The following is a 221,178-nucleotide window of genomic DNA, read 5'->3' as shown; positions in this document are numbered from 1 at the left end:
CAGGAGGTAAATGAACCTTAGCTTATACCCAATGGGATGCTTTGTGTTTGAAGACAAAAGCATATGCAGAGAAAACTAACTGTGAGAGCTCTCTTCATGTGCATGGACATCACGTGGGCTAAGCACTACCTGCTTCTCTCAGGTAGTTTCCCCAGGGCAGTCTTTAGTAGCCTGACTTTGAGGATAACCAGGAAAATTGGGTGAACTCCAGGTCTATTTGCAGCAGGTTTCTGTGGAACAAAAGTAAACTTGGCCAGGCAAAGAAGTGGCTCCAGTTGATATGGCCAGCCAGGCTCGTCATCCACCTTGGAATACAATCTCTGGTGCTCAGCACTGAACTCCTGTGGGCCCCAAAGAGGGCTCTTCATCATCTGAAGATGATGGTGGTGGTTCTTTTTTTCCTCTCAGTTATTCCCCGCAGTGCAACACAGATCTAGCATGACCGGCCTTCTTCCATCCAGCAGAAATCATTCCACAGGCAATGCAGACATCTCACTGAATGTACATTTAGGGAGATGACTAGCCTCTCTGATAGCCCAAGTTATGGATTTATGGGACATTAACATGTACGTTAATGGGGTGAGTTCAAAGGCTGGTGTTTGGGGGCAGGAGGGAGGTGGTAGTGATACCTGAGAATAAGGGGTTGCTTAAGCACTCATTGTGCTAGTGAGGCAGAACCCTAGGAGTTAAAGTTGCTAGAATTGTGAAGCAGAATTGTAGGAGTTACAGCTGCGAGGCAGAATTATAGTAGATAAGATTCATAGCTTGTGTGATAAACATTTAAGACATTCTTGTTTAAATAGTATCCATAGAAAGAAAAGGAACAAAAGATAACCAGAGTAACAAAATTTGCAAGCCTGACAAGTTTCTGCTTTCAAATACGTGAAACCGGCTTGTATCGAACCTGAGCCGAAACCCTATTGAGTCTGCGTGAAAGCAAGAGGTTACTCGCAGTGATGGAGAGGAACTACAGGCCTTCATCCTCACGACCCCCTAACGACCAGCACCAGGAGGCACTGCGCAAGCGCATCAATGGGACGAACGCCAGAAAACTGATTAGAATATTAGACGGGAATAGGTTTTGCATATGTACGAGGCGTGAAGCAATCTGACGTTTATGTAGTCATTCCATGTAATATAAACCGAGTGGCAAAGGAAAGGTGCTCAGGCCTTTGGAGGAGCGATCCCCCATGCGCCTCAGCGCTGAATACAGCATACCTACTTTACAACTGTAACGAGGTGTGGAGTCTATCTGTGTATCAGTAGCTGGGACTGAAGTGGAGAGCGAGGCTGTGCTGCTGGGCTTGGGCACATCCAGCCCCCAGTGATGAACTGCATCGGCGCCTTGGATTGGTGTGGAAATGCTGCTCTACCAAGCTGTGGCTGCTGAAAAATGCAACTGAAGGTGTACCAGGTCCTCCCAAGGCGTTTTTCCCTGAAAATAACTGGAGTGAAGGCAGGAGATGAATAACGTTGATGCAGCTGTGGAAGGCCAGAGAAGGGAGAGGTGCAGAGCAAAGGCTGGGATGTGGGAAGCCCCTCAGCTTCTTGTCTGGTCCATGGAGGTAGAGGATGGGGCCAGGGGGATCCCCCAGAGGACGATGACAAGGCCTGATGAAGCAACCCACGGCATGCCTGGAAATGTCAACGTACCCATGCCGGCTTCTGAGACGTATGAAAAGGCACAGACTAACTTACAGGAGCCTCTTGCCAACTGTAACAGAGAATTTATTTGGAGGGGAGTCAAGCGCTGGAACGGGCTCTTCAGAGGGGACGTGGAGGCTCCATCCTGGGCCATCACCAAATCCCGGCTGGATGCAGCCCGCTCCAGCAGCGGCTGTTGGTGTCACACGGTCCCGCGCCGGGCACGGCTGCGCTGCCCCTGCCGGGACCGCCTCCGGTTTCTGGAGGGGCCTCTCCGCTGCCGGCGCTCTCCTGCCCTGGGTGGGACCGGGACGTCCAGCGAGGGGTGCAGAGCCTGCTGCTCGTACCAGCCCCTCGTCCTCTGCCTGCGGGCTTGGCCGCTGTGCCTGCGGAGCCTGCGCCTCCTCCCACGCTGCCGCCGGCTTCTCCTCCTCCTCCAGTGGCCCAGGACGGCGCACTCGGGCGGCAGACCTTGGCCCCCGTTGTGGCCCATGCCCCAGACCGTGCTCCGGCACCGCCTCCCGCACCGCAGGGTGGATCTCCAGCCCCGCCGCGACCATCGGTGGTTGTTGCGGTGCCACCTCCGGGACCTGCTCCTGCTCCTGGCTGAGCCCCGGCCCTGACCACGGCCACGGGCTCTTCTGCAAGAGCAGCCATTGCGGCGGCCGAAGGGACACGGCCTCCTGCCGTCCGACTGGCGGGGCAAGGGTCTCTCCCTGCCCTCTTCATGGCCCTCATGGATGCGGCGGTCCCGCATGGGGAAGATGTGGTTAAGGGACCCCTGGCACCTTGGGCACACGGAGCTCCTGCGGGCCCACTCCTGGATGCAGGGGAAGCAGAAGCAGTGCCTGCAGCGGCTCAGGCAGACTCCGTTGGGGGGGGGGTCCTGGCCCCTCGCCTCCTCAGACGCATCCATGGGCGCCGCCTGGGACCCCCGCCTGCTGCTGGCAGGGGAAGAGCTGCCCCTGTGCAGGTGCCCCCCGTCGGCCATCTCCCCTGCAAACCAAAGCGTGCGGAGCTGAGCCCTGCCCTGGGGGCACCCCCGGCCCGAGGCAGGGAAGCCCCAGGAGGTGCCCGCGCTGCCTGGAGCGAGCCAGGGCCCATCCCAGGGCAGGCGAGCGGCAGCGGGGGCATCTCCGAGCGCTCCCGGGACCGACCTCTCCGGCAGGAGCAAAGGGGCAGGAAAGCGGCTCCCGGCCTGGCCGCGAGGGCAGCGCAGGGGCCGGGGGGGCCAGGTCGGGAGCGATGCCTCTGGCCCTGACCCCATGTGCAGCTCCCCTCGGCAGGAGCCCAGGGGCCGGGCTCCTTTGTCACCCCGCAGCTGCTGTCCCCATGCAGAAGGAGAGCTCTGGGGCCCCCGGGGCTGCCGCGCACGCCTCCAAAGGGACGTCAGAATGACCCCAGTGACATCACCGGGCTCTGGGCTCCAAAAGCAGACCCAGGCTCCAGGGGAGAAGGCTCCTTTTGCCAAGAGTCCGTGCTGGGCTCCTCGGGGAGAGATGCGGACTCGGGAGAGGCAGGGATGTGGACGCGTGGCACGGGGCCAGGATGCCGACGGGGCTGAGCAGAGCTGCTCCCTGTGAGTAAAGGCTGGGAGGCTGCCCAGGGGCGCGTGACCACAGAACTGTAGAGCAGTTCCATTGGAAGGGGCTTGCAGCAATCCCCTCGTCCAACACCCGATCGCGTCAGGGCTTGTCCAAACGCGAAAGCAGATTCCGCTGCAGCTCTTTCTCCTGTAAGTGAAGCTCCTGGTCAAACCTTTGCTCTTCCCAGGGCAGGAGAGTGCCTGATCCCTCTGAAACAGGCAGGCAGGAACTGGGAGCAGGGAAGCACTGTCCCCGTAATGCACACAGCCCGCAGTGCCCTGCAGTGTGTCCGTGCCGGGCCCTGCGCAATGACTGACCCCAGCTGCCTCCTCAGCCTCAGCATCCTGATCCTGGCTGTGGGGACCATCCTGTTTGTCACCACCCGACGAAAAAAGGTACGGGGCTGCTCAGACCCAGGGGTCACTGGGGGTGGGTACTGATGAGGTCCTCCCCAGCCGGTCCCTGAGCTCTGCTCTGTTCCCACAGGGTGACCGATGGAGCTGGCGATGCTGGGGATGGTGGCAGCACGTGGCAGCACCGGAGAGACCAAAGACCCCTGCGGGTCCTCCCTGTGACTCAGGGGGTACCTGGGCATGTCCCAAGGGCAGGACAGGGCAGAGCAGGACCCCTTGGGGCAGCCTGGCCCCAGTGCAGGCAGGCAGCCCCGGGGGGCCCCGGTGTCCCCAGCCCCATGGCTCAGGCCCCCCTCCCTCTTTTGCCCGTGGCAAGCGTGGGACGTGCCCCAACTGCGTGCACTGCACCAGGGCTGCCTGGGAGCTGCAGCAAGTGACGCTGTCCCCGCCGCTGGGGATGGGCTCCTCTCCTGCACAGGACCATGGCATCTGGCAGGCAGTGTGGGGGGACCTGCGGGCGCTGCGGAAGCGGGGCTGCCTCTCCTGCCACAGCCGCAGCTCCTCCGGCTTCTCCACAATCCTCGGCACCCCTGAGAACCTGACGGATGCCTGCCTGACCCCAGACACAGGGACCCCCGTGCAGCTGGGCTCTGCCTCCTCCCTTGAGCCCTTGTGTGCTGGTGGAGCTCGGTCGCCACTGAAGATGCACGTGGCCAGGAAGAGGCTGGAAGTGCAGCTGGGGGCCCTGCCCGTGCCAGTGCAACTATCCCAGGAGCAGGCAGTGCAGCGGCAGGGCCGCCGTGTCCTGCCAAAGCTCATCCAACCCGGGCAGAGGCAGCCTTTGCCACGGTGCAGGATGTGCCCCTGGATGCAGGCAAAGGCAGATGCCATCGCAGACACCATCAAAGAGAAGGAAGTCCGGAGGCTGTGGGGGGACCCCAACCCCACCGAGGAGTCCCTGGATCTGCTGGTGCCGTGCCCTCCAGCACTGCTCGCTCCTCCGGCCCTGCAGCTCCCTCAGGAGCACAGCACATGGGGACCCCGGGCCCCGGGTCAGGCCAGCGCCATGGGGCAGCCCACGGAGGGACGGCAGCAGCTGCCCAGCCAGCACAGCTCTAAGGCACGTATGCACGCTGCTGGTGGTGCCCTCTGCTTCTCCAGCCCCAGGGACCATCACGAGTGAGAGCCTCCTTCACCCACATGGACAGCAACTGCAGCGGGAGTCATTCCCGAGGCCTCTTGGCTCATCCTCAGCCCAGCCAGCCCTTCCCAAGCCAGACCACAAGGCCGGAGAACTGGCAAAAGGACCAGCATCAGCTTCAGCCCGGCAGAAGAGAGATGTTGGCCTTCAGACCAACCTCACCAAGACCCAAAGCAGGCGTGAGGCCAGCCCTGTGGACGCGAGCCAGCCTAAGCCTTCGGTGGCTGCTGTCATCTGAAGGCTGGAGCTGAGCCAGGAGGTGCAGAGCAAACTCCAGGAACCCACTGCAAGGAAACGCCTGGAGAGGGAGCAGCGCAGGACCCCGGCAGCTGTACAGGACTCCATGGCCATGCACCGGTCACCGCCCAAACACCTTTGGAACGGGACTTGTCCACCGTGGCCGTGTGGTGGCCATGGCCCCTGCCTCAAACCGCCCTGCCAGACAGCCCAGGGTGCACCCCAGCAGCACAGGGCACCCCTCGCCTCCCACCGGGTGCCCAGGTCCAGCAAACGGCATCGAGCCAGTTCCATTGCTCCAGCAGCACAGGGCACCTCTTCCCCTGCTGCCAGCACCAGCTGGGGGCCCGTGGCAGCGCTGGTGGATGCTTCTGAGGAGCCGATCTGCACCGTCTGCCTGGACACCCTCTGCCATGAAGCCCACATAAGGTCCTGCAGGCACTGCTGCTGCTTCCCCTGCGTACAGGAGTGGGCCCACACGAAAGGCATGTGCCCGCCGGGCTGGCTGCCCTTCCACTGCATCCTCCGCAAGCTGGGACCCCAGAGCCACGAGGTGCACGACGTCAGGGACATCCAGAGCAGGGGGTGATCCGCGCAGCGCTGGGCAGAGAGGAGGCAGCGGTGTCCCTCAAGCCACCGGCACAGCAGAGCTTCCAGAAGAGTCCCTGCCCACGGTCACACTGAGGGCGCAGCGAGGGGCCGGAGCAGGTCCTGGAGGTGGTACCGTGATGGCCAGCGATGGCCTGAGGATGGCTGGGGATATGACTCCTCGAGAAGCAGGAGACAGCACCGGAGCAGGGCTTGGGATGCTGATTACAAGGAGGACGGAGCTGTGAGGCCGGAATGGCAGGTCCCAGGCTCTTTGAGGAGCAGAAACCAGCAGCAGCAGCAGCCAGGCTGGGGCTCTGGGCAGCGGCACACAACAGGGAGCTGATCCCAGCACAGGTTCCACAGGAGCAGGGGCCTAGCATGGCAGGAGCACTCATGGAGCCACGACAGCAGACACTGGAGAGGGAGCAGGGACAGGGAGCGTCCCATGCCATTGGAGAGACCGTGGAGAACATCGTCCAGCAGAGACCATGGGGGGCTGCGTGGGGCACCCTGGCGCCTCGGGGAGGTGGTGGGGGAGCCAGGGTCCTGATGAGGAGTATTCCTTCCCCTATAGATTGGATTAAATGGATATCAGAGAATCATAGATTCATGGAATGGTCTGTGTTGGAAGGGTCTCTAAGATCATGTAGTTCTACCCCCTGCCACGGGCAAGGACACCTTCCACTAGAGCAGCTTGTTCCAAGCCCCTGTGTCCAACCTGGCCTTGAACACTGCCAGGGATGGGGCAGCCACAGCTTCTCTGGGCACCCTGTGCCAGCGCCTCAGCACCCTCACAGGGAAGAGCTTCTGCCTTATCTCCAACCTGAACTTCCGCTGTTTCAGTTTAAACCCATCATCCCTTGTCCTTTCGCTCCAGTCCCTGATGAAGAGTCCCTCTCTGGCATCCATATACTTCCTTCTACAGCACTCTCCCTAAATTTACAGCTGTGGAAAGGACACAAAGATGTTCTGCTGACAGGCAGGTACTCCACAGAACAATCACACCCCAGCCATACAACATGCACAGTTGATTATACAAGCATACTCACAAGTCAGGTCTGTATCTGTATATATACAGTAAATAAGCACAATCAAGCGAATCAGATATATACATATGGCATAGAAGAAAATTAGCAATGCATCAAATCATGAGCGCATAGAGAGAAGAGAGATTAAGAAGAAATACATCACCAGTCACCGCGCAATCATCATCCAGGCCCACACTTCCATTGGGAAGCCCTGTTGCAGCTGATGCCAGGAGTCTCAGATAACTGGGAAGATTCCTACACAGTGCATCCACCCATAGGTGAGGTTTTGGATTTGGCTGCAAGAGGCTCCTGCTTTTATACCCTTAGAAACACAAGGGGCTTTGTGCCAGCTCTGTCAGTGTTCACTCGTGTGGCCATGCAGTTTCTCATGGTCTCACTGCTGTCCATGCTGAGAGCGCTGGCCAGGTGTGAATGGTCAGTGGGAAGGTCACAGAACAGCAGCACCCTCATGTTTTCCTGCCTCTTTCCAACAAGCAGTCACAATGCGCAGAAATAGAGATCTAGAAATGTTAGCGAGTACACTCTGTCAAAGCCATACCGTTCTGTTTCTGAGTGTCACGAGCGGGGATGAGCTCTCGGTTAGGTTCCCCTCCATCACCAGGTGTCTGCAAGCCATCAGTCAGCAAGGATGAGCACTTTTGCCGGAGGATCCCCGTGCAGGATGGCTCGGAAGGGACCGCAGTGGGGCTCACAGCACCAGCGACCTGCCCTCAGGACACGCTGGCCTCAGGCTACCCGCCTCTCCCCGGGGCCAGCGCAGCGTTAGGGTCCGCTTGGGAGCAACCGTTGCCCTCAGCCCGCGGCAGGCTCGAGAGCCCCGAGCTCCGCCTGGCGTCCGCCCCGCGGCGCAAAGCACGACGGGAGTTGTAGTCCCTCGCCCGCCCCGCCTGGCTGGCAGCCGCCGCCAGGAAACTACAACCCCAGCAAGCACCGCGGCCGCGGCTGTTGCCGGGGCGCGGTGCATCCCGGTATATGTAGTCGCGGTGCCGCCGCTGACGCGGGTGCTGCGGTGTTTGGGGATTGTGTTTCAGTGCCGGCCGGCGGAGAGCGTCGAGATGGCGGTCGGTGGGGACCTGCTGCAGCTGGACCTGTATGGGCTGCTCGGGGTCGGCGAGAAGGCGTCGGAGAAGGAGGTGAGGGCGGCGGCCGCGAGGGGCCACGGGGAGGCTCGGGCCCGGGCCTCCTTTCGGTGCCCCCCAGACCGGAGCTGGGGCTGTGCTCAGCGAGGAAGCCGGTTTTAGTGGTGGTGGCTTTGCTGCGCTCGATTTACCCTCCCGTTTATCCCATCTCAATCCCGTGGAGCGAGGCCTGGCTTCGGAAGAGGCAGGGATCGGTTGGGGAGAGCTGCAGGGCTGGTCTCGGGCTGTGTTTGAGCGTTTGTGTGCGCTCAGGAGGGAAGCTCCCGTGTTTACGCTGGTGCCGGTTGTTAGAGGCTGCTCTGGGTCCTGCCGCTTCCCGTAATCCATGTTGTTGGTTTTGTAGGGTTGGAATTACCCGTTTCCACTTGATTTACCAATTCAATTCAAGGGAAGCACAGGAAACGCCAGATTTGGGCAACTGAGCTGGGGAAGGGGCCCTTCAAGGGAAGTAAAACTGCTGGTAACCAAACAGCTTGAAAGGAGAGCTTCGAGGTTTCTTCCTTAGGCTTCATTTGTATGTATTTTTTCCTTCCTGTAGCAGTAAAGAGCAGTAGCAGCACAGCCGGGTTGGGAGCTACATCCTGGGCCTAAGCTGAGCCTGCCTGGAAACGGCAGGGGGATGAAGCACAAAACAAGGGACCAAGGCGCATGGGATGCCCAGGGTTGAAGGAGATGGAAGACCTGGGGTGACCTCAGCTTTGCTGCTGAGCTGGTCACGGAGGGGGGAAAGGAACTTGAGGGAGTGAGGGGTGTAATTTCGAGTGTTTGTCTTTGATTGAAAGTGCTTGGGTCAGCCTCAGACCCCTTTGCATGCAGAGCTGCATGGCCAAAAGAGAGAAGCAAGGGGGAGCAAGGCTGCCCAAGTAACTTAACCTCACTGTTCAGAGAAGCCGTATGTGCGCTGGCCCCTGGGATGTTTCTGTTATTGGAACAGTTGTGACTGATGCACAGGAGAGTTGCCTGGCTCTTAACTGCAGTCCTGCTTATGCAGGAGCTGGGATTAGCCTGCAAGGCTTTAGGGCACATTCCCCTTACAAGAGCTTTGTCCACGAGGTGGTGCTGGGCACCGAGAATTGCACTTGTTTGAGCAGAGGAATGTGCTTTGGCTATGGCACGGAGCAGCTTTTCTTCCCAGCCTTTCTCGTCCACTGACAAAGGGAACTTCGGTTGATAACAGTGACTAAGCTCAAAGCTGGCAGTGTTTCTTTGAAGTGTAGAAGGCATTAAACAGTCTTTGGTCAAAAAGCCCTCACCTTGCCAAAGTCAATTGTACAGGAAATGGTGCTTGCTGTGTCCCGAAGCTACAGCTGCAAAGAGCATGGTATCCCTCTGCCTCGGTGACCCGGACTTGGCTGGGATGATCCTGAGGTTTGACTGCTGCAGCACAATGCACCTACAAGTGCAACTTCTGGCCTTGAAAAGCTGAGACCCATTCAAGATGCAGCTGCCTACGGAGTAGCCTGGGCTCCAGCGCTTGTCCTCATGGTACAGTGTGATTGAAAAGGACAAGTCACTGCACTGAGGTTGAAAACTGAGCATCTCAGAGCTCTCTTGCTGTCACAGTGGCCTGCTTTACCCTTCAAGGTGGGGGGGTTTTGAGCTCTCGGTCCTCTACAAAGGTCTTTATTTCTGGTCAGGCCTGGAGGGCATCAAGTCATGCACATGAATGCTGGTTCGGCCACAGATTTCTGCTTACTTAGAGAGGTGTGCTTTCAGTTTGGCAAAACCAACAACACAAGAAAGCCTCTGAGCAGTCTTTTTTTCTCTCTGTAGTGTTGTGCTGTTGGGTTTTATCCCCAGGTTGCTTTTCTCAACACAGAGCAATGAGTAACTCTCCTCCCTGGCTCTTGCAGGTGAAGAAGGCGTACCGGCAGAAGGCCCTGACGTGCCACCCCGATAAGAACCCAGACAACCCCAGGGCAGGTGAGATGGGGCTGTGCAGACACAAGCACCAGCTCGTGTTTGTTTTCACATGTGCAGACGCCTGGAAGCAGCTCTGCTTTGCTTCAGGTCTGCCTGTGTGTGTAATTAAGGCAATACCTGGGTACGTGTCATGTGAAGTACACGCGGGCAGGACTAAGAGTTATTTTGTCACTACCAGAGAGCTCTGGTTTTGAGGTTGGATGCAGTCATGTTTGCTTGGGGCACGTCAGTGTTAAGGCAGTGCTGCAACCTTCCCAGATGGTTCTTGAAGCCCAGACCTTTGGCCATGCTGTCCCAGTGTTCACTGGCTGGTCACTGCTTTACTTCATACCTCTTAGTGAAAACCTCAGCAGCAAATTTATAAATCATATGAGTCTATGATAGTTGATAAGTCGTATCTATGGGCAGTGTGTGTTTTTATCTGCTAGAGACAAGGCCCTGACTCTGCGGAGATGAGCATACCTAAACTGTTGACAGGGTCTGGCTTGTGCAGCTTCTCCGTTTCAGTTTATAGCTGCAGGTGGCAGTGAGCAGCAGTGGCAAGGATGAAGGATGCTGTTCCTCAGGACAGCTCAAAATGAGCATGGTTCTGTACTTCGCGTTTCCCAGTGTAATGGGCTACAGTCCAATAGATTGAAAGCTTACAGCCGGAATACAGGTTAAAATTTCCCAGCAGAGAAATGAGCTTCTAGAAGCAGTGGGTGGAAAGCTGCGGGCTCTGAGGTGTGCAGAAGGTTGAGAAGTGATTTGAAGTGTGTGTGGAAGCCTCTGGCTTGTAAGTGCAGCTCTTCCAGGAAGAGGGTTATCAACATTCCTGTAAAATGCAAAGCTTGGATGCTGGGCCGCAAAGCTGTTGATGCGAAGGGGAGGATTTGGATATGACACTGGGTTTCAGGCTGGCTGCAGGTTGAGTGATAAGCTGTTGTATCTGGGTTCTGTGGGATTCATATTTTCTAGGTTTCTGTTCACATTAAATAGTCCCAATTTTTGTTTCTTAATTCACACTGATTTGTACAACTGATGTTGTCTGTTGAGGTGATCCTGGCTATGGCTTTTCAAATGGTTTGGAAAGATTATTCTTTCTGCTCTTCTGCAGGTCTCTTCCATAAGGGAATGTCATTCCTGGTTCACCCCCAGGCTGCTAGCATGGTTCTTTGCATCTCACCCTTTTTTCTTCTAATCCCCAGCGGAAGTCTTCCACCAACTGTCTCAGGCCTTAGCGGTGCTCACAGATGCAGCAGCGAGGGTAAGGATCCTCCTCTGTGCTGGGCACTGGTGGGGCTGCTACTTGAGTCCTGTGTTTCGTTCTGGGCACCTCACTACAAGAGAGACCTTGAGGTGCTGGAGTGGGGCCAGAGAAGGGCAGCAGAGCTGGTGCAGGGCCTGGAGCCCAAGGGTGATGGGGAAGGGCTGAGGGACCTGGGGGGTTCAGTCTGGAGAAGAGAAGGCTCAGGGGGGACCTGATCGCTGCCTACAACTGCCTGAGAGGAGGATGGAGCCAGGAGGGGCTGGGCTCTGCTCCCAAGGAACAAGGGATGGGACAAGAGGAACCGGCCTCAAGCTGCACCAGGGCAGGTTTAGATGGAGCTGAGGAACAATTCCTGCCCCAGAGGGTGCTCAGGCATTGGAACAGGCTGCCCAGGGCAGGGCTGCAGGCACCGGCCCTGCAAGTGTTCACACCCCGTGGAGACGAGGCCTCAGTGCCATGGGTTAGGGGTGGCCTTGGCACTGCTGGGTTAAGGGTTGGACTGGATGAGCTTGAAGCTCTTTTCCAACCTGGTTGGTTCTCAGACACCCATCCCTCAGTGGTGCTGTGTTTGTGTGGTGCTGCAGGTGTGCTGGAGAGGTACTGAGAACTCTGCCTCTCTGTCCTGCTCACCTCCAGTGTGCCCTCATGAATGCAAGTCTCATCTGTTACTCCCTGTAGTTCTCCATGAGATCCTATTTTAGATGTCAGATAAGAACTTAGACAAATGTTCTTTTTGTGACTTGATGTGCTGGGAGTAGCTCTGTCCCTTCACTCAGGGGTGAGATACTGTCTGTAATAATGTGTTAGACTGGAGCATATCCCGTTTAAAATCTGATAACCACTACATGATGCAGGGCCACATGGACTTACCATGGCAACAGTGCATCTTCAGTTCCCTTGCAGACAAGGTCTGACAAATAAATACTATCTAGCTGTGGTTGGCAAGGCTCAAAGCCTTTCCAGAGGACACAAAAGAGACTTGTAAACAGCAAAGCTGAATCAGAATCACAGTCTCTGTCCTTCTGCTGCAAGGGCTTTGCTGCCAGATGTGGCTTGGGCTCTCTTGCTGTGAGGAAGTGGTTGAGTGCCCACTGCTTGAGGCCTGAAGGTAATCTGAATGTGTGATGGGGAGGAATAAAACCAGATAAAACTGAGCAGGTAACTGCCCAGATAAACAGAGGAGAGAAGGAATGTTGAAACTTCAGGTTATAAGATTTAAAGACATGAGATAACTCTCCTCTGTTTAAACACTGGCAAGGTTTGTGATCTCCCTGCCAAGGGGCAATTTAGCTTTTGGCATCCAGGAACTCTTTGGCTTCTACAGTTTAAAAAGGAGAAAGTATTTAGCAAACCCCTCCCTTGCAGGAAGAGAAAACACCAGCTTCTGTAGTCTATAAAACAAAAGCAGTGCTTTCCTGTACAACTACTCTACAAGTAAGACGTGAGCACTGTGCCCGTCTGTGCTTTAGGTACTACAGACACGTTCGTGTAGGCTGATGAAGAGCTTACCGACTGGTTTAAGCAGGTGCCAGTGAAATAGCTGGTTTCCCCCAGTTCTGAGGTCTCTCTAGTGCTAAGTGAATGTTGATGTGCCACTGCTGCTCAAGACTTCTGGTGCTCTTTGATCTCACACATGCATGTGAGGCTAATGCCCATCTTGTATGAATCTTTTGTGTAAAACAGACCTTTTTAACTGTAAACCTTCGCTCTAAACCAACCCTGATCTGTTACCAGTGCCCCTAAAGCTGCTTTGGGCATGCTCAGGACCCCACAGTACTGTTGCCATCTCTGAAGAAGGGGCAGACCTTCTCTCCAGTACACTTTGCCCTTACTTGCAGACTCCTGCACCGCTTCAGGCTCCATCTGGAGATCCGTGGGCCTCTTCTCATGTTCCCAGGGTATTTGTGTGAGCTTCCAACACTTTCAGGAGCAATGTTAGCAGGAAGCAGCAAATCTTTCCCTCTGTTTATAGTGTTTCAGTGTCTGGTGTGACCTTTATTCACTGCTTTTCGTTTCTCCCTCCCGCTTTACACAGTTTCACCCTGTTGTGTTGTTCTTTGACAGGCGGCGTATGACAAAGTGCGAAAGGCCAAGAAACAGGCTGCAGAGAGGACACAGGCACTTGATGAGAAGAGAAAGAAAGTGAAGCTTGGTAATGACATCAAACCTTCATTTGCTCTTGGCTTGAAGCCTTCCTTAGCTGGGTGTCTGCATTTCTGCTGCTGCTGGAATTGACCACGGGTTAATCTGTTGCTCGTCTGCCATGGCTGTGGCCTCTTTGTGCCCAGTACAATGCTGTAGCCATCTGAAATCTCCTCCCACAGCCGTAGGTGGGATGGTTCTGCTCTGGGGTCAGGGGGTTGGAGGACTGTAACACTGCTGATACGCTGGCAGAGGAGAGGTAGCAGAGCTGTCAGGGCTCTACCCTGAAATTGGTGGATGTATAGCTAAGTTTATTTCTTTGTGTCCAGCTCTGGTCAGCAGTGAAAATTCTCTTTGGATTGTTCTCATTTGAGTGCTTTATCTGCAGATCTCGAAGCCAGAGAACGAGAAGCTCAGGCCTATGAGACTGAAGAGGAGGAAATCAGGACAACGAGATCATTAGAACAAGAAGTAATGATGAATTCTTAAGAGTTTTCTCTGCTTCTTTTACAAAGAATAGCTGAAAGTCTTTGGTTTCATAATGAAATCCATGGGATGTGATGCACCAAATCTGTGTAGCAGACCTCCAGCCTTTGGGATTAATGGACTCACTGAAAGGGGCATGTAGAAGACATCTTGTAGCAGTCTGATATGTGCCAGTCTTGGGATGTTATCTTTTTGTCCACCCTTTTTTGCCATAGTAGACAATAACAACAGCTAATGGGTTATATACTGGCCAATGGGCACTAGGAACATGAGTGGTCTGATTATGAGTGCTGGAGCTCTGGCAGATGAACGAGCAGGAGGGTTGCCACAGGAGGTGGGTGTAAGATAAAAACTCCCTTTGGCAGCCTTTAGCTGGCATGAACCAGCCATGGAACTGTGCCCTCATGCCTGTGCTGTCTCCCCCCTGCTGTAGATAATACGCCTGCGTGAAGAAGGCTCCCGGCAGCTCAAGGAGCAGCAGAGACTCATTCAGGAGCAGATCTGGCGTGAAAGAGAGCAGCACTTCCAAGGTGAGAGCAGAGGAGATTGGAGCCCTCGGCCAAAGTGTGTGTGTGTGGGACTCCAGCTCTTCTGCAGACAGAGCTCAGGCACTGGTGCAGCCTTATCACTTGGTCACCTTCTGTGGTAGAATTCTGCTTTGCACCTTCTTCATGGCTAAGTCAGAAGACTGGTAGCTCTGTGAAATTGCTTCCTTATATGTTTCACGCTGCTCTTCAACACGCTGCTGCTCTTTTCCTGTAAATACTCCGGAGTATTGAATCTAGGTGGTCTGTGGAGCCCCACAGTTATGCTGGAGTGAGCCTGAAGTCCTGCTCATCTCTCAGTGGAAGCAGTCTCAGTGTTGCAGACTCAGGGAATGATTCAAGTTTGCAGAAACTAATAGTTGTCATTGGTTTACTGCTCTGCTATTCCCTTGCAGGGTCCCAGTACTCATCACGCAAAAGAGACTCGGTGTGGAGAGCAAAGTGTGGTTCAGTCTGTGGTTGTTGAGGCTTTACTTTCTGGAAGTTGCTTCTCTTCTGTTCCTTGAGTATGCACAGTCTCCATCCCAGCCTTGTAGAAAGCAGTTAGTTTTCCTCATACAGGAGGGGGTGAGACTTTTTCCAGAATCCCAGAACCTCATCCTTTGACATACCTAAACCTCATGCCCATCCACACCATTCTATAGTGAATTGCCTTTTCTAGTATCCTGTATCTGTGTAGGCTTAAAATACAGTTTTGGGCTTCAGAAAGTTCTCTTTTCAAAACTAATTACAGTGCTGCTCAGGATTTCAGTTCAGTGGGAGGACTTACTGTCTCCTGCTTCCTACTCCTTTCATTCCAGCAGAGGAAGTAGCATAGGATCTGTTCCTTTCTCTCAGGAAAAATATTGATGTAATGAGTAAAAAAGTAACCCCAGGGGTCCAGATGTAGAAATTCTTTTGGGAGTCACCAGGGCACAGTCAGGCACCACTGACTGTATGCAGTCATTCATAGAATCACAGAAGCAGCCAGGTTGGAAAAGAGCTTTCAGCTCATCCAGTCCAACCATTGCCAAGCACTGCCAAGGCCACCCCTAACCCGTGGCACTGAGGCCTCATCTCCACGGGGTGCGAACACTTGCAGGGCCGGTGCCTGCAGCCCTGCCCTGGGCAGCCTGTGCCAATGCCTGAGCACCCTCTGGGGCAGGAATTGTTCCTCAGCTCCATCTAAACCTGCCCTGGTGCAGCTTGAGGCCGGTTCCTCTTGTCCCATCCCTTGTTCCTTGGGAGCAGAGCCCAGCCCCTCCTGGCTCCATCCTCCTCTCAGGCAGTTGTAGGGAGCGATCAGGTCCCCCCTGAGCCTTCTCTTCTCCAGACTAAAACCCCCAGGTCCCTCAGCAGTTCCTCATTGAGACTTTCTTAACTTGTTTTCACATCTCAGGAACTGGAGAGGATGTTAAGCATTTGCTAGTTGTAAACCACTTTGAGATCCTTGCAATGAGAGCACACCACTATAAGGTATTTCTTTGCAGGGCCAGATTATGCTATCTGAGGTTATGCTATCCTGTCTTTTTTGCCTACCCTTTATTTCTCCATACCTGTTGCCACCACCACAACCCTCTTACTGGGAAAATGTTCCAGAATCAAACAGGTTTCCTGCCTGTACTTAGCTTGTTCCAGCCTTGCCTGTGGCAAGTCTGGGCATCATAGAAGGAAAAAATGCTGACATCCAGGATTCAGTCTGTGCTATGCTTCCTGATGATAGTGTTGCACGTGACTTTTGGGGATTAAACGGCCCAGTGGAAGCCCAGAAGTGTTTGTTATTGCCATAGGTGTGTTCTCAGGGTAAGTTTTGTGCTAATTGATCTTTAACCAAGAGCTCTTCATTCATGTCCTCTCTATATGTTTTTTCCTTTCCCCTCTTTAGGTAAGCAAGAAAGAAATGAAGCTGAAGGCAAGATAACCCCTAAACTCAAAGTAAGACATCCTTATAAAGCTAGGGCTTGGTGAAAACTGATAGAACATAACACAGCTTCAGAAGACAGAAGGGACACTTCAACTCTGCTGAACTGCTGTGTCCCTCTGTACAGCGGAGGTGAAGTTCCTCTACCTAATGTGCATCGTGCATATGAACAGCTCCTGTTACTGCCTTTAAAACATCCTCCCTCCCTCACCCTCTACTGTCTGGTTTAGATTTTTGAGCCTGAAATTGAGTTGTCTCTGCATTAAGCACAGGGAGACATCTGCTTATTACCCTGATAGAGCCATTAGTATGTTTCCAAGTATAGTCCTTTTATTTTGATGAGCAGTGCTTTTCCCTGTTCCCCAAATAATTTGTTCCTTTTGGACATTCTGATGTTGAGGGCACTGTTCTGGGAGTGTAACTGTAAATAGACTAGATTAACATGCAGGTGGCAGAAGCTTCACTGAGCATCTGTTCACATGGACAAAACTAACTTGTCATCTTTATTTCCCAGCTCAAATGGAAATGCAGGAAGGAAGATGAGACGAGAGGGGGATACTCAAAAGATGTTCTGCTCCAGATCCTGCAAAAGGTATAAGAAAGGAGGGTGGATTCTAGGAAGTTACATACAAACTCGAGTGGGTCAATTCTCTGTTGTCCAGCTTTCTCAGAGAATTTTCAGAGGCCATCAGCATGACCCATCAGCTGTGATCTTTTCCCCAGGGAGCACCAATGTGTCCCACACATTCCCACAGTCCCAGCAGGGACTCCTCCTGAAACTCTTCCCACTGGGTGGTTCATGCCCTGCATAGCAGTCAGCCTGGCTGTGTGGTTGTGGTGCACTTTTGCCTTCACTTAAAAGCACTAGACATTTGCTGCTGTGGGAGGTGCAGGGACAGGCATAGACAAGCCTTTGATGTGAGGAATCTCAGGAGGTGATCTTTATTTTCTGTTCATGCAAGTGTCTCCTGTAGCCCTACTCTGAGCAAAGCAGCCCTCTTGCACTGAGGCTTGCTGGAAGCAAAATGTGAAGCTCCATTCCTCCCCAGAACTATTTCCTGGAGGGACAGAAATTATGACAGCTTGGGATCTGTGGGAGCATCATGCAAGACAGAAATGGTGACAGCTCAAGCCTCATGTCTGAGAAAACACATGTTTTCTCTTTGCTTTCTTTTCAGAAATGAACTTGACATCTCTTGGGTCTGTAATTAACCTTTCTTTCTTTCTTTATCTTACCAGTATGGTGATGTGCTCAACTTGGTGATCTCCAGCAGGAAGACTGGGAGTGCAGTTGTGGAATTTGCTACGGTTAAGGCTGCTGTAAGTCTGACAGAGCCCCCGAATGTGTGTGGCTGACAGTGGGCAAGAAGGGGTGCTGCAGGAGGGAAGGCTTGGCGAGCTGACAGCCTCCAGACGCTGCCTTGTCATTAAGGCACTGAGGAAGAGTAATGAGAGTCTAAAGGTACAGATGCCTGAAGGGAGTGGCAAAGCTGGAGGCACAAATCCAGAGCAGGTCATGCACATCAACAAGCAGGTTGTGTGTGGAAAAGGCTGAGGGAAGACGCAGTGCTTCAAAAAGCAGGCACTGAGCTGTTTAACCAGCTTTCACTGAAGGTGAACTACCCATCGTGGGAACGGGCTTAAGGAGTTTTAGAGGTTATATCAGGCATTTGTTTCAAAGAAAGCAAAATGTCTTGACTCACTGTGAGTTATAATAATTCATGTGGCTGTGGAAACAGAAATCATCAGTTACCCTTAACTATAGTACTTCCATCAACTTAAACTTCACTGTACAAAAGTCTATCCCTTGTTACCTTTCTTTCACTCATATCTATTTAATTAAAGCAACCCACAGGGTTGTCTCTGACCCTTTGACCTGTTTATCAAAAGTACCAACAGTGATATGTTCTATATTTAATGCAAATACAGACCCTAAAGGGTGTCCCTCATGTAGGGCAGTTGGGAAATCAGTGTTGTTTGTGCCCTGCTTGCCCTTGATGCCAGTCTGAGATGGAATTTTGTGGTTGTTGGTGACCTGGGAGGGAGTGGGGTCTGAAATTCAGGTGGGGATGGATATCCTCAATGGCTGTTTTCACTGTCAGGAGATGGCTGTGAAGAATGAAGTTGGCCTGATAAATAATCCTCTCAAGGTTTCCTGGCTGGAGGGCCAGCCCCAGAACAATCCCAGCACCGTCCCTCCTGACAGCAGTGGTGAGCCTAAGACTTCCCAGGTAAGGAGGCACAACAGAGGCTGCTGTTACCTAAACCTGTTTCTATAGCAACCTACGTTTCACAGTGTACTTTGCATTGATGGCAAGATGTTGATTCCCAGCAGAGCTGATAAGAAGCTCTTAATGCAAAGCTGCCTCCTCTGGTACCTCTGACCCTTTTGTGCTGAAGCAGTGGTGTTTTTGAAGGACCTCTTGCCTGAGTAGCAGCACACTGAGAGCACGAGTATTTGGATGACACGATCTTCACGCAGTCTCTCTTCAAAGTGATGACCAAGGATATTCCTTGCTCAGCCAAAGCCTCTAATGCTCTTCTTGTGGGGTTTTTGCTAATGTACTTTGTGGGAATTGTTTGGCTGATAGCTGGTTGAAATGGGTCAACTAGAAGGCTTCTTCAGGAAGGCTTGGTTACTCACTGCATTCCCAAGAGGATGAAATTTCAGTGCTGAAAGGAAACATCTATTCTCAGGGTCTGCAATATGGAAGAGAAAGCAGTTACATACCTGTGTAGAGACCTCATTGCCTGGTTTTGGTCCTCTTTACTCATGTGGCTACTTTGAGTGCAAGATGTGTGTTAATTCTTAGCTGCTGCTTCTTTATTTCACAAGAAATCCCTCTGAAGCTGTTGCTCTTGAGTAGCAAATGTGTTCCAGTCACAAAACACATGGAAGGCAATAACATGTCGTGGTTAAAAGACAGAAACCAGGCTGAGAAGGTGCTGCAGCAGCTTGTTGACTCTCTTACCCCTTGCTCTTGGTGGCTTTCTGGAGTGGGAGGTGTGTCTGCTTCTTTTGAAGCAGATTATGTCACACTTTGCTCTGTAGCACTGAATTTATCTTGTGCTCTCTGTGTCTTCTGACCTAGTTAGCAATTCCTTGGCTGTGAAGGGACGTGAGATCCTTTGCTGGTCATTTGAGTTCCAGTTCAAACTCCATGTGACACTTACTGCATTCCTCCCTGTGGTGTAAAGATCAGAATGATCTAATTGCAGAGAGGACTCTTGCCTCATGCTGTACAGGTGCCCTTACCCTGTGTCTCAATCAGCTTTGTGTGTGTTCACTATGTAAATATTTTAGCAGCTTATTAGATTGTTCAGAATGAGAACTGGCTTGTTCCTACCTAAGAGCGTTGCTGCTACAGTTGGAACTTGGTAGTGGATTCTTGCCTCCATAGGTTCAAAAGCACTGGTTTTAACTGGATTGATCTTGGCTTCTTTCCATGACCAAAGCTTGTTAGTGTGGAAGTGCAGCGTCTGCTTCTGTGGAGGATTAGCTTGGTGGAGCACAAGGGAGAGCAGGCTACAGCAGCAAAAGGTGTCCATGCTGCGTGGAGCTGGTGACTCACTTCTGCCCAGCACAGCCTTGACAATCCCATACAGCTCTCAAAATGGTGAGGAGCTGTGGCCAGTGACTTGCATCCTTCCCTAGGAAGTGCACTGCTGATACTTGTCTGTCTTCACTGCTGCTTTCTGTAAGCAGCTGCAGATCCTCTGATTACTTTGCAGTCTTGCTGTCCACACTGAGATCTCCAAGCTGCTCTGGTTTCTTTCCCTGGTTCCTACTCCAGACCCTCCCCAGATCGTGCTGCTGTTTCCACTGAGATGGAAAAGTCTGTAATGTGGTGAGAGCCTCTTTTGGCTGTAGTGCTTCCACAGTATCATAGAATCAACTAGGTTGGAAAGGACCTTTAAAATCAAGTCCAACCATTACCCCAGGACTTCCAGTTGACTGATTCTGTCCTCAGATCTTCAACTCTAGACCATGCAAAATGAGCTCTCTCATATCTCTTGCCACTGCCTCAACATACTCCCTGCCTCATCCTCTCGTACACAGTCTGGCTTACCAGCCACCAGGGCCACGTTCTTGTGTGGAAACTGCACTAATCTCATTCTGATTTAAGCTGCCCTCGCTTCCTATCCTCTGCTCCCTCTGGGTTGCTCCTATTTTTGTCTGAATCCACCCCCGTGTTTGTTCCCACTCTGTGCAGCTCCCTCCCTGCTCTGCTTCAGAAACCAGCCGGAGACCTACAGTTCTCATGGCAACACACTCACTACTCATCTGCTTCTGAGCTCTGTCTCCTCCCTGCCTGGGGTAGTCAGCCAGGAGGTGAGCACCAAAGCCTTCAGCTACAAGGCAGCCACACACTAACTGGGACCAGGGGGTCTCTGGAAGCTGTTTCCAGGTCAAAGCCAGGCTGGCTGTTGAGAAGTCCTGCTGTGGGGAGGCAGTAAGAGACAGGATACTGCCTCCACAGCCTTGGCTGGCTTGTTTTCTCCTGCAGCAGTGGGTTCACATTGTCCAGCAGTTCCTGGAGAGCTGCTGGAGCCAAAGAAGTGAGTTATGCTTGAATTACAAACACTGTGGATTGGCCACTGTTAACTCCAGGCTATTGAAAGCAATGCCTGGTTGATTGCTGCAGCTCTGAGTGGTTCAAGGCACACAACAGCTCTACAGTGCAGTGAAGAGCATGTTTTGCCACCACACAGAGTGAAGCACTTCCCATTCAGCTGGATTAAAGTGCTGAGGAAAGCCCCTGTCTGGCGCTCTTGCATCTCTCCTAGCTCCTTTGAGATTTCGTAGAGTTGGTTTCATGTTATCTGACTTTACAGCCTGATGTAAGTCTAGTAGATAAGAGCCATCTGTGTCTTCTCTGCAATGCCTCTGGGCACTTTGCTGTAGCTGGCTTCCAAAGCTTGTGGTTATCTGGGGGCCTGGAGGTTTTAAGAGCCCTGGTGTCTAATGTAGCTATGAAAAAGGTCAGAACTGGTGACCCAGTGATTCCTGCAGTGTCCTTTTAACAGGCTTTTGCCTTAAATGCTTTTAGCTTGGCAGAGCCCTTCCCATCCTATGCCCTGGGAAGATAAAGTCCCAGCCCAGGAGAGCAGAGCCACGCTGCTTCCCCACCCTTGGAAGAGCCTTGAGTGCCACAGAGGGTACCTCTTGGTGGCTACAGATAAGGGGCCTGAGCTCTTGGTGCCTGGGCTCTTTCTGGCTTGCTACCAATGAAATGAGGCAACAGGACGCTTCCAGTCACAGATACATTTATTCTTCCATATCTGTACAGCTGATAGATCAGTGCATGCTTCAAGCAGCAGTAGCTAGAGAGAGTTCTTCTCCTCCTAGTAGGATAAATAAACTGCTGTTGCTGTATTACGAGCCTGTGGTGGATGCTTACCTGTTTCCAGGCTGGGAGTGCCGACTGCACTTGAGTTAGGGGGAAAGAAACCCACAAGGAAGAAAAAAAGGAAGAACAGCTTTGATTTCATTCACATCCAGACGTGGTGGGAGAAGAAAGACCAGTTTGTGTCTCTGACCCTTGCTGCAACTATGGCTTTGAGATGCAATGCTACTGTCTCCTTGCAAGCTGCCTGCTTATCCACAGATGATGGTGCCATATCCCTTTCTGTCCATCCTCTGCAGTGTCACAGCCATATCCCCAAAACAAGTCTTTTGCCAGACAATGCCATTCTTCCACAAGGAGGAGATGCACAGTCAGGAACGGGGAATTCCCAGTGTGGAGAATGGGACTTTGCCCACAAGGTTCCAGCAGACAGTGCTGTCATCAGAGCAGGGAGCCTGCGAGCTCTGCTCCGAAGAACTCTGTGGCAAGGACAGGAACAATCTGGGATGGATAAGGTGAGAACAACAAAACAGGCCACACAATGGGAATGCTGCATGCTTCCTCCTGCTAGGACTGGAGAAACTGGCAGCAGCAGTAAAGAAATGGGATATGTTAAATGATAAATACCTTCAAATGGCGTAATCTCTTGGATTCTGTTTCCTGAGGGTCTGCAGAACATCCTCCAGAAGCGATAGCCCCAAATCCACTTTGAAGGACAGGAAGGGATCAGACAGGTCAGAAAGAGTGGTGCCATTCTGGGAACCTGTTTCTGAGGTCCCATAGTCTGTAGCCTGGTCCTTGTGGAATTGAGTTTGAGTGGCTTTGTGGTATTGAGTAGCATCAGAAAAGGAGATGTCAGAGTGAGAATCTGTGTGGTCGATGATGTTGGGGCAGCTAGAACTGTCCAGGTACAGCCGGGGAGGCTTGGGGGGGGCTTGTGCCTTGGCTAGGTTTTGCTCACTCTGACATGACAGGTAATCAGACTTGTCCTTCAGATCCCTCAAGCATTCCCTCTTCTGGCACTGTCCATCACTGTCCAGAGTGTGGCTGTTCTGATTGAGGAGGATAACTTGGTTGCCCAGCTTTTTGTGTCTCCTCAGTGAGAACCGTCTGAAGAACGTTGTGGATTTAATGGACCCTCTCCGCCAAGTATCCATGCTGATGAGAGGAGCAGGAGGAAACTGCTGACTCTTCACAGTCAGGTGCTGGACTCAAGTCGCAGGATCAGCAGCAAGCGGCACAACAGGAACAACCTCTTCCTTCCCTGTTCCTGTAGCTGGAAGGAAAAGAGAGAGGCCGGTATTGCAGGAAATGCAAACTTCCCACTATCTCCCTGTGCGAAGGAGCAACTGGCCTGCCTTGGCTGTGGAGGAGTCTCCCCAGTGGAGAAGGGGTCTCCTTCTTCAGTGAAGAAGGAATGGCGATGTCTGAGCTTATTAAATCTGAGCTGCAGGAACAAGTGGTGAAGAATAGCAAAGGCACACAGTCACCATGAGAACAGATTTAATCTAGCATCTAGAACAGAAGGGCACTGGGGTACCATGGTAACCAGGCACCTTCTCCATGCAGGGCACAGTATAAGAATCTCAGTGGGTGGTTGGGAAGGGAGACGGTGACTCAGTCGTGCTGAAGGAAACCAAAGAAACAATCCAAGAGGAGTCTGAACCGCAACAAAACACAGGTGTAAAAGGGAAACACCAGGAAAACTGAATGTAAAACAGACTTACACTGTGGTGGAGCAGCACCTCAGTCCAACAGGCAGAGAGGAGAGACTGCTGAAGCACTCGGAGAACTGGGGCTACCACGTTCACCAGCACTGGCACGTTGGAAGAAGCAAGTCCAGGAACAGCTCAGCCAGGTTGGACCCGGAACGCCGAAAATCCCCAGTGCCTCTTTCTCTTCATGTGCCTCCTGTCACTGCTTCCAGGCTGCAGTTCCTTGTGCGTATGGATTTGTTTTGAGCCAAGCCCTTGCTGAGTCAGCCACGTCAGAAACTGGGTTTTACACTATTGGTAATTGCCAGGATTGCAGGAAGTAGGTGTGTGGAGTGGCAAAGCATCAGCCCACACGCTCCCGAGGAGAACACGAGCTCCCTCCACGGCATCCGGGCTGCTGGAGAGCTGTCACCATGGGCTTGGAGCCCATCTTGCCTCAGACTCTTCCTTCTCTTGGTGCTGTCCCTCCTGCCACTTCTGCTGGCTTCTTGTCTGAGCAGAGCTCCCAAAGGAGCCTGGAAATCATCTCTTGTCTGTTTTAAATGTAAATCCAGAGTGTGAGGTGGTGATTCAGGTTTGGATGGTGATTCATCTGCATGAGCCTCATGGGGGTTACTTCATTCAGCCCAGCAAGCGACAGTGTTTGTGGTTAGTGGCCAGGAACTTTGAAGCAGCCCAGTTCTGCCACTGAGGGCTGATACAATCTGCTGCTTGCTCAGACACTCTGAAGACCTGTGCTGAGCAGTCCTGAAGGGTTATTTCATTCATGCAGCTCCTAAGATACCAATTACGGCATATTAGTCTCTTCATTTCCTAGTCTGAGCTTCTCATCTATTGTGGGCTTCTGTTTTCTCCTCCCAGGCAGACACTGCAGCTGGAGGAGCCACTTTGCTGGCACATAACAGCAAATTTGCACTTGCCCCATTTTCATGCAGAATCTTACTTAGCTGTTCTGTTGCTGTTTCATCCCTTCTCTTTGCTGCTTAAATGTCCTTAAAACACCAGTAGATCTAATAAAATGAGCATGAGATTGACTTCTTTTCGTTCACCTTCTCTGAAGATGCTTTTATTTCTACCTGAGCTGTCAGGCAAATGAGCTGCATGTTTCCAAGCATTGCAGAGCTGAATACATCCAGAATAGTCAGGCCACCTACTGATGTTCAGCGGCTTCTGAAAGCAGAGTGCCAAACCCATCACTTTGCTCTGCAGTAGCTGCTGTCATCTACTGCCTACATTGATTAGGTAGAGTCTGCAATCAACTTGCTTGACGTGACAGTTGCCACCACACACAGAAGAAAAGGCTCCAAGAGCTTTTGAGAACTCAACCATGCTTGGGTCAGGTTTGGGATCATCACTGCTGGTTTTCCTGCTGCAGCCACTGCAATGACTGAAACCACGAAAGGGTTTAATGATGCTGATTTTATGGTATTAGCCTTTGTAACGGGTGAAGTGTACACTGGACTTTGTGCCCCAGTATTGGACCTGCAGAGCAAGCTTGTCATCCAAAATAACCAGCCTCAGCGAGGCAAAGCCATGCTTCCCATCCAACCTCAGAGCAGCTTTCCAGACCTCAGAGCAGTTTCTAGCGCCTAAATAGGCCTACAAGGATGCTGGAGAGGGACTCTTCATCAGGGACTGTAGCAATAGAACAAGGGGTGATGGGTTCAAACTGAAACAGGGAAAGTTCAGGTTGGAGATAAGGCAGAAGCTCTTCCCTGTGAGGGTGCTGAGGCGCTGGCCCAGGGTGCCCAGAGAAGCTGTGGCTGCCCCATCCCTGGCAGTGTTCAAGGCCAGGTTGGACACAGGGGCTTGGAGCAAGCTGCTCCAGTGGAAGGTGTCCCTGCCCATGGCAGGGGTTGGAACTGGATGAGCTTTGAGGTCCCTTCAACCCAAACCAGTCTGGGATTCAATGATTCTAACCTTGTTCTGAGCAGGGAGTGCCTCCAGTTGCAAGCAGGTAACTGAGGCTCTCAGTCTGTCTCAGTGCAGCACTGTTAAGACTTGGGCTGTTTCTTGTAGGCCAGGCAGCTTTCACACCTTGCCCCATTTCTCTGGGGTCACACTGCTATGAACCACCCCCTGCTTCGAATGTTCATGTTGTGCTTGTGGTTCATGGACGTGGGGCTGGATGTGAGCTGTCCTCAACGGTCTGTGTTTGTTTTCTGCTCCCAGGAATGCGTGGTATCGGAACGGGACTACGAGAGCCTGGTGATGATGAGGATGCGGCAAGCAGCAGAGAGGCAGCAGATTATTGAGCGGCTCAAGCGGGAAGAGGAGGAGGAGTCTCATACCTAACGTGAGAGAGGATGGATTCTCCCACCCCATCATTCTGCATTTCCAAAGCTGCTGCTTAATTTAAAGTTAATAAACCTCCTTTTTTAAAGCTGTTGTAGGAACGGGGCTTGTTGACAGGCTGAGAGAGCTGGGCTGGTTCAGCCTGGACAAGAGAAGGCTCCTTAAGGGGAGACTTTAGAGCAGCTCCAGCACCTAAAGGGGCTGCAGGAAACCTGGAGAGGGGCTTGGGACAAGGGCCTGTAGGGACAGGCCAAGGGGAATGGCTTGAACCTGCCCGAGGGGAGACTGAGATGAGCTCTTAGGCAGAAGCTCTTCCCTGTGAGGGTGCTGAGGCGCTGGCCCAGGGTGCCCAGAGAAGCTGTGGCTGCCCCATCCCTGGCAGTGTTCAAGGCCAGGTTGGACACAGGGGCTTGGAGCAAGCTGCTCCAGTGGAAGGGGTCCCTGCCCGTGGCAGGGGTTGGAGCTGGAGGAGCTTTAAGATCCCTCCCAACACAAACCAGGCTGGGATTCTATGAACAGAAACTCAGTCACTGCAGCCGAGCCAGAGGTGGGATGGAGATGGCTGTGTGTAAGTGTATTAACCTGTTGTTCTGAGCAGCTGCCTATGCCCACGGGGTGGGGGGGTGAGAGGTGCTCCCAGAACACCAAACCCTGGAGCTCCTTTTCATTCCTGAAAGCTCCTGTTTAAAACAACCCACAGGAAGACATTGATCTCTTAAGAGAAATGGTTTATTGGTGGTACCCCTTCAGCAGGGTTGATACAGTCCCAAACCATCCAGCACTGCTGCTAAGGTGACAGACCTGTACCTGAAGTGTTCATGAGACCTTCGTGTGCTGCTCTAAGGCTATTTCAGGAATGATGTGTAACACTTGAATGGCCTCCTGGGGCTGATGGTGCTCCTGACCACAACCCCATGTGGGACAGAAACCACCCTGCTGCCCATGAAGGGATGCTCAGGGAGCACTGTGTAGGTTCTGCTGTTCCACCCAGGTTTGGCTGCTTCTGTGGCCTGGGAGAAGACATGCCCTGAACTCAGCTCAGCCTCAGGAGCAGACAGGTCTGTACTGAGCTCCCTCCAGCGCATGCTAAAGAGGTCATGATTAAAATGTGAAAAGATGATGATATTTGCCAGGCTGCCATTCAGCTGAATGCAGAGATGGAGCCAGCTCTTCTGTGGGCTGATTACACTGGCCTGGGCTCACCTTCCCCTGGCCTTGCCTAATGGCAGGGGTAGCAAGGTCCCCTTGGGTCACGTTTTGCCTCTCACTGCTCCTCCCTTGTGCCCAAGTGCCTGGAGTCTGGGACAGAAAGGGATGAAGGGGAATGTTTGCTGTCAGTCCTGTGCGAGATGAGCCTCAGCAGGATGTGGTCCAGGTGGAATGCCGGGATCTTCCCCGCTAGTCCTTGTGGAGGCACCAGACCAGGGTCTGCCCCACGCCGGTCATGCTCACCACGCGGTAGCCACGACTCTCCAGCTTGTTGAGGACGACGCGTGGTGCATCGTTCACGTAGTACTCCCAGCTGCAGCAGGGAAGGGGAGAGACCACATCAGGGGAGGGAAGAGGGGAGATTTGCCTTATGGAAGAGACTCTGCCTCAAGATCAAACCCATGGCCAACTGTAGGACTGAGCTGCCCATCATCTGCATGATGCAGTGTTGGGGTTAACCCAATGGGGAAGGTCAACCCCCTCCAAGGCTGCCAACCAAGGGGAAAGCATGTCCAAAGTGGAAGGGTCATGTTAAATTGAAATGTATTTTGGAGACCAAAGCCTTGTGCTGCTTGGTTAACTGGGCTGGAACTGTGCCAGAGAGGGTTCACAAGTGTTCACAGCTAGGAATGCATGGAAAAAGAGGATAAACTTGGCAAAGTGGGAAAGAAACCCCAATGTTCTGCCTGTGTCAGAGCATGGTGGTGAGCTGGGTGGTTCTGAGAGCCTGTGCCTGGAATTTGAGGACTGGGTCAGAGCAATCCCAGGCACGGCTACAGGTTGGGCAGAGAAGAGATTCAGAGCAGCCCTGCAGAGAAGGACTTGGGGGTGTTGGTCGATGAGAAAATGAACATGAGCTGGCTGCAGTGTGCGCTCGCAGCCCAGAAAGCAACCGTATCCTGGGCTGCATCAAGAGGAGCGTGACCAGCAGGTCGAAGGAGGTGATCCTGCCCCTCTACTCTGCTCTCGGGAGACCTCACTTGGAGCATTGTGTGCGGTTCTGGTGTCCTCAACATCAAAAGGACATGGAACTGTTGGAACAAGTCCAGAGGAGGCCACGAGGATGATCAGGGGCTGGAGCACCTCCTGTATGGAGACAGGCTGAGAAAGTTGGGGCTGTTCAGCCTGGAGAAGAGAAGGCTGCGTGGAGACCTCAGAGCAGCTTCCAGTATCTGAAGGGGGCCTACAAGGATGCTGGGGAGGGACTCTTCATCAGGGACTGTAGTGACAGGACAAGGGGTAACGGGTTCAAACTGAAACAGGGGAAGTTTAGATTGGATCTAAGGAAGAAATTCTTTACTGTGAGGGTGGTGAGGCACTGGAATGGGTTGCCCAGGGAGGTTGTGAAGGCTCCATCCCTGGCAGTGTTCAAGGCCAGGTTGGATGAGGCCTTGGGTGACATGGTTTAGTGTGAGGTGTCCCTGCCCATGGCAGGGGGGTTGGAACTGGATGATCTTAAGGTCCTTTCCAACCCTAACTATTCTATGATTCTATGACTGGGGACGAACGCTGCCTTCAGCCAAGCCTTTGAAAAGCAGGAATCCTCAGCCCTTCCCTGAGCTGCCAGGTAGGAGGAGCTGGAGCTGCTCAGCCCCTGCAGTTCGGAGCAAGGAGCAACCAGCACTTGGGATCCTTGTCCAGGTTTTCTGCCTCCAGGGCTGTGCTTGCTCCGGGTATTCGGAGCAGGAGCTGCCTTTCCCCCTGCCTGATCCCGAGGCTGCTGCTCCACAGGTTTGAGGGCACTGGGACTGCACCATCCGGCAACTGGGACTGCAGAACAGCAGAGCATGAACACAAACCAGGCTGCGGTGGGGAAGAAGCAGCAGGGCTGAAACAGCCAGTGTGACCTTCAGTGCTGGACCTGGCAGCCTTCCTGCTCCTCCAACCATCTCTGGATGCAGGATTCGAGCAGATGGGGTAAGGTTCAGGATAATTGAGCTCTTCACTGACTCACTGTGCCAGATAAGCTGATAATGATGGGCTGCAGCATCATTGGTGAGCTCGTTTGGGCACCCTAAAGCCCTCTCCCAATTTTCATACCAATAACAACCCAAAAAGACCCAAAAGCATTCCCAAAGTGGCTCCTGCTGAGATTACAAAACATTAATGACGTGCTGAGTCCTTTTAAAGCATGAAATAGCACCAAGATGCGAGAGGTTTCTTTTTTAGCCTCTCAGGACAGACTGTACTTTGCTGTAATTACAGATGTGGTGGGGAGATAATGGGTGTTATTATAAGTGCCTTTGAAGTCAGTGCTTTCTCCAGCAGCCTTGCCACATACCCGTCAGATTCACATGGTAAATATTATCCCCATTATGCAGCGGCAGGCACGGGGCAGGGTTGTTTGGTACTTGTAGGAGCCACAGAACGGGGTGACTGAGCTAAAAGCAGAAAGAAGCGGAGCTGCTCAGGGCTTTAAGCCCAGCTCTGCAATGAGGGACACAAGGACTGCACGTGGTGAGTATTGTGTGTGCTGCCGTCTCCATCTGAATAGGGATGGAGCAGCTGGGAACATCTGCAGAGCCCTTCATCCCAACTGAATGCCAGTAGGGAAGGGAGGAGTCACCCCAGCTTGGAGAGGACTTGGCCCCTGCACATCCCTAAAATCATCGAATCAACCAGCTTGGGAAAGACCTCCAAGATGCTCAAGTCCATCCAGCCTTGAGCATGTTGCCCCCTGCCCTCCAGATGTGCCAGAACCAAGACTGGATAAGCGTGCACAGGGTGGGATTGATGGGCAGGAGCATCCTCCATGCTACACTGAAGTACCAGTAGGTGCTTTAGACCTCAGCTCCCAGGTGCAGGTAATGAATAAGGAAGTGCTGCCTTCATCTAAGATCAAATGGCACCAATAATGCTTCTAATCACAGCAGACGGTGAGTGTTAAATTCAGTCTAAGTTCAGGATGGTTGACTTTTTGTGTGTATGAAAGATTAAAAGATGTTGGGCTGGTGCAGCCTGGACAAGAGAAGGCTCCTGAAGGGGAGACCTGAGAGCAGCTCCAGTGACTAAAGGGGCTGCAGGAAACCTGGAGAGGGGCTTGGGACAAGGGCCTGTAGGGACAGGCCAAGGGGAATGGCTTTAACCTGCCAGAGGGGAGACTGAGATGAGCTCTTAGGCAGAAGCTCCTCCCTGGGAGGGTGCTGAGGCGCTGGCCCAGGGTGCCCAGAGAAGCTGTGGCTGCCCCATCCCTGGCAGTGTTCAAGGCCAGGTTGGACACAGGGGCTTGGAGCAAGCTGCTCTAGTGGAAGGGGTCCCTGCCTGTGGCAGGGGTTGGAGCTGGAGGAGCTTTAAGGTCCCTTCCAACCCAAACCAGGCTGGGATTCTGGGATTCTGTGAGATGCTGGCGATGGTGCCTGGATCCATCCCCTTCTCTGCAGCAGCCGGGCTCGGGTATTTAATCCCTGCCCCTGGGCAGGCTGGAGCAGAGCCCGGCTGCCCCATGCTGAAGCCCGGATGCCCTCAGGGTGCCCAAGTGCCACTTGCTGGAGCAGAGCTGCACAACCGGATCCCGCTCATTAGAGGGAAGCTCTCCCTTGTTAGAGGCAATTACGAGCTTCATCCCTGCACTGCAGGGCCCCGGTGTGGCCTCGCTGCTTCGAGCTTTTCCTTCCGGCTCCCTCCAAGGTCAGGTTCAAGGGTTTGGGGCTCAGGATGCTGCAGGCAGGGCGAGCTCCGCAGCGTCCCGTAGCCGGGTTCGCTGTGGCTGCAGCCCTGCAGGCAGGGGATGGCAAATGCTGCTGGGCTGTGGCCCAGGAGCAGGAGCAGGAGGTGGGACCCGCAGCAGGGAGGTGGCCGGGGCACGTCCTGCGCCTCTCGGGGTGGCAGCAGCCGCCTTCCAGCCGCGTTGCTTTCTCCACCCCTCCATTGCCCAAGCGCTCAATGGGAGACGTGCAGTGGGGATGCTGCAGTCCCCCTGAGCAACACAACCTGTGCGAGAAGCCAGCTGGGCGGGAGGGAGCTCAGAATGCTCCAGGCCACCAGGAGGGAGGGAAAGTGCAGAATGTACCAGGGGAAGCTCCGATCCTGTCTCCCAAACAAGCAAATCGCGGCATTCCAGTTGGGAGCGTTTCATCGGTCTTGGCCTTTCTTTTCCATGCCAATCCCAGGGATTCTTGCCCTCTCCCAGGAGCCAGCATCACTTCTTCACTCTTGGAGCCTCTTTTCCTCCCCCAGGTCTCCCTTCTCCCATTGGCAACCTCCCAGCCCTGGACAGGCGGCAGCACAAAGCTGCTGCTCTTCCCAATCTCCAGCCACACACAGGGTTGGGAATAGGAGTGTAGCGGGAAGAAACCTCAAACAGCCCTGGAGAGCGGGACGGGATGGGGTAGGATGCAGGTAAGGGTGGCTGGTGGCTGGCACCCAAAAGGCCACGGCCAGAGCAAGGCTGGGGTGGGTGCTGCTGGCTTCTGAGCACCACGGGCTGGGAATGAGCCCAAGGATGTTTGTGTTCCAGGGATCAGATGAAGTTACCCAGGAAGATTCAGATGCTCCCTGCGGCTGCTTGACTGCATCCCAGGGTGTGAGGGGGAGGGAGGGAGGGAAAGAGTCAGGTGAGGCCCTAAAATGGGGTCAGAACAAGAGAAAAGAGAGAAGTAAATGAAATATCAGTGTTTCCTTTGGTGAGCATTGATGGGCAGGGGCAAGGACACGTCTGGGCCTCATCAGCATCAAATCTGTTTGGGATTCAGCGTGCCACGGAGGTGCCATGGGGAGCACAAGGAGTGAAAATGTGGATTTTCTCAGGGATAATAAGGAGCAGGGAGTGGGGAACGTGGCAGAGGGGGACTTACAAGTGGTTCCCCAGCATGTTCCTCTTCTTGGCCCCCAGGAAGCTCATCAGGTTGGGATCCGAATGCTCATCACCCACCATGGTAGGGCCGACCTCCTGCAGAGAAGCAGCAGAGCTGGTGAGTGATGGGGGGGTGAGCGACCTCCCCACTGCTCCCCAGCACAGCTCCAGTAAGAGCTTTACTGGGATGGGGATTGCTGGGGCCACCTTCCTGCCCCAGGAGAGGGCCTGGGTGGCTTTGATCCCAGAGGAGCAACACTGGGAAAAGTCCATGGGACAGCAACAAGGGACAAAATCAGCAAATCCACCGGTGTGACAGGCCTGGTTAGGGATTGCCACAGAATCCCAGCCCGGTTTGGGTTGAAGGGACCTTAAAGCCCATCCAGCTCCAATCCCTGCCACAGACAGGGACCCCTTCCACTGGAGCAGCTTGCTCCAAGCCCCTGTGTCCAACCTGGCCTTGAACACTGCCAGGGATGGGGCAGCCACAGCTTCTCTGGGCACCCTGGGCCAGCGCCTCAGCACCCTCCCAGGGAAGAGCTTCTGCCTAAGAGCTCATCTCAGTCTCCCCTCGGGCAGGTTAAAGCCATTCCCCTTGGCCTGTCCCTACAGGCCCTTGTCCAAAGCCCCTCTCCAGGTTTCTTGCAGCCCCTTTAGGCACTGGAGCTGCTCTCAGGTCTCCCCTTCAGGAGCCTTCTCTTGTCCAGGCTGCCCCAGCCCAGCTCTCTCAGCCTGGCTCCAGAGCAGAGCTGCTCCAGCCCTCGCAGCATCCCTGTGGCTCTCTGGAGCTGTGCAAGCCCAGGCGCATTCACTGCTGAGAGCACTGGAAAAGGCATTGGAGCAGAGGGAGAGGCTGCGAACCCCTGGCAGAGGTGCCACGCGGTGCTGCCGGGACAAGGCAGCCCAGTCCATCCCCTGTCAGGCCCTTTGTGCTTTTTGCAGCCACGGCTCCAATCCAAGGCCCTGGTGGGGATATTTGCTGTGCCCGGCTGAAGCACAGCTTCCAAAGCCTCCCGTGGGGATCATGCTGGGCTCTGCTGGCCCAGAAACCCTCTTGCACACTCTTCCTTAAGGTTCTATAGCCCCCAACCAAGTGGAGCTTCCTCCGTCTCTGTAGTCACTTCATGGACTTGTATGATGCCAAATATTGCTGCCAATGGATGCTTCAGTGCTGCTTCATCCCCCTCGCACCTAAGTCTCTGCTCTTTGAACCGTGTTAACAGGACACCTTCCCTCTCTCCCCACCCCATCCCTCACCCAGCTCCCACTATCCAGTTCATTTGCTTTGCCCATCATTACCCCCTTCCTCCCACAAAACCACATCACCCTCGTTCAGCTTTCAGCCACAGAGCTCCCCTTTGTGTCAGGATAAAGGGAAACTCCCGGGCAACGGGTGGCTATCGGCTCTCGCAGCCCTGCAGGACATCCCGGCTGCAATCACCAGGGAGAAAAGCTTCCTTTATGTCTTTATATAGACCACAGAATCAACCAGGACCTTTATACGAGACTGATGGGCTGTGCCCTCAGCCCAGGGCTCGCATGGGAGTTCCGCGGCCGCTGCTGGGACCCTGCACCAAGTTCCCGAGGTGCGTTCTCGCTGTGCAGCAGGGACGCGGCTTCCGCGGCGGCGGGCACCGGGCGCTCCCCATCGCCCCGCACCCTTCACGGGCACAGGGAGGTGCGGTGGGGGCGGTTGGGGCACCCTGGTCCTGCGGGCACCGGAGTCCCCGATCTGCGGGACATCACCTCCCGGAGCCAAGCCCGCACCCTGGGGCTGCGGTCCCTGCCGCTATCGGGGGCTCAGCGCGTCCGCCCCGTCCCGTCCCGTCCCGTGAGGTGCCCGGACTCACCAAGCGGATCTGCGTGCTGATGAGGACGTACGGCATCCTCCCGCTGCTCCCGCTGCTCCCGCCGCCGCCCCGAGGGGCAGCGCCCGGGGCCGCCCCCAGAGTCCCGCCCCGCAGAGCCACCGCCCCCGGGCATGGTTAAAGCGGGGTCCGGGCTCGGCAGAGCCTTCCCCCGAGGGCTCAAAGGACTTGGGGACCCACTTATGGTACCGTCGGGTGTGGATCCCCCAGGGGTGCGGGCTCTGGGAGGGGTGAGCGGCCGGGAGGTGATGGGCAGGGGGTGATGGACACGGAGACAGAACAAGAGATGATGGGCAGGGAAACAAGGCAGGAGATGACGGACAGGAAGGTGACGGATCACAAGATAATGGACTGGGAGACAACTGACAGGGAGATGGACAGGAGATGATGGACAACAAGGCGATGGACAAGATGATGGGCAGGAGATGGTGGACAGGGAGACAAAGGATCAGAAGTCAGTGAACAGGGAAATAATGGACGTGGAGATGGAGGACTGGGAAATGAATGACAGGGAGATAAAGGACCAGGAAATGACGGAGAGGGACATGAGGGCTGGGAGATGATGGACCAGGAGCCCTGCACCCTGCAGAATATCCCAGGGTCCTTTCCAAACACCCCCATGAAGCAGAGGCTTGGCATAACCAGCATACTGGGGAGAAAGTCCCTTCTTCCAGGGGCTGTTGAGCTTTAATCTGGGAACATCGGGTGTTAAATCCCTTCAAAACTGGAGGAGAAGCTCAGCTGAGACTGGGGCAGGAAGAGGTGCTTCCTCTGTAGGTGCTGAGGGAGTAATTCACCCCTCAGAATCCACCCTTGCAGCTTGAAAAGTGTCTATAAATCAAATCATGTTGCCATCAATAGCAAATAATAGTCCTGGAGCCTCCAAACGTGAGCAGGAGCCTCGCCGAGCAGCTCACCAGAAGCTATGAACAAGCCAGAATCAGGGGCTAATTTTGCTGTTAACGGTCAGAAGTAAATGATCGCAAGAGAAAGCAGGAGAAGGATGTTCCCGGGTGGAACAGGCTCTTCCCATGGCACCAGGGCCAGGCTCTCTGTGCTCCCCAGTTACTGATTAACTCCATCAGGGAGCAAATGGACATTTTGGCTCCTGGGCTAAAGGAGACACTCGGACAAAGCCAAACCTCACTCACCACTGCTATTAATGTTGTTATGAACTTGTTTGTTGGGTTTGGTGTGATGAAGGAAACAACCAACCCAGGCTGATGGCATCAACTTCCTCAAACGTGCCCCAGATATCCCACATATTCATTATGAGCTGAGAGGGATACCTTGTGCCATGGGTTAAACATTGGCTCATTTGGATCATTTCCATCCTAAGGAGGGTTTTCCCCAATCCCTGCTGCCAGAACAGCCCAAATATTTACTCTCAGCTCGTTTTCCAGTGTAAACCCAGGTTTGGCTTCTGGTGCAACCACTGAACACGATGTTGACTGGTCCTTGTGCAGGAAACGCCACCTCCTGTGCAGTTCACCTGGGTTGTGATGGATTTCAACATGATCCCAACATCCACAACCCCTTTGGATCCCCCCTGGGCAGCCTCATTGCGAATCCCAGCGCTGCAGAAGAGGACATGGATACAGCATCCAGAGCCTTCGCTCTGTCCATAAATGGCACTCACTAATGGGCAGTGTGCCCAGCTCCTGCTCCTTCTTGGGAAGGGGGGAAATGAAAGTGAAGATGGAAGCAGAAGCTGCCACAGAACTTCAGTATTGAATTTCCCGGTGAGATTCCAGGATCTGGGAGGCAGCCGGAGCCCTGCGGCGGTGTGCGAATGAGCTGTAAAGCACAGAGCAGAGCATCCCCGTGGTACCATCCATCATTCCAAAGCGAGTTACTGCCCTTCAGCGCTGGCTCCGATCAGGCTGCAGCCGGAAACAGGGACCAGGAGAGCTGCTGCTTGGGATCTCTGCCAGTAACTGGGATAGAAGAAAGCAAAAGGTTATTTGGCTCTGCAGAAATCACCACCCTGGTTCCAGCCTTATGAGAGGCAAGTGGGGTTTGAAGCGCTTCATTCTTCCTCTGACACATTTTGGGGCAAAACATCATCAAATATCATGGGAACATCAAACTCAGTGGGGGTTTCTGCTCCTTCTACCCCCCCAGCATGTGGCTCTTTTCTGCTGGTATAAACTTGTTAAAGAGAAAGAGAAAAACTCCTGGTTTTCCCCAAAATTATTCCTCTGCAAAAGCTCATTCTGATGAGTTTCATTAGAGCGTGACAGGGAGCAACAGCTCGGCTGCGGCACTGGCTGTCAGATACCATCTTTAATATCTGCAGGAGCAGGATGCTGCCGGGCTGTGCACCCCAGCCATGAGCAGAAGTACAGCTTGTGGCTCCTCCACATCCCATCAGGGGTCTCTCACTGCCCCTGCGCCCCTGTGGCTGCCACTTGTCACTTGGAATGGGTGGGCACAGGTCATAAAGCAAAGGCAGGCAAGGAGCCAGCAGCAGTTGAGGTGTTTCTCCTGGTACCAGCAGAACTAAAGCCCAACACCCCATGGTTTCAGCACCAGGCACAACCGCAGTGCAGTGACAGCCGTGTTGGCGTGCTGAGGCTGTAGCTGCTCTGTGTGTGGGGGGTGCTGCTGTTGTGGTTATTGAGGCTGTGGTGCGGTGCTGGGGGTTGTGTTGCTGGGGAGGGTGTGTGAATAGGGGAGCAGACGCAAGTGGAGGTGTAGGTTCAGGGGAGCCATAAGTTCAGGTGCAGGTGTAAGTGAAGGTTTAGGTGCAGCTGTAGTTGTACAGAGAAGCACAGACAGGTGTAGAAGCAGATACAGCTGCAGGTATAGGTGCACGTGCAGCTGTAGGTATAGGTGCACATGCAGGTACAGGTGCAGATGCAGTACAGATTCAGCTGTGGGTGCAGGTGTAGGTATGGGTTCAGCTGCAGGTGTAGGTATTGCTGTAGGGATAGGTGAAGGTGGAGCTGTAGATGCTTGTACAGGTACAGTTGCAGAAGCAGGTGGTGCTGTAGCTGTAGGTTCAGGCCCCACTGTAGGGTACCTAGAGGTACTGATGTAGATGTAGATGTACAGCTACTGTTGTAGTTGCAGATGCACCGGTACTGTTGGAGCTGCAGATGTACTGGTACTGCTGTAGTTGCAGATGTACCAGTACTGTTGTAATTGTAGATGTACAGGTACCGTTGTAGTTGCAGATGTACCGGTACTGTTGTAGCTGCAGATGTACCGGTACCGTTGTAGCTGTAGCTGTACCGGTACTGTTGTAGCTGTAGTTGTACAGGTACTGTTGTAGTTGCAGATGTACCGATACCGTTGTAGCTGTACCGGTACTGTTGTAGCTGTAGATGTGCAGGTACCGTTGTAGCTGTAGCTGTACCAGTACTGTTGTAGCTGTAGTTGAACAGGTACTGTTGTAGCTGTAGTTGTACAGATACTGTTGTAGTTGCAGATGTACCGGTATTGTTGTAGCTGTAGATGTACAGGTACCGTTGGAGCTGCAGATGTACCGGTACTGTTGTACTTGGAGATGAACCGGTACTGCTGTAGCTGCAGATGTACCGGTACTGTTCTGCCTATAGATGTACCGGTACTGCTGTAGCTGCAGTTGTAGCTATAGGTGCAACCATAGGTACCGCTGTTGTTGCTGCACGTAAAGCGCAGCTACCACGGGGGCGGCCACGTGACGCCGCACAGGCCCCGCCCCGGCGCTGGGTGATGACGCCGCTGCACTGCATAGGGCGGCTCTGTGGTGACGCTGCCGCAGCGCGCCGGCAGAGTGAGGGCAGGGCGGCCATGGCGCAGCCGGCTCCCGCTCCCGGTACCGGTCGTGTGGCGCTGGCGGTGGCGCTGGCGCTGGGCGCGGCGGGCGCCGGGCTGGGGCTGCTCTGCGTGCTGCGGCCATGGCGGCGGCGGGCCTGGCGCCGGAGCAGCGACCACGAGGAGCCGGCGATGGCGACCGGGCAGCGGAGCCACGGTAGGAGAGCGCCGCGGGGGGAGACGGGGCTGCCGGCTACCGCTGGGCCCGGGGGTGGGCTCCGTGCGGGGCCTGCTGCGGTAAGCGCGGCTCCTGCTGCTGCCTTGCGCCGGGCTGCGGCGGGGAGAAGGCTCAGGGGGAATCTTATCACTGCCTCCAGCTGCCTGAGAGGAGGATGGAGCCAGGAGGGGCTGGGCTCTGCTCCCAAGGAACAAGGGATGGGACAAGAGGAACCGGCCTCAAGCTGCACCAGGGCAGGTTTAGATGGAGCTGAGGAACAATTCCTGCCCCAGAGGGTGCTCAGGCATTGGAACAGGCTGTCCAGGGCAGGGCTGCAGGCACCGTCCCTGCAAGTGTTCACACCCCGTGGAGATGAGGCCTCAGTGCCATGGGTTAGGGGTGGCCTTGGCAGTGCTGGATGAGCTTGAAGGGCTTTGCCAACCCGGTTGATTCTAGGATTCACAAGAGCTGCTCTAAGGCTTTAACTCCCCTCACCCACTGTGAGGTTTGGAACTGCGTAAAGCTGCCCCAGGAACCACAATGGATTTATTTACCTGCAGGAGCAGGACTTGGGGCTGGCTCTGCTCAAGCGACTGCTCAGGCTCTGAACTGAGGCCGGTGGCACCAGCACTGGGCAGGAACAGAGAAGCTGTGGCTGCCCCATCCCTGGCAGTGTTCAAGGCCAGGTTGGACACAGGGGCTTGGAGCAAGCTGCTCCAGTGGAAGGTGTCCCTGCCTGTGGCAGGGGTTGGGACTGGATGGGCTTAAAGTCCCTTCCAACCCAAACCATTCTATGAGGCACAAGCATCAGGTATTCCCCTTTAACAATGTGTATAGTGCGGTGGGGTGGATTTAAAAATTACTTTACTTTTAGGAAGAACTTCTACTTGAAAATCCTCACTGGAGAGTGTCTGAAGGTTTGTCTTTGCTACTGTGTTAGGGCAGGAGTAGTTTGCGCACAATGTTTTAACCTGTGATCTTGCACAACCAGCTTTTAGATACTCATCCTTTAATGTTTTCCTGCTACAACACATGTAGGGTGAACCACACAGGAGAGCAGATAGACTCGTACAGCTTCGATAGGCTGGTAACTGTGGCCACAGTGAACATCTGGCCCTGGCTGTTGACCACACTTCTTAGAAGGAATCAGTTTGTGCAGTTGAGCTTCACCTGAACCAGCAGCTCCTCAGCAGAACCAGGAGGATGGGAGAATTAATTGGGCTCTGCTGATGGGAGAACAGGAGCAGAAACAACTCTTGCCCGTGCAGGGTGGGTGGTGGGGAGAGGTTCTGTGCAGCCCCTTCGTGAGAAAGCTGCAACAGAAGTGTCCTGAGATGGGGAAGAAAGAACAGGAGAAAGGTTAGAACCTCGTAAGGTTAGCTTAAGAGAATCTGGGGATTTATCTCTGAGGTTAGATGCGTTAACACAGGGTATTCTGGAGGATCAACCCTTTATGTCTGCAGATCTGGCTGCTCTTTGAGAGGGATTCTCTTTTTTCTTGCTATTGCTATAACAAGAGTGTTCCTTCTTAAACAATTGACTTATCTGGTAGTATCTGAAGGAGGCCTATAAGGATGCTGGGGAGGGATTCTTCATCAGGGACTGTAGTGACAGGACAAGGGGTAACGGGTTCAAACTTAAATAGGGGAAGTTTAGGTTGGATCTAAGGAAGAAATTCTTTAATGTGAGGGTGGTGAGGCACTGGAATGGGTTGCCCAGGGAGGTTGTGAATGTTCAAGGCCGGGTTGGACAGAGCCTTGGGTGCCATGGTTTAGTGTGAGGTGTCCTTGCTCATGGCAGGGGGGGTGGAACTGGATGACCTCAAGCTCCTTTCCAACCCAAACTATTCTATGATTCTATGTTTACGTATAATATTGATGAGCTTTCGAGAAAACATTTAAAATCCCCAGATATGAATCCGTTCTTACGGGCTGGTTGCGCACACTCTGCAAGAAGGTTTAAGGATCAGGCAGGCTGGTGAGGTTTCCAGGCACTCAAAAGCAGGCAATGCCATATTTTAATGGCTAAACTCCTCTCTGAAGTGTGATGTCTCCTCTTTGGGTTCCTGTAGGGCTTTTCCTTGAATAAGATAGAGTTCTTTGGTTTAAGAGTAAGGGTTTTTTTGGCTCAAGTTAGCTTCCATTCTCCTTATCCATTGTCCCAGTTACCTGGCCGGCTGGCTGCTTCCTGACTTGTGGCCTCCTGAATTTATTGTGGTTCAGCACAGTGTGGTTTTTCAGTGTGATGTTAGGACAGCGGTGTGGAGAATAGGGATTAAGGGAGGAATTTTCAGGAAGGACTTAAAATAAAGCAACCCAAAGTAGTTTCTCCATCTGCACACTCTCTGTGATGGTCACTGGATTTTGATGGAAGTTTTACAAGGGGATTTTTGTGGAAGTGTAGTTACAAGAGCTTTGTTCACCCCTAGTTGCTATTGCAGATCTCTTCAGTTGTGAATAGAGGCTGGTGTCAGGGAAGGGAGCTGCAAAACAATTGAAGAACCCAAAAGGTCAGGTCAGGCAGCAATGCTTGAAATTGAGCCTCATCCTCCACCTCCTGAGGACAAAATGTGCTAACATTTCCCATGTGAAATCCCTTCCCTTTCTCCTCTGCTGAGCTTCTCCTCCTGTTCCCTTTCAGTAATGGCCAGAGTGCTGGCTCCTGTGGAGGGAGGCGATGGTGCTGTATACAGACCTTTTCCAATCCACGATGAGCTGGTGGATGTGTTGGAGCAGCTTGACTTCTTGGTGAGGAACCTTTCAGAGCTGAGGAAAGAAGTGCAGGAGCTACGGAACAGCCTGCAGAACCTAGCTGCAGAAATTGTCTGTGAAGTCAGGTATGGACCCTGCCTCTTGCTGACTTCCTCTGTTCGTGCACAGATTTACTCCATAGCATGGCAGAACAGCCGTGAGTATGTTAACTCTAAATCCTAAAAGTGGAGAAAGGTTCTTTCTGGTTTCCACTGGGATGATATCTTGACATCCAGTGAGATTAATGGAAAAAACCTGTGTATTCAGTCATGGTTGGCTTTTTTCTTATAGAATATCAAGTAGTGACACTGGCTTCTTGCTCTGAACTGGGAAGGTTACTTTTGTGAATGTTTGCTTCTTGCTATATTACTGTCTTCTCTCTGCTGCCAACTGTAGTAACTGTTGATATAGAATAAAAGGTGCTGTGTTCTGCAGGGTGTTTGTCTGTTCACTGGTGAAATCAGAGGAGTGGGTGTGATATAGAATCACAAAGTGGTTCCAACCCCTGCCACGGGCAGGGACCCCTTCCACTGGAGCAGCTTGCTCCAAGACCCTGTGTCCAACTTGGCCTTGAACACTGCCAGGGATGGGGCAGCCACAGCTTCTCTGGGCACCCTGGGCCAGCGCCTCAGCACCCTCACAGGGAAGAGCTTCTGCCTAAGAGCTCATCTCAGTCTCCCCTCTGGCAGGTTAAAGCCATTCCCCTTGGCCTGTCCCTACAGGCCCTTGTCCAAAGCCCCTCTCCAGGTTTCCTGTCGCCACTTTAGGTATCACTCTATATGTGGATGGCACATGTGGATTGTGTCTGGACCAAGGCTGTGCTCAGTCTGTGCTCACTGTAGAATATGACTCTTGCTGTGTGGTTGCAGGATGTTTGTGGAAGCAGGAGTAAGTCACCTTGTGGATTCTTTGGATATAAAGTGAATTGAATAGAATCTGCTGAAGAGGAGAAGGAAGTGAACCAGCAGTCATGTCACTGTCTAATGATCGTTTGTTTCTCTTTCTGCCTTCCTCTTAGGTCCCACCTAGAAGAAACCCAGAAGGTTTCTCGCCGGAGGCGCTTTCCCTTTCCCAGAGAAAGAAGCGATTCCACGTGCTCCAGTTCCATTTATTTCACAGCCAGCTCAGGAGCAGCCAACACGGACGATGGGGAAAGTGAAGGAGGGTAAGCACAGCACCAGGGCAGGAGCGGCTCTCACAGACTTGGGTGCCCAGTTACATCTGTGCAGTTTCTAACATAAAGGAAGGGATCTTTTTCCTCACTAAATGTTTGTCATCCTGGGTTTATTTGCTTTTATTGCAGTAACTCTACTACTGCCAGGGCCAGATTGAGAGAAGTGCAACAAGCCTGACTGAGAGAAAGAGGGGAAGGAAAAAAAAAAAACAATCAAACATAGGTTTTGAGGCTTTTTCTTAAGCAATAATTTGATTAGGGAGCCTTTTAGAAAGAAAGGAAGTAGAAGTCCAGCCTGGGGCTTGAGTGAGAGTTTAGAAATAACATTTCCAGGCAATAATATATCTTGGAGTGTCTGAAAAACTTGAAATTGTTAAAAATCTATTCCAGTTAAATAATATCTTCAGCCTGGAGAAGGCTCCTTAAGGGGAGACCTGCAGAGCAGCTCCAGTGCCTAAAGGGGCTGCAGGAAACCTGGAGAGGGGCTTTGGGCAAGGGCCTGTAGGGACAGGCCAAGGGAATGGCTTTAACCTGCCAGAGAGGAGACTGAGATGAGCTCTTAGGCAGAAGCTCTTCCCTGTGAGGGTGCTGAGGCGCTGGCCCAGGGTGCCCAGAGAAGCTGTGGCTGCCCCATCCCTGGCAGTGTTCAAGGCCAGGTTGGACACAGGGGCTTGGAGCAAGCTGCTCCAGTGGAAGGGGTCCCTGCCCGTGGCAGGGGTTGGAGCTGGAGGAGCTTTAAGGTCCCTTCCAACCCAAACCACTCTGGGATTCTATGTGAATGTCTTCAGCTAGGGTACTTATGTATTCTTCTTGGTGTGTCACACTTACTTCACTGGTGTGTTGCTGAAGTTCTTGTAGTTTAATAAGAGATGAAGAGTACTGTGCAGTTTAAGAACATCGGTAAAAATCACAGTATAGATGAAATTGTTGTCATAGTAGATAGATATTGGGGTCTGTTGCATAAAGAGATGTGAATGCTGCCTTTCAGCTGAAGCACTGCTGTGTATTCATCAGATGGATTCTAGAGCTTCTGAGGTGTGTGAGTACTCTACTTGTTCATGGCCATGTCCATTTTCCCAGGGGAGTTGAAATGAATGTGATGTAAAGAGTGAAGTTAATTACAGCACAGGGCAAGGCAGGCAGGATTTGGGCCTGCTGTGCTGTCTGTTAGCAGCTGAGTGACCAGTGAGCTGGAGCAGGCTGGCACTTGGCAGCAGGGGTTTTTCAGTGGGGACAAAGCAGCCCTTGCTGCAGCAGCCTCTGGAACAGAGCACGCTTACTGCAGGAGAGCAGGCATTGTGACTGCCAGAACCCACGTCACTTTGGTATTTTATCTCTAGTAACTGGAATTGGTGAAGCAGGAAAGAGCTGCTGTGAGCTCATTCAGCTCTAGAAAGGCTTCATTCATCTGGAGTGGGTGTTACACGAAAACAGATTTAGGGAACAAGTGATTCATGGTGGTGTAATAGGTAACGGGGCTGCATAACATCTTACAACGATGGAGCTGGATCTGAAGACAGGACTTTGCTGTGTAGGTAATAACAGATGCATTGAGTCATTGGGGTGCCAGTGTACTTTGTACAGGTTGTTGAAAAGGTTGGACTTTGCCAGCAGCTACCAGCCTGTGGTGGTGTCTGATCATGAGAAAGTTTTAAATCGTGATAGGGGCCAACAGCAAGTCAGAGGTTCAGAGTTTAATGACCAAGGTGGAGAATTAGTGGATAAGCAGCTATCATATGATTAAAAAAACCCAAATTGAATAGTATATCATTTCTTGCTCTGGCATTTGTCTTATACAAATAGGTTTAATATTAGTCTGCTTGGGCCCAGCTGCCTTTCTTGTGCAATATTGTCTTTTAGAGATGTAAATACTGACATTTTCTAGTGGAAAATCAAGGTGGGAAATGTAAATTTTGGAATTAGCAGCCTCTGGGAAGAAGAATGAGACCATTCCCAAGAGCTAAATTCCAGCTGTGTATTCATTTCTGGCAATCCTGTTCCTTTAATGCAATTTAGAAAGAGGAGCTCGGGTTTCAGCTTTACTTTGTAAACCACACAGGCACAAGCATCTTCTCTGTTTCATATACAAGTCACAGGAATCATCTTGAGCTTTCAGGAGCCCAGAGGTCTTGGATGCTCAATTCCCCACCTTGCTCTAGCACCACGTTGGCCTTTTGAGCCTCTTTGCCTCCTCTTCCCATGGACATTTTGTTGCGGGTAGTAGGTTTAGTTTTCATCAGGATGAGTGCTCACCGGAGGCCTCCACTTACTAAAGCATTGAGAACTTTCGATCATCATAAACACAGGAAAACAGGCTGCTAACATCTAAATCCCTCAATCTTTCTGAAAACTCTGTAATTATGAGGTTACGTACAGCATTACTTGCTTTTTAAACTGGCAGCATCTTGTCTGAGCTGTCCTGGAGAAAACAAACTTAGATGGTGGAGGAAAAAGCCTATAGGAGCCACGTGTTGCTACCTGGTTTCAAGACCATGTTGTGCGTCAGGAGCCTTCAATGTGGAAAGTGTTTTCTAGCTGGAGCACTGGAATCTTTGCAGCTGCCAGTCAAATGCAGTGAGACAGTGTCACAACTGTGCTGCATGGTTGGTTAGGATGGGACATAAGAGTCTGAGGAGTTTAAGTATCAAAATGAAGTGGTCCAGAGAACTAATAATATCATCTTAAGAAAATACCAAGAAGTGAGGTTTTTAATCCGAAATGGAGCTGTGCCGGTGTCACCTACCACCATGCTGCTGCATTATCCGTGGGTTTAGTGCTGCCTACACAATCTGCAGCCTGGCACTTGATTTCCTGGCTTCACAGGGGTAAGCCTGACTTTTCCTTTGTTTCTTGTCTTAAAATGTTTCAGTACAAAGTATGTGGTTTGAGTTTATGGGTGAGGGTTGGAGACTGTGGGGAGTGAGGGTGTTCGTTTATCCTCTGCCAGAGAGGGAGATGCTTGATCATTATTGATGGTTCTCAGAAAGCTGAAGCTTTGATAGCCAAATGTGTCTTGTTATCTGTGTGTGGCCAAACTACTGTAACTGCTTTCTTCAGATAGCCACTTGGGTCACATATCTTTGTCTCCAGGCAAAGGCAGCTTCTTGCCCAGAGCATTAGGCTCTCCCTTTGAGGAGAAATTCAGCTTGGACAAAAGGGAGAGCAGCTTTTGGTCCTTTATATATATATATGTTTATACATATATGTATGTATATCATATATTATATTATTATAATATATATAATTATATGTTATTATAATTATCTATAATATATTATATATAAAATAGATACAATATATATAATATATAAATATATGTATATATATTTGTATATATTATAAATCTTAACTATTTATATCTATGTTTTTATACATATGTGTATATCCTACATTACTCACAATCCAAACAGAACTGTGCAAAGGTGTTAGTAAGTGAAACTCAGTACCTATTTCTATTAATCAGTCTAGTTTCCCTCTCTGGAAAGAAAGTGAGGTTAGTAACCAAATGCCCCCAGACTTTGAATTCTAGCAGGACTTGTGAAATTGGCTTGGGCACAGTTTAGTTGGGTAACAATTGCAGACATCCCCGGGAGTTAATCATTGATTGGATTTGAAGTAGCCTGCTTCAGGAGGAGAGCTTCCTATGCAGATAAACCAAGAAAATACCAATATAAAAGTGCACTTTCTTAAACTGATGGCTGACTTGTGCTTATTCTTTAGTTAAAAGCTTGCAGATAAATGTGAGTGGGACAGATAGAGAGTCTCCTTTAAAAAGAAACTAGTTCTGTAAGTAGACAGCCTGCGGCAGTGGTATCAGTCATATATAATGGTGGTTTAAATTTCCAGCTTATGTGCCATTATGATTTTGGGGAGCTTAATTTTAGCCACTTTGAGAAGCTTTGATCTTAGCTTTATCCTGCTTCCTTTGCCTCATTGAGCAGCTTATCATTGCCTGGGGTTCTGTACATGTGGTGTCTTTTTGTGGCTTGTCTGCTCTCTCTTTCCTGGATTTCTTGCTCATGGGAAATAGTTTTGCTCACTCTCCTACGATTTGCACCTCTTCATGTCAGCGTGAACAAGCTGTTTCATATTGAGCATTCAGACAAGATGATGAAGGTACCAGATCCTGCCAGAACAGCTATTGTGTCTGAAATTCCCTCAAACAGGCTGAAAACATGAGGTTATGTTTTCCACATGGATGAATGTGTTGGATTTTCAGTTGAAATTCTTTTTTATAATCCACACACTGAACTGAATTCTCCTGGCTCTGTTCTTAGTTGGTTTAAGTGTTTTACATTGAGGTTAGAAGGCCTAAGAGAAGCTGTTATGGTGTGCATGTGAGATGTGGGTGCTTGTTCTGCTTAACTTCTTGGGTCTACCCTCTTCATTTTGTTGAGGTTTTATATATTACATGAGAAGCAGTGATTGGTTGTTATTTGTGACACTGGACTGTAAAGTGTTCTCCAGGATGAACTACAGGTTGGGCAGAAAAGAGATTCAGAGCAGCCCTGCAGAGAAGGACTTGGGGGTGTTGGTCGATGAGAAAATGAACATGAGCCGGCTGCAGTGTGCGCTCGCAGCCCAGAAAGCAACCGTATCCTGGGCTGCAGCAAGAGGAGTGTGACCAGCAGGTCGAAGGAGGTGATCCTGCCCCTCTGCTCTGCTCTCGTGAGACCTCACTTGGAGCATTGTGTGCAGTTCTGGGGTCCTCAACATCAAAAGGACATGGAACTGTTGGAACAAGTCCAGAGGAGGCCACGAGGATGATCAGGGGACTGGAGCACCTCCTGTATGAAGACAGGCTGAGAAAGTTGGGGCTGTTCAGCCTGGAGAAGAGAAGGCTGCGTGGAGACCTCAGAGCAGCCTTCCAGTATCTGAAAGGGGCCTATAAGGATGCTGGGGAGGGACTCTTCATCAGGGACTGTAGTGACAGGACAAGGGGTAACGGGTTCAAACTGAAACAGGGGAAGTTTAGATTGGAGATAAGGAAGAAATTCTTTACTGTGAGGGTGGTGAGGCACTGGAATGGGTTGCCCAGGGAGGTTGTGAATGCTCCATCCTTGGCAATGTTCAAGGCCAGGTTGGATGAGGCCTTGGGTGACATGGTTTAGTGTGAGGTGTCCCTGCCCATGGCAGGGGGGTTGGAACTGAATGATCTTAAGGTTCTTTCCAACCCGAACTATTCCATGATTCTATAACTAAGGTAATCCTCTTCCTCAATTAGGAAAAGTTGGTTTTCCCATCCCAGGTGTGTAAGCCTGTCACAGGCTGCAGAACATCTCCTCAAGCTGATTCTACACTGTGGTGTTTTATCCCAAAGGTACAGCACAGCCAACGCCGAGTCCGATTATGACCGGGAGTCTGAGAAAGACAGCGAGGAAGGGGAAGATGAAGTGAGCTGTGAAACAGTGAGAACTGCACGACGGGATTCCCTGGATCTTGTCAACGAGGATGAAACCCATTTAGTCCTGGATTCCTTACTGGAGGAAGGGCTGGAGCAGCTCCTGCAGCAGGCTGACCGCTTGCACAGCGGAGATGAGCAGGAGAAGAGAGAGGGGTTCCAGCTGCTGCTCAACAATAAGCTGGCGGTAAGGGTTGCCTTTTGTATTCTGAGCAGTGATTTCAGCTGAATAGCTGAAGAGGAAGAGGAAATTGTATTTCTCAGCAGGATCCAGGTCCTGCCCAGCAACTGGGCCAGCTTCCAGTGGCCCCCTCCTCAGGAGCAACTGGGGAGTGGGCTGAGGGCCAGAATTGTTCAGGCTTCAGCAGCCAGTTCCCAGTCACTTTCTGTCTTGGAACTCTGTTTCTCATCACAGCATTGCTTTCCCTGAGTGAGCACAGTGCACATGTGTAAAACCATAGTGCTGGGTGCATACAGTGAGCAGATGTTTTGAGGACCTTTATCTTGTTGCATGTGCAGTGGCTCAATCTATGTTCAGGAAGCTTTTCCTTCCCAAGGACTGCCCAGGCATATGTGGTGGTTCATGAAATAAGTAAGTTGCATATGCAAGCAGATGGGTTAGGTGACACTTATGTGTATATTAGTTAATGAGATTAAAAGCCTGGGATGTGCCACCTTAAAGAATGGGTCTTCTTCTATCATGTAGGTGATGTACCTGGTCTTCTCTGTGAGGGTGCTGAGGTGCTGGCACAGGGTGCCCAGAGAAGCTGTGGCTGCCCCATCCCTGGCAGTGTTCAAGGCCAGGTTGGACACAGGGGCTTGGAGCAAGCTGCTCCAGTGGAAGGGGTCCCTGCCTGTGGCAGGGGTTGGAACTGGAAGATCTTAAGGTCCCTTCCAACACAAACCATTCTATGATTCTATGTGAATTGATCCCCTGGTTTGGTGAAAGCTGGTGCTGAGGTGTGGCAGCACAGCAAGGGCAGTGATGGTGCAGGTTGCTGCTTGTATCTCTGGCCACACACAGCGGCTGCAGTCAGCGTTGAATCGTGGCTGGCTGTGGCTGTTCATAGAATCACAGAAACAACCAGGTTGGAAAAGAGCTTTAAGCTCATAAGCTCATCCAGTCCAACCATTGCCCAGCAGTGCCAAGGCCACCCCTAACCCATGGCACTGAGGCCTCGTCTCCACGGTGTGTGAACACTTGCAGGGCCAGTGCCTGCAGCCCTGCCCTGGGCAGCCTGTGCCAATGCCTGAGCACCCTCTGGGGCAGGAATTGTTCCTCAGCTCCATCTAAACCTGCCCTGGTGCAGCTTGAGGCCGGTTCCTCTTGTCCCATCCCTTGTTCCTTGGGAGCAGAGCCCAGCCCCCTCCTGGCTCCATCCTCTCTATGAGCTCCAGCACCAGTGCAGGCATGTCCATGCCTGCTGCTGCTGCTCTGCCTGCCCTGGTTGGGGTTTACTGAAGTACTGCACAGCCAGCAAAGGGAACGTTTGTGTTACCAGCTTTCTAAAGAGCAAAACCTTTCAGCTTCTGTATTTTCGGGAGGAATAAAAGGAGAGAAATAACAAAGAACTTGATCAGTTCTTGTTTCAAGTAGGTTGGATTTTTTCCTTCCCACCAGGAAGCAATGACAGGCCTGTGGGCTTCTGAAGTTCTCCTGTGGGCTTCTTTCTGGTGATGCTCCCACTTTAGTTTATTTCCAGTATTGTCACAAAAGAAACCAGACTGTTGGTGGTCGTGTTTTCATTTTCAACCCATTTTTTTTTTAAGTAAGTTTGAATTTGTCTGAATATCCGTGCTTCAAATTTAGCAGAACACCTCCAGTGTTGTCCCAGGTGTCAGGACAGGATGGGGAACTGCTGGAGTGGGCACTGAAGCATGGGAGACATAAAGTTGGATTTGTGATATTTAATCAAGAGGTGAGCTTTAGGGTGATTTTTTTGCCAGGTGTGTTGAGGTTAGTGGAACTGCTGGAGATCTGACCTCAGTATAGCCTTTAAGTGGAGGGTTCCTTGCAAGAAGGCAGCAACAGTTAGACCTGTACCAGCAGTGTCGCATTGTGAGATTAACTATAAATGTGGCCACCCAGGTTGGTTTTTTGTGGTGCTGTTCTAGTTCTTGTAGACTTGGGGCCTTTTAAGGTGTCAAGAATCATCTGTGTGACTTCCAGTATATGCCTCCACTTGGTTTTTCTTGCTCAGTGGCAGAATGGATCTCTACCCGTAACGTTTATGCTTTTACTGCAGTATGCGGAGCAGAAGGACTTCCTCTGGCGCCTGGCCCGGGCACACAGTGATATGTGTGAACTCACAGACGACGCAGATGAGAAGAGATCCTACGCAGCTGATGGTGAGGAATTGTGTGCTTGAGGCAGAGGGAGGGGGATGCTCGAAGCTGACATGGTACCTCAGAGGTACAAACCCTGCACTTCCAAACAGTGTCCTGCACTTATTTTCCCTGTAACTGGTTTTTTAGGTTTGTTTCTCAAACCTTTTATCCATATCATAAAATCCCAGATTGGATTGTGTGGAAATGGACCTTAAAGCTCCTTCAGCTCCAACCCCTGCCACAGGCAAGGCCACCTTCCACTGGAGCAGCTTGCTCCAAGCCCCTGTGTCCAACCTGGCCTTGAACACTGCCAGGGATGGGGCAGCCACAGCTTCTCTGGGCACCCTGGGCCAGTGCCTCAGCACCCTCACAGGGAAGAGCTTCTGCCTAAGAGCTCATCTCAGTCTCCCCTCGGGCAGGTTAAAGCCATTCCCCTTGTCCTATCCCTACAGGCCCTTGCCCAAAGCCCCTCTCCAGGTTTCCTGTAGCCCCTTTAGGCACTGGAAGACTGTTATAAGGTCTTCCCGGAGCCTTCTCCAGGCTGTGGTATTAAGATAAATGAGTTTTTGCTGTAACACATTAAATTTTGCGTGGCAGGTAGAAAAAAGAAATGTAGTTTTAAATGTGTATTTTACTTAGAGGAATAAGTATAGTTTAGTTCCCTTGTTCTTCTTCACTCTTGGATGTGGTTTGTTTGCAAGATTGTAGGTAGGTCAGAATAAAACAAAATCATCATCCCTGTTACAATTTAGGTGTGCAACAAAAGATACTGTTCTAAGTAATTTCTGTCGTGTTATGCACATAGCTAAATATAGTTCTGTTACTATATCTAATAGAATTATTCTTTTCTGGAAATAGGTGTAGCCATTTAAAAGATGAAATTTTAAGTTTTATTTTGATAATAGTGCTTAGTTTTCAGCTTTTTGAGCCCAGGCTTGTTCTTGGAGGAGAAAGGGGCAAGTGGGGCATGTCCCAGATCTGAGGCTGTTAAATGCATCAGAACAAACCCCTGAAAGCTCTACTGAACTTCTCTTGCTGTGGTGTGGAAGGTGCCTTTGTTGTAGGTGACTGTGCTTCCAAAGGAGGTAAAACCATCTTGACAGGTCAGCACAGTTGGCTACTGCACTGTGAATTTGCATGACTGGTCTGAGTGGTCTTGGCTGTTCCCTAGCACTGCAAGAGGATGAAATTCTCTATGAGACGTTTTCAAGGCAGATGTATTATAGAATTAAGAAACATGACTTTGATGCCATTGTATTAGTGTACTCTGAGTGCCTCAGAGAAAGCAGCTGCATTTCTGACCTCTGACCACTTACTTGCAGGGAAAGAAGAGCTGGAAATCGCCTTACAGAAAGGGGACCAAAGTGCTGAGTGCCACCAGTGGTATGTAACTTCTTCCTGCTTGCTTTTAGGAACCACAGCATAAGGGCTTGGAGGTCGCTGTAAGCTGAGCTGCCATTAGTACATCAGTGGTACTTTCTGTAGAAAGCCATCTTGAATAGCTTTGGTTAACTGGAGTCAGGGCTGACAGACTGGTTTAGTTCTTATTACACTCATAGACTTTGCTTGTTCCAGTTCAATTCTGAATGTCTCTGAGACAACATGGCCAGTTCTTTGGTTACTCAGAGCAGATTGTATCAAGGCTTTTGTGAGGCTGCACCTAACAAGTTGATGTACTTCGATAGTGAAGGATGAACTTCCAGATGAGGCTTGGAGAAACAAGCTATTGACAGGATGAATTTGGGATTGATGCGTACAGTGAACTGCATGTGGTGTTTCCCATGCTAAATTTAGCAGGCTAAACTGTAGATTCTTCGGGCTCCTTCATGAAATCATAGAATCAAGACTGGTTTGGGTTGAAGGGACCTTAAAGCTCCTCCAGCTCCAACCCCTGCCACGGGCAGGGACCCCTTCCACTGAAGCAAAAGCCCCTGTGTCCAACCTGGCCTTGAACACTGCCAGGGATGGGGCAGCCACAGCTTCTCTGGGCACCCTGTGCCAGCACCTCAGCACCCTCACAGGGAAGAGCTTCTGCCTAAGAGCTCATCTCAGTCTCCCCTCTGGCAGGTTAAAGCCATTCCCCTTGGCCTGTCCCTACAGGCCCTTGTCCCAAGCCCCTCTCCAGGTTTCCTGCAGCCCCTTTAGGCACTGGAGCTGCTCTCAGGTCTCCCCTCAAGGAGCCTTCTCTTCTCCAGGCTGAACCAGCCCAGCTGTCTCAGCCTGGCTCCAGAGCAGAGCTGCTCCAGCCCTCACAGCGTCTCTGTGGCCTCCTCTGGACTCCCTCCAACAGCTCCATGTCCTTCCAGTAGCTGAAGCACATGTATTTTGAAAAGGTGAAGGGCAGTTTGGTTAGCAGCTTTCCTGGGAATCATGCAGCTTCCCTTTCCAAAGGTGGAAGGTGATGCTTTGCACAGCAGCCAGCTTTAGGTCTGTGCCTGTGTGGGATGCTGCAAGCACACCTTGGCACAGAAATATGAGGAACTCCACCAGCAGTGCTTCTGGTTGTGCAGACCCTGGGAAACTGCTCTCAGAGCAGCCTGTTCCATGCAGGGTGTGGATGGGTTGCCAAGGGATATGTTTCACACAGATAACTTGCAGAAAGCTGCTTCCTGGGTTGGAGAGTTTGCTATGATGGGGCTCTCCTTATTTCCTTCCATGAGCCTTGTTTTCTTTGGCTCCTTTTCAGCCCCCTGTAGAGCAATGTGTACAGCCCCCAAAACCAAGCTCGTAGCCAGCTGCACACAAAGTCTTGAGAGTTGCATATTAAATATGAATGAGGTTTTGCCTTTGTGTTCCTCCAGTATTTGTGGGTTAATTTGTTGGGGTTCATTCAGTTACTGCCATTTTGATAGTGCTCTGCTGCACAGAGATGCTTGCTTTTATGTCAAGAGATGCTTGCTTTTATGTCAAGAGATGCTTGCTTTTATGTCAAGAGATGCTTGCTTTATGTCAAGAGATGCTTGCTTTATGTCAAGAGATGCTTGCTTTATGTCAAGGGATGATGTATTTGCCTCAGTCAGCTAGGCCTGTGAGCGTGGGCTCAGTGCTGTGCCCATGTTCTGTATTCGTCTTCATTCTGGAGTAAGGAGGAACATCATTCTTATCAGACAGCCTTTTATAGTCTACTGAAGAGTGTCTGCTTGCCTGCACCGCTGTGTTCTGTGCGGGGATGCTTTTTGTCACTCAGTAGAGTACTCTGGCTTTGAGATGAACTGAGACAGCAGCAGATGGCTCTTTTTTTATAAAGATAGCTAATGTTTTTGGCATGATAAATGAAGAAATTATCTGCACTTCAGCCAAGCAGGGTGTTCCATGTTCGTGTAAATCCTGCTGGTGGTAAGGATCTCAGTCAGGAGGTAGGCAAGGGGGAGGAGGTACCTTCCTCATTCAGCAGCCTGAGTGAACAGGCTTGGGTTGCGACTCAGGTAGGGGCTGAAAGGATTCTTCTCCTTGCTTAAAAACACCCCAAAAGAGGGTTTGGAGAGGAGGGGTTCAGATATCTGTAGAGGTAAAGGAACATCCTTTTGTGGTGTTCAGGTGGACTCCTCAATGAACAGTGTTGATCAGCAGTTACTGTGAAGGGCTCACAACATAAAATAGAATAAAGGAGAAATGATTATTTTTTAATGGAAATTACTGGGAGAACAGGATGCTGGGTATTGTCACCATGTAAGATCTGCACTTTTATGAGATGAGTGTATGTACTGGGAGGGTTGGTTTGGACTGCTGGCATCTAAACAAACGCCTTTAGCATCTTGAACAGACTGTGTATTCTAGCTCTTGGGAATGAATTGCTGTTCTCCATTTGATAAGAAGGACGAATACTGGGACAGACAAGGTGACCCATCTCTAGCAGATTTTGGTGTGTGCCTTTGCTGGCTTAACATTTTGAGGGCATGGGGTTTTAGTTGTCAGGTTGAGTCTTGAAGGGTGTAAGCCACAAATGCTGGATCTTTCATATTTTGCAGGGTATAATATTGATGGTTCAGCTTTGGAATTCATCATTTACAGGGGGCAGAAGCAGTGGGTGTTATGGGATGTTTAGTCATGGGTCTGCAGTAGAAAACCCCAAGCCTCTGGAGCTGGGATGTCCTCAGTGCCTGTGTTACACCCTGTGCTCACCAATTCCCACAGCAGCTTTAGAGCAAGAGTGTGCAATTCCTGTCTTGTGGGATCCATTTCTTGTCCAGCCAGGGAAGAGGCTTCTGCACATCTACATCTTGCTTGTAACTCGAGAAAGCAGCTGCAGAAAGGGCAGCTGGAGGAAGGAAGCAGCAGAGCAGCATGTGGGAGGCCTGGAATGGGAAGGGAATATGTAACTACCTTTACCAGTCACAGAAATAATGATTTCTGCTGTAAATAGAACAGGAAATTATTCCCTTTCCAGCTCCGTGTGGCTCATGGGATGGTTACAAGCTGTTTTAATTGCAGGCTTTTCTTATGCTGATTGAATTTACCTGGAGAAAACCATTACTGCTCATGAAATGATGCCTGGAAAGATATGTACATACGCATACGTATGTATACACACATACATATATGTGAAAAATGTAGGACAAAACAGTTCCAAAGGACGTTGTCGTAGGGAATCAGTTTATTTTCTCTCATCACCCGTGTGTTACCTTTCCTGTATTTTTCTCCCATCTCTTTTTTTCAGACAAAAGTATAGGAATTCCCTGCAGAGCACAAGTTGTGGGAGCAGCAAGGATGTGTGATGCTAATGTGATGATTCTTTTAGTTCTTACTTCCACATACAGTCATGAACATTGTCTTTCTCTTTTTCACAACATCCTAAATGGGCATTTTAATAGAAATATCCCAAGTTGATTTTAACATCTCCCATTTGTGATAGGGGCTGTGTGAAGCCTTGTTGCAGGTATCATAAGGGCTGCATTTTTCCTACGTACCTAATTTCATGTTGACTGTAATTTTCTATTCTATCAGTTGCCACTTATGGATTACCTGTGATGCAGTTGTGCTGGTTCTTGTGCTTGCTCATTGCTCCCTTTGCTGTATGAATTGCTCCTGTTGCACAATCATTCCCTGTTTATTTGCTCTGAAGTGTGATGCTTGTCGAGCAGGACAGAAGAGACTTCACATGCAGTCATCAATGCAAGTAAAACTTCCCATCTTTCAGTCCCTTCTAGTTACTGCAATAATCACTGACATTGTAAAGCACCAAATGAAGAAAATAAGGTTGTGAACAAGAGGGATTTGTGGGTGCTGGCAATGGCAGTGCTCTGGGGAGCATGACCAGCTGCAGCTTCAGAGTGTTTGGTGGCTGGCTGGTTTGAAGGCTCTGGCAGCTTCATAGTGAATAGTTTCTAGAATGACAGAAAAATCACTGAAGGTCTGGGACCGTGTCTGGATTGGCTTTGGGAGCTGCCCAGATGTGAGGGAGAGCCCTTTGATGGACCTCCTGGGGTGTCTTGAAAATGAGGCCTGGTACAAAGCTCTTATTGTGGTCACTTGCTTATGGAAGTCAGTGGGTGCCAGGAGACCCATTGCTGCAGAGCTATGGGCTGATCAGAGCTGGGCAGAGAAGTCACCTCTGGTGTGGTGGGACTGCTCTCAGCTGTGCTTTCCTGGGAGGCACTGCTTAGGAATACAGGAACATGGGAGAGGTGTACTGGGGGTTTGGTGTCTTCACTACCTTTAGGATACATTTGTGTGCTGTAGACTGATTGGAATGATACTGAGTGTTCTTAATGCCTATGTTCTCTGTTATAATCACCTGATTCTTACTTTTGATATAGACAAAGTCATCGTCTGCTTTGATTGTGAAAGATCTCTGAGCAGGTATTATGTCCAATGGAAGTGATTACTGCCTGAGCTGATTTCAGCTCATGAAGAGGAGCACAGTGCAAACACTTGTTCAAGTTTCTAGGTCTGTTCTTGCTTGCGTTTAGGAGTGGATAGAAGAGGCATCAGTCGTTGCACAGACCTGTGTGGCTTGCTGCTTAGACTTCACAGATGAAGTAAGAGAAGCAGTTGTGGCCTCCTCAGAGTTCCCCATCGTTGCAGTGGGGCTGTTTGCAGCACAACTCAAGCATGTACCAGCAGCTTTAGGGATCAGGCAGGGATAGTGAGCTGTGTGTTTGCCTTGGCTGCTGCTCCTCTTGTTAAAGAAATAGTGGAAGTGCAGCCAGAGCAGTGAGGGATTTCAGAGCTGCACTGGGGGAAAATTTTGCAGGTGCTGCTTTAGCAGCTTTTGTTTGAGTTGGGTATTTCACATTGGAAATTCAGTGCTATTTTCTGACTGCTGAAGCTGTCACTGCAGAAGACATAATAAGCTTTGGCTCTCCTGGTGATATTCTATATGTTATAGAGAAGCAGGAGAAGGATATATTCTTGGGTTGAATGCACCTCCAAAATGTCCCTTCTCTTCTAAAGAGCCTGTCACGTTGCAGAAGCATCTTGCACACTCAGTAGCCACTGAATTGTGCATCAGCCCTTTTAACTTCATAGAATCCCAGCCTGGTTTGTGTTGGAAGGGACCTGAAAGCTCCTCCAGCTCCAACCCCTGCCACGGGCAGGGACCCCTTCCACTGGAGCAGCTTGCTCCAAGCCCCTGTGTCCAACCTGGCCTTGAACACTGCCAGGGATGGGGCAGCCACAGCTTCTCTGGGCACCCTGTGCCAGCGCCTCAGCACCCTCACAGGGAAGAGCTTCTGCCTAAGAGCTCATCTCAGTCTCCCCTCTGGCAGGTTCAAGCCATTCCCCTTGGCCTGTCCCTACAGGCCCTTGTCCCAAGCCCCTCTCCAGGTTTCCTGCAGCCCCTTTAGGCACTGGAGCTGCTCTCAGGTCTCCCCTTCAGGAGCCTTCTCTTCACCAGGCTGCCCCAGCCCAGCTCTCTCAGCCTGGCTCCAGAGCAGAGCTGCTCCAGCCCTCGCAGCATCTCCATGGGCTCCTCTGGGCTCACTCCAACAGCTCCAGGTCCCTCTGGTGTTGAGGGCACATTGTGCCACCAGCTTCTGCTGGTACATCTGCCTGGCTGTGGGTAGGTACCAGTTCTTTGTAAAGTGATGGCATTCCGGGTATGACTTGAAAAGAGTTCTAATTTCAACAACTGGCCAATTTGGAGCTGTGTCTTGATTTATGAGCTGAACATTTCTGTTCAATGGGTGGATTAAACACGGAAGTTGTTCTCAGTATACATTAGAGGCAGAAGTAACTATGTAGCAAATCAGAACTGGTGTTAGAAGATAGTTCTGAAGTTAGAGGAGGAAAAATAGCATGTAGTTGGAGCTGCCTGACAGCATCCGTGACTGAGGAGGGTCCCTCCCTTCATCAAGGGGGTTGGAATCCTGTTCCATGTCCTGAGCCACACAGGCTTTGAGAGTGGGAACACCAGAGAGGAGTCAAAGAAGAGAAGGTGCTCAAGAATATGAGCAGGGACGGAAGGAACCTCAGCAGGGATGAATATTCTCTCCTGCTCTTGGAAACAGTTAAATAACTTGACATTTAAAGTCTGTTAGGCATAGAGAGAAGTTGTGAGACCTGGGATCTTAAGAGTTCAGTGTGTCAGTAGAAAGCTCTCATAGCACAGGTGACAGTGCTACAGATGTGGAAACCAGCTCATGCACTTCAAAAGGCTTCATTCTGGATCTCTTCTCATCAGTGTTGGTGTGGGTGACACCTTCCTCGGGAGCACCAGTCCTTCCTGCAGCTTGGGGTTTATAGTTTGGACTTCTTGCTCAGGTGTGTCCTAGCTCTTTGCTGGTAGCTCTTGGGAGAACAGCTGAAACTGCATCTTCTGGGTAAACCCAGAGGTTTAAACAGGCATGAGGTCACTCCATAAAAACAGTGTGTTCTACACAAAAAATACCATTTGTATCTTCAGGCTTCTCTGGGGATGAATACATCTTGCTCTACGAAGAGAACACATATGGTCCTTTCCTGCTGCCTCCCAAGGCAGACCAGAGATCTTCAGCAGATAAACCCAACACAGACAGTGAGCAAAACTGAACACAGAGTGTGTGTCCCAGCTGAGGTTGCCAAAGATTTTAACTGTTTTAGGATGAAGGAAAGGTGGATTTCAGTGCTGGTACAGAAGGGGATGTTCCAGCCTTTCTCTTCTGTGCCAGTCATTTGCATTTTAGCTTAAATCACTAATGAAAATTAACTCTGGTTTTAGCCATGTGCCTGACTAAACTCCTTAGTAGCTAACATGTAACTTAACATCATTTGCCAGGTCTCCTTTGAACCTGAGTATGTTCCTAGGAATGAATTTTAAGTGATCCTCTGCCTCAAACCGAAGGTGGTTTGGAATTACGTCTTTGTGTATGTTGGGCTCTTGCTTTCATCTTGGTATATTGTGGCCAAAGTGGAGCTGATCACACTTGGAAAGTGGGGGCTTTGCTTGGGTAGCAGGATTTGGCTGCTCTTGTAGAGCAACAGGAGTCATTGTGAATTGCTTTTGTTGCATCTTGTTGTTGGCTCCACTGGTGCAAGGCTGAGGAGGGTGTTACTTGGGAGACGTGAGCCGTAAGTTGTGCAATAAGTGACAAAGCCCCCCCAAACAGGATTGTTTCAATTGGAAAAATGAAAGCTGTTTGCCTCTAAAACAGTGAAAACTTCCGGGCAGATACAAGGGCATCATTTAGATGGCAGTGAGGTAATGTTTGTGTTGCTGTAACAGTGGCTCTTGTGGATGCTACTCGTGAGTCAAACTCACGTGAGGTCCCTGCACTTGTGTAAGGCTGAAGTCATGCCCAGACTCACCCAGAGCAGTCACAGGAAGCCTGCAGAGAGCTTTTTGCAGAGATTTGTTCCCAGTTGCTGTATTACTTCAAGTAGACCTGTGTGTCCAGCAAAATAGCTGCTTCTCCCCATTTCTTTTCACTCCTCCCTTTCTTCCCCTTCTTTTGAGTTTACTGGTTGTCCCATGCAGGAAGGAGCAGCAGCACGCTCAGCTAGCAAGCCTTTTGACACAGTTAAGAGAGATAAGAGATGTGTTTGGGTTGGCAAACCACGCTGGCCGAGGAGCTGGAGGTGCCAGGGCTGGATTCCATGTACATGTCCTGCTGTGATGGAGGCAGCCAAAGGGCACCATCAGAAATCAGGTGTCTTCAAAGCGGCGTGTTCTGAGCTCGGGGGTTTAAGGTGGAAGAACAGACGGTCTCTCATCTGGTAGGGTCTGCTTCCGTGAGCTGATTTACTGGTAAATGGGGAAATCCTTGCTGGGCTGAGATTCCAATGGGAACTTGCAGTTTGACCAGTGTCTGCAGTGTAATGAGTGGTTCTGGTTAAAAATTAGTGAAGTGAAGTCATAATAAAAGGTTTTGGTAACTGCTGAGACATTGATCTGAACAATGCTCCAGAGGTTACGTGGTGTTTACAGATGAAAATCCTCTTCCCTAACTCATTGCTGTTAATCTGTTATTGCTTGTCAGTCCCGCAACTCCAGAGCCTCCTGTGACGCTCATCCCAAGGCATTTCCCAAATGGATTAGAATAAATAGCTCAAATAAGCCAAGCTAAACAAGCAGAAGGGATGAAGGCAGAAAACCACATTGGTGCTGCTGAGTGAGGACAGGAAGTCAGGATCTGAATCAATCACAGAGTCACAGACCTGGCACAGGGTGCCCAGAGAAGCTGTGGCTGCCCCATCCCTGGCAGTGTTCAAGGCCAGGTTGGACACAGGGGCTTGGAGCAAGCTGCTCCAGTGGAAGGGGTCCCTGCCCGTGGCAGGGTTGGAACTGGAGGAGCTTTGAGGTCCCTTCCAACCCAAACCGCTCTGGGATTCTATACATTAAAGGGGGCTACATGACTTATTGTACAGGAATATTGTATCTTGTGATCTTAGGAAACAGGCCTTTTATTGGCTTCTATTTCTAAGCCCCAGTCATGTGGTGAGGGATGTTTAGCACAGGCTGATGCCAGTTGTGAAACAGAACTGGAGCAGCTCATAAAAACACTTACTTCATCCTCTGCAAGCAACAGGTTGTAACAGAGCAGCTCTGGACTTCTTCAACTGAGGGAAAGGATTTTACCCAGTTAACACATTGATCTGGTAATATTTGCCATTGTCATGGAAAATAGGAATTTTAAAGCTGAACCAGTGCTTTTTCACACAAAAAATAACATGTTAAAGGAATGAGGTTCAACAACAAATTTGACGGTATTTAGGAGATGCGCTTCTTTGTATAGTAACTTACACATTGAACGTTTAGTTCAGACAGAGCCATGAGGTGTGAATCCATCTGTGGGGTTTCTCATGACACTGAAGATTCGAAAGTCTTCTGGCAAATTCCTGCATGGACATCCCTTAACCATCAGCAGGGATGCTTTGGGATACAGTGTGGTGACAGGAGACAAGAGGACCCAGCAGCGTTGGGATGTGGATGTAGTAAACAAAACCTCCAGGGAGGTCTCTTTGCATCTTTCTTTTCAGTTTTATTTTGTAAGGACAAGACTTGTGTTATTCATTTGTCCACTCATTCCACCCATGCCAGGCTCTGAGCAAAGCGAGGAGCTGCCTCCATTCCCACAGGTCTCACCTGAGTGGGATGGCAGAGGCCAAAGACTGAATCCACACAGCCACAACTTGGGATCCTGTGTTCTCTTTAGCAACGGTGCCCTTGCCACCTCCCTATGATTTGTTTTTTCCTGAGGAGAAGTGCAGGGAGGGAGGGGGTTGGAGCTGCTGTGGGACAAGAGGATGAGATGGGGGGGTGCAAATCCACTGATAATGAACCTTCCTTAATTTTCACAGCTCATCAAAGAACTGATTTGGTGGAGACTGGGCTTCTCAGGGTTGCAATTTAGGATCTTTTGCTACGCAAAACTAAATGGCCTTGCACTTGCAATGCTGAAAATGTGTTCTTTTGTTTCCCAAGCTTGGTGGCCATGTCAGGCTGCAGGATGTGGGTAGGTTTCCATGGTATTTTCCCTCTAGGTAGACAACTGCTGTGCTGTAGATGGGGTGTTGCGTATGCAAAGTGGCTGTGTGCCATAGTTAGCATAGAGCTTTCCATAGTCCTGGCTGTCTCTGCTGTAGCCCTTACTCGTCATTGCTTTGTGTTCTGACACAGTTTCATTGCTGAGTGAAGAACTTTAAGGTGTAGAAGCTCCTGTCATAGGTAGAAGAAAGGCTCCTCAGCCAGAGAGCAATGAGTTTGTGTCACACCAAACCACTCCTGTTGACTTGCTGGCATCCTTCAAGCTAATACCTTCTTAGCACTGAATACTTATGCATAGACCCTTCCCTGAAAAAGGTGTAGAGTATTCCTTGTTTTCCCCAGTGCAGCTTTAATGCCCATAGATACCTTCCTTCTGAAGATATCAACAGGATGTGAATGTACATTTAAAACTGGTTTGCTGCAATGTCTCCCCCTGTGTAGGTATGCTATCCTCTGTGGGCAGCTGTCAGAACATGAGAGTATCCAGAAGCGCATTCAAACTGGATATGTGTTTAAGGTGAGTAGAAGGGACCTGCTGGGTGTTGTGTAAGTGTTGAACAATACTCACTTCTGTAATAGAAAGGTAGGAAAATTGGCTCCAGCTCTTATTAGGGAAGAGATGGGTCTCAAAGAGATTCTGTGAGTGGAGGATTTGGGCTGAAGAAGGTGATTCCAGCCCTGTGTGATGAGGTGGCTGCTCTGCCTCTGCACTCTCCCACACTAGAACCTCGGAAAAAGGAAGAATAAAAGCCTTGCAAACAGAATGTACCTGTATGATGAGGCAGGGAGCTTGAAATAGGAAATTACCATGTGGTAATGAAGTACAGCACCAGCTCTTCTGCAGTAACTGCCTGTGAGCGCGCTTGCACCCTCCCATATATGCAAAGAAGTTATTTTTTCAGAGAGGGTTTAATCTGCCTCAGATTCCTTCATTTGTCTTTCAACCGGAGCAGGGATGTTACAGGGTGAGAGGATGGAACAGTTACTGCAGAACAGGCCACGTGTAATTATTACCTCCTCAGTGATTGATATGACCGGTAAGTTGGTTATGTCAGAGCTCTGAAAAGGTGGTAGAATAAAATGAAGGGCAGCTTCATCCTGTTGTGTGTAGGAGTTCTTGTCTTTGAGGCTGGTAAAATGCTGGGTTTCTGTGTTCACTGAACCCATTTTAAGAAAACTTGGGATCTCTTTGTAGCTGTGATGTTATTGATCACTGACACTTGAATTGTGGACTTAGAATCACAGAATGCTTTGGGTTGGAAAAGACCTTAAGATCATCCAGTTCCAACCCCCACTTCTTCTTTTCCACTTTTCCATGGTTTTTTGTTTGCTCTTGTGGATATTGTATTTGATTATAGTAAAAATGTAATGTGTGTTGGTGGTGATTTTCCATAGGAACACATTGATAAAGCAATTGAACTGAAACCAGAGGACCCACAGTCTTACTATCTTCTCGGGAGGTGGTGTTACCAGGTAAAGTAGTTCTATACTACTTACTGCTGTTTCCTTCCTCCTTGGAATTGAATTCCTTGTGTGAATGAGAGAGGTGGATTCAAACCAGCATCCATAAGGACTGAGGACACTCTTGGCTGCTGAGCTCAGATGCTGTATCAGAAAGTAAAGTGTGGAACTGCTGTAGTTGCTTGAAGAAGTAGTTTGGAAGTTGCACTTGTGTGGGAGCTTAGAAACTCTTCAGTCCTGAGACAGTACCAAGAAAAACACTCCACTGATGAGCACTATTTACACACTGCATTCAGAAACCTCTTAAGGTATAAAAGCTCATGTTCTTGTACATGTAGCACTGCAATGCTTTTATAGCAGCACTCTTGGAAGTGGTGTTGCCAGGACACTGTCATTCAGGATCTCTCAGCTTCCCATCTAAGTTGTTTTCTTATCTGTAATCAAGGAGTCTGCAAGTCCAGCATGGGGGGAGCTGCCAGGGACTGGTGCAGTTGTAGGTTTGGACCACCCGTGCTGTTTCATGTCTGCAGTAAATCAACTGTAGAGACAAATCTAATGTTGACCGGTATGCATGTGGCAGCTGATGTATGGAACTGCAAAAGCTGACTCAGGACAAGGAAATCAAATCAGGTTTAATCCTGTGGTTGGACTCGGAGGCTCATCCAGAATCTGCCAACACTACCAGGATCTTTGGCTTTCTCAAAGGAGCATGAGCCAGCTCCAGGGAACTGGGTAACTCCTTCTCTGTACTTCTGTCTTTGCTGGGTCTCCAGGGGGTTTCATGGTTTCATCCCCCTGTTCTGGCAGGTTTCACACCTGGGATGGCTTGAGAAGAAGACAGCTTCTGCTCTGTTTGAAGCTCCTCCAACAGCCACTGTACAGGACGCACTGCAGAACTTCTTACGGGTAAGGAGACCTGATAACCAGGGGACCCCTGCCCTGGCAAATGCAGTCACAAGTGGGGAACTGGGGTGCATGTGTTCTGCTTAAACCCATCACTCCCAGGTTGCCCAGAGAAGCTGTGGCTGCCCCATCCCTGGCAGTGTTCAAGGCCAGGTTGGACACAGGGGCTTGGAGCAAGCTGCTCCAGTGGAAGGTGTCCCTGCCCGTGGCAGGGGTTGGAGCTGGAGGAGCTTTAAGCTCCCTTCAACCCAAACCATTCCCTGATTCTATAAAGCTGTGGAGGAAAAGCTGGTGAAAGCAAAACTTTGTTGTAGAATAACCAGACAGAAGAAGGTGATTTTGAGGCAGTCAGAACTAGACCCAAAAGGTTCATAATTGTTTTTAAGGGTTTTGGTTTCCCTTTGAAAAGCTGCAGAGTGCAGTGATTCACTGCTTGAAATGCATATGGTCTGTACTCTTCCAGGGTCTGTAGGATCTGTTTGAGCTCATCCCTGGGAATGCTTCCATAGATACGTTCTGTCATTTCAGTGTCTCTCAGAATGTTTTGTTAAAAGGCTGCTTAGGTCAAACCTCTCCATCTCAAACTTGTGAAGACAACTGCTTTAGGCTTTCAGGCATTCCTTGCTTATGGATTTTGGAGAACTGGAGCTGCGTGGAGACGTCAGAGCAGCTTCCAGCCTATCTGAAGGGGCCTACAGGGATGTCGGAGTGGGACTCTTCATAGCAATAGGACAAGGGGTGATGGGTTCAAACTGAAACAGGGGAAGTTCAGGTTAGATATAAGGAAGAAGTTCTTTACTGTGAGAGTGGTGAGGCGCTGGCACAGGGTGCCCAGAGAAGTGGTGAATGCTCCGCTATAATTCTATTTCTAGGAAGAAATTCTTAGGAGTACTTCCTACCTTGTAGGAATCCTACCCTGAATGGGGGCTCGGGGGGGCAGATGGGGGGTGTTTGTCTTCTTATTCATAGAATCATACAAGCTTTGCTGACCCAGCCAGTCAAGTCCCTGAAGAGTTCTGACACTGAGCTAGGAAGCTCCAACAGTAGGGTTAGTCATCTGGGTTTAAGAGATGCACTAAGACTGCTCTAAGCATTCACTGTGTCCTTTGCGTACCCTAACGTCTGCTTTTCTCTGCCTGTTGCACCCTCCCCTCTCTTCTTTGCAGGTTGAGGAGCTGAGCCCAGGATATTCCAAGGCAGGAAGAATGTACATTTCCAAGGTAACCGGTCACTTGTTGCTTTCTTTAGATCAGTCATATCGTATATGCTCCTAAAATGAGAAATACTTGTATTAAACAATGGTCTTTGATTGTAAAGTGCGAAGCATGTGTAAATTACTGCATGCAGCCTCAAGACTTTTTAAGATTATAATAGGCCAAATCATTTAGTGCAGGGGCATTGGAATTCAGGGAGGGTTTTGCCCAGAGGAGCATCCTGCTTGAGTTTTAACACATCTAATTCTATATGAAGTGTCACTGGTAACGTGAAAGCCACAGGCTGGAGGTTTAATCCCACCAGAACCATGGACTTCCATGGGGTGTGCAGGAAATCTTGGGGAAGAGTAAAGGGTAAAGTGTGTCTCTATTTTACCAATACAAGTGGGAGTCTTGAGTGATGATTAAATGCACCACAAGTGTCTGGAGCTGGTGCTCCAAAGATCTTTGTTTGCATTGAGGGAATAATTGGGTTTGAACTCTTGAAATGTTAAAATTGCTGCTTAATTCCTCCAACCTCCAGCTGGAGTCTAGAAATCTTTAAAGCTCAAATAGCTTTAGAAATATTAGCCAGAGTGGGTGTAGGAAAAGTAGCTGCAGTCATTCTCTGTGACATTCCCAATGTCCCAAAGAATGGGAGTTTTACCAGGGTAGTGTGTGAGTGGTAGGATCTGCTTGGTCTGGAGCACATTATGACTGGACTCTTGGTGCAGAACTTATATCCCAATAAGCATCTTGTTAAAGGAAGATAAAGGTAATGGAGGAGGAAAACCCCTCAAGAGATGTAGTGGCCTTTACACCAGCTGGATGTTGTCTTTGATACATTGCAGCTCACTGTGTGTGAGCAGGGATTGGAACTGGATGAGCTCTAAGGTCTTTTCCAACCCAAATCAGTCTGGGATTCTGTGATGGTGAGACCTGTCAGACCTGTAAGTATTCAGTGGCACAGTGCAATGACCTCAGGTCTAACAGCCTGGGGAATGTGAGCTCTCTAAGATGATGTGCTCTCAGTATAGAGGTCTTATGGTGGAACAGTGTGAGGAGTAGAGGCTGTGTGGAAATGAAAATAGAGCTTCAGAAATGGTGAAAATCAGAGGGACACCTTAAAATCTCCAACCAAAAAGCAATCTCCTTTCCCAAAACAACACAACCCCCCCCCCCCCAAATCAACCAAACCAAGCAAAAAAGCTTTCTATTATTCCATAATCTGCTGTGATTGTAATGATTTGTGAACAAAGGATGCTGCAGGACATGTTAGAAGCCTGGAACCACACACTGCAGATAGGTAAGAGGTAGAAACCACTCTATCAATTGCCAGGGTTCATAACTGCTCGGTTACATTTGCTGCCTGGTTTTTCCTGTTGAACTCTTCTCACATGGTCGTTTCTTTTCTCCCCAGTGTTACAGGGACCTGGGGAACAAAGCCGCAGCCGTTCGCTGGATGAACCTTGCTTCCGAGCTGCCAGTTAATACAAAAGAGGTAGCGGGCTCAGTAACCCCCCCCTGCTGATGAGCAGGGAGAAAGTGATTACAGGAATAAAACAGTTTCCAGCGTGCAAGCCCAGGTTTTAAAGTATTTTCTTCCTTAGTGTGGTCTCTCTTCTTCTCTTGGGACTTGTGATCTGAGTGCCTAAAGCGATTCAGCAAAGTAATGAAGAATCCTAAGTAGTTGAGTGTGTCTGATATGGGTTTAGCAGTCCAGCCCCCACTGTGCAAGCCCTCTGTTACTCACAGGGTTTGGTTATGGACACATCTGAACACACAGCATGCGTTCAGCACTGGAACGTCTCCAGAACTGCTGACTGCTGTGGTACACGTCCCAGTACCTGGCTCCTGGGGAGGATTTATTCCTTTGGGCACTCTTCTGCCTGGCCAGCTCAGTTCAGAGGGGAATGCTGGAGCTGAGTGGTTGTCCTAGGGCTGGAGCAGGTATTACCTGCTACAATACCTTAAAGGGCCTACAAGAAACCTGGAGAGGGGCTTTAGACAAGGGCCTGTAGGGACAAGGGGAATGGCTTTAACCTGCCAGAGGGGAGGCTGAGATGAGGGAATTGGGACTGGATGAGCTTTAAGGTTCCTTCCCACCCAAAAAATATGCAGCATTTTCATGCACCTCCGTTTTTAAGGCCATGATGGTTTTTTAGGTCACTATAGCAAAAGTATTGTGCTGAAATTCAGGCGATGCAAGGTCGGGCGAGAGATCTTGGGGAGGGAGCTGGCTTGGCTGGGCTGCCCCCTGCAGGACACTGCCTGCTATTGCACAGAGCGCTTGGCCTCAAGCGGCTGGAGCAGGGCAGTGGAATTTATTCCCTTCTTACAGAAGGAAATATCCCAGCTCTGCCCTATGAGGAACTCCTTCCCCGTTTGTTGCTTGGACATCCCTCTAGACAGGGTTAAAATGCTGTGGCTGAGAAATAGAAGGAGGATTTTTCCCCAAAGCACAAGAAATGTGTGTTGGAGGTGTGTTCAATCATAAAAACTGAGATTTTCAGGAAGGACCAGGAGAAAGCTACAGGCAGGAGAGTCCTGAACAGTTCATTCTCTCCTCTGCTCCAACATTACAAGTGGAGTCGAGTAAGAAGCCAGTGCTTAAGTGGCTGTGTTAGGTCTTTGCAAATGTTCTCTTCATCAGTCAAACAACTCCCATCGTGCTGGGAAGGAAAAGCAAAAGTGTTCCAGTCTGAGCGAGGCAGTGAGGAAACCTAAGAGAAACCCTCTTTGGTACCTGGAAAGCTGAAGTAAGCTTCAGAGATGTGAGTGCGGACAGAGAAATGCAGGTGAGAGAGGAAAAAAGAGGCATTAGGAGGAAAGTGTAAGGCTGGGGGTGTCCTTAAAACCTTGTGTGGGCTTGGAGAAGAAAAGGGAAATGCTCTTTTCCACCATTTCAGTGGGGCTGTGTATTTACCTGTTCTCTTCTTGCATTTCCAGGATGCAGAGAGTGAGAGAGACCTTGAAGAGATGCGCTCAGCCTGGGAAGAGTGAATGTGGAAAAGTCATTCCACTTGGTACTGCACAGACAGGAAAATCCCAGTCAGAGGGGTTCCATGATCCCGACATTCCCTTCATGGACGAGCCACTGGAGTTTACAGGAAGAGCCACGCAGCAGCCTCAGCACGAGGAGCTCGTTATGGGATGTAATGGGATCAAATTGTGTCTTGTTTCTTTCTTACAGCACTGACCAGGTTGGATTTTAAAACTCCTACAAAACATCAAATTCCTGACAAGTGGTGTGTGTTTATAGGTAGAATCTGTGATATAAAATCATTGGTGGTTATGTATATCATAGATATATGTGAGATACCTTGTGATATAAAAATACACACAAATCTGTACCTCTTTATATCTACACATAGATTTTATATCACCAGCTCTACCCCACAGCCTGCACTTGAGGCCTCAGCTGGTGCCTGAGGAAGGCTTTGGCCAAATTGTCCTTCACATTCCCTCTTTTCTCTCCTCCTTACTAATGTGGAGTGATTGAATCAGTTGAAAGAACTGAGTCCAGGCCTTCCTATGCTCATGTTTTGGGTGATGTCCAAGGCTCTGTGCTTGGTTTTACCAGTGTGATGCTGTGCTGGGGGCCGTGGATGTTTTAACTGCCCTCAGCCTGAGGAGTCAAATGGGCACTGAAACTGTGACTGAAGAAAGACCATAACCAAAAACCCCAGACAGTAATGACTTCCAACGACTGAGTTGTCAGCCCCCTTCTTCCTTCCTGGGAAGAACTTGATGGTGGTGTCCCAAGCCCATCAGTCCTTCCCAGCCATGCCTGAACTACCTTACTGGTTTTCCCCTGGGGCAGACCAGCCCTGCGTGCTCTAGGGAGTTACTACTGGGGACCAAAGAGATTTCCTTCACAACACAAGCTTTATTTCCAAGAGGTGCGTAGCTTTTGTCAGAGCAGAGTAATCACATTTAAACTGCAGGACTTGATCCCAGTGGTGTTACTCCACTCACATGAGGTTGAGAACTTCTGTCCCTCTGATCTGTGCTGCTTTGGTTTGGATGTGATAATGTAGTTTGAAAAGAGCTTATTTATCAATGACTCACTGGATACAGGCACAGAGATGGTCTGTGGCAAAACCGATGCTTCCCTGTGATGGTCTTGACTGAGGAGGTGACAGCAGGAAGGTGAAGCCAATGACATTGCCTCTGCCAGCTCCTGGTACCAAACAGCAGCAGAAAACTGCTGTGGACTGACACGGATGGGGAAGCAAAACCTGTGCTCAAAGAGTTCCCTATGTGTTTAGCAAGGCTTCCTTGATATCCCCTTGAATCCCAGTTGGCAGCTAACCACACACTCGGTGTCTGTCTTGTCATGCTGTGTAATGTATGTGAAGTGTAAAGGAAACTGCTGCAAGAGTAAAGCATTTCTTGATCCCTTCTTTAGTCCCTTGCACGTCTGTGTTAACCTGATAGGGTTTTACTCGGTGAATGTAACACTGAAGGGGAAGTGTGGAGCAAACAAGCTTAAAACCTTCTCAGATGAGGGGTGTGGAAAAGGGGGGATGTGCTGGGCTCCCTGCCTGGCTCCAAGCTTCACCATGGAAATGCAGAGAGGTAACTGGGAGCCAGAGTTTATCGCGGGGTGGGGAGTTGTTGGAATCACTTATTCCCCCCCAAAATAGACTTGTGCCCTCCCCAAACCTTGCGGGCCCACGGAGCAGTTGATGCTCCATGTTCCATCTCCACACCAAGCTCCATCTCCCTCCTTTCCCCACTGAGGGCTCCCTCAGCACTCGTGGTTTGTGAGAGCCTGGCCCCATACTGCAGCTTTTCCCTGGAATTCAGGTTCTGGGGGGGGGATTCTGTGATTCTGGTGCTGGCTGAGCCACACCAGCCCTTGGTCCTGAGCATCACCTCACCTGGAGCATCACCTGGGTGCGGAGGTGAGGCCGTGAGTACCGGCCGGGCGGGGATGCAGGGATGAGCTGCCTCAATCCAGGTTTGATGCGCTACAGGGCAGCACCCACCTGTGCAGCAGCAACAGCTCAACTGGGTGCCCCAGAAGTGACAAAGGGGGTTGTTCGTATGAAGAGACGAGGGGTCCCCCTCCTTGCCCCTCCTGCCCTCCAGCAGTTCCCCCCAGACAGGAGGTTTCACACGTGATGTTCCCATCAAGCCTCATTTCCCAGCGATGACACTTCCTGCTGGGCTGAGGGAGCTCCAAGGGAAAAACCTGCCCAGGGAAAACCATTGAAAGCCATTGAAAGTAAGCGGTGATCATTAATTCAGCTATTAATAATTAGTTCAGCTATTAATAATTAAGCTATTTGAAAGGGAAAACCATATATCCAGAAAAGGTGGTTTCTTTTCCATGTTTTGGGTCTAAGGGAGGAAGGGCAGCTCCTGCCTCATTTGAAAAGCTTTAATTTTGTTACATATTTATGTAATTTTATGTATATAGATGTATTTTAGTATATGTATAGAAAAGATACATAATTTTTAATTTAGATGTAGATGGATAGATAGATGATAGATGGATAGATAGATGATAGATAATGATAGATCAATAGATGATTAGACAGATAGATGATAGGTAGCTAGATGATAGATAGATGATAGACAACAGATAGATGGATAGATAGATAGACAGATAGACTGACAGACAGATCAACCATTGTGTAGAAGAGCAGATCCAGTGTTAGGGGGCTCATTTCCCTGCAGGGCAGTGATGGGACCCACTGCAGCTGACCCAGCTTCCAGGCACGTGCCTATGCTCACCTGCACCTTAGCTGGGGGTTAATATGGACATGTCAATAGAGACATAGGAACCAATGTAATGTGAATATAAATAGGAACATCAAAAATGAGCACATAAACCTATGCCTATAAATACATAAACATAAACATATGAAACTAGAAACATAGAAAAACATGCATATAGATAGAAACGTGGCACATCAACTTGTAACTAAAACAGCAACTCTTAACTTTGCCCTCCTCTCTTCCATCTCCCCTCCTGTCTCCATCTTTGCCTCCCCTCCTCTCCAGTCTCCTCTCCTCCATCTCCTCTCCCTCTCCCCTTTCTCTTCCTCTCCTCCATCTCCTTTCCTCTCCTCTCATTTCTTCTCCTCTCTCTCCTCCTCTCCTCTCCTCTCTCCTTTTCTCTTTTTTCTTGAATTTTCTTCAATTTTCATTACTTTTCTATAATTTTCTTCAATTTTTCTTTAATTTTCTTTTCTTTTTTTTGCTTTCCTCAGTTTTAATTTTCTTCAGTTTTCTTTACCTTTATTTTTCTTTTCTTTTTTTTAATTTTCTTCAGTTTTCTCCAATTTTCTTTTTTTTTAATTTTTCTTCAGTTTAATTTTCTTTAATTTTTCTTCAATTTCCTTCAGTTTTCTTAAATTTTATTTATTTTTCTTTTATTTTTCTATATCATTCTTTAGTTTTCTTTAATTTCCCTCAGTTTTCTTTAATATTCTTCAGCCTTCCTTAATTTCCTTTAATTTTCTTCTGTTTTCTTCAGGTTCTCTTAATTTTCTTTAATTTTTCTTCAGCTTTCCTTCTTTAATTTCCTTTAATTTTCTTCACTTTTGTTTAATTTTCTTCAATGTTCTTCAATTTTATTCAGTTTTCTTCAATTTTCTTTAATTTTATTTAGTTTTACTTAATTTTCTTTATATTTCTTCAGTTTTCTTGACTTTTCTTTAATTTTCTTTAATTTTTCTTCAGCTTTCCTTGGTTTTCATAGAATCATAGAATAGTTTGGGTTGGAAAGGACCTTAAGATCATCCAGTTCCAACCCCCCTGCCATGGGCAGGGACACCCCACACTAAACCATGCCACCCAAGGCCTCATCCAACCTGGCCTTGAACACCGCCAAGGATGGAGCATTCACAACCTCCCTGGGCAACCCATTCCAGTGCCTCACCACCCTCTCAGTAAAGAATTTCTTCCTTAGATCCAATCTAAACTTCCCCTGTTTCAGTTTGAACCCGTTACCCCTTGTCCTGTCACTACAGTCCCTGATGAAGAGTCCCTCCCCAGCATCCTTGTAGGCCCCTTTCAGATACTGGAAGCTGCTCTGAGGTCTCCACGCAGCCTTCTCTTCTCCAGGCTCAACAGCCCCAACTTTCTCAGCCTGTCTCCATACAGGAGGTGCTCCAGTCCCCTGATCATCCTCGTGGCCTCCTCTGGACTTGTTCCAACAGTTCCATGTCCTTTTTATGTTGAGGACACCAGAACTGCACACAATGCTCCAAGGGAGGTCTCACGAGAGCAGAGTAGAGGGGCAGGATCACCTCCTTCGACCTGCTGGTCACGCTCCTCTTGATGCAGCCCATAATACACTGTTATATTACATTATGTTATGCTATGTACATTATTATGTTACATTGCAGTTTTATGTTGCACAATTTCACATTATTACATTATCTAACATTTTGCTACGTTACGTAATTATGTTATCTCATGTTACTTTACGTTATGTCATTGTGTTACCTTACATTATGGTATAACGTTATGTTATTGCATTACTGCATTACGTTATGTTACGATATGCTATTTTACATTATTACATTACCTGATGTTTTGCTACATTACGTTATGATGTTATTAGCTATGTTAGCTTATTACGATATGTTACTTTATGTTCCATTATTATTTTACGTTATGTGACTATTAGATAATATAATGTAATGTAATATTAATGATAATTATTGTTAATATTAATTTAATTAAATTAAATTATTAATAATATTTTATTAAGTTATTATGTTGTGTTATTGCCTTACATTGTTACACGATTTTAGTTTATTAGGTTACGTTATGTTGCATTATTACATTATGTTACATTATGCTGTGTTACATAACTTTATTACATTATATTATGTTACGTTATTACGTTACATTACCTCAAGTTACTACATTACGTGATTGCATTATGTTGATTTGTGTTATATCACATTATTATGTTACTTTATTACATTACATTATAGTGTTACGTCATTATGTTACATCATGTTACTGCGTTACATTACATTATGTTATATCGGTTTATGCTATAGTACAGTATGTTACATTATGCTACATTTCATTATATTATTATGCTACACTTTGTTGCATTTATTTACCTATGTTATTACGTTATGTTACACTATGTTAAATTATTACGTTATTGTATTATTAAACTACATTATGTTTTGTTACATTATTACATTGCATGATTGCATTACTTACATTACCTTACGTGACATTATGCTGTTATTACATAACGTTACCTTAGTATGTTGTATTATGTTACATTACACGATTTTATTACGTAACCTGTCGCTACATTACGTTATCACGTTACATTGCGTTATGTCATTACGTTACATTATGTTATTACAGTACGTTAAGTTACGGTATTACATCAATTTATGTTACGTTCTTCCGTTATGTTGGTTTATGTTACACTACATTACGCTACGTTTCGCTAGCTATTACGTTATGTTACGTTAAGTAATGTCAAGTTATGCTTGTTTTTCCGTTACATTACATTAGTACTTCATTACATTGCAGTGTTCAGTTTCGTTACATTACATTATTACATTATATAATATTATCTCATTGCATTACGTTACAGTATTATTTTACATTGCAGGATTTTATGTTATTATGTAACCTAATGTTTTGCTACGTTATGCTACTACATTATGTTGCGTTATGTCACATCGCTACGTTACGTTACATTACACTACGTTACTTTAGTACATTGCATTATGTTATAATGTGTTACATTACAAAATAAATGTAATAAATAAAACAAAGTATTTATTACATTATATTACGTTATGCTACATTATGCTAGAATCATAGAATAGTTTGGGTTGGAAAGGACCTTAAGATCTTCTAGTTCCAACCCCCCTGCCATGGGCAGGGACACCTCACACTAATGTTATTTAATATATATATTATATAATATATAATAATTAATATATAATATATATTATTTTATAATAATAAAGTAGATTTTGCCAGGCACAGAGGTGAGACTGACTGGTCTGTAATTCCCCAGGTCATCCATTTTCCCCTGCTTGAAGATGGGGGTTATATTTCCCTTTTTCCAGTCGTCAGCAACTTCCCCTGACCGCTATGATTTTTCCCATGGGATGGCCAGTGGCTGAGCAACTTCATTCGCCAGCTCCTTCAGGATCCACGGATGGATGTCGTCAGATCCTATGAACTTGTGCACGTTAAACGTTACGCTATACACGTTATGTTACATTACGCTGCATCAGTACAAGACGTTACGGTACAGTACGCTACTTTACGTTTTGTTATTAAGTTACGTTGTGTTCTGTTATTACATAACGTTGTTACGTTACTTCTTTACGTTATGGTACTTTATGTTTTGTTCTGTTACATTCCATTATGTTATTATGTTGTCATATTACATCGGTTCATTACATTACGTTATTACACTACGTTACATTATTACATTATGTTACCTTATTATGTTATTACCTTTCCTTAAGTTATGTTGTTATGTTACCTTTTATTCTATTATATTACTTTATGTTACCTTACATTGCATTAAGTCATTACATTATGGTATGTTACATTACATAATTACATAATTACATTATTATTCTGGTATGTTACATTATTACCCGATGTTTTCACGCCCCGTTACGTTACATCATCACATTACATTATGTAATTACATTATCACGTTTTTATGTTATCACTTCTCATTATATTATGATACGTTATCACATTTTGCTACATCAGGTTACGTTACAGCTGCATCAGCTGCTCCTCGATTCCCCTTAAACTGGATTATTTTCTTCAGAACAAGGTGAACCGAACCCAGAAGTGGCTTTAACCACTTTTGGAGGCTCTCCCTCCCCTCACCAACCTCTTGCTGATCTAATTTTCACTTTCCCTTTAGCCCTCCAATGATCATTTACTCCCCATTTGCAACCCTCAGGCTCAGCTCTGTGTTCTGCTTCCCCAGTATGAATCTTTGCATTGCATTGGCCTTATATTGACTGACACAATGTTCTCCTTATTGCAAATCTTCAGGACAGGAATCACGTAAGAAGTACTTACACGCACCTACAAGGAAGCTGGGAAAGCAGCCGCTGGCATTGGGATGCACAGGGATGCTCAAACCCAAAGCCTGGAGCAAAGGGATGCTCACACCCACCCTGGAGACCTTGGGAAATCTGCTCTGAGTCACCAGCTCTGATACCATCTGTGTTTTAATAGGACCAGGGGATGCTGGAGGGGAAGAGAGCCCTGATTCGAGGTCCCCCTGTGATTCAACTGAAAGGCATTTAATTTGATGTCCTCAGGGAGGGGAGATGCTGCGCACTGCTGAGGAGGGGGTTCAGCTATAAAATGCACCAGCAAAATGTGCCTGCCTGCCCTCGTGTGCCTGGCTGGGACAGCGTGAGCCTGTTACAGCCAACAGCTCATCAGCTGAAGCTGGTGTAGCCCCCTCCTGCAGAGGGCTGCAGGACATGAAGGGCCAGCCTGGCTGGTTTTCCTCTAGGATTTCTCTGGGGTCGTGGGGCCCAATTCCTTAAAATCTGTGGTAGTTTAGAACTAAACGGCCTCCTCAGTTGCACCATAATTGCCATGAAGCTGAGGGCTGTGCAATTTGGTGGATAACATTCCCAAAACCCCTTAAGAGAAGGGTCTGGGGAGACCTTCAAGCAGCTTCCAGCACCTAAAGGGGCCTCAGCACCCTCACAGGGAAGAGCTTCTGCCTAAGAGCTCATCTCAGTCTCCCCTCTGGCAGATTAAAGCCATTCCCCTTGGCCTGTCCCTACAGGCCCTTGTCCCAAGCCCCTCTCCAGGTTTCCTGCAGCCCCTTTAGGCACTGGAGCTGCTCTCCGGTCTCCCCTCAAGGAGCCTTCTCTTCTCCAGGCTGCACCAGCCCAGCTCTCTCAGCCTGGCTCCAGAGCCCTCACAGCACGTCCATGGCCTCCTTTGGGCTCACTCAGGGCACTTACAGCACTGTTGCACTTTGCAGCCCAGCTCAAGAACAAGAAAACGCATTTTGTTCCCATCTGGTAGAACAAAACAAATCCAGACTGAGCCTCTTCAAAGATTTGGGCATCATTTTCCTACCTGCAGATAAAAACCACCTCTGTCTGAACTAACGCAAGGCCAGACCCCAGGAACCTGTGATCTTGGCAGTGGTTTTATGGTCCTTTTTATTAAAAGCAGATTTCCACAGAGAATTAATGAAATACAAAAATACACAATAGAAACGTAAATGAACAGCTCCCAAACCCAGCACCTTGCAGCATCCTGAACAAAATTAACAGAAAGCAGGGATTGTGATCACCAATCCCATCAAGAGCCTCCCATTCTTGTTGTGGAAAACCATCCTACTTTATTTGATGGGGAAAGTAATCCACGAAGTATGCAAGTCACCACTTTTCTCCTTTGACAAACCCACCACTGCTACTCCAAATTCACCAAGTTATGAACTATGGCCACATACTCTCAGATTTTACTGTGCTATTTCCTCTGGGAGCCTCCAGCTGGAGCAAGAGCCATGAGGAACATACAAGGGCTGTGGTCCTCTGAGTGTGTTCTCAGGAAACCACCTAATAAACACATGACAAAAGGCCAAGAGGGTAGAATTCCTCCAAGCAGCACCTCCAGATGTGCCTCAGAGTCTATTTGCTGTGGACTTCAGTGCTGAAATAAAATGGGTCCCTTTGCCAGCCTTTACCCAGCAGCAGCACAGGGAAAGCATCCATAAGGTGCCACAAAGGAAGGACCCTTTTAAGACACCTGGCCATGGGTTAACAGGGGGAAGGGAATGAGACTTTCAGTCTTTAGCATCTCCCACTCCATCAGCATTAATAGCAAACATTGCTTCAGCCTCGGGAAGACAAGGGGAGTCATAGATTTTACATATCCTGGTTTCACCTCGGCCTTTCCGCAGATACAGCCTGAGAGGGAGAAGGAGACAAAGCAGGTAAGGATGTGCAGTCTACGTTAGGTAATCCATTAAAACCCTGTGTTAGTACATGGATAGAGCACAGTGCAGAGCTGTAAGAGCCTCTGACAATGGTCATGGTTCTGCAGATTAATGAGGGCTCAATGGCACTCAGCTGTCAAGAAACAAGCTGGGCTGGCCACTATGCTGAAACCAGGATGTAAAGGTATGTAGGCAGGATCATAGAATCTTCCCAAATAAAGCGAATGGAAGCTGATCATCTCTTCTCTCACCTGGTGGTGGAAGCGTGTGCAATGATATTCCCCCCAATAGGCTTTTTGGGATCTGCAGCAAACATGGCAGCTCCATCTACTTGTGCTACCACTTGGTTAGTGATCACAACTGCCACTCCGAACTGCAGGGAGAGAAGCAACACATGAAATCAATTGATCTGCCACAATCCAAACAAAGGACAAATATCAACCCCCAAAACCCCCTACCTGTTGCTGTCCATACCCACTCTACTGCGGAAGCAGACCCTGAGTGGGCACTGCTGGGTCCTGTACTTAGGCCCCTGCAATGCTCCAGGCTTGGAGCACAGTGGCTGAAAACTGCTCATGGAAAAGGAGCTGTGGGTGGCGATTGATGGAGCTGAACAGGAGCAGCTCGTGTCCAGGCAGCCAAGAAACTCCCAGCATCCTGGCCTGTATCAGCACCAATGTGGCAGCAGGGCCAGGGCAGGGATTATGCCCCTGTGCTGGGCACTCATGAGGGTGCACCTGGAATCCTGTGCTTGGCTCTGAGCCCCTCACTACAAGAGAGACCTTGAGGGGCTGGAGCGGGGCCAGAGAAGGGCAGCAGAGCTGATGCAGGGCCTGGAGCCCAAGTGTGATGGGGAAGGGCTGAGGGACCTGGGGGGTTCAGGCTGGAGAAGAGAAGGCTCAGGGGGGACCTGATGGCTGCCTACAACTGCCTGAGAGGAGGATGGAGCCAGGAGGGGCTGGGCTCTGCTCCCAAGGAACAAGGGATGGAACAAGAGGAACCGGCCTCAAGCTGCACCAGGGGAGCTTTAGGTGGAGCTGAGGAACAATTCCTGCCCCAGAGGGTGCTCAGGCATTGGAACAGGCTGCCCAGGGCAGGGCTGCAGGCACCGGCCCTGCAAGTGTTCAAACACCGTGGAGGCGAGGCCTCAGTGCCATGGGTTAGGGGTGGCCTTGGCAGTGCTGGGAACGCTTCGACTGGATGAGCTTGGAGGTCTTTTCCAACCTGGTTGATTCTGTGGTTCTATGACAGCCATCTGTACAACACTGCTCAGCTTCACAAGAGAAAGAAAACCCATCAGCACCCCTGCAGAGACTGAAGCCATCTCCAGGTTACCTCATCCGCAAGGCGCAGCAGCATCCGCAGGAAGCGGGCGAGATGCATCTGCCTGGCTGAGAGCTCCCCACGGCCCGAGTAGTCCGTGCGGTACAGGGCAGTGGCACTGTCCACTATCAGCAGCGCATATCTGCAGGGGACAAGGACAAGGTTGTCACCAACATTTCCAGGCCTGAGTAATGCCTCTGCTGGAGTCAGTGCCCAGCACGCTGTAAGGCTGCAGCTACCACGTGGATGGAAGCTCCTCAGCCTGACAGTGAGCAGAATGATTGTTAACACTGACTTGATCTGTAACATTCAGATTAATAAATTACTCTGATGTTTCACAATTAGGTCATCTATACTTCTCCTGCATTTGGTCTTCATCTACAGGTGGCCTTACAGTATGATTACGGGCTGGCACAAAACTCACTCCATCTAACTGGGTACCATTACCGTGATTCAGCCATCATAGCAGACGCCTGGTAGAGCAGCTGGGTCTGGTGGTCTGTGTTAAAGCCTCGAGCATATGCCACGTTATCCAGGACATCACTGCCTGACAAGCCATACCTGCAGAAACCAGAAGATAGATAAAAATGCTTAAGTGGCAGCTTCTTGACTAGGAGTTCGCTAGCAGGTTTACCTAAGGACTGGAATAAAAACTCACATTCCTGGAAGAGTCTTAGAGATAAAAGCAGACACAAAAAACACCACACCACTTGGTGAGGAAAGAGAAGAGAATGATCAGAAAATGTTGTTAAAGACTATTTTCCTGCCTAGGAACAGCAGTCAAGTAGAAAATCAGACATTAGGCCCCACAGCAGCAGTCTGAAGAATCACAAGGGCAGAAGTAGCTCTTATGCTCATGTAGACAGCCACTACTTCAGGCTTCTGAATCTAACCAGAACCTCTGTGCAGGCAGCAGAATTATTTGGGTAATTAAGTTTTACTTTCCAATTGGTATAAAAACCACATCAAACCATTCTGAGATAGACGCTGGAGGTGAAAGAGCAGCTTTTCAACCGCTTAGTGGATGCTTTCATATGCCCTAACAAGAATTTTCCGGCTGCTGTTGCAATAACCTGGTTACAAAAGGATCTTTGCTTCAAGGTAACGCTATTGGCAAAATTTAAGGAAAATCTGTGCATGTGTTTCACTAACAGTAAAACTGAATTTGAAAGAGACACTAATGAGAAGTGAAGACATCATATTCCAAGGGACAGTGGTGTTAAGCTGCTGTCATGGCTAAAACTAGAACCTCTGTTTATAAAGCACAGGTAGTGAAGAGGTCCAACTTGCACGGAGCAGACAACTGGAACACAGAAAAGGGGTTGGAGTTCTACTCCAACAGCACTGTGAATGTGAGGAGATGGGCTGATTTGGACAGTGATCCTTAATAACTAAGTTATTCCATGAGTAAATGTATTCCTTCAACTAACAGGAGCTTACACCTAGCTGTGGGTACAGACCTTTCAGCCACAGCAAGAAGCCGCTCAGGACGGAAGGTCCCCTCTGTGTCAATGTACATGGCTTTTCCTTCACCACCCCCCCGGTCAATGGGAAGCTAAAGGAAAAGCAAATGGGAGAACATCAAATCGTGTCAACAAATAAGCCAGTTACTACCTTATGCTCTCAACTGGTATCACACAACAAGCAACACACCAAGATATTGTGATTGAAGTCACATTTATCTGGGAAAAGTGAGGAGGAAGATTCCTGTTTCCAATCTCCGACACCTGCATAAGACGACAGGCACTAAACTTGAAGCTGGTAGGTTTAGGTGCATAAGAGTGTCAAATAAATGATCAAATTAAGCCCAAAGTCTCTAATACTTCATGAAACAGCAACCTCTAGAAAGTAATAAGCACTATTCCTTGTTTAAATGAAGAACATATAAAACATTACTCCGAACTGATCTGCTGTTTGAGCCTAGAGCACCTGAATCAAATGAGAGACCAAATGCCTCCCTGCATTTAAGACCTAAAATCATGCTATGAGCCTGATGTGTTAAAAGTTGTTGTCAGAACACTGAGGAGGGGGAAAAAAGCAGCTACAGACCACGCAAAACACAGGTTAAAAACATCATAAACTTAACTGCTGCTGAAGTAATCCTAGAAGCACAATAAGCATAAAACAAAAGCTCCCAGAAAGCTGCAGGTACAACCAAGGGTGCTGGAAACATGTTCTTTGCAGCTCTTTATATGCATCACATTTGTACTAGGTGAGAAAAGTGCACAAAATAGCATGTAACCAAAAGCTGTGTGTTCTGAATACTCAATTGGAATAAAGTGGAGCACTCACTTGACAGGTTACTGCTAGGGTATGACACAGCTGTGTTTTCCCAGTACGAAACTCCCCAAATAGCTCTGTGATGGATCCTGTTTCTATTCCTCCTGAGAGGAAAAGAAGAATTTTTTACAGGTCATATATTTCAAACAAAGACCATGTATAAGGTATTACATTTAAAGACTCAGTTCAACACTTACTTTGGTTAAAAGATTCAGAAGTCTAATTGGAAAAACTGGATTTCACCCTGAGGTTTGTTCATGTGCAGGTAAGAACTTTTTGTATGTGTAATTCTGAAGATGCTGAAAAGCTGAAGGAACTTGGTTTGACTTTTGAGTACAAGCAGGAACAGGGAGAAGCTGATCCCTGGTTTTGTTTTCTTGAAGTAGGTCATAGACCAGAATAAATGAGAAACATCCAAGATGAACCACTCTGGGTATTGTATCATGATTGAAAGGTGTAAAAACTGTTTCTGCAGCTTTTAAAACAAAATAATTTGTGATAGAAGAGAATGGTACTTGAGATTTTTAATCCAAACCTTGTGTTTTATGTGCTTTTGTGCAAGGATCATATTCATAGGAAAAAAACCTCACAGCTAACTGAGGTTAACCAGTGGAGAGAACTAAAGTTCTTACCTTGAAGAAGTTTATCAAGTTCTTTGGAGCCAGTGGTGATCTGGATGATCTCTGACCTTCGCTGGTGGAATTCTGTTGCTGTGGTGAAACCCATGGGGACCAGTTTAGCTGCTTCAGCCTGAAGGAAACCAAACCCAGCAGTGAAAGCAGAGTTCACCCCATTTGTTTCCCCCCTCTAGTAATGAATACTGTAATGTTCTGTTTTGTGGAGAAGCCCCTATATCGTTTCCTGTGTACGTTGTATTTCACAGACCATTTACCAGTTGGTACCTCTGAACAGAACTGAAATTCTGCTCAAAGACAAAGCATTAACATCCATCTGTGTATTTTCTGGGACACTTCCCTCCTCACTCCCCACACTTTCAGTTCAGTTCTGTCCCTAGGAAACCTGAAACACAGAGGGTTGGCGTACAGCCCAGTTAGGAATACTGTGCTCCTAAATACTGACTGAACATGCACAGCAAGGAAAGAACTGGAGTTCAACACTGTGCTGGGTCAAATTCTGATAAATGAGAACTAGTGTGGCAGGAACTCCACTTTCTGAACTAGAAGACACAAGATCAATAACTCTGGCTTCGCTCTCAGTCCCAGAAGGAAACACCATGTCTCAGGGTGAATACCTGTCCAAGCTGCACAATTAGCACACTCAAAACCAGCAGCTGTACTGGGACAGTTCCATAACTTAGAATCCCAGACTGGTTTGGGTTGGAAGGGACCTTAAATCTCTTCCAGTTCCAACCACCTACCACAGGCAGGGACACCTTCCACTAGAGCAGGTTGCTCCAAGCCCCATCCAACCTGGCCTTGAACACTGCCAGGGATGGAAGTGATGACAACCTGCATTTAAAAGTACTTCCTTTGATTGAGGCTTATCATAAGCTGCCTTACCATGAGGAATACTGAACTAGCAATAACAGTCATCTCAGGTACATTCTCCATACCCTCCATGATTCTCACAGACGTTTCCAACAGTTCCTCCCTCTTCACTTCCCGAGGCTGGTCTTTGTGTCTCTTCTCATTCAAAGTCACATCATAACTCTCATCATCTTTACTGCCCTTCTCAGTGTATCATTAATGGTGACCTTCCAAAATCACTACACCGCTTTAAGCCAGTAGAAATAAAACTTCTTCACTATCTTGGGTTAAAGCTTTTCCATAATTCCTTACCAAGATTTTGTCAGCTTTGGCTTCACTGATGCCTTTGATATTTAGTAGCTCCTTCTTCGGGGCATAAGCAACAGCCTCAACTGTGTGAAATCCAGCTTCTTCCAATTTCTTCACATCATTTGCATTTATACCACATTGCTGAAAGGGAGAGGAGACAAAAAGGACACACAGAGACACAGACTCCTTAATCTGACTTCCACCAAATGCCTTTAATTGGCTCCAGCAGGTCTGGATCAAACCCTATTATTACAAGTCAGATTCTGAAGGTTACCTCCCTACTCACTCAATATGCAAAGAATCAAAAAAATAAGAACCTTTTACCAGTGTTACGTTTGGATATTGACCACGTAAATGCAGAGAATGGGCAGAAGATTCTATTCTCTGGTTTAATAGATGCCAGAAGTGACCAAGACACATCAGGAAAGGGTATGCAGCAAAGCAAAGTAACATAAGGCATAGCTGTTAACATGCTGAGGGGTTTGGTTCGGGTTTTTTCTGACAGAACACAAGAATTTAGCCACACTATTTCAGATACAATTGGTGTGTAAGGAAAAAGACTAACAGATTCCTTGAGAACTTACTCTGGAGCCAACTCTGACCCACCTCTAGCCGAGCGATGAGCTGGGGCCCAAAGCTCTCTTCTTCTGCTGAAGTATCCGCATTCGCTTCCAAGGGCATCTGCATGGCCATGGCCCAGAGCTCTCAGTCAAGCCCCACTAGGAGAGACCACATCACTTTGTGAAGCAGCACGCACTGTTCAAACAAGATACATGTGCAAAGTGCTCCAGAGCATGTTAACAGATCATCCAAAGCAGTAGGTGATGGTTTTGCCCCCTCCCATATCTTTTAGGTTATGGTATAAGAGAGAATCTCTTGTGTGCTTTCTTAGGTAATATTAAACATTATTACCAAAACCTCCAATCAACTCTTGTGTTACCTGCTGAGGAATAAGAGCTTTAATGGAGAGCTCCACAGGACTGAGAATGTAACAGAATTAATTTGGTATTAGCAGTATCTCATTTTAGCAATATGTGACATGGCCACGTTTGAAGATCACAGAATCCCAGCCTGGTTTGTGTTGGAAGGGACCTGAAAGCTCCTCCAGCTCCAACCCCTGCCACGGGCAGGGACCCCTTCCACTGGAGCAGCTTGCTCCAAGCCCCTGTGTCCAACCTGGCCTTGAACACTGCCAGGGATGGGGCAGCCACAGCTTCTCTGGGCACCCTGTGCCAGCGCCTCAGCACCCTCACAGGGAAGAGCTTCTGCCTAAGAGCTCATCTCAGTCTCCCCTCTGGCAGGTTAAAGCCATTCCCCTTGGCCTGTCCCTGCAGCCTCTTGTCCAAACAGACCCCCAGCAGCCCCCTCCAGGCCTCGCCGCCTGCTGGCAGTGCAGCAGCGCCAGGGTCCAGGGCCCATCCCGCTGCCGGTCACCCCATACCCTCCGAGACCAACACCGCGGGCAGCCGCACCGGGCCCTCGGCACCTGCCAGGCGCGGGGCCGCCCGCAGCCCCCCCTGCCCGGTCTGCAGGCCCTTGTTCCTCCTCCCGCCACTCCCACCCCGTTACTTGCTCCCATTTCCCCTCAGAACCCCGCGCCGCGCTCCTCAGGCCGCCCAGGCCTCCCCTCGGCCGCCCGGCCTAGGCGCCCCCGTCCCCGCCGGGAAGGGCGGCGGAAGGGAGGGGGGGGACCGAGGCTGGAGGTGAGCGGGAGTCGGCCCCGGTCGCTCTCACCCGCGGGGCCGGGCTCGGCGCAGCTCCTGCCGTTGCGGTCGCAGCCGCCGCCGCCACCGCCTGTTCGGAGGAGCCCGCCACAGCGTCACGTGACGGAGCGCACACGCAAAGCCCCTCCCCTCCCGGCGGCTCTTAAAGGGGCCGCAGCCTTCCAGCGGCGTTGGGAGCGGACACGCTGCTGCTGTGGATCACTGCGTGGATTCGGGTCCTGGGAGCAGCACCGGGGCAGGCAGGATGGGATGGGGGCAACAGCTGGTACAGGGAGAAGAGGAGGAGAGTTGTTCCCTGGGTGTGATGTTCCTTATGGCCATTCTCACCATAACTTGGCTTGCCAAATAATAGAGGTTTTGTAAATATGTTGCATCTGTTAACAGTAATACAGACAGTTGTTAACAATCAGGCCCTGTCGATGACAGATGTGGTGATCTTTAAGTCCTAATCCCCCCAGAGATTTTATATAAGAATGCCAAATGCAAACGTAAATTAAATCTAAGCCTGGGACTGCTCCCTTTGTGCCTGATCCCCTTTTTCTCCAGCAAACACCTGGCTTGGTTTGGCTTTGTTTCACCTGCTCCATTGAGTCAATAAACTCCCATAAAACCTCACCTGTCTTCACCATTATCAGTTCCTTCGGCTCGCGGAGATGCCGAAAGAAGACTAAACCAGACAGAAAAGCCCAAATGAGCCGTGCTCATGACATGCTGCTGCAGCACCCTGTCCTGGTTACAACGACCTTAGGAAATGGAAAAGTCCAGGTATAATTCCCAAGTTATTTACAGATTAAGCACTATTTTTCTAGTTAAAAAAGGAAAATTCTTCTGCAAAAGCCACACCATAGATAAGCCAACACTAGGAAAGGCAATGGAAACAAAACCAAACCCCCAAAACCCAAATCAAATAAAACCCAAGTTATATTAAGTCCTCCCAAACAGCCAACAAAACTATTGCACTAGGAATAGGCAAATTTTCAGTCACAGGTTTAGAGCAGCCACTAATCACAAGGATGAGCAATAATTCAAATGTTTAATGAACTTCCACCTTCCAAATGGAAGGAAAATCTGTAAAAGAAGGCAAAAATAGACAAACACAAACACACGAGAACATATTTTACAGGCACCAAGCTTTGTTCCTGCCTCCAGAAGGGGCAGCTGAGAACTGGAGGCACTTCCGCACGATACACTCCCTTGGGGTCAGATCCATTCCTACACAATATACAAAATATATACAGCAGCACTGGAGGCTGCACATGGTGTTAGATCCACCTGAACTGAAACAGCTCCATCTCCTCACTAAAACGAACACATTCCAAACTCAGACAACATACTGGAACCCACAGAGACTGTGCTGGACAAAGAGCGTCAGAACAAGTGTCCAAGATGCGGATGGACCCCAGTGGCTGTTGCACCACCAAGTCCCTGGTCAAGCCTAAGGGTCTTTAGTCTTCATGCCGAGACTATTTCTGCCTTTGGCCACCTGGTCAGTTATTACATGTATTTGTTAATCAGAAGCAGGACTGTAGTTGCTGTCTTTTGAGAGTGAATCCAGGGAATGAATAGAAGTCAAACGTGATGGGCTCTGCTGAATGGCCACACCAGAGTGAAGAATGATAATGGAAATTCCAGCCATGTTAATTTAGAAAGTACTCATAATTGGTTTAAACAAGTGCTTTGTAAATCAACCCAGAACAAAATTAACATCCTATGTCAGGTGAACATCCATGCGAGGGTGGACTATATCAGGAGACCAAGACCACTGGTAACTGAAAGAAGGTAAAAAGCAGATTGGGTTTATCCAAGACATGAGAAATCCCTTTCTCCTCTTTAGAGTCCTCTGCTTTGATATAACTTGTACCCTACGCCAAGCACCCTGGATATCAACAAGAGTAGCTAAGAGCTGAGTAGCTAAAGCTAACAGCACTCTTGTTCTAGGGAGAGACAGCTTGAACTCCCAACACTGAAATCAAAGAATATCCAGTCTGACTTCCTCAGTCCTGCCAGTGCATCCAAGGAATCATCTGGGGTTCTGGAGCAAACTCTGGTGAATGGAGCTGACTATTCTCCGCAGATACTGATAACCAACTGGTACCGTGGAGACAACAGCAGAAATCTCCTCCTCCCTGGGAAAGATAAGAATACCACGTGTTTGAGAGGACATGGAGCATTTAATCCCCTTCCCCAGCTTTGACACTGAAGTCATGTGTGTTCCTTCTGTGCAACTCACCCAATATTCCCAACTTGGTTTTGGACAGTAAAAGGCAGTGGAGCAGAGGGGTAGGTGGCAGATAGAGACAGGGTCAACCCAAACTTGGCAAAAACTTTTGAAGCAGAGAACAAAAGCTTCACCCTGCAAAAGAAACACAAAGATCAAGATGAAATATCCAAGTGTGCTGCTACTGCCTTTGAATTAGGTTCCAGAAGTGAAAACAGACGTTGTAACTGATGCAACAAGCTCAGTAACTTCTAAAGAGATCCAGAACAGACCAACAGTAACTTCATAAAAAAGGTTAAAAGAACCTTTCCACTCTAATAGTATCAGCACTCATTAGCACACAACTAAGCTCACAGAAAAGGCTAATACACCGTTCACAGAACCTTTCAAAAACGATGGGAGAATATGGAGTAATAATAACAAATATGCTTTCCAGTTAACATAAACCATTCCCAGGTAGCTAAAGTTTCCTGCAGTTTGCAGTAGGGCTGTTTTACCTCCAATTCCATAATTGTAAGATGGTTTCATGAATCCAACCCGTTTAAATCAGCCCAGATTTCTGCCTAGCACAGTCCTCTCTGTGACAACACGCAGGAAGGCCAGAGTTGAAGTTTATTGTGAATATGAGTAAGACCATGGCCAAGGACACAGTGCCCAGGAAGCAGATGCTTTGGGATAAACTAAAAGCAGAACAAAGGTTCTTCCCAGGTAGATCTCCCACAGTTTGCAACTCCCTGGGCACAGGCTGGTACCTGTTTTTTGTCTTAACTAAGAGCTTTAATGGGGTTTGTGGCATGTAGAACACTGCTTTTGCAAAGGATACCACAGAACTAAAATAACCAATGGGGGCAGCATCTAGGTATGCAGAGCATGGCTAACGGGGCACTTCTTACTTAAGGAAATACACCAGTAGTAGATAGATGAGGTGAAGTAGTATTTATCTTGTTCCACCAGGACATGCCACAGAATTGGGAAACAGTGCAGGAAAATGAAGACTAAAGAAAATAAACTTGAATTTAGGTGCAGCCATCCTCCAATGATTGATTCTGCTCGGATGAAGCAAACAGAAGATTAAAAGAAGCAAACTACTAAGGCACAGGTAAACTCGTGTCTCTGGTTCCTTTGCATTGCTACACTCTGGCCTAGAGATTTACATGACAGAGCCAAGTCAAACAGGGAAATGGCAAGGAAGGAGAGGTTACACAATGGTAAGGAAGTGGCTGAATTCAAGATCATCTACATTTCCATGCGTTTGGATATTATAGTGTAATTGTATTAAAATATATTAGATTGCTTTTAAAACCAGTTGCATAAAATCTCAACTTCAAGAAAACCCATCAAAAATAGTTCAGTGTTTTGTTTCTGATTACCTAGAAACACTCTCTGAAGGTGAGGTGCATCTGAAGTTACTCACTTTGTGTCACTGATCTCTGTCTTCAGAAGATTGAACTTTCCACCCCATCTCTCCAGATATTCTATTTCCTCTCCCAAGATCTTGCAACGATTCACCACCAAAGAGATGTCATGGAGGGCCTAAGTGGACAATCAGAAAAGCAATCACATTGCACTCAGGCTGGTGGTCTGTGTGACACTTAAACATAGTTTATCCTAGAAAGCATACCCCAGTAGTAGTTTAACTGTTCTCTCAGTTTGGGTGGGAAGGTGAAATGGCACAAGCATAACAACAAATTCACATTCTTTGCCTTAAGTTTCTCCCTTCAGCTTTGCCAACAGGGATACATAGACATGCAGGATTTGGCTTGGCAATTCCAACCATTCATTCTTAAGGAGCAGAATGGCATTCAGCTCAATTCTTGCTTTTCGACTAGCAGGAGAAAAGGATTTTAAGAAGTCACCAAGACAGGCAGGCATTACTGCAGCAAACAAGGAACAAACCACAGCTTTTAGGCCTCTTGCCTTCACAAGTACTTCACCTCGTATCTTATGAACCGCATTTTGATTTGCATGGATTAAACATTCATGAAGAGGTTTTGGTTCTCAGTATCAGCCCTATTCTTTGTGATAGGAAGGAGTTATGGTTTTTGCAGTCTTACTGGAAAATTTCTTTGCAGGAACATTACCTGGGGCAAGTAGTACAGTGTGGGACACTTCTCCTGCCAGCAGCCCCGACTTTCAATGAACTGGAAGATGAGTCTTTGGACTAAACATGAGGGAGGTGGTGCTTTTTCCTCTGTGAAAAAGAAAGCCACGTTGGCAGAGATCTTTAAAAGCCATGCAGTAATGCATGAGCAGATACACCACAGATTCACAGATTATCAAGGCAGCTACATTCAAGCTACTCAACAGAATCTTACCATCCAAGAAGGATTCAAAGTTCAGGCTAACTATCTTTCTGGAAGGATCTTCACCAAAAACATCACCATCTGAGAAGGAAAGGATAAAACCCAAACAGCAGTCATTTCCATGCTTAGTTCTGGTGGAGTTACAGCCCTTCCTCTTCAGAAACAGCCGTTCATTCCATGCTTTCTCAATTCTCATAGAAAGCACTCATAAACATACTCAAAGCCACTCCCCTTAGCTCACACTGTAGCTTAGTCATGCTGTAGTATGTTTTCTTTCCTTTCAGCAGATCTTCTCAAATACAGAAACTTAAGCTTTCTGTTGTTAAGTATTGAACCTTCCAAATTCATAAGACTGAAGCCTGGCAATGTCGGGACTTACCTGCGGGGGTTCCAAACACCACTGTGAGTTCAATAGAATCATAAAGAAAACTAAAGACTGCATGTTGTTCGCTCCACTCCGTTATCTGCCACTCAGTGAAGCTAAAAAGAGAGGGAAGAAAACACCATCACCCTGAGTGTCAACCAACCAGCCAGCACAATTATCTGAAGGACAAAGATCAGAGTATTAAGCCCACTTGCAGCTTTGACCACCTAATATCATAGAATCCCAGCCTGGTTTGTGTTGGAAAGGACCTTAAAGCTCGTCCAGTTCCAATTCCTGCCACGGGCAGGGACACCTTCCACTAGAGCAGCTTGCTCCAAGCCCCTGTGTTCAACCTGGCCTTGAACACTGCCAGGGATGGGGCAGCCACAGCTTCTCTGGGCACCCTGTGCCAGCGCCTCAGCACCCTCACAGGGAAGAGCTTCTGCCTAAGAGCTCATCTCAATCTCCCCTCTGGCATCTGTTAATACCAACAACATACCAACAAAATCTTCACTTTCCAACAGAATGTAGGGCTCTGTGAGGAACACAACATAACATTGTCCATTTTACATAAACACTCATTATGAAAGATGAGGAGAGGTAGATATAGGAAGACTAAACATAGAGCATGATTGTAGAGTTGTGACTAGAAAGCCAGTGCAGCACACCTGGAAGTTCACTGAGGCTTTACTGCTGCAAGGACATGGGCATCCAGAGATTCCCAAATCATATAACAAGGAAAAGCAAACCCAAACCCATTTATATATGAATGTGAGGCCCAGAACTACCTGATAAAAGTAAACCCCAAAGGTCTTTTCCTTACTCATATCTTTCCAGGATTTCCTGACAGCTTTTTTCTTTCTTCTTTAACTGGTTCATCTCAGCCACCACTTGCTCATTCTCAGTCTCCAGTTCTCTGCACAGACAAACCAACCACGTGAGAAGTAGCACATCAGTTAAAAACCACCACCCCTCTAAAACCTGAATGTGCACATGTTATTTGAGGTCTCTAGCTCCTCTTTGACATCTTACCTTTGAAGTTGCTCTTCTTGGGCTTTGAGGTTTTCCAGTTCTAAGAGAAAGGGGAAAAAAACTCTTAAAGAAGAGCCACAAACACTTGCTGTGCAGTCACTGTCCTTAACAACATGAAAGGTCTCAACTTGATGGCTGTCACTGCTGGATATAGATTTGTGGCCAACAAAGGTTAGTAATTATTCAACAGTTGAAGTGCTGAATGTGATGGCCAGCACACACTATTCAAGTCACACTATACCAAGTTCTAAACTCTGTTTTTCCAGGGAAAACCAGTCCTTTTCATACTTTAGCATCTATGTAATGAGCTACATCTAGTGCAGCAAAGGAAATAGTAGCGTTTGCATCCATATCAGAGTTAATATATCACATGGGGATTGAGTATCACCTCCTTCAGAGTTATAAACCAAACCAGAAAGTGCCATCTGCTGGTACCATTACTTTCCTGTAGGTTTTTCCCTTCTGCCATTTCAGCACTGCCATCACAGTCTGCTTCCCCTTTATCCCAGTCAGAATCTGTGGGAAAGAAGTATCGGAACTGCCAGATCAATATTTAGATTCCATTTTATTTGTTGAGTTTCATTTAAGGCATTGGAAGAAAACTCAGTTGGAAGAAAAGAAGTGAAAATACTCAGAGCATCCATATGCAGCAGTGCCAAGGACTGACTGCAGCTTGTGTGAACAGAGGTGACCACTGAAGGAGCAGCTCTGCAGAAAACCAGACCCCAGCACATGGAGCAGGGACTGGAAACACATACCTGCCCCCAGAGCAACAAGACAGCTCTCTGCCTCCTTCAGCAATTCATCCACCTGCTCTATTCTGGACTGGAGCTTCCCACGATGTTCCTAAGATGGGATAATTGTACTCAAATCAATCACATTTAAAAAGCTGAATTGTCTTCTGGGACCACCTTGTGGATCTTTGCTTGCTAAGAAACTAATTAAGCTAATATATCCTGTTGTTAGAAGGAAGAGGAAGCCCAACAAACACTAAGGCAGTAGCCATGGTAGCACTAGATACTTAACACTGCATTTTTCTCGTGATTTTGCTTATTGAGGGATAAGACATTGAAGTAAATACATTCCTAGAGCTTTTAACACATGCAAATTTCCAATACCACAATGCATTACTTCTGCTTTGCCTTGTTAGTTACTAATACTGACATGACTACAGTATACACAGCTAATTTCTGGTGCCAATTCCTTGAACACTCACATTTTTCACTGTTACTTTAATTGCCAAAACCCTTGGGCAGAAGGTTCCTATAGTCTAAGTGCAAAAAAGCCACCCTCCCATTGTGCTTCATATTTGCACATAAATAAAAAGGAAGTGTGTTTAATAAGGAAACTTTCCCAAGAGTGCAGTTACATATGATAATTTGGCTCCTACACTTGCCAAAGACAGAAAAAATATGGTAGAGGTTCCGAGCAATAAATGCTCGGAGCGATGCAGAGATATTCCAGCCGCTCCAGCCAATGAGCCGGCTTCATTTGGAGCTCGGCTCAGATGCCTCTGTACAAACACCCATAGAATGGGGAACAAACAAGAGGAATTAGAGATGTGTGCATGACTACGGGAGTATGATACAGTAGGCATCACAGAAACATGGTGGGATGGCTCCTACTACTGGAGTGTTGGAATGGAAGGTTACAGGCTCTTTAGAAAAGACAGGCCTGGCAGGAGGGGAGGGGGAGTTGCTATTTATGTTAGGGTTAGGCTGGAGAGAATGGAACTCTGTCTGGGGACGGGTGAGCAGTCGACAGAGAGTTTGTGGGTCAGGGTTAAAGAGAGAACAGCGATGGGGGACATTACTGTGGGGATCTGTTACAGACTGCCTGATCAAGAGGAATCTGTGGATGAAGTGCTCTATAGGCAGATAGGAACAGCCTCACGCTCGCAGGCCCTTGTTCTCATGGGGGACTTCAACCACCCTGACATCTGTTGGAGTGGCGGTACGGCCCAGCACAAGCAATCCAGGAGGTTCCTCAATTGTGGGGAAGGTAACTTCCTTCTGCAAGTAATAGAGGAGCCAACAAGGAGAGGTGCCATGCTTGACCTCGTGCTCACCAACAGGGAAGGGCTGGTTGGAAATGTGACGCTCCAGGGCAGCCTTGGATGCAGCAATCACGAGATGGTTGAATTTGAGATCCTCAGGACAGTGAGAAGAGTGTGCAGCAAGCTCACTGCCCTGGACTTCAAGAGAGCAGACTTTGGCCTCTTCAGGAACCTGCTGAGTAAGGTTCCATGGGATACAGCCCTAGAGGGCAGGGGGGCCCAAGACTGTTGGTTGTTATTCAAGGATCACCTGCTCCAAGCTCAGGAGTGTTGCATCCCAACTAGAAGGAAGTGCAGCAGGAGGGCCAGGAGACCTCATTGGATGGATAAGGAGCTGCTTAGGAACATTCAAAGGAAAAAAGAGGCTTCTAGAAGGTGGAAGCAGGGAGAGGCAGCCTGGGAAGAATACAGGGATGTTGTCTGGGAAGCTAGGGACCAGGTTAGGAAAGCTAAGGCCCAGTTAGAATTGAACTTGGCTAGGGATGTGAAGGATACCAGGAAGGGATTCTATAGGTACGTAGCAAATAAAAGACAGACTAGGGACAAAGTAGGCCCCCTCCGGAAGCTATCGGGAGAACTGGCTACCCGGGATTTGGAGAAGGCTGAGGTTCTTAATGACTTCTTTGCCTCGGTCTTCACTGGCAAAGGCTCTGACCGCACCACCCATGTCTTGGAAGGTGAACGCAGGGACTGTGAGAATGAAGACCCCAGGCCCACTGTAGGAGAGAATCTGGTTCGAGACCATCTTAAAAACCTAAATGTACACAAGTCCATGGGACCGACGACATCCATCCGTGGGTCCTGAAGGAGCTGGCGAATGAAGTTGCTAAGCCACTGACCATCATATTTGAAAAATCATAGCAGTCAGGTGAAGTTGCTGACGACTGGAAAAAGGGAAATATAACCCCCATCTTCAAGCAGGAGAAAATGGATGACCTGGGGAATTACAGACCAGTCAGTCTCACCTCTGTGCCTGGCAAAATCTTGGAGCAGATTCTCCTGGAAGGCAGGCTAAGGCACGTGAAAAACAAGGAGGTGGTTGGTGACAGCCAGCATGGCTTCACTAAGGGGAAATCCTGCCTGACCAATTTGGTGGCCTTCTATGATGGGGCTGCAGAACTGATGGATGGAGGCAGAGCAGTTGACGTCATCTCCCTGGACTTGTGCAAAGCGTTCAACACTGTCCCACACGACATCCTTGTCTCTACATTGGAGAGACATCAATTTGATGGGTGGACCACTCAGTGGATAAAGAACTGGCTGGATGGCCACATGCAAAGAGTTGTGGTCAATGGCTCGATGTCCGGCTGGAGACTGGTAACGAGTGGTGTCCCTCAGGGATGGGTGTTGGGACCGGTCTTGTTCAACATCTTTGTTGGTGACATGGACAGTGGGATTGAGTGTGCCCTCAGCAAGTTTGCCGATGACACCAAGCTGTGTGGTTCGGTTGATACGCTGGAGGGAAGGGATGCCATCCAGAGGGACCCTGACACGCTTGTGAGGTGGGCTGATGCCAACCTGATGAAGTTTAACCATGCCAAGTGCAAGGTCCTACACCTGGATCGGAGCAATCCCAGGCACGGCTACAGGTTGGGCAGAGAAGAGATTCAGAGCAGCCCTGCAGAGAAGGACTTGGGGGTGTTGGTCGATGAGAAAATGACCATGAGCCGGCTGCAGTGTGCGCTCGCAGCCCAGAAAGCAACCGTATCCTGGGCTGCATCAAAAGGAGCGTGACCAGCAGGTCGAAGGAGGTGATCCTGCCCCTGTGCTCTGCTCTCGGGAGACCTCACTTGGAGCATTGTGTGCAGTTCTGGGGTCCTCAACATAAAAAGGACATGGAACTGTTGGAACAAGTCCAGAGGAGGCCACGAGGATGATCAGGGGCTGGAGCACCTCCCGTATGGAGACAGGCTGAGAAAGTTGGGGCTGTTCAGCCTGGAGAAGAGAAGGCTGCGTGGAGACCTCAGAGCAGCCTTCCAGTATCTGAAGGGGGCCTACAAGGATGCTGGGGAGGGACTCTTCATCAGGGACTGTAGTGACAGGACAAGAGGTAATGGGTTCAAACTGAAACAGGGGAAGTTTAGATTGGATCTAAGGAAGAAATTCTTTACTGAGAGGGTGGTGAGGCACTGGAATGGGTTGCCCAGGGAGGTTGTGAATGCTCCATCCCTGGTGGTGTTCAAGGCCTGGTTGGATGAGGCCTTGGGTGGCATGGTTTAGGGTGGGGTGTCCCTGCCCATGGCAGGGGGGTTGGAACTAGGTGATCTTAAGGTCCTTTCCAACCCTAACTATTCTATGATTCTATGATTCTTTAAAGCTGAACACACATTACCTGTGCACTCTGCAGCAATTTGCTGTATAGAGTCACCTTCTGGTTGTGACCCAAGATTTTGCTCTGCTTCATGAAGTAGGACTTCATTTTTTTCATTTCTGCTCCAAAGCTCTTCAGCTGCAATGAATGGGAGATATAGAAGAGAAAGTGAATGGGAATGTGCCACAAAAGATTATTCCATCAACCCTTTAGACTCTTTCCCTTCTCTGCTCTTCCCAATATCCTGTTTCTCCAGAAGCAGGATGACATGACACTTGCAAATTAAATTAGACTGAAGCCTGGACACTGCCTGTTAATTCAAGTACAGTTGCCTCCTAAAGTAACTGATGCACTTTGCAAAGATCCAACAAGATCTTTACTGGAAGAGGAAGCCAAAGAACTAAAGAGGTGCTTGTACCAAGAGCCAGAGCACCTTCATTACATACACTGGATGTCTCTCACCTGGCTGTTTAAGAGGTTTCTTTGGGTGCTTGTGCAAAGTCATTACCATTCTCCTCTACACACCCTCTGGCCTCACCTTTTGTTTTGGCATGAGACACCACTGTTGCACTCCAAATCCTGAATGTGGTTTGCTTTTGTGTAATGACACATATTTTCTGTTCCTTATACATCCTGCAACATCAGGTGTCTTTCTGAACTAAATAAGCAATTAATAGATTATTCTGCTCCACTAATGGAGTAACAGAGTCTCTGCAGTGAGAGCAGTTCGCTCTTTCCTTCCAAAATGGCACTTAGGCCCATCTAAACTCTATCTTCTCTGTTCTGCCCTCAACTAACCTGAATTATCTACTTGAATTACCAAGTTTCATTGTTTTATACCAGCATATTCCCTTTAATATATTTTAAAGGGCACATATCCTTGCATTCTTCTGACCTACTGGAAGTCCTCATAGCAGTTTTCCATTCAGAAAATATTTTGCCATGTATCACCTACCTGCCTGCTGTTATTCTGTGACCATTCTGGTTCTCAGTTTATTTGAGGACATAAAAATTAACCTTATTTCTTCAGTATGGAAGAAACAACATTATCTCTTCATGCAGCATTACCTCTTCATCAGAGCAGGTTCTCATTACTTCCCACAAAGTCTTATTCACATTCACCAGGAGCTGATCCTGGACATTTGCACATTGTTTTAACCTGAAATATGGGGAAAACCACAGTTGAAATAAAGTCTTGATACAACTCCACTGAGCACATAAAGCAGCACATTGGTATTTGCACAATCAATTCCCCTGTTTAATTAAAACATGGACACGTAAATGATTTCATTTAGTTGGGTTTCACAGCTTGGAGAGACCCTCAAAAGCCTTGATTGAATGGGGACCATGCTGGATAAACTGGCACATAACTCAAAGTTCATTTCCTATAGTCTTTTGGTTGAGGGCAGGTCTGAACAGGAGGTGGGGAGCCAAAGAACGAGGAAGTGGTGCCAAAGAGGTTCTGAGCAATCAAAAACCTTAGTACTGATTTTAAATTCTATCATAAAAAACTTGATTTTGTACAGAAATTGTGAAAAGCAGAATGAACCAGAAGTGTCCTTCAGATAAGGAAATAAATTGCAATAACACTATTTCAATCTGATAAACACTGGCATATTGGAACTAACAACAGACTGTGACCTGTTATGATTCTGCTTTCTATGTTTGATCATTTGGATACAATTTTACAAGTTTAACTCTTCTGACATGTCACTGAAACACTCTATTATTGAAAGATCAATTACTTGAGGAAAAACACAACCTTCAGTATCTCCACAACCACAGCTCTTCCCCAGGATTAGCCCTATGCCCCCTAAACCTGCAATAAACTGGCTGCCAGCACAAAGCAGGTCAAGTAGCATTCTTTATTTCTCCTGTATATAATGCATTAACTCTCTTCAGGCCACTCTGCATGCAAGCAGAGCTGAAAAAATAAAATGACTAATATACTTTAGGACTAAAACCCCACTTACTCCTTTATCAGCTGAGAAAGGGCCTGGCAATCTTCTTCATAAATACGCAGCTTGGGGCGATGCACATACTGGCTGTACATGAGGTCTTGTGGGGTAGGAGCTGCACTGACTGCACCCTGAGGGGAACAGAGGAGAAGTGTGAAGAAACAGGAAAAAAAGATGTGTATTTGTCAGAAACAGTAACTTCCAATTCATGTACAGAAAGCAGCAAAAGGCCTGGAATCTTTATTTTTGTGCAACAGGGAAAAAAAGGCAACTTAGTCAATACAAATGATATTAACCTAGTTGTGATTCTTTTAAATCATTTTTTATTCTTTTGTTGTGACAGTTTTAAAGAACTTTAAAACAGACACTTTTTACTTTACAGCACTTCCTAAGCTGACACACAGGCATTTTATTCAGTTGGCATAGAATCCCAGAGTGGTTTGGGTTGGAAGGGACCTTAAAGCTCCTCCAGTTCCAACCCCTGCCACAGGCAGGGACACCTTCCACTAGAGCAGCTTGCTCCAAGCCCCTGTGTCCAACCTGGCCTTGAACACTGCCAGGGATGGGGCAGCCACAGCTTCTCTGGGCACCCTGTGCCAGCACCTCAGCACCCTCACAGGGAAGAGCTTCTGCCTTTCTCCAACCTGAACTTCCCCTGTTTCAGTTTGAACCCATCACCCATTGCCCTACCACTACAGTCTCTGATGAAGTCTCTTGTATGAAGCAAGGCAGAACACCCCACTGCTGTGTGTGCCCCCCCCCAATCAGTTGTGTGCTCTGGCTTTCTGCAGACTAACAAAACAAGGCCCACAGCTTTAGTCCTTAGCTCCCAGAAGACATCTCCATTTCTAATGTGAATATTCTACCGACATATTTGCCCTGACAATGTGACATCTTACAGCCATAAGACTTGGTTATACAGGAGCCAGTGTTCAACTAGTCTGAGTCCTAGAATGAATTCCACAAGTATGAATTTTCACAGATATACTACTGTCCAGGTGAAGAATATGATCTTGACCACACTCCTGCATATATGGTAACTACCTCACTCTTACACTTCTTACCATAAAGACATATTAACAATTCATATTAAAAGGGGTGTCACACCACTCTCTTGGCAAAAAGAAGATCAAATCTCAATAGAACTTAAGTTTAACTTTGAACACACTGTTGAAAAGTTCTCAGCAGCCTAGAATAAAGTTCTGGCATTAAAGAAACTCCCAAATCAGTGTCAAAATGCCCCAGTGCATTTTCCATGCTACAGTGCATTTTTCATGCCCCAGTGCATCCTTCACTGTGCCAGTAGAAACTGTAGGAAGCAGCAGGAAATGGAAGGATTTGAACTAAATCCCTATGTATGTGAATGCTAAACATTGTAAACTTTCTAACAAACTTCCTCTGTTTCTGAAATAGGAAACTTTTTTCTTTATATAAAGAAAACTAAGGAGCCCATTCACACCACATTACCCATTTCACACTACATTTGTGAAATCCAGGCAGACACCAGAGACCAGCCCCAGCATCCCATTGGAAATTGACTTGGCTGCAAAATGTGCACAAATGCTCATATCTGAAACACTCATCTTAGAATCATAGAATCATAGAATGGTTTGGGTTGGAAAGGACCTTAAGATCATCCAGTTCCAACCGCCCTGCCATGGGCAGGGACACCTCACACTAAACCATATCACCCAAGGCCTCATCCAACCTAGCCTTGAACACCGCCAAGGATGGAGCATTCACAACCTCCCTGGGCAACCCATTCCAGTGCCTCACCACCCTCTCAGTAAAGAATTTCTTCCTTAGATCCAATCTAAACTTCCCCTGTTTCAGTTTGAACCCGTTACCCCTTGTCCTGTCACTACAGTCCCTGATGAAGAGTCCCTCCCCAGCATCCTTGTAGGCCCCCTTCAGATACTGGAAGGCTGCTCTGAGGTCTCCACGCAGCCTTCTCTTCTCCAGGCTGAACAGCCCCAACTTTCTCAGCCTGTCTCCATACGGGAGGTGCTCCAGCCCCTGATCATCCTCGTGGCCTCCTCTGGACTTGTTCCAACAGTTCCATGTCCTTTTTATGTTGAGGACCCCAGAACTGCACACAATGCTCCAAGTGAGGTCTCCCGAGAGCAGAGTAGAGGGGCAGGATCACCTCCTTCGACCTGCTGGTCACGCTCCTCTTGATGCAGCCCAGGATACGGTTGCTTTCTGGGCTGCGAGCGCACACTGCAGCCGGCTCATGGTCATTTTCTCATCGACCAACACCCCCAAGTCCTTCTCTGCAGGGCTGCTCTGAATCTCTTCTCTGCCCAATCTTAAGAAAGCTTATATGAAATAAGGTGTCTTTAAGGTCAATGATGTGATGGATATCAATGGATACTCACACTGGCTGGAATATGGCTCCGCCGGGGCTTCTGAATTGGAACGTGGACTTGAACCAGTGTAAAGAACTCCCCAACTGTGATAACACCACTCTGAAATTTCTGCAAAGATTGGGGAAAACCTACAGATGAGCACATTTTCCAAGCAAGAACACTTATTTGCACATACACACACAAGTTTTTTCCTGTTAGGACAAGAAGTTGGCATCACTCGGCCATTTACATACCTCCCGTAAGTTATCCTCACAGATGCTGTCATTGAGAAGCTGAGACTCCATCCGACTGCTTCGCTGGACTAATCAAGAAACAAAGAGAGGGGGCACATTGCTGGGGTTAATAATGTTCCTACAGAAATATGAACCTAGGCTCATTAACTTTAGGGAAAAAAAGCAATATTAATGTAGAGTTTTGACCTTTATGCGTGTGTTTCCAGTGCTGAATGAAGTACCTGAGGAAACAACTACTTGGAACACATAAGGACGTCTGGATGAAGAATCTAATGTAACATAAAATCTGTGTCACAGTGGCAGTGAAATAACAGTTCACCTTCTGTGAGAGGAAAGCCAAATGTAATATACTAAAGAGTACCAGGGCTGAGAAGGAGACTCCAACCTGTTCACAGAGGGAATCCTGTGCAGCCAGAGACCAAAGAGCATCTGAGCTGCCAGCAGCTCTCAAGGTGAAACCACTGCACTCCAGGTCACAGGGCTCATTTCTCACTCAAAGGAAAGAGCCCAACTTCTGCTGGATAAGGGTGCACGTGGCCAAAATTAGATTGGTTTTGAAAGCCGAGGTGAAATATTCCTTATCAAATGACCAACAGATTTCTGCCTCACTGTTGGGTGTCAGGTAATTAAACCTGAGGGTGAATCTGCTTAGAGCCTGTCCCTCCAACGCACTCTGAGGAGTCTTTTTCCAACAGCACAGCACCAAGGGGTGCAGACTCATTCTGCATGGAACCAGCTTAAAATTACCTTTGGGCCAGCAGTTTGAGCTGGGGCTTTGCTAAGGAAACTGAACAGTCTCATCAGCCCAACTAGCCTTTGAAATCAAAGCTGGACCTAAATTCTGCTCCTTTTGCTTCCCATCTTGGTTCTTCTTGAACAGCCTGAACTGTCAGCCAGACCATAAAGGCATGGTACCTGGCTGGCAGTTGTGCCATGGGCAATCCCAAATTGAATTATAGAATCCCAGACTGGTCTGGGTTAGAAGGGACCTTAAAGCTCATCCAGTTCCAACCCCTGCCACAGGCAGGGACACCTTCCACTAGAGCAGCTTGCTCTAAGCCCCATACAACCTGGGATTAAAACAGGTACTACTGGTGGGGCTCTTCCTTGATGAAGCATGAAGAACAAAAGGTTTGGGACTGGTACCACAAAGGGAATCTTACTTGTTAGTTCTGCGTCAGCCTTAACAGAATCCAGAGAGCTGCTGGTGCTGGCGAGGGTACAGTCAGGGCTTTTAGCTGAGAGATTTGGAGGATCTTCACCCTCAGGAATTTCTGCTTGGCTTTGAGACACAGCACCAAGAGTCACCTAATGTCACCAAGTTCAAAAGAAATAAAGAGTTATACAAAATAGAAGTTGATCAGGAGTTCACTGTAGATGTTTCCTGACATTCATACTTGTTTCATTTTTAGCACGGGTACATTTGATATCTAATCAGCATGGCAAAGCAGTGCGTGGCCAGACAAGTTATTTCCTACAATGACATTTAGGAAGTAAAGCTGCCAAATCCTTTCTTCATTTTGCAGTCCAAGAACACTCCTCCAGCTTTTGGAACTAGAAAGTTTCTAGTGATGATGACAAACTTATTTGTAAGGTCAGATGAATGTTTCAGATCAATGTTCCATATTTGCACATATTTTCTGGACTGAATCCCTATTTGTGCTATCTAAAAGAGCTGATTTAAACTCAACATCCATCTTTGGATGCTAAATAGTTGCTTCAGGTGTTACTCTATCACTATAGCGAAGTGACAAATAGTAAATAGTTTAGGACAGAGGATGAGGAGTATTTAGTCAAGAAAGGATCAGAAGGATGCTATGGAGAATGGTTTAAAATTGGTATCTCCCTTATAAATAATACAGGGATGACATTGCAAAATTACAGCAAATGGGGGGTTAAGAGAAAAAGGAAACCTACCAACAGATGTTTCAACTTTGGGGTGTAACAAAAGCCCTGTTAGTGCCCACTGTACCCTTACAAGGAGGGATTCAGCTCACCTGCAGGTGTTGAGAGGCCTCACCACGCAAGTTTTCATCCCTCTTGGTCTTCTTTGGACTTTGAGGATGCTCCTCATCTTGTTCCAAAGCTCTTTTTGTGTTGCAAGGTTTTGTCTCTTCAGTTTGAGTCTTTTCATTGTGAGAGACTGGGGTTTTGCTTATCCCATTGCAGTTATTTTCCACGAGCTCAGAGCTTCCAGATTCATTTGAATCCATTTCTTCTAGGCAGACAGGAAGAAATTCTTCTGCTATAAACTGAGAGGGGCTGAAGTTCTGCCACACAGGCTTCTTGTTACTGGGAGTTTCACCAGCGGTTCCTTCTGAAACTGGTGCTTCTCTTTTGTCTGAGGACTTTGTATTTGTGTCTTGGCCACTAGAAACAGAAGGATTCCTTCTGTTGGGTAACTTAGGCTGGAAGATACCCAGAGGGACATTTATGCCTTGGAATGGATCCTTTAAGGCCGTGCCTAAATGTGCACCTGTGGGAACAGCTCCAGATTCAAGGCATGTGTCCTCCTTCTCTTTGGTATTTCTTGGTTCATTTAGAGTATTTTTCCCTACCCTCAAAGTATCCTCTCGCTGAGCTGAGGAGCTGGGCAACTGGCCAGAAAGAGCAGTTTCAGAAACAGGGAAAACTGCAGATTTCCTTCTAATATTCCTCAGTTTTGAACAAATATTTAAGATACCTGAGAAGTCAGAGGCACGAGTGGGGTCTGCTCGATCTCTTGGACTGTCATGGACCACAAGTTGCTTTGTTTGGTCAGAGTTGATGTGAAAGTCTTTTGGTGGTGTCTCCCCTTCAGCTGACAGCCCCTGGTTTTCCTTTGACTCCTTGTCAGAAACAGTAACAAGATTTGCTCCAGCCAAGCCCGAGTCTGTAGCTAAATCTTCACCTCTACATGAGTCCTCTTCTAGTCCTTGGTTTCCCTTTGAACTACATGCATCTGGAGAATGCTCCATTGCTGGATTGGGAAGTGAAACATGGGATGCCAGATCACCAGTTCCCTCCACACAATCCGTGGGACCCTTATCTGGAAGTTTGGAAGATTTTCCCTTTGAGTTCAGGGTTTCTGGTGGAATGAGATCCTGCTCCCTGCTCACAGGGACAGAATTATCCATGGGAAGGTCCACATCCTGTGGTGCCCCCATATCCATGGTCTCTTCTGGAGGTGAGACAGAACACACAGGATTTGGTGGTGTGCCACTGGGGACTGGGATAGCTCCTTTCTTGTTAGGGAACACTGAGGCTGATGAGGCAGAAGAGGGAATGCTGGGCTTATCCTTAGATTTTGGATGACACTCACCATTCAGGTCTCCGGGATGTGAGGAGTCTGTTTTATCTCTGCAAGAAGACAAGCCACAGTGCAAGTCTGCTTGCTGAGTGCTCTTCTGTGATGCCTCCTGGTCCAATCCACTGATATTGTTATTAACAGCAACAGTGTGAGATGCAGTTATTTCCATATCATCTTGGTTGTGGGTGAACACAACGGTTTTATCAGCAGGAGCTGCAGACCTGGCTGGGATGGACTCTCTGCACAGCACCACTTCACCATGCATCACTGCTGCCTGAGCTTTAGTAAACTCCACGTCCTCAACCAAAGTGAAAATGACAGTTTTGGAACCTACCACAGCCTCCTGTCCTAGCTGTTGGGCCATTTTCAGTCTGTCCTCACAAAAGCCTCTTGCAACACTTTGATCAACAGGGTGAGACTCAGTTATTTCCATCTCAGCCTGGTTACTTGTGAACATCGCTGTGGGAGTCACAGGAACAGCCCCATGGAGCTGCCTACCTGGCAGGTGATCTTCTCCCAAAGCTACATGATGGGTTCTAGTGATATCCATATCATCCAGAGCAAACACAGTAGCTTCACCATTTGAAAGCACCTGGTCTCCAACCACCTTATCCCACTTTGGTTTATCATCACATGCAACTTTTACAGCAATTTTATCAGCAGAGCAAGACCTGATAGTGTCCGTGTCAGCCTGACTGCTTGTGAACATAGCAGTTTTAATGGGATGAGCTGAAGAGAGGGATTGAAGCCCTGCCTCATTCTGCAAGACCATTTCATGGCCTATGGCAGCTGTATGGCTCTCTGTGATCTCCATGTCATTATCGTCATCATTCAGTGAAAACAAAACAGTCTTTTCCCCTGCTGTTCCCTTCAAGCTTTTCCTTCCAGTCTTTTTAGCTGTGTCAAGTATTCCTAGAGACCCAGTCTTTTCCATAGGTTTATCAATTGCAGCAGTATTCAGTCTGCTTATTTCCATATCATTATTGTAGGTAAAAACACAAGTTTTATCTCCAGCAATTAAGGATGGGTCATCATTGGAACTTCTAAGCTGCACAGTTACTTTGTTGTCTGCTGACACTGTGTGGCTCCTGGTGATGTCCATGTCAGCATCTTCTGAGAATATGGTCTCATCTGGAAGAGGCAGATGTTTTAAACCACCCATGGTTAATGTTTTCTTGCCAGCTACCAAGGAGTGCACATCACACACAGGCTGTTCCTGAGGATTCACTGTCATTGTGACCCCTTTACGTAAGGATATTATTTTGTTTTCATCCTGAACACTGAATCCAGGTACCGCTTTTCTTGCTGATAAAGCAGCAGTGATGTTTCCTGTCAAGTCCATGTTTTCACCAGAGGGAAACACAACTGACTTCTCAAAGAACAAAGGCACTTGGGCATGTCCCACGTGTGGTTCAAGGGCAGTGGCCTCAACTGGCTCCTCAGCTCCCCTCAAGCACAGGCCACCAGCTCCGTGGGGGCTTTTAAAAGCCTCCTCAGAAGAAACTGTTTTACCAACTGCAAAATCTCTCCTAGAATCTTTCTCCTGCTTGCCTGAGCTTTGGCCACTAGCATTTAGTCCTAATGCTGTTCCATGCTGTTCATTCCCATTCATTCCAGAGGGAGCAGGCTCATTACTGGGAATAAATGAACCATTTGGAGCCAAAGGAGTAACAGTTTGATTATTGGTGTTCGTTTTCAAAGCCACGCGTTCTACTGCTGCAGTCTGAGTCATGATCCCTACACCAGAACTGGTGGAGCACTGGGAGGTCTGGTTCTGCAGTGGCTGGGATAACACTTTATATATATAAATAACTTTACTGTGGTTATGATTATTCCCATGTTCTTGTACTGCATTCTCAGGAGGAGCAGCAGCAAAGGCAGGAGGATGAGTTTTGGTCATGTTTCTGTTTTGTTCCCCTGAAAATGTGCCTGTTCTGTCATTTGTGCTGGAAACTGAAGCATTTAGAAGGCTTTTTCCCAAAGGTTGTGCCATAACTTTTTGACTTTCCAAAGACACAAAGGCAGAGGATTTGGTGACGCTGTTCTCAGAGACTTCTCTCTTTTGCTCTTGCAATGGACACAAAGTCTTTGCACAGGAACTTGCACCACTTCCTTGAAAGTTTGGTTTTCCAAGCTGCTTCTCAACCATCTCAAGATCCATAGTATGCAATTTCCCAGCCTGGCTTCTTTTAACAATCCCATTGGTACTGATCACCTCACAATTTTCCTTGTCCATATCTGAATAATTTGCACTTTCACTGACATTTGTGTTCTGGTTCTTTCTTGGAATTATTTTACAATGCATTTGTTTTGCTTCTGCAGTTATCTTCTTGCCATGATCATCAATGACAACAGCATGGCACTTGGTTATTTCCATTTCTTCCTGCTCATTTGAACTGGGACATGTAGATCTGTTACCGAGAAAATGAGGTTTGCAGGGGACAGAGGTGAACACTTCAGTGGGAGATTCGCTGTCAGCATTCTTGACAACACAGGCCTTGGTCAGGTCCATGTCTTCTCCTGAGAATATCACTGTCTTCTCACCTGGCAGAGAAACAAGCTGCGAGTTCCCTAGCCTGTGCTGGAGTCTGCTCTTGGGAACCCCACAGGATGCTGGATTTGTACAGGAATCAAAGCCAGCATTCACTGAAGCATTCCCATGATCCTGGGACACTTTCTCGATTGGTTCATCCGAGCTTGAGGGCACTTCAAGTGCACTGGTTTTATACAATGCAGGAGCTCCGTGATCTGAAGCTGTCAGGCTCTTTGCAATGTCCCTACCATCATGTGCCACATGGCTGTGTTCTGCCAGCACAGTGTTTGCATTAACTGGGTTTTCAAAAGCTTTAAGATGTGAACTGTTCATTTCTTTGGTACTGTCACTATAGACGACATCTGTGTAATTCCCAGTTATTTCCATGTCCTCACATTTAGACACATCAATAGTTTTATCACCTCGGAAGACAGTCTCCGAAGAAATAGTTCCTGGGATGGTGGCCACTGCTCTGGCCTCTTGTTTAGCAGCTCGCAGCATGGTGGGATCTTGCCTGTCTTGAAGTGGTTTTCTGTCTGTACAAAGCTGAGTGTCCTGCTGAACAATTAAGTGCTGATGAGATGGTCTCTTTAACGTGGAATTGTCCAACTCTGTGGATGGGAAATCCTTTTGGAAGTTCAGACTTTGATTCCCAACACTGGAGGAGGGAAAAGACACCTTTGCAGTGTGACTGGTTGTCATATCCATCCCATCATCTGCAAAGGCCTTGGTGACATCCTCACACTGTAATTGCTGTGGTGGAGCTTGAGAAGAAAACATGGCTTTGACAAAAGACCCCTGGCATTTGGTCACTTCCATCCCATCATCTTCCTCTCTAAAGACTTTGGTCACGTTGCAGGTGTCCAGTGGCTCATTGGAATATGCAAATTCCACTGATGATGGTGCCACAGCTTCTGGGACTTGAGAAGGGATAAAGAAAACGTTCTCTTTCTCAGGGCCCTCCACAGGGCTGAGAGTCTTCTTGTTTGACTTCAGGCTCATCAAAAACTCGTTGAAGTCTATTTTTTTTACAGTAGCAGCATCTTCTTTCTGTTCTGAAGGTGGACGCAAATGGCTTGTAGGATCAGAGAAAAACTGGAATTCTTGGCTCCCTTCTGCCTTCCCACTGTTAGAGCTTAGCCCCGCCAGAAAGGATTTGATATCTATTTTCTCAGTGTTGTCAGCCTGGTTGTTCTTCAGGTTACGTGTGATGACAGCGGTGTGACTGGCTGTCATATCCATTTCATTCTCCTCTGAAAAGATGAAGGTGGTGTTGTGCCTGTTTTGTCTTTGAGTGGCATCGTCTGCATCATACCACTGGAAAAAACCCAACCAGAAACACACAGGATGAAGAAATTAGTTACTGACACTGAAACCCAGTGATACAATGGTTTATTCTCTTTGAAACAACAGTCAATTGATGCAGTACTAAGGTTACAGCTTGAGCTTTACATCTTTTGGGGGAAAGAACAATTGGTTTGGGTCCTCCTTGACAAGCAAGAACACATTCAAGGAAAGGACAACTTAATTCTTAGAGCATATCATATTTAAATGCCTTTTTTGGAAAGAATATGTCTTAGTTTTACTCTTGGGCAATGACTTCATATCTAGACAGATCTTAGTAAGCATGGAACAATTACAGAGTCTCAGGGATCAGTCTTATGGATCTTGTGGTTTCCACCTTTCCCCCCTCTAACTGCAGGTAAAAACCTTGCCCAGCTTCTCATGCACTTGAGTTACATCTTTACTATACAAATTATTGGAATATATTTTGGACACTGATATTTTCAGCACCAAAATCAAATAAAACTCTTCACATACCTCAGTCTGCTGCACCAGTGCCTGGATAGGGGCATGAAGCAAAGTGTTCATCCCTGTTGAAAGAAAACGGAATACTTCCTTTGTTGTTTTCTTACTACTTTCTTATTATTTTATCCACTGAGCTGAAGAGCTGGGCACTCATTTTACAAATACCACTAAGTAAGTACAGTTAAGCCCAAATATATCCTGAAAAGTTACATTTGCAGTACTCCTTGCAGTGTGTGAAGAGCCACCCAGACTTCTACAGTACAATGCTGGCAACACCTTCATGGGACAAAGCCTGCTTATGCAACCATCACCTCAGTTAGAGATGATGAAATCATTCAGAGTGAAGAGTTTTAACTAAAGACAGTAATTTTGTTATTAAATCTATCTCCAGACTCACCAGTGATCTCACAGGGAACAGCCTCAGTTTCTTCATTTCTGCAAAAGGAGGTAGGTGAGGTAAACAGTTTGTTAGAGGATTTTCTTTACGGCCCCTTCCAACCCCACTCATTCTGTGATCCCAGGATTTACCACCAGAAACCTTCAGCAACATACTGATGAGCACAGAATTCTGCTGCACAGCTCAGACAGGGCTGGCAGCAGACACCAACACCACTTGTGAGATCTTATTTTCCCCAGAGTTTCTCTTATCTCAGCCACTGGTCAACATGCAGGTGGCATTTTAATTCCTCCGTGACAAGTGAAAAAAGAGCAAAGATGAATTCTTTACTTTTAACTCAGACCTTCCACTTTTAGTTATTCCTTTTCTCTTTGGGGAATTGAAGCTGCATTCCTAAAGCCTGGAATCATTTTGCTGTAAAACAAAAAGCCAGATACAGTGTCCAGCTTGTGTGGTTTTCTGCCTAACTTATAATGCAGTCTGCTCTCCACTGCTCTATTGACTGCTCTTTCAAGGCCAAGAAACCTTAGCTAGAGTACTGGGGTTTATTTTTATTTATACATATTATATAGATTTACATTTATGTGTATATAGATATATGTATACGCACACACACATATGTGTTACTATCTTGGGTTGATACCATTAAAAACATGAGTTAACTACAGCTGTACACAAGTTGTTTCCTTGCTATGTATTTTAAGCATAAGAAATTCCCCCATAGAATTCTTCACCCATAGGAACTGTCTCAACCTGTTTAAATCAGATCTATCACAGGACGATAAAATTCTCTGATAAATCTGTTCCTTCACTTACCTCTTGATTTTTAAAATCCCATCATTGTGTTTTATCTAGATAAGAACTTTGAGGCCAGACTAACATCTGCCTCTGAGGGAAAAAGTCATGGTAAGAAATAGCAAAGACTCTGTCTAGCAGGTATGGAAACAGGTAGGTCTTTCCTGGGAAACATTCCCAAGCAATCAGCTTTCAAAGGAAACAGTTTCAAGCAATAATTGTTCAATTTTTCAGAAATTAACATCTTTTTGTGAGTGATCAACACAGCTGAATCCTTTTTCCACCCTGCATCCCTTCTTTCACCAATAGCACCGACCAGTTTTCCATCTACAAACACACACAAAGCAGTTCTTTGGGAGGTAATATTTTGCATATCATGTGAAGAAATGTATTTGCAGGACAGAGCTCTATAGTCATGGGAATTATTCTTTTTAACTTACCCATTCAAGACATCATTCTCTGTATCTCCTGCACACTCTAAAAAACAAAATGATAACATTACAACAAGAAGCATGAACATGGCTGGACTTAGATCATGGAATGGTTTGCATTGGAATGGACCTTAAAGCTCATCCAGTTCCAACCCCCTGCCACAGGCAGGGACACCTTCCACTACAGCAGCTTGCTCCAAGCCCCGTCCAACCTGGCACTTGATGATCTTAAAGGTCTTTTCTAACTTACATGATTGTATAAAACATCCAGAGACAAGAGTAAACTGCACAGAACAGAATGTTCTGAAGTTCTCACTCTTAAGTGCCTTCTTATCATGGCAAAACCCCAGAGAAGCCAAGTACTTGAAAAATGCATTAGCCTTTCAGACTCTTGCTAGGCAATCTTTTGACAGAATGAACAGAACATTCTGCTCAGTCTTGTGTTGATGGAAATGAATTTTGTCTGGAAAAAAAAATGTCTTTTTCTGAGCCACAAGGTCCACAGAACCAGTAACTACCAGATTTTTAGCCAGTCCAGGACAAGCAGCTGAGCATACTGTTGTTTTCCTGGGACTGACAGGTCTGACTTCTTCAATTCAAGCTAAAATCCTATTGCTAATAGCCTGTGAATCCTGTCAGGAAGAGAAAAAGGAGATTTACCTGTATTTTGTCTCTCTGCCGTGTTATTCTTAAGATCTGGCTGGAAGACTCTGCAGCTAAGAACAAAAACAGCAACAGCTTTTGAAAATACAAACCCATCTGTTTCAAAGCAAATTAAACCAATCCAAAACAAACCAGCCTTAACTTAAAGCTTTTCCACATGGTATGTTCTGAAATGTGATATCAAAAACCAGAAATGTATTGAACTTAACTGTATTTTCTAGTGAGAAGTTGCCATTATCACCATTAAGATTGAAATCACTAAAAAACTTAATGGGATAAAAAAATTCCTGATTATATTAAATTCATTGAACTGTTTTTTTCCAGCTGGAAGAGAAAATCATAAGGGCTCCTCTCTTAAGTCTCAAAATCAACTCAGTGTAACAACAGTCACCAGTCTGCTGCTTGCATACATTTGGGAATTCTCAGTGCAGGCAGTTCTAGGCGATGCCAAGACACAGCCTGCAGTTTATGCTTCAATAAAGGATGCAGATCCGCATCCTTCAGCCCAGACTTACTTTATGGTGTTGGCAAAGCTGACACGGCGGGAGTTCCTCCTACGTTTCTCTATGTTGATATCCTGACAATAAAGAACATGACAGTTTGATGCCCATAAGACAGGTCTAACTCCGTAAGCCACAATAAGCATAGCTTTTCATGAAACACAACAGAATAAAACCACCCCCAAACCCCAACAATCTAAGTCCCACACATAACAACAGATAATACCAGCATTTTTTAACTACTTTGAACAGCTTCTTAAACTGCTTTATAGTTCTCTAGCTCCTCCTGACGCCCATCAAATAAGAATTAACATCTAAACATCTCTTTGCGAGAAATGCCTGGTTCTAAATGCAAGAAACAGAACACCAGTCATAGGATTTTTATCTGGCATATCATCTGCCATACATGGGAAAACAGAAGCAGCTGCTGAGCAAGAGAATTGTGGGGGTTTTTCCTTTAGTTTTCCATTACAAGAACTGAAAAAAAACCCCAAACCAGTAATGGTTTGTCTTTATGGGAGAAATGGAAGGATTCCTGAAAGAATGTCACCATTTTCCTACAGAAATGTTTAAACGGTGTCATTGACTACACGGCCATAGTCATGCATTGTTGCAAGAGATGTAAGATGCAATATTACACGTGCTGGAAAGCTAGTCCATCATACCACTCCTGCGCAGTTGTCTGCAATAGGCTTCTCTAACTAAATAGCTCAGTCTCAGCACAGTGGAACACTTGTTTAAGAAGACACAAAGTACTGACATCCCAGGCACTACCTCTCATATCCACATGAACAAAGCTTGTAAAATGCTTTATTTCTTTTAAAATGATGCCAGCTCCACAAGCAGTTCTGAGTGATGTCAATGACAGTCTCCTGTTGCTCCTTAGCAGAACTTCCCATCACTGTTAACAGGCATTAAGGCTGAGATGAAGACTGTGAGCTGCTCTTTATACTCAACCAAGGTATGAAATCGATGTGCTGTGCATGAATACTTCAGCTCATATTGCACAGTATAGAGAAATTATGGGAGGCTTTTTCACTGAAAGTCCTGCATGCTAAAAAATGACTTTTCAAGTTCTGTAACCAGCAGCAGATAAAGCATATAAACGTGTGATGCAACTGGAACCTCAGTCCATAGAACATGCCCTGGTAGAAATATCATTTAGAAAGAAATCCAAACTGAATAGGCCTATAATTACAGTTTCTAAAAGAGACACTATAAACATGAAATGTATCCCCAATGTATTTCTGGATGAAAGCATTCATTTTTTAGCTTTTATTTGGAATAATTTGGCAGGCTGATGATTTTTCAGATGTAAAACCTTCTTACTGACTATACCAGTTTGTAATTGGTGAATCCAAGTCAGGCTACAGCAGGAGCAAGTTATACCTGTTGATCTCTGTTTATTCCTCTTTTCTTGATGGAAGAAATATTTAGATGTAAAATAGAAGTGCAACAAAAACTCCATGGTTTCCTTGTAATATTTAGTATTCCAAACATTATCCTCCCAAGCAGTTATTACAAGAGTTTGTACATCTGCATTATTCTAGTGACATGGTTCAACCAGCGACAAGTTGAAAAGCAAAGTGAAGGTGTGAAGAGCATCAGCGAGAAAGGACATAACAGACCTACCTGTGTCAATTCATTCCCATTTCCCAGATCATCCAGAGGATTTCGTGGAGCCTTTAAAATCTAAAAGAAAATATAGTTGAGAAGATCAGCTCCAACAACAAGGACTGATGACTTGGCTGGAGAGTTTCTGAGAGCCACCAGTGCCCTAGTTGACCTAGTAGGCTCTCTCTTTGCTTTTGGGATGTTTTATTTCAGCTGTGAGGAGAAAACCAGCTCCTCTTTGCAGCTTCCATTTCTTTCCTTCAGTCACTCATATGGTTTTCTTTTGAGAAATGCCTTAAGTTACTCACAGAGGACAGCCGCTTCCCTCGGATGTTCTCTGTGTTGTCACTGCAGAGGAAGAAAGGGAAACAGGTGTTACAGCATAATCCTGAACCAAAATATATCTCTTGAACAGTATTTAAGAAATTGATCTCTCCATTCTTTTTACAAGTGTAAAGTTAAGTAAAGAAGCTTGTTTAGAATAGATCATTCATCCCAGCAGTAGTCACCAAAAACAAGCTTTGGAAAACTCAGCAGATGAACGCCAGGGTCAGCCAGTGTCCTGACAATCTGCTGCTATGAGGTTCCCTCTGTGCTTTCCTACACATTATCAAATAAACCCCTGCTCCTTTTCTTCACAATGGAAACCACATTTCATTTGAGAGATACCGAAATGCACACAGGGATTAAGAAAAGTTTTGCTTCTCAACAAAAATATTTACACCACAATAAAATTCTTCCAAGGTTTCAACTTACATTTCCAAGTTAGGGTCTGCATAAGCCTTCTCCATTTCCGAAGGATATGGTACTGCAATCCAAAAACATTAACAAACCTCTGAGAAAACTGCATAAACCCACAAGTAGGTACGAGCCTTTGATGCTGTCATTTTTCTCTCCATCTTTCTCTAGTCACAGAAATGCACTGGAGTAGAATAAGCCTCAAATCCATTCTATTTTTGTATACCACACTGTAAAAGAGCTGTGCTCACAGTTCAAGTTTTATTGTGAGGTGTACTTCTGTTTAAAGTCCAGATTCCAGCCACTGTTGGAGATCAAACCTTACACACAATTTTTCAGTCAATCCTTCCCACACCCCAAAAATATTCTATGTGAATGCAAATAACTCCCACTAGCACAGCAAACCACAGAGCTTATAGTAAGTTGTGTAAGGGGATCACGTAAATTAACCCACACTGACAGGATACAGACTTTCTGTTGCTTCATGTTTCTTGTAAAACACAGCTAACTCAGGGCTTTGAATACTCCTTGGTTAATATTCCTTGTAATTCAGTCTCCCATGGACCTGACAAACACCACCAAAAATACATTAGAGAAAATGAACATGAACCGGCTGCAGTGTGCGCTCGCAGCCCAGAAAGCAACCGTATCCTGGGCTGCATCAAAAGGACCGTGACCAGCAGGTCGAAGGAGGTGATCCTGCCCCTCAACTCTGCTCTCATGAGACCTCACTTGAAGTATTGTGTGCAGTTCTGGTGTCCTCAACATAAAAAGGACACGGAACTGTTGGAACAAGTCCAGAGGAGGCCACGAGGATGATCAGGGGACTGGAGCACCTCCTGTATAGAGACAGGCTGAGAAAGTTGGGGCTGTTCAGCCTGGAGAAGAGAAGGCTGCTTGGAGACCTCATATCTGAAGTATCTGAAGGGGGGCTATAGGGATGCTGGGGAGGGACTATTCATTAGGGACTGTAGTGACAGGACAAGGGGTAACGGGTTCAAACTGAAACAGGGGAAGTTTAGATTGGATCTAAGGAAGAAATTCTTTACTGAGAGGGTGGTGAGGCACTGGAATGGGTTGCCCAGGGAGGCTGCGAATGCTCCATCCTTGGCGGTGTTCAAGGCCAGGCTAGACAGAGCCTTGGCTGGCCTGGTTTAGTGTGAGGTGTTCCTGACCATGGCAGGGAGGTTGGAACTGGATGATCTTAAGGTCCTTTCCAACTCTAACTATTCTATGATTGTATATATCACAGAATCAACACTACAAGTCCAATAGATGAAATTATCTGTGTCATTTCCTAGATGTTAGCAATGATCTTTATCTGTGTACATCCCTTCATCAAGAACTCCACCAAGCACACTTACAGGAGAGCTATGAGCAATCTGACAGAGTTTATCACATAACTTTATTCTCTCCTTGCTAAATGTCAGCAAGCAACATTGTAAGAGAAACCGTGGTCACCTTCTCCTCTGGAGCCAGGCTGCGAGAGCTGGGCTGGTTAGAATCATAGAATAGTTAGGGTTGGAAAGGACCTTAAGATCATTCGGTTCCAACTCCCCTGCCATGGGCAGGGACACCTCACACTAAACCATGCCACCCAGGGCCTCATCCAACCTTAGAGCAGCTCCAGTGCCTAAATGGTCTACAGGAAACCTGGAGAGGGGCTTTGGACAAGGGCCTGTAGGGACAGGCCAAGGGGAATGGCTTGAACCTGCCAGAGGGGAGACTGAGATGAGCTCTTAGGCAGAAGCTCTTCCCTGTGAGGGTGCTGAGGCGCTGGCACAGGGTGCCCAGAGAAGCTGTGGCTGCCCCATCCCTGGCAGTGTTCAAGGCCAGGTTGGACACAGGGGCTTGGAGCAAGCTGCTCCAGTGGAAGGTGTCCCTGCCCATGGCAGGGGTTGGAGCTGGAGGAGCTTTAAGGTCCCTTCCAACCCAAACCAGACTGGGATTAAGTGATCTGTAAAACTGCCAATGAAGTTTGACAAGTGGAAAGAGAGAGCTCTGCACAGACCTGCTCAGCCTTTGCATTTCACAGTCACGAGCTCCAGGTCTGCAGGACCCCAGAGATCACGCAGTCATTCCTGCTCACAGTTACAGCAACCCCCTGTGCCTGGGAGCTGCTCTCAGGTCTCCCCTTCAGGAGCCTTCTCTTCTCCAGGCTGCCCCAGCCCAGCTCTCTCAGCCTGGCTCCAGAGCAGAGCTGCTCCAGCCCTCACAGCATCCCCATGGCCTCCTCTGCACTCGCTCCAACATCTTTACAACTTTACATATCTTTGACCTACAGCATATGGGCATATGGCAGCGAGCTGAGCTGCTTTGTTACTCTGTTGATGAAAAAGCACCTCTTTTTATTCTTCTATTTGACAATTAACTCCACACTGCGCACACAAGGAATCACTCCATGATTTTTTCAGTTCGTTCACCATCCAAGCCCTCCTCGGTCTTCCCCCCTTTAAGAGCGAGTAAGAATCTGTTTATTCCCTCTTTACGATCCCTTTTCACTCTCGAGCCGTTTCCCTCACGTATCGTTTGCTTTACCGCCCTGACGGGCGGCAGCGCCGTCCCGAACGACCGCTAAAACGCTCATTTAAACCACATTGTCACTTCCAGCGCTGTTTTCCCAAACGGGAATCCCTCTGCGCTGATCAGCCTTGCATTCACCCGCCAGTTTACGCGGCGATTCTCCTCACGCCTCCCGCTCCCTCAATGAAATCTCCTCAGGCCCCGGCCCGACCCTCTCCACACACACCGGGACCCACCCGCTCCTCCCGCTTTTTAGTCCGCGAGCTCTCTCGTCGCCGCTCGCTGTCAGACAACGACCGCGGCCTCAGGAGCTGCCCGGGCCCAGTCTCTCCCCGCCAGGCCCCGTCCTCGGCCGCTCTTACCTAGCGCTGCTGCCGCGGCCCCCGCGGCCCTCACAGCCCTAAGCCGCTCCAGCCGCCGCTCCCCTGTTCAAACCCAACCGCCGCGCCTGCGCCTGGCGCCAAATCGCCGTCGTGACGACACACAGTGGCGCCTGCCGTACAGCATGGCGCCGCCAAGCGCTCCGCACAACATGGCGACCCCCAGCAGCCAGCACGCCGCCTGTCATTGCAGCACTTCTCCTCAGCAGCGCTCCCCGCAATGGCAGCGAGGGGGCCGGTGCGACAGCGGCCGGCCCGCGTAGGGCTGCTCGATCCCTATGCGGCGGCTTCGCTCCGCTTTGTGCGGGCGAGGGGCAGCGCCACCGGCGCCATCTCGGCGAGGGAGCGGCGGGCGGGAGAAGATGCCAGAGGCGGTGGGTGTATTTCCTTATAGGTTGGGCGGGAGAACATACTGTCGTGACGAGGTGGCCGAGTGGTTAAGGCGATGGACTGCTAATCCATTGTGCTCTGCACGCGTGGGTTCGAATCCCATCCTCGTCGAACGGCAATTATTTTTTCCTCCATTATTTGGTTTCCCCCCGACCCCTTCCAGGCCCAGCCCGCTGCTCATCGCCCGCCACCCGCGGCGAGCTCCCGCCCTCCCAAGGGCCGCGTTCCTTGGTGCAGAGAAGAGGCTGAGGGGAGGGCAGGGGCTACAGGCAGGCCCGCTCCTCAGGGGGAAGCCCCATGTGGGGCCAGGGCAGTGTCCCGGGGGATTTAGGGATCATATCCCCGGTGTCTGAGCCCCTGAGGTGCTGGTGGAGCTGCCAGAGCTCGGCCGTGCCTGCGGGCTGGGCTCCTTTCCCCATCTCAGAAGTGCTCTCCTGGAGCCCAAGTGTGATGGGGAAGGGCTGAGGGACCTGATCGCTCCCTGCAACTGCCTGACAGGAGGATGGAGCCAGGAGGGGCTGGGCTCTGCTCCCAAGGAACAAGGGATGGGACAAGAGGAACCGGCCTCAAGCTGCACCAGGGCAGGTTTAGGTGGAGCTGAGGAACAATTCCTGCCCCAGAGGGTGCCCAGGGCAGGGCTGGAGTACGCTGGCCCTGCAAGTGCTCACACACCGTGGAGACGAGGCCTCAGTGCCATGGGTTAGGGGTGGATCTCATCTCAGTCTCCCCTCGGGCAGGTTAAAGCCATTCCCCTTGGCCTGTCCCTACAGGCCCTTGTCCAAAGCCCCTCTCCAGGTTTCCCGTAGCCCCTTTAGGTTAGGCTTTTATTACTTAGGTAATAAAACTTATGTTAATAAAGCTTATGTTATATAATTATGTTAATTACTCCAAAATCCTTGTGGAAATTATTCTAAATCCCATGCAGAGAATAGCCAGATCATGACTCCACAGCCTCACGAACAGCACCCATAACGGACCAGTTAGAACAGCTGGAAGTGTTATGATGTGGAAGATGGGCATCTTGGTGATCTTTTAGGGCACAATTTCAAGTCAATCCTACCCAACCAGCGGGTAAGGCTCAGTACAATTCCCAGCAGGGTTTGCTGGAGGGTTGATGTGTATGGATAAGTGCTTTGGCTCCTGGTGAGAGCCACATCCTCCTGGGCCTTTGCTGTAATATGAAAAGACCAAACTAAAACTGTACTAGAGAAAGGGCTTGAGGCCTATGCTTTGTGTACAGATAACCCTATGCTTTATACAGATAACTTTATGCCCACCCCACAGCCAGGGCATGGAAGTTACCCCTTGGATGGGAATTTCCGACAAGTCGTCCGTAATGGTCACACTTTCCCTATGAGCAAACCAGCAACTGCTCGCTTCTTGTGCACGTTTGCAGGGTGGACACCAGCTCTGAACTGATGTAAGATAAGGTGGATGCAGGCGGCTGGAGGCTCCTTGTGGAAATCAACCTTAAACTGTCACTGTCCAAGCATTTTGCAGATTGAAGCCCCGGGGTCTCTTTACCGTCGAGGTGTGGTACTTAAAAGCTGCTCCTGCAGTCATTATGCACAGCCAGAGCAAGGGAACACAGCTCTAGGCCTTCAGCCATCCCGGCTCCATCTGCTGGCACAAGTCAGGAAAATCCCTTGCGGGTGTTTATTTATTAGGGACAGGGAGAACCTTCAAAACCCCCAGACAACGTAACCTGGGACACCTCAAAGCCTCATTTAAAGCTGCTGCCCCTCCATTTACTACCTTTCCCCCCTTTGTCTACAGCTGTAACAACAGCAGACACCTTTATTTATGCACTGAAGGTGCCCAAGTTTCATTTACAGTTACCTGAAATATGTATTCCAGTGCATGAAAAAGCTGGATGAGTTTTTGGTGTCATCTCTCAAACACAGGGGGCTTTTTATCCTTTTGCTTAATGAGCTCCTGTAGCTCTGCACTAGACCTTAACACACGATGGCAGGAACAGAACAGTAGCTGTGGTTAACTTACAATGACAAGAGAGTTGCTGTGGGATGCGGAAGAGCAAAGCTCAAGCCTGAGTGAACCTGGGTGGGAATACTCAACACATCAGCTGGATGGTCCAGGAGACAAAGAAATCACTTGGTGTCTTTGAGCTATTGGAAGAGGTATGCAGGGGTTTATTCTGGTTTGGTACTCAAGTCCTGATCCTAGGGACTTCAAAGTTCATCCAAGACTGGGCCACGTTCCAGTTGATACCCACAATATTGCTGACCAGCATCAGTTCCTCTGGATTCCTTTTTTCACCTTTCAAAAGGTTTCTTTTAACATTTCAGAAGCATAGAACAAGATGCTTGTGCCCCAGGTAGGGGTGGAGAGGTGGATACAGAGAAATGGGGCTAGAAACCAGCCTGCAAACAGTCCTGAAATGACACAGTAAAGGTTCTGATTGTCTGCAGCACCCACTGGAGCTGATGTCACCCCAGTAACACATGGAAAAGAGGGGAAAAAGATTAAAAAGCACCTGAGACAGCAGAATTATCATCATAACCCCCCCCAGAAGCCAAGAAGCAACCATGTAAACACTGAGGAAAGTAATAACTACAGTGATATTTATCATCTTGGACACATATTGATATAAAATGTATATTAAAAAGTCTTCTGCTTCATAAACCAGCTTTTGTTTTTCTTGAAAGCTGTCACATTGAAGTGATAGTAAAAATTCCCCACCTCCTGCCTGTAGTACCTTAAAATAAATGAGCCCTGCTTTGGATTGCTGCTCAAGTATGTTTGCAGTGAAGGACAGAGGTGGACAGGCTCTCAAGAGAAGCCACATGTGTTTGAGAAAGCAGGAGACAAGTCACAGGGGAGGTAGCAGAAAGGCAAAAATCATCTTAACCAGTCTCCTTATAAGGACAAATCTGGGGATTAGCACCTCCAAAACCAGGCCAAATATAAAGAGTTCCATCTCTAGAGTTAACTTTGAGTAATTAACTAAAGGAGCACAGAAAGAGCAATTCCAAAGCCAAATCCACCTTGGTGACAAAGAGCACCAGGTGGATCAGCTTCACAGTGCTCTGCTTTTACCTCAGGATGTTCTCAAGTGATAAGGTTTGAGTTTCACAATCAGTCTGACAATAAAATACAGTACGAGTAGCGTTGTGTATGACATCCAGCACAGCAAACAACAGCCCAGCAGCTCGTGGTGTCAGCTACAAGAACACAGGAGGCCGGAAGAACCATCACTGCTAATGTTCACGGCGTGCACTAATATCAGTGTGGATAACCAGCAGCAGCCCCAGGTTATGTGGAGGTGAAAGGCAAAGCTGCCTGTGCCAAGCAGTGTGTGGTACCCTGAACTGCTGGTTCACCAACAGGCACCAGAAACCCAGAAGTGTGTTGTAGCCCCATCTTCCGCTCATCCTCTCCAGCATGAGGACAGTTCTGCAGCCCCAGTAGCCCTTCCCACCCTGCCTCAAGCCACAAGCAGCTTGTTCACCTCAACCAACGCTGGGAAAGTAGATCTGAGGTCTTTACAAGATGTTTTCCATGCCAGAAACGTCCATAGAGATCCCACATCCTCACTCATTCCTCCCAGTCTTCTGCTGCCCACTCGGGCATCCTGGAGCAGTACTCAAACCCCATGCCCTTGTAGCGCAGGGCATGTAGATACATCACCAGCTCCTTGGGAGATGGGTCCCGCCTTATCATCTTACACTCCACACACAAAGGGTCCTTCTCTCCTGAACCCATTTCTCCCACTTCCCCATCCTGATTTTCACACGAATTCAGTTCTTTACTTTCAAGTGTTTCCAAGTTGGCATCAGAGTTCAGTGGACAACCTGCTGTGTCATTTCTCCCAGGATCCCGAGTGTCCCTCCCAGGATCCTGAGCATCCTCAGCAGGGCAGGAATTCTCACTGCTGGGATCAGCCTGCACAGGCTTTGTGCAGTCATTTGAATCACCACAGTCTTTACTTTCAGCACTGGAGTTCAAGTCCTCCTCCATAATATCCAAGATATCCAGGCTCTGTTTGGAACGATGCTCCTCTACGAGTGCCTTGAGGAGCTCTTCATCTGTTTTATCTATCTTACCACCCTTGCCCCTGTCAGGGCCCCAGGCTTCCATGTTGTAGATGGGGTCGTTGACTATAGGGTGCCCCAAGAACTGCAGATGGACCCGGATCTGGTGCGTGCGGCCGGTGTGGGGCAGACACTTGACCACACTGCTCTTCCCATTGTAACTGAGCCTTTGGAAGATGGTTTTGCAGAATTTCCCTTTGGGGTCCACACGACACACTCCCACTTTGTAAGACACCACCAGGATGGGCTCCTCACAGACCACTTCGCGCTCTGGGAACTCCCCCACCACACGGCAGACGTACTCCTTCTCCAGCTGCAGGAACACAGAGGAGCTCACAGAGAACAGAACAGGAACCACCTCTATCCCAAGGAGCCCCCTGAGTCCCACCCCAGCTGCTCCTCCCTTTCTCTTCAGTGAAATACATTTGTAGGTAGCACATTGCTAACATTTCATTACAATTCAACAGGAAATGGAAAAAAAACCATCAGTTATTTAAAGCCCAGTTTCCCTCTCACTTTCCCAAACTAGTTGGGAAATGAACAACACAAGGGCCTGGTCTACTGATCCCCCTGTGTGGTGGGCTGCTTCCCCAGAGCATGAGCAGCAGGTTGAGGGAGGGGATTCTCCCCTTCTGCCATGTGAAGGGGAGATCCTAGAGCAGCTCCAGTGCCTAAAAGGGCTACAGGAAACCTGGAGAGGGGCTTGGGACAAGGGCCTGTAGGGACAGGCCAAGGGGAATGGCTTGAACCTGCCAGAGGGGAGACTGAGATGAGCTCTTAGGCAGAAGCTCTTCCCTGGGAGGGTGCTGAGGCGCTGGCACAGGGTGCCCAGAGAAGCTGTGGCTGCCCCATCCCTGGCAGTGTTCAAGGCCAGGTTGGACACAGGGGCTTGGAGCAAGCTGCTCCAGTGGAAGGGGTCCCTGCCCGTGGCAGGGGTTGGAGCTGGAGGAGCTTTAAGGCACCTTCCAACACAAACCATTCCATGATTGTGTTTTTCCCCATATTAAATTCAAGAGCATCTCTCTGTGGTCGTCAGTTTACAACCTGGATGCAAATCCTGGGAGCCAGTACAGTTACAGTTCTATTTGGGCCAGGAACCACTGGAAAAGTGACGAAAAACTTCCAAAAAGTTTAAAATTGAACACCTGTTGGATGACTGCCACGTTTCCACTTACAAGTCAAACTGCTCTGCACCATCCCAGTCAGTCTGGGGATTTGTTTGAGTACTGACCCTGCACATTCCCTCAGGGAACGAAATCCCTTTCAATCTAATATTACTCAAATTAATTTGATTTTTACTCCATCTTTTTCCCATGCTTAACACAGTAAGAACAGCAACGTGACCACAAGCTTGCCTGGGAACGTGTGCTTTTGTCGACCAAATGAGCTGTCTTTGGACCTAACCTCTTTCAAGAAAATACTGTGTGGAGATCCCAAAGTCTTCCGCAGCCTTTTGTCCTCACCTGCCTCTCCCGAACCTGCTCATCAATCCTCTTGGACACCTCCACAGTCTTGGCAAACATGAGCACTCCCGAGGTCATGCGGTCCAGGCGGTGGATGGTGTGCAACTCCTGCAGCCCGTGCTCCTTGCCCAGGATGAAGATGACTGTGTTGTGACGGAACCTGCCGCAGGGGTGTACCGGCAGGGAGGAGGGTTTGTCCACGACCACCACCTCCTGGTCCTCCGCCAGGATCTGGATGGGCTGGGCAGTGACTGGTGGCTCATGGCGATGGACGGTGTTCCTGAGGAAGTCGTTATTCTGCAGGACAGAGGGACAATTAGTGTGAATGCAGCTGGTACAGCCATTCCAGCTGGCCACATGCAATAGAGGCTCACTATGGTGGGGGGAATGAAATCCCCTTTGTCCTGGAACCCAGAATTTGGCACCACAATCGTGCTCATCACTCCTGGAGTTCAATAACCCACCCTAAGCATTAGATCCATGCCTGTGGGGCCGAGCTGGGAGCCGTGGGGCATGCTGCTCCATGCAAGACTACTGGACTGCTTGCTTGTGACCCCACTGGGGTAGGGATTCCCTGGGAGATCCGATTCCCCCAAAACACCTTAGCACTCAGCACCACCGTGGGGTTATTCCACAGCGCTACTTGGGGTGATGCTCACGGCCAGGCAGACCACGCTCAACCCCGGGATGCCTCGGGGGGTGCTCCAGCCCCAAGGGGGGTTACCTCCAACACCAAGTGGGGGTGCCCACCTTGAGCACAACGTCCAGGTCCCGCACGGGCTCCTCGTTGAGGCGCAGGCGGCCGGCGCGGGCGGCGGCGCGGTAGTAGGCGAGGGGCTGAGCACGGAACTCGGTGCTGAAGACGTGCAGGAGGCTGCGGCCCACCCAGCGGCCCTTGCAGTAGGTGCGGAAGTCGAAGTAGTAGGGCCGCACCTTGCGCAGCCCCCCCTCGAAGTAGTAAGAGGTCTCGGCGAAGTGCGCGGCGCCGAAGCTCACCCCCGTGCTCAGCTTCCGCGGCGGTGGCACGTACCGCTCCCCGGCCGCCAGCCGCCGCTTCTTAGGGGCCGGCGCCGCTTCCTCCCTGCCCGCGGCGCCCGGCTGCGGCTGCTGCTCCTGGCCGGGGCTCGGTTCCGCCATGCCGGGGCCGTGCGGAGGGAACGGCGAAAGGGCTCCACACCGCGCCACTGGCCTCAACCGCGCTGCCCACACCGCGACGGCGCGCCGCATGACGCGCGGCGCACGCCGTGACGCAACGGGCAGCGCAGCCAATCGCCGCCAGGCCACGCCCCGCTGCGCTGGCCCTTGGTCGCTTTATCCCTTCCCGCCTTTCCCGTCACCTCAGGCGGGGCTCGGGGGGGACCGCGCTCGTCCACCGGCACAGCCCCGCTTGGAGCCCTCGGTAACCGGCCCAGGACCGGCCCCCAGGGCTCATCGCAGGCCCCGCCGCCGGTCCGCGGGGGGAGGGAGAGAGGGAAAAACCAGAAGAGCGGTGTTTTGCTTAACCCCAAATTCCCAGTGTTGTGACCAGAGCTGAAATTGTTTTAGGCAAGACAAGGTGAGAACACACTCTCGTAATTAACCTTCGACAAAACATGATTAAACTTTGACAACTCATTAAACTTTGACAAGTCAGGGTATGTCGCTGCTCTGAAGCAGTAATAATGCCTTGTTTTCTTCAAGCGTTAGGCAGAGTAGTCAATATTAAACAGTATTTTTAGTGCAGGTTTAAGTATTCTCTTCTGCATTCGGAATTCCTTGGGAACAGATGTTATTTACAGCTTATCAGGGAGAAGAGCCGAGTTACCCAATGCACTGCTGGAAGCAGACAGCCCCCGAAGGCCTCCCCTGGTCCTGCCGCTGGAGAACCCCTTTCCTCCACCCCTCAGAACCTGCCTCCACAAGCACCTCCACTGACCCCGCTTCGCTCCGAAAGCAAAACCACCTCGAGCACCCACAGTCCTGAGTGCCACTCGTGAGCTCTGAGGTCACATCAGAGATATCCATCCGTCTGTCAGAATTCATCCCTGAGGCAAAGAAAAACCAGCAGTTACTAATGGTGGCCTTGGGTTCAAGGACAGCATCAACACGGATGTGGAGTTTAGGAAAGGCTCCAGAAAGCAGAAGTAAGGAAAGCTCGAGTCCTCAGTCTGCAAGCCCCATCTAACAGAAAATACACCCCACTCTCCTGCTGTACCAAGCCTCTTCCTTTTCTTTTCTACAAGCAGCATCTGCTAGGGATCCAGGACTGTCAGTAAAGCCGGCAGCCAAGGAGAGCAAGCTCACAGGAGGGAAGAAACGGTCCTCAAAGGAGAGCAAATCTTTACCGAGGCCACTGCTTTTCCTTATCTGTGAGAGGGACGTAGATCACCCCCATCAACTGTGTTTCGATGATCTGCCCGTCGCTGGTCTTGTCGTACTGCATCAGAACTTGGTTTGCTCCCTCGGGACCAATGGGCAATATTAACCGCCCGCCTGGCTTCAGCTCATTCAGCAACTGCAAGCAGAGAAATCACAATCAGCAGAGCCAAAACCAGGCACACACAACAGGAATCAGCCACGCTGTGGAGGTGTGCACCTTGAAAGGTGCAATATTGCCAGCTCCATATAAAGTGGACAGAAAAACATCCAGGTAGTTCCCCAATTACTCTGTTTTCCACAGCTGCTGATGGAGGCAGCCCACAGCAAGAGACACAAGCATCACTCCTACCTCCTTTGGTACAGTTGCAGCTGCTGCTCCAACATGAATGGCATCATAAGGAGCCTCTTCAGGGTATCCCTGCCTGCCATCGCCAACTGCAGGAGGGAAAAGCAAGCAGGAAAGGTGTTTGCAGAAGTAATCCTTCCTCTGTCTTTCAGTTGAAATCTAATGATGAAAACTTCATACAGAGGTTGTGATGGCAATTTGAATTCCCAAATCAGAGCACTGACCTGTCTGCTTAAAATATAGTGTTGGTTTAAACAGGGAGGAGATTTCTAGAAGTTAGCCATGCTCGAATAAGGGACAGTCAAAGCCAGGAGGGTCTTTTAGTAACCCAGGGGCTTTGTGCAAGCTTGAGATTCTAGATACAGGAGGAGCTGACTTAAGTTACCCCAAAAAAATCACAACAGAACATGGAGACTCATTCAGATAGACTAAAACCCAGACGTGGTAGAGCCGCTCTCTTCTGAAGAGCATCTCTTACTAAATTAAGACAGTCACCACACACTTAGAATGAAGAGGTAAGACTGCCCGTAACATTGAATACCATTTACACCACAGTGTTCAGGTCCGCATGGCATGGTGCTTACTTAGCCAGCACTTTCTGTCAACACTGTGGTGAGCACAACACAAACTGGACAAACTCTGCAGGCAGGGTGAGTGCACTCGGAGAGAAGCAGGGAGCTCACCCACAAGCTTTACACGGCCAGAGCTGATCAAAGTCGGATCATCCTCCTGGACGTTCCTGATGGATTCATGTACCAGCTCTTGAATGTGTTCGATGCCCACAGCTTTGCCTGTTGGGCCTATCTGCGAAGAGGAAGAGCAGACAAAAACCTAATGCCTCCTGTATGGCAGCAATGTATTTTACAGGGCAAGTTATAGGGGGATTGGAGACATCCCAGGAAGAAGCTTGAGAGCAGTTTCTGAACAGGAGATGCAAACACTCTGCTCCTGGGTTTTAAGGCTGAGTAGTCCCAGTTATAGTAGCAATTTGAGGGATACACAGACTCTGCCTATGGTGATTCCTAGCAGTCCTTCACTTCCAAGTGAAGTGACTCCCAAGTGATGATTCCATAGGAGTAGCAGCTTCCATGGCAGGGCCAGTTCTTGATTAACCAACCTCCTGAGAACAGGTACTCCTCCAGCTTTCTGACACTGCACAGAAAGTCACTTGAGGAGCTTAGCAGACAGAGAAGCAGAGTGTGACTACCTCAGAAGTGAACTAAACACTACCTGCAGTGAACTTCGTCAGTAGATTAACACCCCCTCTCCATGTGAACTGGGTTAACATACAAAACATCTCACAACAGATACCCTATCCATTAAGATTACAAAAATTACAGTCTTTGGTTTTACTACATGCTGGTCTGGGGACTGTAGTAACAGGATAAGGGGAATGGCTTTAAACTGGTTTAAAAAATGGCTTTAATCAGGTTAGATATAAGGAGAAAGTTCTTCCCTGTGAGGGTGCTGAGGCACTGGCACAGGGTGCCCAGAGAAGCTGTGGCTGCCCCATCCCTGGCAGTGTTCAAGGCCAGGTTGGACACAGGGGCTTGGAGCAAGCTGCTCTAGTGGAAGGTGTCCCTGTCCATGGCAGGTGGTTGGAACTGGATGAGCTTTAAGGTCCCTTTAACCCAGTCTGGGATTCTAAGTCTACCCCTTCCTCCCACCTTGTCCTCTCCCCACAAAAAGCATGTGCCAGCTATGCCAAGCTGCCACCCCAAACACCGAGCCAGGGAACTTACCATCCTGGCGAAGCAGGCTGTGAGGTAGCCACTTCCAGACCCAACATCCAGAGCTTTTGCACCTTCCACGAGCTGATCCTTCAGCAGCTCCAGTGCATGGGCATGCTGCATGGACGACAAGTGTGAGAAGGTGGGAGACACCCCACTTGGGTTTCCTCCCCTAAAACTTTCCCTTGTTCTTCTCCAGTTTAAACACAGCACACCCAGCATCGTGTCTGACAGAGTGAATCTCAAGTGTTTCATTGGAAAGATCCATTTGCAAATCAGCATTTAGGAAGAGGCTCAGAAATAAGATGCGGAAGAAAAGCAAGAGGGAAAAAGCACCAGGAAAAGAGACCTTGTGAAAAAAATGGGCAACATCAGTGGTTAGGCTCAGATGCACTGAATTCCCATCAGATGTATGGTTAAAGCAATTTAAAGAGCATGGGGCAAACTCAAGAAATAAAAAGCTTCACATGTACAGTGCTTAAAGAAACAATCATGATAACCACATCCATGGGATCTGTTTCTACTTGAGTGTTTAAGAAAAAATAAAAGGAAAAATGGCAAACAACCAATTTCCTCCATTTTGGTTAAAAGTGAAAAGTTCCATCTTACCATGTGAGGTGCACTGATTGTAGCCTTGTATCCTGAAAAGAAACCAGTGACAAAAGTATGCGATAAAGAAATTATAATTAAATCAAATCATCTTTATTCTCCCCCACTTTCCCTTGAAAATAGAACATTACTCTTTTGCTGTGTGAAAGCACTTCATTGACTTAAAACCTCCTCTGGAATAACTAAGGGGCACGAGATGGCTGCACAGCACTGCGCTCCCACATGCTCCAGGTCACCTCCATGCAGGACTTGGGGTGGCCATGAGCAGTCAGGGTGACACACACTGTAACTTTGCCCCAAGTTACTCACCAATAGATTGAGGAGAATCCATGTATGGGTAATACTTGATGTAGTGACCTCTGTCAGTAGCCAGCAGCACATCAAAGACTCGCTGGGATTTAATTATCCCTTTTTCTGGGAGAAGAAGGAAAACAGGACAGTGACTTACACCCACAGCACTCCTGGCCTCTGGGACTGCACAGTGTAACCAGACACACACAGACTCACACCTGCACTGCTGAAAGCGGAGACCCTGGTTCAGGTTTCCAGGAGCAAACTACAGTTAAGAGCAATGACTGAGGAAACAGTCACCAGCCCTGCACACCTCATCCCAAGGCAACTCTTAAGGGGAAAAGGCTACTTTGGGCGGCAGGGAAATGCCAGGGTCATAGAAGGCTTTTCCTCCCCCAACATTCCAAGTCCTCCTCAGGCTGCTCCATCCCATCTCCCCCAGCCTGTGTTTGTGCTGGGATTGCCCTGACCCAGGGGCAGGACCTTGCGCTGGAACTTCACGTTTGCACAGCCCCACCTCTGCAGCCTGGCCAGGTCCCTGTGGGTGGCAAGCTCCTGGCACAACACCTCGTTTCCCATTATAAACAGGCTGGGGCAAACCCTGATTCTGGCAGTATTAACTCCGGTCCTCCAAGCTGTGCAGAGCACCAAGCATCCTCACACCAGGGCCCTATCTGACCCCACCGGCCACGCTCCCAGCGGGACCCCGCTCCTTACTCACTGTAGAGGTTGTTGACGAGCTCGGGGTGCGTCTTCCCGCTGGACGTCCAGGCCATCGTCCTGGCGAAGAGCAGCCCCATGAGCGCAAGCGCAGCGCGGGGCGGCCGGCAGCGCATCCCACGAGGACCGAGAGGCCTGAGGAGACAGGGAACTGCAACCCACCGCCTGGCAGCCGGAACCGCCCCTCAACGGAGCGCAGCGGCTGCTCCCTGCACCGCTTGAGACACACCACAGCCGGCCCGTTACTGCGGGTCAGCCCCAGAACCGGCTTCGCCGCCTCCACCAAGGGCTGTGAGGAACAACCAGCCCCACATTCACAACGCTGGGTCCTACCCGAAGCCCCCCAGGCCCGGGAGCTGCGGCCGGTGATGGCACACGCTGGCTCCCGGTAACACGGGCGAACGCTCGGAGAAGGGCACACGGACGGGGTGGCCAGAGCCGGAGCGGCCAAAGCTGCCGGCGGCGGGAGCGCAGCGGGAACAACGGAGCCACAAGACCCCTTCCCACCCCTAGCTTCTGCCCAGCTCGGCAGCACCGGGAAAGCGGCGCCCAGAGGCACGGCCACGGGTCCGGAACAGACCAAGGGCGGACCCCTCCGCGCCAGGGCCCGCGGTCATAGCCGCCCCTCACGAACCGGCCCCGGTACTCACCACGCAGCCGCACCGGGCCCCGCTGACCCGCCCGCTCCGCACAGAAACACTTCCGCCCTTAGTCAAGATGGCGCCGCTGCGGCTTCACTCTGCCTCACGCATCCCACCAATTCCCCGCCCCCCGCTGCGTGGCTGGCGAATAGGCGACCTCTTGAGGCCGGCGGAGCGCGGCGATTGGCCAGAGCGGGACGCCAATCAACGCTCGGTGCGAAGCCGTTGCCGCCTCTTCTGTTTGCGGTGCGGGCGGGTGATAGCGGCCGAGGTGGGTGCGGGACCGGGGCGATAGCGGGAGCGTCTCCTCCGTGTCCTCTCTGTGTCCCAGCAGGAGAGGCCGGGGAAGCCTCACGGAGCGGTCCGCAGGGAGCAGGGGCCTCCGGGGGAAGCGGCAGCGGGGTGCCGTGGCGGCGAGCAGTGCGGCCTGCGGCGTTCCTCAGGCCCTGGGTGGCTCCCCGGGCTTAAATGCAACACACCGGAGCCTGTCACCGCTGTGTGGAGGGAGGCCCCGCGTCCCCGGTGGCATCGGAGGCCCCCGAGGGGTCTGGTGGCATGATTTGGGCAGTGCGGGTAGATACAGGGAGGCCGGGTTGAAGTGAGGGGCTGCTGCTGGGTGTTCATGATACATTCCCTTCAGCTCAGGCCTTCACGATGAGGATGATCGAGAGTGTTGACTCCGTGGCCGCCAGGTCCGGTGAAGACCTCTGGGCTGAGATCTGCTCATGTCTGCCCCATCCCGAGCAGAAGGATGCCAGCGAGGCTTTCACAGACTCCTTCATGGATTCCTACCCCAATGGAGGCGGCCAAGGCAGCAGATCCAATGGCTCTTCCCAAACGAACCAGAGGCCCTGGGCACCCTTGCATGATTCAGAGGTGTATTTGGCATCCCTAGGTGAGTGTCTTTGGTAAGGCTTTGAATTCTCTGTTTGCTTGGGTGCCCGGTGACAGCTATGGCCTGATTACTTGGCTGAGGTGACAAGTCTCACAGCTGTGAGATGTCTTGCAGCATCTGGGTGGGGAGAAAGGGGGGAAACTGCCTTGCCAAACCATGCCTGCTGGGATCTGTCTGTTAAGATGGCAGATCACACAGATCATCTTTGTGCAATTGCTTCTTGTAATTCCTGCTTATCTATAAAGCCATAGATTGATTGTGAGCAGTGTAACAACTGATAGAAACACTTGATGTGAAGGATGATAGGGTTATAGGTATTCTGAAGCAAACATCCCAACACAGCTGAGTGTTGCAGTGTTTAGCTCTTGTTCCTCTTGGATATTCTGGCTAAGTCAGTACAAATAACCCAGTTCTGTGTTTGTACCTGCCCAGGGTTAGTGGTTGTGAAATGCTGGCTCCTCTACAGCTCTGGCTGGGTGCTTGGGCGGATAATTCACATCTGAACTGCCAGGGCCAGGGGCTTTCAGTGACAGCTCATTTCTGCCCCACCAGACAACTCCAGGGAGCTTCACAGGGAGCCATGGACATGTGAACTAGCCCAATTCAACTAATGATGCTACACTTTTCAGTAAAGAGTGTGATTACAAGTCAATACCTGACCTGATTCTAGGAGAAAACCATTCTAATGAGAATTTGTGACCAGAGGAATTAATGACATTTACTTTCTTGTAGCCTTGTGTATTGTAGTTGGGTTACCCCGTGTCAGGTCAGGAGGCACTTTTCATCATCCTCTGTGGCTGGGAAACTCCCAACACCACATTCTTTTATGAGATACCCACTAATAATACTGCTGCACATGCATTTTTTAACCTTTGTTTGGGCATTATTTGGATTCGCAGTGTAATTAGTGTGATTTCATGCCAATTTGTCTGGAAATTGTGGGACCTTAATGCCTGTGAGATGCCCCATCCCTGCAGTGTTCAAGGCCAGGTTGGAGAGGGCTTGGAGCAAGCTGCTCCAGTGGAAGGCGTCCCTGCCCATGGCAGCGGGTTGGGACTGGATGAGCTTTAAGGTCCCTTCCAACCCAAACGAGGCTGGGATTCTATGATCTGTAGCCCTTGTGTGATTTCATAGAAACTGAGCAATAAGTGGGTAAGTTACTAAAACTCACAAATGGGCAGAACTGATTGTTTGCGTAAAGTTTATTTCCTTTAGAAACATTACCTAAAAACCACCATCCTGTATACATACAAGAAATAGTCACACAGACTTGAAATACAGGAGGGAAAATGACTTTTGAAATAGGACTTGGGCTTGAAAAGTTAGTTTAACTTTTTGATACAGAAGTCCAGATACTTCTTTTCTTCCCTTTCACCAAACCAGGATAACAAAGGCCCCTCCTTTGCCTCCTCACAGAGCGAAGACTGATGAGAATCAAAGGCTTGTCTCAGGAGGTGACCTCTAAGGACATGCTGCGCACTCTCTCCCAGGCTAAGAAGGAATGTTGGGACAGGTTCCTGCAGGAGAAGTTTGAGTCGGAATTCTATGTAGAGGGCCACGACTCTGATGAGAGGTAATGAGCAAGGACATGGGAAGGGATAACCACTCACCGTGTGGGCACCAGATTTGGGTTCTTAAAACCCAATCTAAGGTTTAGTCAGGACTTACGACTAAAGAACATGTCACTGCATGGGCTTTCTGAACCAGTTTGATAGTTGCTGTTTGCATCGTCCTAGGGGGGAACACCCAGAGCATAGAGGGTTGGAACTTCCAGTGCTGCTCACTGGTTTTTGTATCCCTCAGACTGGGGTGATCCAGCATAGAAACAACTGGAACCTACTTGCTAATTCCTCTTGTCACATTTGGGGTAGGGAAGGAGTAGAGGAGGGGATGTCCAATGCGTCTCAGATTGCTTTCTATAAGGCTTCCCTTTAAAAGTAAACCCCAAGCCCTTCCCTTCATCTCTGTAAGGCACAGTGAAGCACTGGTTCAAACACCAATCAGGTGTGAAGTTCATTACATGGTTACTACCAGTCCTGAGATTTCTCCAGCAGCTCTCCTTTCTGTGCCTCTCTTACAGTGCCTCTGCTCTCACCCATTACCCCTTTACAGGTGACATCTGAATTAAGATGAGAGCCCTTTTCTTTCAGCAATCTCACATTCCCAATCACTTCTAACACTCTCAATATTCCTCCTTTCTGAGCTGGCATTTGTCATGATTGCTTCTAGCAGAAAAGAAATTATTTTCCTCTCTTGAAGAAAATCTACTTAAGCTGTTTGGGAGTAAGTAAGTAAGTATGAAAAAGAATTCAAGAGTTTTTAGATTCTTTCTTTGATCAGTTAACTTCAGTGTCATTTGTATTTAAATCCAAGCTTTTGTAGACTTTCTACTATTTTTAAAGGCTCTTTATACTGTTTTTAAAGGCTGGGGATGTTCTCAGTGAAAGGATTTTCTTCCCTAGCATTTGACACTGAAGTTAGAGGTCACTCCCAGTGCCAAAGTGTTTGATTCTCTCCCATTAACATAATTAAACAGACCTTCACTTTTGAACACACAGATAACTTCAAGGACATTACCCAGTGAAATCCTGCTCTTGTGACAGAGCAAGTTCATTTTGCTGTGGCAGCACTGGATGCTGCCATGATCCAAAGACATGGATCACACTTCTAGAAGATGAGGATACACACAAACACATACATTTAAGAATGATAACATTAAACTTTTGGGGTTATACACACATTTAACCAAAGATAGGGTGGATCTGTTCTGGTTGGACCAGTTATTATGTGATGGGCTGTAAGACAGTAAAGATACTGGTATGTATTTATATAAATATATAGTATATATCCTCGGCTGCATCAAGAGGAGCGTGACCAGCAGATCAAAGGAGGTGATCCTGCCCCTCTGCTCTGCTCTCGTGAGACCTCACTTGGAGCATTGTGTGCAGTTCTGGGGTCCTCAACATCAAAAGGACATGGAACTGCTGGAACAAGTCCAGAGGAGGCCACGAGGATGATCAGGGGACTGGAGCACCTCCTGTATGGAGACAGGATGAGAAAGTTGGGGCTGTTCAGCCCGGAGAAGAGAAGGCTGCGTGGAGACCTCAGAGCAGCTTCCAGTGTCTGCAGGGGGCCTACAAGGGTGCTGGGGAGGGACTCTTCATCAGGGACTGTAGTGACAGGACAAGGGGTAACGGGTTCAAACTGAAACAGGAGAAGTTTAGATTGGATCTAAGGAAGAAATTCTTTAGTATGAGGGTGCTGAGGCACTGGAATGGGTTGCCCAGGGAGGCTGTGAATGCTCCATCCTTGGCGGTGTTCAAGTCCAGGTTGGACAGAGCCTTGGGTGGCATGGTGTAGTGTGGGGTGTCCCTGCCCATGGCAGGGGGGTTGGAACTGGGTGATCTTAAGGTCCTTTCCAACCCTAACTATTTTATGATTCTATAATCCATCATTTGGTTACCATTCTACAATGTACACATGCTGCCTCTTTTTTCTCTAATCTTGCAGTGTTATTAATGCTCACACATTTTTATATGTGCTTCCTGCTTTGGTTTTGTTCCCCCCCCCCCCCATTTCCTAATCTTCATCACAAACAGGCAGTTGTGGAGTTTGCTTTAACACTTCCAAATAAAGGTTTTTACTTCCAGGCCAGAAAGCTAGAAATTGAACTCTAGTCTTGCCTACAGACTGATACTTCAGGAATGTAGAGGCTGAGATACCCACTAAGGATTCTTCTAATCAAGAAAAATCAGTCTAAAACTCATCTAACCATAGTTTAAAAAGCCCAACTGCAGCAGATTGTCTTTGTAGGATGAAAGGTTCTGCTTGCTCCTCTGGCACATGGATCAGTGTCACAATAGGCCTTATCCCTGGTGACAGGTATACCTGCAGAGGAAATGCACAGGATGTGTCTGACACCTTGTTGTCCATGCCTGGGGGGTGTTGTTGCTCTCCCATCTCACATTGTGCCTTTGCTTCCCCTCAGCACACTGGAACATCTGAAGCGATGGCTACAGCCCGATAAAGTGGCCATCAACAGGGAGGAGGTGCAGTACCTCATCCCTCCGGAGCCGCAGCCGGAGAAGCAGGAGAGTGAGGAGGACCCTCCAGCTGCAGAGCAGTGAGATACATACCAGCCACACACAGAGCTCCTGCTCTGACCCTGGTGAAGTTGTACCCAGTGATAGTGATAACAGGAGAAGGGGGAAAAGTGCCAATTATCAGTCATTTAAATAACCCCAGCACACAAACCCCAGCTCTGGACCTGCAAAGGTAGTGACCACCCCTTGTTATGGACAGGAGTGGGAGGCCTGTGCCACAGTGTACACAGAACTGAAATCTTTCTTACTCTGATCTTCTCCCAGCCTACAGCAATCTAATCATTCCAGTCTGAATTGTTTGTGATTCACCGAGAGACATATTAAACAAAAGCAAAGCAGTTGTTCGAAAGCATCAGAAAACATAATGGTCCAGAATAGAACAGCTCAAACCACTGAACTGTTTTGTCTTGTACCTTTTAAATTACTCAGTTGGGCATTATGTTTCCTTTCCTGCAAGTCCATTGTGGTGTTTCCCATAGATCTTCACTCTTTAAGCCTCAGTTGGCCTGGAGCTGTGCCTGGAGGAAGACAGATACTTTTCACCTACACGAATTTGGAACCCTAGAGGAAGCTATTGTTGCATTGAAAGTGTCATCGACAATTGTGCCTGTTGAACATTCCTCTCTATGTAAGCCCCCACCTACCACATCCCCTTTAACCAGCCAAGCTCTGTATTGCAGAACAGATTGGAAGGGGTGTGGTTTTTTTCTCTTGTTGATTGTTTGTACCTGTTCTTTACCTCCTTGAGTCTCTCCAAAAGAGGGTCAGGTGAGATTCAGTATTAAGAAACCACAAGTGATAACCAGGGAAGCTGCCAATACCTTGTTTGCATCACAGACTTGTGCAGAATTACCTGTCTTTAAATATATTCTTGTATTTCAGTGGCTTTCATCCTGTTGAACCCCGCAGGGTATTACTGCCTGCTGCTAATCAAAGACTCTGTAATCACGTACTTGTGTGAGACCGGTTCCTCCCTAACCCTCGCTTTCTGCCCCGCACTAACACCAAGGGTCGGTAGAGGGAAGCAGCACACACCTTCTGCAGCTGGAGGTCCTACCGCGGCGGTTGGAGGGGCAGTTCTGGTATCCCACACGTTGGATTTGCAGCATGTTCCTGCCGTTTCTTTGTGAAAATACATGTTTAAGAGTAGCTTCCTGGCAGCCCTGCCTCGTCTCCTGCCTCCATCCAACGTTCCCTCGCTCACTGGCAGCTGCTACACTGCTGGTTCTCCTCCTTCAGCACCGCGACTGCTGCGCAGGAGTCGTGCTCATCATCCTCTGTCAGAACAAACACTTGGGTTTAACACATGAGAAACAGTGACTCACCCAAACATCAGGGACACAAGACTTGCAAGTCTCATGTTGTGTTAGAGCCTGGCTTTTGTCATCTTTTAATTCAGCTCTAAAACTAAGGCAGCCTTCCTGTACAGATACAGTGCTGCGAGCACCTCTCCCCTCTGAAGTCAGGCTGGAACAAAGATGCCTTGAAGCATCCACCAGCAGTGGCTGGTACAAGGAGGGGAAGGTGCAGCCTCTCTGTCTGCACCTAGGCTGTTCCTTAGTCAGTTCTTGTCATCAGCAGTGACTGTGAAGATGCTTTGTATTATTTTGCCTATTCCCATTAAAGTGAGATGACAAAGAAATGTATTCAAACCACCTGTACTGAAACACAGTTCCTGGTCCTATAGCCCAACATTTCCTCTAGAGAAGGGACCTCAGAGAGTAGCTCTCACTATTTCCCCTTTAGAAATAGCTCAGAAGTACCAGGAAAAGGTCTGGGAAAGAATTATGATGATACAGAAAGAGCTGAGGGCTTTGAACTTGCAGTGATAGACACATGCAGGGCCTTTGCTGCTGGTTACACCTATCTGAGTGTGCAAGGGACAGGAGAGGGAAGCTCATCTGCCCCATCTACCTCGATTTGTCCCACATACCTGCTACTCTGAGCAGGAGGATCCATACAAGCACAGCAGAGACACCAGCTCTTCCCTCTGTGTGGCAGGGAGCCAGTCCTGTCACTGCACAGGGACAACAGGCACTGGCTGTTCCACCGATCCAGGGACTTCCAGTAAAATCCCAATCACCAGCTCACAGACCAGGTGGGTCACAGCTTTCAAACCCAGAAACAGAACCCCCTTGTGTGGGGCAAGATGAGCTTTGGGTAACAGTTACTTACCCACAGAGTCTGGAAGCAGCAAAGATCAGGTCAGAAAAGACTTTTGCAGGATAACACGTGCAGAGGGAGATACTCCCAGTGCTGCTGTCAGGTTGTCCTGGCCATGGTGCAGCTGGATGTGGGGTGGACATGCCCTGTGCTAGCAACTCATTACTCTGATGTCATGTTACGATCTATCTCTCATCTCAAATGGTCTTTTAAGAGCCTTCTGCTTCCCTTGTCTGGTTGTTCTCCTGTTTAAAACCCAGAGCACCTCTTGGCCAGGGTGTGAGATGGAGACAAAGATGATTTTCTTCCTGCTGATGCTTTGGCAGGGATGAGCACTTGCCCCTGCAGTCAGCTCTCAGCCAGCTTCAATAACCCCAACCAGCTTCACTACCCCCAACCCACATCCACCAGGATGAGACAAATGAGCAGCCTTTGCTCACCAAAAGTTGTAACTTTGCAGAACTTCTAGGGCTGACCTGACAATTTCCATTGCCCTCACTCCCAAAGTGCCTATTGATGGTGAGTTTTGATTTCCTCTTATTTAAGTGAGCTGGCAATGAAAAGATGAAAAGATCTTGCACGTGGAATCACTCTTCTGATTCACATTCAGTAACCTGCAGCCCCTTTGCTGTTTCCTCCCGTTGATGTTCGGGGCCATTCTGCTCAGTTCCCTGGTGTGGCAAGCAGGGCTGGGATCCCAGCCTGGGCAGGGGTATAGCTTTTCATGCAAAATGATGCTTTTATCCCACCTCCCCATGGCGATGGGTCCCCCACTGCCAGCCCCTTGGCTGAAGCCGTTTGGCTTTGGGGACAGGCTGTACCCCACACCACGGGCCCCCGAGGGCTGGCACTCACCCCGTGGCTGGGTGTCCATTAAAACCCAGGGCTGGGCCACCCCACAGCTGCCTGCACCCCACGGGTGGGCTGCCCTCACCCAATGGCTGCCTTCGTCCCTTCCCTGCTGGGACCCCCGACGGGGCGGCCGCTGCCGGTGCCCGGTAGCTCCGCGCGGTCCCTGCGCCCCCCCCTTCTCTCCGAGCTGCGGTCCCCACCTCCGCCGCCGCCCCCGGGGCTCCCCGCTGGGCTGGGGGGGACGCGGCTCCCCCCGCGCCCCATCGGGCTGGGCTGTACCTGCAATACCGAGCGCTGCGTGGGGAACGTCCTGGGCCCGCACGGGGAAAGCTCAGCGCCAGGAACGGGGGGAACAAAGAACCTTCAAAACCCGGCGGCAGCGGCTGCGGCTCCCGGTGACAGCCCCGGTTCTCGGAGGCACCGAGCCCGGCCGGGCGGGTGAGCGGCACAACCCTCCTGTATAACCCCTCCGCGCTAATTACAGGGAGTAATTAATTAGTGCTGCTTTGACTCGCCGCAGGGGGATGGGTCAGGTGCTGCTGGGGGAGTCCTGGTGGGTCTGAGGGTGAGTCTTCACCTCCGTGCACTTGCTGCTGCAACACGCTCAGCATCAGCCAGCTGCGCTGCCGGGAGTGGGTCTGGGCTGCGGGGAGCCCAGCGGGGGACCCCGAAACCAGCCAGGGAACAGCAACTGTCAGGTACAGCACCGGTGGGACGGGATGAATCGGGGGGAACGGGGATGGTGGGAGGGGGTGGATGAACTGGGGGGGACAGGGATGGAGAGCATCCTTCTGCTGGCAGGTCGGGGTGGAGGAGGTGAGGGGGGAGATGGCAAGACAAGGGTTTTCTCCGAGTCAACGGAAAGCAAAAGATGCTGCAGGAGTCATTTTGTTCTGCTTCAGGCCAGCACAGCTCCAGGGGTTCTTCCCGGAGGCATCCCGACCTGATCCAAGCATCCCCATCCAGCTGCTCCAAGCCGGCAGCTCCGTGCCCTGCTGTTAACCACTTCATTCCTGACATCCATACGGAAGCTCCGCTGAGTCTGCTGCGGGCACCTTTGCTCTTAAAAGGTCCCACATCTTGTAAGTCAGCTGGCGCATCGGTACAGGGCTTGGGCGGAAGGACCTGGATGGACCCTGGGGACAGGTTCTTCTGCCCAGAAGCACAACCAGAGCAGGCTCCTTCCCTGGTCAGGGCTGACGCTCCCATCCCTGGTTTCTAGGTGTGGAGGAGCAGTGTTGGCACCAGGAGATCCCCATGGCTCACAGCCGCCTGCCCAACGACTCCTGGCAGAACGGCTCAGCCCCTCTCTTCACCGGCCTGGACCTCCTCCTGGAGCTGAAGCCGCTCTTCATCCCGCTCTACGCCGTGCTGGTGGCAGTGGCGTGCACGGGGAACCTCTTCCTCATCTTCCTCATCGCCCTCACCAAGAAGCTGCACTGCACCACCAATTTCCTCATCGGGAACCTGGCAGTGGCCGACTTCATCATGTGCCTGGCCTGTGTCCCCCTCACCGTCTCCTATGCCTTCGAGGCAAGGGGATGGCTCTTTGGGATGTTCATGTGCTACTTCGTCACTCTGATGCAGGCTGCCACTGTCTTTGTGTCCGTGCTGTCCCTCACGGCCATTGCCATTGACCGGTACGTGGTCGTGGCGTACCCCATCCGCAGGAGAATCAGCCACAGGTCCTGCGTCTGCCTTGTGGCCTGCATTTGGTTGCTTTCCATCGTGGCCTCCATTCCCACCTCGCTGCACACACACTACTTGGATCTCAACACCATCGGCCACGACATGATCATCTGTGAGGAGTTCTGGAAGCACGAAGAGAGAGCGCGGCTGCTGTACTCATGTCTGATGCTCCTCCTGTCCTACGTGCTCCCACTGCTGGCAGTGTCGGTCTCCTTCTGCGCTATTACCTACCACCTGCGTAGGAGGAAGGTCCCGGGCGCTGCCTACCCCTGCCAAGATAAATGGACCAGAACGAAGCAGAAGACCTTTCGGGTGCTCACTGTCTCCGTGGTGTGCTTTGCTCTCTGCTGGCTGCCCCTCCAGGTGGTGAACTTCATCAGAGACATCGACGAGGAGTTCACCATCCTGGACAAGAGGTACGTCAACGTCATCCAGGTCTCCTGCCACCTGATTGCCATGAGCTCTGCCTGCTACAACCCTTTCATCTACGCCTCCCTTCACGACAAGTTCTGGTTCCACCTCAGCAGCTGCTTCTACCGCAAGAAGAAGAGCTCCAGCATGACGTCCTGCAGGGCTTCTCGGTTCAATACCTGCTCCACACTGGCAGATGCTCCTACTGGGGTCTCGGATAAGATCGCTTTGCAAACCAGATTGTCTTAACTGAAGGTCCTCGAGAGATCAGTTTTGCTTTTGGACCTGTGTGCGCTGTGCTTTAGACTGGAGCAGGTTGCTGGTTGTGGTGGCATGTTGCTGCTCCCAGGTCTCTTGTGCCTGCCACAAGGCAAGGAACTGATGGGCTTTGTGATGGAGCTGCAATTAGGAGCAGCTCAAGGATGTTTTATTCTTTGGGAACACAAACCAGTGCAGCAACAAACACCCCAACCAGGCAAAGGCAGCGTAATTCCAGAGTAATTCGGAGCAGGAAGTACCTGCCAGCCCATGTAGGCATGCTGGGGCAGGAGGAGGTGTTTTCACCTGACCCAGACAGCAGGAAAGACCCGAGTGTCAGTGAAACAACAGTTGCTTGGTTCATTGCAGCAGAACAATGGGATGAGCAAGTTTCCTATGTGGCTTTTACAGCCCTTTTCCCATCTCTTGGCTTGGGATAGGACACACACTTGGGATCTCACCCCTGGCTGGGATGGGGCACAAACCCCGCATCCCAGCTCCTGGCTGGGATGGGGCACTCACCCTGGATCCCATGTCCTGGCTGGGTACTCCATGCAGCCAGTGCTGTACCTGCAGCACAGAGACTTTCCCTGTGGTTTATCTGGAGGTGGGTCAGGTCTGAGCAAGACAAACACACATGGGGTGCATTTAAGCACACTTTGGAGCGCATCCGTCTTCATTCTGTGGGGTAAAGGTTGTTCCTAAGCAACGGGCAGCACTTTCTGCCTCTGGAAGAGCACCGGCTCTCCTGGTAGCCATTAAATTGCTGCATTTCTCCTTTGAAATTGCAGCCTGTGGTGCAGGGACAATGGACACTCAGAAACATGTTCTCCATCCGGAGCCACTTGGGAGCATGGGGACAGCTTTCATAACATGCTTGACCTCTTGAAGGGATCTCTGTGATCAGGTCCCAGCTCCTCCAAAGTGCAATTGTTCCTGCTCCTCACAGCCGAGTGGGACTCAAAGGGATGGGGCACTGGAAAGTGATGGGGTTGCTGGGGAAGATGCCTCAATCTCTGCTCTCTGGGTAGTTTAAGGATGTCCATGCTTGAGCTCCCTGGATGCAGGTGGGGATGCTGGAGAGGGGCTGCTCTAGCCCAGAGCTACCCATAAGGGTGGGTTTGCTTGCTGGATGCTGGTTGGTTTCTCCAGGTACCTGGTGCATCTGTGGCCCATCAGCCGGCTCTGTGCAAGCGGAACTCTGAGAAGGCAGCGTCTCCATGCACCCAGATGCCCAGCTCCGTGTTAACATCTTGATTTCCCAGGAGGAAGCCTTTGGGGACAGCCCACAGGCACCAGCACCACCATAAGCACCAAGTCGCAGGGTCACAACAGCTTCTGGCCACCCTTTGCTTCACCCTCTGCTGCTGTGCTCCATGGGGATGAGCCATGTCTCTCCCACTGCTCCTCCTGTCTGGGGACAGGACTTTAAAGCCCCAAAGCAGCTTGTCCTCAGTGCTGCATGAACACTGTCCATGGCATTGGCCATCCCTTGTGCTTTCAGGGATCAGCTCGGCATCTTCCAGTGCTGGACCCTAACAGGATCCCTAATCCATTCTCATTATGCCCAGGCAGGAGCTGCTGCCCAATTGCCTTCCTGCTGAGACCCTTACCATGGTCCTGGAAGGGCTGTATCATCCTCTGTGGTGCAACCAGCAGAGAGGGAGACCCCTTGAATACAAAGTGACCGGATGCTTGTGTCCTTGGAGGTACCTGTGGAGCAGGGAACTGCTTCTTGCAGCTCTCTGGTGGCTGCTCAGGGTTGTGCTCGGGGTGAAGGCTGCGTTGCTTGACCTGGAGAGGTAACACCGGAGGTTCAGTGCTTGTCCTTCCTTCTAATAAAGGCTTAAAAAGCTCCGGCTGTGTCTGTATTGATTCAAATCCACAAACATGAACTACCCTGGGGCGATGCTTACTCACGCCCCGGGAGGACACCAGCTTGGATGTGTTCCACTGTCACTGCTGGAGGCAGATCCTCGGGGTCAGGGCTGCAGAAATGAGGCTTTGGCAGCTCTGGCTGCAGAGAAAAGGCTGGACACGAATTGTGGAATGAGGGAATGATCAGACCTGCTCCAGTGCACTCGGCCTTCTCGCCATAAATATGCTGTAGGTGTTCATCTGCCTGCGCGATGCTGCTCGCTGCCTGCACACTGCCCGCACCCTGCTGCTCCCTGCTGCTTGCTGCCTGCTGCTTGCTCACTGCTGCTCACTGCTGCTCACTGCCTGCACCCTGCTTCTTGCTGCCTGCTCGCTGCCTGCACACTGCTGCTTGCTGCCTGCACACTGCCTGCTCATTGCCGCTCACTGCCTGCACACTGCCTGCTCACTGCTGCTTGCTGCCTGCACACTGCCTGCTCACTGCTACTTGCTGCCTGCACCCTGCTTCTCACTGCCTGCACACTGCTCACTGCCTGCTCATTCTTGATATTGTACTTTCCACCTTTAGTTAGCTTGGAAAGAGGACAGGCAAAAGTGATTTAGTTGCTCAGTCTGTTTTAATCAAGCAGGGCTCAGAGAACCCAAGAACCAACCAGGCTGGGAAAGAGCTTCAAGCTCATCCAGTCCAACCCTTACCCCAGCCCTGCCAAGGCCACCCCTAACCCATGGCACTGAGGCCTCGTCTCCACGGGTTGTGAGCACTTGCAGGGCCGGTGCCTGCAGCCCTGCCCTGGGCAGCCTGTTCCAATGCCTGAGCACCCTCTGGGGCAGGAATTGTTCCTCAGCTCCATCTAAACCTGCCCTGGTGCAGCTTGAGGCCGGTTCCTCTTGTCCTGTGTTCCCAACCCAGCTGCAGTTGTGCTGTTGAAGCCCCTCGTGAGGGTGAATTGGGCAGGAATCAGCAAGGCGCTGTTTAAGATCAGTGTGTTCCAAACCGAACAGGATTCTCCTCTTTTGGAGCCACGTGTCCCAGGCAAAGCCACCGCTTGCCTCCAGCTCCGGTTTCAGACCTGGGGGCAGCATTTCCTCGGGGAAGCCGGCCCAGAGCCGGGATGGATGCATGGATCAGCTGCCAGGCCTGCGCTCCCCAGGCTCTGCAGTGCCAAGCTGTCAGGGAGGTGCCACCGCAGCTCCTCTGCCTGTGAGTCCATAGCAAGAATAAAGCTCAATCAGGTTTCCTACATTCAGGTGCATTCCATAGCCTGCAAGCAGCACAAACAGGAACCCACCTGTGCCTCTTCACTTGGTGTTTTCCAGCTCCTGTTTAAACAGAGACGTGGAGCTCCTGTGCCTGTGTTCCTCCACTGAGTGGTTTATTGTGGTTTGCCAAAGGGCTTGAAAGCCTCCTCCTGCAGGAGGGAAAATCAGGCTCAAACTCACGCAAATCCTGCAAAACGTGGGGAAGGAAATGACTGTGAATGACCCAGAGACATCGCTGCTGCAGCACGGGCTAAAGAGGCTGGGGCGCATCGATCCCACCTTGTTGTATCCCTCCCAGTGTGCTGGGTGCTTACATGGGGCTCGAACTGCCCGAGTGGTTCCATACTGAGGTGCTGTGGGGCACTGGTGGGTGGTCAGGGGGCTTGGGTGCCCTGGGATGTCCCCTTGCATAGGGGACCAGGGTGGTTTCCCTTCCTCTTCTCCAGTTCAGCTTTTCCTGCCTCTTTGCTTCCCAACAGCAGGGTTGGAGGAGCCCTAGGATGGAGCACTCTGGACCTCCTCTATGTTACCTATGGATATCAGGGACCTCTGCTCCCACCTAAACAAGCGCATCCTCACCTTAACCTGCTCCAAAGGGAACTCAAAGCACCCTCGCCTCACACACACATCCCCAGGAGGTTTCCTTCAGCTGAGGTTCAGCTCAAACAATGGAGAAGAGACTTGGCCTCAGTAGGAACAGTTTTCCATGGCAGGGAATGTGCCCAGGGTGGCACAGGGCTCACCTTTCCCCACCAAACCCCACTGCACTGGGCTGAGCTGCTCTGGGCAGCTGGGAGGAGGCTTCCCTCAAGCTGAAATCCCTTTTCCACCTCATTCAGTGCCATGGGAATGCTGGGGGAAGATCTTCTCCCCTGTGCCCAGCCTGGCCTTGCAGCAAACTCTGCCTGCTGCCCCCTTCTCCCAATGCCAAGCTCTTGCGTAGAGCCCAATCGTGCCCATGGAGCGGGGAGTTCTGTTTCCCTGCTTTCCAGATGAGCAAATGAAGAAGCTGGGAACAAGTTTTGGGCCGTGCAGGGGCTGTGGGACCTGCACCCCAAAGCCATAACAGATCCTCCAAGTCAAACTCACCCTGGCACGAAGGAGGCTCCAGCACCAGGCGGACGTTTCCCTGCTCCTGCTGCTGTTCTGAGGCTGGAGGAAGCTTTTCCAGACTTTGTACGGATCGTTTCCCCCCATGGGATGAAGCGGTCTGGAGAACATCCCCGCTGCACAGCACTTAGTGCTGCACTGGGCTTTGTGAGCCAGGCTCTCCTCCAGCTGAGCCCCGCAGCAAACAGGAGCCAAAACAAAACCTTCCTGACCTTTGGCTAAAGACACAGAGAAAACAAACGGCAGAAGTGTGTTTGCAATGTAAAAGCTCAGACCCGGAATCCCCTCCAGCCTCAGCCCATGTTTACCTATTGCTCTTGTTATCCCGCTGGAAGGAAACAGGGACGCAGCTGGGACGGGACGGGGCTGCCGCAGGCCCCAGCACTGCCAATTGTATTGTCCTTGAACACAAACCAAAAGAAAGAGCAGAAGGGACAAGAGCAGCAGCAACAGATGGGGCACGGGCTGGATGTGGTGGGAAGAGTCCTGCAAAACCCTGCGAGGAAGCGGGATTTCCTATGGAGTGAGGGAGCAAGTCCAGAGGGTAATGGAGGTCAACTCCTATCATAGACTCCCAGCCTGGTTTGGGTTGAAGGGGCCTCAAAGCTCATCCAGGTCCAACACAAGCCCCTGTGTCCAACCTGGCCTTGAGCACTGCCAGGGATGGGGCAGCCACAGCTTCTCTGGGCACCCTGGGCCAGCGCCTCAGCACCCTCACAGGGAAGAGCTTCTGCCTAAGAGCTCATCTCAGTCTCCCCTCGGGCAGGTTAAAGCCATTCCCCTTGGCCTGTTCCTACAGGCCCTTGTCCCAAGCCCCTCTCCAGGTTTCCTGGAGCGCCGTTAGGCACTGGAAGATCAAACACAATGGAAAGAAGAGGCCCCTCTGGGTGGGTTCCTTTCCTTTTCTTCTTGACTTCCCCAACACACAAAAATCCCTCGAGTTTCAAAGTCAACGAAGCCTCTGCTCAAGTCAAGGCTGTGTGAGAGACATTCACTGAACGGGCAGGGTTCCCAGGTTTGTAACAATTGTGTTTCTATGAGCTATGAGCAGACAGCAGATGGGGTTTGCATCTCTGAGCCTAGAGAATGGAAGGAATAGGGGCAGGATCCAGCCCTTCCCTCGCAGGAAACATCATTTTCTCCCACTTAGTGTTAATGGAGCTAAGAGGACCCATTTTCACTACTTGCCTTGGGCTATTAGTCCTCCTTCAACCGCTGGCACTGGAGGAAATCACGGCTCTCCTCTGTCGATTCTCCCTTCATTTCCTCCCGTCACAAGCTCTATTACTTCACTCTTAATTAAAACCCTTTCAATTGCCCTAAATAGCACTTCTTGGCCTTTCCGCCCCTGCTTCTGGCTCAGAGGCACTAACGCAATGAGGCGGGTGGCTTTGAAACACAGCTCCCGCCACCTACTCCATCCCATCCTCTGCACCAACGCACATGCCTGCGGGCCCATTGAAACAACACAGGCCCGGAGAGCTGAGCTACAGAGGTGAGGAGGTTTCCCCTCCCGTGCACGCAGCCTGGACTGGGGTCTGTGGTTACTGAGCTCCAGGAGGACAAATCCCCCCGCAGAGCCCTGCTGAGATGTTTTGCTCCTCTCCCCAGCTGACGTGCAGGAGATGGGGAAACACGGGTTAGTGCTGGGAGCTGGAGCTGAGCATCTTCTGAGAACCAACTCAGAACCGCTCCACAGCCCCCGCAGGCACAGCCTCCGATTCAAAGAAACTGGGTCCAGAGAGAACAACATCATTTATCTCCTTAATGGAAGTAAATTGGATAAATGAGTGAGGAAAACAGGTTTGACGGCTGCTGCTGCAGAGCTTCCCTCAAGAAGCTGCTGTGAGCTTCTGCTACCAGGAACAGGGGGTAGAAAAGGGATCATTTTGTTGAACCATCCTTTGGTACAAAGCCTTGTGCTGGATATTGTGCCTAAGCTCATTCCTTCCTTGCAGACTCTTCTCAGTTGAGCACAGTTGATAACCCCCGGCTCTTGCCAGCCTGGTGCTGCTCTGGCTCCCAGCAACAAACCTGCAAAGAGCCTGTTGCCAGGAGCTAAAGAGGGACTAAATTAGGCAAAACTGAGGCAGCTGAAGGTGTTTGTTTGATTACCATGAGCTTTGTGGGCAGCTCTCTGCGGTGCACATCCTGCTTCAGCAATTCATCGCTTCACTTGGTACAACTGATGGAGACCTCCTTGGTTGGGGTCTTTGCACATTGCCAATGCCCAATCAATTCTGAGTTGCAGGTGTCTCAGCTACAGCTGATTTCTGTTACAGCTGGGTATTTAAAGGCCTCATGATCCTCTTCTCTAATGAGATTTGGTGCCCTGTAGCCCCTACGTGTGCCAGAACATGGCCTAAGAGCCTTCAAAATCACCTGCGTTGAGCTGTCACTGACTTGGAGACTGGTAACACTGCTTTTAGGTGGATTGCCTTCTTGTTGCTCACATGATCCTCCTTAAATTGATTAGAATTAGTGATTTTCAATAGTTCAGGTACGTGATTGAGCTTGCCTGTTTCAAGCCAGTCTGGTTTTGACCTCCGTGCCCACCCTGCTGATTTGATGGCTTCTTCCTCACCCTCAGGTGCCCAGGATGCTGCTGCTCCCCAGACCGAGCTGCTTGAGGGCATCTCCATGGACCAACCTCCCAAACCTCAACCTTTCCTTCTAGCGTAGCCCCCAGCATCAGCTTGGGCAGGGATGTGTTAGTGTCCGGCATGGCAGAGCAGCCACGTGCCCTGCACAGCCTCCCAGACGCCTTCCCCATCCTTCTCTGCCTTGGGCTGTTAGAGTTGGAGACCTCCCTGATGCAGAAGGATTCTTCCAATGGGATTCTTCTGACCAGAGATCTCCAAAGGGACAATATCAGAGGCAAAGCCACAGAGGGCTCTAACAAGAGGCAGAGCCCAGGCTGTCAACCTCGGCCTGTTTGGATGTCTCCAAAAGCCCTAAGAGGAAGACAATGTTATTTAATACAGTGCTTTAGAAAGATCATCATTTGAAAGAGCTCCCATCCATGCGAGGTTTTATTACCATCATTTGAGTCCCGTTTCTCCCACCGCTGCAGACGATGAAATCCTTTGTCCAGAATAAACAGAGGTTATTCCGTTAGCTCTAAATGTACCTGAAGGATCGCTGGGGTTTCTCCTGTTTGTCCTCCCATCAGGAGCAGGAAACTGAATTAACCTGGTCATTTTTCACTCCTTTCAGCTCCTCTCCTTGTGCTGTTCGCTCTGGCTCAATGGCACTGGTGACAGATGTGATGGCAGTTGCCAAACCACCACCAAGAGATCCTTCTCTGCTCAATGGGAACCATGCAATGGGTTTGTTCCTGGCTGGAAAACACTTGGGAAGTGTTATTTCATTGCTGTTCCTTCATTTATTAAGAATATCATGACCCATGCAGCCCTTTCTGAGTTCCTTGCAAACCAGCTTTCTCTTTCCTCTATCAGCAGTTACATAGATGGAGCATACAGACTGTGCCCATCTCAGCTCTTGATTCAAGCCAAAGAGGTTTGCAACGTGCCCAGGAGGAAACCAGCCTTATTTTCACTTCTTTTGGCTAAAACCACAGCTCCTACAGCCCAGGCCTCCAGTAACAACGCCTTTTCCTGGCAGAAAGGCAGCTCTTCTCCCCGGTCACCTTGGCCAGGGGTCTCCAGTCACAAACTGAACTACTTGGAAAGAAGAGCCAAGAACAACGCTGTTCTTCTACACAGAAGAGTGAAAAAGAGCAGCAGCAGAAGGGAAATACAGACAATGGCTCCACAGAGGGCTCCTGGCCACAGCCAGAGATAATAAATAACATGGGGCTTAAGAATCATGGGAGCAGAGGAAGGAGCTGGGTGCTATTCACACATTCACCCCCCCTCTCCTTCCCAAGAAGTCTGGTTCCAAGCCAGTGTTTGGCCAAGCAATGGATGCCCATTACAGCAGTGGATCAGAGACACAGAGCGGGGCGGTGATGCTCCCCTGGGTGAAGGAAAAGCAAAGCGCGGGGTCAGCTGAAGCAGGGGGCACACGCTGCTGAGTGATGGAGTTGTCCTAACAGGGTCCCTTGGGGCTGGTGCTGGTGAGGAGCCACTCATGTGCAAAACCAATTCCCCTGCTCCCCCATTGCTTCAGCTTGGGCTGCAGCTCAAAGCCCCAGCCAAGCCCTGAAGGTGCGTTAAAGTACCTTCAGCAGAAGCCCATGGAGAATTTCAATGGTCATAAAGCTATAAACCCTTGGAGACAAGGTTCAGCTTGAAAGAGAAGCAGTCAGAAAGAGGGCAGAGACAGGAGGGGTGCGGAGGGACCCAACCACTTCTGCTTCCATTGCACTGATTGCAGGGAAATGAAAATAAACCCATCCCAGCTCCATTAAGTTATTACAGAGACGGGAACTGCTGCAGGATGGTCCCACAATAGAAGTGAAGAGCTTCCACAAGAGCCTCATCACAGACATGAGCTGACCCTGCTTTGCCCTCACACAAACCATCACTCAGATGAGCACAGAGCTTCAGGATCACTCCCGGAGCCTCTTGGAATAGCCAAGATGAGCAACTTCTGCAGCAATAAGGAGGAAAGGCTTCCTCCTGAAGAGGAACCATGTTCTGTGCATGCTGGGTAGGCCAGGATGCATCTGCTTGACCTTAAGTAGTAGCAGCCTGGTCCCAGCAACTTGCTGGTGTTCCCCTATCCAGTCACAGCAGCGTCAGCAGTGGTCCCTCCTCCTGCTTTTTTGGGAGGCACCCATTGCTTTGGCAGGACCTCACACAATGAATGTGGGACAGAATCCCTTTGGGCATAGCGAGAGGGCCATGGAGAGCCCTGAGGAACCCACAGAATGGAGAGGTCCAGGAAAGGGTCCATCATGGCAATGGTGATTTCTCAACTGGGGATCCATCAGATGACAAGGGCTCTTCCCTTGTCCTTTAAGCTTGAATGTGTCATTTTCCTCTGCCAGAAGTGAATCTCTGTGGCCTTGCACATCTTACCCCTGACCCAGGGAGGTCACAGCCTCAGGTTCTGCCTCTGCTCCACCAGCATTGTCACACAGGACGCTCGCTCCTTGGCCACTTGCTTCTTGGAGTCATTTCTACCCATCTAGTACAGGTAAAGAGGGAAGAGTCACACAGAAACACCAGCTCTTTGCTTCTCTTTACAGTCCCCAGTTTCTGAGAGGAGACTCAGGTGGTAAAAGGGCTGGAGATCACCCCTAAAGAAGCCAGTTGGTCCCATTTGACAGGCTGAGAACACTGGAGAAGAGAAGCTGTGTGGAGACCTCAGAGCAGCTTCCAGTGTCTGAAGGGGGCTACAAGGATGCTGGGGATGGACTCTTCATCAGGGACTGCAGTGATAGGACAAGGGGTAACAGGTTCAAACTGAAACAGGGGAAGTTCAGGTTGGAGACAAGGCAGAAGCTCTTCCCTGTGAGGGTGCTGAGGCGCTGGCACAGGGTGCCCAGAGAAGCTGTGGCTGCCCCATCCCTGGCAGTGTTCAAGGCCAGGTTGGACACAGGGGCTTGGAGCAAGCTGCTCCAGTGGAAGGGGTCCCTGCCCGTGGCAGGGGTTGGAGCTGGAGGAGCTTTAAGGTCCCTTCCAACCCAAACCAGGCTGGGATTCATTCTATGGAATTTGTAGGAAGAAATACAGTTATTGCCTCTGGGTTTTCGTGTAGTTTGTACCATTCACAGACAAAAAGGCTTCACGCTGAAACTACACAGAGTAAGTGCTTGATCCCTCACTGGGTTAATGATGCGCCAGTGGCTGAGCTGCAGAGAACAGAGACCTACTGGGGCTTGGCTGAAAGGAGCTCAGACTTCCAAGAGTTCAGGAAGAGAAAACCAAACCACCTCCAGAATCAGTTAAACGGGGATCCACCGAGAGAGGGGAGATGTGACTCAATCACTGCTCAGCTCCAAGAACCAGGAGATCTGCGAGAAGGCTGGCCCCAGGACAGCAAGGAGGCAATGGAGCATCTCCTTGTAGAGGAGAGACCACCCCTCGTGGCCTTGGGGGGCAAAGAGAAGAGCTTGAGGTATTGCAACAGCTTTAGAAGATGCCCATTTCTGGGCAACAAGAGCTGAGTCTTCCTGGGTGCTCCAGGCAGCCCTGGGGAGGGATGGAGGGGTTTGGGATGGGGCTGGGTGAAGCCTGGTGGGAGATGTAGTTGCATCGGGGGGGACTGGAAGCACGAGCTCATCCGAGGGGCTGCTGCGGGGTGTGGGTAGAGGCAGGCGCCTTGTGAGCAATCAGGAACTTTGAGGACTGGTGTTTTGGAGAAGCTGTCACTGCCTCGTTTATCCTCCTGCAGGGAGCCAGCCATTGGGATGGAGCTGGGAGCGGTGCTGCACCGGGGTTTCGGCATGGAGCCACTGAGGAAGAAGAGTTTGGCCAAAGCATCTGCCAGAGCAAGGGGGGAAAAGAACAAATATGAGGGGTTTTCCTTCTGGTTTTCTCCAGTTCCTGAGCCTGAAGCCAATCTGACAGAGGCAAGAGAACAGCCATTTCCTACCTGGGCAACCTCAATGTGGGAATTCCCAGGCTTATTCTTTTTTCCCCATTCCATAGGGAAGTTGAACGGACAATGGGGCAGAGCAGGCAAAGGGTTTGCACTGTAACACCACCACTTCTAGCTCCTTTTGTGCTAATGCAAACCATGGGAAGCCTATTCCTAGCAGAGCCATGGAAGCCTGCCTGCAGGAGCTGCGCACGCCAGGCCCGCGGAGCAGCGCCCGGAGCTGCTCTCATGAAGTGCTGCTATTTTCAGTCCTTGCTGAGGGTTTGCTTTGTGCTCCAAGCTTGAGCAAAACAAACAGCGATTGCAGTCTCCTTATCCCATCACTTATTCACTAAGGCAGCTGAGTCACTCACCCTGGGGTTTGCTGCAGCCTCGCTGGAGCTGTTGCATGGGGCTGGTGCAGGAGCTTTGTAAAACCCTCTGGGCACCGGTCCTGGTGCTGCTGGCACAAGGGGTTTAGCATCCTATGGATGCTCCTCACCGTGTGAGTGGGAACATGGAGCTGCTGGAGCGAGTCCAGAGGAGGCCATGGGGATGCTGCAAGGGCTGGAGCAGCTCTGCTCTGGAGCCAGGCTGAGAGAGCTGGGCTGGGGCAGCCTGGAGAAGAGAAGGCTCCTGAAGGGGAGACCTGAGAGCAGCTCCAGTGCCTAAAGGGGCTGCAGGAAACCTGGAGAGGGGCTTGGGACAAGGGCCTGTAGGGACAGGCCAAGGGGAATGGCTTGAACCTGCCCGAGGGGAGACTGAGATGAGCTCTTAGGCAGAAGCTCTTCCCTGGGAGGGTGCTGAGGCGCTGGCACAGGGTGCCCAGAGAAGCTGTGGCTGCCCCATCCCTGGCAGTGTTCAAGGCCAGGTTGGACACAGGGGCTTGGAGCAAGCTGCTCCAGTGGAAGGGGTTCCTGCCCATGGCAGGGGTTGGAGCTGGAGGAGCTTTCAGGTCCTTTCCAACCCAAACCAGGCTGGGATTCTATGAAACTTTAAGAGGAGGCACCTCTGTACCAGCAGACACTTTTTATACCTAAAAAAAGCCTTTGTAGCAATTAAACTTCCTGATCCAGTCTGAATAATGCCAGAGAACAGCTCTTCTAAGGAGTACAGGCACACACAGCACATCCAATCCACCAAAAGCAGGCTGGCTTTCCCAAGACCACGAATCCTCACACTTACCTCAGCCCACTGAGGCTACTGCACAACCCATGAAGCCAGCCTCATTGCACCCCGTGGCACTGACCTGCCAGCACAGCATCACCAAATGCTCCAGTGACAGCTCGTAATGACGGTCTTGGTGTTTCCAGATAAAGGGATGTGGAGCAGAGACCTCCTTTGTAACACTCACATCAGCAAAGGGCTCTTGGTGTCTTCCACCCCCGGCATCCATCCCCTGACAGCGCAGGTTCCTCCAGGGAGCTGCCATCCCGGGAAGAGGATCCTGTTCTCCAGGGGGAGCTCAGGCATTTCATTAAATGCCCTTTTCCCCTGCCCTTGGGGTTGTTCCTGCAGCATCCCAGCAGCTCTCACACAACCCCCCCCTCCTCACTGCTGCGTGCAACACCAAAACCAGGGTTTGAGCAAAGTGAGACTTCAGGAGCGGTAACAAATCCCTTTCCCAGCTGCTTTAAAGCTGCAATTGGTTTCCTTGCTGCTACACAAGACCCCGTGCTCACCTCCACAGCCCTTCAGCCCCATCCTCTTCCTCCAGCGCCGGCAAAGGACGCAGCGGAGCCAGCAGTGGTGGCCCCACAGCACGGACAGGCTCCTCTTAAACAAAATGAGAGGTAAGACGGGACAAAGAGCAGAGCAAGGTGAACTGACTGCCCTTTGCACCAGCACTTCCCTCCACACCACAGATGGGCAGTGGGGAGATGCCCTGGATGGAGCAACCCAAACATCTCCACGTGCACCTCGCCCCCCCGTGAGCTGCAGCATCCTTCAGCAGTGGTGAATTACGGAAAGCACCAAAGATGATTCATGAACGTGCCCTTTTCCATCCCCTTCCACATCCCCTGGTACCTCCTCCTCCTCAGCTCACTACAAGGCCGTTTTGAGAGCTCACATCTTAATTCCTCGGAGTGCCGCAAGCTCTCGCTGCAGGGAATTAATGGTGATTTCTTAAACCTCAGGTTACTTTTCATTCATTACTTGATGCTGCGTTCGGCTCCTGTATCAGATGCTGAGAAGCTCCTTCATTACACTGATGGGTCACCACGTCCTTCCAGAGAGAGAAGCCCAGCATTTGCCATGAGAATGTTATGTTGTTCCCCAAGCTGGAGGGGAGAGGTGGGGTGTCTGGTACCAGCCCCCAGCACCTACAGCCACATCATCCAAAGCACTCCTGGCTTGGTACCGCCACCCAGGGCTCTCCCACAAACCAAGGATGGAGCAGGGCTGGGAGGCTCCCTCCTAGCCAAAGCATCGCATTTAATGTGTTTTAATATCCACTTTTGTGGGGGTCATAAGGAATCATAGAATAGTTTGTGTTGGAAGGGCCCTTAAAGCTCCTCCAGCTCCAACCCCTGCCACGGGCAGGGACCCCTTCCACTGGAGCAGCTTGCTCCAAGCCCCTGTGTCCAACCTGGCCTTGAACACTGCCAGGGATGGGGCAGCCACAGCTTCTCTGGGCACCCTGGGCCAGCGCCTCAGCACCCTCACAGGGAAGAGCTTCTGCCTAAGAGCTCATCTCAGTCTCCCCTCGGGCAGGTTCAAGCCATTCCCCTTGGCCTGTCCCTACAGGCCCTTGTCCCAAGCCCCTCTCCAGGTTTCCTGCAGCCCCTTTAGGCACTGGAGCTGCTCTCAGGTCTCCCCTTCAGGAGCCTTCTCTTGTCCAGGCTGCCCCAGCCCAGCTCTCTCAGCCTGGCTCCAGAGCAGAGCTGCTCCAGCCCTCACAGCATCTCTGTGGCCTCCTCTGCCCTCGCTCCAACAGCTCCACGTCCCTCTTGTGCTGCTGCCCCAGAGCTGGATCAGGATTGCAGGGGGGGTCTCCCCAGAGCACAGCAGAGGGGCAGGATCCCCTCCCTGAGCTGCTGCTCACGCTCTGGGGGTGCAGCCCAGCACACGGGGGGGTTCTGGGCTCAAGTGCACACTGAAGCTGGGTCATGGGGAGCCTCTCTTCACACCACACCTCAAGCCCTTCTCCTCAGGCTGCTCCATCCCTTCTCTGCCTCCTTCCTCTTCCCCAGTTTTCACTGGATACCCCAGAGCTGTGTCCAGGTCACTCACCCCAGCCCCTGAGCACCCTGAGAATTGCTGTCTGTGGCCAGGATGAACTTGGGATGCTCCTACAGCAGTGTCCATGAGGCCGCAGGCAGGGGGTGATGCCCTGGCTGCTGCTCAGTGTGGCCCCGCTGAGGACCCGCAGGCAGCATCGCGGGTGATGGGCACTCACTGCAGAAGATGAGCCCGAGCTCTTTGATTGCCATAAAGGCAAAAGCAGTGGGAAGCGACACGGTTGCCATAGGAACCCATCACCCCTCATGGAAAAGCCGGATTGCCGGACTGAGGCGGCTCCATCGGGAGCATCAGGGGGGGTTCAGAGGATCCCAGAGTGGTTTGGGTTGAAGGGACCTTAAAGCTCATCCAGTTCCAACCCCTGCCACGGGCAGGGACCCCTTCCATAGACCAGGTTATCCCACCAGCCTGCTGCAGACTGCTTGTTAAGCCCCACTCCATGCACATGATGTTACAGCACTAAGGAGCCAATGTGTTTCTTGGGGTGTTTTTATCACATGTATAATCCAACCCTCACCTTCTGAACACAAATGGGTCCGAGGGTGAATTTGGTGGATGGTGCCTCCTCACTGGCTGCTTCGCAGCCGGCTACGTGTCAGCATCTTCCTGTGAGCTCCAGAGCCAGCACAAAAGGAAACTGAAGCTGTGTGATAAAGGAGGTCAAAGCCTAAGGGAGGAGATGAGGATGATGTGGCTAACGACAAACAGCTCTGCATTATCACACATCCACCTGAAATTAAACTCATGAAGCACAAAGCTGCTTTACAGGAAAACCTTTAAAGAAATCCTGATGTTCCAGGAAATATAAAGACTTTGTGTGTTCAGAGCTCTGGTCCCACTCATGGGATGTATTCACATGGGTGAGAGCTTTGCTGCTGCAAACATGGAACCATCCCCATCCCCATCCCACTGATACAGAGCCTGCTCCTGCAAAGAGCCCCAGGGACCAGGAGCCCTGAGAAGCCCCAGAGATTCCAACGTATGTGAATGTTCTGCTCCGTGATGGAGCCAACATCCCACCGTACCGCAGTGCACAGGTTGGGAAAACCTCCACCATCTCACACTGGAGCATCTGGATACCTGTGACGGATCACGGAAAGACAAGATCAGGTCAAAATGTGGGGCACGCAGCCCTCCTGCCACACAGACCTTGGATCCGAGGCTAAAACATGCATGAGATTTGGCAGCTCTGACAATTCCCACTGCTGATGCTCAAAACCCACATAATCCAGCTGCAGATATCCCTCCGAACCACTGGTGTGCCTGAAATCAGGAATCAATGGGCTGGAGGGATGCACTTAATAAGAATGATGGAAATCTGAGGCATGTGGGCTCGAGGGCAAGAGAAAATGCCTCAGATAGGGAACAGCTCAGCCCTGGTGTGTTTTGGGATGTGAAGGTCTGATAAAAACCACCCTCCAGAGCGAGGATGGAGACACCACGGGGTGCACAAGGCTGGCCCAAGCACATGGTGATCCAGGCACACAGCAGAGGCCACACTTACGGTCCTGTCCTGCTACACAAACAAGGACAAAAAGCAGCCAGCCCCTAAACTTGCCCAAATTCAGCTTGTTTGCTTGCAGGTAGCCCCAAGCAGGGCAAATGTAACCTAAAAGATGAGTGAGATTGATGCAAGAGCATCACGGATGTGGCAGGCAGTGGGGTCAGCTCACCAGTGAGCCCAGCACTGGTAATGCTCTCTTAAATGTCCTGAAAAAGGAGGATTTAAGAGAGAAACGTGATGGCAGCACAAGAGAACAAGGTGAGGGAGACAGCAGTGTGTTGGTGGGGGATGAAGAGCTGCTGCAGGATTCATCGGGGCTCTGAAGGGGAGGTCTATTTGCTGCCACCACATACAGGATGCTGATAACGGTCCTAAGTTTTGGACTAAGATCCTTCCAGCTCTTTATCCCCCCAAACCACAGCAAGGAAGGGCACTGCAATGGTCACACCAGGCTGCAACAAGAGCCCAGACAAATCTTGAGCTGAAAATGGATGAGATTTGAAGGTTTACCCTCAAACCCAGCCAAAGGCACTTCTTACCTGGCAGGGACCTCAGCTTCCTGAGTCTGACTGGGGGAGGCATCCAGGCAGGTTTCCTGATGCTCCTTCATAGAATCATAGAACAGTTAGGGTTGGAAAGGACCTTAAGATCATCCAGTTCCAACCCCCCTGCCATGGGCAGGGACACCCCACACTACACCATGCCACCCAAGGCTTTGTCCAACATGGCCTTGAACACCGCCAGGGATGGAGCATTCACAACCTCCCTGGGCAACCCATTCCAGTGCCTCACCACCCTCTCAGTAAAGAATTTCTTCCTTAGATCCAATCTAAACTTCCCCTGTTTCAGTTTGAACCCGTTACCCCTTGTCCTGTCACTACAGTCCCTGATGAAGAGTCCATCCCCAGCATCCTTGTAGGCCCCCTGCAGATACTGGAAGGCTGCTCTGAGGTCTCCACGCAGCCTTCTCTTCTCCAGGCTGAACAGCCCCAACTTTCTCAGCCTGTCTCCATACAGGAGGTGCTCCAGTCCCTGATCACCCTCGTGGCCTCCTCTGGACTTGTTCCAGCAGTTCCATGTCCTTTTTGTGTTGAGGACACCAGAACTGCACACAATGCTCCAAGTGAGGTCTCACAAGAGCAGAGCAGAGGGGCAGGATCACCTCCTTCGACCTGCTGGTCATGCTCCTCTTGATGCAGCCCAGGATACGGTTGCTTTCTGGGCTGCGAGCGCACACTGCAGCCGGCTCATGTTCAGTTTCTCATCGACCAACACTCCCAAGTCCTTCTCTGCAGGGCTGCTCTGAATCTCTTCTCTCTTCCTTCATCCTGTAGGAACAAGAAACATTCATTTCCACACTTGCCAGAGGGAGCTTCAGGCCTCCAGCTCCTTCCTCCTGCCGAAGCCAGCGCAGCCTCTGGGTCTCCATCATCATTTACACGTGGGCTGCATTTACTGGCAATTAAATGGTTCAGTGGCTCTGAGCCATTCGTCTCCTCCAAGCATGCTGGCTGCCAGACTGCTTCCTGCCAGCAAGCCCTGCGGATGGGGAGATGCTGGGGATGTGTGCATGGAGGGAGCAGCTGGAGAGTCACAGCTTGGGAAGAAGGATGCTGTAAGATGTAACCTGGCCCCACGGGTGGCAATTCAGAGCCAGCGGGAGGGGATTCTGTTTGCTTTAAACACGGCTGCAGCCAGGAGGAGCCGAGCCCTGGGAGATCAGGGGGGTTGTAGGGATGGGGTGTGCAGAACAGGATTCTGCTGGTTGCTGGGAGCTTAACTCCAACCCACCAACCCCATAGGATCAGAATCAACCAGGTTGGGAAAAGCCTTCAAGCTCATCCAGCCCAACCCTTACCCCAGCACTGCCAAGGCCACCACTGACCCATGGCACTGAGGCCTCATCTCCATGGGGTGCGAACACTTGCAGGGCCGGTGCCTGCAGCCCTGCCCTGGGCAGCCTGTTCCAATGCCTGAGCACCCTTTGGGGCAGGAATTGTTCCTCAGCTCCATCTAAACCTGCCCTGGTGCAGCTTGAGGCCGGTTCCTCTTGTCCCATCCCTTGTTCCTTGGGAGCAGAGCCCAGCCCCTCCTGGCTCCATCCTCCTCTCAGGCACTTGTAGGGAGCGATCAGGTCCCCCCTGAGCCTTCTCTTCTCCAGACTGAACCCCCCAGGTCCCTCAGCCCTTCCCCATCACACTGTGCTCCAGGCCCTCCACCAGCTCCGTTGGATACGGGGGGGAAATACTCCACCAAGCGCTTTCAGGAGCGCAGAAGGATGCACTGAAGCCCCAAGGGTCCTGTTTTTCCCATTTCTTTCACTGCCCAAGCTCCCATCAGCAAATATCACTCACCAAAGTGGTCCAGCTCCTGAGAGCCACTGAGTGGTGCTTGTCCCATGCTGGTCCTTGTGGAAGAGCTCTGCAGCTCATGGATAAACCCACCAGTGCTTAACTTTCAGCCTCTCCTGCAGCACCACAAGGATTCCGCTGCTCCCATTAGCGCTTCGGAGAGGTACTAAGTGAATCCATCCAGCTTCTTGGCTCTAAATCACATCAAGCTGTGCTAAAAGCAAATAGAGTTTATAAATGCATGGTTTGGGTCAGCAAAGGGAAAAGGTGCTGGTATGTTTTAAAATCCAAAGGTGTTTTCCCAGGAAAAAAGGAAACCACCCCGTCTGATGGGGAAGAGCAAACCAGACCTGGAAAACTCCCTGGCACGGAGAGGAGGTCAGATAGAACTGAGGCTGGAGACTCCCACCTAAAACATGAGATGGGATTTCCCTGGATATGAAGGGAATTCCCTTGAAATGAAAAACATGAGATGGGATTTCCCTTGAAACACCACTTGGGACACTCTTACGATGATTTTACCCAGAGCCTTTTGCCCAGATGTGACACAACAGCACAACATAAAGGGGTTTTTTTCCATTTCCAAACCCTAGAATCTCCCTCATGTAATTTTCCCTGAGCCAGCCAGCTCTAATTCCACACCCTGGAGTCTCCCCATGAGCCACCTCTAATGCTAGGCAGCCATCACCCTTCTGTGTGCACATCCCTTGATTTTCCCGATGGACATTGCTAAAATGGGACAAAATCCATCACTCTGGATCTGAACCAAGCTCCCTGGCAAGCCAAGGTCCATCAACAGTCCATTGCCCTCTGCTGCAGCAGGGAGGCTCCTGCCTTTACACGGCACCCCTGGGGTTACAGAGCACACATGAATCCGGGTGTCATAACGTGGTGCCTTCCCATGGCCTCACTGGGACAGACCTGACCCAGAGCAGAATAACCCAGGCTGCCTTAAATCCCTGCTGATGCTCTGGCAGAAGGAGGGAAATGCAGTGATAAAACCCCAGTGTTAAAACCTCCTGTTATTCACTTGGGGGAGTCTGGGGCCTTCAGTAATGCTGAAGGCTAACAAAATGTAGTCATTTGAAAGAGGAGATCACCTTTTTTTCCTTTTACACCTAGGTTGGAGCAATCCCAGGCACGGCTACAGGTTGGGCAGAGAAGAGATTCAGAGCAGCCCTGCAGAGAAGGACTTGGGGGTGTTGGTCGATGAGAAAATGACCATGAGCCGGCTGCAGTGTGCGCTCGCAGCCCAGAAAGCAACCGTATCCTGGGCTGCATCAAGAGGAGCGTGACCAGCAGGTCGAAGGAGGTGATCCTGCCCCTCTGCTCTGCTCTCGGGAGACCTCACTTGGAGCATTGTGTGCAGTTCTGGTGTCCTCAACATAAAAAGGACATGGAACTGTTGGAACAAGTCCAGAGGAGGCCACGAGGGTGATCAGGGACTGGAGCACCTCCTGTATGGAGACAGGCTGAGAAAGTTGGGGCTGTTCAGCCTGGAGAAGAGAAGGCTGCGTGGAGACCTCAGAGCAGCCTTCCAGTATCTGCAGGGGGCCTACAAGGATGCTGGGGATGGACTCTTCATCAGGGACTGTAGTGACAGGACAAGGGGTAACGGGTTCAAACTGAAACAGGGGAAGTTTAGATTGGATCTAAGGAAGAAATTCTTTACTGAGAGGGTGGTGAGGCACTGGAATGGGTTGCCCAGGGAGGTTGTGAATGCTCCATCCCTGGCGGTGTTCAAGGCCATGTTGGACAAAGCCTTGGGTGGCATGGTGTAGTGTGGGGTGTCCCTGCCCATGGCAGGGGGGTTGGAACTGGATGATCTTAAGGTCCTTTCCAACCCTAACTATTCTATGATTCTATGATTTTATTCCACTGGGTGACTGCAAGTGTGGAGATGGAGAGGTGGGAAAGGAGCTGCCAAACTGGAACAGGTCAGGAAGCAGCAGTGTAAATCAGTTGGATCAAACCAGACCAGTTCATACCTTGAAGGTTTCCTCCTTTTTTGTGCTTGAGCAGCTGTGAAACCCTCTCCTCCCTGCTTCCATAGACATTACCTGGCCAGGTCCCTGTGGAGCAAGGCTGGATCCCGCTCGGCCTCTCCCGCCTCCAGCGGCTGCTGTCAGCTCTGGAATTCACTCCTGATTTATTCCACACCAGATACACACCTGGCAAAAGAAAGACACAATAGAGCTGCTGAGGGACACAACTTTCCCTGCTTACCTGGCCCAAAGCTCTCCCAGGCAATTGTATTATTGGTCATGGATAAAACACAGAACCAGTAATGGAAACTGGATTGATTTTCACATTTGCCATCCCATTGCAGCAGGGAGATAAGAAAATCAAACCTAGTCCATAACCTTGATCAAGTAGGACAAAGTAGGTTTAGAGGTACTGGACAAGATGCCCCCACTTCAGCCTTTGGAAGACTTTCCCACCCTATCCCATCTTTGTCAGGTATAGGATATACCTCAGCCCAAGCTATGAGGTTTTATGGGGTTTCCCTGCATTAAAACCCTCCTTATGGGAAGGCACAAGGAAGTGGGAGCCATTTGCTTTCATTTAAGGAGAAAACAAGTGATCAGAGATACCCAGTAAAGGAGTAAGAGGCAGTCAAAGAAAATCAAAAGCCTTTTGTGTGCAATAAACAGGACGAAGGGAACAAGAGACGTTTAATAGAGAACAGAAGCTGCAGCAGACAAACACACACATGGCACAAACCTTTCGAACTGCAGAGAAATGGAGATTTAATTAAAACCCCATCAATAAACAGCAGAAAACATTCCCTCGGCTTCCCAGAAGCAGGTGGAGGTGGTAAAGTCAAATCAGCTTATTCCTAGCTAGAGAGGCCTGAAGGTGGGGTTTAACTCATCTCAGCCCACTCCTCCGTCACCAGCTGTTTGATGGCATAAAACCAGATTCCAACTGGTTTCTGGTGCCTTTGGCTGGAGAACAAGACACATCTCCAGCTCCCCCAGCACCGGGCACCAACCGTTCCCATGTGGTGCCCACAATCACTGCGGACAGATGGACACTGCGGGTTTCAGACTGGGCACAACAAGAGCAAAGCCCATTTCTAACCCATGCTGGTGGCTGCTGAGGTGAACGAAGCCCATGAATTCACCAGTTCCTGCCCTCATGCCCAGCCACAACCCCATCACCAAACGTAAAACTCACTCGGGCCGTGCTTGGCTCCCTCCACCGATCACTTGGCTGCAGCTCCATGCCCCTCTCTCAGACAGTTCCACAAATCCTACAGAAAACACCTTCATTTCCTTCCCCCTTTTCTTGAGAGATTAATCCCAGGAAGCTCCTGCAGCATCCATAATCCATCCCCACCGCTTTGTATCACCTCCACAGCAATTAGGAGCCTCTTTTGCTGCCGACTGCTGCTTTTCATCCCATTCCCGTATCGTGTAATCGTCTCCTTGTCGGGCTGGGGTTCTTTCTCCACTTGTTACTGCTGCTCTGGCACTTCAAACACAAATTAATCAAGGCAGGAGCTGCCTTTTCATCATATTTCATGCTATGGCTTAGCACGCAGGGCAGGCAGCCTCTCCAGGAATGCAAATACACACTTAACAGCCAAGGAAAAGCACGAAGCAACAGGCTAATTCGTATAAAAGCTTTATTAAAAACGAGGACGCAGCCTCGCAGGAAGAGCATTCTGCACCATCTCCCCATCCTTAACGGCCATAATTCAATACAAATAGCTACAAAAAGGCTTCACACCTCCATACAAGGAGGGAGGACTAATCCTCCACTTGCTGGTGTTTCAGATGTGGATGGAGAATGTGGTTTTCTACAGTGATTTGCACCCACACAGGCACAGAGGCCCACCAGTGGGATGAGCTGCACCCTGCAGGTTGGCGTTCTGCTGTTTAACGGCCCACGAACCAGGATGCGATGGGATTTTACCCCAAGTCTGTATTGCTTTAATTCAGAGAGAGAAAAGGGAATTGTTATGGCTTGGTCTTGCATCAGATAAGTTACGCTGGGTAAGGAATTGGTACTTCCAAGTCCTAAACATTGCACAAAATCCTATCACTAGTTCTATTTCAATGGTAAATAATAATAATAATTAATAATAATAAACCCCAGAGGTACTACTGGCACAGAAAAAAAGACCAGCCCTATTTAATCACCATCTACAGCTGGGAAACGAAAGGATAAATAGGGCCTTAGTTTAGAAAAGCCTTTTCTTCTCCTCATACCCCCAAAACTGCCTCCTGCCTAATCCAGGACCAGTTTTAACAGCGCTAATATTTAGTGCATCAACCACTGCGTCTTCATCAGCGCATCAGCTCTATTACACCTGCCGTTCAACTGCACGTTATTCAGTACAAAACACAGAAAAGGGTGAAAAAATACTCAAAAGGTATCAATTTCTCAGCTTCCTCACAGATGTTGTCCATGTCCTGCTGTAAAAAAAGAACCTAAAGCAAAATAGCTCTACAAAAGCCCCTGTGCTCGAGTCGTACGTACACGTTAAAATGGGAACCATACAAAAGTATTCGGGTAGCAGAGGTAATATATAAAACGTCATACAAACAGGGTTGGAAAAGTATAAAATGAGGGCAGAATGCATAGAACAGAGCGTTTCACAGCATCGGTGGCATCGGCAAATCCCTGCACCTCACTGCCTGCAGAACTCGCTGGTGACGTTGGGAAGGGGGTAGGCAAAGAGGGAGAAATCCAGGATGTACTTTGGCAGGAGCTCTTTGATGAGGCGGCGCTGGGTGTTGCACAGGTAGTAATGGAGCGTTTCTGCCGTGACGGGCTTGTACCAGGGCTGCCGCTCGGGGAAGCGGATGAAGGAGGGCGAGCGGACGCGCTCCAGGACGTAGTTGGCGTCGGCGCTGAGGCGCTCGTAGGAGCCGATGAAGTCGTACCTGACGGCGCAGGGCTGGCACAGGTTGTAGATGGGCATCCAGTGCTCGTTCATCCTCTCCACCTCCTCGTCCAGCAGGTACCGGAGGAACTCGGAGAAGGTCACGTCGTCACCGGCCGAGTTCCCCCCGTTCCGGCGGTACCTGCGGACGATCTCCACCCCATACTTCTGCTGGTACTCCTTGATCTCCCCAAACTTGTTCCTGTAGGCCGACAGCAGCCTCTCCATGGGGTTCCGCACGAAGATGAACTTGTAGTAGTGCTTCAGGCGGTAGCTGATCTCGTCCGGCTTCATGTCCCCCAGGAACACCAGGTCGCTCTTGTGGTCCATCTTCATCTTGACATCCACGCTCTCCAGCGCCCCGTCCAGCACCTTGAGGATGCGCTTCCAGTTGGAGCAGGCCACCTTGGGCACGTAGCAGTACAGGAAGCGGTACTTGTCGCTGACGAGGAGGTGCCGCAGCACCGTGCGCCGCTGCCCGGCCGGCAGCTCCCACACGCTGCGGGGCATGGCCCGCTGCCCGCACACCGCGCCGATGGTGCGGTTCCGGATGTCCCGCAGCACCTCGGACTCCAGGTCACCGGCGGCCTCCGCACCGCCGCCGCGCCGGGACGGCTCCCCGGCCGCGGGGTGCAGCGGCGGCGGCTTCACCTCGGCCAGGATGCCCTTCTCGATCATGAGCAGCAGCCCGCTGGAGGCCAGGATCACGCCGAACATCAGCATGGACGGCAGCAGCACGGTGCCGCCGCCGCCCCGCGCCCGGGACCGGCTGCGGCCCGAGGCTGCCGCCCGCCGCAGCTCGGCGGGGCAGGCGGGCCGGGGGAGCATGGCCTGGCTGGGGCCGCCTCAGCCGCCGCGCCGCATGCGGGGACCGCCGGGGGGGCACCGGGGGCTCCTCGCCCAGTGCCGGTGCCGGGGGGGGGGGCGGGGAGGACGCGGGCGGGGCAGCGGCCGGCAGTGACGAGCCCAGGGGGCGGGAAGGGGCCGGGGGAGGCGGCGGCCATTTTGCGGCGGCCCCGCCCCGCCGCTCCCCTCCCTCAAAGGGCCGGGGAGGGCGAGGGAGCTTCCCGCGCCCCGCCCGAGGACCGGGCCCTCGGGCGCCTTCGTGAGGCGAGCGGGGCCGGGGCTGTGGAAGCGGAGCTGAGGGGATGTAATGGCTCCTGCCCGCCCGGAGCCGGCCCCGCTGCCTTCACCGGGGCAGAGTTACCGGTTATCAGAGTAACAGCCCCGGCTCCCGAAACACACTTCCTGGCCTTGAACACTGCCAGGGATGGGGCAGCCACAGCTTCTCTGGGCACCCTGTGCCAGCGCCTCAGCACCCTCCCAGGGAAGAGCTTCTGCCTAAGAGCTCATCTCAGTCTCCCCTCTGGCAGGTTAAAGCCATTCCCCTTGTCCTACCACTCCAGTTCCTGATGAGGACTCCTTCTCCAGCACCCAAAGCCCCTCTCCAGGCTTCCTGCAGCCCCTTTAGGCACTGGAGCTGCTCTCAGGTCTCCCCTTCAGGAGGCTTCTCCAGGCTGACCCAGGCTGGCTCCAGAGCAGAGCTGCTCCAGCCCTCGCATCCATCCTGGTTTCTGCACTATGAGGCCAGTTAAGCCTTCATTAGCAGCAGGACCAGCCTCATGGCTGTAAGGTTTTGGCAGCCCAGAGGTGAAGGAGGTGTGAGTTAGCCGGTGATGCGTGCTGGCAGTGCGGGTCAGGCTGAGGAGCGCTGTGCCACCACCTGAAAGCCAAAGGACAAGGTTTAGAAGAGGCTGCAGGCATTTCCCCCAAGCCCCCTTCTGTGGCTTCCTGCAGCTCAGCTTCAGCTCTGGGCCAGGCAAACTGCTTGAAGCAACCAGGTTGGGGAAGCCCTTCAAGCTCATCCAGTCCAACCCTTACCCCAGCACTGCCAAAGCCACCCCTAACCCATGGCACTGAGGCCTCATCTCCACGGGGTGTGAACACTTGCAGGGCCGGTGCCTGCAGCCCTGCCCTGGGCAGCCTGTTCCAATGCCTGAGCACCCTCTGGGGCAGGAATTGTTCCCAATCTCCAGTCTAATGCTGGATATCAGGAAAATATCTGAGGCTTTGGCCAAAGCAGCAACAAGCTGTAACCAGCGGCTCCCCCTCAGAGCCCCATGGGCAGCCTGAGCACCCCGTGGCAGCGCAGCATCCATGAGGATGCCATTTCCACGCGCAGCCCCCTCCGAGGCAGAATCCCCTCACCCTGGCAGCGCTCTCCTTTCCTGCAGTGATCTTCGGAGCGTGCCACAGGGCTCGTGCGTCTCGCAGGGACTCTCTCTGTCAAAAGCTTCCTTAACATCAAGAGAGGAACAGCTCCCGCTTAGTTCCCTTTGATCAGGAGCCAGGAGCATCTTGTCAGCCAAGGCAGAGCAGCGGTAGCGAAGCGTGAGAGCCTGCAGCTACATTGCTTTACACTTTACGGCTTGATTTTGATGTAAGTGCAGCACCAGCTCCAGGAGGAGGCGATGCATTCTGCCCTGCCACCAGCAGCACTGCGCTCTGTGGCACCAGCAGGGCTCTGGTTCCAGCAGGCAGCTCCAAGGATCTGATCCTGATCTCAGCACCAGTGTAAACCGGAGCTCTGCCAATGTATACAATAATCCATGGCTCCAGGATGAGGATTGGGCCTCCCTGGAAAGCCCTTGTCTTGGAGAGAATGGCTCTGATATTGTAAATACCTGTTTTCTCCTTATATTTATACAGTTTACTTTGGAATTGGATGATCTTAAGGTCCTTTCCAACCATAACTATTCTATGATTCTATGATACTCCTGCCAAAGAAGCCAAAGGAAGTCTGTGTTCATTAGGAGGCACGTTAGCCTGGCACTGCACATCCTCTTTATGTGAATCCTCTTTACTGTGAATGCTCCATCCTTGGCGGTGTTCAGGGCCAGGTTGGATGAGGCCTTGGGTGCCATGGTTTAGTGTGAGGTGTCCCTGCCCATGGCAGGGGGGTTGGAACTAGGTCCTTTCCAACCATAACTGTTCTATGATTCTATGTCTGCTCACTGTTAATATCATAAATAACTACTGCAGACCTATAGGTAACAGAATGGTTCTGAAGATACGTTGCAGATTGCTGAGCTTGCAGGCTGCCCATTTCATCTGATGTCTATAAGGGAACTGTAAGGACCAGTGCAAACAGCACAGGTACACAGTGGGATGCAAAGTCTTTCGAGGAACACAACCGAGCAAAGACACAGTTCAGGGGTTGCTGAGTTCCTTTGCAAGGCTAAACCCATGTCACTGCAGCAACGAGCTGTGGTTACACGGAACGTGCCTGTTGCTCACTCTGGGTGTTAATTCGATCCTCAAGGTGGTTGAAAGAAACCTGATGGGAAAGGGCTCCATAGACAGACCCATTGCTGCTGAAAAGGTTCATTTAGAAACTAAGATGACTCAGAGGAAACCCAAGTGCACATTACTGGATTTGCCTACAGGTTTGTGCTGCAACCCACAAGTGATGGAAGAGTTTGGTTCTTTCTTACAGGTGCACAAGGAGGACTTTTCTAACCCACAGCCCTTCTCAGGGTGCTTCAACCCCACATTTACCTTTGTCTCTTGTTCAGGCTGAGTAAACACCGAGTGTTCTGGCTCTGCAGGAGGTGCTCGGGGATGCAGACAGCCCGGCAATGACAGGAGCTGCGAGCAGCTCGCTCATCCCAGTGAGAACCTGTGAGCTGGGAAGGAAGAGACTTGTTAGAGCTTCATGGGACTGATCCATGGGCTCGTTCTGGGGTGCTCTGGGCAAAGTTGGGTGATGTTATCCCTGGAGCTTGCCACAGCACAGAGAGCTTTGTCTAAAGACACAGGAAACCACCCTCAGCGTGGTCTGAAATGTACAGATTTCAATGTGAAGTTTGTCTGTCCCCTTGCCCCATTTCGGAGTCCATCCCTCCCGTACCTCTGGCAGTGCACACAGTGCACGTGGCTTTTGGCTCCACATCAGCAGCACTTTAACACTGCACAGAGCACCCTTCCTGACAGTGAGAGCCTTGACAACAGGCAGGGTTTGCATCTATGGATTAACCAGACCCAGCTCTCACTGCTGAGCGTGGGTAAATCACAGCCTGCACTTAAAGCGTGCTGCATCCATGGGAACCCTCAAGTCCTACAAATGGTACAGAACCCCAGGGTGGTTTGGGTTGAAGGGACCTTAAAGCTCCTCCAGCTCCAACCCCTGCCACGGGCAGGGACCCCTTCCACTGGAGCAGCTTGCTCCAAGCCCCTGTGTCCAACCTGGCCTTGAACACTGCCAGGGATGGGGCAGCCACAGCTTCTCTGGGCACCCTGGGCCAGCGCCTCAGCACCCTCACAGGGAAGAGCTTCTGCTTAAGAGCTCATCTCAATCCCTTCTGGCAGGTTAAAGCCACCGGAGCAGGTTGCTCATCTCTTGCTTCATCACAAACCTCCTCCAAACCTTGCACAACTGAGGATGGGGTTGGCAGCACTGGCACTGGCTGGCACCGAAACCCAACCCGGTTTTGCTGAGCTTTTGCTCCATGTCCCCTCAGGAACACCTCTCCATTAGAGCAGCTTCTCTGTTTTCCACTACAGGTAATTCCAATGCTCCTGCTGCTGGGAGAGCAGGAGAATATTCATCAAGACATAGGAGAGTCCAGCACTGTTAAATGGATTTGCCTTTACAAATTACAGTGGTCAGACCAACTCCAACTCCAGCTTGGTTTTGCCAAGTGCTCAGGAGAGATTTATAGAGATATTAATATTCAATATGAAGCCACAGGATAAATGATGCCTTCATTGAGCACATCCACATGGGTAAATCCGGGTTAAATTGTTTCCTTTATTAAATATCCTTTCCTTTTGAAACCAGATTAACTGCTCTCACTGGAGGCTCTGATGGAAAAGCATCTCATCTCCCTAGCAACGAGGCACACGCACCCATTGCTCCCACTCGTGTTCCTTGGCTTCATAGGAGCTGGGACCTCCTCAAGCGTAGAATCATAGAATAGTTAGGGTTGGAAAGGACCTTAAGATCATCCAGTTCCAACCCCCCTGCCATGGGCAGGGACACCTCACACTAAACCATGGCACTCAAGGCCTCATCCAACCTGGCCTTGAACACCACCAAGGATGGAGCATTCACAACCTCCCTGGGCAACCCATTCCAGTGCCTCACCACCCTCTCAGTAAAGAATTTCTTCCTTAGATCCAATCTAAACTTCCCCTGTTTCAGTTTGAACCCGTTACCCCTTGTCCTGTCACTGCAGTCCCTGATGAAGAGTCCCTCCCCAGCATCCTTGTAGGCCCCCTTCAGATACTGGAAGCTGCTCTGAGGTCTCCACGCAGCTTCTCTTCTCCAGGCTGGACAGCCCCAACTTTCTCAGCCTGTCTTCATACAGGAGCTGCTCCAGTCCCTGACCATCCTCGTGGCCTCCTCTGGACTTGTTCCAACAGTTCCGTGTCCTTTTTATGTTGAGGACCCCAGAACTGCACACAATGCTCCAAGGGAGGTCATCACCACCACAGCATCCCCATCATTAATTCCTTCCCCAAGGCTGGTACTTGGTACATTATCACAGCTTCACATTGTGCCAGCAGCTGCTTTGGAAGGCTTGTGGGTCCCATCCTGTATAGGGAATCCTGCACTCATTCTGTATATGGAGAGTGGGCATCGAACCCAGACTGGGCTGGGTTGGAAGGGACCTTAAAGCTCCTCCAGCTCCAACCCCTGCCACGGGCAGGGACCCCTTCCACTGGAGCAGCTTGCTCCAAGCCCCTGTGTCCAACCTGGCCTTGAACACTGCCAGGGATGGGGCAGCCACAGCTTCTCTGGGCACCCTGGGCCAGGGCCTCAGCACCCTCACAGGGAAGAGCTTCTGCCTAAGAGCTCATCTCAGTCTCCCCTCTGGCAGGTTAAAGCCATTCCCCTTGGCCTACCACTCCAGTTCCTGATGAGGACTCCCTCTCCAGCACCCTGTGGGTTTCCCGGCCAGCCTAGCAGCGTAACCTCATTTCTCCTCCATTCCCCTGATTCTGGGCTCCTTCCTTTCCTTCTCCTCAACAAATCTCCTCAGCTTTCCCACCAGCTGCATGGGTTGGCTCCCAAGCTCCCTGTTGCTGGTGGCCATCCCCAGAGCCCAGTCACAGGGTTCAAGCAAGGGGCCCTGTGGAGCTCTTGACCTGGGGTTTGGAAGAAGGTGCCTTCACCCCTGCACTTAAACACCCTCATGGTGCTGGAGGGAGAATTAACTGTGGAAAGGGCTCATTTCGCTGAATGTTGGGTGCACCAGGGGCTGTGCAGTCCTGGCCGGTCCTGCTGTGCAGGCACCCAGCACAGCTCCTTCCCCAGGGATGGATGGGAATTACCTTTCTGATGGATTTTGTTGCAGGATGCAGCCTCTGGGAACACAAGTCTTGATGTTCCTGGATACACAGTGCCGTGCTGGGTTCCCTGCAGCTTCCTGCTGCTCCCTGAAGGAAACAGCTCAGCCTCCAGACCTGGCAGCGCAGGGACAGGGATGAAGCAGAATCAGCAGCTGGAGATGAACATTAAAAGTTCAACCTTGGTTTTATCCAGCTCCAAATGGACCAGCCAGTGGGGGGGCGATACAAAAGGGCAGTATTTGAGGGGCTGTGGTGCTTTCCCATCAGATGGAGCCTGTGCTGAGCGGAGCTGGTGCCTCACTTTAGCTGCTGGAGCGCAGCCGAAGTGCTCAGAGACAGCATCAGTGTGGATTAGAGAGCGTTTGCTCCATCATTTATCCCAAGCCCCCAGCTCCATGACCCAAGTGCTTTTCTGTATCGACAGCACGAGGAGGGCACGGTAAAAGTGAGAATCACCCTGGAACACTGTTAACATGGGATCCCTTCCCCCGGGTGACACCGGCGATGGCACAAGGCTCACACAGCCACAAGGCTCACACAGCCACGTGCTCGGCTTGGCTCAGCTCATTCATCAGCAGCCGCTGTACAGGGACGGTGCTGGGAGGTGACCGAGTGCTCTGTGATGTGAATGTGACAGCCCGGCTCCCCGCTCCTGCCCGCGGTGCACTCTGGCACCCTGACACTCGGCTGTCATCAGTGGCACTGAAGCAGCAGTTAAATGTAACCGGGAGATCGCAGCTTTTGCTCCAAGTGGGAACAGACTCGAGGAGCCGGAGCGGGTCCTGAAGGATGCTTTGGGTTTGCTTGGCTGGGAGATGTGGGGAGTGAGGAAACCCTCCAGGGCCCCCACTGGCACTTTCCCTGGACCAAAGGAGAGAGTCCACAATGAAGCATCAAACACAAAGAGCTGCAGCAGCATCCCCTGGCTGCAGGAAATGATGCAGACAAACCATCCCGTGCTTCCCCAGGGATTGATTCCCAAACCTCAGGTGTGCCATTGAGTATCTCCCACCCACCCATTGTGCTTGTCCCAGGGCCCAAACCTCATCCGAGGTGCCTGCAGCCCCGACTGCTCCTTCCCAACACCCCAGTTGCCACCTTCCCCCTGCAATCCCTTTTCTCTGTCACCTCCAGACACTGCACATAGAGACAAGGGGAGATGCAACGCAGCAGCTTGGCTCTGCCAGTTACCTTCATCACTGCCGGGTCATCTAAACCAGCCGTGGAGCCCCAGGCCCTCAGCTGGGCAGAGCAGGGCAGGATCCCAGTGACAAGACACGTCCCTGCTTCCCAGCAGGGTGAGCCCACGCCGGCCTGCACAGTGTCTGTCACCCCCGAGGACAACCCCGTGGCCAGTGGGACTCCCCCAGCGCGCTGGCAGAAGGTCCCTGGCCCCATCAGAGGTGGTACAAGAGCAGGAGTTGGTTGAAGGCAGACACAGGAGAGCCGGATGCAGCTGAGCTCCCTCGGGTGGCGGATTTCAGCACCAAATCCAATTTTGCCTGACGTTAATCCCAACTTCTCAGCTTGCTGCAGATTATCCATCGATGACAGCTCACTACGCGGGAGAGCTGGGACAGGAAAGCTCCTTCTCTCTTTAACTGACTCCTAAAGACACTGTCCCTTCCTGGCCAAGCGCCAGAGCTTGGGACACGTACGACCCACACAGGGTGCATGTTCACTCCATCACTGGCACACTCCTGATGCCTCCGGGCAGCCCTGTCACATTAAATCCACCTGGACAATTCCAAATTGGTTCTCCAGCAAAACCCCAAGGCCATGGGATCAGGAATGTCATCCCTGCTGGCAGCACACAGCCTGCAGGTCTAAATGACCCAGGGACCTGAGCTGTGTTACGGATGAGGTTCCCCTGCCCAGCCTATTCCCATCTATCCCACAGCCCACTTGCCACCCACTCCCCTCTATAACCAGGAGCTAAATCAGCATTGGAACAGACTTGACTTCCTGCTCATTCAGTTACAGAACCCCAGCCTGGTTTGTGTTGGAAGGGACCTTAAAGCTCCTCCAGCTCCAACCCCTGCCACAGGCAGGGACACCTTCCACTAGAGCAGCTTGCTCCAAGCCCGTGTCCAACCTGGCCTTGAACACTGCCAGGGATGGGGCAGCCACAGCTCTGGGGGTGCAGCCCAGCACACGGGGGGGGGGGTTCTGAGCTCATGAAGCCGGGTCATGGGGAGCTGCTCCTCACCCAACACCCCCAGTCCTGCTCCTCCTTCCACTTACCCCATTTTCACTGGATACCCAAGAGCTGCACCCAGGTCATACTGACTGCAGCCCCTGAGCACCCGGATCCGCTCCCACCCCATCACCTCCCAAGCACTTGAACCAGCTCAGGCAGGAACACAGCACAGCACGGGCTCGGTGTCTAAATCAATACCATTCTTCAAATTTATTTTGTAGGAATTACTTCTAATATCTCTTTCTGAGCGGAGGAGGGCTCGGGAATGTCCTCATTCCAGCTGTAAACACAGAAATACAGATCTGGGGAGCCAGGGAAGAGACACAAAAAAGTGCATGTTACAAAATTCTCAACTAAAATAGATTTTACGTGTATTACGGCTTCCGTTTAAATTCTACCGCCTGCATCTCTTCAGCTTCAAAAAATAGTTCCATATCTAATAGATTAAAAAAGCAGGAAATCTTTTCATTAGGGATAAGACATTTCCATTCATTTACATGCTGTCTGCACAACAGCATCAGCAACCACGAGAACCTCGACCAACGCTGTTGGCCCGAAGCAGGGTCTAACAGGAGGAGAGGCAGGATCTGTGCCCTCCAGCCCTAGGGCAAGTACAAGTTCTCTGCTACCCAAAGAGGAGCCAGGACTCGGGTGGGAGCAGGGGGATAAGGGTCAGGATTGGAGCTGCAGTGGGGTTCTGTGGTTCCAGGGCTGCTTTCAGCCCTGCTCTTGCCTGTGCAGCATCGCTCAGGTGGGTTTTGGAGCATCCTGCCCCTGAGGGCACTTTTCCTAAGGGAAGGTGACCATGGGCACTTCCCTGCTTCAGGCTGGTGTCAGGGAGTCCCTCGGGAGCCAAGCGCGTACATTTAGGGCTTCCCATCACCTTCCACACCACCGCTGTGCATCAGCCACAGCCCTGGGTGTAGCTGCTCCATCCCCTGATGACCCCCTCATCCAAAGTGGGCAGGAGCAGCTCCGCTCCTCCAGCATCCTCCCTCCCTCATCCCTCTCCCTGCAGCATCAGAGACCGTTTTCTCCACCACCTCCTCACTTCCACTTGAGAAGTGGTCCTGACTCCCACCCCAGCACAGCACCACCATATCCACAGCCCAACCACCTCCTTCCAAGAGACCACCAGTGCCCAAGTGAATTGTTAAGGAGAAATCTGAGCAATTACTTTGACACTAACAGTATCTTGAGGTATAAATGAGAGAAGATGCTTCACCCGCCAATTCCTGCTTGCACACCAAGGAGCAAACCTCCTGGAGCTGGGTATTGTCCCTTGGGCTTTGTAGGTGAGGATCAATGGGGTTTTTCCAGCATCTTCTGCAACACTGAGTGGGAATCATCCACCGATGGCTGGGAGACGCCTGCCCTGCTCGCCTGCTGTGTCACCTCCTCTCCAGTCATCGTCTCCTGGACATGTTCCCCTCTTTGGTATGTAGAGCAGATCTCTGGAGAGCTCCTGGGTTAAACCACTTCCATGTCATGGACTTGCTGTGGGGTTTTCTCTCCATGTCAGGAGGGGTGCAGTGGTCAGAGCCAAGGAGCCCAGTGTGCTGCATCCATGAGGAGCCCAGGCAGTGCTGCTTCCACGGGCAGGACAGCATTAAAGCAGTTTGAACACCTCACACGAGCTCAGGAGCCCCAGCAGGCTGGGAAGATGCAGATCCCTCCCTTCCATTGAGTGACTCCAGGCAGCAGGAACAGGGGCTGAGATGGTGCCAGTTTTCCTTCTTCACATTAGTGCAATCGAGAAGCGGCCGCCCAGCTTGGTGCGAGTGACTCGGGCTGTGACACTGTCCTTTGGTTTGCTTTAGCATCGACTCCAGCAGTTGATGTGAAGAGAAACCAAGGTCTGTGTAGGACCTGTACACGTAAGGCAAGAGGCAAATCTATGGGGCTCAGGCCGCACGTGCCCATGCGAAGCTTCCCCGATGCTCAGTTCCTTCCGGGAGCCGCAAAGCCACTTTGGTGAGCTTGCTGGGGCACCAGGACAGGGTTGGATGGGGCCTGCTCCATGGCAGCGCTGCTGCTGGCTGCTCAGGACAGGCGGGGCAGGACCGGCACTGAGGGGAGGGGGCAACGCTGACAACAGCCAAGAACACTCAAGGAAGGGGTTTGTCACTGCCCCTCCGGCTGCTTCACACTGGAACCACACGGGGTTAAACCAGGCCTGGAAACGATGTTACATGAAAACGAACTGGGAAGAGAGAGCAAACCCAGTTCTACCACTGCGGCCACTGGAGGAAGAGCAACAGCTGGAAGGGAACACATGGCTCTCACCAGCAGATCCCACTCGGAGCTCCCAGCTAGAGCCGGCTTTCTGGGGCAGGAGATCCTCCGGGATGAGGCTGGGCATCCTTACAGGGGCTCAGCTCTCCATAGCACTGCTCTGGGATGTGAAGCCTCTGATCCTGCAGCTCCCTCTGCTCTGCCATGGAGCAGGTCTCCAAGCCTGGCTGCCAGGCCCCAGTCCAGGCGATGAAACACAGAACAGGGAGATGAGGGAAGAGAAGGATGAGGGAAAACAGGGTCCCCTCTGATGGAGCAAAACCCATTCAAGCACAACCCAAGGCCACTGCACGCAGGCAGCTTCCAAAGCATCGGCTGTATTTTGAAGCAGCTCTCACCCACTGGGAATCCTCACAGTGGGACAAAGGGGACTCTCCTGTGCTCTGCCAAGGTCTCAGTTCTCCCACTTCACATCAGGGCACCAAAAGCCCAGAGCTGTCACAGCTTGACTCGTCCAGCGCACCACAGCATCCCTCCTGCGCCTCTCCACCGTTCCCACCAGCGATGGCTCTGCATTCAGTTTACTGGCTTTCATTCCCTGCGAACCCCTCCCAATATATGCATCTCTAGATACATATATAGATATAGATTTACATATGCAAGTACCTATATCTATATACATATATTTATTTTATACGTATATATTCATTTATGCTTTTAATGAAGTGCTGTGCTTTCAACTGCTGCCTTCCTCCTCAGGGATCCGCTCCGGCACACGCGTCTCAGTCCGAGGAATGAGCGCTGGGCACTCTCATCTGCAAGCAGCACAAGGGAGGGCATCAGGAGCACTCAGATATCCTGGATCATCCGCCTGGGCCGGCGCTCCGGGGCCGCTCCTCCTCCCGTGCTCCGTGGGGAACGTGCTACTGCGGGTTCTTCAGGATGCGCCCGTGTCTGAAGTCGTAGACGTGACGGCAGAGGAACACCAGCTCGGGGTCGGTGTCCTCGGGCACCTTGCGGTGCAGGGGGGTGGAGTACTCCTCCGAGGGAGGGACCATGATGGATTTCCTGCCCGGGATCCCTTCGATGCGACGCTTGGCCAAGGCACAAAATCTGCAAGGCAATCACAGCAAAGAGTGAGCACCAACCTGCTGGTAACCATGGAATGGGTTGGGGTGGAAGGGACCTTAAAGCTCCTCCAGCTCCAACCCCTGCCACGGGCAGGGACCCCTTCCACTGGAGCAGCTTGCTCCAAGCCCCTGTGTCCAACCTGGCCTTGAACACTGCCAGGGATGGGGCAGCCACAGCTTCTCTGGGCACCCTGGGCCAGCGCCTCAGCACCCTCACAGGGAAGAGCTTCTGCCTAAGAGCTCATCTCAGTCTCCCCTCTGGCAGGTTAAAGCCATTCCCCTTGGCCTGTCCCTACAGGCCCTTGTCCCAAGCCCCTCTCCAGGTTTCCTGCAGCCCCTTTAGGCACTGGAGCTGCTCTCAGGTCTCCCCTTCAGGAGCCTTCTCTTGTCCAGGCTGCCCCAGCCCAGCTCTCTCAGCCTGGCTCCAGAGCAGAGCTGCTCCAGCCCTCGCAGCATCCCCATGGCCTCCTCCGGCCTCACTCCAGCAGCTCCATGTCCCTCTTGTGCTGTTGCCCCAGAGCTGGATCAGGACTGCAGGGGGGGTCTCCCCAGAGCACAGCAGAAGGGCAGGATCCCCTCCCTGAGCTGCTGCTCACACAGGTTTACAGAATACACATGTATAAGTAAGGACGATTTCCTGCCTTGCTCAGCTTTTAATTCCAAGTTGTATTTTCCTACGCTGTCCTCCACTGGTGTCCCAGGGTCATACAAGTACAAACGTTTGTGAGCTCCTTAAAGTATATATTCAAAACCTGCGTAGACAAGGCCCTCAGTGCCATGCGTTAGTGGTGGCCCTGGCAGTGCTGGGGAACAGCTGGACTCAATGATCTTAAAGGTCTTTTCCAACCTGGTTGGTTCTGTGACACTACCCAAACCAGACTCAGAATGACTCCAGAGTGGAAGCAGCACTCACATTCTGCAGTACACAACTCGTACTTGGAGTGTGATTCATCCAGCTCCAGCTTGACCAGTCTGTAGGGCTGGGACCGTTCTGATGGGTGATGGTTGGGAAGGGAAGGACTGACAAGAGCTGGAGGCAGATGAAGGTCCCAGAAGGCTTCCAGTATCTGAAGGGGGGCTATAGGGAGCTGGGGATGGACTCTTCATCAGGGACTGTAGTGACAGGACAAGGGGTAACGGGTTCAAACTGAAACAGGGGAAGTTTAGATTGGATCTAAGGAAGAAATTCTTTACTGAGAGGGTGGTGAGGCACTGGAATGGGTTGCCCAGGGAGGTTGTGAATGCTCCATCCCTGGCAGTGTTCAAGGCCAGGTTGGATGAGGCCTTGGGTGGCATGGTTTAGTGTGAGGTGTCCCTGCCCATGGCAGGGGGGTTGGAACTGGATGATCTTAAGGTCCTTTCCAACCCAAACCATTCTATGATTCTATAGCAGCAAGTAAAGAGCACCACCTACCTGCAGTACTCTGCGAAGGTCAGCACGTAGCATTTCTCCTCGATGCAGGCAACACTGTTCTCGTCCTGATGCCGGGATGCAAAGATCTCATTCTGCAAGAGAAGGAAGGAAGAGGTCACCCCGGAGCCCACACCTTCACCCAGCACCCCAAAGGGGAGTCTATCAAAGCATGTCCATAGCAGATGCTCCTTAGAGCTAGCACTGCATATAAGCCAGACGCCTTCCAGGTGTTTTGGGTCTATTTACAGCGTGCACCAGAATTTCATCCAGCAGCAGGTTGGGTATAAGGCAGAAGCTCTTCCCTGTGAGGGTGCTGAGGCGCTGGCCCAGGGTGCCCAGAGAAGCTGTGGCTGCCCCATCCCTGGCAGTGTTCAAGGCCAGGTTGGACACAGGGGCTTGGAGCAAGCTGCTCCAGTGGAAGCTGTCCCTGCCTGTGGCAGGGGTTGGAGCTGGAGGAGCTTTAAGGTCCTTTCAACACAAACCAGGCTGGGATCCTATGAGATGTTCATCAGCGAAACTGAAGACAGGCTGAGAAAGTTGGGGCTGTTCAGCCTGGAGAAGAGAAGGCTGCTTGGAGACCTCAGAGCAGCTTCCAGTATCTGAAGGGGGCCTACAAGGATGCTGGGGATGGACTCTTCATCAGGGACTGTAGTGACAGGACAAGGGGTAACGGGTTCAAACTGAAACAGGGGAAGTTTAGATTGGATCTAAGGAAGAAATTCTTTACTGAGAGGGTGGTGAGGCACTGGAATGGGTTGCCCAGGGAGGCTGTGAATGCTCCATCCTTGGCGGTGTTCAAGGCCAGGTTGGACAGAGCCTTGGGTGCCATGGTTTAGTGTGAGGTGTCCCTGCCCATGGCAGGGGGGTTGGAACTGGATGATCTTAAGGTCCTTTCCAACCCTAACTATTCTATGATTCTATGAATCACCACACCTTGCTCTGCACCTTGGGGTTTTGGGCTACTCTTTCAGTCAGCACTACCTGAGTCACCTGTGACAAGCCCATCCCCAGTGCTCAGCCCAAACCCTGCACTCGCAGTTGAAGTCTTGTGTAATGAGGCAGCTGTGCAAAAACCTGGCTCAGTTCCTCCTGGCCAGGCTTCCAGGGCTTCCTGCACTGAAGTGCAACTGGATACAGCCACGCTTCACTGATGGAGCAGGAAACTATCAGGTACCACGTTCTGGTTTCAAAACCCAGCTGTGCCCTGCATCCAGGCAGTGCCGTTCCCAGCTCTCATCCCTTTAGTTAAGAAAGCAAGACAAGGAAGAAGGCACCAAGTATGTGATGGGTTATAAGCAGCAGTCACTTCCCCATTCCCAGTTTAAACCCAGCTTGTTCTGTCACCCCATGCAAAGCAGAGCAAGGTGTGAAGCCGTAATGATTCACATGGGTTTACTTTTAAGAAGCAAACTATTAAAGTGGCACAACAGCCCCGAGTCAGTCCTTAATTCTCATAATAAATCCGGACAGGGGAGGATGACGCAGCCACATCTGCACAACACAAACACGTTGCTGGAGTTTAAGCAGCAGATTAAGGGATTTATGATAAAGGCAGCATGAGATACGGGTGCTCCATGGCTTTGAACACTGCCAGGGATGGAGCAGCCACAGGCTCTCTGAGCCAGCGCCTCTGCACCCTCACAGTGAGGAGCACCTGGCAGCAGCTGCCTCCCAGCCCAGGGACAGCTCCATTCACCCAAACCAGCAGCTCAGCCCCGACTTTGAGCCCACCCAGAGGTACTGGGAGACCCCTGGGCTGATGCCCTCTCCCCACAGCAGCACAGAGGCAATGGATGCTCTCACCCCCAGTGTTGTGTCCGTACGTCTCACCTGGTGCATACTGGGGTTGCGGCCCCCCTGCGTGTGCTCTGGTCTGTAGTACCACAGGAGGCTCATCATCAGCTCCCCTGCAAGAAGATGCATTAAAACACGTCAAACCTCAGCTTTCATGGAGTGTTTTCCCACTAATATGCAGCCTCCTCCTCCTGCTCCATCCCTTTCATTCCCATTGCTCTCACGGAGAGGCAGCTGTGCTGTGATAAATATTTCATGCTGAACTAGAGGTGTCCTTTGGTTACAGCAAGAGGCTGCATGAAGTTGTCACGCTGCTACTCTCTTACACCTTCACCCTTTCTACGTGTGTTGCATTGCCACAGAGAGGTCAGGGAGGCACAAAAATAGAACAGGACACAAAAATCCAGTCTTTCCATCTGAAGGAAGTAGCCACTTGGACACAAGCTGGGAGAGGTGCTCATCCAAAGCTCAGCACCTGCAGCATGAACTCCAGGTTAATGCTGGAATTGCTGCTGCAGGGTGATATGACCAAGATGGGCCTCACCACACGCTGATCACTTTTACATATAACTTTATCTCTGCTTTTAAGCCAGACCTGTGCTTTGCAACCTCTGGCACAGGTTCCTTGGCTCGAGTATCACTACTCAGACCTGGGACCATAACATCAAACCCACACTGCTCCAATCACCACCTCTGCTCGGGTCCCATCACAAGGTTCTGCAGACAAGCCCATGCTCCACACCAGCTCCCAGCCCAGATGTTGGGGAGAGCACCTGAGTAAACAGCAGCTCCCGAGACATCTGTTGCAATGAAATAATGCAGGAGATGGTTGCTAAGATGGGCATTTGGCAGCTATTCCGTGCTCTCATGCCCAGGAAGATTTTGATAACCAGTCCCAGGCTTGTGATTAAAGAGCATTTCAGCTCCTGGAACGACCTGAATGAAAGCCATGGAGTTCCATCTCTGTGTCTTCATTACCCAGGCTGGCAGCAGTGGAGCTCCCCAGACACACCTGCAGCATTCCCGAGATCCATCACCCCCTGCTTCCACCTCAGCTGCCAAGCACAGACACAACAGACACTCTGCTGGCTCAGTACCTGTCTTGGGGTCTTCCCACAGTGCCGATATCTTGGCCACGTAGGGCATGGATTTCTTCCGGGGTCCTGACTTCAAGAGGACCGTGTCTCGCACCCGGATGATCTCCCCATCTCTCTCCACAGCCTGGTAGCTCTTGCGAACCGCCGGCTCTGGTTCGTTCTGCACCACGAGAACACAGAAACAAAGCAGCCTGAGTGCACGGGCAAAGCGTTGGTTCAGTGTCTGCTACCCCAACCAGAGAACCCTTTGGTCCTGCTGTGAAGGCAAAACCTGCCTGAGCCTACTCAGAGCTGAGTGCTTCCACTGCAACAGAACTCCAGGAGAAGTCCCACAGCGTAAGACCACTCACGGCACCTCTATTCCCACCTGGCTGGTTTATAATAACAAAGATCCCGGAATGGTTTGGGTTGGAAGGGACCTGAAAGCTCCTCCAGCCCCAACCCCTGCCACGGGCAGGGACCCCTTCCACTGGAGCAGCTTGCTCCAAGCCCCTGTGTCCAACCTGGCCTTGAACACTGCCAGGGATGGGGCAGCCACAGCTTCTCTGGGCACCGTGGGCCAGCGCCTCAGCACCCTCACAGGGAAGAGCTTCTGCCTTATCTCCAACCTGAACTGCCCGTGTTTCAGTTTGAACCCATCTCCCCTTGCCAGGTCAAAGGAGTCACTTCTCCCATGGGCAGGGCATGCACAGGTAAAGCAAGTTCCCCGAGGAGCAGCACCCAAGTGCTCCCAGGTCACACGTGGCCACTGGTTTCCAATGGAGCAGCACACACCTATTTCTCCTGCCCGGTGCTGGCAGTGAGGAGCAGCTCACCAGAGAACAGCACCTCTCACAAAGAAGGGATTTACGGAATTAACCCCCTCATTTCACAGGCATTTCCGTCACACTCAGAGCTACAGAAAACAAGATATGTTTTGAATAATATGCATTTACCTGATATGAATGTTGTAATAAAACATTAAGTATTTCACATGAACAGGGCAGGGAGGCCATGGCATAAAGCCTTCCTTAACAAGATTCCCAACACCTCCTTTATGCCCTCTAACATCACAAAATGATCACTTTTTGGACAATAAACTAGAGGGATTTATGTTCCTTTTGTTCTAAAACTCCTTTGGGAATGCCTGCGCAGGATGGGTTTAACCTCCTGCCACAGCACCCAGGCAAAATCGGAAGCCTCAAGTGCCAGGACTTAAGGAGATTAAGGGTGTGCTGCTCCTTTCCAAGTGTCAAAGTCTGAGTGACGGATGCAAGAGGCCGGTCTACGGCTTCTACAAGCTTCATTCTTGCACAGCCCATGGTGCCCATAAGCAGCCTGAAGAGCTGAAGCTACAGAACCTGTCCTGGATGATGCTCTCAGCAGCTCCAGGTTACACCACTGCACCCAGCAGCAGCACAGACACATCTGCCTGGACCTTACTGCATGGTCTACGCCTTGTCCCACCTCCCCAGAGAGCACGTGGGTCCAGGTCTCCAGGCCACAGCTCTGATGTTTTAATAACACGATGGACATTAACTTCTTCCCCAATCAAAGTGGACTTTACTGTAGTTAATTCCATTTCCTGGCAGGAAATCTCCCATCCTGCAGGAGCCAGTGTCTGCCCCTGAACACAAGTGATGGGAAAGTATAGACAAGGAGTCCTTGAAGGAGTGACTGACCCTGCCATCGCATGAGAAAGGGGATACTGGTTGCTAAAGGTCCATCTGGGAACCAGGACACTGTCTCTGTGCTCTCTGGGAGATCCCTGCTGGGCTGCAGATACCATCAGCAAGAACAACACCTTACAAGAGCTGCCTTTAGACAACTGCTCCTTACAGCATAGCTAAACACCCCTCATCTTCCCAGACAGGTCTGCCCTAATCCCAGGGGAAGCAGCTGGAGGACAATGTCTCTGTAGGATGGACTCACACGTGCCACAGGTGCCACCCTTGCAAACACCAAAGCCAAGAAGTACTCATCACCATGGCTTGTGAGCTGATGCTAGCACAGGAGCAGCAGCTTCCCCTCCCTTCCCCAACCGCCTGTCCTGCTGTGCGAGGTAATAGCAGGGCGTGAAAGCAAACAAGGCCAGCAGCAGCTTGGCCCTGAAGCCCAGCCAAAAGGCACTATTTGCTGCTTTGACTCACCATTTGCTTCCAGGAGGCTTCAGATGGCACATAGTGAGCACCTCCACCATGAAGCAAGGCCCAAAACACTCTCAAGCCTTCATGAAGATCCCGGAATGGTTTGGGTTGGAAGGGACCTTAAAGCTCCTCCAGCTCCAACCCCTGCCATGGGCAGGGACCCCTTCCACTGGAGCAGCTTGCTCCAAGCCCCTGTGTCCAACCTGGCCTTGAACACTGCCAGGGATGGGGCAGCCACAGCTTCTCTGGGCACCCTGGGCCAGCGCCTCAGCACCCTCACAGGGAAGAGCTTCTGCCTAAGAGCTCATCTCAGTCTCCCCTCGGGCAGGTTAAAGCCATTCCCCTTGGCCTGGCCCTACAGGCTCTTGCCCAAAGCCCCTCTCCAGGTTTCCTGCAGGAACAAGGGGGTCCACCTGCACACACAGAGCCCAGCACTCCCCAGGCACCTACCACCACATAGACAGCCTTCTCACAGGCTGCGCCCACAGGAATCCAGCCGTTGGTCGCTCTCCTCCTGCTGATGCGCTGCTGCTTTGGGTGGGAATGGCCTCCGGCTGCTTTGCTGTCCGAGGCGTGGAGACAGCCCGGGGTATTCCGGAGGCCAGACTTGGAGCCGCTGGGAGGCTTTGAGCTCTGTGGACATTCCCGGGCCATGGTCTGAGGGTCAGAGTTGGGGGTCTGCAGATGAGGAACGGGTTCTGCAGCCGGTGGCACGCTGGGTACAGGACATCCTGAGAGCGGGTGGGCAGGCGACGCGGGGTGCCCGGCCACAGGGATTGTGAGGTTCAGCTGGTCCAGAGACTTGCAGCCTTCTGACAGGAGGGAAGAAAAGACACATTTCAGATGGATCTCATCTGAGATACAGAAAACTACCCAAGGGTGTTCCCCAGCTACCACCGCTTCCACCTGAAATCCATGGAATCACAGAACCCCAGCCTGGTTTGGGTTGGAAGGGACCTTAAAGCCCATCCAGCTCCAACCCCTGCCACGGGCAGGGACCCCTTCCACTGGAGCAGCTTGCTCCAAGCCCCTGTGTCCAACCTGGCCTTGAACACTGCCAGGGATGGGGCAGCCACAGCTTCTCTGGGCACCCTGTGCCAGCGCCTCAGCACCCTCACAGGGAAGAGCTTCTGCCTAAGAGCTCATCTCAGTCTCCCCTCGGGCAGGTTAAAGCCATTCCCCTTGGCCTGTCCCTACAGGCCCTTGCCCAAAGCCCCTCTCCAGGTTTCCTGCAGCCCCTTTAGGCACTGGAGCTGCTCTCAGGTCTCCCCTTAAGGAGCCTTCTCTTCTCCAGGCTGCCCCAGCCCAGCTCTCTCAGCCTGGCTCCAGAGCAGAGCTGCTCCAGCCCTCACAGCATCATCCCCTTTATTGCATTACAGCAGTGAAGTCTCTTCCCATTGTAACTTCATTTTGCACTGTCAGTGGACTCAAAGCAAAGACATTTCTAAGCCTGTGCTGCTCCAGTGTCAGTGATGACACCGCAACGAACCCATCTGAAATGGCCCACGCCACACCAGCCAGTAACACACATCAAACTGGCTGGTGTCCAAAGCAGTTCTGGCTTCTCACTATGTATAAAAGAACTAAAAGGCTTATCAAAATGATGGGAAGGATTAAACCACACTGGAGAAAGAAGCCGGCTTCCCTCAAAAAGCCAATTTCCAACCAGGGAAAACGAACATTCTCCAAATGAACCCCACTAACATGAAACAAGGTGGAACAAACCTATGCCAGATGATGCAAGCTGCCGCCTGCAGCAGAACCAGGTCCCTGCAGCAGGCTCATTCACACAACAGGCTGGTCCATCGGCTGGCTCCACCTCTCAGAAGCACAAGAACACCTCACATGGCTCCAGGAGGCACGGAACCAGCCCTCAACCCGGGCCAGGGCGTGCAGCACAAGAGCAAGGAGGATCTCAGTTACCTTCTGTCAGCAGGAAGGAAGCTCCCAGGCCAGTATAAAACACACCCCTGGTTCCTACACCTGAAAGCTCTTTGGGGTGACCAAGAGGCTGGCTTCAGGCAGCCCCAGGAGATGCCTCCAGCCCAGAGCATGCTGACTGGGGCTGCCATGGGGCTGCTGAACACCAAAAAGTGAGAACCCAGCTGAGTTCACCAGGCTCCAGCTGAGTAACTGCTGCATTCCCATTGGAATCACTGCCTCCAGGCTCCCACTTGACCCTCCCTAAGAGGGCTGCAACAAAGGCACTGCTGAACCACGAGCGTGAGGACTGATAGAGACCATCCCAGACCCTGCTGAGCCCCAGCAGTGCTCTGCTGTGCTCTGCTCTGCAATGCTCCTGCAGTGAGCAGAGAAATCAGGCTGTGAGCTCATGTCCCGCCTGGCCTCAGACTCTCAGAGCAGTGAATCACCTTGGAGGATCCTGCTTACAAAAGCACTTTTCAAACCTGAGCTAAAGCAAGACCAAGCTTCACAAAGGCATCTACTGCAGCTGAGGGCAGCAGCACAGAGCCCAAGGCTGCTTGCTTGACTGCACAGCTCCCAGCCCCTACGTCAGTAGGAAGGCAGCATCTCCCCCAGCCTGCTCCACCTCATCCCACCACTCTGCTCACTGCAAAACATCCAACAGCCTGATCCCTCGATCTGTACCAGACAGCGATGGTTCCATATGAACCTCACTGAATCCCAGACTGGTGTGGGTGGGAAAACACCTTAAAGCTCCTCCAGCTCCAACCCCTGCCACGGGCAGGGACCCCTTCCACTGGAGCAGCTTGCTCCAAGCCCCTGTGTCCAACCTGGCCTTGAGCACTGCCAGGGATGGGGCAGCCACAGCTTCTCTGGGCACTCTGGGCCAGCGCCTCAGCACCCTCACAGGGAAGAGCTTCTGCCTTATCTCCAACGTGAGCTTCCCCTGTTTCAGTTTGAACCCATCACCCCTTGTCCTATCATACCAGTCCCTGATGAAGAGTCCCTCTCCAGCATCCTTGTAGCCCCCTTCAGACACTGGAAGCTGCTCTGAGGCCTCCACGCATCTCCTCTTCTCCAGGCTGAACAGCCCCAATGTTCTCAGCCCATCAGTGAACATCTTGAACACACCAAGACAGGCACATCCAGCTGGATCCCCTTGGACCAGTGCTCTCAGATGGGAGCCTGTTGCTTGCAGCCAACGTCCTCCTTTAATTCCCTAAAATCACCCACTCCAGGGAAGGACGAGGTGTCCGAGGTGCACACACACATAAAAATGGGCTCCTAAGCTCAAGTCCTGTTTATATTCCAGGAGTCCTCCCTATACGCTTCAATCCACAGAACAAAGTCTAAATTACTCTGATGTTACAAGCTCTTAAAGCTGCTCACAGGAGGGAAATCACACCAGGCAAGATGCTAGCAGCGGGGTGACACACGGGCAGTAAATACATGCCCTGGGAGCCACAGCTGCCCCTGCCAGCACCAGGAGAAGTCACCAAGGTCACAGGCGAGGCTGCACGCTCCAGAACACGGTGTTTGCAGCCTCCTGGCTGTACGGAGTCGGAGGCCCCAGCATGTCCAACTGCAGGAGCAAAGCAGAGTGATGTGAGCTGGGGGCAGTACCTGGGGAGCTGTCAGACTGCTGCTGAGCTTGTCCCGACAGCATTTCACTTGGAAGGGAGCTGCAGCCACAGGGAGCTGCTGCTGCGGGAAGCGGCACCGGGACAGCGGCGTCTTTAGAGAGAGAGGAAATCCTCCTTCAACCAAACACTCCTGGGTTTCAGCAGCTTCCTCCAGGTGATAAAGCCCGGCTCAAACCCAGCCCCGAACCCAGGCTTCAGCCTCCCACCTGGAGATCTGGTCTAAGTGGGTAAGTGATGCCCTGTTCGACTCAAACACGTGGGTAAGGGCCAGGCTGATGTCCCCAGGCCCAGCGGGTGAAGCAGCAGCCTCCTCTAGAGCCCACGCTGGCTGCAGCACTTGATGGCTGCTACTCAAAGTGCCGGTGTCTGATAAACACCACCCCAACAATCAAAAGCTGGTTTCCAATGGCAAGGCAGAGCTGAGGATAAAGCACTGCAGGCAAGGCCTGGAAGACAGGCAGGGGCCAGAAGAGAGCCAGACAAACAACTCCACACCTCCTGCACCATCACCTTTTCTCTTCTCAATGCCTCATTTTCAGACATTAAGAGCAAAGACGGGCCCACTCCTCACCAGCTAACAGTGTACCTGGCACTTTTAGCACCACAGTGAGATACAAGCAAGCGTCTGTTCAAAGAGTAGACTCAAACTGAACAGCCCTGATCTATAAAATGTAAAAGGCTGCCTCCCCCATAGAGCTCACACCAGCAAGAGCCTGAGGACAGGCCCCCTCTGCTTCCTCACACCACTCCATAAGGATGCTTCAGTCCCAGGAGCAAGCTGCTGGGAGTGGAGGAGTAACTCAGCCCGATGAAGCGGCACAGAAGCCTCACAGAGCATGTAGGAACGAAACCCCCCTCGTTTCTCCCAGATCAAAGCGAAGCTCCAGCATGACAAGTCATGAGTCACCTCCTCACTGCCCAAACCCTCTCCCCGATTCTGGGCTCTCCACACCAAGAAGACCTTCAGTGGGAAAAGCCCCTGAGGGCTGAAAGCGATGGAAGAGGAGGTGAAACACAGATTCCTTCCGAGTCTCCCAAGCCAAGCAGCACCACGTGCAGAAGGAGCTTGCCTCCTGGCAACGCGATCCCTTCCTCGGGCAGCAGCCCTCCTCTCCTACAACACCAAATGAGACGCGCCTGCACCCCGCACCCTGCACCTTACCTGCTGCAAAAGGCATTTTGAAGGGGTAGCTGCTCCGTCCTGCGTGCACGCTGCTGACCCTGCCCTCCGGCACGTGCATGACCCCGCAGAGGCTGTAGGTGTTCAGCGCCGTCCCTTCTCCGCAGCAGTAGGGAGAGTTACACCAGTGCAGGGGCTGGAAGGGAGCACCTGATGGCAGGGAACTGGGGGATACCAAGAGCCCCTCGCAGGTCGCAGACTGCGAAAGCTCCTCCTTGGGGTAAACGGAGCAGTGAGAGTAGCCACTGTATCCACTTTGGCCACAATAAACATAAAAGCCATTCAAGGGAGTCAGATCCGAGGATTCATAGAGACATCCACAATCCGTGTGATTCCCGGGCACTGGCAAAGGAGGGAACTGCTGCACGGGAAAGGAAGGCTGATGGAATTCCTGTTTGGGGGTCGGGGATTTCTCTCCAGGTCTTCCATACTCCGGCTTCATGGAAGCTTGTCCACCCATAAGCAAAGGCAGTCTGTGGTAGAAACCCTCAGTGCTAGCATAGGAGCTGGACAGGGGCTCGTACGGGACAGGTTCTGTGGTGCCATGGAGCCTTGAGGAGTCCCGCTGCTCCCCTCTTCCCAGAGCGTGGCCTGCCCAGCCGTGCCGACCTTCCAGTTTTAAGCTTGCCAATTCCTTCTTGGATTTGACACAATTCTTCCTGCTGGCTTTAGCCCATTTGAGCGTGGATTTGGAACAGTGGTTCTCAGACTTGCCCTCTCCATCCGATTTATTCCTCAGCTTTAGGGGTTGGTCTTTCTCATGGGTCAGCTTCAGGAAGGCCACAGCATTGAGGCTGGCCAGTCTCTTTGGGGTGGGATGATGGGAGATGGCACCGTCCTCCCTCTTTGTCCCATCGTCAAAGACCTCATCCAGCGCATGGTCACAGCTATTGCATTTCTGGCCGGGCTCGTGCCGGTGTTTGCCTTTACCTGCTTTCACAGCTGGTTTTTCCAGTGCGGGCCAGCTGTCCCCAGCTTTGCATTGCAAGCTCTTACCGGCACAGTCCACACTGGTTTTAACGGAGTCCCTGCGGAACCGCCTGCCAGACAGCAAGCCATCATCACGTTCAAAGAGCAGGTTGTTCACAGCCTCTGCGTTCAGCGAGGCCAGCCGGCGCTTCCGGGGCTCCGACGGGGCAGGCTCCACGTCCTGCTCCGTCCCTGGATAAGTCATTGTGCACTTTTCCCCCGATGAATCACTCTGCCCTGCTCCCACAGGCTGAGCCTGTTCTGAGAACAGAGCAGGTCCCAGGCCCATCCAGCTGGGAAGATCCTTGGTTTTACAGCTCGGGGGCTGTTTGGACAGGGATCCGGCCACGTCCTCCAGCCGGGTGAGGAGCACTTTGCAGGTCTTCTTGTTGACAGAGGGCAGCAGGCGCCTGCGCAGCGGGTACGTCTTGCGCACCTCGTGCAGGGCCTTACTTCTGTTCGTCCCCACAAAGCCACCGGGACAGCTGGGAGCCTCGGAGGTGTCTCCATCCCGCTGCTCTCCGCACTCGGCGCCGGTCCCGTCCATCCTCCTGCTGCCTGTTGGTGACGAAGCTCGGCCAGCAGAACCAGCTGGATGTTTCAGAAGGAAAAGTTGTTTCTTCCGGGCATGCGTCATAGGATCAATGCCCAATCCTGCAAGGAACAGAAGGAAACGTCTATTAATGTCACTGCGAGGGACCCAGCTCCTCACAAAGCACCAACTGCCAATTAGGAAAGATTTGGGGAGCTTGTTTCTGCACACAGAAGAGTCTTTTTGGGTGATGGCCAGTTAAGCCTATTAAGAGACAGGATACAATTAGATGGGGTTTAATATTAAGCCATAAAACACGACAGTAATTAAAAGCAAGGTGGGGACAACAAACACCACAGCAGCTGGAGAAAGCAGGGGATGGCCAGAAAGCTGCTTCAGCAGCCCCAGCCCACATCCCTCTCACACCGATGCTGCTTTGAACACGTTACAAATCCTCATCCAAGCTGCTAAAGCTCATCTCAGCGCTGGTCCAGAAGTAAATCCCAGGTATTTGCCTGCATGTTGATACAGGCACTTGGTTCCTTGTCATTTCGGAGACAATCAGAAGGAAAACAAGAAGTCCACCTACTCACAGCAAAAGCAAACGTGGTCTATTAAGCCCAGATCTGCCAACATTAATAAACTAAACCCATGCAAATCCCTCTCCGCAGGTTAGAACCTGGCTTCCTGCTGCTCCCGTCCTTCCCCACAGTTCCTTTTTACAGAAGTTGTGGATGTTAAACCCCTAAATCACCACATTCAGCAGGAAGGCCCTAAAAAGATATTCATGGGAGGAAAAGGAATGCCTCAGCTGGATGTCATTCCCGACTGTTCATGGAGATGCTGCGTCAAGTCCCTGCTCAACCCCAACAAATCACTGAGCTATAAAGAGATAGGGATCTGCACTCGGAGCAGGAGCCGCCTCGCTGAGGGCAGGGCTGAGCACACCAGCACCTCATGAAGCTGCCACGCATGGGATGGCTTCAGCGCATCTGGGCTTTCCCGAGCGTGGAGAACATTACAGGCATGGTCCTGCTCTGATTTAGTGCAGGAGGGAACCTTGCCTGCAAGGCACAAGGCACTGCAGCCTCGGCAGCAGCTCGGCTCACTCCAAGCTCCGGTACAGGACACGTTATCCAGAGAGGTGGCGGATGCACCACCCCTGGAGACATTCAAGGCCAGGCTGGATGTGCTTCTGGGCAACCTGATCTTGTCCAAGGTGTCCCTGCTCGTTGCGGGGGGCCGGACTAGATGAGTGCTGAAGGTCCCTTCCAACCCAAACTACTCTGTGATTCGATGAAAGGTGAGGAGGAGGCATCAAACCCAGCAGAAATGGAGACAAGAGCTGGCTGCCTTCACCCACAGCACCAGTAGCAGAGGTTGCGTGCTCCAGGCACGCAGTGAGTCCATCCCATTCTGAGCGATATAGGAATAGATTCAATGAAGTCTCTACCTGAGCATTGGCAACAGCCAAAAAAGACAATTCCTTGCATTTAATGGTATTTAGGAAACCTCAGATTCCCTTTATGTGTACCAAGGAGTTGATCTTTGTATTACCATCTATTTAGGAGTGGTCTGATCTGCCCTGCAACCAGGTATTTGGCTGGACCAGCCCTCAATCGACACCACTGACACTGATCTGACACTTGGAGGCTTTTAATTAAAGCTGCTACTGCTGTTGCAGTGATTAGAACCCAGCCATTGAATTACAACAACTGCTCATTTGATATGGCTTAATCAAGCTGATAATTACATTATCTATTTGAAATAAGCCCAACGTGTTTTAATTGACTTGCTTATATATGCATTAACTAAAAGAAACTCAGGAGTTGAAAACCATTGTGGTTTGCCCATTGCTTTTCTAGATGTCAGGCTCTTCCCAATGTGTTTCGGGATAAGTGACTCCTTACACCCTATCACAGCCAGGATACATCCCACGGCTGTGCCCAAACAGGAGTGCGCTGTGGGGAGCACTCATGTCTATTCATGTTCTTCTGATAAGAGGTTCTGGGAATGAGGGGGATGCTTACTGAGGTAGGCAGACTGTTACCTCCGGAGCTGGAATTCTGCCTGCACACGAGGCACAAGTGACCACACAGCACCTCGGGTTTGCAAGAGGACTGTGATGTCAGTAACACATGGGGCAGAGCAGGGTTAGGCAGTGGCAGGCCACGCACCCCACATAACTGTGCCCTGAGAAGGGTAACTTCCCACACTGTATGGGCCAGTGGTTTCCTTGCAACTCTCATCCTATTTTCTGTTGTCTCTACAGAGAAACTGAGCCTCTGGCAGAGGTGCTCAGTGGAGAGGTGAAAGACCCCACATACACACCCATGGCTTGCCTTAGAAACCAGCATAGAATCATAGAGTGGTTTGGGATGAAAGGGACCTTAAAGCTCCTCCAGCTCCAACCCCTGCCATGGGCAGGGACCCCTTCCACTAGAGCAGCTTGCTCCAAGCCCCTGTGTCCAACCTGGCCTTGAACACTGCCAGGGATGGGGCAGCCACAGCTTCTCTGGGCACCCTGGGCCAGCGCCTCAGCACCCTCACAGGGAAGCACCAACCTCACAGCATCAGCCACCTCTTTCTCCGCAAGCTTTCACAAGCAACAGTCTGACCTTCTGGGTGCTCCCCACACATCCTTCACTTGCTGGACTTTCATAACCCATTAGTGTTCGGATGAGTGAGAGCGTCCATCCTACAAGTGCAAGAAATCCATCTCCTTCTCCCCTAAGCCTGGACACAAGACTCACCTTTCAGTGTGGAACAAACAGCAGCATCTTGCCTTGCTGTAACACATTTCCAGCTAATCCTCTAACCCAGCCTTCAGTACTGACAGGGTGAAACCAGGAATGTCAAGAGAAACCCTCGAGTTGGACACGCAGAGATGACAACAGAGATATTGAGACAAAAACACATTACAGTGGGAAGAGCACCAAGACTCAGCTCAACCCATTTTAAGTGTCTCAGTCACATAGGCCCTTTGCCACGACAGATTCTCAGGCACAAGCAGTAATCAAACAATCACAGGCAGCTTTGTTCTATTATGTTTTAATAAAAGGAGATTATATCTACATAAATCCTGGCATCTGGTCTCCAAGTTCTCTCTCCCCCAGGTCAGCTGCTCGAATACTCTGAAGCACTGACCTACAGATGAAGAAGTCAGCATCTAGGAATCCATGGACAGACAAAATAAGCCAACTGCACACATCTGGGCACTTATAGCCAAGTAAATCCCTTAAGCGCCAGCAAGGAAACCAGCAGCACCATCCAGCAACACTTCCACATGATTGGAAAGCCTCCAAAATCCAGCTTTACAGCAGGAACAGGGAACAAGCCACAGAAATACAATCAAAGTAGCTTCAGCAATCGCAGAAGGTGACATTTACTCTCTCCAAAGTCTCCACAAAGAATTCCTTGGTTAACCAAGCAAAAACATGAGCCAAGTTTCTCCCAAACTACTCAGTTTGCAGACCAGGAGAAGGTTCTTCCAGAACCTTCCAGTTCAATCAAATCAAAAACAATCTGTTCCTCCAGATCCTACTATAAACCCAAAGTCAGGTGAATTCTGTTTCTCTTCAAACCCACGACTAAGTCCCATTTGCTCTGCAATGGCTCAATACTATGAGTGTGTTCTCAGTATAAATAGACTCATAGAATAGTTAGGGTTGGAAAGGACCTTAAGATCATCCAGTTCCAACCCCCCTGCCATGGGCAGGGACACCCCACACTAAACCATGTCACCCAAGGCCTCATCCAACCTGGCCTTGAACACCACCAGGGATGGAGCATTCACAGCCTCCCTGGGCAACCCATTCCAGTGCCTCACCACCCTCTCAGTAAAGAATTTCTTCCTTAGATCCAATCTAAACTTCCCCTGTTTCAGTTTGAACCCGTTACCCCTTGTCCTGTCACTACAGTCCCTGATGAAGAGTCCCTCCCCAGCATCCTTGTAGGCCCCCTTCAGATACTGGAAGCTGCTCTGAGGTCTCCAAGCAGCTTCTCTTCTCCAGGCTGAACAGCCCCAACTTTCTCAGCCTGTCTCCATACAGGAGGTGCTCCAGCCCCTGATCATCCTCGTGGCCTCCTCTGGACTTGTTCCAACAGTTCCATGTCCTTTTGATGTTGAGGACACCAGAACTGCACACAATGCTCCAAGTGAGGTCTCCCGAGAGCAGAGCAGAGGGGCAGGATCACCTCCTTCGACCTGCTGGTCACGCTCCTCTTGATGCAGCCCAGGATACGGTTGCTTTCTGGGCTGCGAGCGCACACTGCAGCCGGCTCATGTTCATTTTCTCATCGACCAACACCCCCAAGTCCTTCTCTGCAGGGCTGCTCTGAATCTCTTCTCTGCCCAACCTGTAGCTGTGGAACCTAGTTTTGTGTAAATAACCCAGTTTTGAGTGGATCAGTTACAAAGTGTGGTTAAAAAGGGGCATTTTCTACACAGGGAACTTCCCCATGATATCACCACGATAAAATAACTGCCATGACCCGCAGTGGTTCATTGTTTATCCTCCCAAGTCCTTCTCCTGACATAATACTCTTAACAGAGGTGGGAACAACCAGGTTCAGCATCCATAATGAACCTTGTTATTCCAGAGCCATGTATAATGTGAACTGATTACAGAATCATAGAATGGTTTGGGTTGGAAGGAACCTTAAATTTTGAGCAAGAGGGAGAGAAAGGAGATACCAACAGTTGCTCCATATCCTACCAATGCAATGTTTCAGTGTTTTAGATCTGTTCCTTGACACCTCCTTTGGAGAAGCTCTCTCATTTCTCCAAAGAAGATACTCTCAGCCTGGAGAATCACAGAATCAACCAGGTTGGAAAAGCCCTTCAGGCTCATCCAGTCCAACCATTGCCCAGCACTGCCAAGGCCACCCCTAACCCATGGCACTGAGGCCTCGTCTCCATGGGCTGTGAACACTTGCAGGGCCGGTGCCTGCAGCCCTGCCCTGGGCAGCCTGTTCCAATGCCTGAGCACCCTTTGGGGAAGGAACTGTTTTCAATATCCAGTATAAAATTTGATAGGGAAAAATATTCCATGAATTTTTCCACTCTCCATGATTTGCCACCCCAAGCCTTGCACCAAAGAGGGCCTGCTGCAGGTCTGCTATAGTGATGCCACTGAAGGTTTAGGAGAGGTACTGTGACAGGCATGAAGAAAAACACCTCACATTCATTCTCATGGCAAGCACACATCCAGCAACAGGCACCAAACAGTCTTACTCTATTGAACAAAAGTCATCTTTAGCATACTGGACCACCAAGAAGCATCCCCATGCCCACAGAGTTGTCTGTTCTGTATGGAATGCCTTGCAAGGGGATTGTCATGGTTTAAGCCCAGCCAGTAACTCAGAACCACACAGCCGCTGGCTCGCTCCCCTCCTTCCTCCCCCCTGCTCCCGGAGGGATGGGGAGGAGAATCGAAAGCATGTAACTTCCACGGGTTGAGATAAGAGCAATCCAGTAACTAAGGTGTAACACAAACCACTGCTGCTACCACCAATAATAACAATGAGAAGAAGGGAAATAACAAGGGAAGAGAATACAACCGCTCACCACCCTCTGACTGATACCCAGCCTGACCCGAGCAGTGATCTAACCCTTCCGGGTAACTGCCCTCAGTTTATACAGTGGGCATGACGTGCTGTGGTATGGAATACCTCTTTGGTCAGTTTGGGTCAGGTGTCCTGTCCCTGCTTCCTCCCGGCTTCTCCTCCTCCCTGGCAGAGCATGAGACTCACAAAGTCCGTGGTCAGATTAAACATTACTGAGCAGCAACTAAAACCATTGGTGTTATCAGCGCTGTTCCCAGGCTGAAAGTCAAAAACACAGCACTGCACCAGCTACTAAGAAGGAGAAAAAAGACTGCTACTGCTGAACTCAGGACAGGGATGTTCCTGCTCATCCCCTCCTTGACAAAAAGCACAGAGCAGTGACTACTACTGCCTTATCCATGATCTAGCAATCCCTTTTCTTCCCCCAGCACAACACAGAAGTGAAGCTTTTGACTGCTGCTCAAGCTGAACCCTCTGACAGTCAAGAGTATCGCGCAGCCAGAGTCAAGCAAGATAACTTACAGTCAGCATTGTACTCCTTTCAGCTGGGAAGGGGGAGTGTCAGGCTCTTCATCCTCCTGCCACCTTTGGATGGCTTCACAAAGCAAAGACAAACCAACTGTGCCCAGAAACCTCCAAGAAACCACAAAGAACTGGAAGAGCCTGAAGCCAGAACTCCCCATTTGCTGTTTGCAGCTGGGGAACTGGATTAACGGTGATGAGACTTAGCTATAGCTCCATCGGAAATGAAACGAGTTCAGAGCAGCTCAGCCTAAGCAGCTGCACCGGGAGCCTACCAAGCACTTCAAAGCTAGTTGGAAGTGCTGGATCCTTCCTCAAACGGGACCACTTGTGTAAAATCATCTTGACAACTGAACCCAAACTGGATCAGAACACAGACAAATCAACCCCCAGTACTGGGCCAATTTGCTGCTAGAATAAAGCCAGCACCCAAACAGCACAACCAGGAGAGAGCTGATGCCTCATTAAGAGGAAAACAGGCAAGAGTGTTAACAGCTGCATTTGCTGTAATCACGCAGCTGCAGCATCTGTCTCTCCCTCTCTGTCACTCGATTGCAAGTGAAATGAGAAGAAACTAGTCTGGGACTCCTCGTTCAAGCACCTTTTCCTTTCCAAAGCTTCACTACGGAGACGCACTCGTTCCAAGGAGACAGTGCCAAAAAGCACAGAAACTTAAAGCTTTTAAAGCTCCTAATCCATTTGGCACTTCAGGAATACACACAGAGTTAGGACAGCACGAATCCTCCCCGTGCACAGCATTGCTTGGTCGCCTCTGAGCCCCTGTTACTTGAAGAAGTTGCATCCGTTTCAATTGGCACAGCTTGTGCTATGACAACAGCCCTGTAAGTGGAAGTGTCTGGAGGCTTGGCTCCTTTTCCCTGCTGCTTTCACAGTTCGCTAGTTCTCGGGGCTGTGGGGAACGTGGTGCATGAGGAAGCCCCCCAGGAGCTCTCGGAAATCCGGAAAAATCATGGAAGCATCAGGTATCCCGGGCTGGATTACCCACAGGCTGCGCGAGCCCCACCAGCGGAAGCATCGCTTCAGTCTCAAACACTTAGAGAAGCTGTAATTGCTGCAGGCTGCAATTTGTCTTCCCAGCGTCCAGCCCTGATTTTCCTCCGGAGGCCCATTGAAGGCTCCATCATCCACATGCTCCAGAGAAAACCGTGTGTACACAGCTCATTAGACCGCAGGAAAAGCTTGTTTCTCTCTCATCAACACAGCCTGAACCCTTGGCCAGCACCTCCTGAAACCCATGCGAGTCCCGCGCCCGTGGCTTTACGAAGCTTGCAAAAAGGGATGTGGGGCAACTCTCACCAGTCGAGATGCCTGGAAGCTGATGGGACAACGCTGTGCTCCACTCCCTGCTCCAAGACCAGCAATTACAGCTGTGTTGCGAAAGGCAGTGCCCCAGCCACATAGCTGGGAGTGTTGCAGAACATGTGTGGCCGTGATAAATTACAGTGCTCAAACGACTGCAATTGTAAGCCAGAAGCTCTGTACCTGTCTGAAAGCAATGGTAAGTGAGGAGGAAGCACGCTGGGGTGCAGTCCCTGCTTGCAGGGCTGACCACTTGCATAAGCATGAGTTAGACCTGGTAACACCCCAGCAGGGATGCTCCCCAGCTGATTTCCTGGGAGGGCCTGTCCGAGTGCCATTATCTGGCCTTGGATCTTGCCTGGTGATAGTGCTCTCCAGTGCTCTGCAGGGAAGCCAGAACTGGGTTTCTCCGGCTGTTCTCACACTCTGCACAGCTCCAACAAGCAGCAAGGTCACAAGGAAGGGGAAAAAAGGGGAAAATACAGGGAAAAGCAATCCCTGCTGCCCCACATGAGAGCCCAACAAACAGGAGCCTTTCCAGGATCCGGAGCAGGCACAGAGCCCCAGGCAGGAGATGCTTCCCGAACCCCAGGCTCTGACCTCCCTCTCTCCAGGCAGCACTAACAACCAGCCCAGCCGCACAACGCGCCAGCCCCGGTGGGAAGCGGCCCTTTTAAAGCCTCGAATGCACAAAGTGGAATTCCAAAGGCCCTGGCCAAAGCCACATGGAGAGCCCAGAGAGGCAGGGGAAGCGTTTCAGGATGCCTGCATCTCCCGGCAGAGCAGAGGCTCACACCTCTGCCCACGGCCACGGGAGGTTCAGGCTCAGCCTAACACCTTTTGGAGAAGAGGCTGGATCAAGAACTGTTCCGTTAAGGACTTGGCAGTGTTGGATTCATGGTTGGACTCGATGATCTGAAAGGTCCTTTCCAACCTAAATGATTCTATGGTTCTCCGGTTAACTTTGCTTGCTGAGTAAGGTTTTCCCCTAGGAGTAAACTACCGAATGCAGCTCCTACGTAGGTGAGAGAAGCCAGCCTTTCAACACCAGTGCAAAAGAACCACGTACAAGTCTGGGGGAGAGCAGGAAGGTATCTCCTCAAAATCAATGCAAGATGTATCGTCTGGGGACTAATGCATGTTCCTGTTTGGAAAGGCACCAGCTTCCCTTCCCCCATTCCTGATGCTAAGAAACCATGTTAAGGTTTGCACTGAAAGGCAAACTTCCACTTAGGCTGAATGCTCAGTAAAAATAAAGGCTGAGGTCACATCTTACTTCCCACAAGTCAAACATCAGTCACTAAAACCAGATGAAGCTTCGCAGCCACAGGCTCTTCACTCACCTGCATTAAAGCCCAAGTTTCTGAGTGCAAAGCCTTCCCTGAACACCCGTTTGTACAACCACAGCCAGCACTTGGAAAAAACACTTCCTATGGCCCACAAGAACTAAGGATTTCCACCTCCCAGAGCTGCCATGAGCCTTCTGCTCGTGACCCCAACACAAAGCAGTGCTTGTCTGGGGAAGGCTCAGATGCTGGTTCACAGCCTGCAAACAGCACCGGGATATTGGTCCAGGGAGGTAGAGCCAAGGGGCACTGGCACAGCCACAGATTCATGATGGACCGCTGGCAAAGAGGTGCAAAATCCAGGCTTACCCACAAGCAAGGGCACCCTCGCCTCCCAAAACTCCAAACCCATCACAAACACAGGCAACATTGGAAGCAATCACAGAATTCCAGCCTGGTTTGGGTTGAAGGGACCTTAAAGCCCATCCAGCTCCAACCCCTGCCACGGGCAGGGACCCCTTCCACTGGAGCAGCTTGCTCCAAGCCCCTGTGTCCAACCTGGCCTTGAACACTGCCAGGGATGGGGCAGCCACAGCTTCTCTGGGCACCCTGGGCCAGCGCCTCAGCACCCTCACAGGGAAGAGCTTCTGCCTAAGAGCTCATCTCAGTCTCCCCTCTGGCAGGTTAAAGCCATTCCCCTTGGCCTATCTATTAAGAATAGACGTCTCAAGAGTGACAGAGCACAGCAATTCCCAAACAGCGTTTCAATCCTGCATTCATCACTTCTGCTTCCTATGAGAGCCTCTCAGCTCCAGCACAGGAATCTGTGGCCACTCCAAACGCTGAGGCCAGTAGCCACCAGCTTCGGATGCTCCCCTCTGAACTCTTTGTGCACCAAGTGGCTCAGGGGCTCCACGGACATGTAACATGCAACCATGTCATTAAAGACACAAGCCAACAAGCTGCACACAGAGAGCCAGTCCCTCCTCAAACAGAAATCACTGCTTTGCCAGCGCAAACACTGTTATTATTGCCACAGAGCAAAGCCTACCAGCAGCTTCTCACCTCTCAAAACAATGGGAGGGGGAAGGAAAACCACAGATAACTGGACCCAGTCGCGCTGCTGCAATCAAAGCCCACGTACAGCAAAGGAAAGCCCTGGCATTTGCAAGAGAAGGAGATGAGTAGGTGGAGTGGGGGGAAAATCAGGTTCAACCTGCCTTGAGGCTGACAACTTCGAGTGAGAGCAGTTATGCATGAGCCACTTTGGCCTTTGCTGTGTTACTCCCCACTGAATCAGTCATTAAGGCTTCCTTTTAACGAAGACAGGCAGAGTACGGAGATGAGGCAAGAGGAGGGCTGGAAAGGACGGGAGGTGCCAGGACTGGACCATCTGCACCTCTTCACAAACCCCCCACAGAACAGCAGCAGCAACTTCTACTACACACCAAATAGGAGATATATTAAGAACCAGGCGTTTACAAAGGGTTGCCTATTAGAGCTTTAAATAGGCTCAGCATAAAGCTGCCTCCGTGACAGCTCCGCCAACAGCACCCTGCAAGATGTCTGTAAGCAGTCTGAACCCCCAAGTCAATGGTATTTCGGGACAGCTTTGACAGTTGTGTTTTTAGAAGGAGAGCAAGCTTTGCCAATCAACTTCATCAAGCTTTAAAAACACAAACCCAAACGCCAAGCCCTGCTCATCTCATTTGCCACAGATGCAAAATGCAAACTCAATTCCTTGACAGCAGAAGGCTGAGTCTGGTAAAACATCAATCACACGTCACTCTGCGCAGAGCTCTGGCACCACTCCTGCTTCTGCAGACTAAATGGAATAACAAATTAATGCCAAGACTTTATTTTGAGGAGCAAGGTGTAAGATTTTTTTGGTAGTGACTATTAAAGCTCTTCCATCTATTATAATCACACACTTCCACAACTGCTTCAGGAACCTCCTCCAAGCTGCTCTGCTTCAATAATTCAAGATGTGCCGGGATTTCATGTATTACACGTGCATCTGCAAACCACGCTGCCTCTGGGAATCTCCAGGGCAGGTGTAGCCCTGACAGCTCCTCTCCATCTCGAAGCTGTCGTTGCCATCCTAGCTCTGGATCTGGAATTCCCTGCTCCTCTCTCTGGTTCATCCCTCTCCGCAAAGGTCTCCATTCCCTCTCCACTCTTTTGACTAGAAGCTGTCAGGACAGCGCCTTTGAGATCCAAAAAAGATGTTACTGCTCAGCAACCGCAAAAGTTACATTAAGGGATTAAAAAAGACAACGCAGGGAATTCAGGAAAGGGGAAGGCACTCCTTGGATGCAACAGTTAACCAACCACCCTAAAATCTGACCCCAAATGCAACTGAAACAACAACTTTCCCCCTCCCTTAAATAACCTCCATCCTATTTTCCTCACCTCAGAGCATCCCTCAAAACTGTCTAGTAACACAGTGCTCCACCTCAGTGTCCAAATCCTTGGCACTGCAGCACCACGTACTGACTCTATCAGTTATGACCTAGAGGAGTGCAGAATAAAAGTCATGGAGTGGTTTGGGTTGGAAAGGACCTTAAAGCTCCTCCAGCTCCAACCCCTGCCACGGGCAGGGACACCTTCCACTGGAGCAGCTTGCTCCAAGCCCCTGTGTCCAGCCTGGCCTTGAACACTGCCAGGGATGGATGAGATGAACACTTCCAGAGAGAGACTGGGCTTTAAAATCCAGCAGACACTCATGTGTGTAACCTAAACTTGAATCCACAGAAGCCTTGAACCCAGCAGGCACAAAGGGCTATGCTCAGTAACAAGTTCATGTTGGACGCTTGAGGATTCCTGTGTTCTGACTCATCCCCAGCTGAAGCACACTGACCAGAACCACCTCTTCAGACTAAAGCTGTAATCTGGATGCATTTCCAGGTCCAGAATAAGCACTTAAGGACAGTATCATCTTTCACTTGGAAACACCTATTGCTCCTCTGCTTGAAAGTAGTATTGCATTACTTCCACCTCAGCTTGGGCTATACAAAGCAAGCTGTCCATAAAGCACAACACCTTTGTGGGATTTCAAGTTTCCTCCATCAGAGGTTTTGATTCCTCTTTAGATTCAAAGCGCAACAGATGTTTCAAGAGAAGACAGACTTTCTACTTCTTCATTCTCACTTTCCCACCATCACTTGAAATACCGCATCCTCCAGCTTTCCCAGCTGAGGGACACCGGTGACAGAAGATGACTGCTGCTCAGCAGTTTTCCATTTGAGAGCTTTAATCCCAACCCAGAAATCAAGCCAAAGAAAGACTTCACAAAGCTCTTGTGTTCCCACAGAAATCCCCGTAAGCAAACACGCTCCTTCCCTGTAAGGCTTGTAAATCACAGCACCGCGCTGAGAGGAGCTAACTCTGCTGCATTTGAACTTATGGAATCAAAGTTCAGATGCGGCTGAAGTTTAATACACTCTCAGCAAACTGGGCAGAACTTCTGCGGGTTTAAAAAGCTCTTCCAAGCAGGGAACAGTAAAGTTACTGTCCCTAAAAATCAACAGGTTTCACAGTCAGACAGCACCTCAGCACCCTCCCAGGGAAGAGCTTCTGCCTAAGAGCTCATCTCAGTCTCCCCTCGGGCAGGTTCAAGCCATTCCCCTTGGCCTGTCCCTACAGGCCCTTGTCCCAAGCCCCTCTCCAGGTTTCCTGCAGCCCCTTTAGGCACTGGAGCTGCTCTCAGGTCTCCCCTTCAGGAGCCTTCTCTTGTCCAGGCTGCCCCAGCCCAGCTCTCTCAGCCTGGCTCCAGAGCAGAGCTGCTCCAGCCCTCGCAGCATCTCCATGGCCTCCTCTGGCCTTGCTCCAACAAGTCCACGTCCCTCTTGTGCTGTTGCCCCAGAGCTGGCTCAGAGCTGCAGGGGGGAGGTCACTCCTGAGTGCAGCAGAGGGGCAGGATCCCCTCCCTGAGCTCTGGGGGTGCAGCCCAGCACATGGGGGGTTCTGGGCTCAAGCGCTCACTGAAGCCGGGTCATGGGGAGCTTCCCCACGTCCATTCTCCTCAGGGCTGTACAGAGCATCCATTACAGTCCCAGTATCTAAAACACATCCGGCTTCCTCAAGAAGTCTGCCCACCTGAATGTATCTCAACAAAGCATTTTAAGACACACACAATTACTATTTTTCCTTCACAAAATACAGCATCAACCAACACCACACATACAGGTCTATATCCACTCAGCTTCTAGCAGCACAATTAGCATAGAATCATAGAATAGTCAGGGTTATGACCAAGATAAAGCTGCCAAGCCTGACTAAGCTCACTGTAAAGCTTTTCCTCCTCCTTTTGCATGCAAGAGCACAGCCTTTACAAATGAATATATAAGGTAAGTTCCTCAACGTTTCACAACCCACCTGGTTTCAAGTGTTAGGTCAGCCAAAAAACTCACGAGCACAACTGGATGGTGCTGCAACACCTCATTTCTCAAAGGAGAACAGGTTTCCTCATTCTGCAGGTGCTGTTCACACACTCACCTGTACAACTCAATTCACACAAGGGTTTTTTGCTGTTGTTTTGGTTTTTGAAGAGCAGTTTAGGAACTTATTCTCCTCTATGGGAATTAGCACGCAGGAAAACACCTCTGGTAAGGCAGTGGGTAGAGAGGTGGAAGGCAGTTACAGACTTGGGAATCATTGAATCCCAGCCTGGTTTGGGTTGGAAGGGACCTTAAAGCTCCTCCAGCTTCACCCTCTGCCACGGGCAGGGACCCCTTCCACTGGAGCAGCTTGCTCCAAGCCCCTGTGTCCAACCTGGCCTTGAACACTGCCAGGGATGGGGCAGCCACAGCTTCTCTGGGCACCCTGGGCCAGCGCCTCAGCACCCTCACAGGGAAGAGCTTCTGCCTTATCTCCAACCTGAACTTGCCCTGTTTCAGGTTGAACCCATCACCCCTTGGCCTACCACTACAGTCCCAGATGAAGAGCCCCTCTCCAGCATCCTTGTAGCCCCCTCTGAGGTCTCCACACAGCTTCTCTTCTCCAGCCCAAATGTTCTCAGCCTGTCTCCATACAGGAGCTGCTCCAGCCCCTGCTCATCCTCGTGGCCTCCTCTGGACTTGCTCCAACAGCTCCATGTCCTCCTTATGCTGAGGACACCAGAACTGCACCCAGTGCTGCAAGTGGGGACTCACGAGTCAATAGGGAGCACGTGGGAAGCCACGCTCCTGCAGGGAAACGGATGAGAGTTTAGTCTGACACCTGAAGTTACTGATGTCTCTGTCAGAGCAGCCTGAACCTCCACCAGCCATGAAGTGCTTACAGTTAATTGCTTGGCAATTACGCTTCTCATTACTAAGCACTATTAAGCAAGGAGCACTTCAAGGTTTGAAGTGCCCAGCACTGGCTCTTCCCACAGTTACTGGGGGTCCAGGAACTGGGCTGGAGGAACCCAAGCACTGCGCATGGGCCATTCACTATGTCCAACACCATGGCTGCTGCCACACCACTTCTGGCCAGGGCAGGGGAATCCCTGCACAAACTTCCTTTGGATCATTTTAGCCCTGGAGAGCAGAGGGACTCAACACCTGCATTGCCAGAGGTCCCAAGCAGAGCTAGAAGAGCATTTTTGGTGCTCAGCAGCTTGCATGATGTGGTCAGAGGCAACCTCTCTAGCAGGGCAGTTGGATGTTGTTATATATCACAGAATCATGGAATAGTTAGGGTTGGAAAGGACCTTAAGATCATCCAGTTCCAACCCCCCTGCCATGGGCAGGGACACCCCACACTAAACCATGGCACCCAAGGCCTCATCCAACCTGGCCTTGAACACCACCAGGGATGGAGCATTCACAACCTCCCTGGGCAACCCATTCCAGTGCCTCACCACCCTAACAGTAAAGAATTTCTTCCTTAGATCCAATCTAAACTTCCCTGTTTCAGTTTGAACCCGTTACCCCTTGTCCTGTCACTACAGTCCCTGATGAAGAGTCCCTCCCCAGCATCCTTGTAGGCCCCCTTCAGATACTGGAAGCTGCTCTGAGGTCTCCACACAGCCTTCTCTTCTCCAGGCTGAACAGCCCCAACTTTCTCAGCCTGTCTTCATCCAAGAACTGTTAAGTGGCATTAAAACAACAGAAACCACAAGCCCAACACAAGCAATTCAGCCACTCTCAAAACCGAGACGCTCAATCACTGGAATGCTGCTTCCACGAGAGCCCATTTAAGGCCTGTTAGAAGCTGCCCCAGCTCCTTTATCCTTTCCCCATATCATTAGGGGAGCATTTAACCGCACACATTTGCCTGCACCCCAGGTTTGATCAGTCATGGCAACACGTATCACCTTTAAGTGGACTGGACAGCACTCGCTGGGAGTGCTCTGGTTTATATCCACTCATTAACTTGCATTTATCTGCCTACACAGGCGTGACGCTCTTTGGCCGTTCAGAAAGTGAGCGATTAAACACACTCAGCTCTCAAAGCAAGGCATTTTCAAGGAGGTGAACCATTTAAACTGCATCAGCCCAAAGCACTGCTTACATTTTGTGGCATCTTGCACAGCTATGGGAGGAAACATTGACTTAAAAATCAAGAACCATTGAGAACAAGAAATAAAGGGCTGGGGTTTGCTCCTCAATTTCCCAGGAGCCAGTGAGGGATATACAGAATCCCAAACTGGGCTGGGTTGGAAGAGACCTTAACTATCATCTTGTTCCAACCCCCTGCCAACAGCAGGGACATCTTTCACATACATGGCCTAAAGAAAGCCACCATAAGGTAGACTCAAACGGGGCCTTTCCTCAAATCCAATGATGCCATGACAAAACCCAGCACCAGACATAGGAGGTTCCCTGGGGGCAGGCCTGACATTACTCAATATTTTATTAGCAAATCATGCAGTATTTTATCAGTAAGTCACAGGCTCACTTGCTGGTAACACCTGGGGGAGACAGCAAGTCAGAAGCCAAGCTGTGGGTCCACACATCGTCTTGATGGACCAGAGGAACAAGTAAAGAACATAATCCAGAGCCCATCATCGGGGACAAACACCCAACTTGAACACCAGATGGGCAGGAATCAGCAGGAGAATCATCAAGTGTGAACTGGGCAGCAGGCAGCAAGGTGGCACGTTCCAGAAGGCAGCAGAGGTTCAGGAGGAGCAGGAGCTGGAGGAGCCAACATGAGCTCACTGTCATAAGAAAACAAACAGCGTCCTGGGGCAGATGCCCAGGAGAGCTGCATGTCAGACACATGGAAGGAGTCCAGCCTGGAGCAAGCTCCAGCTGGCCCATGTCCTTCCATGCTGGGCTGAACATGGGATGAGCAGCAAGGGTGAAGGACTTGGAGGGGACCAATGAGGAGAGGGCGAAGGGGCTGAGGTCATGGGGGTGGAAAAAAGGGTGGAGAGAAAAGCCCCTACCATGTAAGAAGATGGTGAGAGGGCTTCCTCCAGGGAATTGGAGGAGAAGGAAAGAATTTAAACTGCACTTAGGGAGACTTAGAAGCCTTTTATTACAGCTTCCCCTCCTGCTGGGTGAGAAAAGGCAGGAGAAAGGCTGAAAAAGTTGAGATTAAAAGAAATAGTTAGAAGAATGTCTGCCAGCAACGTTTTGGTTCAGTTCATCCCCTGCCCCGCAGCAGGGTGACTACAACTATTTCCAGCTCCTTTTCTAAACACAGGTAGACATGAATCAATCAGAGAATCAGAGACTGGTTTGGGTTGGAAGGGACCTTAAAGCTCCTCCAGCTCCAACCCCTGCCACGGGCAGGGACACCTTCCACTAGAGCAGCTTGCTCCAAGCCCCTGTGTCCAACCTGGCCTTGAACACTGCCAGGGATGGGGCAGCCGTATCCGAGTGTGCTGAGTACTGGGTACAAGAGTCCTACAAGTGCTCAGCAAGCTGCTCTTCACACCTTCCTCTGATGGTCTGAGAACACAACCTCCTCCAGGTTGGTGCTCCCTCCAACTCTGGCTACAAGGAGAACATACTTGTAATGGGGAATAAACAGCAAAACTTTTGAGGGCCTCTTAGCACTGACAAGTGGAGAAACAAAAAAGCAATCACTGTTATCCCTTGATTGTCAGCTACAGGATTTGAGAACATTGAGATGCTCCACACACGGAGCAGATGGATGGGGAAGAGAAAGACACCCTCATACACCCAATTCATCAGCACAAGAGTACCAGGGTAAAGGTGCAAACAGTTCAGAGCTACAGATGCAGCAGGCTGGGGGACAGGCAGGCAAAGCCAAAGCTAGCCCATGGTAATCTGACCAGCGAGGCCATGGAGGGATGCCTGGAGCTGCAGGAGCTGCCAGACGAACCGGAGCCCAAGTGGCAGTAGGAGATGCTCACAGGTACCAGTCCAGCAGCAAAGGAGCAGGGAGGAGGCTTCCAGGAGCTGCTGAAGACACCAGGATGCCTCAGCAAGCTCTGCTTTCCCATGCTGTGCCTGCATGTAGGGGGTAAACAGCTGATAAGGAGCTATGTGCTGCAAAGCCCCCTCCACCAACGGCCACAACCAGGAGCTTCAGCCCCAAGGCCAACTCCCAGCACCTGGATACCCGCTTCCCCAGGGCCAGGCTTGCTGCTGGCAGTCCACATCCCAGGAGACTGGATCCAAAGAGGATCTGATGCTGGACAACAGCTGCAAAGAGCTTCAAGCCAAGGAGTTCCTGCCTCATCTCACAGTTACAAGGCACAAGGATACAACAGACCCATGCAGGATATCACCGAATAGCAGATTCTCAGCTCCTCCTTCAGCTGTTTGTCACTGTGAAGCATGTGAAGCCCAAGCGTGCCAGCAGCATTCTTTAAACTAAAAGGACAGCTAATGTCCTGGTTTAGAGCTCCAGAGTGAGAACCTCACAACCCATTTCAATAACTAAGATAAATGTCCTATTTAACAGCTGCATTAACAGGCAGGAATACACTGCTCCTTGGGAAGGGAAGCAGAGTGACAAGCCTGGCTGCTCCAGAATTTAACCTCTCAATTAAAGATGAATTCAGCTAAATGGGGAAAAGAACACCCTCATTTCTTCTACACAGAAACCAAGCACAAACTCTGCCTCCCAGACTGCAGACCTGCTGCTTCCCCCCCTGCCGAGAACTTTGCCACGCAGAGCTGAGCGATGCTCCCCAGAGCCCTGTGGACACGCCGTGAGTTGTGTCTGTTCTCCGCTGAGGTGGGACCTGCTCCCTTTAACCTTACAGGTTTCCTTTCACATCTCGAAAAGGCTGAGCCTCGAAAGTGCCTGGCAACTCTCACCCCTCAGATAAAAGCTGAGCCCTCGGGGCACGGCAGCACCTTCACTGGTCTGAGGGATCAGAAGCTCATATCCAAATATTCATCTGCCTCCCTGCTCCTCAGGCAACGCATATCACTACTGCTGCCCTCCCGAACAGCGCAGGCACACCAGTGCGCAGCAGCAAGATGCTTAGTTCCCTTTTTAATGGGACCATGACGCTGATCTTGCATTTACCTAAAGGCTTCCAATTTATACATGTATATTTAGACCCCCCAAAACATAAAGACTTTTAAACAGGGAGGCAGCATTTACTGCTTGCTTTGCTCAGCTGAGGGGCTGGGCAGGTTTTTATACACTGCATGAGTTTTCCAGCCTGCTAGAAAGGAAAGAAAATGAGGATCACACTACACAATCCCAGGATCTATCTGGGAAACTGTAAAGCTCTAATACAACCCCAGGATCTATATGGGAATGTGTAAAGTTCTAATACAAACCCAGGATCTATATGGGAAAGTGTAAAGCTCTAATACAACCCCAGGATCTATATGGGAAAGCGTAAAGCTCCCAAGAGGTGGAATGAGACCTCGGGGGCAGCACCTGGAACCACTTTTCCCCTTCTTTTTGTGTTTTCAAATTGCCCAGGTTTCATTTACACACAACAGACCCTTCCAAGAGGAACTCTATCAGCTCCAAGCACTCCAACCACGGCTCTATACGGGGCTATTACAGCCAAGGAGGGTTTAATCATAGTAAAGTACCGGGAAGCAGGAAGCTGCAGTGGGGCTGGCATCCCCGCCCTCCGTGGTCCATTCCTCACCATCGCCTCTGATGGTTTCCTTGGAAACATATGTAAGCTTAAATTGGATTGACATTCACTTAGTGGACAGATGGAGTTTGGAACAGCCCAGTGCCTGAAATCCAAGGCCGAGTCTTGGGATGCATCATTTATCAATACAAAACCCACCCTCCCCGAGGTCCCCAAACCCCCAAACTTTGGGGAAAGGTTAAGGATCACCTCATTATTTAGTAATGAGCTTTGAGGTGGCATCGCAGGCAAGGTCAGCGATTACCCATTGTGTTTGAGTGAAAGCATCGGGCTGAGCACGCGACAGCATTTTTGTCTGGAGGGAAGGACCGCATCTTTGTTAAGAAAACAGAAGAGCTCTTAAGCTCATTAGTGGTTTCAGGCAGGAGGAATGATGGAAATCACACATTCTGAGTGCAGACAAGAGCCTTCTGCAGGTAGCAATGTCCTGTCTGCACTGTAAGCACGCTATCCACATCACAGACTTCAGCACCAGCCTGAAGTTATTCTGAAGGATCAACGCTGACCCATAGCTCCTTCTTCCCAGCACGGAGAGGGGAAGGTTTTAATCACACCTCCATAGCCCCAGAGGTGTCAGGAGTGTGATTTCAGCCAAGCTGGTAATTTATGCTGAAGTGGGAATGATTCCCTGGCTCTTCTTCTGCTGCATGGGAAGAGAGGGAAACAGCAAGAAAGGAAAATGGCTTTTTACGGAAGGCTTTCCCAATCACACTGCTCTAATAGGATTTGAAAGGAGTCACCTCTTTGCAATCAGGACACAGCAGAAATCCCAAATAACTACATTCCTAGAGATCTTTCATGAAATCCAGCATCTAAGAAACGGAGAGCCAAGATGACAGGGCTCTCAGGAGGGAAAAGGGGGGCAGACAGTGCTTCCACACTCTGCCTCACCAGGCACTACCCAAGACATGCTGGTTTTTTATGTACCGCTTCCAGGTAATTAGGGATGTGCAAGAGTTGGGGTTATAAAGTGATTGGTTATGGCACAAAGCCCCAAAATGCCGGGTTCACTTCCCTGGCTTGTGCAATTTGCTGCAATCTAAGGAATCCCCAGGTTGAGAATTACCCATCCAAGCTGCCAGGTTTTCCTACCTGTCCCATCACCTGCAGTTCAGCCAGGGTTTTCAGAAGAATTTCTTCTCTCTCTACATGATCTACATGATTACAGCTGCCACATCCTCTTCCTTGGCTGCCCTGCTCACCTTGGGCAGTTCTGCTACATCTCCTTACTCTGAACCACCTCCAACCTGGCTTCCTTGAACTGACTTTGCCTAAACTAAACAAAGAAACCAAACCAAACACGCCTCTTGCATCTGGTTTGTAGTTGCTGCTTTTTAAATTAAACCAAGCCCAAACCTCCTGCTGCCCGCTCATTTCCTTCCCAAGCCTCTGCTCGCCTCCTCCTCCGCCTTCCAAATCTCCCCTGTTTATCACGATGTGATTATTGCTGCTTATCCCTCACCGCCTGCATTCCCCCGGTGCCTCTCCATCCTTCCTCCCACAGAGGGAGATGCCTCGATGCCCCTCTCCATCCTTCCTACGGGATTCACAGCGCTAAATCCACAAGGCCACGCTGGAGCTTCCAGCCGCGGTCCCGCAGCACACCAGCCCGTTGTGCGGCAGAGCAAGGAGCCGCCTCCATCCACAGCCTCTGTAGTTGAAGGAACTTCCCCGGCGCGGATCCGGCGGTGAGGACGGCGCTTCCCGGCTCGGGCAGCATCCGCCCGCGCTCCCAACGTGCTGCCGTAGCCGCTCGCCCGCAGCAGCGCCTCGTCCCTCCCAGCCTGCCCAATGAACTCGACCATGCTCCCTCCCGCACGCCCGGCTCCCCCCTTCCAATTCAAGCCTTCATTCCAGGTCCTCTGCGCTCGAAGCCACAATGAAGACAAGCGGCAGAGGACACCGCGGTGCTGCGGGAAGGCAGGCTAAAGCTTGCTATTCCAGTGCTTTACGCAGGCCACAGCCAGGAACAATAGAGCCATGCACCGTGTACGTAGGAAGCAGCAATGCCCGTGGATCTGGATGCTTCCCCAGCACTGGGGGCTTAGTTAAAGGATGATAAGTCAGATGCTGGGAAAAAAAAAAGCCTAAGCTGCCAGCAAAGCGGTTTTATTCAAATCGATGCTAGAAAATGCCTCCTTTTTATTTCTAAGAGCATCGTAAATAAGTTGAAATATTGATAGAGATGCAGTCACTAAAAGCCAGGATCTTCTATTTAAATACAACCAACCAAGCCTGCTGAGCTGGCCAAGCTGCGTGGCTTCAAAGCATGAGAAAGCCCTTCAGAAACCTGCCTGAAGAACAATGGGTGCCACAAGCACTCCTGGGATGCGGCTCACAAAGGGAGGGGAGGGGGGGAGATATAAAAATCATCGTGTTTAGTCACATCTTTGTTTGAGAGAAGTGGGACATGAGGAGCACAGCAGCTGACAGCCCTAAACTGAAACATCATCTTATTCCTGACCGCGACACGCTTAACACCATGCCCAAACCACTCTGTTCAGCCACGCAGGAGCCCTTCTGCTCCACGGGCAGCTTCTGGAAGAGCTTTCATCCCTGACACACAGGTGAGCAGCAGGTTACAGCCACAACACAGGCATCGCAAAGCCTCCCCGCACCAAGCTGGTCTCCAGCACTGATGTGAGACTCAATGTGACAATGATGAGCTGAGCTGCCACTCTGCTGCTGCCACCAGACTTCTCCATCCTGGTGCTTGGCTGCACGTGTTGCAGTAAACACCCCTCAAAAGCCTGGACTGCCCATCTCTAAATGCACTGGAACATTGAAACCGCAAAGGAAGGAGACTTACAAAATGCATGATTGAAAGCAGCCCTCAGCAAGAACTCAACTGAGCATCTTCACTGAAGATGCACCTACAACCTAAGTCACAATTGTAAGGAAAGGTGATAAAAGCAGCATTCCCAGCCCTGCCACGTGTGAAAAGCGAGGACGTAAAGCCTTGAGCACGCTGTGCTCTCCAGGAGCTGACACACATTCCTTCCCCAGCTTAATAGGTGTTTATTTGCTAGACTCCACTGCTGCCGGCACAGCTTGGACACCAAGTGGGAATGCTCCGTGCCACAGGGCTTACGGAGTGTTAAACTGTGTGCTCCCAAGGTTTTTAGCTGGCTGAGGAAAGACAGGTTTGGTGGCCCATCACGGTGAGGATGTTTAACGGCTGCGTAAGTAGTGAGCAGGGTCACACCTGAGTGAACTGAGGCAAGAATCAGACGTGTCCGTCACCTTTGCTTTGACTCACATCAAGTTAATGACCACATACCCTGTCCGGAAGACTCCATGAAATTCAGTGTGTATCAGTGATAAGGAACGTGCACAGCAGCAGGTCGAGGGAGGGGATTCCCACCCCCTCTGCTGTGGGGAGACCCCCCCTGCACTCCTGACCCAGCTCTGGGGCAACAGCACAAGAGGGACCTGGAGCTGCTGGAGCGAATCCAGAGGAGGCCACAGAGATGCTGCGAGGGCTGGAGCAGCTCTGCTCTGGAGCCAGGCTGAGAGAGCTGGGCTGGGGCAGCCTGGACAAGAGAAGGCTCCTGAAGGGGAGACCTGAGAGCAGCTCCAGTGCCTAAAGGGGCTGCAGGAAACCTGGAGAGGGGCTTGGGACAAGGGCCTGTAGGGACAGGCCAAGGGGAATGGCTTTAACCTGCCAGAGGGGAGACTGAGATGAGCTCTTAGGCAGAAGCTCTTCCCTGTGGGTGCTGAGGCGCTGGCCCAGGGTGCCCAGAGAAGCTGTGGCTGCCCCATCCCTGGCAGTGTTCAAGGCCAGGTTGGACACAGGGGCTTGGAGCAAGCTGCTCCAGTGGAAGGTGTCCCTGCCCGGGGCAGGGGTTGGAGCTGGAGGAGCTAAAGCTCTAAAGGTCCCTTCCAACATGAACTAGTCTGGGATTGTGCGATTAGCAGAATGTGGGAAATCCACTTCCTTCTCCAGACAAGTTATCCTCATTTTCAGCTGCCCATGGCCAGCAGCAGAGGCCAGCACTGCTGAACCCAGCTGAGGGGCTTCCAGCACAATTTAACCTAAAATATTCTTTGTAAATTATATTACCGGGATATTGACAGCTCAGAGATCTGTAAGAGAGGTTCCGGCTGCTCTCTTCACCCAGCTGGCTGCACTTCACATCGCACCAGCTCTCCATTGCTCTCTATTTCATGTGGGTTTTCACCCACATTGCCAGAGAAGAAATAACATGTAACATGAATTAAATTCCAACAGCACAAATATTGATAGGGGACAGAGAACGGGCAAAATGATGAATTTTAAATCACATTTAGACTTATGCTCCTTAATGACATCCTTTGGTTTAACTTTTCAATGATAACATCAGTCCCTCCTTTCTCTTTAGAGCAAGATAAAGATTTCCACTGCGCTATTCTTCTATGAGAAGATGTTTTATACTCTCAGGCGAAACATCGCTGTGACTCCACTTTAGCCTATGTTTCTATAATAAAGCTTCATGCTAGAATATCAACCCTGGACACTAAGCGGATAAAGGCCTATTGCATTGTCCCACACAATCACATTTCTTTCTGTCTTAAGAAATAAAACTAGCAGTACTACATTTAAGTGCATTTTCCCTATTTAAAGAATACTGGTTGCTGGTGCGGAGGTTGCAAGTGTGAAAGCTTAAACTGTATTGATCTTGTAACAGCCAACTCATTCACTCAGAGCAGCAACCTGGCCATGAGTTTTAATCTACCCCGTCCCCATCAGTGTTCAAGGCTGGGCTGGATGGGGCTTGGAGCAACCTGATCTAGTGGAAGGTGTCCCTGACCACGGCAGGGGGTGGAACTGGAGGAGCTCCAAGGTCCCTTCCAACCCACTCTATGACCCTGTGATTTTTTGCCACTAAACCCCTGCCTTTGGTCCAAATGAAAAGGAGATGGCTGTGCCGGACAGCAATGAGCATTTCTGCAGAAGCCTCTCCTTCCCCCAAAGCCTTCGGGCCATCACGTTGAGGCAAGGAGCACAGCTCCCCCAGGTGCTGCCTGCAAAGCCTCCCTCTTTTCTGTCTTCCCCTTTAAATACAGTTTGCATTCACAAACACCAACCACTCCCCAGCCTTCCACTTTGAGGAAATACCAGCAGACACAAATCCACAGCCACAAAGCCACCCAGCAGCTCACGCACAGGCACACACACACTGTGAGGCGAAGCAGGAGACCAGAGAGGGCAGGGTGAGCAAGCCCCTGGGACCATCAACTGTCCCTGGTGTCACACACACACTGTGCTGGCCCCGAGAGACGATGGCACACAGCACCAGAGCACCAGCTCGTGTCCAAAGCTATTTTCAGTTTTACAACTGCTTTGGAGGGTTTATTTTGGGGTGTTTTTTTCTGTATTTCTCTGCTGTTTGATGTATTATTAACAATATGATACCTGGGACTTGATTAGTTCGGGTGGGTGGGCACGAAGCAGGGGGTGTTCCTTTTGTTACTTCCATGGGGTGTATCACCAGCCTTAATCGTGCAGTAGATAAGGCAGAAAAGGCTTCTGGATGCACTGTCTGCCCATCTGAGCACACCTCTGGATTTTAGCCCCACCAGATATAATCATTCATTCTCTCGTGATCCAAACAGCACATGTGCCTTTGCCTATGATGTCTAATTATTTTTCAGCTGTTTACTTTGGATGGATTTGCTCCCAAGGGCTTGTTTTCAGCACTGCAGTACTATTAGAACAGCATTTGCTGAAGGGGGTATTTCCCCCCTAATCATCACCAAGTGCTATCTAAATCAGATACCCACAGGCTGCACCAGCACATGTGTCCCACTGGCTGTGCAGCAGCACTTCACACCCTCATAGCTAACAGAATCGGCTTAGATTCTGCCCAGAGAGGGCAAATAACCCCAACTAAATAAGGCTGCCAGGCAGAAAGGTGATGCAGATGGCTGGCAAGAAGGAGAGAGCACCAACATCAGACTAACCGGTGGAGTTGGATGGGAAAACCTCAGTGGCTTCGGAAACAACATTCCTGCCACAGGAGCGAGGTTGTGATTGGTTTTCCCCCAAATGCTACATTTCTAAGTGGCATTATATTGTTCTGTGCAATTGTCACTGCCAAACCACAGCAAACAGAGCATCCCGAAAGGATCCACCCCTCACAAAGAGGGAGGAATGAGTTTCACCCGCAGGTTTGGGGTTTTCTGGTGGATTTACAGCTGTAAGTGATGCTCCACTTCACATGGTAGCAACACAGTTCTGCCCGAGCCGAGCAGCTGGAAAGTCTACACCGCTGCTCTGTTTAAAACGCTGCACTGAATTCATTGGGAAAACAAACAGAAATCAATGTTTCAATCCAGAATGTCCTGTTAAATCAGACTAACACACAGCTTCCTATCGCGAGCAAATATTTAGACAGTTCCAGCTGAAGCTGGAGACAGACTCAGGTAGCCAGGACATGACAAACGTGAAGGATGGCTCGGGATGAATATGTTAGCAGGATATTTCTGTTAAAGCCATCAGTAGCGTGCTGGTATTTAAATCACATTAAGATTTCAAAAGCATCGGTCTATCATCCAGCTCGTGTCATGCTCCCTCTCACAACTATAAAGGCTGAAACCCTTAAAACAAGCCCCTAGAACATACCCCTGCAACTGCAGCACCAAAGATCATCCCAAGCCCTCCAGGCTGGAGCAAAAGCTCCCTAACTGTGGCAAACTGATAGACAGAGCAATTAACCAGGCAAGCAAAAACCCTTTTGCTTCGAGGTGCTGACAATGATGACTTCAGACGGAAAGCAAGGACCAGGGGCAGCTGTATTCTTTACAACAAAACCAGAACCTCTTTCAGATAAGCACTTGTGGAAAGAGGGAAGGGAAGGGGGGGGGGGGGGGAGAAATAAAAGAGGAGGCAAACAGAACAGATCCCAAATGCTGTCATTCAAGTTATGGTGGCTGCTCTTTTGGAAGAGAGGGGGTCCCCGTGAGGCTCCGTGCCCAGTGTGAGCATCCCTGTGCCGGTGGCTGCTGTCAGCAGTAGCCCAGGGAGCACTTGCCAGTCTGCTGAGATCTGCCCAGTCACATGTGCTGGCTCCTGCGCCTTGGAGAAGCAGCTGGAAAAGAAGGAGCCAGCGGAGCTGCCTCCATTAGGAGCCACGGCGACACAAAAGGAGAAGAGGAAACAAGCTCTCGGCCACCGGAGCTACCGACAGGAAAAGCGAGATGTCCAGAGCCACGGGAAACACACGGCAAGTGCGGCCCGGGGAGGGCAGAACACGATGGAGATCCCAACTCCTCCGCCGTGCCCCGCAGAGGCTCGATGCCACCTGCGCGCCCGTCGATGGGCTGCGCACCCTGCGCACCGCGACACCTCACGGGACATCGCACGACCCGCCCGCCCCGTTAACGGCCGCCCAAGCGAGGGTCCTCCCCCACGCAACCCTCCTCGCACCGCCCGCCCCAGGCAAACTTCTCGCTGGGCAGAGCCGGTTCCGCCGCCGGCCGCCGCCCCGGCAGGGAGCGAGCGGCAAGAGCGGCCCCGCCAGCCCACGGGAATCGCCCCCGAAGCGACGACGCCGAGACAAACCCTTCCCCTTCCCGCTGCGCGGCCCCCCGGGGCGAGAGCACACACAACACCCCCCCCACCACCACACAGAGACCGAGCCCGCACCGGCCCCCCGCAACTTCCCCGGCCCGGAGGCCTGGCCCCCGCCCCGCCGCCTGTCAGCGGCCCCGCCGCCTTTGTCCTGCCGAGCCGCCGGGGCTCGCCCCGCGGGAGGACCCGCCACAACGGGCCGGGGGACGGGGCTCGGGTGGGCCCGGGCCGGGCTCGGCCTCACGCCGCCGGGACTCGGCAAGTTAACGGCCGCCGCGCGCGCCCGACCGCCACCCGCACCTGAGGGGCGGCCCGGCCCGGCCCCACCTGCCGCCGAGGCCGCTTCCCCTCGGGGCGCCGCCGCCGGGAGCCCTCCCGGGGCTCCGGAGCCTTCACCCGCGGGCGGCGAGTAAAAAGTTCCCGGGGTCCCCGCGCCTCCCCCCGCCGGGGCGGCACCTGCTCCCGGCCGCCGGAGTTACCGCGGGCGCAGGGTCCGAGGCGGCGGCGCCGCGGGCTCCTCAGGGGCGGTCTGCGCGGCCGCGTGGGGACTCACCGGGGCGCGCTCCCTCGCCGTGGGGCTGCTGCAGGCCCCGGCTGGGGAGAGATCCAGCGACGGGAGCCCTCCCGGGGCGCCCGAGTCCCGGGCTCCACGCTGCTGCGTCAGCGCCGCCTCCTCCTCCGCCGCCGCCGCCTCTTCGGCTGCGGGATGGGGATGAGGCGCCGCCGCCGCCCGCCCTCGCCGCAGGGCGTCGCGATCCGGCGCGGCCCGGGCGGGCGGCGCGCAGAGGCCGGGGCGGTGGAGGGGGGGAGCGGGCGGGCGCCGGGGCCGCGGGGAGCAGCCGGAGGGGACGGGGGGAGGCGCCGCTCGCCGCCGCCGCGAACTCCCCGCAAGCCGCTCGCCCCTCCGGCCTCCTTCCTACTTCCTCGTCCAAAGCCAATCGCCGCCCGCCGCTCCGCCGCTCGCTCCGCCGCCACGGCCAATCGCGAGCGCTCCTGCTCGCCACCACCGGCCAATCACCGCGGCTGTCCCCGCCCCTCATCCCCCCCCCCCCCCCCCCCGCCTCACGGCCCCGCTGCCCCCCCACCTCCCGGTGCCGCCGCCCCCCCCGCCCCGGGGCGCCCCTCGCAGCCCGGGCCGCGCCCGGCCCCGGTTCCCCCCCCCAGGCGCCGAGCACCGCGGCCGTGCCGGGGGTGCCGCCCCCCGCTCCCCCGGGAGGGCACCACCGAGCTGGGGGCGCCGGGGAAGCCCCCGAGCCCCGCGGGCTCCTCCGCGGGCGGGCAGCGTGAGGCGCGCCCCGCGCCCCCCTGGCAGCGGCGCCCCGGCGGTTCCCCAGCGGCCCCCGAGGCTCCTTCGCACCCCGGAGCCGTCACCGGCCGCCCCCTGCCCGGCCACCGGCGGCCTGCGCGGGCCGCAGGCGGGCCCCGGCGCCGCGTCCCCCCGGGGATCCCCAGAACCGCGTCCTTGTGCTCGGGCTCTGGGGCGGTGCAGCCCGGGCTCGGTGCGGGAGCTGCCGGGGAGGAGGGAGGGAGGACACGGGGGCTCCGGGGCCATCGTTCCACAGGCACCGGGGTAGGTGAAGGTCAGGGGCACCCTTGTGCGGGTGCTTCCCACCGAGCAGCCCCGGAACCCCCATCGGTGCAATGCCAACGGGGGAAAAGGCCAATGGGGGGTAACCCGGTGCCCCAGAGTGTCCCCGTGTAGCCCGTACCCACCGGGACAAGGGTGTCCTCACCAGACGTGGTCTTCATTGGCTCCACCAACAGGCCTGAGGCACAGCAGTGATTTCTTCATCCCAACCAGGACAGTGCCCGGAACTCTCCATATTCCCCTGAAAACTGGGTTTAAACACCCAAAGGAGAGAGCTACAAGCCCTGGCCGTTGTCTGACCAGTGATGGGGTAGCTTTGGCAGGACCACAGTCCCCTACTGCTGAAGTTCCTCCCTTAGCTGCAGAACGGGCAGTTTTTGTTGTCCTATTTCTTTTAAACTTCTGAGAAGTGGGACGACAAGCAACCCAAAGTACACCAGGAGAGCAAAATACACACACAAGGCGTTAAACTCCCCCAAGTCCTGGGAGGTTGGAACTGGATGATCTTAAGGTCCTTTCCAACCCTAACTATTCTATGATTCTATGATTCTAAATATAGCTAAACTGCAGGAACCCTGCTAAAATACTGCCTTGCACTTGTGGTCCTAAATCCACAAGGATCCCACAAGCAGGAGCAAGATCAGTCCCTGCTATGGTCTTTGCAGGACTCCGATGCTATGCAGGAGAAGATCGAGGGGAAACTCAGTTATTTGGAGGCACCAGCTCCAAAGCCGCATGGTTTCCTTTATATCTGAAGCTTGAAGCTGAAGTTTCTCCTCCTTCCTCAGTGGATAGGAGGAGAGCTGCTCTCCACCAATATTTGCCAGCTCCAAGGAGCAGCAGCTCCGACACGGTGACCAAGTAACCCCATGGACAACATGGGCTTGGTAGTGCCGACTGCCAGTAGGGAAGCACATGTAGGAAGGGGATTGGTGATTTTCACCTGATGTATGTCACCGAGAGTGAGCAGGGGGGATAAACTGTGCTCCCATCGTGTTTCTGGAGTGACCTAGGCAATGAGGAGGCCACCAAGAGGGTCAGAGCTTGGCCCAGGAGTCCCCAGCAGCAAGTGCTGCATCTGAGTGTGACATCCAAGGAAGCCAGAAATAAACACCAGTCATTGGGGATGCAGCGAAAGGAACAGAGCTAAAATGCATAACCTGAACAGCTACAACCCTGGAAGCCCACAAGGCTTCTGCACCTCCCCATCATCACAGAGCCCCTGCTTTAGCGTGCTTGGAAGATAACCTGTGTTTGTATGGGACTGAGCAATGAGCTTTCCTGGTGGATCAGGCAGCATTCAAGTGGGAAACTTCTCAGGCAAGGGAGTGTTTCTGAGGCCACCCCCAGATCATGATCAAATGAGAAGTTACCAAACACGCTATGGACACAGCAGAACATGAGAGGAGAAGGCAGCTGGGATGTTGAGAGGCTTGGAGACCTTGATCCTGGCCACCAGCTGCTGGAGCCCTTCCTGCTCAGCAGTTTGTTGTGTGGGCTGACAGGGTCGGTGTCAAACACCTCCCTCGCACACATGAGCCCTTGTGCTTCATGAAGAAACAGAGCACACGAATGAACCCCACATTTTATAGAATCACCGAATGCTTTGGGTCGGAAAGGACCTTAACATCATCCAGCTCCAACTGCCTGCCATGGGCAGGGACACCTCACAGTAGTTCTTTAGTAGACCCCAACCTGCTCCTGCTGCTGTGCCTTATCCACATCAGGCTCAGCCAAAGCCATACTGCAACATCAGCGATAAACCTTCAGCTTTACACCATTCGGGACAAAATGATGCTGAAGGTTAACAACAAATATCAGACATGTAACAGCTGCCTTTTGGTGGAGGTGGAGGTGAGGCCACTTTCCCTATTCCGGCTGTTTGGAACAGAACACTGGAGCACGGACAGGTTGAGGATGGAGCACTGTGTGCCTAGAGCTGCATAAGAGTGGAAAGCACAACACTTTTGAGTGAAAAAAGCTCCCTCTCCTTTATAGAAACTCATCTCTTCTGAAGTGGGGTCTTTCCTTGTCCCTTTCTGCAGGGATGAGGGGAAAACACCCGACACTGGCTGCTGCTGACAGCGCAGTGTGGCTGGTGTCTGCTGTTCTTCACCCTGTCAGCGCAGAGGCACAGACCAGACATGGGGTGGGTTTTTCCTTCCTCATTAACCAGGAAGCACAAACCACCGAAGCCCCAAAACAACATCTTCCCACCCTGACTCCTGGCCTGGATATGGGGAAGGGAACAACACCCACGGCTGTTCTGCTACCTACTGCCTGAGCAGCCACCACTCTCCATCGCATTTCGGGGCTACAGCAGTGACTTGCTGAGGTTGTCCCTGCTGGCACAAGAGGTTGTAAAGCCCCAGAGCCGTAGGAGGAGCTCCAACACGGGCCAGGCAGCAGCAGAGATTCAGGGCCAAGTTCTGTCTCATTGCACCCCTCATCTCCATGGGTATTGGGGTGGGAGACACAAATTGCTGAACCAGGGAGGGAGAATTTCACCGCGAAGATAAAAGGATTTCATCACTAAGCACAGGGATACCAGGGAAAAGGATCTCTGCTTTTCTTGGCTCTTGGTTTCAGGAGTAAAAGCTCAATTTGTCCCATGGGAGGGAAGGGGAAGATCCCCAGGTCCCTCCTGCTCACTGCAGGTCAGCGACCCCGGCTGGGAGAAGGGGTGTTTGCACTGTGCACCCCCAGAGCAACACCCGGAGCTCCTTCCACCTGCAGGAACAGCAGTGGCAAGTTTAAGAAGTCATAGAAAAGTCGAAGAAGAGGAAGAAATTCCCCCAGGAAGGCTGCAAGGACAGAAAGGGACCTCGAGCTCCAGTGTCTGTGCTCGCAGGCTGCTGGCACCCCTTTGTAGCACAAGTGGGGAGGCACTGCCGCCCTGCTAACGCAGCACTGAGAGCTTCCTGCACACCCGCAGCGCCTGCAGACCACCCCAGCACCGATGGAAGGCTCCCATCCCATAGGCAGCCTGCAAGCAGGCAGGGGAGCTTTAGCGACAGGCTCAATCCGAGCAAGCTCACACGCTGAAAGCAACAGCTTGCAGCAGTCTGGGGGATCCTGCACTGTGTGGTTCCTTGGTGGGGACTTGGGGAAAGACTTGGCTTAAGGGAAGAGCACGGTGCATCTGCAAGGGGGAGGATCACCAGCTCCCACCTTTCCAAACAGCCTCCATGTGGGATTAAACCCATCCCGTCTGCTGAGGGTCCCGGTGGTGTCTCTGGGTGGCTCCTGTCTGACTGCAGCGACAGGGCTGGGTTAAGAGTCACAGAATCCCAGCCTGGTTTGGGTTGGAAGGGACCTTAAAGCTCCTCCAGCTCCAACCCCTGCCACGGGCAGGGACCCCTTCCACTGGAGCAGCTTGCTCCAAGCCCCTGTGTCCAACCTGGCCTTGAACACTGCCAGGGATGGGGCAGCCACAGCTTCTCTGGGCACCCTGTGCCAGCGCCTCAGCACCCTCACAGGGAAGAGCTTCTGCCTAAGAGCTCATCTCAGTCTCCCCTCGGGCAGGTTCAAGCCATTCCCCTTGGCCTGTCCCTACAGGCCCTTGTCCCAAGCCCCTCTCCAGGTTTCCTGCAGCCCCTTTAGGCACTGGAGCTGCTCTCAGGTCTCCCCTTCAGGAGCCTTCTCTTGTCCAGGCTGCCCCAGCCCAGCTCTCTCAGCCTGGCTCCAGAACAGAGCTGCTCCAGCCCTCACAGCAGCTCCTCTGGCCTCGCTCCAACAGCTCCAGGTCCCTTCTTTACCTCAGCACATCAGCTGCATCCCCGTGGTTCCCACCTTTTCCAGGTATCTCCTGAACTGGGCTGGCACAAAGGAAACATCCCCAAATCCAAATCAGCTGAGTTATCCCCTCCCACCCGATGCCTCAGCAAAGTGCTTGTGCCGCACTGGCTCCAGTGGCATGAGAGATGGGTTTTAGTGGTCCCTCCTTTTCTTCCCTGCTCCAGTAAATAGGAAAGGCCAAATGAATCCCTGGTGGAGCTCTATTGACTGACTTGGAATTATATTACACCAAAAGAGCAAATTGGCTGTCAGTATTTAGGGACGCAGCTTCCCAGCTGTGGTTACACAGGCAGCTTCCTTTGAGGTTTCTGCTTAAACATCAGCTTTTGCTCATTCTCCGTTGGGTGAAATATTCCCTTTTTCCATTGAAAGAAGACGGGAGGGATTTGGGATGGATGAGGGGGGTCTGCCAAGCCCAGAGGTTTCATCCCTAGCTCATTACCTGCCTGGAAAACAGCGAAGGAAAAGCGCTGTGCTTGTGTCTCAGGGAATCATCTGCAGTTTTCAGCTTGGTTACTGCTATGAGGGTTTCATTTATGTCTGATTTCAGTCGTAGTTGGTGCTGCCTCTGTCAGCTGCTACCGTCCACCAAGCAGCAGTGCCAGGGAAGCCCAGCCCATGTGCACTGCAGAAGGAAGGGGATTGCTGTTATGTTTCTGATTTAACCTTTCATCTTAACACTTTCAAGTGCCTTAGTGAGGAATGCATAAGCCCCGGTAGCCAAATCCATTGATAGAGACTGAAAATGGAGGGACAATGAGTTTTACTGGAGACGAGCTTGGTGGGGACCAGGAAATGAGACCTGGATTAAAGGCAAGCAGAAAATCACAGGAGGAAGAATTAAAGCCATACCCAAGCGTCATCACGGACAGAGGTGAATGTAAGTGCGTGCTTAACTACATTGCAAACTACGGATTAAAGCCATGGATGCTGCTTTATGAGCTGGGTCGTGGCAGTGCTAGTGAAAAATTCCTCTGCAAGGGAAGAATCCAATGCTCTGCCTCACGTTCCCTGGATAGCCATTGCTTTATGAAGTGTGATTCACAAAACCAGGGAGGCTGGAGAAATGGGAACACGAAACACATGTCCCAGGAAGACACGGTGGGAAAGCAAGCAGTGATTGTAGGACCATCTGTGGCCGGCACTGCTGCAGGAGGGGGCTGCAGCATCATTCGCCCCCTGCTCGGATGCTGGGCTCAGGGCAGAACATCCCCTTGGATCAGGCAGTGGGAACAAACCCATCACTGTGTTTACGACTTCAAACAGGGGCTTTTTTCCTTGCACAGAGCTAATACAGGAAACCCAGGGAGAAATCCCGGAGGCATCAGCCCGGCCAATCCGTATTTCCATAGGAAACAGCTGCAGCTCCAGTAGAAACTTCAGCCCCTTCTCTCTGTGTCCCTGAGGTGGAAGGGAGCTCCTGCCAGCACATGGATGTGACAGGGACATTCCTCAGGTCCCTGCCCATGGCAGAGGGGACAGTGTCGGCTCCTCCACGCTCTGGCAGCTGCATTAAGACAACCTGCTTTGATGGCAGGGAGGGACAAGAGTATCCCGGGTGCCTGGGCAGCAGTCAAAGGGGTGATGCTCCCCCTCTGCTCGACCCTGGTGGGGCCACATCTGGAACACTGTGTTCAGTGCTGGGCTCTTCAGCACAGGAGAGACAAGGAGAGGGTCCAGGGGAGGCCACAAGGATGCTGAGGGGTCTGGAGCATCTCCCTGTTGAGGACAGATTGCGGGAGCTGGGCCTGGTTGATCTGGGGAAGAGCAGCCTGAGAGGGGATTCATCAGTCAGCAGATCAAGAGCCCAAAGGTGGGTGCCAGGAGGATGGTGCCAGACTCTTCCCAGACAGGATGAGGAGCAATGGCCATAAACCAAACCATGACAAGTTTCCCCTCCACATGCGGAATTGCTTCTTTCCTTTGAGGGTGGCAGAGCCCTGGCTCAGGCTGCCCAGGGGGGTTGTGGAGTCTCCCTCTCTGGAGCCATCCCAAACCCACCATGGACACGTTCCTGTGTGCCCTGCTCAGGGTACCCTGCTCGGGGTGCCCTGCCTCGGCAGGGGTTGGACTGGGTGATGTCAGGTCTGTGATGTCCCTCTGTGATGGCTCGGGCAAAAGCAGGGAGGATTCGGGGTGGCAGCCCTTGAAACCAGTGCAGCGGCTCCTCTGCACCCTGCCTGCGGCAGCTCTGGCCCCCCAGGGTTCAAACAGACAGGACCGTGTTGTTCTGCTCACCCGAGGGGATGCGCGAGCAGCTGAATACCCGTGTGCGGTGCTGATGCTGCTGCCTTGGCCAGGAACTACCTTCGAGTAGGTGAGAGGGAGCCTCGGGGCAGAGGAGGAGGGCAAGGGGCTGAGCTGGGAATGAAGATCCTGCTGCTCCTTGTACCAGCTCCAGCACCGACATTCCCTGACTAAGGAGTTGTTAATGAGGCTTTTGGGGCTTGTTGTCTACAAAGAGCCCATGGAAGGGTTGCTGTGTCCTTGAGCTGCTCTGACCTCAAACTGCTGAACTGAGGAATAGAAACAACCCCCAGGGCTGAAAACATCAGATCACCTCCGAGGGGGCCTCTGGGTGGACCTCGCAGTGCTGAGCATCACTGGGAGTGTGGGGACAAGATGAGACCGAAGCAGCCAGCAGTGACTTTTCATTTTCACATAGAGTGACTACAACAGCAGCTGGTCACAGCTCTGAGCCAGACCTTCCAGATTTGGAGACTTGATGAGTGCTGCACGGGTCTAAACAAGCCTTTTGTGGGTGACCCTTTCCATCCAAATCCCAGAGCATGGGTGGCTGGATGCAGGTGAACGCTGGCTTCAAGGGGCTGTGTCTGGAGAACCGGTGGGACTGATCTAACATTGCCCAATGGGCTGTGTCTGGAGAACCCGAGGGACCGTGGGATGGGAAAGCCCACCCAAAGTGCTCCTGGAGACGGGCACACGAAGCTGCTGGTGCCGGTGCGTACACAGATGGAGACCCTCTGGATGGGGCTGTTCCCCCCCTCAGAGCCAGGCCGGGGGGTGTCTACCGGAGGTGCCTGCTTAAGCCCCGGCCCGAGGACGAACCCAGGGAGCTCCCCTCAGACCCAAGCGGAGGATTCCTGGGAAGAAACTTTCCTTGCTCGATATTTGGGGGGTCAGGAGCACCCCCTCCCCCGGACCCCCCCCGGGAGGCTGCGCAGCCGCCGCCGCCCCGCTCTCGCCCCGCTCCCGGGCCGCCGATCGCCCCCCCCCCCGGATCCGGTTCCGCCCCTTCCCCTCTTTGTCCCCGCTCTCCCCGCCCTGGGCCCCGACACCTCCCCCGGGCCGGGCCCTCCTCGGCGGCTGCACCGGGACTCGGCGCCCCGACCCCCCCCGAGCATCCAACCCCTGAACCCCCGAGCGTCCGAACCCCGACTCCCCGAGCATCCAACCCCCCCTGAGCATCATCCCCTCGTCCCTCCAAGCATCTTCGCCCCGAGCATCCGACCCCCCGAACATCCAACCCTCCCAGCATCATCCTCCCGTCTGTCCGAGTGTCCGACCTCCCAAGCGTCTGACCCCCTAGCATCATCCCCCCGACCCCCCGAGCATCTGAACCCCCGAGCACCATCCCGCCGTCCCTCCGAGCATCAGACCCCGACCTCACGACTTCCAAGCATCCCCGTCCCCGCGAGCGTCCAACCCCCTGAAGAACCCCGCCTCGATCATTTGCCCCCGAGCATCCTTCCCGCGTTCCCCGCTGCCCCATCTGTCCCCGGGGACCTCTCCACGGCTCCCGGTGTGCGTGTGTGTGTGGCACAGCCCTGCCCGGTGCAGCCACGATGCCCCAACTGCAAAGGGAGGGGGTAAGGAAGGGGGTGACCCAAGTCGGGTGGAGGGGAGCAGGAAGCCAGGGCATGGGAGCCTTTGCTGGGCAGATTGAATTCACCTCTTAAGCTGGGGTTTGGTTTATTTACAATAGTTATACATGCACCCACACCTGAAATTGTGGATATATAATATTAATGGAATCTACCTATCTGTCTATCTATCTATCTATCTATCTATCTATCTATCTATCTATCCATCTATCCGTCCATCCATCCATCCATCCATCCATCCATCCATCTATCCACCTATCTATCTATCCATCCATCTATCTATCCATCTATCTACCTATCTATCCATCTATCTATCTATCCATCTACCTATCTATCTATCCATCTATCTACCTATCTATCTATCCATCTATCCATCTATCCATCTATCTACCTATCTATCCATCTATCTATCTATCTATCTATCCATCCATCCGTCCATCCATCCATCCATCCATCCATCTATCCACCTATCTCTCTATCTATCCATCCATCTATCCATCTATCTATCTATCCATCTATCCATCTATCTATCCATCTATCTATCCATCTATCTATCCATCTATCTATCTATCTATCTATCTATCATCTATCTATCCATCTATCTATATATCATCTATCTATCCATCTATCTATCCATCTACCTATCTATCTATCTGTCTGTCTATCCATCTATCTACCTATCTATCCATCTATCTATCCATCTACCTATCTATCTATCTGTCTGTCTATCCATGTATCTACCTATCTATCCATCTATCTATCCATCTATCTATCTATCCATCTATCTATCTATCTATCTATCCATCTATCATCTATCTATCTATCCATCCATCTATCCATCTATCTATCATCTATCTATCTATCTATCTATCCATCTATCTATCCATCTATCTATCATCTATCTATCTATCCATCTATCCATCCATCTATCTATCTATCTATCTATCTATCTATCATCCACCCATCTATCCATCTATCTATCCATCTATCTATCTATCTATCTATCATCTATCTATCTATCTATCTATCATCTATCTATCTATCTATCCATCTATCTATCTCTTTCTGCATGGCACTCCTACCAGCTCAGCTCAGGGACCCAAAGTGAACCTGGACCAATTTCAGATTTCAGGGGAGTAATGCAAGCGATGGAGCCAGCCCCGTGCTGGAGCCGCATTGGCTTCATGGGGAGCAGCTCGTGTGCAGGGTGAAGACACGCAGTGACAGAGTTCACCAGGGTAACAGAAACTGTGGCTCTGCATGCACGTGGTGAAGAGATTTACATTTCCAAAGGCCCCAGCACAAGAGGGATATGGAGCTGCTCGAGCAAGTCCAGAGGAGGCCACAGAGATGCTCTGAGAGCATCCTCCTGCTGCTCCCTGGTCAGTTCAGAACATCAGCCTGTCCTCTTTCAATCAGACTTCTTTTCTTGAGAATAAAAACCACACCATAAAATGAAAATAAACCATGCATGAATTATGTGCAGATTAAATATGGTGTGTGTGACTGAAGTGGTATTTACCAGAGAATCCCAGCCTGGTTGGAGTTGAAGGGACCTTAAAGCTCCAACCCCTGCCCCGGGCAGGGACCCCTTCCACTGGAGCAGCTTGCTCCAAGCCCCTGTGTCCAACCTGGCCTTGAACACTGCCAGGGATGGGGCAGCCACAGCTTCTCTGGGCACCCTGGGCCAGCGCCTCAGCACCCTCACAGGGAAGAGCTTCTGCCTAAGAGCTCATCTCAGTCTCCCCTCTGGCAGGTTAAAGCCATTCCCCTTGTCCTGTCCCTACAGGCCCTTGTCCAAAGCCCCTCTCCAGGTTTCCTGCAGCCCCTTTAGGCATGGGATTTCCAGTTCAATTCCAATTCTGTCCTTTCTCTTGGTTCAAACCTGATGTATTCCAGCAGGGATGAGCACTCAGCGCTCAGCAGGTGTCCTTTGGAAAAGCACTGGGTTCCTCTTTAATTTCCCTTCCCATATCTTTCCTCATTGTTGTTTCATTACAATGAGAGAGAAAAAGGAAAGAGATAAAGAGGGAATCCACCATTTCCTCCCAGGCTTTGGGACAAATGTAAGCTTCAGGATCGGGTTTGACCGAATGGGGAAAGAAAACCCATTGCAGCTTTACTGCCTGGGAAGGAGCCTCTGCCTCAGAGAGCCCCCAAACCAGCTCCCATCTCCCCACCAGCCTCAGGCCCATGCCCATGAGGAGTTTCCCATCGTGGTTCTGGTCACTTCTGCCTTCTTTTCATCTTTTTCCAGCCCAGGTTTATCCCTGTGATGGTGCTGAGCAGCAAATGGCACCAAACAACTCCTCAGGCTCAGTGCGCTGTAAGCAGCAGAACTGGGATTGCTGCTCATCCACCAGCCTCCTGTTCCTTGGGAAACATTGGACTGTGAAGGAACCATGGGAAGAACTCAGCTCCCTGCAAATAGCCT

The 221,178-nt window shown here is 50.8% G+C and overlaps 12 protein-coding genes across 24 annotated transcripts; 4 read left to right on the top strand and 8 right to left on the bottom strand.

Annotated features, from left to right (window-relative positions):
• The first annotated feature begins 7,648 nt into the window (after positions 1–7,648).
• On the top strand, positions 7,649–28,849 carry DNAJC17 (DnaJ heat shock protein family (Hsp40) member C17). Of its 5 annotated transcripts, XR_013956785.1 has the most exons (13): positions 7,649–7,794; positions 9,654–9,723; positions 10,911–10,969; positions 13,037–13,124; positions 13,503–13,585; positions 14,034–14,130; positions 16,010–16,059; positions 16,560–16,637; positions 17,285–17,365; positions 18,148–18,276; positions 21,693–21,908; positions 25,281–25,468; positions 28,344–28,849. XR_013956785.1 is itself a non-coding variant. In XM_080617360.1 (12 exons), exons 1-12 carry the CDS (start codon positions 7,717–7,719, stop codon positions 25,401–25,403), a joined length of 1,152 nt encoding a protein of 383 aa, XP_080473486.1. In that variant the 5' UTR covers positions 7,649–7,716; the 3' UTR covers positions 25,404–25,491. The 5 variants fall into 5 exon arrangements, 4 of the variants coding, with proteins under 4 accessions (XP_080473486.1, XP_080473487.1, XP_080473488.1 ...); XM_080617360.1 differs by lacking the exon at positions 28,344–28,849 and having other exon boundaries at positions 25,281–25,491; XM_080617361.1 differs by lacking the exons at positions 25,281–25,468; positions 28,344–28,849 and adding an exon at positions 22,494–22,540.
• LOC308220847 (uncharacterized protein C15orf62, mitochondrial) lies at positions 21,000–25,257 on the bottom strand. 2 transcript variants are annotated; one of them, XM_080617365.1, is made up of 2 exons: positions 22,021–22,731; positions 21,000–21,894 (listed from the first exon to the last, which is right to left on the bottom strand). In XM_080617365.1, exon 1 carries the CDS (start codon positions 22,548–22,550, stop codon positions 22,023–22,025), a length of 528 nt encoding a protein of 175 aa, XP_080473491.1. In that variant the 5' UTR covers positions 22,551–22,731; the 3' UTR covers positions 21,000–21,894; positions 22,021–22,022. The 2 variants fall into 2 exon arrangements, with proteins under 2 accessions (XP_080473491.1, XP_080473490.1); XM_080617364.1 differs by lacking the exon at positions 21,000–21,894 and adding an exon at positions 23,121–25,257 and having other exon boundaries at positions 21,922–22,669.
• On the bottom strand, positions 26,115–33,362 carry GCHFR (GTP cyclohydrolase I feedback regulator). The gene is made up of 3 exons (XM_080617366.1): positions 33,255–33,362; positions 31,406–31,500; positions 26,115–26,925 (listed from the first exon to the last, which is right to left on the bottom strand). Exons 1-3 carry the CDS (start codon positions 33,288–33,290, stop codon positions 26,802–26,804), a joined length of 255 nt encoding a protein of 84 aa, XP_080473492.1. The 5' UTR covers positions 33,291–33,362; the 3' UTR covers positions 26,115–26,801.
• Positions 33,363–37,015: 3,653 nt separating this feature from the next.
• RMDN3 (regulator of microtubule dynamics 3) lies at positions 37,016–67,747 on the top strand. Of its 5 annotated transcripts, none has more exons than XR_013956987.1 (12): positions 37,016–37,230; positions 39,871–40,066; positions 40,999–41,145; positions 46,475–46,742; positions 48,802–48,904; positions 50,206–50,266; positions 60,228–60,303; positions 61,182–61,259; positions 62,055–62,153; positions 63,317–63,370; positions 64,764–64,929; positions 66,293–67,747. XR_013956987.1 is itself a non-coding variant. In XM_080619043.1 (12 exons), exons 1-12 carry the CDS (start codon positions 37,050–37,052, stop codon positions 66,344–66,346), a joined length of 1,398 nt encoding a protein of 465 aa, XP_080475169.1. In that variant the 5' UTR covers positions 37,016–37,049; the 3' UTR covers positions 66,347–67,747. The 5 variants fall into 5 exon arrangements, 4 of the variants coding, with proteins under 4 accessions (XP_080475169.1, XP_080475170.1, XP_080475171.1 ...); XM_080619043.1 differs by having other exon boundaries at positions 64,764–64,844; XM_080619046.1 differs by lacking the exon at positions 39,871–40,066 and having other exon boundaries at positions 37,031–37,230; positions 64,764–64,844.
• A 6,985-nt stretch (positions 67,748–74,732) lies between these two features.
• Positions 74,733–81,418, bottom strand: RAD51 (RAD51 recombinase). Its single transcript, XM_080619091.1, has 9 exons — positions 81,299–81,418; positions 80,696–80,833; positions 79,529–79,646; positions 78,909–79,000; positions 78,077–78,171; positions 77,064–77,177; positions 76,629–76,758; positions 75,545–75,666; positions 74,733–75,264 (listed from the first exon to the last, which is right to left on the bottom strand). The coding sequence occupies exons 1-9, from the start codon at positions 81,383–81,385 to the stop codon at positions 75,141–75,143; spliced, it is 1,020 nt and encodes a 339-aa protein (XP_080475217.1). The 5' UTR covers positions 81,386–81,418; the 3' UTR covers positions 74,733–75,140.
• Positions 81,419–84,419: 3,001 nt separating this feature from the next.
• On the bottom strand, positions 84,420–112,999 carry KNL1 (kinetochore scaffold 1). The gene is made up of 26 exons (XM_080619464.1): positions 112,915–112,999; positions 110,048–110,099; positions 109,600–109,639; positions 109,310–109,369; positions 107,693–107,754; positions 107,175–107,230; positions 106,524–106,560; positions 105,289–105,326; positions 104,904–104,956; positions 99,258–104,399; positions 98,424–98,568; positions 97,261–97,328; positions 97,037–97,135; positions 94,674–94,789; positions 93,769–93,859; positions 92,722–92,838; positions 89,092–89,179; positions 88,775–88,849; positions 88,334–88,373; positions 88,125–88,217; positions 87,317–87,417; positions 86,950–87,018; positions 86,716–86,825; positions 86,049–86,167; positions 84,647–84,769; positions 84,420–84,542 (listed from the first exon to the last, which is right to left on the bottom strand). The coding sequence occupies exons 2-26, from the start codon at positions 110,080–110,082 to the stop codon at positions 84,437–84,439; spliced, it is 7,083 nt and encodes a 2,360-aa protein (XP_080475590.1). The 5' UTR covers positions 110,083–110,099; positions 112,915–112,999; the 3' UTR covers positions 84,420–84,436.
• A 2,342-nt stretch (positions 113,000–115,341) lies between these two features.
• RPUSD2 (RNA pseudouridine synthase domain containing 2) lies at positions 115,342–120,078 on the bottom strand. Its single transcript, XM_080619042.1, has 3 exons — positions 119,588–120,078; positions 118,838–119,134; positions 115,342–117,687 (listed from the first exon to the last, which is right to left on the bottom strand). Exons 1-3 carry the CDS (start codon positions 120,062–120,064, stop codon positions 116,878–116,880), a joined length of 1,584 nt encoding a protein of 527 aa, XP_080475168.1. The 5' UTR covers positions 120,065–120,078; the 3' UTR covers positions 115,342–116,877.
• Positions 120,079–120,124: 46 nt separating this feature from the next.
• LOC308221774 (protein-L-isoaspartate(D-aspartate) O-methyltransferase-like) lies at positions 120,125–125,642 on the bottom strand. 3 transcript variants are annotated; one of them, XM_080619056.1, is made up of 9 exons: positions 125,542–125,642; positions 124,893–125,026; positions 124,190–124,294; positions 123,881–123,912; positions 123,284–123,388; positions 122,225–122,345; positions 121,545–121,630; positions 121,162–121,331; positions 120,125–120,861 (listed from the first exon to the last, which is right to left on the bottom strand). In XM_080619056.1, the coding sequence occupies exons 2-9, from the start codon at positions 125,005–125,007 to the stop codon at positions 120,849–120,851; spliced, it is 747 nt and encodes a 248-aa protein (XP_080475182.1). In that variant the 5' UTR covers positions 125,008–125,026; positions 125,542–125,642; the 3' UTR covers positions 120,125–120,848. The 3 variants fall into 3 exon arrangements, with proteins under 3 accessions (XP_080475182.1, XP_080475181.1, XP_080475183.1); XM_080619055.1 differs by having other exon boundaries at positions 120,725–120,861; positions 122,126–122,345; XM_080619057.1 differs by lacking the exon at positions 120,125–120,861 and having other exon boundaries at positions 120,892–121,331.
• Positions 125,643–125,726: 84 nt separating this feature from the next.
• CCDC32 (coiled-coil domain containing 32) lies at positions 125,727–134,580 on the top strand. 2 transcript variants are annotated; one of them, XM_080619058.1, is made up of 5 exons: positions 125,727–125,803; positions 126,173–126,427; positions 127,844–128,000; positions 130,416–134,243; positions 134,448–134,580. In XM_080619058.1, exons 2-4 carry the CDS (start codon positions 126,187–126,189, stop codon positions 130,552–130,554), a joined length of 537 nt encoding a protein of 178 aa, XP_080475184.1. In that variant the 5' UTR covers positions 125,727–125,803; positions 126,173–126,186; the 3' UTR covers positions 130,555–134,243; positions 134,448–134,580. The 2 variants fall into 2 exon arrangements, with proteins under 2 accessions (XP_080475184.1, XP_080475185.1); XM_080619059.1 differs by having other exon boundaries at positions 125,760–125,803; positions 126,178–126,427.
• LOC308221771 (prolactin-releasing peptide receptor-like) lies at positions 134,355–137,702 on the top strand. The gene is made up of 2 exons (XM_080619047.1): positions 134,355–134,627; positions 134,768–137,702. Exons 1-2 carry the CDS (start codon positions 134,417–134,419, stop codon positions 135,892–135,894), a joined length of 1,338 nt encoding a protein of 445 aa, XP_080475173.1. The 5' UTR covers positions 134,355–134,416; the 3' UTR covers positions 135,895–137,702.
• A 20,675-nt stretch (positions 137,703–158,377) lies between these two features.
• CHST14 (carbohydrate sulfotransferase 14) lies at positions 158,378–159,460 on the bottom strand (the record flags this gene model as incomplete). Its single annotated transcript, XM_080619048.1, has 1 exon — positions 158,378–159,460. The coding sequence occupies one exon, from the start codon at positions 159,458–159,460 to the stop codon at positions 158,378–158,380; it is 1,083 nt and encodes a 360-aa protein (XP_080475174.1).
• A 10,884-nt stretch (positions 159,461–170,344) lies between these two features.
• On the bottom strand, positions 170,345–183,349 carry BAHD1 (bromo adjacent homology domain containing 1; the record flags this gene model as incomplete). The annotated part of the gene is made up of 6 exons (XM_080619041.1): positions 181,714–183,349; positions 177,433–177,794; positions 174,857–175,016; positions 173,796–173,872; positions 171,966–172,057; positions 170,345–170,534 (listed from the first exon to the last, which is right to left on the bottom strand). The coding sequence occupies exons 1-6, from the start codon at positions 183,335–183,337 to the stop codon at positions 170,345–170,347; spliced, it is 2,505 nt and encodes an 834-aa protein (XP_080475167.1). The 5' UTR covers positions 183,338–183,349.
• Positions 183,350–221,178: the final 37,829 nt, after the last annotated feature.

The sequence above is a fragment of the Psittacula echo genome (genome assembly GCF_963264785.1).
Source record: "Psittacula echo genome assembly, chromosome: 5".
In the NCBI taxonomy this organism is placed as follows: domain Eukaryota; kingdom Metazoa; phylum Chordata; class Aves; order Psittaciformes; family Psittacidae; genus Psittacula; species Psittacula echo.
This window is presented reverse-complemented; position numbering and strand designations above follow the sequence as displayed.

What these genes read in the sequence shown, in the direction of transcription:
- DNAJC17 (XM_080617360.1), top strand. Translation starts at nt 7,717, where the DNA reads ATGGCGGTCGGTGGGGACCTGCTGCAGCTGGACCTGTATGGGCTGCTC. An exon ending in CGAGATCATTAGAACAAGAA is followed by an intron (nt 13,586 to 14,033) that starts GTAATGATGAAT and finishes CCCCTGCTGTAG; the next exon opens with ATAATACGCCTGCGTGAAGA. An exon ending in GTGAGCCTAAGACTTCCCAG is followed by an intron (nt 18,277 to 21,692) that starts GTAAGGAGGCAC and finishes CATCCTCTGCAG; the next exon opens with TGTCACAGCCATATCCCCAA.
- LOC308220847 (XM_080617364.1), bottom strand. Translation starts at nt 22,550, where the DNA reads ATGGATACTTGGCGGAGAGGGTCCATTAAATCCACAACGTTCTTCAGA.
- GCHFR (XM_080617366.1), bottom strand. Translation starts at nt 33,290, where the DNA reads ATGCCGTACGTCCTCATCAGCACGCAGATCCGCTTG. An exon ending in TCAGCACGCAGATCCGCTTG is followed by an intron (nt 31,501 to 33,254) that starts GTGAGTCCGGGC and finishes GCTTCTCTGCAG; the next exon opens with GAGGTCGGCCCTACCATGGT. An exon ending in AACATGCTGGGGAACCACTT is followed by an intron (nt 26,926 to 31,405) that starts GTAAGTCCCCCT and finishes TCCCTGCTGCAG; the next exon opens with CTGGGAGTACTACGTGAACG.
- RMDN3 (XM_080619043.1), top strand. Translation starts at nt 37,050, where the DNA reads ATGGCGCAGCCGGCTCCCGCTCCCGGTACCGGTCGTGTGGCGCTGGCG. An exon ending in GACCGGGCAGCGGAGCCACG is followed by an intron (nt 37,231 to 39,870) that starts GTAGGAGAGCGC and finishes GTTCCCTTTCAG; the next exon opens with TAATGGCCAGAGTGCTGGCT. An exon ending in TGCCAGTTAATACAAAAGAG is followed by an intron (nt 64,845 to 66,292) that starts GTAGCGGGCTCA and finishes TTGCATTTCCAG; the next exon opens with GATGCAGAGAGTGAGAGAGA.
- RAD51 (XM_080619091.1), bottom strand. Translation starts at nt 81,385, where the DNA reads ATGGCCATGCAGATGCCCTTGGAAGCGAATGCGGATACTTCAGCAGAA. An exon ending in AGCTCATCGCTCGGCTAGAG is followed by an intron (nt 80,834 to 81,298) that starts GTGGGTCAGAGT and finishes TCTCCCTTTCAG; the next exon opens with CAATGTGGTATAAATGCAAA. An exon ending in GCTATGATGGCTGAATCACG is followed by an intron (nt 76,759 to 77,063) that starts GTAATGGTACCC and finishes TGTCCCCTGCAG; the next exon opens with ATATGCGCTGCTGATAGTGG.
- KNL1 (XM_080619464.1), bottom strand. Translation starts at nt 110,082, where the DNA reads ATGGAGAAGGCTTATGCAGACCCTAACTTGGAAAT. An exon ending in GGCTGACGCAGAACTAACAA is followed by an intron (nt 97,329 to 98,423) that starts GTAAGATTCCCT and finishes TTTCTTGATTAG; the next exon opens with TCCAGCGAAGCAGTCGGATG. An exon ending in AGGGAAAAACCTACAGGAAA is followed by an intron (nt 88,374 to 88,774) that starts GTAATGGTACCA and finishes CCTTTCTCTTAG; the next exon opens with AACTGGAAAACCTCAAAGCC.
- RPUSD2 (XM_080619042.1), bottom strand. Translation starts at nt 120,064, where the DNA reads ATGCGGCGCGCCGTCGCGGTGTGGGCAGCGCGGTTGAGGCCAGTGGCG. An exon ending in ACCTGGACGTTGTGCTCAAG is followed by an intron (nt 119,135 to 119,587) that starts GTGGGCACCCCC and finishes TCTGTCCTGCAG; the next exon opens with AATAACGACTTCCTCAGGAA. An exon ending in AGCAGGTTCGGGAGAGGCAG is followed by an intron (nt 117,688 to 118,837) that starts GTGAGGACAAAA and finishes GTGTTCCTGCAG; the next exon opens with CTGGAGAAGGAGTACGTCTG.
- LOC308221774 (XM_080619055.1), bottom strand. Translation starts at nt 125,007, where the DNA reads ATGCGCTGCCGGCCGCCCCGCGCTGCGCTTGCGCTCATGGGGCTGCTC. An exon ending in GCTCGTCAACAACCTCTACA is followed by an intron (nt 124,295 to 124,892) that starts GTGAGTAAGGAG and finishes TTCTTCTCCCAG; the next exon opens with AAAAAGGGATAATTAAATCC. An exon ending in GGATTCTCCTCAATCTATTG is followed by an intron (nt 123,913 to 124,189) that starts GTGAGTAACTTG and finishes GTTTCTTTTCAG; the next exon opens with GATACAAGGCTACAATCAGT.
- CCDC32 (XM_080619058.1), top strand. Translation starts at nt 126,187, where the DNA reads ATGAGGATGATCGAGAGTGTTGACTCCGTGGCCGCCAGGTCCGGTGAA. An exon ending in GGTGTATTTGGCATCCCTAG is followed by an intron (nt 126,428 to 127,843) that starts GTGAGTGTCTTT and finishes GCCTCCTCACAG; the next exon opens with AGCGAAGACTGATGAGAATC. An exon ending in GGCCACGACTCTGATGAGAG is followed by an intron (nt 128,001 to 130,415) that starts GTAATGAGCAAG and finishes GCTTCCCCTCAG; the next exon opens with CACACTGGAACATCTGAAGC.
- LOC308221771 (XM_080619047.1), top strand. Translation starts at nt 134,417, where the DNA reads ATGCTGCAGGAGTCATTTTGTTCTGCTTCAGGCCAGCACAGCTCCAGG. An exon ending in CTTAAAAGGTCCCACATCTT is followed by an intron (nt 134,628 to 134,767) that starts GTAAGTCAGCTG and finishes CCTGGTTTCTAG; the next exon opens with GTGTGGAGGAGCAGTGTTGG.